Genomic DNA, 288,358 nt, shown 5'->3' on the forward strand with positions numbered 1-288,358 from the left:
ATATAATATTCATATACACAGATATCTAATCAGTTCAAATGTTATACTATTTTATTTTAATATTACTCCCAGGAATTTTTTTATACCGCCCATACCGCATACTCATCAATAAAATGCACCGCAATAAAGAAAAAAATATGATATACAGCAATCAAAGACAACCACTTAATTACAGACTCTTATCTTTAAACAGGAACATACATAAGGAAATTTGGCGAGTTTAAACATATAAGCAGAATTCAAACCCTTCTCAAACCGGAGACATGCCAATTAACGTACACAATACGATGCCTTTATAATTCACTAATACTGATAACTGACTTATTAACATACTTCACGTCATCGTTAATTATTGTTGAAAAAAGTTTACATCATATTTCAATTGTTCTAAGTAAACTTGATAAAAATAGAAATTAGTTTCAGAACTGTGAATTATCTTCCTTTTAAACTAAATGCACTTTTTATCAGTAACTACCCATCTCTTTTTCTCGATGTTAATCAATTGTTCTTACTTCCTTTAAACGGGATTTTGTCCTCGTTACATTTGATGTTTACAAAAGATACTCATGTTAAATCCATCACTATCATAGTTTGCTAGTCAATTAGATAGCGGTCAAATAAAATCTATACCTTCTAAATACTTACAAGTTGAAAATATCTTTCTACTGTTATCATCGAAACGATTTAGGTAGTCTTACTCCTTGAAAATTATATAGGAATGCGTTACTCGTGCGCATGAAAAAACAAGAAAAAGCAATTCATTATGTAATATTAAGAGACTATTCTGGGTCTTGACATGAGTAACTCCTTACTAAAACTCTTCAATGCTTTGTAACTAAATCCAGTCAGGTCCGAAAACATTATTTTAAAAACCGCCTCTAACACAGACTTATAGCTGCACGGAGATCCAATGGTAGCCTGCTGCTGGTATTTGCTTTTATGTCGGGTTGTTGGCTATTTGGTATATTCGCCATTAATAATTTCGATTTTCAATTTTTATCGAACTGCAGAGACGTGCAGGACTGTTAATCGGAGACACAACATCGACGATGTATGTTGATTTATTTGATTGATTTAATGAGCCATTTTGAAAACAACTTGGACCGTCTATTGACACTACTTTACCAACAATGCAGTTGTTTCGGCCTTTAACATAAAGAAACAGCCCAATAATTTAAACTAACCAAGACGATTTTTCATGCTGAAACCAAATTGCAGTAATCAATAGAAACCACTGAACAATATGCGTAGGGCGGAGTTATACATTTAACGGAAAGCATAGCCTCCTCATGACATGTTACAGTGTTAAACAAACTTGACAAATCAGCTATAAATGGGTAAACGAATATGATCGATATAGAACACAAGAGCAATTAACGGAGAGACAAACGTAAAAACACCGACTGGCTTACTAAATTATAATCTTGGTACCTTTGATAACTATTTACACCACAGGTTCGATGCCACTGCTGGTGGACGTTTCGTCCCCGAGGGTATCACCAGCCCAGTAATCAACACTTCGGTGTTGACGTGAGTATCAATAATGTGGTCAATTTTATAAAAGGATTTTCTAATCCCAGGCATTGATTACCTTAACCGTATTTGGCACAAACTTTTGGAATTTTGGATCCTTAATGCTCTTCAACTTTTAACTTGTTTGGCTTTATACATATTTTGATATGAGCGTCACTGATGAGTCTTATGAAGACGAAACGCGTGTTTGGCGTACTAAATTATTATCTTGATACTTTTGATTACTAACAGAAAATCATCAACTGAATTAAACAGTTTAAAGCTCAACACTTCTAACAAAGTAAAATAAATTATGTTTTACGATATTTAAAGATCACGTCAAAAGGTATTAGTGTACGTACGTGAAAAAAATGATTGTGCACAATTCTTTGGTTAATCGATCGACATTATTAAAATCAATCAGTGATTACGACTGTATAAGTATAGTACATAATTGGTCAGGTTTTAAAAGTTATTGAAAACAGTATCAATATAAATGAGGTATAGTTATTGCTTTTATATAAAATAGGATGATATATTTTTGTTAAAAGATACCGGCACAGGTCATGCGTCGAAAAATGTAAGAGTCCTATTGTTTTCACTTAGTTCATATGTTTGCACACAAATCCATAAGGTAAACGTAAAATCACAAAAATACTGATTTCCGAATAAAACTAAAAATGGAAAGTCACCAATCAAATGGCAGAACCAAATGACAAAACACATGAAACGAACGGACAACAACTGTCACACTCCTGACTTAGTACAGGCATTTTTAAATGTAGAAAATGGTGGGATGAATATAGTTTTCTGCGCTAAACCTCTCACTTGTACGTCAGTCGCATCAATTTCCTTTATATTGACAATGATGCATGAACAAAATGTCACAACATAAGAAACATATCCGATAGCATCTGTATAACGGATATTCCATAACGTTAAACCAACTCGTGATGGCGTCCGTAATATTTACGAAGTGATGATAACAACTTCACTATTTGGATATATTGGTTTAAAATGAAAAGGTAGCAATTGGGAAGCTGCATGAAATCATCTCTTTTTAGTAAAGTTTTGGTTGCAACCGACCTCCAGGGTCGATTTGTAGATATAAGTCCTAAAGAAAAGATAGGAGGTTAATGAAATTTGTACATAATATGTAAATGTGAATACAGTTATTGTTGAAGTTTTTGTTCATCAATTTGGAGTAAAAATATTTATAACATTTGCTGTGTATGCATCAGTCACTTAGCTTTCAATAAAAACGTATAAAAAGGACCTTTGCTGACATGAATTTTTCGAATATTTTAATTGTTCAGTTTCAGTTCAATAATCAATGACATTCACTACAAATATAGAGATCTAAATACTTGAAAGTTAATATTGTCCTTATAGAAATCGTAATAAATTGTGTGCATTTCCCAATAAAATATCCTACGGCCACATATGTCATCAATAAATATTATATGAAACCTAATTATTTAATCGTTACTATCTATTACTCATGATCTTGTGATCAATTTTATTTGGCAATCGTCAATGGCAGTCAGCAGGGTTAAAGAACATCAATTGTTATCCAACACAACTACTTTTTGAAATACTTTTTCACTTTTTTGGTCTTTTGGAAAATGTTGTTTGTGCTGTTTTTAGACCCTTCTACAACGAAATTTGTTTGACATGCACACGTATAAAAATTGCGGTTTTTATCCAACGCAATCATAGGTTTGAACGTAGTTTTCAATTTAGACTCGTATATATATATGTATATATACAACTCGTCTAAACATCAACCCAACAATGTTAGATCTGTAAATTTGCTTTCGCAAATTTTTGGTTCTTCCCTCGCCGGGATTCGAACCCATGCTACTGTGATATCGTGACACCAAATCGCCTGCACTGCAGCCGTCCCGCTAGACCACACGACCACCTGGGCTCTCAAAAAAAGAGCTTTCGGTGGCCATATGTTACCTTTCCACGTCAGTTTTAATCTAGCGGCGTACTACAGTACATGAGTTGTATATACAATATGTACACAGCCATGTATCACCATCATTGATGGCGATCCGATGGATACATCTGTTGTCGGGTTGTCACTGACTCAGACGTACTTATGTATATGTATATATATATATATATAAATTAATTAAACATGTACTACTAATCTACTTCCAGCGTTAACTTGCTTCAATTGTCTAGGAATTAGACACCCGAGGTTTTGCGAATATGTAAAAGACTGTTTAGACGGACAGGTAGGCAAATTGTAATCCATCTGTTACTTATAATTTACGCCTTTGTTTAATGACTTGGTAGTAATATGGCATTATTCGCCACCAATGTGTTATTTTTGGCAAATATTGCTTGTTGGTGTTGCTCTGTCTTATTTTTGTTTTAGTGCTTTGTAAACTGTAGTCGGTTTTGTACGAATTTTTTTTCGTTTTTTGGATAACTGTAGATATAGGAAGATGTGGTATGAGTGTCCACCTCATTTCAACATATGAGTTTTGATTCTACTTCTGTAATTCTCCGCCTCTTTCTTAGTCATATAAGTTGTTCATCTACTGAATAAAAGCCTACCAAAACTGAGTCTGTGAAGTTGAATCCTTAAATCGTAATTGGCTGTGATTAACCGTTCTCCAAAAATTACAAGCATGGGTCTAGTTAGCTCACCTGGCCTAAAAGGCCCATACCGCATAGTCAGCTTTATTAGCCCCCGATATGACAACGTAAAACAATTCAAACGAGAAAACTAACGGCCTTATTTATATGAAAAATATGAACGAAAAGCCAAATATGTAACACATAAACAAACGACAACCACTGAATAACAGGCTCCTGACTTGGGACAGACACATACATGAATAATATGGCGGGGTTAAACATGTTAGCGGGATCCCAACACTCCCCCTTACCTAAGACAGTTATATGACAGTACAACATAAGAACGAACTAGGCTTAACACATCAGATGGAGAAAAATACAAGTAGAGGTGACCGGGTATTTATAACAAAAAGACAGTAGGAACAGATCGGAGAGTACTCGCAGTTATCTGACAGCTAGTTCAAACCGCTAACAACTAATAAAAAAATCATTCATCTAAGACTAAACTATCAATCCGTACACATCCAACATCCAATAGATTTAGTGTAAAGACGTCATAAACAGTCAGAGAAAAACATGTTTTCCATAACGATCAACCAACTCGTGATGGCGTCCGTAAAATGTACGAAGAGATGATTTCAACTTCACCATAAAGATCATGGGCTCCTTGGATAAATATTGATGGAATTTGAAATCCCTTGAGCAATATTTTTGTGCTACTGTCTCAATTAACGTGGCCGCATACCCCATATATGCTTCAAACTACAATGGTAGGACTCCCAGCCTCTTCGGTAGGAGTCTGTGTTCAAAATACGTATATATCGGGTTGTAATAAATCGTGGAGTCTGTTATTTATAACCAAATATTTTACAAATATTATGTTACAAAAATGAGCTTGACAAAACAATCGAGGCGTCTTTTGGCTATGTGTTGATAAAAATAAACACAATAATTGAAATTATTACTTTTTATAGCCCGTCGATTGTTTTGTATTTCAAAACTGTGTATGACCATAGCTTTGTGGGAATAAAGATGTTGGAAAGGTTTTCCTGGCTGTTTATTCTTCTGATACAGATTTTTTCTCTCGCATTCAATCTAACATTAATTGAAATATTAGTATTGTAGAGACAGACTGATTTTTCGAGAAAAATGTGTTTTTCATTTGTCGAGGACCCCCGAGTACAAGTGAGAGTAAGAAACCCATATGATCAGAATTTTGACCTAGTGTCATTAACCACAAGCGATAACCAATACTGTATGGTTCTCTGTTTTTGTGTGTATGTTCGATATGTTATCCCGCTGTTTCACAACTAAGTTGTGTTCCTCAATATTTTGTGAGTGTTACATGTCTTTCAATGTATGTATTTTTAATCTACTGATATGATTTATACAGCAAAACACATTTTTTTTATGTTATTCATAATTGGGAGTAAAACAATGTTTCAATCATGGTTATGGCAGATTCTTTATTAGCTTCCGTAGATTAGGGCTTGTAATGTAGAATTAGAGCTTGGCATATTAAAAATACAAAACTTATCCATTGTTATAGACAGTTCCGGACGATTTAAAGATAATCATATTGTAAAGACACAAACTATCTGTTGTAAGAAACGATTTAACACGATAATGAGGTTGACATATAGTAAAAACAAATCTGCCTATTCTCGTCGACTGTTTAACACGATTATGAGCTTGGCATATTGTAAGATAAAATATGTCCGTTGTAATTGACAGTTAGCTTGTTATACTTGAAAAACACAAACAATCTATTTTTGAAGAATGTTTATCACGATTAAGAGCTTGGCATATTTAAAAACAAATTATGACCATTGTTGAAGACAGTTTGAGACAAATCAGAGCGTTACATATTGGAAATACATAAATAAATACATATACAACAGTTTGTGGCGATTTAGAGCTTGTCACATTGTAATGACATAAAACTATTTATTTATTGTCACGATTGAGAGCTTGACGAATTGCACAATCAAACATATCTATTGTTGAGGACTATTCGAGACGATAAAGAGCTTGGTTTATTGTAAAACATAGCCTGTCTATTGTTAAATATGGAAAAGACCATTTGATATGATTGCCAATTAGACAACTCTCCACAGGAGACCGAACGATAGAGACATTTACACATGTAGATCACTTAAAAAACTGTTTATACATGTTTAGAACATGCCATATTGCACAGGAAGAGTCAGTCATTTGCTAAAGACGAGATGGACTATACAGATTTAAATATATTGTAAGAGCACAATGTATTCACGAATTTTCGGGACGATTAAGAGAACGTAAAGTTATAAAGATATAACCTGCATATGGGCGAAGAATGTTTGCGAATATTAAGAGCTTGACATATTGTGAAGACAGACACATCGTTTCTATGTTGAACATTTCGATGAAGGATGACGAAGGGTTAACGGAAAGACGACTATACTGTTGTGTCGTACGGCTTTTAGTTTCATGCAAAAGTTTATCAGGTCAGTAAGATTCATCGACAGTAATGAAGAATTCTGATAATACATTACGGTATGAGAAGTTGCGAATACATGACTCACGAATGTACAAAGGACGACCATGTTAATAGATACTACCGGCATTAGACTTTAATCGGGATTTAAATTTCTAATTTCTAATTTGATAAAGTCAGTTTTGGGACTAGTTATAATTTTTTTTTAACAAGATCCTTTATAGTTTACAAGAATAAGAATTTATTTTAGTAGACAATGTTATCTGACCGGTTTTGAGTAATAAAGAAAAAAGTCAATGTACTGAAGATTCCTCAATTACTATATATCCTTCAATAACCAACGAATCTATTCACATGATTTATGTAATGTCCTTATATGAAAGTCGTATCTAAAAAGTCAAATGGATCTATTATCTATTAAACATGATTTAAAGTATTTTAAAAGATATTGTCTGATTGGTTCTCGGCTTGAACTCTTCGAAATTACAATTAAATCCACAAAAATTTATTCAAATATTCTGGTCAGTACCGGACTAGAATAACGTCTAAAATTTTCAGTGAGGTAGGGATGTGTGTATTTGCACGAGTATTGAAAGCCTCACTGTGACTTTGGGAGGACAAACCGCAATACAAGCGCTGTTCTGTTGCTTTTTGTGCATGTCTGCAGTGCGTGTTCTTATATCGTGTCACGGATGAATACTGTCCTCAAATCTTTTTTTCTGTTAGAATTGATTCAGGTGTAAAAGAGCATAAAACCCAGTTAATACGCACACGAAACAAATTATAGAAATGAGTTTTGTTTACGTTCTGCATTTTTAAGATCCAGAATTTAAGCGATTGCCAAGGACTTAGAGTAAAGGTTGTAGAAGTTTCTCATCCTTTTATACAAACACCAAACTCTTCCTTGTTTAAATTAAATTTTACTGTTAGGTTTGTAAATGGCGTCATTCGGATTATCGAGAACATAGGCTACTGATAATTTTTTTTCGCGTATAAGGGAAGTTCGTTCATCAGACGATTTGTTCCAAAAACATTAACGATACCAATTTTCCTGCACCAGATGCGCATTTCGACAATACATGTCTCTTCAGTGATGCCCGTGGCTAAAATATTTGAAATACAAAACTTATATAAAAGATGAAGAGCTATAATCCAAAAGGTCCAAAAAATATAGCCAAATACGTGAACGGAATCAGAGCTTTGCATGATGGAGATACATTCCGTTATTCATAATAATTTCTAACATTTTGTAACATTTAACTTTTGAAAGCCATAATAGTTATCAAAGGAACCATAAAACAGATGTAAAATATCCAAATAATCAACTGTACAGTTTTCATCTTTTCAAATAAAAAATTCTATTATTTTCTTAAGTTTAAAATGTATATCAGCTCGAGCAGTAATTACACGAAAAACCCACCTGATATGCACTTATTATGCATTATTAAACAATACAGAGAACTGTATCATCGACTTACTTTTCGACGGCATATTCAATACAAATAAAATTATTTTTCAATTATTTCTAAGTAAATTTGATAAAAATAGAATACGTTTCTATATATGAGGACTGTAGGTTTTCTTCCCTATTACTTGATTACTTGATTACTTGATGTCAAGTGTTTTGTACTTTTTTTTCTGTAACTGTCCATCTCTTTTGAATAGATACAAAGAGGACGAGTTTCTAACATTTATTTATACTTCCTTGAAACGTGATTTTCCCCCCTCACTTTTGATTGATACTAAAAAGTAAAATCACTAAAATACTGAATTCTGAGGAAAATTAAAAACTGAAAGTCCCTAATCAAATGGCAAAATCAAATGATAAAGCACATCAAACGAATGGACAACAACTTTCATATTACTGACTTGGTACAACAATGATAACTCTATATATATCCATCACCGATTGAAAATAGCAAAAGCTAGAGTATATTTTTGTGTCAGTAAAATTTGTTTAATGATATAAATTTTCAATTGATCCTGTCGATCAGAGACCATATCTGGTTCAAACTATCAAAACTTTATCGGTTGTATATTTTTGGGAATTTACAATACATAACAATTCCTTCTTTCATTTTATTCAAACGTAGTAAGTGAGAAATCTATAACTATGATAATGTTGAGTGTCAGTCAAGTCAATATCTTGCAAATAACAATAAAACCTTTAATATATAACCAAATTCATATCGTTCTAGTTCTCTCATCAATGAAGATTCAATAAAACTGATCAGTCCTCAAAGAACAAAAAAACCCAGTTAGTTCAGTGAATAAAACTGCTGTTTTGTAAATCATTTACTATCAATTTAGTACATACACCACGGCCAACCCTAAAGGTTTGTTATTTCATTAATATTCATTTACATGTCTTTTTGAAAACCGAGACAAAAGGACAGTCATAATCGACCTATGCAAAATGAATTAATTTCTTTCTATAAGGTAGTTTTGTGTTGTTTCTAAGCCAATAGCAAAATAGGGGTAGCAAGAAACACCATAATTTGAAAAACCTCCTTATCTGAGTCCTAATCTCCTGACCAAAATTTCCAAATCTCCTGATCTGAGGTTCACAGGTCCATCACATGTATGAATTTCTACCAATGCAAAAATAGTAGGACAAATATATAATATTCTGAAAAAATATCTAATCAGTTCAAATTTAAATTTAATATTACTTTCAGAATTGTTAAGGGCATTATTCGGTTTGTCCAGAATCCAGGTCATTGATCTAAACGTGTTAATAGAAGGGAAGTTCGTTGATTAAGAAGGCTACTTGTCCATTGAGAGTAATATGTAAAAATGTGATTAAAATAAGAAATTGTCTTTTGTTCACATTGTTTTTGATATACGTATTTAGTTCATCATTTTATTTGAGTTTGCGATGTCCTTGTTACATACAGATTAACGTTAGAATATTGAAAAACCTTGCTTATAAAAATGACTTGACTTCTTAAACTTATCATATGTGTGACTGCTTTTGCTAATATAATATACAACTCTTTTGAAATAGTTCTAACTTCTCGTATATTGCTCAACATCAAAATGCCTAATCCGAAAAGGATGTCGTCCTTATATATACATATATATATATAAAAGAAGATGTGTGTATATAAAAAAAGACGATGTGGTATAAATACCAATGATACAACTCTTCATTAGAGACCAAATGACACATAATTAAAAGTTATAGGTCGCGGTACAGCCTTCAACAATGCATCAAGCCCATACCACCTAGTCAGCTATATAAAAAGCACCGAAATAACGAAAAACAAATATGATATACAGCAACAAACAACGACCACTGAATTACAGACTTGTATCTTTAAATAGGAAAGTACATACAGAAATGGGCAAGGGTAACTATGCAAGCGGGGATTCCAACCCTTCCCAAACCTGAGACAGTGGTATGATTGCCAATTACAGGCCAATTAACGTACAAAATACGATGACTTTATGATTCACCAATACAGAAAACTGTTATATATATATATATATACAACTCGTCTAAACATCAACCCAACAATGTTAGATCTGTAAATTTGCTTTCGCAAATTTTTGGTTCTTCCCTCGCCGGGATTCGAACCCATGCTTCTGTGATATCGTGACACCAAATCGCCTGCACTGCAGCCGTCCCGCTAGACCACACGACCACCTGGGCTCTCAAAAAAAGAGCTTTCGGTGGCCATATGTTACCTTTCTACGTCAGTTTTAATCTAGCGGCGTACTACAGTACATGATATATAAGGCATGAAGATGATATTGTTACAGATCAGCTAAATTATCTATAGTAAAGGATCCTACAAATTAATGTAAGATACAGTCACAGAAAATAATTATATTCATAAGTACGTCTGAGTCAGTGCCAACCCTACAACAGATGTATCCATCGGATCGCCATCAATGAGGGTGATACATGGCTGTGTACATAATGTATATACAACTCATCTAAACATCAACCCAACAATGTTAGATCTGTAAATTTGCTTTCGCAAATTTTTGGTTCTTCCCTCGCCGGGATTCGAACCCATGCTTCTGTGATATCGTGACACCAAATCGCCTGCACTGCAGCCGTCCCGCTAGACCACACGACCACCTGGGCTCTCAAAAAAAGAGCTTTCGGTGGCCATATGTTACCTTTCTACGTCAGTTTTAATCTAGCGGCGTACTACAGTACATGATATATAAGGCATGAAGATGTTATTGTTACAGATCAGCTAAATTATCTATAGTAAAGGATCCTACAAATTAATGTAAGATACAGTCACAGAAAATAATTATATTCATAAGTACGTCTGAGTCAGTGACAACCCTACAACAGATGTATCCATCGGATCGCCATCAATGAGGGTGATACATGGCTGTGTACATAATGTATACACAACTCGTCTATATATATACATACTCCACATCATCGTTTATTCTTAGTAAAGTAAGTTTATTTCAATTGTTCTAAGTAAACTTGATACAAATAAACATTTGTTTCAGGACTGAATTTTCTTCCTTGTAAACTAAATAAACTTTTTATCAGTAACTGCCAATCTCTATTTTTCCATGTTTAACAATTGTTCTTACTTTCTTTTAACGGGATTTTGTCACCACTCCATTTGATTTTAACAAAAGATACTCATATCTATATCCATCCCTTCATAGTTTGCTAGTCCAGTAGATAGCGTTCAAATAAGATTTATACCTTTTAAATACTTACAAGTTGAAAATGTCTTTCTAGAGTTATCATCAAAAAGATTCGGGTAGTCTTAATCCTTAAAAATGATATAGGAAGGCTTTACTCGAGCGCATGCAAAAAACAAGTAAAAGCAATACATTTTGTAATATTTGGAGCTTATTCTGGACCTTGCCATGAGTTACTCCTTACTGATACTCTTCAACACTTTGAAACTAAATCAAGGCAGGTCTAAGTACATAATTTTATAATTTCAAACCGTTTTTAACACAGACTCATTGCTACACGAAGACCCATTGGTAACCCAATTTTACACCCGCGAAAATAACCCGCTATACGGTATTTCATTTTCAATTTTTATACAAGTGCAGAGACGTGTCGGACTGTCTATCGGAGACACAAAGTAGACGATATTGCAGACAATGGATGTTGATGTATACGATCGATTTAATGAGCTATTTTGAAAACAACTTGGACCGTCTATTGACACAAATCCGACGTCAATATCAACAATGCAGTCTTTTTCGGCCTTCAACAACAAGAAAAACCTCAAAAATTTAAACAAGCCAAGAGAATTTTTCATGCTGAAACCAAATTGAAGTAATTAATGACAACAACTGAACAATATGCGATTATTCATAGGGCGGAGTTATAATTTAGCAGAAAGCATAACCTCCTCATGACATGTTACAGTGTTAAACAAACTTGACAAGTCAGCTATAAATGGGTAGACGAATATGATCGATAAAGAACACAAGAGCTACAGAATACTGTTTGAAGAATTGAAACAATTATGCGTTCAAATATGTATTTATATAAACATGGAAACAGTTTCATGGGTCAACACAGAATATTTTCGTAAATAAAGGCAACAATAGTATACCGCTGTTCAAAACTCATAAATCCACGGAAAAAAACAAAATCGGGGTAACAAACTAAAACTGAGGGAACGCATTTAATGTGTTACAATGGTGGAGTCTGGCAGAATTATGATGAGAGTAGCATTTGCGTCTGTACAGCAGGATTCATCGGTAAACAATGTGAATATTCAGGTAAGATATAAAATTTATTAAATAAGAATGAATTGGTGCGCCCGAAGCTCGAGTCTGGATTGACGTCTCATTTGTATACTGATTGTACTGGATAAGGAACGTTCAAACCAATATATGAACACCGTAGGTATGAGCGAAATTCGCTAGCTTTCCAAACAGCTTGTTTAGTTGCAACACGATATTGAAGACATATAATGAATGCATAAGTTGTAACATTGTAAAATAGATAATTTGATTATCCAGGGAGTCCTTTATATATGTTGTAAACATGGCAAAATTATCACATAAATAGTAGTTGGTTTACAATTTGATTTATCAGTCGTTGAGATTATACAAAATAAATTCAAAATCTGAGTACAAATTTGAATTTAAAAAACGCGCGTAGAAGGAGAGCTACGCGTAAAATCTTGTGTCGATGTCAACCTCTATTGTCCCTGCAAAGGCTCAAAATGCCGTCATACAATTTTAGGCACGGGTTGCATAGCCAGTTCTTTCCTGTCGTTCATAATAGTCGCAAGAAAGTGAAAATAGTTTATGAATCTAATTCTGTTATCTTTAAAATGTCATAAACACTTGTTGTTTAATTAAAATGTTTTGTCAAAATGTTGGGCAAAGTTACTATGTTATTATTCTTATTATTCTCGTGTAGATGGGTTTGTCTTGAACTCTGGAAGTTGTGGGTATGGTTTATGACCGGCTTTCAACATAAAAACGAGCATTTGTAGTTCCTTGATTGGTCAATCACTCGACATTACTTGATACAAAATAAGACTGATTAGCTGATATGGCTATTTAAGGTAACACAACTTTCGTTTGGACGTTTCATGTGAGCCAGTAGGTTAAAATTCGACTAAGTGTAGTAAAATCTTGACAGTGTTATATCACTTTCGCAATTCATCTTCAGGATGTTCGCTTTTCATGTTTTGGAATATTTGTCAGATTTTCGGAATCCTCTGGTTTAAAAACATATGCCCATTGACCTCCATTTTTCTTTTTATAAATCTTTTTCATGTATAATTATAAGCCATCTGCAAAAGCCTTAAATAATCCATGTTATTTTTTAATAGTTTTTGTGCACTTAAACTTGTCAATGATAAAGATATGAAAAATCAAGAGAGAACATTTTCCAGCCAAAATTTCAATGGCTAATATCTCAAAAACCAGCATATTGACCTTTATTTATATTTGCTCTTTTGGTTCCTCTAATAATCCCCTATCAATACATACTAGTATTATGAACAAATTGTTATTTTGAAACTGAATAGCGAACCTTCTTAAATCTGCATGTTTTTGTCTATCTGATGAGTTTAGCCTTTTTCAACTGATTTTTATAGTTCGTTCTTATGTTATTGTGATATACTGCCCCAGGTTAGGGGGAGGGTTGGGATCCCGCTAACATGTTTAACCCCGCCACATTATTTATGTATTTGCCTGTCCCAAGTCAGAAGCCTGTTATTCAGTGGTGGTCGTTTGTTTAGGTGTTAGATATTTGTTTTTCGTTATTTTTTTTACATAAATAAGGCCGTTAGTTTTCTCGTTTGAATTGTTTTACATTCTTATCGGGGCCTTTTATAGCCGACTATGCGGTATGGGCTTTGCTCATTGTTGAAGACCGTACGGTGACCTATAGTTGTTAATGTTTGTGTCGTTTTGGTCTTTTGTGGATAGTTGTCTCATTGGCAATCATACCACATCCTCGTTTATATATTGTAATTTTTGCATGAGTTTCAACAGACACCTTTTGTTGTTTTTAAAGATTAAGGCAAACAGTATTGATGTGATTGATATGTTGACATTTGGTATCGGTGCAGTTCAGGTACAATCAATATCTCAAACCTGTCCTTAAATCATGTTGTCGTGTTTTTGAAAGAGGGACGAAAGATACCAAAGGGACAGTCAAACTCATAAATATAAAACAAACTGACAACGCCATGGCTGAAGGTAACAACATAGTCAATATGAGTAACATTTTGATCCTAAACTGAGAGTCACTCGTATGCTAGCCAGCATTTTCATACTACAATTGTATTATTTTCGAGTGTTAAGTTTCATTTTTTCTCGAACGTGATGACATACAGCTGTTACTTACTTGGAATTTGTGGCATTTAAGTTAACACTCTTATTGTTTTTTCATCGCTGATGAATAGTTGTAATTTAATAATTTGGTCATAGCAAGACGTATTGATTAAAAGATTGAAAATGTCATAAAAAGATACTCCATCTCTGTAGTAATAATAAACGTGGATCAATATACTACCTTTACCCCAAAAGACTCTGCAAAATATCAGTTTTAGATAATTCAAAAGTTTGTGATGAATGAAAACTTCAAAAATATTAAACAGATACATCATGTTAAGGAGGGGTATTTTTCGCAAATACCCCTCAAGAATATGCTATATCTGTTTAATTACACCGAATGTAAATCATCAAAAACGCATTGATGATCGTGACGTTACAAGCGTCCAGTCGGATAGAGTATGTTTTGGCAAATACCACGGCAGAGAGGGTAAAAAAGGCATATCTTTTTGGCAAATACCCCGGCGGCGTTAAAAAATATACGATATTCATTTGATTTAAATTGGTGAAAAATACACTAGCTAGCAACCAATCAAAATCCAGGATTCTTACATTGATGTAATTATACAAAATATTCGATCTTAGACCTATCTCAAAATCATACAAATGACCATGCAAATCGTATATTGCTAAACCACATGGTTAAACATTATAAGATGGACAAATACTGTTACAACATTTTAAACAAGTTTTCAAAGTTTATGTTTCTGTGGGTGTTTGATTTGCTCGGTCATAATGTTAACCCCAGTAATTTAAAGGAAATTAAATTGTAATGATATTCATGGCATAATAAAGCAAATTTTATCCAAATTACTGGTTTCTAGCCAAGAAAACTACATGTAGTCATATATCAATGTTAACAAAAAATAAGTAAATGTCAATGACACTTTTAAGATACAAATATGAATCGTATATGACCATAGTTTTACTGATTGGTTTATATATAATTGTCAAATATTTAAATGTATTTAAAATATGTATTACAGATGGAAAAGAAACAAGTTTCTTGGTAGTTTTTCTTGAAGGATGGGGTTCTCCTTCGCCGATGATTTTGTTAGCATCAGCAAACACGGCAAAACTTTCAATACGTTATTTCAACAACAATGCGAATCAGACTATCACTATGGACAAAAGAAAAAAAACAGAACATAACATAACCTAAGTGAGAGTGTTTTACCATCTGACGGGATACATTTAGCGGGAGTAGAAGTTCACTCAGATGTCAGAATAAATCTTTACGGATTTGTATACGAGATGGGACTTTCTGAAGGATTCTTGGCAACACCTTTGCAATTCGCCTCTACAAACTACATTATACCAAGCTTACCAGCACATTATATAGCATATGGCTGTAAAAATGTGCTGGCCCTTTCACCAATTTATCAAAATACTACTGTTAGTATACATTTGAAATTGACAAGAGGTGCTATAACGTATGGAAGCAAAAAATATAATAACAACGACATAATTAAACTTGTAATAAACAAATACAGAACGTTACAATTATCACATACATCTGACTTATCAGGAACCATGGTAACATCATCAAAACCAGTAATTGTCGTCAGTGGTAATGATTGTAATACTGCAGTTCCAGCCGTTATTAGTTTAGGTGGCTGTAATCCATTTACAGAATCAGTATTACCCAATGATCAACTAGATAATATGTTTATAACTCCATATATATCGACTCGTTTGAACAATACTGTACGTATACAGGCGGTAAACAGTACGAATTTGACCATTAAAACTGGTAACAAGACAATATCAAAAACCATTAACGCAAGAGATTTCTTCGATTTTTATTACAACACGATCTCTTTTATTTCATCATCTGATGACATACTTGTCATGTCATATCCACACGGTTTAAGTTCGGGCAAAGGAGATCCTTTTATGATGACGATTCCAGGTATAAATCAATACCTGTATGAATATGATTTCGTAGTACCAACAAGATTTGACAGCTTTATTAGCATATCGGTACAGAGCGATGCTATTAATGAGTTTTTGCTTGATAGTAATTCTTCAAATAGTCGAAGTAGTGTTTTCAGTATTTCAGAAGGCTTATATAATTTCAGCACTTTCAGTATGCCAATAACAAGCGGTTTTCATCATATTGAACATAGACAAAAAATTAGATTCGGTTTATGGGTTTACGGTAATGGATACTCTGCTGTATACGGGTTCCCTGCTGGATTGGCATATAAAGATTTAATTTAAGTAAAACTTTATGTTTGGCATATATTTCATGGTTTTTTTTTTCAAATAAATTTGCATTTAGAATTATTTGAACTATTTCAGTTTATTTATAATGTCTTTTTTGAGCACCTCAGCTGATTTTTTATTATATTGCTCTATTGAAACATGTTCGATTCGATTTTATTATTGGTTAACAGTGTCGAATATTTTGACTGATACAGGCATCCAGTTTGAATGACGTGTACAAGTTTTAATGAAGTAAACTTCAAATCTTGCAAATATATGGAAATGATTTGTTTTCTTTTGATCAAAATATATTTTGTCTTCTTCTTAATATGTTTTTCTTGGTGAAAATATCAAAGCCAAATGTATAAAAGTCATTGTTTCTATAGTACATTAAATATGCCATGCATTTAAACGCCAGTGTTTATATCGAAATAATTTTTAATAGTTACATCTTGCAAAAAAAACCCAGTTTTTATATATAAAAAATCATAACTAAAAGTCAAATACATTTCTTCAATTTTAAAAGATTTCTTTGAAACTTTTTAGTGTCAAATATCTTTACAGAAGACCATTTTATACATAAAAGTACATGGAAATTAAAGATTACCTCGCACTTTTACTTCATTATAGTGAACAATGGTGAAGGGAAGTTAACAATGTATATATATATATATATATATATATAGCTATATTTGTCGACAAAATACTAGGAAATTATTGCTTTGGGATAATATAGGGTTATTGCATGAATATTAGGGAATATTGTCCCGAGTAGAATTTTATATTGCACGAGCTTGCGAGTGCAATATGTTCTACGAGGGACAATATTCCCTAATATTCATGCAATAATCCTTTTATTGTATAGCAATATAATATTTGAAAGTAAAACATGGGTTTGAACTAAGATTTAGTCGTTTGTGACGTCATGAATTTTGAAGATTTATTGCAGTAGTGCAATATAAGAATTTATTGCACGCTAACTTTTGGTTACTCTCTGTTGGAAATATTATATTGTTATACAATAATACGTGTTATGGATTCTAGAAATATCATTTCAGATAGCTCTTCGTTTGGCTTATATTATAACACTTTGCATGACAATGGTTATGATGGCATAAGAGATACAAAGTAGTTTAATTTGTGGATATTCAAGAGGTATTAAAAAAGAATTGTTAATCTTAAAACAGAATTATTCATTATTCTTTGTAAAAAATGGGTTTACTTTTATGTAGAGAAACTTCTTAAAAAAATGACATCCGTTAGCCAATAAATTTTAAAAGTACTTTGAGCAAATTGTTATGAACTACAATTATTGTCTGTTGGGTTGTTTACTCAATTTGTCAATATAACGGAACTGTAGAGGACGGTCATACTAATGGAATGTTAAGCTAGCTATAAAACCAGGGTTTACCAATCCAGTCTTCGGAGAATGCATGTTTCAAGTAAGTTCGTATATCAGGTTTTTGAACTTCTGTCGATTGATAGCCAATAATAGACCTCCTCCCTTTTAATTTGACTGTATTTCCGTTTAACTTTGTGTTCTAATAATGTACAGCGGTTGTTTCAAAGTTACGTGCTTTATATCAAAATTAGGAGATGTAACCTATCCACATAAGGTTTAAAACAGTGGATGATAGCAATTTGAGGCAACCATCCTCTAACAATGAGACGATTAGGAGATGGACATATTGTAAAGGGACGACATGTCACTTTGTAGGTTGAATGAAGCGGATGGTGTAAAGACTAGTAGTTTGTCGTTTAGAGTCATTTCAATTAATTCTGTCGATGAATTGCTGTATCAGTACATATTCCAGGCATCTCCAATTATTCAGGTAATACAGAGGGATATAACTTATGTTATGTGATTAATCCAGTGTATTCCTCTCAAAATAGTTTGCATATTCTTTATCATGTTTATGATGTAAAATTAAGAATGGAATTGTGGAATATGTTAAAGAGACAACATCCCAACCTAAGACAGACAACAGCGGTAGGCCACAAACGGGTCTTAAATGCAACGAAAAACTCACGCAACGGGAGGCGTGCTACAATACCATCACAGAAAAAATAGGTTCGGTAAAAAGTATCATACATGAATAAAGGCAACAGTAGTATACCGATGTTCAAAACTCATAAATCGATAGAAAAAAAACCAAATCCGGGTCATAAACCAAAACCGAGGGAAACCCATTAAATACAAGAAAACAAGTGAACTGCGAGCTACTGCTTACTGATGATCCCCCCGCCGCAAGTGGATAATATAAATAGTGTAAAAATATGCAAGTGTTCGGTAAACAGGAAGTTGTCGAGTGATGAATCTAAAAACGCATCACACGGATAGCTGACTTAGATAAACCCTGAAACCAAATTTCAGAAATCCTTGTATTGTAGTTCCTGAGAAAAATGTGACGAAAACATTCAACTTGGCTATCATGTGTAAAATCATACAAGTGTTCGGTAAACAGGAAGTTGTCAAGTGATGAATCTCAAAACGCATCACACGTTATAGCTGACTTAGATAAACCCTGAAACCAAATTTCAGAAATCCTTGTATTGTAGTTCCTGAAAAAAATGTGACGAAAATTTTCAACTTGGCTATCATGTGTAAAATCATACAAGTGTTCGGTAAACAGGAAGTTGTCGAGTTATCAATCTGAAAACGCATCACACGGTATAGTTGACTTATATAAATCCTGAAACAAATTTCAGAAATCCTTGTATTGAAGTTCCTGAGAAAAATGTGACGAAAACATTCAACTTGGCTATCATGTGTAAAATCATACAAGTGTTCGGTAAACAGGAAGTTGTCAAGTGATGAATCTCAAAACGCATCACACGGTATAGCTGACTTAGATAAACCCTGAAATCAAATTTCAGAAATCCTTGTATTGTAGTTCCTGAGTACAATGCGACGAAAAATATTCATGGGACGGACGGACTGACGGACTGACAGATTGACGGAAGGACAGACAGAGGTAAAACAGTATACTTTTTTAAAGCGGGGGTATAATGACGACACAACATGAAACTGTAACATACACAGAAACGAAATAAGCTTTAGACAAAAACCCGATGCGAATAACAAATATAACATCCAAATTAAATACATAAATTTGGGACAGAAAAGTGCCCGTGACTCGTCTTATAGTAATGTGAATTCACACTCAAATATAAGAGAAAACAAACGACACAAAAGAAACACAACGTTTAAATATAACACACACAGATATGAACTATAATATAACAATGACCATATTCCTGACTTGGCACAGGACATTTTTTAAAGTAAAAAAAATGGTGGATTGAACCTGGTTTTGTGGCATGCCAAACCTCCCTCTTTTATGGCCATGTAAAATATAAAATTAAAATGACAACACAACATTACAGGACTACAATAAAAATAAACAGGAGAACACAATTGACAAAGAAACAAATGAATACTGGTGACGCCCAGATACAAAAGTTTGAAAGCCGAAACAAGTACAAAGTTGAACAGCATTGAGGACCAAAAGTTCAAAAAGTTGTGCCAAAAACGGCAAGGGTTTTCTGTTAGGTACCAGAACATCCCTGTTATTTAGAATAATTTATTCTTTTGCAAACAGTAAATTTTATAAAATGACTATATAAAAGATATACATGATAAAACTAAAGTATTAACTAATTACAGGAAAAACCGAAAACAGTACATAACCGGACAAAATCCAGCACAAAAAATAGACACATCCGAATTAGTGACAAAAATGACGTCGCATTTGAATTTGTAAAACAGAACATCAAAATTAAAAAATTACGTCACATTTAAATGAATAAAACTATCTGTCAAAAATAAGATAGAATTAGGATTGATACAATATTATATTTGTAATAACAACCGAAAATGAAACTAAAAATGGACAATTTCACACTTCAGTTAGTGATTTAAATCATTTAGTTTTCAATAAAAATTACAAAATGGATATATAGGGACCATTGATTGCCGAGTGGTTTAAGTAGTTACTACTGTAATCACTGCCCAGTCAACACTGACGACGTAAATGACAAACAACAATCTAAGACGTGGTCTGAGATGTGGTAAAATGTCCTTAGTTAGTTAAGACAGAGATACATCGTATGGATCAACCAATTCATGATGGTGTCCATAAAATTTACGGAGCGTCATTTGTAATCCTTCCTCCTCATAACTTTGTTGAAACAGTTTCTGCGTAATGAGCACACTCCTGTCTATGAAGTCGTTATAGTGTGAACATGATAACATAACCCCTGAGATATGTAAACACTATACGAAGGAGCAGAGGGTATATTACTGCTGATAAATTGGAAATCAATAATCGGGAAGTTAAAATCGTCTCGTTTGTCATAGATTTTAGTGTGAAGTCGTCGTTCTATGACAATATTGGGACAAAAGAGCAAGGTATGAAGCAGTCCCTCTCGTATCAGAAGTATCCGTAATTTCAAGTTCACTGGGATATATGAGATGTAAGTATTGGCTGAAATATGGGCTATTCAGTGATAGGACATCATCAATATCTCTTAAAGTAAAAAAACAGAATTTTTCTTTTTGTTTTTCAAAAGTTCTGAATGAATTTTCTTCATACGAGTACAAAATAAAATCGACCAGTAGGAGTGCACAATTAGTACCCATTGGAATACCGTAAGTTAGGTGTGTCTGTACGTTGGCAAGCAATTTGCATGTTAAATGCTGGTAGCAGAACTAGGACCATATGCAACAGTTTTAATTTTAATCACACTATCATTCTCAGGCTTTTACAACGACAAGTTGACACAGGAACTGTAAATAATAGACAAACGCCCAGAAGATCCCGTTTAAGTACCCATCGTGATGACAGACTGCGTATTATTCATGCTAAATCCAAACCATTTACCCTTGCTCCGCAACATAGATAATACTGGTCTCCAGGTGGTTGTTTTAGTGTTCCAACATTGGTCCGTCAACTTCACGGAAGAGCATGTCGTGTTGTCAAGAGACCTGTCCTTACATCCAGGCACTGTAAAGTCAGGTTTCAATGGGATAATGACTATCTATGCCCGAACAAGCTGACATAACAATCATTTGTCAGATGAGAGTCGGTTTATGTTGCGAAAATGGACACCATATTACGAATTTTGCGGGAATATAAAATTTACTTTGACCAAAACAACATTTGCCCAACCAACGACTGCATTGGTGCTGGTGTTGTTCAAGTATGGGATTGCTTTTATACCGTTGTAAGCTTGGTATGCATATTCTGCAGGGTACATACAGACACACAGGGATGTTATAGTAAGAAACATTGTAGCCCCTCATTTTAATAATCACCAACTTGCGTCAACATGGTCAAGACCCTTGTACATGAACGGCAACGCTAGAACACACAGGACAATGATTGTAACCGAATCCAAATATAGCAAGAAGCCTTTGGTTCTATCTTTGAGCCTCCCATTTCTACATACATAAACCGTATCGAACATGTCTGGGATAACATAGGCAGAAATCTCAATCGCAGAGATCCACCTATACAAAATCTTGGCGATTTTAATAAAAACAACAGAAGTATACCGCTGTTGTGACTCGTAAATGCATGGACAAAAACCAAAATCGGGGTAACAAACTAAAACTGAGGGAAACGCATTAAATATAAGAGAAGAACAACGACACAACAATAAAATGTAACACACAGACAGAAACGGACTAAGCATTATACAAAATCCGATGAAAATAACAAATTTAACATCAAAACCAAATACATGAACTTGAGATATATAAGTACCGTGACACGTCTTATGAGAGTGGTAATTGTTGATGAATGGAAAAGATTTCCTCAACATACGTTCACAAGGCTTGTACAGAGTATGATACGCAGTGTTTCTGTACGGTAGCGAAAGAGAGGTTGTTACACGTGCTATTGACTCAAATATTGACATTAAATTTTCAGACAATACTAATAACATTAACGGTACCAGCTTTCTTGCACCAGATGCGCATTTCGACAATACATGTCTCTTCAGAGATGCTCGTGGCCAAAATATTTTAAATCCTAAGCTTATATGCAAGATTAAGAGCTATAACATGTATAATCCAAAATGTCCAAAAAGTATAGCAAAAGTCGTGAAAGGAATCAGAGCCTTGCATGAGGGAGATACAAACCTGACTTAAGATTATTCAAAGAAAATTTCAATGATATTGGATGATTTATTGTTGTTATAAACAATAACATCACAGTGAATCTAAAATTCTGTTTCTGATGTGTAATTTACACTATTTCTATGAAAGTAAAACTTAAATGCATAAACCCTTCATAAGTGACCAAAATGTAATTTGTGGTTTGTTTATAGTATATGCTAGCAAAATTGCTACATGAGTGTTTTCTCTTTTTGGAAGAATAATTGATTTCTTAAATTTAAAAAAAAACTCGATGCAATAAAAATAAATGCCTAATTTTTGGCGGACTTTATATTGTATTATCGTTTAACGACTTTGTAATGAGCCATACTTGTTTTTCATATCTTTAGAATGAAATATATGACCTAAAATCCACACGATTTCAATGATATGCATCAACAGTTTTGTTACACAAAATAAAACACCATGATATACAATTTGATAAGCATATCACCTATTATTGGAATTGTAAAGATTTAAGGGCTATTTCAAACACTGTCAATGTTTTAAATTTTCTTCGTGACTTTCAGACAAATGTTTTCTTTAAGAATTGTTAAGGAACAAACTAAATTAGCTAAGACATGCACTATCATTTGAATGCTCGAAATGTATTATTGCAAAGAGAGGGGTGGAATATACCAGAGGGACAGTCAAGGTAATCGATTGAAAATAAACTGAAAACGCAACATTGATCGGTTTTCCAGGATTCTGCAAGGGTTTCAACAATCGAATTCATTCATTTTATAAACATTTTTAAAGGATCAACCAAGATATTAGTCATACAGTGTTGGATAATTAGTTACAATCAGATTGAGAGACACATTAAACATAACATTACGTATCGTTTCCCAAAATTCATCGATCCGAACCTATATATATATTATATACTAGAGGCTCCAAAGAGCCTGTGTCGCTCACCTTGGTCACACAATTGTGTTTTGGTGATGGTGTTTGTTCATCTTACTTTACTGAACATTCTTGCTGCTTACAATTATTTCTATCTATATTGAACTTGGCCTAAAAGTTTCAGTCGAAAATGTTAAATACAATTTACAAATTTTATGAAAATTGTTAAAAATGGACTATAAAGGACAATAACTCCTTATGGGGTCAATTGACCATTTTGGTCATGTTGACTTATTTGTAGATCTTACTTTGCTGAACATTATTGCTGTTTGCAGTTAATCTCTGCCTATAATAATATTCAAGATAATAACAAAAAACGGCAAAATTTCCTTAAAATGATTTAAATTCAGGGGCAGCAACCTAACAGCAGGTTGTCCAATCCATCTGCAAATTTTAAGGCAGGTTGATCTAGACCTGATAAACAATTTTACTCCCTGTCAGATTTGCTCTAAATGCTTTGGTTTTTGAATTATAAGCCAAAAACTGCATTTTACCCCTATGTTCAATTTTTAGCCATAGCGGCCATCTTGATTGCTTGGCCGGGTCACGCCGCACATTTTTTAAACTAGATACCCCAATGATGATTGTGACCAAGTTTGTATTAATTTGGCCTGATAGTTTCAGAGGAGAAGATTTTTGTAAAAGATTACTAACATCATTGGGGTATCTAGTTTAAAAATGTGTGGCGTGACCCGGCCAACCAACCAAGATGGCCGCCATGGCTAAAAATAGAACATAGGGGTAAATGCAGTTTTTGGCTTATAACTCAAAAATGAAAGCATTTAGAGCAAATCTGACGGGGTAAAATAGACTTATTTGTAGATCTTACTTTGCTGAACATTATTGCTGTTTATAGTTTATCTCTATCTATAATAATATTCAAGATAATAACCAAAAACTGCAAAATTTCCCTAAAATTACCAATTCAGGGGCAGCAACCCAACAAGGGAATGTCCGATTCATCTGAAATTTTCAGGGTAGGTAGATCTTGACCTGATAAACAATTTTACACCCTGTCAGATTTGCTCTTAATGCTTTGGTTTTTGAGTTATAAGCCAAAAACTGCATTTTACCCCTATGTTCTATTTTTAGCCATGCCGGCCATCTTGGTTGGTTGGCCGGGTCACGCCACACATTTTTAAAACTTGATTTCCAAATGATGATTGTGGCCAAGTTTGTATTAATTTGGCCTGATAGTTTCAGAGGAGAAGATTTTTGTAAAAGATTACTAAGATTTACGAAAAACGGTTAAAAATTGACTATAAAGGGCAATAACTCCTAAAGGGGTCAACCGACCACTTTAGTTATGTTGACTTATTTGTAGATCTTATTTTGCTGAACATTATTGCTGTTTACCGTTTATCTCTATCTATAATAATATTCAAGATAATAACCAAAAGCTGCAAAATTTCCCTAAAATTACCAATTCAGGGGCAGCAACCCAACAACGAGTTGTCCGATTCATCTGAAAATGTCAGGGCAGATAGATCTTGACCTGATAAACAATTTTACCCCGTCAGATTTGCTCTAAATGCTTTCATTTTTGAGTTATAAGCCAAAAACTGCATTTACCCCTATGTTCTATTTTTAGCCATGGCGGCCATCTTGGTTGGTTGGCCGGGTCACGCCACACATTTTTAAACTAGATACCCCAATGATGATTGTGGCCAAGTTTGGTTTAGTTTGGCCATGTAGTTTCAGAGGAGAAGATTTTTGTAAAAGTTAACGACGACGGACGACGACGACGGACGACAACGACGACAACGACGACGACGACGACGGACGACGGACGCCGGACGCCGGACGCCAAATGATGAGAAAAGCTCACTTGGCCCTTTGGGCCAGGTGAGTTAATAAAAGGACATGAGAAATACAAGGTATTTATATATTCAACTGACTCTTGAGTTGATATTTGTTTTGCATGCCAAAAGTTTGTACCTACTTGTTTATGTGAAAATCGTGATAGAAATACATTTCGTTCAAGTAACTATGCTTTCAGTATTGGCATTATGTATATAGTTTCTCTTCTTAACAAGTTTCGTAAACACCAATGTCGAGTCCTTGAGTTATTAAAATAAACAGTGCTAAATACAAGAAAATCAATTAGTTTCAAAACTTTATTTTACGAACTTTACAAGTACGCTTAGTTTTAACAAAACTCATCATAAAATTGATGTCAGTATTCTATTAAAATCGAACGTAAACGAATCATTCTCATTTCAGTAAAGATGTAAAAAAAAACGGAGAGAAAAAAAATGAACATAGGTATATTTTGGAATTTCTATAGAGACATCATTCATGTCATGATTAAGTACCCAGAATCCTACAATGATGAAATCCATTGATAACTAGTATGAAAAAAACATGTAATCAAAAAGTAGTTCAAATTGATTATGAAACAAATGTACTTATACTGTAATCCTTCAAAAAGAAACGATAACTTAATCATAACTGATTCCCTAATTTATCGAAATTTTTCAAAATACAAGAACAAGTAAGAGGCTGGATTAAGAATTTAAAACTTATTTTTTTATCAATAACAACTGTAAATGAGAGAAACATGTCGAGTCAGTATCCCTTACAGTAATATAGAAGTGCAATCGTTTGTTACAAAATAGACCGGAAGTGTTTTAACAAGAAAAAATACCACGGTTTTGAAATACTTCAGTGATGGTTTCAGTCGAAAACTACATTAATGTAAGAAAGAATTATGTTCGGATAATGGTGCATTTTAGAATACCAGACCTGTCACGTCTACCTTTATTTTGAATCAATCTATAGTGTTATGCCATTGGTCTTTAGCACACATAAACATACATGATTATACAAAAAAAAGTATACTAAACTAAAGTTTGATTTAGACATATTGATATAATAAATGCATATGTTTGATCGAACAATCAATACACCACAGAAATGGCATTGTCATAATTCCACAATATAAAATGAAAGACAGGTGTAGAAACAGTTTATATATATATCACAGTTGAAAGAATTCTGATATGTTCAAAAGTTCATATCTTGAGTTGAACGTTGTAAGTTATTGTTTTTTCCTATGGTCACATTCGAGTTGGCTTGGGGAGTTTTTCGGTTTTCCGTAATGATAAAAAGTATGGTAAGTGAGCGAGGTACTCTACTTTTGATATCTGAACACCATCAGCCTGAAAAAAATAATATACATAACAATAACTGATTGTCAAAACGAGTGGTCGGCCAGTTCAATTAGAAATAAGTTATCCTTGGGTCTTACACTTCATATCATTCAATTCACTTGGACATGTCAACCAGGACAATATGATATTTTAGGGATGGAAATCTAAACCAATTGTAGGGTATTTAATTTTTTCAAATGGCACGCAGTCGAGATGACCTCTGCAGGCTTACACTATTAACAATACCATTCAAATCATTTTGAAAATACACATAAGCTTATAAGTGGCCTAGTGATAGGTAAATCAAACAATTATATTGGAAATTATCAAATGATAGGGGCCAGAAACTTGTATATTATTCAAATATTTTTGATATGAAATATTAGCTTATACATGATATATACTCATATTAATTTTTTTTTTAAAATTAACTATTCCATGATAACAGTATAACGCAGTATAATACATGACAAAAAATCTTTGAAATACGACGAAACACTTACAAAAGCAGGTCAAATTATTTTTTGCTCATGCAAGTACAATAATAAAATAATTATCCATACCGGATCTACAACATCTATGATAGTATTCCATAACTGTGTTTCCGAACGCAGGTCTGTCTCTATGGCTGCACATAGTACTTCTTGTAGTGAATCTATTGATATTATGCCACTCTGATGCCTATCTACTGTCTGGAATAAATCCTAAAAACGACAATAAGAAATATATTAAGATTAAACTGATGTCATATAAGTGGGAGGTTAGGCTTACTGCATAATCAGTCTTAAACCATCATTTTCATTGGAAAATGCCTAAACCAAATCATGAGTATGGCAGTTTTTTTTTCTATTCCTTCCATTGGTTTGGTGGGCTTATCATTTAATTATATCAGTTGTATGGACGAATGTACATGTATTCAGAATCTATCTCGGAATTTGGTATTGTTGCTAAATTTGATCTACTTATGATTAAATTGAATAAGTGTCCAACAAAGGTCTATCCAATTTGATCAAACAATTTTATCATTAAGTGTGTCAAACCCAGCGTGTTTTGTTTTCTCAGCTTAAATTTAAAATAAAAACACACATTTCAAATACATGAAGTTTATGTTAACATATTGCGGGTGTACATACCAACGTAATACAGGAAAAGCTTTACAAAAAAGTTTTGCTTAACATGTCTAGGCATCAACTTGTAAAACGGTTCCACTGTGAAATAATGTAAATTATGTTGGAAACCAAATTGGGCCCTTGCCAGACTTACCACTCTTATTGAACACAGATACTTACTATAAAGCTAACTATATTATGATGAAGTTCGGAAAAATCAAGACTAGTGAATGCCTCCTTTGCAGCATCTCTGCAAAAAAGACAAAAGTAAGATCATTCAATTATTCTTTAGCATTAAATTGGTCAATTGACTGAACATGCAACAGTAAATTTAAACTTTATCATTACCATTACGTTATGGGCAATGAATAGGATTTTTCATTTAAGTTGCAAAAATGTTTTCGTAAAATATTTAACATGATTTAATTAATACGTGCATCAACATGTCATGGGCAATAAACCTATCAATACAGGTACATGTACTATGATTGGTAACTTATTCATATTCGAGTATTTGGGTTATGAGTGTATGTGCGTATAAGCAGCCTTGTAGTCTGCTGTACTAGTTAATTGAGATATAATATATACATCTGGGTTTTTTTTGTAATTTAAATGTCGATAAAATGTTCACCTATTCAAAATACTAAGATATTTACCTTTCCCCTCTTTCAGCAGACTTTGTCTTATAAATTTTTGGCACCACTTTTTTTACTGAATCTAAATACTCTTCTCATTAGTACTTTATTTGGACTTCCTACTGTTTTAAATCGAGCACTATTAGTGAGTCTTCTGTAGACATAACAAGTATCGCATTTGGAGTACCAACTTTTTAGACTTGTATCTTTGATGAGGTTTTTTAATCAACAATGGTACGAAATTAGCCTTCGGCATAACCAAATTAATTGATTGGAGAACCTTCAAAGTTTGAAATTATTACAAAACAAATCAAATTGATATCTTTGTTTCTGATATTGCGGGGAACTTTACTAGTTTTACAACACATGATTTGCTATATAAAAAATATCATTCAAAGATTTAAACTTTAACATGTTCTATACTTGTACTTACTTTTGATCATTGACCACCTTAGTTAGAGCTGACATTGTCATAAACTCTTCTATACCAAAGAATGTACTAGAACTTGTTATATCATACACCTACAAAAACAAAATACTATCCGGATTAAATTTGATAAAATAAATAATTTCTACAAAACAGTCATTTAAACAAAAATCATTTTCCCTTTTTTTGTTTTATTCTATCCCATGGAATGACTTGAAAGAAACGTCATCAAATCGATAACGCGAATATGAAAGCATTTGAGAAGGATATCAAACAAAAAGAATAATTATGAAGGCATTCTAAACTGCAGGGGCATATAATTCTAGGCTGCTTATTTGTCTATCATGTGTTTTTATTTTTTTTAATACAACATTAAAATTTGAGTCAAAGCATTGAACATGAATAAAGTGCCCCTTCATAATTGTTGATATTTTGTATTGATCTGCGTACCATTCTCCTGTCTTAGCCTTGTTTTGCAAGTTTGTATCTGACTTGCAGAAAACTGTTTAACATATTTCATGTGATGTCTTGTTGATATGAAATTTATATGGTAATTTGTCTTTACCTGTTTTAGAAATCTCTCCTGCGGACTTGATAATCTTGGAAGTTGAGTTTGTACTTGGTTATACATGAGATGCCTATAACATAGATGTTTATAACACAAATGTAATATGACGGGTTGTTTCAACATAACACGAACTGAAATCATTAACAACACGACACTATCATCTATATTCGCTTAAGAGACAAAAGGGAGAAAGTAATGAATTGAACAAATATAAAAAGAGAATATAGTATAACAAAACACTAACAAACAATAATACATACTTTCGTATTGTTGAATATCCTTTGGCAAAGCTTGCAAAATTAAAACAAATCCATAAAACGAAATAAATAAACAGAAGCGACAAGAACAATGGGTATGTATCATAGTTTTGAACAAAACAAATAATTCACGGCTTTCTTTGTCTTTAAGAAATAGATAAAATTAGACGACGTAATACTTGAAAATGTCTGTCATCTGAAAACGAAATATATATTATTACCATATTAAAACAAACTCTGCACGGATCCGTCATTGTACACTAAATTCTATATATGGACATGATGTATGTAAACATAATTGAACGAAAGAAGGCAAAAAACAAAGACAGGTTTAGTGAGTTTCATTAAAGAAAACAAAAGTTTAAAAAAACCATACTAAATGTGACTCGTTCTATGCAAGCTTGACGTTACTAAACAGGCTACAATAAAAACACATTTATGACAATACGTAAATGTCAGATGATATTTTTTTAAATTTTTTTTTCAAGAATGTAAAATACGAGTGATGTTTATATTGACTCCAGTAAAGCATTTATATACATACCCGTCTGAATCTGTATCCAGTTTTTTAAATGTTTCTTTTAATAGTTTTTGTTCGTCCTCTGGAAGCTTTCGTGATAGTTCTGATCCCTAAAACAGAACGTGTAAAGATAATAAAATAGACATTTAGTCATAGCTTGATAAGTTAACAAATATTTTGAAATAGGTTTGAAGAAGAAAACATGTGACATGTTATATCGTAAACCGATCAAAAGTTACAAACTTTTCATTTCAATGAAACGGAAAATAAAATTTTTCCAGAATTCATTTAACCTGTCTTTGATATAAAAGATAGTAATTTATTGAACAGTGATATTAGGTGAAATTAGCCTCACTATAATTGGAATTTACGTAAGATTCTAAAATATAAGATACATTCAATGTATCATTGTTGTTGGTAGTCAAAACTATTCTAAACAAAGTAAATTGTAAAGCCACACATATCGTATCATAGCCTTATGTATTTTTTTAAAAGGAAATTAACCTATTAAAAACAAGATTCGATCATTGGTTAATCATGTTGCCTCAACTTAATTTGAATTGTTGATAAACTGCATTTAATACCATTATTAATCAACTCACAACTAGTCGATATTAAGGAAGGGGACAAAATCATTTGATAAAAACCATTACAGTATTTGGCATGACACGGGTTATGTTCTTCTCATATATGTTATGATGGTATGATACTAAACCCCTCACGGGAAGGGAAGGATTGTGACTGATATTCATATGATGAAGACATAATCTTTCAAAAAGTTTAATTGAAGTCTGGAGCTGGCATGTCAGATAACTGCCAGTAGTCTGATGTTATTTATGTATTATTGTCATTTGTTTTTTTCTTTAGTTACATCTTCTGAAATCAGACTCGGACTTTTCTTGAACTGAATTTTAATGTGCGTATTGTTATGCGTTTACTTTTCTGCATTGGCTAGAGGTATAGGGTGAGTGTTGAGATCTCATAAACATGTTTAACCTCGCCGCAATTTTGCGCCTGTCAAGTCAGGAGCCTCTGGCCTTTGTTAGTCTTGTATTATTTTTAATTTTAGTTTCTTGTGTACAATTTGGAGTTTAATATGGCGTTCATTATCACTGAATAATATATATATTTGTTTACGTGCCAGCTAAAGGACGCCTCCGGGTGCGGGAATTTCTTGCTGCATTTATTTTATTGTATATTTATTGTATATTATTACAAAAAACAGTTAATTTTATCATGTGGTTCTGAGATCACCCCCAGTTTTGGTGAGGTTCGTGTTGCTTAGTTTTAAGTTATCTATGTTCAGTCTTCTATTCTATTATTTGTCTGTCTGTCTTTTTATTTTTAGCCATGGCGTTAACGTTGTCACTTTATTTTCGATCTATGAGTTCGACTGTCCCTCTGGTATCTTTCGCTCCTCTTTTTTCAGTTGTTTTCAAAAAGGGTACTGATTTGTACATCATTGCAAGACTGTTGCTAACATCAAAATATTAACCAGAACGTGATACATGTAGGCATTTTTTCTACTTTTCATTCACATAATGAGTTAATTTCTAATAGGACAAAGAACGTTCAAACATTATTTTGATATCTGAAACATTTAGTTATTGTGATAATATAAAGAATGGTACTTGATAATATTTTCTGATGATTTAATTCAGAAATGGACATATCATAACTTTATCTAAAGGACAGAAAATCACATAAAACATTGAACAATTGCTTTCTCTTTTTTTTCTAAACTTCGAAAATACTAAGGTTTAGTTCGTTCATACTTCAAAGGACGAGCCATAACATTTATAAATTACCTTTAATGGATTAGGGGTAGCAGGTTTAAATGGTGTTTCAGATTTATTAAGTAAAGATGCTGGTCTGTCTCTGGCTGTTTCTAAGGCTTCAATCTCGTCATCGGCACTGTAAAAAAACCAGTTTGACATTTAATATTGTGTAAATCAACATTATAAGGTCAAATAGGTTATAAATTTAGAAATTTTTGCGATGTTTTTATTATAGCTAAAAATACGACAGGATTATAATCGTAATAATTTAAACTTGCATTTTTAATTAAACAGGATGTTTTTCAATACCGCAAAAATTAAAATTGCAGTTTAGTCTAAAATGACAATAAATGTACGCACAAATTTCTGAATTTCCAGTATCAGAACGAGTATGATTTTAATAGTGTTTGAACTCATTTCCTATCCAGTCTTTAAATATTTCTTACATTCCAATGTCCTTTGCTCTGTGTTTATCGTTATAAGGTTAATTAGGACAACAAACATATTGGTAACTTACACTTAATTGCTTGATTAAAAATATAAATATAGGCCACTCATAAATACAACTGAAGTCAAACTACAGGTACATATTGATTGTTTCTTTGCTTATACCAATGGAAGGAAGTAAATATATGATTAAACATAGGGTTTAAACATATGTTCAGGTGTGACTATAATACAATAACTTTTTAACCAAGACTTTTACTGTCTGTGTGGTTTTCCCTCATTTAAACGACGCAATATCTAGGATCGTGAATATTTTTGTCAATTGCATTACATAGCGTTAAGGAATTAGACATTAACAAAGCTGAAACGATTGTTTGGCATACACACAGGAGTGACTAAGTTTACCATAACTTCCAATGTATATTTTATTTCTGGTTTGCAAAACACATTCCTTAGCTCAACGAGGTATGAAAAATTAGAAAAGGCCAATGACTCCAGACACAAGCACGTACACATACCATTAAAGATCGTACATTGAGATTATTAATGTATTTAAGTCAAAAAGTCAGTAGGCCCTAATGAAGAATGTACAAGGTAAATCTTTTACCTACACATAAGCCGTAAATAAGCAAAAGACATATTGATTGATGCATCGTACGTATTCATCAACAGACAGATTATCATACAATAAGTTCTAAGTGAAATTTACTGAAACAATCAAAAAGCTACTATGAACACAAATCAAATATGAAAACAAAATCTACGTTTCTTCTTTTCTTAATGTTTGTTTATCATGTTAATATAAAACATGTATCATTAAATAATTTTTATAAGATTATAACCATAATACGTTACTGTGGAATCATTAATATTCGTAGGGATACCAATTTTCGTCGATTGCGTTGTTACAGGGAAACCACGAACTTAAATATTCAGCGAATTGCATGTTTTCCAAAGAAATGAATGCAGACTTTTACAAAACCACGAAAGTAAGTATCCACAAATATGCCAGTTTTCTCAAACCACGAAAATTGGTACTCACGAAAATAAATGAATGCACAGTATAACTTTATTTATTACGTACAGATCAGCTTTGAGATCTATTTCTGAAGGGTAGGGATCCTTCATTGGTTCTAAAGGTCCAGGTGTCTCCTCTGTAACATCGTGTGGTAACCGTGGCGTTTGGCTTGCCGAGGGAATGTCTACTCGTTTTACGTTTTCACTCTTTGGAGTTACCCTAAACCAGATGAATAGTTGTCTTCAATGCCATGACTTTATTCTTCAGAAAGTTAATTTTGTTTTTGTGTGAAATTATTTTCAGTTACATCATAGCTATTAAACACGCCTTCCTGTTCACAAAACTATCTGACATCTTGTGGATGCGATATGAGACAAAAATGAAACGTTTTCAAATAAAATTTGCAATTTAAATCAATAAATATTTTTTTAAAGTGTATTGCTCCCTTTATACAGCCGATTGTTAAGACTTTATTTTTACTTGGTCGTCGAATTTCTTAAGCATTTTCCCATTAACCAATCACAATAACGTCAGCGATGCATTAACCAATCACAATAAAGATAGAGATCTTTTAACAAATCAAAATAACGTCAGCGATGCATTAACCAATTACAAAAAAGATAGAGATCTTTTAACAAAACAAAATAACGTCAGCGATGCATTAACCAATTACAATAAAGATAGAGATCTTTTAACAAAACAAAATAACGTCAGCGATGCAATAACCAATTACAATAAAGATAGAGATCTTTTAACAAAACAAAATAACGTCAGCGATGCAATAACCAATTACAATAAAGATAGAGATCTTTTAACAAATCAAAATAACGTCAGCGATGCATTAACCAATTACAATAAAGATAGAGATCTTTTAACAAAACAAAATAACGTCAGCGATGCATTAACCAATCACAATATGGTACAATCCGAAAAATAAATCCTTTTAAAACTACTTACTTCAGTCCTTTTTGTGCATTACTGTCTGGGAAACCTGTGTAGTATTTATCTTTCTGATGTATATTTGTTCTTGACCGTCGGAGGTAGGCGGGTGTCATGCCTAAATCAATTATAATTAGAAAAAAATATTTTTTATTATAAAAATTTCTATTTGTGTCAGGGAAAAAGATAATTGCCCTTCACTTGATATTGAAATAAGTCGAAAGTGAAAATTAACTTTACTGTAAGTAATCAGATGGAAATGCCATAGACTGCGACATAATGAAAGGATATAATATTGAATATCCATGCTTCGTTTGGACAATCACATCAATTGTATGAACAATTTTGTTTTTTTTCTGCGTAAAAATGTAATCTTATTCCAATTGTGTGTAAACAACGTAAAATAATTGTGCACCAAAGATATTGTCGTTGATTTTCCTAGACGAGATGTGGTCGAAAACGCAACGTGATTGAGTAACATGATATTGAAGGACAGGCAATACAATACAACCAATTTCTTAAAAAAAATGTAACCTCTACGAAATATATTAGTCACTTACATATGTATAACCCGTTATTTTTTAATAATTGCCTGTGCTAACACATTTTATACTCAGATTCGTATCCATTTAATTCAAGCACCCTCTAAGTAAAATACAAAAACAATGTGCATTTCAATAAAAAAATATATATATAAATTTTAATCTTAAGCATTCAGTTAATTGATTGCTGCTATCTGCATTACACATATATATATACTAGTATAAAATGCAAAGAAAAAGACTAGACTAATTCGACCATGCTATTAGTACGAGTAATTAAGAAAATAGAACCACAATACTTTCAGAAGTCAATAAATAATGCAATGAAATGAATGCATGCAAACAAATATCATAAATGGTTATTAACTTTCATAATTGTTAATGTATACTTACACAAAATGCCAAATCGATCGTTATTCTTCATCTGTATTTACTCTACTCATTTAGTTATCTATTCCTGGTATTTATCTTTTGGTCATTTTTATACCTCGTTTTAATGTCACATTCATTTATTCGAGTCGTATTGAGTTTGAAAATGGCTTAATATAAAATATACACGTTAACTTGATTGGCATTACCGTATTATTTTAATATTACCACGAAGTTTAAACCTGTAGAAAGTGTTGGGAAGAAATCTTAAAGGTATATGCTTGAATGCATTCAAGTGTTAATAAGCTGCAATTGTGTAATAAGCAGAATTAAGGTCATGCTTATTAACAAAAAGAAAAGATTTACCTGTTTAAATCAGAACTATAATTTTATTCATATAAACACTACAACACACAACTGTGTTCACAAACAATGTTGTCAATTTAACGAAGACACACACGTGAACATTAAATGTTGATACACACAATTAACTAAAATACCCTTTTGTATACATGTAATATCCTTAAAGGCATACACGATTTTATAATATATTCCACAATGCAATGCAGAATTTATTTGTCACTTCATATATATCCACATATCTCTCTTTCTTTCTCATTCCTTCGACATCGTCTTTCAAATTGTTCTATTACTACGTATTGTCCATCAATCATTCTTATTTTTTGTCCTGTTGACCTTTTTTTGTTCTAGAGTCTTCAATAACATTACTAAAACAGGGATCTTTGAATCGATATTTCTTTCACAGTAATTCAATATCATATTGTTGACACAAGGAAATGCTACCACGAGGACTATTCTACTTCTTTCTTGTGGTTTACTTGTAAAGGTAAAGCATACATGTATAAATCTTGTATGGCTGTTTACACAGTTTTTACTAATAGATCTCGAATATTGTCATGTTTACTTTTTATCTCTGTTTGGGTTGCTCTTATAATTTTGTCAAAAACGGAAATTTTATCCACTTTCATACAATTAAGAGGTTTGTCTAGCTATAAACCCATGTTTTATCAACCTTTTCCCAATTTTTCCTCGGAAAATAACAGTATCAGGTCAGGAACATGTTATGTATGTCGATAACGTTTGATTTTAAAGTTTTTATGATCTTAATTTACCTTTGAAATTTTTAAATAACGGAATATTCAACAAAAAGTGATTTACAATAAAAATCAAATAAAGGCTTTAAAAGTGATGACAACCGAGAATCATAAGAAGAATGATTCATCAAAATACAAAATAACTTTATGCATGTCTCGTTATAAAACTGTACTCGAAATGATCAATCTTAACATAATTTTGAACAAACAAAAATTTAAAATTGTATACTCTATACATAGCACCAGGAAAATATACAAGTAAAAATAAAAATAAAAAAGTGAAATAGGATTATTTTCTTGCAGAAATTTGTAAAAAAAAAATATATAACGTTTACCCTTTCCCAAAAATAATTGATTATCAGAATAATCTGCACGCTCTGAATAAAAATCACATCAAAATCATGCTGTAAACAACACTGATGTACCAAAAATTGCACCAAACAGTATTAACCATATATGTACATTATACAAATAAATGCAAGCAAATTTCAAACGTGCTGAAAACTGCATTTTTCAGCGCTATTATTGATAACTTATAAGCACTTGTAATGGAACTGATAAGGCAGTGATTTAAGCAAAAATAATTAAATTATCTCTGTGCAAAGCAAGTGACAGTAACTTATAAATCTAATATAATGTTTATGTGAGGTAGAAAGACAGGCCAACATTAAGAAAAATTGTTCTTTTTTTATTCATTTTAAATATACTAGTACACTGAAACGTATGTACAGTTTTCAGTTAAATACGTGAACAAATGCTAACTTTGTAACCAACTTACGTTTTGAGAATTGAGATTTTGCTCGTTTTTAGCACTTAAATATAGAGATAAATATGCAGCTTCAAATAGCATATAAGTATTTAATAAACATCAAACAGAGACTTCTGTCAACTCGAAATTTTCTTCAAAATTAATTCATCGTATTACCTTACCAATGTAATGTTAAAGAGCTTGATATTCGATTATCGGAAGGCCGAATGCGTAGTAGGTAGACAATACACTTAGATACTTGTCATAGTAATGTGTATCAAAAATATACATTGATATTTCTCCCACTATCAGTTTCAGAGTCTATATCGTTTTCAAAAGAGAACTATGATAGAGAAATGCAAAGCGTTCACGTTTACAACTGTAAACCTGAAATAAGGTGTTCTGCGTGTAAAGCATTACAAATTTCAAACGAAAGCTAGACAAGAATATGTAATATGACTATAATTTGGATGGGCAGCTTTATATGGATTTGTTTGTTAAAAAAAGTTTCTACAAAAAACACAGTAGAAGGCTGTTGCATTTCTTGAATTCACAATGACTTTACATAACACTAAAGTTGTTTGTATATCAAAAGAAAAGAACTTAATATACTGTTTGTAAATTAGATGGAAAAGCGCTTCCGTCATATAATACTGTTTGTAAATTAGATGGAAAAGCCCTTCCGTCATATGATACTGTTCGTAAATTAGATGGAAAGCACTTCCGTCAAATAATGCTGCACACAATGCTGATTAGTTTCACAGTACTGGAAAGTGTGGAACAAATGTACCTGACCGGATTACTGATCGTGGTGTCCATGGTCCTTCTTCCGAAAATCTTTCAACTCTTCCTGGGTTAAACTGTTGCACTTTTGAGAATAGTGGCGATTTCCCATCAACTACATTCAAAATATACGACTTAATATCTATCTCCTTTCTTCTGATAAACTAAAGCTAAATGAATGTTTAGTTCAATCTACTTGTAGGTAAGCATACAGCAGGTGTTATATTGAGCTAAACAAATATGCGACACTCCACATCAAAAACAAGAAAGTAAAAAATCTCGTGCGTTGAAGTCATCATTGTTTTAATGTGCGCATGCGTTATATACATACACGACATTGTTCTCTTGTTCGACAAATGACCGATTTTATTTAGATCTACAACTGTAACAGAAATTTTAATATCGTGACTCCGTTTAAAAAAATCAACAAATAATAGTATAAAATACAAGATTGTGATAAAACTCGAGGAAGAAGATATCAAACTGTTAAACCAAGTATATCTACTTCAAACAAAAAGTTTTGCAATTTGGTGCGTAATATCAACCTGACACTAATACGTTACATCTATATTTTCGAAATCGTTCGAAAGGTGAAAGGAACGTATAATTTAAAATTAATAGATTCAGATATAAAGAATCATACAAACGATTCTTAATTTTAGATATTTGATTCATTTCAAAAAATTAACAGTCTAAGTCTACCCTTATTATATTCCAATGATGACTCATTTCGACGTGAACAATACAGAAAAAGCTTATACACATATATTGCAACAAACTTTTCCCAATAGTTTAGCACAATTCTGTTGAATCTATGCCATTGTTATTCATAAAAAAAAAGTCTTTACAAATGTCATGACATCCATAACTTATAAAAGTATGGTATCTATGTCATTAGTAAAAGACATTTCTTGGTTATATTCAGTATTTTGTACTTTAGGAATGTGTTGCTGCAAGTTTTTAAAGCAAAATAAGGCTTAAAAGCAGACTTCAAACAGTGAAAACATTCAAACAATATACAAAGACAACATGATACATAAAAAATATATTTATTGCCATCACCAAAGTTATACATATGGCGTTAGCATCAACCAAACAGCATGATCAATCATTTCTTTTCTTAAAGTTAAAAAGGTCAAAGTTTATGAACGACTTGATAAGATCAAACCTGTTGGTATGCTTATTCTAGCTTTAATTTGATCAACTGTGCGCTTTTCTTTGGACAGTAAAACTGGAGACGATGAACCAAGGCCTGAATGAGGAAAGAAAAAGCACCTGGTGAGTTGTAAAATTTTTCCAAACAAAATGAAAAATATTTCATGATTTAATGTTGAATTTTAGCAATATGATTTCTAAGTTTCTTTTATCATACATTCATTATATTATTTCACAAATAAAATCAACACGATTGTTTTAGTTCTTTGAAATGTCATGCCTGTGATTTGGTGAGCTATATCGCACACAACGTTTGGTTTCAGAACGAATGCATATATCAACGAAATTTTAACATTAAGGCATTGTCAATGCCGCTAACCAGGTCTAATTAGTTTCTGTATTCTCAATTGCTGTTTATCTGATTAAAAGGATATCAAATAGAAAAGTTAGATACTATATGGTCAGAATCTGGATTTCCGTTTTTGATGTCAGCAGTGCTGTCTCTCTTTTGGCATTTCTTCTAAGGGGCGAGAGAGAAATATTTAAATAAACTCATCGTAGATACAAGGGCTCAATTTTGTATATACGCCAGACACGCGTTTCGTCTACAAAAGACTCATCAAATCCCAAAAAAGTTAAAAATGACAAACAAAGTACGAAGTTGAAGAGCACTGAGCACCAAAATTCCTAAAAGTTTTGCCAAATATAGCTAAGGTAATCTATGCTTGAGGTAGAACAGCCTTTGTATTTCAAAAATTCAAAATTGTGTAAACAGTTAATTTATAAATATAATCATATCAATGATAATTCATGTCAGTACAAAAGTGCTGACTACTGCGCTGGTGATACCCTCGGGGAAATAAATCTCCACCAGCAATGGCATTTAAGTTATTTTTATTTTTTCTAAATAGATATTCAATTTAAAATTTTAAAAAATCTATCTGTTTTATATGATTTTCGTCTTGATATGAGTTGGACCTTACTTTGTAAAAAATAATTCCATCAAGTGTCTTATTAGAAAACATATAAGATATTTAAGATTGTAAATGCACCCCGGTCTTATAACAACGATTTATTGTAGACCTTATCATTAACATAATTTCTACATTTTTTCCCCCATTTCGATCTGAATCCAAACAATATTAGGCTAACAACACAGTTTTGTTAAATTTCACTCTCAGCCTCAAACATTAGTGCTCGTATGTTACATGATTGCATTCAGTTATTACTCGATTAATTCAACTTGACTGGATGTAGATGATTATGATACACAATCGTGGGATTGTCAATAAAAACAAGAAAAATAATGATGCTTGCAAATGCTGCTTCACCCTTACGAGTATCTACCCAGTTATTGCGATTCATTTTAGGGCATTTCCAGGAGATAATCTTTGGATAAGTAGTTTGTTTTAAATGATATGTTTGAACAGCGGTATTCTTCTGCTGACTGTATTCATCAATGCTTATATGATCATTCCAGGACCAGGTTATGGTTACCCTTCCGGAGCATTTGAGATCTTCCACAGTTTTTTTATTTAACTCGTGTTGCTCAGTCACATTCTTTTTATGTTTATTATCCTCGATTTAAAATCAGCCTCATCCAATCAAGTCAAATTCTAATAAGTTATGATGAAACATTTGCGTTTAACGTTGTTGTGTTTACTTAATATGTAAATTGATAATTTTATTTTGGTATGATGTCTTCTTTGAAATAATAATACATTAAAGCTAAATATAACATGTATAAGCTGTCATTTTTAATTCAATCAAATAAAACGAATCACTTTAGAACAAGTCTAATGTTCCTTTATTGATTTAAGCCACATACCCATTACAGAGTATTTCTGGTTTAAGTTTGAATACGAATAATTTAGATAAAGTCATTGTTTTACTGAACATAAAATTCTCCTTTTAGAATATGTCTTGGAGTTCGGTATTGTTTTAATACTTTTATACAATGTTTTATAAAACTGACAAACGACGTCAAGTGTGCGCCAATGTCAGACTTGAAAAACTCAATCAAATTACAAACATAACCCAGACGTTCTCTATATTTACATATAATTTGTTACTTACCATAGATTATCTGTTCTTCAATTTTGAACATCATTTACACGAATGCTATATCATTCTCAAAAGTCACGTGATAATAACGGTCGTACATTGAAAATATAACACTTCTTCGATTCGTTTCAATCACATGTAACTGTTAAGCCTTCGATATATAAATGAATGACGACCGTTTAAGATGTAACGAAATAATATTTAAAAGTAAATAATATACATAATATATATAACCTGATTTGGCATGGCTGCTACGACAACATAATGCATGGAGGTTCAATTTCAAAGAAAAAAAAGTTTTACATTAACTCTTTTTTATCATCTTTGTCAATATATAACCTTCGATTGACAACATTTAAGCTAGAGTTACTTCCCTTACTTCACCATGTTCGAGGTATATGTAAACTAATTTCTTCATAAACCTTTTGACTCACCTATAGACGTTAGATTTTTTTTTTGAAAATTTAGATTTCATAACGCCATGTTTAATTTTTCACTACGATATAGTTATCACGTGACACGATATCGATGAGTATTGTTTCTTCCATTGAAAATTCCTTAATTACGTTGCCATTGAAGTCATGCCCAATCAGATCGGATTCATTTAGTTATAAAATACATAATTGATGTTTGAACGAAGATGATAAGCAGCATCTCAACTCAATTTGTTATTGCTTGCATTCATTTCACATGCTATGTTTGGTCTATTTTTAGAAAAGGAAGAAAGTGTTAAAATGCTTAAGCAGAGAAAAACAGTGTTATTAGATACAACCACACCACTCAAATGATTTGATTCAACTGTAAGTACCTATAGTCGAAGATCTATTACTAATTCGTGGCAATTGGCTCTCATTGGCCCGTTTGTTTCCGATGTTTGTTCTAGATTTTAAGAAACCAATATCTGTATCAATTGTGTGTTTTGGAAGACGTTGAAGAGATGCAGGTGCTGAACTAAATACTGAAATGAAGAAGATTCACTACATATAAACATGAAATCATCTATTGAGAATGTGTAGTAAGGACGTCCGGAAGGCAAACGGAACTACATCATTTATTTTTATAATATAGAGTAAGGAAATTTGATTAAGAACACCTTCACTAGACAATTATCAAATAAGCCACAAAATGACTAACGCGTCTGTATACTACATGGTCTAAACAGGGGAATATTGGGATCAGGACAGAATAAACGACAGAACAGAAAAAGAGGGGGAAAAGAGTAGAGGGTAATTTTGTGTTAAAATACAAAGAATGGCGAACAGTTGGCAAGTATAGAAAAAAATGATCTAAAAGAATAAGAATAAATTAATTATTTACCACTCTTCAGACCCTCATAGTTCGGACATACGTCAAAGTAAGAAAAAAGCCAAATTTTCAAAGATACACCAAAAGGTCAGAAAATCATATTGTACTTTAATTGCTGAAAATATTCCCTTGATATCGTTCACAGAAGTCACGAAATGGTTATTTCCGCGATTTATTATCTTGAACTCGTTAAAATTTTATATAAAAAAATGCAAATGACTTACAAAGCAACACGACGGCATAAGACAAACTTAACTTCAACGTTTTTATAGTTAAATCATTTAGAAAAAGATAAAATATTTAAACACAAAAACGTTTTGAAATCTTTCTTTAAAATAAGACAAGGTAATTCAAGTGTGCTTCAAAACTTGATTTGTCACAAATATACAGTGAAAGAATTGTCTTACTTCATTTTTTTTTTTGCGTTCAAGAGTTCCGTAACACACATGTAATTAATCATGTTTCGGACTATGGCGGATGCATACGCAGGAGGGAAAAGGGCGGTAATTGATCCCACTTGGAAAGGAATGAAGCTATTTCGGCGTTCCTCCATATATCATTCAACACTGTACATAGTTTGTAAATATTCGTATTTTACGTCAACTGTTTTATAAAAGAGACATCATTCTCTAACTGATTGTATACTTTCGTCGCCATTGCTTGAAGATACTGTTATATTATTAAAAGAGCACTAGCATAGATTTCTAATAGAAATTAAGTTCGAGTATTTTTGGCATCAAATGAGATAACAAAAAGCACAAAGATCTATGTTATTTTCTATCTAGCTTAAGTTTTTTTAATTTTTCAAGTAAATCAAAACCTCGGTTTTTTGTCCAGGTTTTTCACAGTTTTCATTTTGTTATAATATAAATTTAAAAAAAATCCTGGTTAAAGCTGTGATTTTAGACATCGAAGCTTGATCTTTTACTTACAGTCATCATCTTCGTAATCTAAAGTGGGTTGTTGTCTTGGCTTTAATGATGCATGTTGACTGAAAATATGAAAATATACTGTAAATAAACTCATCATAGATACCAGGACTAAATTTTGTATATACGCCAGACGCGCGTTTCGTCTACAAAAGACTCATCAGTGACGCTCGAATCCAAAAAAGTTAAAAAAAAAAAAAAAAAAAAAAAGCCAAATAAAATACGAAGTTGAAGAGCATTGAGGACCAAAATTCCTAAAAGTTTTGCCAAATCCAGCTAAGGTAATCTATGCCTGAGGTAGAAAAGCCTTAGTGTTTCAAAAATTCGAAATTTTGTAAACAAATAATTTATAAAAAGTTCAATGTTAACTTGGGAGTCTCGGGGCAAAGTGATCTAAGCATTTCATGTACTGTATCATTAACATGTCAACACTGAGGTTGTGAGTTTGAACACAACAAGTGACAGGGGAGTACGACTTGCGTCTTAATTGACTACGATTGCCAGTTTTCCTGTCAAAGGTCGATGGTTTACTTCGGATTCCACCACAAATAAAAAATGTCCGATACTATAGTCAAAAATGCTGAAGTGTGAAGTTAAAAAGAACAACAATTAATCAATAAATCGATGTTCACATAGTTCAGAAAAAAAATAGAAATGAATATTTATACTGGTAAATCATCATGTATGTCGACCACTTTGATGGTGTTTCTAGTAGCAATCTTCTGCGAGTAAAATCTTTTCGATATTAGCGTGTAAGTAAATCATGTCGATATTATAATGTAAGTAAATAATGTCGATATTATCGTGTAAGTAAATAATGTCGATATTAGCTTGTAGGTGAATTTTGTCGATATTAACGTGTAAGTAAATCCTGTCGATATTTACGTGTACGTAAATCCTGTCAATATTATCGTGTAAGTAGATCACGTCGAGGTTAGCTTGTAGGTGAATCCTGTCCATATTAGCGTGTAAGTAAATCCTGTCGATATTATCGTGTAAGTTGATCATGTCGATATCATCGTGTAAGTAAATCCTGTAGATATTATCGTGTAAGTAGATCATGTCGATATAAGCTCGTATGTTAATCCTGTCCATATTGACGTGTAAGTGAATCCTATCGATATTAACGTGCAAGTAAATCCTGTCGATTTAAGCTCGAAAGTTGACCATGTCGATATTTGCTTGTATGTGGATCATGTCGATATTAGCTCGTAGGTAAATCCTGTCGATATTAATGTGTAAGCAGACCCTGTCCATATAAGCATGTAAGACGGCAATATTTCATATCAGCGATGTTAAGTACTTTTCGCTAATTTTCATTTACCGCCAACTCCGATCATGTCAAATCAAAATCATGAAAATATGAATCTGCTGGTAGATCTTGGACAAGCCTATCGTAGAATCAATAGCAAGTTCATATCGGTTCGAAGTCAGAATAACTAAGATCGATATGCCATCGTTTTGAAATAATACTTTATGCACAAGCACGTTAGAAATGCGACTTAGCGTGTTGTTCACATCATCATAAGAGATGATCATCATCATCGGAAATTATATTCTGAATGTATTGATAATTGTTTTTATTTTAATATGCATGAACAAAATGTAACTGAACCTTCTTCGAACATCAAGTAAATGAAAAAAGTAAGCACATGGAAGTTATCACAAGTAAACGACAATCTAACTAGACGTGTAATGTACTGTACATGTATATAATGACAAATGCATGTGAAAGTATACTCACTCTGGTAACGTGAAACCTCTTCCGTGGAACAAGTCACGTGCATTCTGTGGCATTATTAATGATTTCAGCTTTTGTATTTCCCTTTGAATGTCGAATCTACAATAGAAATTAGAAAATCATATTGAAACTTATTTTGTATTATCATATTTCATCACGTGTAAGTCACTCACTTAACTTATTTTGTAAAGATTTTTTTTATTTCGCTAGAGAGGTGAGAAACTGAAACAAAGGAAGATTTAAAAACCCTAAATCGAAGATAAATGGACGATTGCAGGGCCAAGGCAGTCTCTTTGTCGTGTCAAAAGTCTATGAAGTTGTGTCGCACAAGGCAGTCGTTTTGTCTTGTCCAACGTCTGTCAATTTGTCCTATTTTAAGCATAAGGCAGTCGTTGTTTTTGTTTTGCATATTAATAATTAATATATGTATGCCATACCAATTGAAATTTATTAAATCACAACTTACACTCATAAGAGGGCCAAAGGCATGACAATTACATGTAATAACAACAATATATTTAAAGCGTCTCTAAAGTGCACATAGCCAATAACTCGTTTTTAAATCAATATGAAAATAAGGTGATTTGGAATCATGATGACTGCCCAGGCGCAGATCCAAACATTTTTAAAACGTGGTTCCAACACATACAAGCGATATTAAAAGGGGCAAAAAAGGTCTTCACCTTGAACAAGGAAAAAACATTTCTAATAGCACGCTTTATAAAGGGCTCCGACATGAAAAAAAATAAAATTTCTTCCCATTGTAGTAAGGAGACAGAAAGACATTTCAAAATGCCCCTGTATTTCATTAAAAAAAGAAGACGATATGGTAAAGTTGCCAATTTGGTATAACTTTTCCCAAAATCCTCATGACGTACAAGAAGATGATATAAGTCTTCATTCTTACAAACGTGCAGTAATTGAATTTGTGACGCATTAGCTCTACTGCAGAATTACACGCTTAATTAACTAATTAAAAATTTATATTCAAAGTATTTACGTGAATGGTAAAAAGATATAAATTGTGTCGACACATGGTATATCTACAGGATTAACCTTGTGACAAATTCTATCAATCCACTATCAAACGGGTTACAGAAGATCTATTGTTTGTAAATATATATAAAAGATCTTTTAACTAAATAGTTCATCTTTAAATCCCCTTCGATACCAAGTTGACCATTATGTGCATTAATTAAAATCATAAAGGTGGATAATTATACTACTGGAAAAATTACAAAAGAAAATCTAATCTTATAGACTACCGCGTGGAGGCTATTATTCTATATTTCTTCCATTTAAATTAGCATGCATTTAATCATAAATTGATAGCCTTTACATACACTTCTAGCCATTGATATGTATATTACGTATGGGGGTGCACTATATACCACCTTGAATATCCTTATAACATCAGCTTATTTGGTCACCTTTAGTTTTTTTCTATGAGCGTTGCATGATGGAAATAGTAAAACAAATACCTTGTTTTCACCAATTGCAATATCTTTAACGTAATTAAAACAATAATTGTTGTGTAATATTAACCCCTTTTATTTGTTAATACTTACTTAACATACCATTTGTAGATGTTACAAAAACAAATTTATAAATTTTTCTTTTTTAAATAACAGATTTTTATTTTTATTCATGTCTGATTTGGTCGTTGGACGCTATATTATAATATTGTCAGCTTTAAATTGAAATATGTAAATGTTTTCTGTTATTTATACGAATATTCAACGATTTCAGTGAAATCATTTTGGTAAATCTATAAAAACATTACATTTTACTCAAAAGAAAACAAGAGGCTCGCTCTCAAGAGCCTGAATCGCTTTCACCTTTAATTCTTTATTTACATCTTTCATCCATGATTATTTTTGCTTTTCAATATACATTAATGAGTGGCTAAAAAATGTCATTTAAATGGTCTTTGTATCTGTCATATTTTCTTCAAAAGCACAACAAATGCATTTTACCCTTATGTTCCATTTTAACAATAGATGGGGCTATGTTTCTTGACGAAACAGAAAATAAAAAAACAAATATTATTCTAATATCACTTGGATCATTCATATTAAGTTTTGATCGAATTGGTTCTTTCGTATTAGAGTTGAAGATCTTTGAAATATTATACACTGGACGGACAACGGACGTCAACAACGGATTTTCCTTTGGAAAATTGAGCAAAAAATGGGCTTCCTATTTGACGTTGAACCACTTACCGTTCTGTCAGGTCCACTCGTTTGCCTCCCATTAACAAATCGAGTTGTGCTCTATGAGGAAGAACCTCACGTCGTCTTTTTATGCCACGTAATTTTTCCATGTATTCTAATTCGGCCCTCAGTCTATCACGCTGGCTCAAGCTACAATAATGGAGGAAAATATTGTTAACATAAAAATAAGAAAATGTGGCATGGTTTCCAATGTAAAAACATTCCACAAGATACCAAATGACATAAATTAACGTTGTTTTTTCAAATAAAATTTCAATTATGTAGAAAATGGCCAGAAACAGTCACGGTTTCAATATATATTTATACTATATTTCTTCCGTTTATTTGAGGATATAAGTATCCAGGTTTTTTTTTCTCATGTAAATGCGTAATATATATATAATTATGTATTTACTAACTTATGAAAGAATTATATTTTACTTCACACACTAGATAATACTGAAGTTCTCTCAAATTGTTTTCGTTTCCATTGGTCTTCTTTAAAATATTTAACAAAAATTTAAATAGCTTTATTAAAAAAAAACAACACAAAAGGACAGAACTCCGAGGAAAATTCACAAAGGAAAGTCCCAAATCAAATGGCAAAATCAAAGGCTCTGACACATCAAACGAATGGATAACAACTGTCATATTCTTGATTTGGTACAGGCATTTTCTTATGTAGAAAATGGTGGATCGAACCTGGTTTTATAGCTAGCTAAACCTCTCACTTGTATGACAGTCGCATCAAATTGCATTACATTGTCAATGATGTGTGAACAAAACAAACAGGCACAATAAGTAAAAATGTCATAAATAGGGGTAACTATAACTTTGCCTTCTTTCAAAAAGTATCAAATGTAATCTTCGACCATTCATTATAACTGCGCAGCGAAACTGTCGAAGTGAGGATTTTTTCTGAAGATATGCCATTATAATGCACGTGTACAGACCCAGAGTTGACTAGTAAAACTAGTCTTATAAACGACAATTGCTATACTTACGAGTCCAATGTTTTTGATCCTGCCCACTGAAAGAAAAGAAATGAATAATGTGTTATGAATTAGATGATATATGATATCATACATGTAAGTGTGGTATAAAATTTAATTATAAGCATGCATTGATTGCTATGTTTCGTGTTAAAGTTGTGAATCTTTCTAAAATTATAAAATGTGATCAAAGTATGTATGGTCTATCACTGTTATGGATCAGGTTAATCTATGAGTATTTTTTTTTAATAGAAATAAAAATGAGGTAGACCTAGGTTAAGGGAAATAAGTCTTAAATCATCAATTCGTTTGTGTCAACCATTTTCATGAATATATTTTAAGCTTCAAGATTACATAGATTATTTCCAATCTGTTTTAGGTAAAATTAATGCTCAAAATATACATACATGAAACTTGACTTTTTCAAACGCATCACTGATTTAAAGAGTTATCTCCCTGAACTAAACTCTACCCTATTGTGAAATACGTAAATATACACTTTCTGTGCCTATTTACCAGAGGGCTTGACATATGCCTTGATTTGAAGAGTTTAAAATTTGACTGAAAACACATTAAACTATTAAATATAAGTTGTTGATAAAAATCTGCATCAAAAGGTAAATGTTCGAATGAATTTTACGACGGTATGCCGTTGCTAATTCAAGACGGCTGCCAATGTGAATTATATTTTAACTGAATCTTTCAATAGCGCGATAATCTGAACCATAAACAGTAATGCCTAGACAATTCAATTTATTCACAAAACACAAAGTGTTGTGAAATATAAAAGTCGTTTACTTAAAACCACACTCTACTAGCATCTATACAAATGTGAGCATGTTCTACTATACCTTCAGAGCGCCATCTGTCTGCAATAATAGAAAAGTCAACTATGACAGAATGTAGTGTTAGAGGGGCGTATGTGTTAAGCGTCTAATGGATATAACAGGAAAGAAAAGGCAAGCTTTCTACAGATACATTTAGGAGGTTCTTGGTGGGTTTGGGAGAGGGGGTGGGGTAGGATTACATATTTTTTTTTGTATTCTATGATTTGTCATGTCATTTTTATATATTCCAACAATACTGTCATTAAGAACATTTGAATTATCTTGCAGATTTACTTGTTATTAAAGTTATTTTTGTTTTAACTGTTCGGGTGATATTTAGTGGGCAACACATAAAGAAAAGAACTAAAAAAATGACTATTTTGCATTTTGCAAAAAATTCATGCGATCTAGATTCATTGAGTAGGAAAAATGTATTCTCTTTTAAACTGCGTATGGCAATACCATAAAAGGTCATAAAATTATGAATTTTGCAATTAGGTTTAAGAATTTTTGAAGTCGTCAAGAAGGAAAGGTTGCGAAGTTATATATACAACTTTCACATAGCGTATGATGATACTTTTAAAAGTTGATAGTTTAATTTCAGATCATAATTACTTTTCGGTGGTATGTGTAGACTTTAAACAAAAAATAAGTAGCCCTTTTTTTCTTTTACTAATATTTAATTTACAATTTATCAAATGGAAGAGGCAACAATACACCAATTTATCTACCCTTAATCGAAGAATAAACATTCAATGGTATTTGTATACGTTGAGTAACAAGTAAAGAAACTACAAACATATATGACAGATTATAACAAGAGAGCATTCTAATACATGTGAGCTCTTAGACTAACATAGCAAACATGTATATATTGAAGCATTGAATAGATCCGTGTGAATATAATTTTAAATTGCTAGCTAAATGTCCGATGACAAAAATAGAATCAAGCTGGCAGACACTTTAAGACGCCACTTTTTTTCCAGCAGCCAATTTTGATGATACATATAAAGAAGAAGATTTGGTATGATTGCCAATGAGACAACTATCCACAAAAGACCAAAATGACACAAACATTAACAACTATAGGTCACCGTATGTCTAAAAACCCAAAAAACTATATCAGACGCAATCGTTCCAAAAATCTCAAAATCTAAGTTAAATGTTATTTTACAGCGGAATTCGACAATTTCAGGGATGCCGAATAGTTGATACGAATTCAGGATGACGTTTTTACAGAAAGATATGTTCCAGAATTACAATCATGATGAAATAATGAATAATTTCAATATTGTGAACAAATGCATTGTAAAATTTATTAATTCAGTCAAGTGCAAAGACATTTAGTGACGTGAATTTAGTTTTAACAATTTGTGAATTCATCTAAGCACTTATTCTACCCCTTTTACCCAGGTACTATTTTCAAGTTGGGAGCCAGTATCTCACAATTAAAAATTAATCTATCCGCGAGAAAATTGTACTCGAAAATGTTAAACTTAAATATTCGCTTTAATTTATGACTTATACAACAACAAAAAGAATGAAAGAGTAAAAGCAAAAAACATTTTGCTTACATCAACTTAATTTACATATATTGATGTTCTCAGGGCAAGATTTGACTCCATACTCTATAAAAAGTCAATGTTTTATTGAAAAATATTCATTTAATTAAAGTAACACAATTATATCAAAATTGTGTATGCCATTCACAGAAAAACACTTAGTCTAGAAATAGGTGTGTAAGTATCATAAAAGGAAACGTATGGCATATGGTATATAACGTTGATCGTAATAGCTGATCAGAAATCAGACTGGACATTTCAATGATTTTTTTAAACGCTGTGTAACACCATCAATTTTTATTCCTACTGAAATGAGATGCATCACAATACTATTTGCAACTCTATTTACTTACTTGATATCTATCTGTATGTAAAATAACTCCACGCTTTGCTCCTAGGGTATATTCATATCCAGCGAACGAATCTAAGTGACGTTTTGGTACTGTCACTTTTTTCAGTAAAGTCGAAGACCTAAATAACAGTAGAAATATATTAAAGTAAGCATTACCTTGTCCGTAGGTTGTGATTGTCTTATAGGAACCAGTTGCCGTCCTGTTACAACTAAAGATTTGTTCTCTTTTTGATAATAGGGGCACCAGTACGTGGGCTCCATTTATATCAAGTTCCACTTTCAAAATGCACAATATATGGTCATACGTTCATTAAATTCTATTGCATTTTTTTAAATCCCATTTACATTTTATTTGCTCAGATTTTGACTTTGTTTGCATTGGTGACATAAACCCATTTAACCATCTTTACACAATGTATAATAGATTTTGTATTATTCATAAATTATTCAGTGTTATTGAATTTTTATATTTTCTTTTAATCAAATAATTATAAAATTTAAAGAGACATCCTCAGTAATTTTTTTTCACTCTAATATATAAAGCCTGAAATATAATGCAAATCGAGAGACATGGATATACGACACCAAAAGAGGGGTCCATGGGATATTTGAAATGCTAACTTATATTGACGGAACGGTTTCAAGAACGTCTACTTCTGATCATATGAAGGTAAATAAAGTAGATTCAATCGTTTAAACTTTGATAAAAAAAAAAAAAAACTTTTATTCATATTACCATATATTTTAAAGTACTGGAATTTCTGAATTTCTAATACGGTATCAAACCTTTTGCGAGTTTTTTTTTTTTTTTTTTTTTTTTTTTTATAACTTTCTTATCCCCGATTCCAATATTTTTTTAAGATCATATTTATGCAACTGAATATTTTCCCCCCTTATTGCAAAAAAATGCAACAACAGATGCGATATTAGTCTACAAAAAACGCTCGATCCAAAAAAGTTAAACAGACAAAATAAAGTAGAAATTGAAGAGTATTGGGGACCCAAAATTACGAAAAACTTTGCTAAATAAAGCTTTATACATATAGAACGATAATATGTTCCTGAGGAAGAAAATTCTTAGTATTTAAAAAAAATCAAAGATGTCTAAACTGTTTATTTATATTTATGACAATGTTTAACCTTAAAGTTCGATAATTCATTAACTTATAATTCGGTAGTCACTTTAAGAGTCACGCAAAAATCACAAAAGAAAGCCATTAAAAAAAACATATGTTCAAATTGCATGCGTTTAACAATATTATAAACAAACGTCAAATATAATTCCAAGTAAAATTAAAAACTAAAATTAACATGCTGTTAACGAAATATTGTACATGCATCATAATATTAAAGTTTGTTTATCGTAATTGTTTCCTAAGTTTTTTTAAATTAACTTGCATTGGCTTTGATTTGGCAGTGTCTCTCAATAACTAGTTTTATTTCCTACATACAATGTAAATGCTACGAAATTGACCTATGGGCCAAACAGTACGAAATTCTGTATTCAAAATTAATAATGCGTAAGGAAATACAGTAAATTTCTTCCAAACTCGATTTTCTGTACTTCTCATGACTCCTTTAGAACAGAACAGAAATTAAGCCTTGCAACAGACCAGCTACGAACCCCTCAAAGAGTTGTTGCACTCTCTATCTTTACACGAGACATGAGAAGTACAGAAAATCGAGTTTAGAAGAAATTTACTGTATTTCCTTACGCATTATTAATTTTGAATACAGAATTTCATGACCATATCTCTATTCCCCACAAGACCTCCCATGCATACCTTATTATTGTCATAAAAGTTTGTCCTTATACATGTAGTAAGCATTTGATGAAATACACATTTGAATAACAAGCATTGTGTATTGAACTTGTTCCGCATCTATTGTAATGACCATTACAGCTAAAAATGGATTTACCCACTTTTGCCTACGCGCGCTGGGTTTAGGTAAACCTCCTGTATAGATCTCTTAACCACGCTATAATAGTCCGATATAGACTTTGTAATTCTATTTACATTTCAAAATAAAAATTTGACATAGATTTTTTTTTCAATATTTAAAAAAAAAATCCTTAGGCTGAATAAGAAAGAGCTGTCATTTCTTTAACTAAAAGTTGACATTTCACACATTTTCTCAGTTCTAAAATGTCTTGTTATATCACGCACTCCATTATACTTACTCAGAGTCCAAACCATGGTAGCTATATGGGCGCCTAAATGTGTCACGAATGCATTAAAATGTTTTAAAAATTGTACTCTTTTAAAGTATGGGGAAATAACATTAGACAATTTATTTCAATCTGACTGAAATACAAATCAAGTGATCCGAGTATGCTACTTTCTACTTTATTTCTTGGTTCGACCAATGAAATTCGAGCCTGAAACAATTTCTAGGTACGTAACATTACCACGATAACGGAAAATCCCGAAAATGTATGTATAAAGAATGAAAGCTAAAATGAAATATAGCATTATGGAGCATAACGTGGATACATGATTTGCATTCCAATCTGATTGACTGTGGTGTACCACACAATGTAACAATATAATATTAAGTAAAAACATATTCTTCCATTGGCCGGAATAAATATAAATACATGTACAACGCTATTTTAGACATTATTATTCATTTTATTTTTACCCCTTTACAAATAGTCTTGAACCAATACCGTTCAAACTAAGCAATCATGCAAACTATATCCCGCTTAGCATGAATTCCTTTCTCCAACAAGCTCCCTCAATAATGGAATAAATTAATAAAGTAATTTCCATGATATGCATACACCCGTTTTGCTAATTTACAACCCATAAGCAGCCAACATAAATTTAAAAATAAATATTTTGTAAATAAATTTTATGCTGAAATGGCATTCTTGATCTGAACCGATCTGTAAATACTGTGACCCCAAAAATGGTCAGCAAAAGGTCTTAACACTAATTGACAATTTGACAAATGATCAAAATATAAGACCATGATTTTATTCAGCGTTTTAACACAAAGTGCGTTTAAACTTCTAATTAGACTTCCGGATTCAGATTAAAATGGCCTCATGAGCATAAAATCTATTTACATTGACTGTACATTAAATTCAAATACATGTAATCGAGTATAAAGCCTCACTCAAACAACAAAAAGTATATAAACCCAAGCAATTGATTAAAATGACAGGAACTAAATATTTTGTATAGCAGTAACCATATATTTTCTAACATGAAGGTTTAGATAACATTTTGAAATGGACTCTTAAGCTTAATACGAGACTACAGGATTGGGGCTTTTCATTTCTTTTAGTTTAGTTTTTAACCATTTTTTCGCCCTCCTTTCTGTTTAATGAATTTTGTATAATTTTTGTCCATTTTAATCTTTTCTGTAAACCCTATCTGCACGCGCTTCTCGTGCAGAATTATTGCTCCATACATATTGACAGATCTGATAAAAACTGACCGCCACGAAATAGCTCAAAAGCGGTGCTTAAAAGTGGCGTTAAAACACACAGGCACTTGTCTCAGAAAAAAAATCCTCCAAATCAAATCATATTGACAGATTTTATACTAAGGGCGATAATATCTTATGAATTTGGATGAATTAAGTAAATTTAAAAAGTGTATGCGTTATTTTCGTAACAACAACTTGCGTATGGTCCTTTCCAGACTCCCCTCAGTGATAATCAGACCAATGAAATATCGTATTAGTATAGACGACTTAAAAGACAGAAATTACCGTTTCTTCCTTTGGTATGAAATATAGAATGTCGAAAGTTTGAACATTATATCTTGAATAAATTATAAATAAGGTAATTAAGTGATACTAAAATGTTTTAACAATAAAATGGCAGTTTTCATTTTTCTAATGTGTACATGTAACAAAAATAATTATGTTCGTTGATTAATAGTTCTTAATTTCACGGAGCATTCTTTTTAATGATTTTTTTTCAATAATACGTTTTTTTCGTTGATTCAAGTAACATAATTTATAAATCGTTGCTTAGGCCATAATAAATAATAGGTGTGTTTGCCCAAACGCTACCTACCCAGAAAAAAGCTGTCTACTCAAATTCTTTTATAGTCCTGATTTGCATAAGGTTTTTTTTAATCAAATAGGCATGAAGACTAATAAACATCTGATACTTCAATTTCTTTTAAAAAAATAAAAAATGCCTTCCTACCTTCCCACTGTCTCAACTTTGGGTAGGGTTTGGGCAAACCAAAATATGTGTGGCCTTACAGGGAAAAGATCATGATTTAATTTTCCTTTTTTAAATTTCAATGTTTATCTTCTGGCTATATATTTGTTAAACTTATTAAATATTAAATAACATTTCGGATATATAGATATATTGTAAATGGCAGTTAGTAAATGAAAATTAATAATTAGTTCATCAATTATTACCGTTTGTACCTTTGAAACAAAAAGTAATATAATTTATTGTAATACAACATTCTTAACATTCTTAAAGTCTAATATTAGTGACTACATGTATTTGTTTGAATGCAAAAATATACAAAAGTATCATGTAAGTACTTTGTATATCTTTCATTCCAAAGTGAGACATTTTATATAAAATAACATACATAGATACGGAGCAAAACAAGAAAATTATCAAATTCTTCAACAATATATACTGAAATATCTTTAAGATCTAAATTTTGTTTAAAAATAATTCAAACCAGTTCACTTGAATGTTCGCACTGGCGTTATTGCGAACTATTGATATGATATTGAATTTCTTATGTGGACAAAGGAAAGAATAGGAAATGGTATAATATATCTTCAAAAAGGGGAGGAGGGGGTAGATTTTCAACGTTATCAATATTTACTTCTATAAGGTATGGGGGGGATAAGGGTTCAGCGTAGGTCAGGATTTTTTTATCATCTTCTTGATCAGAATATTGGATGTTTCAACAAATTAGGAATCAGAATATTTTTTTTAAGGAAAAAAAACATTCCCCCTTTTTTTCAAGTTAAATGGTCGTTCCTTTACGAGAAATTGATATGTTTCGTTTGTTTTGTGTGTATCATGCATGATACAACTCAAATCTAAATACTCAATATATCACACCACACTTCAATCAAATAGACACAAAATGTTCATTTCTTAAACAGCTTTTTGGCAGCAACAACATTTCAAATGCTGAATCTTGAGCAGAGCATAACAATTAGTTAACTATATCTAAATCAGTTCACAGCAGTAAGAAATTTACCGTTGGAACCTAAAACAATCAAAACAACAGAAAATTTAGTAGAGATACTAGAGTTGATGAATTCTGGGCAGAACATATTAACATTATTTAACTATGTATATATGTAAATCAATTCACAGCAGTAAGAAATTTACCGTTGGAACGTAAAATAATTAAAACAACAGAAAATTTAGTCGAGATAGAGTTGACTAAATTCTGGAGAAAGCAGCACATAAACATAAGTTAACTTCGTATATATATTTAAATCAATTCACAGCAGTAAGAAATTGACCATTTGAACATATTAAAACCATGATTTTACTTTTGGAAGAGAACTTAAAAAGTAGAGGATGAATAAAGCTCACAAAATAATAAAAAGTAAACCACATCAAACAGTGGCGGATCCACCCATTTTAAAAGGGGGGGGGGGGGGTCCCAACCCAGGACAAAGGGAGGGGGTTCCAACTATATGTCCCTATTCAAATGCATTGATCGGCCAAAACAAAAAGGGGGTTTCAACCCCCGGAACCCCCCCCCCCCCCCCCCCCCCCGGATCCGCCACTGTCGAAAATTTAATCTTAGTATGTACTGCATGGTTTGGTATGCATGCTTTTTAAACCAAAGGAATTGAACATAAATAAATAAAACAGCAGAAAATGTATTAGAGATAGACGAGTGTATACACTTTAAGACCCCCAGACGTTTAAATGTATGCAAACATTAGACATGTGTATACATTAAGCATAAACTACAGATAAATAAAAGACACTCAAGTTTGACAAGCAATTTAAATGATTAAGGTATTTAAATGAAAGATTTGATAAATAAGTATAAAATACCAATCAATAAATAACCAATGGTACTTTAAATTGTGTAACTATATCAAGGCCTTTATATTAGCAAGTCACGGGATTTGAATCATTAAAGCATTTTATATCATTTATCAACTAGAGCTCATGTATGTCACCGAAGAATTTATTACAAGCAGTTCACATATAGCATTGAAAGTTAATCATCCAATTAACTTCGATATCGAGCAGCATGTATGTACTTCGCAACTCAATCCAAAGAAAAGAAATAAAGCTAATTTTCCCTTGTGCCAAAAATGCGTCCATTTGCACTAACACTCATTTAAACCAAAATTCGTTTGCGCCACCAAATGTGTATTATAATTTACTTCACGATTGAGACAATTTTCAATAAAATTTTGCTGTTCATAATTTGTGCAAAATTTGTAGAGAAATGCCAGGAAAATATTTCAGTTGCAAAACAACCATTAAACTTGTGTCATTATCGAATAACACATGCACATCCATTACAAAATATTTTGGTGATAAAATAATTGTGTTTCGTTTCTTTCACATTTGAGTTGGACTATTTACTTTCAATTGAATAACTGTACAGTTTGTAAGTCAACAACTGTGTTCCTCGAACCAGAAGTAGTTCAACATTGAGATTTAATAATTACCATACTAGTATGAATGTAAAAATTAGCACAAAAAGAGTTCCTTCGTGCTTAAAGTTTTATAATCTCGGTTTGCCAAATTAAAGAGTTCCTTCGTGCTTTTATAATCCAAGCTTGCCAAACTATAAAATATTGAGTATATAGAATGTTAATTCATTATTTGTATCGAATTATTTACACTTGTATTGTCATTTTCGATAAAAAGAATATAATCATTTGTAAATGTGTTGATTATCGCGAACTGAATTAAATATCAAGTGAATTATGTTATCCTTTCACACGAAAGAACATCTATAACATACAGTCATCCAGTTTGTTAAGATTTAAAGACTAAATCTTATGAAAAATGATATAAAGTGCCCGTCGGTAATTTTGATATCCTATACAAATATATAATAAGGCAAATATTTCCTTCGAAAAGATTTTAACATACTCTCTTAATCATTGTGAAATTTGAAAGTGAAAATTTAAAGTTAGTTTGTACTAATAACGTCAGAACATGATTTTACTTTTAGAAGAGGAATTAAAAAGTAGAGACAAAAAAACAAACAAAATGACTAAACTTAAACCACATAGAACGCTAAATCTTAGTATGTACTACATGGTCTGGTATACATGCTTTTTAAACCAAAGGAATTGAATATTGAATCATGAAAATAAACAGTGCAGAATAAAGGAAATTTTAAGATTATTTTTTAAAAATAGCATACTAATTTGAAGGTATATCTGTTTGATTTTGTCTTCTATATCCCATAAAATATTTATTGGAAGTTTAACAAGTGACTGCATATTCAGAACTGTCTAAATATATAACTTTCTTGTGTCCTTCGTCATGATATGTGCAGTTGGACATTCATTTGAATATATATACTGTACAAATAATGAATAATTGACTGTGTCAAAGTTTACCTGCTCCATTTTGAAGCACACTGTCGATTCATTATTATTCGTTGGATACCAATTTTCTAGGGTTTCGTTGGTGCAGGTGAACCACGAATTCAAATGTTCAACGAATTACAGATTTTCAATAGGCTCTGTATACAGATATTGGCAAAACCACGAAATCAAATATCCACGAAAAAGCAAGTTTTCAGCAATCCACGAAAATTGATACCAACGAAAATAAATGAATCCACAGCATATAATTTCTACTGTATTAACTCCTATGTGTAGATGGGTATCAATGTATTGAAGTTGTGACATGCTAAGATATTAACCTAATCATATTATATGTAAAATGTAAGTTAAATCATATATCCTTAATACACGGATGCACCACCCGCGCTAGAAACCACCCGCGCTATCATTTTCTAAGTCCAGTGAACGGTCAAGTTGAGGTAAACACTCTTATTTGGTATTAAATATCATAGGCAACATGTGAACTATTTTCAAGTTGATTGGACTACAACTTCAAAAACGTCATTGACCAAAAATGTATCTAAACGTTTTAAACTTAAGCGGGACAGACGGACGAATGGACAGATTCACAGACTGAAAAAACATAATGCTCCAAACGGTAGGACAAAACAAATGTTTATTTAATACTATTTCATTCATAAAGCATGCATACTTACATAAAATTCTGAGGTTGGTAAGGTACAGGGTCTGGGTTAACATTGTAGTCTACATCGTCGGATTCTCTCGGGCGCCCAGTACTGGTGTAGGACATTTGCCGATACTGAAAACAAAAGTATGGGCATGTATATAAAATAAGATCTAGCATAATAGTTTATGAGAACACTATCTAGCTGAAGATGATCACTAACAACTATAAGTGACTAAATGGCTTTCAAGGAGCGATACGGATACATGAAATTTAAAATGGAAATGGCGAATGTGTCAAAGAAACAACAACCCGACTAAAGAGCAGAAAACAGTCGAAGTCCACCAATGGAAAGTATATATAGCAAGCTATAAAAGGTCCGTATGAAAAATGCAAAACAATTTCAAAGATAAGAACTCACATCTTGCGTATCTTGTACTAATGAATATCATGTAAATATCAGATTTACAGAGTAATCTAGATACTCGATCTTGATGACTATTGATATAAGAGGGGCGCAGGTGCCTTTTTATTGATGTTGGGATTGGACTCATAGTTTTGGTGAGAAATCGGAATAGGGCGTTCATTTTTGCGGGAATTCGAGATATACACCTATCAGAACACAGGAATTAACGATTTAGGTATCCGGCAAAGAACGTTTATGTTTTTTCGGGAATCTACCTCAGTCTGCATAAAGTATGAAATACAGCAACCGACGGGTTTAAATGAAACGCATGCTCGAATGATTGATTGATTGATTGGTGTTTAACGCACTTTCAGTATTGATGTGCTCTTTCGTGGCGACCAGTTTTATTGGTTTAGGAAGCCGTGGAAAAACAACGACCTTATTTAGGAAAACTGAAAATCGCAGGCAATTCAGTTTGGAATCGAGCACACCTTCCACATGCGATATAAAACAACCTCGCTGTTGACCGGGTAGTGATACAGTAATTCGACTTCTGAGACTAGTCGAACACCGAAGCTCCTGGAAGGTATGACCCTGGCTTTGTACAGTCATTTACATAATATGATTGATTTTTAGATTTAATACGTTTAGAAGCGCATTATCCTGATCTATTCTGATCTGGAGTAATTATATATGTAACATTATCGCTATTGTACAATTTTTCCCTTTGATCTTACTGCTTTATAATTTTCTTTTTCAGCGGAGTTGAGTGATATGATAATTATCGCTAGAAACTAAGGGAGCACGTGGCGTTGCTAATGAAATTGACATGAAATTGACAACGTTGGTATAGGTAAAAATGCGATAAACAGATAATCAATGGTCATCTCAACTCGATTGTTTTTCTCGCTTTCGCCGTCCCGGCTCACGAGAAAATCAATTTTGTTGAAATGATCAACGATAATCTATAAATATAGCATATAACCAGTTCAAAAGGGTGAACATGTATTTCAAGGAGTCTTGAAGTTTGGTACATTTTAATAATAAAAAAAAAATCTTACGAAATGCAGGTCTATTTTATATAAATTATAAGTTTGGTATCTTTAATTATGTTTTATAGCATCCACCATTTCCAAATATTAAATATGAGGTATGACTACGAGCGTACCGAAATTGCCGATGTCGCGCAAAAAGCCAAACCGGGCAAAAGGTTCCATGACAATTACAAAAACAGAGCGTCATGTTATTAATCTTAGAGTAAAGAGATCCCATAATCATATTTAAAAAGATATAAAACAACTAAATATAGCTCTTCTTTAATACGAATATACAGGAAAAAAAGTTAGAACAAGAAACAAACAAAAAATACTTAAGACTAGGAGTATACATCCCTACCTCCGGCACTTTGAGTTTAGTCCCTTCAAGAATGAATGTAGTGATTGGTCCAGACTGACCAATCGTCTGAGGGTACAAATCATGGATGCTTAAAATAGGGTCCTCCATCATCTCCATCATTTTTATACCCTCTTTCCATCAACACAGTGTTAGTAAATCGACATTAATACTATCCGTCGTCTGAATGTCGGCCATTTTGATTTTGTATTGTTTCTCTGGCTACAGTTCTTTGTGGACTATGAATAAGTTATAACAACGATTGAATTGACTTATAAAAAATGTAACATGATATTTAAGATCTTTGTCAGCAGTCAGTGCATGACAACGAGGCTGAGATAATGAACCTGTCAATTTAAAATTTAAATTGTTTACCTTCGTGGATTTCCGTACTTTGTGGAAGTAAATCATTCCGTATACGTTTGGTGAAATTGAAAACGATGTAACTTTTGTTCTGCAGTATCAAAAGTTATAAAATATGCATAATTGCCGTATTATGACTAATGAATGCACTTCAAAAAAATATAAAGTGAGACGAGGAATTCGATATAAAAAATAAAATACAATTGAAAAATAAAATTTCCATCCATGTAAACCGGTTTAAAATTCCGATTACAATTAAAATTTCTCCCTATTTCGATATTTTCTCATTAAGCAATTAAAGAAAACATAATTTAAACGGCCATTGGAAGCGTTGAATTAAGACTAATACGGTAATTCATAGCAGCGAAACGTCAAGATAAGTAAAATTAACTTTATAAATTTTGCAGTTTTATTGATTTATGTCAAGTTATTTCTAAACAATTTAAATTTTTCAAAGCAATAAAATGAAATATTGTTTGAATTTTAACAAGTTTAACACATGCAGTTACTTGTAAGCGGAAAATTATATATACATGTTGTAACATTAAAAGTGTGAACAAATAGTACTTGATTTCGTTTGAAGACCACTTAATGTATTTTGGGTTATTTTAAGGCTTCCGCGTAAATCATAAAATCTATGTGGTAAAACATAGCTTGATAAGAAACTTATACATACATACATGTGACATGTTACTAGTATGATAAGTAAAACATCTTGCGAGATATAGTAAAGAGTCAGTAAACTGGATCCGAATATCACAATAAGAGACGGATAACAAAAAATCGTAATATTTTTTTTTCTCTAAGAATAAATTACAAATACGTCTCTCATGTTAATCTATATGCATACAGATAACAAGTTCTCTAATAGCAATAGATATAAGAAGATGTGGTACGAGTGGGTGTCAATGAGACAACTCTCCATCTCAGTCACAATTTGAAAAAAATATACCATTATAGATCAAAATACGGATCCCAACACAGATCATTGGATCACATCGGATAGCAAGCTATAAAGGGCCCCGAAAATGATTAGTTCACGCCTTTCTGAGAATATCTAATAACTCACGTCTTCAAAAATTGTTTCGATGGTTAAAAAATCTTATAATATTGAATATTTCACAAATTCTAAGAGGACCCTGATGTATTTTGTTTCGCTATGTATATAAATTGGCAAGTCTTCGAAGCAAGTAATTAAGAGTCTGCCATATGGTATATTACCTCGTCTTTGGTTTTAACCCGTGCAATGACTTTTATACGTCTTTTCTAGCTTTATTGTGTTGTTAGATTGCTGTTAATCGATGTATGTGCAAGATGTTATTTTATTTATTCTCAAGTGTATGCCAGAATGGATCTTTGAAAGAAGGTCAACATTCAATTTGAATGTTCTGTTAGAGTCGTTGAGTAATGATATATTTATTTTCGAATCGTTCGACAAATAAACTTTTAACATTTTTCTCAACTGATTAAATATCGCACCGTTAGGTCAAAGTGTGCACTTATTCGTGCGACAGTAATTTAAAGAGAGCAGAAATAAAGTCATATAACAATTTTGAAGAGTGTTTAGTTCAAAAATGGTCAAACAAACACACCATGATATAAGGATCGCTTGGTTCCTGTGTGTTTAACGTTCAGTGGCAAATATATCATGCATGTCATTGGCGGATCCAGGGGTTGGGGTTCCGGGGGTTGGAACCCCCCTTTTTTGGCCAATCAATGCATTTGAATAGGGACATATAGTTGGACCCCCCTTTTTTAAATGGCGGGATCCGCCCCTGCATTTCAATGCGACCATAGTAATTATAATTACTTCTACTTTAAATGAACTTTGGTGGATAGTTCCTATACCACATCTCAGCGTTTTTGAATATAACCAACAGAGAAAGGCGAACAGACAAATAACAGTTTGTTAAACACTAAACAGATGGGTTTCTTTTAAATACTACCATTAGACAACATCATTTTAAAAATCAGCTGATTGTTTTAATCTATTTATCATCAGTTATATTACTTAGTCTAATTTGAAAAAAAGAAGAGACCTCAATGGCAATGGTCCAACAGTCGATCAATACTGCATCACAAGCCTGTCAACAATGACTTGTTGAGTTCGAATTCCGCACGGAGCATGTGCGCTAGACTCCAATCTTAGTTGACTGGATCGTCAGATTTGATACCGAAAGGCGATCGTTCTCCCCGGCTTCGTTCGCCAATAAAGAATGATCGTCACGAAATTGCTCATAAATGCTGAAAGTGACTTTAAACAACAATCAATCAATCAATTTAAAAAAAAAACGAAAACGTTAAAAAATAAACCGCTTGAAACATGGCACAGTAATTAATTGTCAACTTGGTGTGTGAAACTATACAAAATGTAGACAAGTAATGAATAGATACGTAATCATGGTTACCTGATTTTCATAAAGTTTTGAATCCTGACTTGGTAGAGGTGGCAATGTGATCGGTCTAATAATATCCTCAATTCGATCTCCATGTTTGTCAGGCCACGTTTTAGATCCTTTTACACATAGAAACCCTAATTTCTGCGTCATGACTCCAGCCGAGTCATTTTGAAACGGAAACATAAATATTCACATGTGTTTTTACTATCTCTATGTTCACAAGGTAAAATGATATAGCAATTATATCATTTGGTTATATAGTATTTTGGTTTAATGCCCTTGACGAAAACATTTTACATATTGAAAGATTTAAAAGAGCATATTGTCAGTTATTTAATTTTACTTTAAATATATTATTATGTATAGAACCCGTTTAAAGGCTATAAATGATGACAAGGTAATTGATGTGTGTATCTATTACCAGATGGGCAATTGTGGCGTAACATTTTAAATTATTAGGAAAAGATGGGGCGGGGCATTGGTATGAAATAGCGGTACATTGGGTTTCGCATGCCAATATGTAAATACAATATCTTACGTTTCATAACCAATCTTCAAACTGTTTAAAATGAAAAGAGGACATGGTTTTCGTGTTTTTAGACGACATTTGGCAAATAGATGTTGTGTCCTTTTTTGTCATATTGCTCTTCAACTGTTTCGTTTCTTATATGCATATTTGGCTTTCAAATATTCGACTTCTAGAGTTCCTGATGATCATGGCAATTTCAGAAAAGGGCCTCGATCGTATGCAACTAATGAAGTGTTGTTTTAATTTATTTTGTACATGTTTTGGATCAAAATCACGAAACAAATAGACCAATATTAAACTGCATATCAATTTCAAACCAGTCTTGAACTTCATACTTGAATTAACTGACCAATCTTGAACTACATATTTCAATGTACACGTATCTTTCAGCTGCACGGTCACATGGTACAAGCGTGTGTAAGTAAGCAATAGATATTTCTTTTATTTCAATGATAAGCATAGTCCAAACAAGAAATTTGCAATGAAATACCCGATATGTATTAATTCACGCCAAAAAATCCCTCTATCAACTTCACAAAATGCAAGTAGTGCTTTCAGCTCATTTCAAGGTCAAGGCGGTCTCTATCGTCTGTTAAGAAGGAATTATATGCTAGATGATAACTATAAATATATAGATATAGGAAGATGTGGTGTGAGTGCCAATAAGACAACTCTCCATCCAAATAACAATTTAAAAAAGTAAACCATTATAGTTCAATATACGGACTTCAACACGGAGCCTTGGCTCACATCGAACAACAAGCAATAAAGCTATATGCCTTGCAGAACGAACTGTATGTCATTGGGCAATATACAAAAGTCTACATAGATATAGGAAGATGTGGTGTGAGTGCCAATGAGACAACTCCCATATGTAACATGTATAAATATTTCACGACTATCGTTATGGGTTGAATGTGTGTCAGAATGAGGTACTACTATATAACGTCCTTACAAGAGACGACTTCAGTAATCCGATTAGTACATAAAAGGTTATAAGTATATTATTGTTGATCATAGATTAACCCAAGGTTTCATGTAAGTAATTGACCTACAAGTCCTAATCACAGACGTCAATATCCAATAAATTAAAATAACAATCATGATAATATTTGTCATAATAAATTAATTTAATTCCTATGATAAAAAAAACCCGAAGAATTGAAATATTGGAATATAATTATAGCTTCAGTTTTATATCATAAATCGCACAAACGTCTGATACATAATTTGTTGTATGCTCATATTTACACGTAACGAAGAAACCTTTTTGTATTTTTTTTAATATTTGTATATCCTTTGAAGACAAAATGTGTATAACCTTCAAACACCTGGCCAACGGCAGTACACATCCTTACTCAAAGTCGAACCAATTTAACACCTAACCTACCTATGTGTCAATTGTACATTTTTTACTCAATGTAACATGTACATAGCATGTGCCATTTAACGTGAAACACATTACATTAGCGGATCAAAGGGGGTGTCGGGGGTTGGATCCCCCTTTTTTTTGGCCGATCAATGCATTTGTATGGGGACATATAGTTGGAAATCTCCCCCTTTGTCTTGTGTTGGGAATACCCCCTTTTTTAAATGGCTGGATCCGCACCTGCACTTATTATTACTTTGGGATTTCATATCAGCTAGTTACAAATGTAATTAAATTCAAATGTAGGGAATTTGATATTTCTACCAGTGATCGTAATTACTCTCCAGTGGCGGATCCAGAACTATTCATAAGGTGGGGGCCGCTGACTGACCTAAGGGGAGCCCCACTCCAGTCATGCTTCAGTGATTCCCTATATGATCAACCATTTTCCCCCACTAAAGGGGACAGGTCCCTTTGATCCGCCTATGCTCTCAGATCTTGATTTCAGTTCTCCAATTGTAAAAGTTCCATTTATAAGTATAGTACAGCAACCTTTTACTAGCGCTTGCATTTGGCCCATAAGTCTTTAGTTCGCCTGATATTCCAGGATCATTGCCTTTCCTATCATGTTTTTTCTTTTATTTTATTTTCCGATTTTTTTTTTCAACGAATAACGCTTCACAGCTAACTTAAAGGTCTCTGTGGGATTAGTGGGATTAGCAGTATATAAAATAATGGGCATCATCTGCAGAAAAAATGTTGAAAAACTAAAAGGATAAAAAATAGATAGCCCAACAGATAAAAAATAGAGATTAACGGTGTGCTATGGTAGTGAAAAAAAAATGAACAAACATATAAAGTATTAAGAAGAAGGACCAAAAATAATTCAAATATGAAAGGTTACAGACCCTAATTCTAAAATTTAAAAAAAACAAAACAAATAAAGCTGCAAAACATGTATTTCTGTCTAAGACGATAAAATCTAGATATTTAATCTAAAGCCGCTGCATTTGTTTGTACCTGTTCTAAGCCAGGTAGTTGTTGTTTGTTGATGTGGTTCATAAGTTTTGCTCTGTTCTCGTTTTTTTAGATATTGCTTAGACCGTTGTTTTCCTGTAAGAATTCACGGTTTTACACTCGTCATTTTGGGCCCCTTTTAGCTTGCAGTTCGGTGTGAGCAATTGTTACGTGTTGAAAACCGCGTACTTTGACCTATAATGGTTTACTTTTTACACATTGTGACTTGGATGGTAACTTGTCTGATTGGCAATCATACCATAAATATAAACGATCTTCTTATTTTAAAATAGCCTCTATATTGGTTTTCCTGTTTGAATGGTTTTACACTAGTAATTGTGGGGTCCTTTATAGCTTGTTGTTCGGTGTGAGTCAAGGCTCCGTGTTGAAGGCCGTACTTTAACCTATAATGGTTTACTTTTTAAATTGTTATTTGGATGGAGAGTTGTCTCATTGGCACTCACACCACATCTTCCTATATCTATCTAAATGTATTTTTGTGTATCTAGATTCCTGCCTTATCGACCTATTTTTCTATAACTCGATTCATAGTGGAGACTATATACTTTATTAAGTTTCTTCGTGTCTCCAGTAAGAACACAAAATACTCGTGTTTTAGGAATTTGCCCGGTAACCGTCTTGATGTTAAACAATAAGAATCTTAAACTAGTTAATATTGGTATTTTGACAGAACTATATCCGTAATCTTTGAGAGAAATCAATAATCACAGAAATACAAACAAGGACAAATATTTAATCATGGTATAAGTTTACTGATAATGGGGAAATGTTTTTCCTAAACTTAAATTTATTAAACTTTACAAGCTATATTATTGTTCTTCTGGTTATAGGAATAAAGCTAACCTTTAATAGTAAATATCTGTATATCTGCAAGTCATATAAGTAAACATAGTGATTTTCAGATTTCAAATTTAAGTTTTCTGAACGGATTCGAAGAAAAAGGGAGATAATTCAAAATGTTTATTAAATATCGTTCATCTGTTCGTTTTGTCACATATTTGTCACATCGTTAGGAAAACGAATAAAAGGGCAATGAGCAACCTAAAAAAAAAATGTTTCTTCCAGAGTTTACTGCACTAAAGTAATTACTATTTAGAACTGAAAGAGGCTAACGTATTTAAACTAAAGACAACTTTGAAGAAAAACATGGCTTCGGACAAGTACATCAACACATAGCAGGTTTAAACCATTTGCTATATCTCAACCTTCCCTCCTATAATCTAGATCTGTAGACTTGCACAAGGTAGATAGGTTAAAAAAAATCATTTGAAAAAAATAAAAGCAAGACGATAAACACTTTGATGACGATATATTTGATATTAATAAAAAAAGAGGTTTTCAGGTAAAAATGCAGAAGTTTTCGGGAATTGGGTGGGGGTATGTGAATGCCTATCACAATGGCTTCAAGCAACCAGGGAAAATCTTTAAGATTTACATATTTATCAAAATTCCAAACGGTCCTTTTTCTTTAGTCTATCGTTTTTTTTATTTTGGCAAAGAAACTGTAGTATTGCCATTACGTTTCTATTAAGGCGACATTGTATGTAAATGTATGACAATAATATATTAATGTCTACTTATAAAGACTTGATATGGGATACCATTTTATTTAGACATTTATTGGTCGAAAATCTCTACCCGAAAGCACGGGCCTTAACCTATACCTAGTTAACGAAATTCCATTCGCAAATGGACCTTAAGCAATTGTACCCGACACTCTCCGCTCTAAGAAAGTACATCGAGTGCACTATACATTTGTGAAGATGGACGGAGTAAACTCGAACCTCTACGATAAGACTGGTCGTAGGGTTGAAGTATAATCTTCAATGGGAAATGTCAACAAACTATTAATTGACCTATATCAGATCTATACTAGTGTCTGTTTAAGATGTAATGGATAGCAAATCAATATCTTTTCTTAAAAAGGGCATTTTATGAGGGCACTGGCAACTGTCAGAATAGTATTGTTACATTCATAATTAATCGGTTCCTCATCCAACCCTGCATTCCAGTAATTAGTCTCCAATGTAACAATGTAGCAATAACATTTTCTTATTGTTACATTTCAATGTTACCGTAGCCAGCGCCTTTTATAAAACCTATAGCTCTAAGGGTATTTTAAGAGTTACTGAGAATAATAATATAAAAAGATGATTAAGAGGTCTTACCTTGGGATTAATGTTAGACACACGTGAAACCGACAGTAACGGAGCTGATAAAGAAACAGGAGGCAACTGAACCTCCTCAAATCTAGCTGGCTTCATTGGTGATGGTGTTTCATACGCTTTACAAATGTCTGTAATATTGGTTTTCCAAGGAGTAACACTTGTGCCTCTCACAGTAATAACAGTTGAACGAGACGTTGTTCCCGTTGATGGCGAGTCACTGACGGCAGAATCCCTGAGGTTCATCGGAGATGGACCTTTCCATAATTTTCGTCTTATTCCATATTTCGGACTATGTTGAGGTCCATGCGAACATAACCATCCAGATTTATCAACTTTTGCCTTCGCAGGAAGTGGCTTTAGCGGAGAATTCTTCTTTAACACATTATTCGTTGTTACGTTTTCAACGAATGTGTTAGCCGGTTGTATTAATTCCATATCAAAAATATATCCCGAATCGATTTAAATCTAAACGGAAAATCCAAACGTAAAGATAATTTTCTTAAGACATAGAATGTATATCTATTATATTCCGAAGTGACAGGAGGGATTAAAATATATCTGCAAAATCGATTTCAGGTAGTTGTACATTGTCAACATTTCTGTATGTCGATTTCGCCATTATGAAATTAACAAACAAAGTCTTATATGCATTAATTTAAATATTTCTTTTCGAAGTGTAGATAATCCGTATTTATGTTGGCATGTGTATTGCAACATACGCATGCGTCAACTTCCCTTTCATGATAGAAAAGTGTTCACAAAGAGGGATTAGTTGTTATTGATTCAAGGAGCTTTTAAATTGAATAAAAACTAATATTTGAATAATAAAACAACAATTAAATTTACTTTTTACATTCGTCAGATATAGAAATGTACAAACTAAGCTTATTTGATGGAATTATACCGTTTTAAATTGCTTGAATAGAATTTTTTTGGTTGTTGACTTTTAAATGCATTATTATATCCATAAATTCCGACCGACCGTGTCAATTTATACATACTTAAGATGCATATTGTTTAGTTTTCACTTATATATTATACAAATAAACAAAATAAATGACTCTCCTTGACTTACGAGGTTTACAATACGTAAATATAATTATAAACCCACCAACAACTGATCGGAGGATGGATGGAAGACAGTTTCTAGTCTAGTAGCAAATTGTACCATGGGTCATTGGGGCAGCGAAAGAAAAAAACCGAAAAGACAAATTATATAGTTGAAAAAACACAAAAACTAAATATTGAGCATCATGGACACTACCCTAAGCAGAGAGAGGGGGACTTATTGCCCCACAAGGGTCGTCAGTTCTTTCTCCAATAGTGTGCAAACTAGTGACAAATCAAAGGGGACGGGTCGAAAAAAGATTGTTCTGACACAACATCGTAAAATGAAAACAAAATAGCTGAAAACCCGAATTCGGGTGAATGACTTTCTTGTTGTATTGAAGACCCTTCATACGTTTTTTGCTCTATTTTTTTTTTCGGATTGTTGTCTTTTGGACACATTCTCCAATTCCATTCTCAATTTTACAGAAACGCTGGGGCTTTTTTTTTATCCATTACGGACAATTTTGCCAAGGTTCTTTTCCTCTTTCCCTGGATCTGCTATACTGACCACAACTCCTTTTCGTAAATTACTTTTGCGATAAGTCACATTGTGATAAATCAGCATGCATACACTGGTGGGTCAAATATAAAAACATTTCTAAACTCTACTTAAATCATCTCTAAACTTTTCTTTAATCATCCCTTATTTTTATTAACTATTTATTTACATTGTATCACAGATCAAATTTATTCGGTCATTGTTTATAAATTTGTGTTACTGTATATACGTTTTTTTGATTTACTAGTAGTTAAATTATTCCAATTGATTTTTTATAATATGTCTTTCCATTTTGTAATGCTATACTACTGTTTCAGAAAAGGGGGAAGGTTTGGTACCATTGAAACGTTTAATCACGCTGCAATTGTTTGCACCTGTCCTTAGTCAGAAATATAATGTTCACTGGTTGTCTTCTGTTTATGTGGTTCATAAGTGTTTCTCGTTTTTCGTTTTTATATATATTTCGCCGTTGGTTTTACCGTTTGAATGGTTTTACACTCGTAATTTTTGGGGCCCACTGTAGCTTGCTGTACGGTGTGAGCCAAAGCTCCGTTTTGAAGGCCGTATCCTGACCTATAACGGTTTACTTTTACTATTTTTTACTTCGATGGAGAGTTGTCTCATTGGCACTCATACCACATCTTCCAATATGTATCTCTAAACTCTAGCCATTACACATGCATAACTTGGTCGAATATGGATGAATCCTTATGGATTTTACAGAAAGATTAATAGTCCTAAAAAAAATATCACAACAGAAAACTCTTCACATTAATACTAAAAAAGAAGGCGATTGAACAATTATTATAGTATAAAAATCATCTTGTATTTCAAAGAACAGTATAAACAGCACATCCATAAATGTGAAGATTTGTTAAAATACGTGTTACATCCTCTAAATCCCCTTTCCTTATTATTGTCGGATCTAAAAGGGGTCTAGGGGTAGGAACTCCCTTTTAACGATCAATGATAGCATATGGTTGGAACTCCCCCCCCCCCCCCCCCCATTATCCTGGCACCCTCTGCACTTTAAAAATGCACAGATATCAAGAATTAGATCTAAAACGAATATCATCTCATAATATTGATCAAGTTCGCTAACCATGCATACTAAAAATATAAAAGAAAGTACATTACTGATGTATAATGATTGTATTTTTTATTGTCGGCAAATTTTAATAGGCCCCATGCAAGTGCAGATACAGCAGTTTTAAAAGAAACGTTCAAATAACATGAATAATTAAAAAGGAAAAAAAACAAAAAAAAAAACAATAAAAACTAGTATCTCAATTGTTTGTAAAACAATTGAAAGGTCTTTCCTGTAAAAGTGATGTTTTCGTAATGTTCTTTGTACGACCTTTCGTTCGATATACGACAATCATACCTTCTGTAACTTTTCGCTTTTTACACTTAATGACCTCATCCGCCTACATTTTTTAGATCGGAAGTATGATATATGTAACACAGGGTAGATGAGCTTTCATTTGATATGCGACAACGCCATGTTTTAAAAAGTTTGATTTTTGCACTTAATAACCTCATCCAACCAATTTTTGGAGGTTGGGAATTTGATATTTCAAATGTATACATCATGACCTTTCATTTGATATACAACAACCCTATCGTAAAAGAAAATTTATTTTTTGCACTCAATGACCCCATCCAACCAATTTTTGGGGGACGTCAATTTGAAATTTGAAATGTACGCTTTATGTTCTTTCATTTGATATGCGACAACCTTACCATCTGAGAAATTTGAATGTTTGCACTAAATGACCCCACCCTTCCTCCTGGGATGAAAAGGGGGTTTAAAATTTTCATTTTTTAAGTAGAGTTTATTAAGACCTTCAATTTGATATATCAGATGACCCCATTTGACAAAGTGCAAATAATGATGCAATATCAACTATATTAATAGAAGTTATGAAACTTACAAAGTCAATGCAAAACATGAAAATTTCAAATTGATTTTTTGGTGTTTTTTTCCATGGAATGTTTTTGGTATTTGGTCAAACACATAACTATGTCAACCTCTTCAATTTCTAAAACATTTTTCGTGGTAAGCTCTTGATGATTCAGAAATACATGCCTCCGCTCGCAAAACTTCAAACTGCATTATCTCTAAAACGACAATAGATATCTCAAATCTGTTAAATAGTAAATGATCTACAGTTGAAGGACAACATTATAGAAAAAGAACTGGGACAATTTCAAAGTTCACCAAGGTCACAATTAATCATCAAATATATGATGCAATACAAAACTTGAGAACCGGAAGTCGTAGAGACATGGGACTATCACCATTCAACTCAGGACCACTTGACCTTTCAAATATCACAATGTCAAGGTCATAGTATAATGTGAAGGTCAAGGTAAAATTTCATCATGACCTGACATTGACCTCAAATTGAAGGTCTTGAACTACTGATCATCTTTGCAGTTTATAGTAGGTTGATATCTGTTACCTTTAAAAAGATATACACACAATATTATACTTTTAAGAATCATCCCGTCTTAACTTTTGAACAGACAGTCGGACATTTTTGGGCTTTTTACATAAAATGTAGAGCTCGTCGAGAGGAACATTTTATACGCTGTAAGTATGCAGCAAACTCTTATCGTTTTCTTAATATGCAAGCTTTAAATTGCAGCGTAATTTTTTTTTGCACTTGGTGACCTTTGACCTTGGATGCAAATTGAAGTTCACATGAACTTAAGATTATTGGTGTAGGTCCCAAGTCTTTACGACTTCCGGTTCTCGAGATACAATTTTTCAAAAATTGTGTATATTTTTTCAAGGGAAATAACTCCTTATAAGGGCTAATAACAAAATAATTTTATATGTTCATTAACATTGCCATCTGTTCTTGTACATGTTGCCGTTTTCAAATCGATTCTATCTCATATACTTTTTGAGAAAAATGCAAAGGAAAGAAATTGTTTCAAGGTAATATAACTCTCATAAGGGGCAATGAAATCCTATTCAACCTCATATGGTAATACATCATGATGGGATCTACTTATTGTCCAAATAATGTCATGATATCTTCAAAAACAACGAGGGGGTGCCGTGTTGAAAAAAAACAAAAAAAGGGAGATAACTTCTAAAGAGGATGATGAAATCCTTAACAGGGTCATTTGGTAATACTACATGGTGAGGTCTATCAATGGTCCATATTTGGTCTTGGTAACTTTAACAGAAAGAAGGGGCGGGCATGTCAAAAAAATGTTGGAAGAAAAAAAAGAAAAACTAGTATCTCAATTGTTTGTAAAACAATTGAAAGGTCTTTCCTGTAAAAGTGATGTTTTCGTTATGTACTTTGTACGACCTTTCGTTTGATATACGACAAGCATACCTTTTCAAACTTTTCGCTTTTAACACTTAATGACCTCATCCGCCTACAGTTTTGAGATCGGAAGTATGATATATGTAATACAGAGTAGATGAGCTTTCATTTGATATGCGACAACGCCATTTTCTAGAAAGTTTGATTTTTGCACTTAATAACCCTATCCAACTAATTTTTTGAGGTCGGGAATTTGATATTTTAAATGTACACATCATGACCTTTCATTTGATATACAACAACCCTATCTTTAAAGAAAATTTATATTTTGCACTCAATGACCCCATCCAACCCATTTTTGGGAGACGTCAATTTGAAATTTGAAATGTACGCTTTATGTTCTTTCATTTGATATGCGACAACCTTACCATCTGAGAAATTTGAATGTTTGCACTAAATGAACCCACCCTGCCCACTGGGATGAAAAGGGGGTTCAAAATTTTCATTTTTAGGTAGAGTTTATTTAGACCTTCAATTTGATATATCAGATGACCCCATTTGACAAAGTACAAATAATGATGCAATATCAACTATATAAATAGAAGTTATGAAACTTACAAAGTCAATGCAAAACTTGAAAATTTCAAATCGATTTTTTGGTGTATTTTTCCATGGAATGTTTTTGGTATTTGGTCAAACATATAACTATGTCAACCTCTTCAATTTCTTAAACATTTTAAGTGGTAAGCTCTTGTTGATTCAGAAATACATGCCTCCGCTCGCAAAACTTTAAACTGCAGTATCTCTATAACGACAATAGATATCTCAAATCTGTTAAATGATAAATGATCTACAGTTGAAGGACAACATTATAGAAAAAGAATGTGGACAATTTCAAAGTTCACCAAGGTCACAATTAATCATCAAATATATGATGCAATACAAAACTTGAGAACCGGAAGTCGTAGAGACATGGGACTATCACCATTCAACTCAGGACCACTTGACCTTTCAGAGATCACAATGTCAAGGTCATAGTATAATGTGAAGGTCAAGGTGAAATTGCATCATGACGTAACATTGACCTCAAATTGAAGGTCTTGAATTACTGATCATCTTTGCAGTATATAGTAGGTTGATATCTGTTACCTTAAAAAAGATATACACAAAATACTAGATTTTTAAGAATCATCCCGTTGTAACTTTTGAACAGACGGTCGGACATTTTTCGGTTAATAATATAAAATGTAGAGCTCGTCGAGAGGAACATTTTATACGCTGTATGTATGCAGCAAAGTCTTATCGTTTTCCTAATATGTAAGCTTGAAATTGCAGCGTAATTTTTTTTTGCACTCAGTGACCTTTGACCTTGGGTGCATATTCAAGGTCACATGAATTACAGATTATTGGTGCAGGTCCCAAGTCTCTACGACTTCCGGTTCTGAAAATAAAAAAATTCTAAAACTGTTCACAATTTTTCAAGGGGAATAACTCCTTATAAGGGTTAATAACAAAATGATTGTATATGTTCAATAACATTGCCATCTGTTCTTGTACATGTTACCGTTTTCAAATCGATTCCGTCTTGAATACTTTTTGCTAAAAATGTAAAAGAAAGAAATTGCTTCAAGGGGACATAACTCTCATAAGGGATGATGAAATCCTTAGCAGCCTCATATGGTAACATATCATGATAAGATCTAGCTATTGTCCAAATAAGGTCATGATATCTTTTAAAACATTTAAGGGGGGCCATGTTGAAAAAAATCAATAAAAGGGAGATAACTTCTAAAGGGGATGATGAAATCCTACAAAAGTTCATCTTGTAAAAGTTCATGATGAGGTCTATCGATGGTCCATATTTGGTCTTGATAACTTCAACAGAAAGGGGAGGAGGCCTTGTCAAACAAATGTTGGAAGAAAAAAAAGAAAAAGAAACTAGTATCTCAATTGTTTGTAAAACAATTGAAAGGTCTTTCCTGTAAAAGTGATGTTTTCGTAATGTTCTTTGTACGAACTTTCGTTTGATATACGACAAGCATACCGTCTGAAACTTTTCGCTTTTTACACTTAGTGACCTCATCCGCTGACATATTTGCGATCGAAAGTATGATATATGTTACACAGGGTAGATGAGCTTTCATTTGATATGCGACAACGCCATGTTCTAAAAAGTTTGATTTTTGCACTTAATAACCCCCATCCAACTAATTGTTGGAGGTTGGGAATTTGATATTTCAAATGTACAAATCATGACCTGATATACAACAACCCTATTGTAAAAGAAAATTTGTCTTTTGCACTCAATGACCCCATCCAACCATTTTTTGGGGGACGTCAATTTGGAATTTGAAATGTACGCTTTATGTTCTTTCATTTGATATGCGACAACCTTACCATCTGAGAAATTTGAATTTTTGCACTAAATGACCCCACCCTTCCACCTGGGATGAAAAAGAGGTTTAAATTTTTCATGTTTAAGTAAAGTTTATTGAGACCTTCAATTTGATATATCAGATGACCCCATTTGACAAAGTGCAAATAATGATGCAATATCAACTATATAAATAGAAGTTATGAAACTTACAAAGTCAATGCAAAACATGAAAATTTCAAATTGATTTTTTGGTGTTTTTTTCCATGGAATGTTTTTGGTATTTGGTCAAACACATAACTATGTCAACCTCTTCAATTTCTAAAACATTTTTTGTGGTAAGCTCTTGATGATTCAGAAATACATGCCTCCGCTCGCAAAACTTCAAACTGCATTATCTCTAAAACGACAATAGATATCTCAAATCTGTTAAATGATAAATGATCTACAGTTGAAGGACAACATTATAGAAAAAGAATGTGGACAATTTCAAAGTTCACCAAGGTCACAATTAATCATCAAATATATGATGCAATACCAAACTTGAGAACCGGAAGTCATAGAGACATGGGACTATCACCATTCAACTCAGGACCACTTGACCTTTCAAATGTCACAAGGTCAAGGTCAAAGTATAATGTGAAGGTCAAGGTGAAATTTCATCATGACCTGACATTGACCTCAAATTGAAGGTCTTGAACTACTGATCATCTTTGCAGTTTATAGTAGGTTGATACCTGTTACCTTTAAAAAGATATACACACAATACTATACCTATAAGAATCATCCCGTCGTAACTTTTGAACAGACAGTCGGAATCTTTTGAGCTCAGTGTATAAAATGTAGAGCTCGTCGAGAGGAACATTTTATACACTGTAAGTATGCAGCAAACTCTTATCGTTTTCTTAATATGCAAGCTTGAAATTGCAGCGTAATTTTTTTTTGCACTTGGTGACCTTTGACCTTGGGTGCAAATTAAAGGTCACATGAACTTAAGATTATTGGTGTAGGTCCCAAGTCTTTACGACTTCCGGTTGTCGAGATACAATTTTTCAAAAATTGTGTATATTTTTTCAAGGGAAATAACTCCTTATAAGGGTTAACAACAAAATGATTGTATATGTTTATTATCATTGCCATTTGGTCTTGTACATGTTGCCGTTTTCAAATCGATTCTATCTTGAATACTTTTTGAGAAAAATGTAAAAGAAAGAAATTGCTTCAAGGGGAGGTAACTCTCATAGGGAATGATGAAATCCTTAGCAGCCTCATATGGTAACACATCATGATGAGATCTTACTTTTGTTCAAATAAGGTCATGATATCTTTTAAAACATTTAAGGGGGGGCATGTTGAAAAAAATCAATAAAAGGGAGATAACTTCTAAAGGGGATGATGAAATCCTACAAAAGTTCATCTGGTAAAAGTTCATGATGAGGTCTATCAATGTTCCATATTTGGTCTTGATAACTTCAACAGAAAGGGGATGAGGGCTTGTCAAACAAATGTTGGAAGAAAAAAAAGAAAAAGAAAAAAAAACATTAGAAAAACAATAAGGTCTTTCCTCACGTAGTGGAAAGACCTTAAAAACATTAGAAAAACAATAAGGTCTTTCCTCACGTAGGGGAAAGACCTTAACAAGCAAAACGACGAAATCGAACAAAAAAGAGGGTCAGACCGGGATCTTAATTCCCCCTGGATCCGCCAATGCATGTCATCATATTTTCCATTATGCATGTTATGTTTGTTTATAAAGGGATTTGAAAATCAACCTAACAATGTTATAGTAGTAAGATTCTTTACATCCTCCCTGACCGGGGCTGAAACCTGCGCTTTCAGTGTCAAAAGCTGCATTCTTCTACGAAAACACCGCATCATCATGCTCATAGCGCAGACAACTATCCCTGGCCTCCTCTGAGTATAGCTGATAAAAATCTGCTTTCTTTTTATCTAAATATATATTTAAGAATTTAAAATATATATATGATTGTTTCTTATTTACTCTTTCATGTTATAAATATTTAAATCCCGTTTAGAGCCTCGATTGACCTTGAACCATATACTGCATACTAGTTTACATGTAATTGTTATATCGAGAGAAATCTGTCGCAAACGGTGTAAACAGTATTTATATTGCGTATAAAGAACCCGTTATATTACAGTTAGAACAAAATGGCATCACTCGGGAGACTAGATGGAAAGATTGCACTTATCACAGGTAACTTGTCAATATTTGCTGTTTTGTTATATATATTTATTTATAATATAATCCCTTTACACATGGGTTTGTTGTTTAAATTTGTATGGTAGGCCGGTTTCACATTTATTGTCCTGCTTGTACGGCATGTATCCTAGCTTGTTAGCGTATTGTTGATTTTTTTTTATTCTGACAGAAAACGAATTTGATAGTCATTATATGCGCATGACGGTGAATTGGGAGAATTTATAATGTATTCAAGAAGAATTACAGGCTAATTTATCTCTCTCAAATGAAACGGATATTAAGGTATATAAACAAGAGGAAATTGAATTAAAAATCAAGGCTAATACATGCTGTATTGGTGATGGTTTTTTTTATACATTTTTAACTTTCAAATAGTTGAAAAAGACGTATTCATTTGGAAAAGCACTCCGATTCAAACATTTCATCCATGAATACAACTAATCATCACTGACCATTAATTATGGACCAAACAGAGTCGAAAAGTATTTAATTTATTATTATTAATTATTGTTTTCCTCTTTAAGGTGCTAGTTCTGGTATAGGCCAGGGAACAGCCATTTTGTTTTCTAAACTTGGAGCAAAGTTAGCAATTACAGGAAGAAATGATGCAAACCTGAAAAAGACCGCTGATGAATGTGAGAAAAACGGTGGAGGGAAGGTAACATAATTACAAGAGGGTCTGGATGGGAAATTAAACATTTCACTATCATTTCATGTATCGACATTTTTCTCTATTTAGTTTTTAGTCCAAATATTATCTTTTCTTACCAGTTGTTTTCTTTTCTTAACTTGAATTCCAATTTTCCTCTTTTAATTCTCGTCAATTATGCTAGATTTTGTTACAAAATGTAACACTATCAATGAACCTCTGACAGACATCGACTATTCACTTAAGAAATAATTGATGCAAGCTATACTTTATTGTAGTTTTAACATGTGTAGGCATTATATTTGTGATTATTTATCCCGAGCGATAGTGCCTATACCCATGTTAAAACTACAATAAAGTATAGGTTGCATCAATTATTTCGATTCTGAATAGGACAATTAAGGTAATTTCTCTGTCTGATAAGTAAAATTGTAAAATCGTTTGTATAGGCTCTTCCATGAACCTCCCTTTTTTGTTTGTAAAGAAGCAAACGGCTGGCACTCAGAGGGAGGAGTTTGAACAGCCAGCATGAACGGTTGTCGTATTTAGGTCAAATATGCAAAATTTCGGAATGCAACACATTACAGTCATAATAAATGAATAAGTAACATCATGTGCACCATTTAAGAGTTTGGAAGTGTTTTAAAGTTAAGGAAATATATTAAAAAGTAAAATCACAAAAATACTGAACTCAGAGGAGAATCATAAGTGCATGATAATTTGATAAAAAATCATTATTCTGAAGAAGTCAATATACGCATGTGCAAACAAATTTTATTGAATTAGGAGCATGGGTTTGTTTTCAAAGCAAAATAAGCACGTCATATTAGAATTTGTTTTTTAAGATGTTCGGTAGGACAAATCGGTAATTTCGAAACGGTATTTATCCTACATCAGCTTTCACAAATGCTAGACAGTTTTAAACTCTGGGTCCATTACAAGTAATTTTAAGAGATTTTTCTTTGTTTTACTTGACTTTCAATACAATCGATATGTAAGATAAACTTGTATACATAAATGAATCTTCAAAGTTCCAATCGTTGAATTCTATAGTTGCAAATTAAGATTTGTTAGAATCACATGCATGTGCTATTATACAAACAATGGGATCCGAAACTCGTTTGATTTTACTTATCAATTTTAATAAGAGAAAAAGAAACGGGCAAGAATGGAACAAGTATAAAATTAATGTTTATGGAAATATTGACTTTTCAGTGGTATTTTTATTCGCAGTTTAGAATTAAAGTTTCTTTTTTCAGCCATTATTGATAGTAGCTGATTTGTCAAAGGAAGAGGACACAGTACGTGCTGTGGAAGAAACTATTAAATTTTATGGACAACTACATATTCTTGTAAGTAAAGGGAAGAAAATGTTTTATTTTTATCAAATGGGTTCACAAAGAGAGTATGATGGAGTAGAGGAAAAACAGTACCGGAACGGAAACGACCGCTGTACGGAGTATGTGTCGAATGTACATGTTCTCTATGCGGACGGGCCTGTATAGGAAATTATATTTTTTCTTTTGATTTGATGGAGGAAGAGTTTCAGCTACCATGTTTAGTGGCACATTTCGATGTATTTTATTTTCTCTCGTACAAATATGCCCTATCATTTTCTGTGTTCAGTGGACGTGAAATTTGGGTAAAAACTTTAATATGGTATTTAGATTAGAAAGTTTAAAATTGATTGGCCTTTAACTTCATCAAAAACTATCTTGACCAAAAACTTCAACCTAAAAGCGGGACAGACGGACGAACTAACGAACGAACGAATGAAATTACGAAAGCACGCACAGACCGAAAAACCTAATGCCGCTAGGTGGGGCATACACATAGAAAATAACAAATAACAAACAGACTTTTGTGTTACATATTTGTTTTTCGTTCATTTTTTTACCTAAATAAGGCCGTTAAAAAAACTTTTCTCGTTTGAATTGTTTTACATTGTCTTATCGGGGCCTTTTATAGCTGACTATGCGGTATGGGCTTTGCTCATTGTTGAAGGCCGTACGGTTACCTATAGTTGTTAATGCTTGTGTCATTTTGGTCTTTTGTGGATAGTTGTCTCATTTTCAATAATACCACATCTTCTTTTTTATATTTTATTAGAATATTACTGATCAAAAATAAACATAAATATAAAATAAGCCACCACCACCGAGTTTTTTTTCAAATTTATTTTGTTTTTGTTTATGAAGGTGAGTTCTGCAGGGATTGTGGAAGTTGGGAGTGTTGAAACCCAAACATTAGAACAATATGACAAAGTTATGAATATCAATGCCAGGTAAGATTAAGGGGACACGGTTTTGTTAAAGAAAAGGACAGTTTTAATAATAAATTAGAAAAAGGCACATCTTAAAATTGGTATTCAATATAATTTTTATTTTTCGTAGTTTTCTTTAACAAGGTTTCATTATATAACTTTTGTATTCATGTACTAAATTATAAAACTATGTGTTCCATATTTATTAACGTTTATAATAAGTTCAAGTTTCTGTAAATCAGAGTTTCATATAACACATATATACATGTAGGTTCCATATTTAGTAACGTTTTTAAATAGTTTCTGTAGGTCACAGTTTTATACTCAGTGACACTTTTTTATGTTCCACATCTTATCATACTTTATTCATGTTTCAGTTGGTCAGTGTCCCATACTACACAACTATGTGTTCCATATTTATTTCACGTTTTATTCAGGTTTCTGTTGGTCAGAGTTCATGCATATTTAACACAGCTAAGTTTTCGAATACTTATTCACGTTTTATTCATCTTTCGGTAGGTCGTGTTCCGTATCACACATATTCCACAGCTGTGTGTTCCATATTACATAGTTATGTGTTCCATATTACATAGTTATATGTTCCATATTACATAGTTATGTGTTCCATATTACAAAGTCATGTGTTCCGTATTATTCACGTTTTATTCATGTTTCTGTAGATCAGTGTTCCCTATTACACAGCTATGTGTTCCACATTACACAGCTATGTGTTCCACATTACACAGCTATGTGTTCCGTATTTATTCACGTTTTATTCATGTTTCTGTAGATCAGTGTTCCACATTACACAGCTATGTGTTCCACATTACATAGTTGTGTGTTCCGTATTTATTCACGTTTTATTCATGTTTCTGTAGATCAGTGTTCCACATTACACAGCTATGTGTTCCACATTACATAGTTATGTGTTCCGTATTTATTCACATTTTATTCATGTTTCTGTAGATCAGTGTTCCACATTACATAGTTATGTGTTCCATATTTATTCACATTTTATTCATGTTTCTGTAGATCAGTGTTCCACATTACATAGTTATGTGTTCCATTTTATTCACGTTTTATTCATGTTTCTGTAGATCAGTGTTCCACATTACACAGCTATGTGTTCCATACTTAGAGAAGACTAAAGGCAGCATTGTAATAGTCTCAAGTGTTAATGGTATACGATCGGTAAGTCAATATAAAAAAGAAGATGTGGTATAATTGCCAATGAGACAACTATCCACAAGAGACCAAAATGACACAGACATTAACAATTATAAAAAAAATTGAAACATTCGGATTCAAAATTTTTGAATTAACAATTATGATGGTCCGATTTTTGAAGGATTATTATATATATTTTGTATGTTTTTTTTTTATGGCTACGGGTAGTTATTTCCCATAGATGCAGAATACATGTATATTATTCTTTGCTTGCGAAAGACTTTATAAATCAACCTCTCGAAGGCCTTGGCGTTATTCTTCGTCTTACCTTCACAGATGCAGTGAAGAATCAAGGAGGGGGGATAAACAAGTCAAAACCAAAAACAAATTTCACGAAATATTTCAATTTTAAGTATAAAATCATCCAAAAATATTTTCTCCACGCTTCGCTCAAAAGTGTATCACCATGAATAAATGACCTGATTCCGTATGTTAGCATATGCCTTAGTAGGATTTTCTATTACCATCTTATCTAATTTTTAGCGACATAAAAAAGCATACTAGTACATATAAAAACGAAAATAGACATATTTTTAAAATGTATTTGTTTTTCAGTTTCCTGGTGTCATAGCTTACTGTATGTCTAAAAGTGCAGTAGATCAGTTTACAAAGTGTGCAGCCCTAGGTAAATATTTTTTTATATTCCAAACAAAGAATTAAATTAAAAACTTGACAATAATTGGTGTTTGCTTCCTCTCCGCTTGAAACTCGCTCGCCATATGCATTTGACAGTGAAAACAAAGACTGTTCACAGGATTTAAAATAATATTTCCGGGTAGGGTGATATGTCCTTCTGTGGACTTTTTCCTCGTACACAAATTCGTATCAATCCCTCCCGCTCAGCGTGTATTTCTAGTACACAAAGGGTTTCATATATTATATTTATATATATATCACTTAAATAGTATGTGCACGCCCTGTTATGCATGTTATATTTGCCACTAGACGTTTTCAGGAAGTATTTCATTCACCCAGTAAAATGATGGATAACTAAGATATCAAGCCACATGATATCAATCAAACATGCTCGAACATCTCTCTATTATCAACCAACCAATCAAAACTAAGATATCAAGCCACATGATATCAATCAAACATGCTCGAACATCTCTCTATTATCAACCAATCAGTGATGAGATGCAATATATTGCTCTTGTTTGACATGGGTATACTACATGTAGTTCTTCAACGTTTTTTATGTGAATTTATTTTTATTAATTTTTCAGAACTTGCCCCAAAGCAAATTAGAGTAAACAGCGTAAAGTAAGTTTAATAAGTATCCTCAATATGAAACTGATTTTTGTAATATTTTATTTGAATTCTCAATGATCACTTATCATATGAGAACCTCCTGCAAAACCAATAGTTACCATACATGTATATAGTTTCAAGTCTAAAAGCATTGAAAAACATCATCCGTTGGGCAATGCACGTAAATTATACGATCGAGTTCCATGGCACATGTCAAAGCTCAAGGGTGCCATGTGGAGCTGAATATAGTTACACTTTTTGGAGCTTCACGGTCACCTGAGGTTAATATGAATGGTTTAATGGGATTCGCTTGCTTGATCTTTAGTTTTTTAATGTTGTATTTTATATGCTCTTGGGGTTTTTTTTGTTTTGTTTTTTGCTACGATATTGTCAGTTTGTTTTCGACTTATAAGTTTGATTTTTGTTTGTATCTGTTTCGTATACGTAACCACGTCTTTCTTTAATACAAAAGATCTGTCCTTAATAAAAATAATTGTTCAGCTAAATTATCACCGTGATATTAATAGGTGCCATAATAATTGAGATTCCTGTACTTTGAATGGTGAATTAACTGTAGGAGCTAAGACATGTATTTTGAGTATGCAACACTCCACCTTATGAGATCGTTCAATGTAATGAATAAATTTACGTGTTTTTTTTTAACGACATTAACCACCAAAGACCGTCTTGCACGAACGGTACCGAATTGAGAAAGTTACAGGGAAAATTCATGTATATTACAAATTGTGTAGAACAGCACTTTTCATACGTTCATTGTAAAAAGTAAAAACACAAAAATACTTCAACTCCAAGGAAAATTCAAAAAGGAAAGTACAAAATCAAAAGGCAAAAATCAAAAGTTCAAACACATCAAACGAATGGATAACAACTGTCATATTCCTGACTTGGTACAGGCATTTTCTAATGTAGAAAATGGTGGATTGAACCTGGTTTTATAGCTAGCTAAACCTCTCACTTGTATGACAGTCGCATCAAATTCCATTACATTGTCAACGATGCATTAACAAAACAAACATACTCATTTTTATTTTTTGAATAGTCCAGGAGTAATTAAGACAGAAATACACAAGAGAGGTGGAATGGACGAAGAAGCTTATCAAAAAGTATGTTTATAATAAGAAATATGTTCATGGGCGAAACAGTTGGACAAGTTAGTCGGATTCGTGTGTGTTTTGGCTGAAAGATTTACTTCCGTTGCCCACGCTGTAAATTATATGGTGGGGTAGCATAATGAATGTTTAAGGTCAAACTTAATTGATAAAACATTTACGAAAATTGAAAAGACATTTCAATATAAAGTGAATATGACCTTTACTATTTTCATATATTCACGGTCATTAATGGAATATGCCACAAAGCGTCTTTTTCTTACTTCAAAGAATGGTTATCATATTATTATTATTCATTCATATCATACATAAACTATATAAAAGAGGACGACCAATTGATATTATGGAACGGGGGTGGGGTGGGGGCATGAGTTCAGGAAGACTTTATTATTAAAAAGTATTCATCTGTTGCTACGCTTACTTTTTTCACCATGTCTTTTGCAAAATTTTCCTCCCTCTCCAGAAACTAAATTGGTCGTCTCTATACTTTAGTATATACATGAGGGTCTAGATGGAAGGGTGTCATTCAATTTTTAAACAATTGAACCCTATTTTTAATTTGATTTTAACATTTGGACACCAAATTATTCTCTGTTCCTTATTTTTTTTTGTCCTTTTTTCTGTATTAATTTTTTGCTCTAATTCCATATTTAGCCACGGTATACTTGGGGACAAGACACACTATTTTTGCCCTCCCGTTTTACCAAAATCTGTGTTTTTTTTTTCTTTTTCTGTTGAATTAGTTCCAAATTTCCCATCTTCAGCGGTCACTGATATATACATGTATGATTAATTCTACACCGTCGGTCCATCGTTATCTATTTTGTAAACCCCATCCAATGCACAGGCACTTGTCTCAATTTTTTTCCCCCTATATACCTTAATATAACGTTATATTAAGGTATATGGGAATTTTTGTTTTGAGACAAGTGCCTGTGATCCAATGACTGAGTATTGTTCTTATTTAAAAAAGAATGAAGATTTTTCATATCTTCATTTGAAAAAATCCTAATGTTGTGACGCTTTTATTCTCAGTTTTTGGAAAGGACAAAGATTACACATGCTTTAGGAAGACCCGGAGAAGTACAGGAAGTAGCCGGTATGATTGCATTCTTGGCTTCTGATGATTCCTCCTTTATTACGGGAACACAAGTACCTATTGATGGTGGAAGACATTGCATTTGTCCTCGGTGAAAGGAGAGTTCAGTAACCAAGCAATGCATAAAAGACACACTCAACATTGTAGTCAAACATGTTCTTGTTACATCAATAAACCATTCCTTCATTTAAAACATTAAAAGCTTTTGGATATTGTTTTAGCTACTATTTCACGCAACTTCTTTAAGATATAAAAAAGAAGAAGTGGTATATATATATATATGATTGCCAATGAGACAACTCTCCACAAGTGACCAAATGACATAGGAACGAACTATAGAAGCCAATATATAAAAAATTAAAAAAATCAATGTCAGGCTAAAAAACTATGCAGATCTTGAAAAAAACATGATATTTTGAAAAAAAAAAATACCAAAGGAGTCCACCCTGAATGTACCTGCACTGTGAGGTAAGTTAATGCAATGAGGTTAAACGGGATCTCCGGTATTTGTCCATTAAACTGTAACTTGCATAATTTTCAATCAAAGGAGTTCAAATAAGAAGATATTCGTATTAGTGTTTTGTCATAGATTATACCGTTATTTTTCTGAATTCAATTCTTTCATCTTTTTTCTTGTCGTCTACTCAACACAGTATGTTTTTTTCCTTTGCAAGGTCTTGCGGTTGCCTTTAATTGCTTACAATAAATTCACATTTGGACATCGGTTGATAATAATTGTCACATTGTCAAACATACAATATAACACCCTTATTTTTATATTTAACGTCTAAGGCAGCAACCATTTGATTTTCAGGGGGGGGGGGGGGGGGGGGGGGCTATGCATTTTTTTCTCGACAAACTTTTTTTTCCACCTTCGGTGAAGAACAATATATTTTTTTTGCGACAAGTCGAAAGCATCACATAAAGTGGCAGCTGAGGGTGACACAAACAATTTTTTTTATCTCAGGGTCAAAAACAAATTATTTTTTCTCTCCATATACACACACTCATACCTACTGTAAGGCTTGAACAATAAATAAAACTTGTGTGCTACCTCTGAAAATAAAAGTATAGAGTAAAAGAATAGGCAAAACATTTCACACAGACTTTAAAGGGATATCAAGCGCGTATAAATACTTTATCCGTCCATTATGAAAGGGGGTCAAACACCCGTATGGTCCACCAATTATGAAATGGTAATCACTGCTTATCCCGTTGAAAATGCTTGTACTTTAATGGCGCTAAATTATTTGTTTAAAAAAATGCCAGAGAAGGCATGCATATATGTGAATTAATGATAGGTATCTAGGCAAGACATACAGCTATTATATATTTTTGTTTTAGCCTAATATATATTCATTGAGAATGGCTCGAGGTCGCGAAGTTATTGTCAAGGTAGACCTGGTATGAACCAGCTTTATATGTCTGATAGTCTCAAACGTACAAAAGTTTATCATACAGTGTGTCCGACAGACAGGTCAATCAGAATGTCATGAAATAAATGTGATAATCCAGGTCATGGTACATATTGACCGTTCCATGACCGAGGTAAATTAAGGTCCTCATGCTTCAGATTCTCAAATAAGACCTAAAATGTTTATACAGGAATTCTTATAGAAATCCATTAGAGTTATTGAAAAGAAAATAAGTGTTCGTAGTTGCTTCATAACTCCAGCATCCTTATATAATGGGGCATAAAACTGTCAAAAAAATTATCACCGATTTGACTCAAATTCGCATATTGAATTACAACATACTGAAACTAATACCCGAATAACCGTATGAAAAGTATGAAATAGATATTTAGCAATGCATGGACTCGATAATATATAACAACATTTCTTGTGTATTATAGTCTAGACGCCATTCAATTAACCGACGGTCAAATAACCCAATATACACATATATACATATAAAAAAAGATTGTGAAAGTGTTCACATTTTGTTCCTTAATAATACACGGCCAAACAATCTCTTAGACTAGATAAGTGGTAAAATTGAAGGTCATGTGAATCCATCAATAAGGTCGAATTATTCACTTTTAAGTGAGAAATTTGTCAGCAATATTTCATGGCTTCTTTTGACAAAATTTTACTAAACTGCCTGCTAAAAGCGAATTATAATTTCACTATAAGTTCACTTTCATTAAACTTTTTTTTTCATATATTGTAGCTAAAGACTGTAAAATAAACTAAAAGCAATGACAATGAACCTTTATTCGCGCCAAATATACGCACAGCATGCTGGTACATGTGTAGGTATAAACAAATAATTGAAAACGCAATATTTTGAAAGAAGAAATTTAATTTGAATTTTTTAATTTGTCTTCTAATTCTAATATTTTATTATTCTTTTCCTTATTTTCATGTTCTAGGTTGTTGATTCTATTTTCAAGTCTGCTGAAATTTTCCATGATCCCAGCGTCTCCAGAAGTTTCACTGCTGTTTTCCATTTGTGACTGCTTTTCCACATCTGAAATTATAAGTTAGCGCATTACATTGTACCCCTTCAACAATGAAATCCGCCAGACTATGGCTGTACCATAAGCATACAGTCAATTTCATTTTACTACGTTTTGTACCGTTTTACCTCATATCATTTTTTTTTCGGTTTACGGTACCGTGACATATATGTACGAAGTGCCACGGAGACAAACATTCACCAAACTCCAACTAAGGAAGACATTAGCAATATATAAACACATCATAGATACCAGGACTATAAATTTAGTTTAGTTTAAACATATTTTATTTACTCAAAGTAAAATGGATTGGACACAAGTAAGCCATACTTATGAAGTCCGCTCCGAATGACAATAATTTACAATACAATATTAATATGAGCATGCAATATCAAAATAAACAACATTTTACGAGTCTATCAATTGAGAAGAAAAAAAATTAGTATGTACGCCAGACGCGCGTTTCGTCTACGAGAGACTCATCAGTGACGCTCGAATCCAAAAAGTTAAAATGGCCAAACAAAGTACGAGGTTGAAGAGCAGTGAATACAAAAATTCCTGAAAGTTTTGCCAAATACAGCTAAGGTAATCTATGCCGGAGGTAGAAAAGCCTTAGTATTTCAAAAAATTAAAAAAATTGTAAACAGCAAATTTATAAATATAACCATATCAATGACAATTCATGACAGCACAAAAAGTGCTAACTACTGGGCTTGTGATACCCGCGGGGAAATACATTTCCACCAGCAGTGGCATCGACCCATTGGTTGTAAATAAACTCGTCATTTAAGGTCATAGTACGGCTTGTAACAATAATAACAAAGCATACTGTATAGTCATCTAAAAAATGGCCCCGGGCCCGACATGAAAGATGTGAAACAATTAAAATAAGAAAACTCACGGCCTTATTTGATAACAATACAATTAGCGAAAAACAGATATGACAGACACGAGCTAACGACAACCACTGATACCAGGCTCCTGACTTTGGACAGGCACAGAAAGAATGTTGGGATTAAAAATAGTTTGAGCGCTCACTATGACAATGGTATAGCAGCACAACATAAAGAACAAACTGTGAAAAGCATTTCCAAAAGGTTTAACTCGTTAGAAACGCAAACAGATACTACCATATAAATCATTAAACACAAAGCATCGATATAGGAGTACTCGCAGTTGCTTGAAAATATTTAAAAAGCCAATAACAACTAATAAATTAATCATGTTCTCTCCGACTGTTTTTGTTTGTTTTGATTGTGTTCTCTATGACTCTCTCCATCTTATTGGCATTCTTGTAAATCGCACTAGTTCAATGTATTTTTGAGTTATTTGGACTGTATATTTTGGTATTTTCAGTATTTGTGTTTACAGTGACATATATGCAGTTATTTTTGCAACTGGTGAAATAATATAAAGACTAACTTTCATTTAAGGCTGTACAATAAGGGCTACCATTGATTGGAGTTACAAACATTGTACGCAAGTCACGTTGTTTTAATAATAATAAACAATTACATTTAAAAAGTATACAAATGTTTCTTGACAGGTTTCACTCACCTCTTCGGCCTTTGGTCGTACCATTCACGGCCCTTTTTAAGAGAAAAACCGACCGTTTCAGTTCTAAAATCTCTTTCACCATCAATTCCTCCTTGGTCATAGTTTCACCGGTTAACAGAAACATTTCGGTCTCCAAAAAATGAATAGCTTCTGACAGTTCACTATTACTTTTTCCATCATCGGCATTCTGTGGGTTGGCTCCGTGTAGCTCTCCGGTGTCCACGATTTTAGCATTAGTCCCTGAACGTAAGGCTCTGAAAAGCTCCCTTATAGTTATTTTGTCACAAGTCACAGAACAAACGAAGGAAATGACACAAATGGTGAATAATAAATGACGTTTCATTATCATCCTTGGCTATATTTTGGCATCAAATCTCTTATCAGTCACCAACGTGACTTAACCTTAAACGAAGATATGTAGGTGCTATGTTGATAATAAATAGGTCCTGTAATACGTCTTTGCCGATATCTGTGACCTTAATAGTTTTACAAATCTAAATCAAAGTAAAGCTAATAGTTATCAAAGGTAAAAGGATTATAATTTAGTACGCCAGACGCGCGTTTCGTCTACACAAGACTGATCAGTGACGCTCATATCAAAATATTTATAAAGCCAAACAATTTAAAAAAAAAGTTGAAGAGCATTGAGGATCCAAAATTCCAAAACGTTGTGCAAAATACGACTAAGGTAATCTATGCCTGGGATAAGAAAATCCTTAGTTTTTCGAAAAATCAAAAGTTTTGTAAAAAGGAAATGTATAAAAATGACCACAGTATTGATATTCATGTCAACACCGAAATGTTGACTACTGGGCTGGTGATACCCTTGTGTTCAATACGTTTGATTCATGTAGGTATGTGAATAAATTAGATTGGGAGCAGACCAATTTATGAGCAACACAATGCCAAAAGTATCCGCAAAAAGATGTAAAATAAAATTGATAGTGAAAACGGGGAATGTGTCAAAGAGACAACAGCCCGACTAAAGAGTAGAAACCCGCCCGAGGCCACTAATGGTTTTCAATCAAGCGAAAAAATGCCTCGCAGTACTTAGCGGGCTCCATGCAGCTGGCCCCTAAAAAAATAATTTGTGTACTTGTTCAGTGAAATTAAATGGACGTCACACCACAAGGCAACTAAATGAACCAAGATATTATGTAGAGCAGTATATCAGTGACCGCTGTGGTGGAAAGGAAACTAAATACTAATAGTCATATTGTACATTAAAAGGCGAAAAAAGTTGAATTAATGGATAACAAATAATTAAAAAAAAAAAAAAATTTTTTTTAAAAGGGGGAGGGTCAAAACAATTATCCTGTCCAAAAAAAAAAAGTATAAGTCCTTCTAAGTCTGATGAGTTTATTAAGTTTAAATACCATGCGAAAACTGTTACTATGATAATGATTTATTTGGCGTTTTGAAAGTATATTTTTTTTCTGTAGTGGAAGTTAGAGTGTCTAGAGAGGGCCATGATAACAATAAGTACGGAAAATACAATATAATGTGAACTAATAAACAGGTTTCTTTTATCCACCTCCCGTTTTTGGATAACTTGTATGTAAAAGGCTAGCCTAGGGCTAGACTAATGGCCATTCATTAGGCTGCCCGTAATAGTTTCTTTCCACATTCCGTGTTTGATTTGTCAGTTAGAAAAACGAAAGGTCAAGAAATATGGCGACAACACTTGGAAATCTTGCTGGCAAAGTTGCTTTGATAACCGGTAATAATAACATCTTGACTACAAATAATGTTATTTTTTTTAATTTGCTTTCAAATATTTGAATCTATACCCTCTCAGTCAGTTATATTTATCTTGAACTGACTTTGCAATCAGATATATAATCGTCCAGATGTACATGTACATATGCATGCAATATTTGCCACTGGACGTTGTCAAGAAAGGATGGATAGATAATCATAAATGGGTACTATTCCTAATTTGGATATATACACAAATCAGAATATCAATAAAATTTTACAGTGATAAAAAAATGACTATTTCATGTGTGCTTTATTTTTGTACAGTAAGCATGATAAGGCTGATTAACCACATGTATGTACATGTATAAAATGTACAAATGTACAGGTATGTACATGTATACAATTTAAAAAAAAATTCTCTGTTTTAAATGCTCATCAAATTACACAAATTCCTCTCTAAACATGCTAAATAACTAAAATCAACTAGTTGTACAGACTGCTATAGACCATGTAGACTTTAAAGGGGAGCAGGACCTTTTTTGGGGTGTTTTCTAACTTAGTAAGAGCTTGATTTCGGGATTGACCCTTTTGGGATCAGGGATTTCTTTTTTAGAATTTCGGGATGGCAGGATCTTTTTATTTTAAATTTGGTACCTCATGATTTCATGTTTATAAGGCAGGATTTCGGGATCAGGACCCTCCGACCCCCCTTTCATGCCTTTAAAGATAAAACAAAAAAAAAATCTGATTTTTTTGTTGTTCTACTTGTGCTATAATGACTATGTGTATCTAATAAGGATATATTAACAGACTTGTATGATTTGCACCTATATATTCTAAAAATTTAGAAATGTTTGTCTTGTTTTTGTTACATGTAAACAAATATTTGCCAGGATAATTGTTTAGCATGTTTAGCAAAAATGAAAACTACATCACATTTTAGAATTTTGATAGCATAATTTGTATGCAGAATTTCCTAAAATTCAATAATTAAATTCTGCAGTTATGTCCCTTGCTTAACAATTTGAGTTTAATATGCACACAAAGATTTCTTAATTTTGATATTCATGAATCATGGTATACTTATTTAAATTAAAAACATTAAAAGGAGACATGGGATATATACACTTAAAATAAGGTCAATTTCTGGTCTCTTATTTAATTTATGTCCAATCACTGTAAAGTCACATTCTCTAATCAGTGTCACAATGTTTTAACCCTCTAATCAACATGACATCCAATGTGACATCAGGAAGTGACGTCCAATGTGACATCAGGAAGTGACGTCCAATGTGACATCAGGAAGTGACGTCCAATGTGACATCAGGAAGTGACGTCCAATGTGACATCAGGAAGTGACGTCCAATGTGACATCAGGAAGTGACGTCCAATGTGACATCAGGAAGTGACGTCCAATGTGACATCAGGAAGTGACGTCCAATGTGACATCAGGAAGTGACGTCCAATGTGACATCAGGAAGTGACGTCTAATGCGACATCAGGAAGTGACGTCCAATGTGACATCAGGAAGTGACGTCCAATCCCTTGTAGTCACACCTAAATGATGTCTAATAAAATTTTATGAATGGCAAAAATTAGTAAAAAACAATAAATCAAACAACATAAAATACTTTTTTATACTAAATTTATAATATTATTACATTATTAGGAGCCAGCTCTGGTATAGGGGCAGCTACAGCAGAGTTGTTTGCTAAACTTGGTGCCTCATTAGTATTAACTGGACGTAAAGTGGACAATTTGAAAGCTGTTGGTGAAAAGTGTACCCAGTGTAGTGGGAATACAGTAGGTATTTCTTAGAACTGCCTAATTTTATAATAAAACAATTTATAAAAAAAACTAATCTGATAGACATCATCCACTGACAACCTCAGGGTCCTGCCTTGGGACATGCTCATAAAGAATGTGATGGGGTCAAAACAGTAGAATATGCAAGGGCGGATCCAGCCATTTAAAGAAAAAAAAGGGGGTCCCAACCCAGGATAAAGAGTGGGTTCCAACTATATGTCCCCATTCAAACATTCAAATGCATTGATTGTCCAAAAATGGGAAGGTTCCAACCCCCATAACCCTCCCCCTGGATCCCCCACTGCTTGAATTTTTGTGAGTGCTCAACCATTCCCTTAAACTAGAACAGTAGTGTAACAGCTCAACAGAAGAACTAACTATATATCAGTTGCAATTTGCTCAAGTATAACTCAAATTATCTGTACTTAGCATTAAACCAACTAACATAAAATATAATACAATTCAAAATTATGATAATAATAAATCTTTATTGCAAAATAACACCTATAAGGGTCAAGCAAAACAAACAAACAATGATACCATTAAACACAATAGTAACAATACAATGCAATAAAATAAAACAGATCTTAAGAAAGAGCTCAATCACTAGTTATTAATTTATGTAAAAAACACAATCTACAAAAAACTTGTTTGACATGGATCTGACTCCCTCAGTTCTTAATACTGCTTAATAAAAACTCTAATAGCATCACATTTTGTGGTTCACTAATCAAGGAAGTGCAAGGGGTAAGGATGTCTAAGGACAGTTGATCAGACTTATATTACCTGTTTTATTTTTTCATGCTTTTACTCTAATTTCAAGATCACAACTTATAAAATATGCCATAATTTTTGGTCTAAATGCTTTTAAACATGTGAAATATTTTTAAGGTAGTACCCAACACCATACCTAAAATTAATTTGGCTCGTTTAATTTTCATTAAATTTTGACAATATATTTACTTTGACCCTTTGACAAAAATATAAAAATTTCAAAAAATTTGAACCAACCGTTTTATCAGAAAAATTACACTGGTTAAATAGCAGTTTGACTAACACTTATTTTGATCACTGAGAAGCTAAATATTCATTTACAACACAACGTTATTAAAATGTTTAGCTGATTTTACCGAGTTATCTCCCTGTAGTGTTACATGTAGGTACCACCTTAATTAACAAAATATTTGTTTGCTTAAACTTTGATAATATATTATTTCTTTATATAACACGATGATGATGTTCATGTTATTTTTTAGCCATTACTGATACCAGGAGATTTAAGCAAGGAAGATGACACCAAGAACTTAATGAAGATAACAATAGAGCATTACAAGAGGCTCAATGTACTGGTATGTTGTTTAAAATTGTGGATCTTTTTTAAAATTTTATGCGCTCGCCGCTGTGGTTATTTTAGAAAGATAGCTTGAACAGTTGTGAAAATTTAAATTGGGATGTTATTCATGGTGGAATAAAATAATAAGGAATCTGTCTCCCTACCCTTTCTTCCCAAATACATTTTATTTCTATAACAGCTATGCAATAACAAAGTGTTTTTTTTCTTTAGGTAAACTGTGCAGGTGTCATAGAGCTAGGAAGTATAGAGAATACAAGTTTAGACCAGTTTGATCGGATGTTCAATATTAATGTTAGGTAAGTGTGGCACAAAAGTCTATCTTTATACATATTTATACAGTCAAACCTGTATATAGTATATACAGACCACCCTGAGAAATCTGACCTTATTAGAGGGGTGACTTTTGTATTTAGTTCAAATGCAAAGATTTAACTACAGGAGTACAAGAAGATTTGCCTTTTATAGTTGTTGAGGTGTTTATCTTTTAATTAAGAGTAGCCAAAAGTGAGACTATGGATTAATTTATTTTAGTGGATTATGGAAAACTTTCATGTTTGTGGATATTTTATTTTGTGGTTTTACCAAAGTCTGCTTACAAGCCTATAGACATTTTGTTATTTGTTGTACATTTAATTTAATTGCTCACCTGTACACATGAAATCTACAAAAATTGGTATCCAACAAGCTATAATGAATCCACAGTGCTTATGTTGATTTTCCATTTTTGAATTCTACAAAAATTTATTTAATTATTTTATTAGGATGTCCAGATTTGCAAATATAGTTTTCATGCAGGAAAATCTGGTTTACTGTTAATCTGACAACCTCTTGTTTTTATATTTTAGATCTATATATCACCTAACTATGTTAGCAGTGCCACACCTTGTAGACACCAAAGGAACTATTGTCAATGTTTCCAGTGTAAATGGCATGAGATCAGTAAGTGTTAATAGCCTTCATCATGAATTTGTTTCAGTTAATTGAAAATAGGTCTTGTTGGAGATATTCAAAGTGAAAGCTTGTTATTCAATCTGAAATATCCATTTATATTGTATTTACAAATTCATGCATATTTATAAGTATCAGAAAATTACTGCGCTTCAGAATTTTACAATTTGAGTACACAATGTATAATTTTATGTATTTTTTACTTTTTTTTTTACTTTTCCTGATTTCCAAATGTTAGCATACTCTGTACCTTCCCCTTGCAATGTTGATATACAGCATAATCTCATATCATTTCAATCACCAACAGTCATATATTACTATTTAACAGTTTTTTTTTTTTTATAAAACATTTTTTCATAGTCTTGATTGAAAGAGATAGAAATAGAATATAATACATTGTCTTAAGGTGTTAGTTTTTTTTATTTCGGGTTAATAATATTGAGAATGGAAATGGGGACTTTTTCAAGGAAACAACAACCCCGACCAGAGAGCAGACAACAGTCGAGGCCACCAAATGGTCTTCAATGCAGCAAGAAACTTCCGCACCCGGAGGTGTGCTTCATCTAGCCCCTAAACAAAAATGTATACCAGTTCAGTGATAACAGATGTCATACTAAACACTGAAATGTATACTAGAAACTAAAATTAAAACTCCTACAAGACTAACAAAGGCCAGAGGCTCCTGACATGGGACAGGGGCAAACATGTAGCTGAGTAAAAAAAAAAATTGAGATCTCAACAGTCCCCTATACCTCTAGCCAATGTAGAGAAAAAACAAACACACAACAATAAACACGGGAAAACTCAGTTTAAGAAAAAGTACTAGTCTGATGTCAGAAAAGGTAACAATATACAAATAATAGTAATCCATTGTTTTCTTTCTTTCAGTTCCCTAATGTTCTTTCATACTGCATGTCTAAGAGTGCTCTTGACCAGTTTACCAGATGTACAGCATTAGGTTGGTATTCATTATACAATTCATTCTATATACCGGGGAATTATTGATCTTTGTGGGTTTCAATTTTACGTGGATTGATGAAAAATTATATTTTTTGGTGTACATTTTGAAAATATTATCCAGAATGCATTAAATTCTAAAATGAAGAATAAGTCAAGCAGATAGAATTGTTTTAACATATTAAATACAAAGATCAAATTGATTTTGAGCACAACTTTATAGCAGACGGACTATTGTAAAATTGTTTTTTATCTACAAGTTAATTATATATTTAAGCTTATATTTATTGAAGAATGGGTGTTGGAAACTATGGGGCAAATTTAAATTGATTATTTTTATGAATAAACTTTTTTATAAAATTATTTATAAAAGATTTGTTTCAAAACAAAACGACAATGATCGCCTATTTTCTCTTTTTTCAGAGCTGGCTCCTAAACAAGTCAGAGTAAACAGTGTGAAGTGAGTATTAACATTTAATCAGATGAAACTACTTCAATTGGTCACAGGGTCAGAAGGGTCCTGATCCCGAAACCCTGGTCTAAAAAACATAAAATCCAGAAGTCCAGAAATTAAAGAAATTTAAATCCCAACCTCCCGAAATTCGAAAAAAGAATTCCTGGATCCCGAAAGGATCAATCCAGATATCCCTAGCTTAAAAACACCCAATCCTGATGTCTGGAAAAAGGCCCTGCTCCCCCTCATGAATAAAAATGGGATTAAGCATAAGCATAGTAATTATTCTCTATATTACAGACGACAAACACACAAATAAACCCCTTTTCTGACATTGACAGCACACAAAAAACTCTAACACCACTTTAAGCAAATTCAAATAAGCAGACAGCCCATTTTACATCATGGAGGCCAGTTAGCATATAATATATAATCCTGAAATAAACATATAAAACAGATAATTGGCACTTTCATTCACCAATTATATGTTAAAAGAAACCAGCGACATATTGGAAGCTGCATGTTTGATAATAAACTAATTATAGATACCAGGATTAAATGTTGTATTTACGCCAGACGCGTATTTCGTCTTCAAAAGCTTCAGTGTCGCTCAAATCTAAAAAAGTTAACAAGGCTGAATGCAGTACGAAGTTGAAGAGCATTGAAGACAAAAATTCCTAAAAGTTTTGCCAAATACAGCTAAGGTAATCTATTCCTCAGGTAGAAAACTTTAAGCCCTAGTATTTAAATAATTCAAAAGTTTTGTAAACAAATTACCCGTCTTTGATAGTCAAGGCCAACCAGGAAAAGCTGAGTTATGAAAACTTGTAACCTAAGTCAAATGGTTGAAAATGAAAACTTTTGTTATACCAGTATTTTCCAGAAACACAAGAGTTCATTTGATATAAAAACATGATCATATTGATGTTTACTGTATTCAAAATTATTACCATAAGCCATTTGTAAAATTCTTATGAAATCTTATTTATTTTTTAATAGTTTTAGATTTTTTGGTCAATGCTATGAAAAATCAAGAGAGAACATTTTCCCGACAAAATTGCAATGGCTAATATCTCGAAAACAAGCACATTGACTCCCCCCTATATTTTTGTTGCTTTTTTGGTTCCTCAATTAATCCCCTATCAATATATACTACTAATAGTTCAATGCAAAATTATTTATTCTGAAACTGAGCAACGAACTTCCTTAATGAAAGCTGAAATCTTACAATTTGACCGATAAAAGATTGTATTCACCTACTGTGATGTCTTCCTTCCTCTGAGCATACCTAATTGTGGTTCAACTGAAATCATGCTCATGGAAATTATCATCAATGATATATTTAATTTGCATAATATGGTGTCTGAATAATTTTAATATGAAATATCATGCTTGATAAAGTTAAGAACATGTTGCTTTTGTATGTCTTTTTTGAAAGCAAATCTATGCTAAACCTTCACTTAAATATGTTATATTTCAGTCCAGGGGTAACAGTAACAGAACTACAGAAGCGTGGGGGTCTAGATGAGGAAGCTTATGCAAAGGTCAGTGATTCATATTACTTATATAGTTAAACTGGTGCCACATATGAAACAGCATTATCGAAAAATGAGTAAAAACATCAGATTAATTATTGCAATCACAGGAAATGGTACCTACAAATAATGCTATTAATGGAGGTCTTGTAAAAAAGATTTCCCAAAACAACAAAAGAACAAATTTTATACCCAATTGAATTTAGTGATCTCTTATGAATTGATGTTGCAAACATCATTGAAGATTTATAAGAGAATGAAATACAATAGGAAAAATCTGAGACACAGTTTTGGAGGTCAAACTGTGTTGTGCAAGAATCTATAAATTATTTTGGGATGCTATGAATAACAAAGAAGCTAAATTCATTCAAGTATGGACATCACAATATAGCAACTAATTACATAAAAAGTAATTATGTAATAATTATGTCAAAATGAAATTATCACAATTTGAAAGATTAATCATTCTTCTTTCTTTTGGTGCATCATTTATAATATTTAAAGAAGGATGTGTGGAATTACATCAGTTTAAAGATGTCAGCTGATTGGGGATGAACAATCTTTGTATTGTGCTACCTTAAATCAAACAGACAAAATCGTAGAACTTAAAAGAAAAATTACACTTTATATATTATGTGCTTCAATAGCACTGTTCTGGAAAAACCTAAATAAGGTATGATTTAATCTAAACATTTGGAAGCCATATATGTGAGATATGTAGAATCAATAGAAGCTGTATATATGAACAAGAGGGACACTATAAAACCAAATTTGTCTGAAGTCACCTTTGCTTGAGGGAATTGAATAGTTAAATTACATTAAACTAAATGATATTTTATCAAGTTATTCTAATGTTTTTAATAAAGGAAGGACCATAAAAACATAAGTAGTTAATCTTATTATAGTTATAGAAACAAAAGTAAGAACTGAAAAAATAACTGGACTTCTCAATTGACTTTTGGAAATTCTGCTACCCATAATGCAGTTTTCATTTTGCAGTAGGCAATAAGAATTCCATCACAAAACATTTTGTAAAAATTTTTATGGATATTTTAATCTGAAGTTATGATGCTAAAAAGTATTTTTTTACTGAATACCTAATTCTTATATTTATTTGAAGACTCTTTAATTTTCACACATGTCCTATTTTTTTTTTCCAGTTCCTAGAGAGATCTAAGGAAACCCATGCTTTAGGTCGCCCAGGACAACCAGATGAAGTGGCAAAGGCTATTGCCTTCTTAGCGTCAGACGATTCTTCCTTCATTACTGGAGCATGTGTACCTGTTGACGGGGGAAGACATGCTATGTGTCCAAGATAAAATAATAGGCCAATAACGGCTGTATTTGGAAGCTCTGTATATGGAGTGACTGTGTATTACAAAATTTTGATAATATCTATCTGTGTTATAACATTAACATGTTGAATGTCCCTTTAATATCATTCATCTCCCTTTTACAAGAATTTTTGCCGATTTTTTTAAAATTAGTATGAATGAAAAATGTCTACCTATATATTTTTTTTGTTTATGAAATTTTTATATCCAAAATTTGCTTAAGTGTGGCCTTATATTTTGTAGGAATTGAAAATAAATGCAATTTTTCGAAAAATCAAAATGGATTATGTATACTTTTTTAAAAATCATTGTATGTTTGTACTAGTCACACATTTGTAATATTAATGTACCAGGTAGATTCAATATTGACAGTGATGTTTTATGAAGAGTACCATACAGCATAGTATTTTGCTTTTTAAGTGGCCCTTTTTTTTTTATTGCAACTACATGTAGTATAGAGTACATGTTGAAATACACTACCTATACTACTAAATGGTATGATAAAAATCAAAGGACAGTTTTAGAATTAGAATAATTGTATCTATCTATTGTATCTTGTCTTTATTCAGGATAAATGAAATTTGTGATTTAAAGAAAATAATTTAAATATATTTTTAACAGGTGTGAAATCTTGTTCTCTTTTTTTTTCTTTTTTTTTTTTTTATCAATTACTGTCCACAGCAGTCATCACATCAAACACCAGATGTTTTCTTTGTCAGTTGTCAGATCAGTGTTCAGTTAGTGTCTTTGTCAGTTGTCAGATCAGTCACCACTCACACCAGTCAGTTAAGCCACTTCGATCTTAATATTTTATGAGAGTCATTTTTGGCTGTTTTTTATATATAAATTGGAATTTGGTATGTGTGTTAATAAGTTTGGGATAGCAGATGACAAAAAAGGCCTGTCTATGGATTTTTCTTTAAATGAAAAGACCATTTTTTTTATTTTGATACAGGAATGCAAGTCATTTGTGTGCATTTTCTTAATGTTGTATTTGATGTTATTGTCTCGTTTACGACGAAAGTCGCAGAGTGCAAGACATAAGAATTACAATCCGGTGGTGGCAACGAAAAAGGCGTAAACTTTTTGTATAAAGCTTATATTTCAGAAAGTAGAAATCCTGGATGCTTTATACATTGTATTCATATACCTTTTATTACAAATTTTTCGTCTGCCGCATTTTCCTTGCTCTCATTTTCATAGCTAGGTGACTGCTTGAAACAACTATTGTTTTTTTGATTTTTCATGTGAAATACTCAGTCTGTCTTTCAGACAGGGTTCACTTGTCCTCGACCTCATTTCATGGATCAGTGAACAAGGTTAGTACGTTTAAGTGATGAAGTCCTTATTTCATATACTATATATATAAGGTCATATTTGATGTCTGGAATGGTTGTAAGATGAACATATACAAATAAGAAGATAGAATGTGATTGCCAATGGTCAACTCTTCGAATGTCAGAATGGTAGGTTTCAATTGACCATGATCACAGTTTGATCTATTTTCTGGTCCTATATACTATACGCAATAATGCCTCTTTATTTGGTGTATGGAATGATTGTAAGGTTATGTCTGACCTTGACACCATTTTCATGGTTAATGGAGATTATTTAGCTTTTGTGATTAAGTTTATGTCTTAGGTAGTATAAGCAATAGGGCCACTTAGTTTTCTGTTCCTTTTCAAAGGGTCGTAACTCTAGAACGGTAAAAGTGACGCCCCCAACATTCAAACTTGATCTACGTACTGTGGTAAAATGAGTAGTATAACGCTGTTCATAGAGAAAAAAACAAATCCGGGTCACAAACTAAAACTGAATGTAACGTATCAAATATAAGAGAATCACAACACAACAGAAACACCACACCAAAATGTAACACACTCAGAAACGAAGTAAAATGAGCATTTTGTGTAAGTTTCATAACAATTGGTTGAGGCAAACTTAAAATGAGAACAAAAACGAAAAATTCAGCAAATTTTCCATTTGTTAAGGAGTAAAACTAGAATGTAAAAGTGACGCAATCCAAATTCAATATTTATCTGTGTTTTGTGGCAATGAGCAATGAACATTGTGTATTAGGTTCCTAACAATCATTTGCTTGAAGAAATCTAAAGTAAGAGAACGAAAACCAATTTTGGGGCGAACGTACAGACGGACAAGAGTAAAACTGAATATCCCCATCCGCTACGGCGGTGGCATACAATACGATTGCCTGATTTATGACAATACCATAGACAAAAAAAACAACAACAAAAAACAGTTATAAAAGGATATAACTCACGAACAGTTAAAGAAATGCTACCTAAATTCGTACTTGATCTTAGTTTTTTGTTAACAAGGATTGTGTATATGTGTCTTACCATTTGGTTTAGGCAAACTTTAAGTAGAGAAAGGAAACACAAAAATGGTGAACATTTCATCGGGAAGCCGCACGTTAGACGCGGACAGGCTACCGCGGGTCTCTCGACCATCCAGGCCGGCAAACTATACCCTCGGTAAATTTGTTTTACGTGGGTGAAATTTTCATCGGGAAGCCGCACGTTAGACGCGGACAGGCTACCGCGGGTCTCTCGACCATCTAGGCCGTCAAACTATACCCTCGGTAAAAAAAATTTACGTGGGTGAAATTTTCATCGGGATGTCGCACGTTAGACGCGGACAGGCATCCACGGGTCTCTCGACCAACCAGGCCGGCAAACTATACCCTCGGTAAATTTTTTTTACGTGGGTGAAATTTTTATCGGGAAGCCGCACGTTAGGCGCAGGCGAGCTACCGCGGGTCTCTCGACCATCCAGGCCGGCAAACCATACCCTCGATAAAATTTTTCTACGTGGGTGAAATTTTCATCGGGAAGCCGCGCGTTAGACGCAGGCGAGCTACCGCGGGGCTCTCGACCATCCTGGCCGGCAAACTATACCCTCGGTAATTTTTTTTTACGGGGGTGAAATTTTCATCGGGAAGCCGCACGTTAGACGCAGGCGAGCTACCGCGGGTCTCTTGACCAACCAGGCCGGCAAACTATACCCTCGATAAAAAATTTCTACGTGGGTAAAATTTTCATCGGGAAGCCGCACGTTAGACGCGGACAGGCTACCGCGGGTCTCTCGACCATCTAGGCCGGCAAACTATACCCTCGGTAAAATTTGTTTACGTGGGTGAAATTTTCATCGGGAAGCCGCACGTTAGACGCGGACAGGCTACCGCGGGTCTCTCGACCATCTAGGCCGTCAAACTATACCCTCGGTAAAAAAAATTTACGAGGGTGAAATTTTCATCGGGATGTCGCACGTTAGATGCAGACAGGCTACCGCGGGTCTCTCGACCATCTAGGCCGTCAAACTATACCCTCGGTAAAAAAAAATTACGTGGGTGAAATTTTCATCGGGAAGCCGCACGTTAGACGCGGACAGGCTACCGCGGGTCTCTCGACCATCTAGGCCGTCAAACTATACCCTCGGTAAAAAAAAATTACGTGGGTGAAATTGTCATCGGGAAGCCGCACGTTAGACGCGGACAGGCTACTGCGGGTCTCTCGACCATCTAGACCGTCAAACTATACCCTCGGTAAAAAAAATTTACGAGGGTGAAATTTTCATCGGGAAGCCGCACGTTAGACGCAGACAGGCTACCGCGGGTCTCTCGACCATCCAGGCCGGCAAACTATACCCTCGGTAAAAAAAATTTACGTGGGTGAAATTTTCATCGGAAAGCCGCACGTTAGACGCGGACAGGCTACTGCGGGTCTCTCGACCATCTAGACCGTCAAACTATACCCTCGGTAAAAAAAATTTACGAGGGTGAAATTTTCATCGGGAAGCCGCACGTTAGACGCAGACAGGCTACCGCGGGTCTCTCGACCATCCAGGCCGGCAAACTATACCCTCGGTAAAAAAAAATTACGTGGGTGAAATTTTCATCGGGAGGCCGCACGTTAGACGCGGACAGGCTACCGCGGGTCTCTCGTCCATCCAGGCCGGCAAACTATGCCCTCGGTAAAAAAAAATTACGAGGGTGAACATTTCATGAGGAAGCCGCACGTTAGACGCGGACAGGCTACCGCGGGTCTCTCGACCATCTAGGCCGTCAAACTATACCCTCGGTAAAAAAATTTTACGAGGGTGAAATTTTCATCGGGAAGCCGCACGTTAGACGCGGACAGGCTACCGCGGGTCTCTCGACCATCTAGGCCGTCAAACTATACCCTCGGTAAAAAAAATTTACGAGGGTGAAATTTTCATCGGGATGTCGCACGTTAGATGCGGACAGGCTACTGCGGGTCTCTCGACCATCTAGGCCGTCAAACTATACCCTCGGTAAAAAAAAAATACGTTGGTGAAATTTTCATCGGGAAGCCACACATTAGACGCGGACAGGCTACCGCGGGTCTCTCGTCCATCTAGGCCGTCAAACTATGCCCGCGTTAAAAAAAATTACGAATGAACATTTCATCGGGTAGCCGCACGTTAGACGCGGACAGGCTACCGCGGGTCTCTCGACCATCTAGGCCGTCAAACTATACCCTCGGTAAAAAAAATTTACGAGGGTGAAATTTTCATCGGGATGTCGCACGTTAGATGCGGACAGGCTACCGCGGGTCTCTCGACCATCTAGGCCGGCAAACTATACCCTCGGTAAAAAAAATTTACGTGGGTGAAATTTTCATCGGGAAGCCGCACGTTAGACGCGGACAGGATTCCAAGGGTCTCTCGACCATCTAGGCCGTCAAACTATACCCTCGGTAAAAAAAATTTACGAGGGTGAAATTTTCATCGGGATGTCGCACGTTAGATGCGGACAGGCTACCGCGGGTCTCTCGACCATCTAGGCCGGCAATCTATACCCTCGGTAAAAAAAATTTACGTGGGTGAAATTTTCATCGGGAAGCCGCACGTTAGACGCGGACAGGCTACCGCGGGTCTCTCGACCATCTAGGCCGTCAAACTATACCCTCGGTAAAAAAAATTTACGTAAAGTCCCCATTTTAATACCTCAGTACTGCAAACTACCCTATGTAATTTTATAGTGCTGATCCATCGATTACGGTCACCTTCACTGGCATGCCAGCTCTGAGGTACCACATGCAATCATTTACGCTATCATCCAATCTACACTCATCAAACTAATGAGGCTGAAAAATTGAAGAGAATTCGACTAAATAAAGATATCATTACAGGCGATTACTGTATACATAATCTACTTCTAATATACTGATGTTTTCTAAGAGATCCAACATCAGTCATTTATTACTCAAAACAGATCAAGTAGAATTATGTACTGGTGCATGTATGTGTTATTTGTACCTTTATAACCATATCAAGAACGACAAATGTGTTAATCATACACAAACATACTAGGTCTTTCGTTATTACCTTAATCCTTCGTTTTTTACAATTTTCTTTTTATTGCTCTCCTCAAATCTAGCTATGTGACAATTTTCATAAATTAGAAACACTTCACAATCAAAGTTATACTGCCTGAGACAATTTGAGGGGATTAAAACAACATATAAACATACACCGGACCTAAACATCTTCCCCCGTCAATTACTTATAGAAATAAGTATCGTAATATTATCCACGAATCACTCCGTACCTACTGTTCAAAATGGATAAAACAGGGAAAAAGCTGACAAAAAATCTTTTGACTCTTTTTTTGTATTCAGTAATGAACATAGTTGATATACGTATTCAGCATTGTAAAGAACATTTTACACTTAATAATAACCACAATAAACCTATTTCTCGTATCAAACATAAACTAAAAGAACTAACCAAGGATTTTTTTTTGTCCCGGCAGATAAAGCTGCTAATAATATTATTATTGTTTGACGCAACTTTTACATTGAGGTTTTACAAAAAGAAATCACCAATTCACCAACATTACAACTGACACCATTTTCAGAAAACGACATCTGTAACAAACATACACTTTTAGCTACCGCTTTACAAGCAGAACAAAAAACAATGAAAGTCCCAACTACATTTTGTATGTATTGGCTTCCGAAGCTAAACAAAACACCTTAAGAATATAGATTTATTTCGTCTTCAAGCCATTGTTCAACTACTAAATTATCTATTCTTCTTACCAGCACACTTGGTACAATCAAAAACCTGAAAATAAATTGTTGAAGTAAGGCCTTCAAAAACAGTGGAATTAATTACTTTTGGAATGTCAAGAACTCGTTGGAAGTACTTGATAAATTGCATGCTTATATTGGTGATTTTGAATCTGATAAAAGTTTGGATTTTTCTACCCTGTATACCATATTGCCTCCCATTCTCATTAAAAAAAGTTCCCACACCTAATATGGGCATTTAAAAAGTCAGAATGTAAATATTTATGGTAAAACTCTTTTGGGTCATTTTTTAGTAGCAATTAACAAAACAAAAACTATGTCAATTGGACATGCTTTGATTTTATATCTGCACTTGCATCTTTACTGGTTAACATTTTTGTTCGCTTTAGAGATGCCGCAAATCGTCAGGTTATCGGAATTCTTATGGGGACTAACTGTGCACCACTTATTGCGGACCTGTTTTTGTATTGCTATGAGTTGACAAAAATCAGCAAAGACCCATCGAAACAACATCTGATACACATATTTAATAATACTTTTAGATATTTGGATGATATTTTGGCTCTAAATAATGACGACTTCAGTATAAATACTAAAGAAATGTATCCTGTTGAACTTACTTTAAATAAAGCTAATACTAACAATGACCACTGCCCCTTTCTCGATCTTGATATCTTTATCATTAACGGAAAGCTCAATACTAAAATTTATGATCAAAGAGATGATTTCTCATTTCCTATGATCGTTAATTATCCATTTTTAGAAGATGCCGTTCACTTGTCACCATCTTACGGTGTTTATATATCTCAACTTGTAAGATTCGCTCGTGAATGTAAAAATGTTTTATATTTTAACGAGAGAAATTTCTGAGGCATTGAAACCTCGCTATTACAAAATATCCGAGATAGCACTTACATGTTTGCGAAAATTGAAGTCTTGCTATAAAAAAAAATTCCGAGATAGTATAAAAAAGAAGATGTGGTATGATTGCCAATAAGACAACTATCCACAAAATACCAAAATGACACAAACATTAACAACTATAGGTCACCGTACGGCCTTCAACAATGAGCAAAGCCCATACCGCATAGTCAGCTATAAAAGGCCCCGATAAGACAATGTAAAACAATTCAAACGAGAAAATTACCTTTATTTATTTATTTATGTAAAAAAATGAACGAAAAACAAATGTGTAACACATAAACAAACGACAACCACTGCATTACAGGCTCCTGACTTGGGACAGGCACATACATAAATAATGTGGTGGGGTTAAACATGTTAGTGGGATCCCAACCCTCCCCTAACCTTGGACAGTGGTATAACAGTACAACATAAGAACGAACTATAAAAATCAGTTGAAAAAGGCTTAACTCACCAGATAGACAAAAAATACAAGTGGACGTGGCCGGGTACTTATACATCCCGACACAAAAAGACACAATGAATAGATCTGAGAGTACTCGCAGTTATCTGACAGCTAGTTCAAAGCCACTAACAACTAATAAAAAAATCATGCCTCTAAGACTGAACAATCAATCCGTACACATCCAACATACAATGGATTTAGTGTAAAGACGCCATACACAGCCAGAGAAAAACATGACCATGTGCAATGCCAAGTTACAGGTATCAACAGATTGTAGATCCATGAAAATGTATATATGTATATAACATACTAGTAATATTTAGTTAGCTTTTAATCTACTGATAACAACATCAATATTTATACCAATAAAAACAATATCCAATGATCTTATTACAGTGTTGAATAGGTAACCTTTTATAATAAGTTTATTTAAAGGAGCAACAAGTTTACATGGATCATTTCCGGGCACGGTTAACAACATTTCCGTATAAATGAGGATGTGCTATCCCGTTTGAAATAAGTTTTTTACAGGTACAACCAAACTTCAAAACCAAATCTTTATATCTATGGAAAAATTTAGTAAAGGTTTTAAGTAATTTATGGTTTAATAATTTACCAGTAATACATAGGTTGCGTTCGTTAAAATCAAAAACGTCACAACAGACACGGGCATAGCGAACAAGTTGTGAAATATAAACACCGTAAGATGGTGCCAAAGGAACATCACCATCGAAAAATCGAAATTTAACAATAGGGAATGAAAAATGGTCTCTTTTGTCGTAAATTTTAGTGTGTAGTTTCCCGTTTAAAACCGAAATATCTAAATCCAGGAAAGGACAGTTATTACCGAATACATTTAATTTATTTTAAGTGAGTTTCTTGGGATAAATTTCAGCAGTATATTGAGAAAATTGTTGATTATTTAACGAAAAAATATCATCAAGATAACGGTAAGTGTTGTTGAATTTATCAATTAAATGCAATTTCGACGGATCTTTACTGAGTTTAGTCATAAACTGTAATTCGTAACAGTACAAAAACAAGTCTGCTATTAAAGGGGCACAATTAGTGCCCATGGGGATACCTACAATCTGTCGATAGATTTTGTTGCCGAAAAGTACGTAAATATTATCAAGGAGAATTTAACAGCTTCAATCATTTCATTACACCTCAAGTAAGTATAAATTATCTAGAATATTTACCTTTCTCATTAGAGAAGAAGGCTTTAAATGAGTTGCAGCAAATATATCTACATTCAGCTTTACCAAACGACCATTTAATTAAATAGGAAAACTGTTGTTTAATAAGATAGTGTGGAAGTGTAGTGTAAAGAGAAGAAAAATCAAAACTATTAACAGAATCAAAAGGACCATCAGAAGCCCGTAATTTATCTTAAACATCCAAAGATTTTTTTACACTCCAAAAATGGTTTATACCACTATGTTCATATATTTTATTACAATAGTTTATGATAAGCTCTTTAATAGTAGTTAATGAACTAGTTAAGAGCACTGACAGATAACACTAGAACACTTACTAGAGGCCGAGATGAAACGATATTTAAATGGTTTTTTGTGTAGTTTAGGTAGCCAATACATAGTAGGAACCTTCAAATGTTCAGAAGAAGCCTTAAGCTTTGATGTGGTTGTGATATGCTTGTTTACTATATTACTCTCTGTGAAGCGGATGGACTTGAATGTAGATGAATTTAAAATTTCATTCTTAAGAACGTCCGTGTAGTATTTACGTCATACCACAACCACATTGTTGGCTGCTTTGTCGGCCGGTACAAACACAAACCGCTTTGAAAATATTTGAAGTTAATTTCTTATTTTGGAAATAGGTGTATTATGTACTCTTTTATTTACTTCTAAATTATTATCTTATCTACCACATTTAACCCTACATGTTTGCGAAGATTGAAGTCTCCCTATTACAAAACGTCCAAATCAGCCCTAAATGTTTGTGAAGATTGAAGCCTTCCGAGATAGCCCTACAAGTTACCGAAGATTAAAGCTTCGCTATTACAAAACTTCCGAGACAGCACTACATGTAAGCGAAGATTAAAGCCTCGTTATTACAAAACTTCCGAGACAGCACTACATGTTTGTGAAGATTGAAGCCTTCCGAGATAGCCCTACAAGTTACCGAAGATTAAAGCTTCGCTATTACAAAACTTCCGAGACAGCACTACATGTAAGCGAAGATTAAAGCCTCGTTATTACAAAACTTCCGAGACAGCACTACATGTTAGCGAAGATTAAAGCCTCGCTATTACAAAACTTCCGAGACGGTCCTACATGTTTCCGAAGATTGAAGCCTCGCTATTACAAAACTTGCGAGAAAGCCCTACATGTAAGCGAAGATTGAAGTATCACTAAACAAAAGTTCGGAGACAGCCCTACAGCAAAGTACATGTAAGTTATGATCGAAGTAGCTACATCTGCCTATCACAGAACTTTTGACACAACCCTACATGCTAGCCAAGATTGAAGCATCGCTATTACAAAAACTTCCGAGGTAGCCCTACATGTACAATGTAATTGAAAATCGACAGACCCTACATGTTAGCCACGATTGAAGCATCGGTCATTATAACAAACCCCAAGGTAGCCCGTTATATTCTCCTAGTGCACGTGATCCTCGGCAATATACCTTACTAGTATTTGCATGCTAACTGTACATATTTATATAGATTAGGCCGTTGGTTTGCCCGTGTGAATGGTTTTACACTAATAATTTTGGGCCCTTTATAGCTTGTTGTTCTGTGTGAGGCAAGGCTCCGTGTTGAAGGCCGTACTTTGACCTATAATGGTTTATTTTTAAAAATTATTATTTGGATGGAGAGTTGTCTCATTGACACTCACACCACATCTTCCTATATCTATATATTATACATTTTTACTCGCTCTCAAATGGCTATATAACGTTCCTTTTTTCGTTTTTCTTTATAATATATAATTTATACCGTGTGCCTTCCGCTCTGAAGTATTTTAATTATCAATGAATGCATTGTATTGTTTGTCTAATTAATGACAGTGACCGATACGCACTGTTGTGTCATGTATTTTGTCATTGTTTGGTTATAAATAGTTTGTACTAGGTAAATTAATTGTTTTATTTTCAATTATTGTTCATCCCTACTTTTTGCATACTGTAATTGATAAACAATATTTAGATAAAGTTTCGGTTAGTATATATTATATATGCAGCAGACTAGACGAGTCTGAGAAACTGCACTAATGGCACATGTGTGGTACCAGATTCATGCACAAAATAGCAACAAATTCATCATAATTATGCTTTAATGTGATTTCAGGTAATTCATTGACGCCTGATTTTATGTCTTTTTTTGTTTTGTCTTTTGATAAATCGTCGTTAATTGTTATGTTTTTTTATTTAAATGTAAAAATTCGTCCATATTGGTAACCACGAATGTTGGTAACATATTGCAAGTTTTGTCTAGTCGAATGTGAGGTAATATAAAAGGCCCATGCAGAGGCTGTATCAATTCAGGTTGCATTTAGACAGAGGATGTATAGTCAACTGATTCTTATTTCCTTCGCTTTCCTTGGTAAGTTTTTATTTATTTTGTTACAATTACAAAAAAGGGGGGGGGCTTTTGAAATGCGTGTTGAGAGTTGTTGTGGAAGAAAAAGTGCAAGCAAGAAAATGCTTTAATTCTTGTCAAACAAATTTGGACAAAAAATAAAATTGTATTGTTCTAAGGCTTCACATGTACACAAGAAATAAAGTGATATAATAGGTTTCAAACTTTTTTAACTGATGTGTAAAAAGAAATTACAGAAAAAATTAACTTTTTTAACTTAATTTTCACTGAATCCTTCCAATGGTTTTATTTCGGAAATTATTCCCTCATCCCTTTTTATGCACTGGTTCCTCGCAACGATGCATTCCTTCGACGATTCAACCCAATTCTCATTCGTCGCTCCTCATCTTTTCCCTTCCACTGCGCAAGATTTGTTATAAAATGTCTTAAAGTTTTAGAATAAAACGTCATAACCCGTGAATGTACTTTAGTTTATACGTATGTTGCTGTTGAGAAGTGTTGTGTTACAAACATTCTGGAATATTTAATTTATTAATCTTATAAAATAAAATCACGTACTATATTCAAGTGCAAAGTGGCTTTACACTAGTCTATTGCTTCCGATAAGGGTGAAGGTTTTGGTAACTTTAAAACGTTTAATCCTGCTGCATTTGTGCGCACATGTCCTAAGTCAAGAATCTGATGTTCAGTGGTTGTCGTTTGTTGATGTGGTTCATCAGTGTTTCTCATTTCTATTTTTTAATATTGATAAGACAGTTCGTTTTCCAGTTTGAATGGTTTTACAATTGTAATTTGTTGGTCCCTTTATAGCTTGCTGTTTGGTGTGAGTCGAGACTCTGTGTTGAAGATCGTACTTTGACCTATAATGGTTCACTTTTATGACTTGGATGGAGAGTTTTCACATTGGGACTCATACTTCATCTTATTATATTCACTAATTCTAGTAATGTTAGTTTTAAAGAATTAAGAAGTTTACGTTTTTATTAATTAAAAGACTTAGACATATATGGAGGGGCATGCAAATCATCCACCTCCCTGCTTTCTGTTCTACATATATATCAATTATTATAAAATATATTTATAATTTTCCAAATACAATATGAATATAACTCATATATTTCTGTATTGTTTTCCTGGGGGGAAAAAGCTGTCATTCGCCAACCCCCTTTTAGAGATTGAAATATTAATTTTAGACGATAAAAACCTGAGAGAAAAATATTTGACCTAATATTTAAAAACTTTGTAAAATACGTTATAATTTCATTAATATTATATTCACTTGTTTGTATTTACATAATTTTATGACAAATTACTTGTCATAGATTACAAAAAAAATATATTTATTGTTTATTCAAAGGAATATGAAAATCCTTTTAACCTAAGGCAAGGATTTTAACACTTAAATATTTTTTCTTACACATACAAGAAGAATAGGTGTTTGAAATCATATAAATGTATTATACATTTATAACTGACAATGTGGTATTAGCTTTGCTTATAATTGAAGGCCGCAAGGTGACCTGTAGTTGTTAATTTCTGTGTAATTTTCGTCTCTTGTCAAGAGTTGTTACATTAATTGGCAATTATTCCACGTCTTCTTATTTTTAAATTGAATAATGAAAACAGCGAAACTTTGACACCTAAGATCATAATAGAACAAATTTTAACCATGGAATTTAATTTTATTTGCCTTGAAGTGCATCGAAGGAACTGTGTCATAAGGAGAAAATGTAACAAACAATTTGTTCCGGCGTGACATTTGTTCCGCCGGAACAAATTTCATAGGAAATATGTTCCACTGGAACTTATTTCTCAGAAAATATGTTCCATCACTATAAAATTTGTTCCGAACTAATTTTTCAACCAAATGTGAAAAAAACTCCGGAACAAAAATCACAGCTGAATAAGTTTTGTTCCATTATTATTTTCTTTTTTTAAAAAGTGTAATAAGTTTCTGTGATATTAGTTTTAAACGAAGGTATTTTATAGAAATCAATGAAAATGTTCTGCTTGAACCTATTTCACAAAAAATAAGTACTTTTAACATATATAGTTCAGCGAAATATTTCTTGTTACACTTAAAAATTATAATGCAACTAGATGCTGTACTGTCCCTGCATGGGGTACATTTGCAATTAAAGGCATTCAATTCTTAAACGAAATGTTATACTCCAAATTAAGTGTCTGTCCCAATTCAGGAGCCAGTTATTCAGTAGTTGTCGTTTGTTGCTGTTACATATTTGTTTTCCTTTCATCCTTCTGTACACTATTTTGCTGTTAGACTTTTCGTTTAAACCGTTTTATATCTGTCATTTCGAGGCATTTTATAGCTGATTATGCTGTATTGGCTTTGCCCATGGTTACAGGTCATACGGTGGCCAATAGTTGTTCAATTCTGTGCCATTAAATCTCTTGGGAAGAACTGTTTCATTCGCAATCATACCACATCTAGATCTCCTTTTTTCATTTTGGTGTTTAGAAAGACAAACTTATATATCAAACAGTATTTAATCTGTACTATTTCGCCTCTGAAATTGCATAGATATCAGAACTATTTAACCTAGCTTTTAAAATTACAATTATATTATTGATAAATGATCTTGTAAAATAATATTACCTGAAAACTTTGGTACAAAAAGGTAACTTTTTGATGTCCTTTTATCCAAAATGACCATTTGCACATGGAATTTGAATAAAATTAACTTAGTAGATATTTGCCAGAGCCTTACCAAAAAAAAGTTCTTTAAACGACAAGATGATATCCGTTATTTTATTAGGAAAACAAACAAAACAAGAAAAAAAAGTTAAGAAAACCCACTAAAGCACACCATTATAGCTTTTATAAAATGGTAACTATAAGTATGTGTTCCCTAGAAGAACAGTTTACTAAATTTATAATTTTCATCACTTGTTCTCCAGATGAAGTTAACAGTATTCCATAGAGGAAAATTTTACTAAAATGTAACTTTTATTATTTGTTCCCCAGAGGAACATTACAGTATTCCATAGAGGAGCATTTTCTTTTAGTGTACCTTTTATTATGTGTTCCCCAAAGGAACATTTCACTAAAGTTGTAATTTTCATCACTTGTCCTCCAAAGGATGTCTACAATATTCCCGAGAGAAACATGTCACTAAAATATAACTTTTGTTATCTGTTCTTTAGAGGAACATTACAATGCTCTATAAGAGAACATTTCACTAAGTGGTACAATGTAACTTGTATTATGTGTTCCCCAGAAGAACACCCTACTAAATGGTAACCCTCAGTGTGTGCTCTCCAGATGAACATTACAATATTACCTTAAACTAGGTGAACATTTAACTAAGGGTAACTTTTGTTATGTGCTATCCTGGGGAACATTACAAGGTTCTATAGGAGAACATTTTACAATGTACTAAATGGTAATTTGTATTATGGTTTTCCAAGATGAACATTTTATTAATCCCAAGGGAAACATTTCACTTAATTATAACTTTTAATATGTGTTCTCTGGATGAATAATAAAATATCTCTCAGGGGAACATTTCAGAAAAGCGAAACTTGTTTTGTGTGTTCTCCAGTTGAACTTTTCAATATTCCCAACTGGAACGTTTTACTAAATTGTAACATGTTATATGAGTTCTTCAGAAAAACATTCAACTATTCCTGAGGGGAACATTTAACTTATGTTTCACATTTATAATTTATTATGTTTACCCAATATTAACATTACAATAATCCTCAGCGGAACGTTTCACTGTATGGTAATTTTTACAATGACTGTGTTCCCCAGAAAAAAAAACAACATTTGGCCTTTTTAACTATTTTGGATTCGAGCGTCACTGATGAGTCTTTTGTAGACGAAACGCGCGTCTGGCGTAAATACAAATGTACCAAATTTAATCCTAGTTTCTATGATGAATTTATTTACAATATCAACTGTGGAACTTTCATATTAATTTAAATGATTACTTTCATTATCACAAAATATTGTTCCGATTTCAATGAAATTGAAGTAGTAGAATGATAGACAAATATCAGGAAACAGGAAAACAAGTCCCTTGGCAATAACAACCATCGAGCCTATAATTCTCGTACTGCATTCGTCTCAACTCGGCCGTTTCCGTACCCTCACAAGAGGAGCCGATTCTACCGAGGATTGCCGAATGTCTTGTACTGATGACATGACCTAAGGCTGATAACACATTCTGATATAAAAACTGCCATGTAATAATCTAATATTATTAACGGTGTGAAGTTGTGATACTTATAAAAACTATTTATAACTTTCTAGAATGTTTTGCAGGTAAAAAATGCTATATCATTACTGTTAAGAAGTATGTTTATGTTTGTATTTGATAAACGATTTTATCAGTTTTTACAAAAACATTGCATGTTTAAAGTACATTAACTGTTTTAACTTTTAGGGTGATTATGATCCTCGTTCAGATCCAATACTATATGTGAATGAATTAAACAAAACATTTCTGACGAAGTTCCTTACTTGGAACATGCTCATCAATGTTACAAATTCAATCCTACTTTTTTTTAAATTAATAAGATTTTCAAAACGGCGTTATGAAGCCTTTAAATAGAAGTTTAAAAGAAAAGTAGGGGTACGCTGGAAGAATAAAAGGGCAATAAATGGATAAAACTAAAGGATTTCAAATATCTGACCAAAAAAAAAGGCAAAAAAAAACCCCTAGGATTGAACATCCTTTACCCGCGATAGTCTTGTAACAAGCAATTATGTACAATTGGTTTTTATAGTGTTATACCTTTCTACTTTCAGTGGTAAACATTGACAATGTATTTTCACGAAGAAATCGTAACAGACGTCCAGGCGAGGATGAAGGCTCACACTCAGGGGGCAAACAAAATAAAGTGCGTCTTAATATACCACAACGGCTCCTAGGTAAACATGTTTGAATTTTAACACAACTTATCCAAATGCTTAAGATAATCATCATTATTATAGTACGAAAAGGACTTTTTTCAATGAAGGATTCATCATCTATTTTCCCCGAATGTTTTGATATATGTACAATATTTTTTACTTGAATCTCAATCTTTTATGTTCAGTTGTTTTATAGTATATGGATAATTATGAAGGCAAATGTAAAACAAAAAAACTCAAGACTCAAATAAACATATCTTTACTTACATTTGTACTTCGAAATTGAACGTAAAAAGAGAATCATGTATACACTTCTTTAAATTATAGCTGTAAATACAAATTTTTGTTGTTGGTACAATAAACATAAAAAATCCAGATACATTTATTTAAAATGAATTTCTTAATTTTTTTCTTTTTCAAAAGAGAAACAATTAATTGGTAATCATGACTTGTTGTGACCTTGTCACAGATGCAATTAAGAATTTGAAAATTAATAATTTCAATTTCATATTTATAGGTTACAAATTTATTGGATGTCTTGTTGACAATAGAGCCCGAATGTTAGATGTGAAACATGTAGATAGAAAAATGACGCTACAAAAATGTGCCAAATTGTGTTCCGAATATAGCTTCTTCGGTGTACAGGTTAGTGTAGATTCGGTGTTCAGTATAGTTCAGATTCGACCTACAGATTATTTTGAAGGGGGTCTCATTTGGGGGGATGTGTTATGACCCCGGATCCCGCTCACACTATGTACGTAAGCAATTCTCATTTTAATGTTATTTCCCGTGACCCGCCACAATAATTTGACTTTCACGTGTCACGTTTGCAAAAAATCGGCGATCTCGCGTCACGCGTATACCCCAAAGAAACCCACTTTAAATATATAACAGTGATAGACATGCAACTAATGACATTGAAAGAACCAAATCCATTTTCAGCGTTGAATCGCACGTGGTTCAATCATAAACTCCGTGTCCCATGACGTCACGGGAATTTAATGACGGAGCCGTTGTTAATCAACACAACATAAGAAAAAAATAGTTCTTAGATCAACGGCACAATGAAATGAACAGGAGAAATTAAAAATTTAGGTAGTTGTATAAAAGTTGTATAAAAGAGGAGGGAATAAGTTGTCTGTTTCTCAGAACGGAAATACCGGCGTTGGTACCATCTGATATGTTGGGTGTGCGATAACATGTTTGCCTAAAATAACTGATTTTATTTAAATGGGGAGATTGCCCAGAAAGTCTTCAGGAAATGACGGTCGAATATTGATTTGGTTCCCGGAAGTTTGGAGCAAATGAGTCAATGAGGAGTGGCTTTTTTTCCCAAACACAAATAATCCAGTCGCTATATTACGCTCACTATTGATCGCTACATTAGCCTCCCAAGGCACAAAGAATCGGAGACGGTTCCACGTTAGGCCTAAATTATTCCAGTAACGTTACACATAGTTTTTGTTTTTTGTATGGTGCTTGTTTGAACGAAACTAATTTTTATGTATTTTATCATTTAAGTTTTCTAGACAATGTTTTTGTGGAAATTCCCGCGGTAATAAGCGAGTTTACAGAAGACGACCTAGACGAGAGTGTAGTTTTCCTTGTGCTGGAAACAAGAAACAAAGCTGCGGTGGGAGGTGGAGGAACATTGTGTATTGTAAGCAACTTTATTTTTCACGTTAAATTTAAAAAAAGAAAATCACGTACATGTAACGGCGTCCAAAATATTATTGACTCCACTTTGACAACAGAATAAGACGAATGTAATGCGCCATAAAAAGTCATCAGTACTAAACGTTTGAACGAAATCAGAGCCGAAATAACAAAAGAGATAGTTAGATTATGAATTGGAAAATAAATCTTATATACAGACGATGGCTGAATGTTGATTTTTCAGTGGAGTATGATCCTTCATTTCTTTAATCTTTAACTTTTTAAAGTTTTTTACTTTTACCTACTTTTTTCTTAATCTTTTTTGACGCTTATTCTCGATTTTTAAAATTTCAGTAACCCATTGTTTTGCGGTTTACCTCTAATTGTCATACTTTTGGCTTTTTATTCTGCAATTTGCCGAATATTTTCTATTCTGTAAACCCCATCTTGACCCTCATAAGATGTATCTATTCATGACAACAAATCACTATACGTGCGTACAAAAACAAAACAACAAACCCGACGATCGATATCGATTAAACTTTAGAAATGTCATTCTTTCTTTTGTAGCAAAACAAGAATCATGTGAGTAAAACTATATCATTCTCATATTTATTTAAGTAAAAAATCATCTAAGATATACACAGCTAGGTATCTGGTGATCAAAACATTATGGTACGACCATTTAACTTAAAAACAAGTTTGTTTTCTCAAAAAGATATTCTGATCCCAATTTGATCTGCTCAAGCAGGTGATATAAAAAAAAATATTGTTTCCAGATTTTCTTCATACCATATAGTGTTAAATATTTAAAAAAATAATATGATTGATAGCGTTGAAAAACTAAATAAACTTGATCCCGTTTTGATCAGATAAAATAACAAACCCCCCCTTTTCCCTAGGTAAAATGGTTGATCCCTTACTTACTCCTGAGAAAACAGTTATGTAGATTACAGCAATACCGATTAAACTTTTCATTTTCCCGATATTTCGCACAAAACTTTAAACTCACATTTTCAGACAGTTAAACTTTGGTAATGATTTAATTGCAATAAAGCTTGAGTTGCAACTCACTTTGGCAAAATTAACTTTTGACTGTTTAAAAAATTAAGGATGGCATATTGTCAATGACAGAAATACCCAATGGATTCCACATGAGATACATGTATATTTCACCACAATGCTTCAGGATGGAACAAAACTGTATATTCAGCTACATGTATGACTAGCAACTATTTTGCAAAATTGTAGCAATGCAAACGAAAAAGAACCAAACCTTATATCAATTTAGCGGACCTAAATAGAGAACTGTCATACAAGTGGGAGGTTTAGCTAGCTATTAAAGCAGGTTTAAGCCACAATTTTTTTTCGAAAAAAGCCTAAAAAATTAGCAATATGACCTTTTTTCCACGTTCGTTTCGTTGATTGGTGGAATTTTATCAATTCTTTTGGACCTCATCTTTATAATTTACATTGGAGATATGTATTTTTGTTAATACTTTTTTCGTGTAATTTGAATATTATTATTCAGAATATATTGCATCTTGAAAAGATGACGTATTTATATCACGTGATACATATCCTTCCTTAAAACATTTAGCAATATCGACCTGTGCATCTGGTCCCTGTAAGAATGGAGCAACCTGCAAAGACAAAGCGAATGGATATAACTGCATATGTCTTCCTGGGTTTACCGATGAATATTGCTCTACCGGTAAGTAGTTAATAAACATTGTTCGAAACATACATTACACTTTTCAATTCGAAGACCCCTTGGAAAATAATAAAATACCAAAGGGAAATTGACGTATATTTGAAAGATAATTTTAGAATATTTTCGCAATATCAATTTAAACAGAAGCCAAAACAATTGTTTGCATGCCATACGTTGTTTTGAAAACATTACATAAGGACAGTGCGCTTAAATAAAAGATGATCAAAGATCGAAAAAAATTAATAACATTATTTTTTTTAAAGAAAATTAGACGAAGAATTTCGCAGTTTCAATAAAAAAAAATTTTAAATAAAAGATTTAAAAATAAAATCTTTATACATTTGAGTTTCACACCTACATATATGCATTTTTTTTTAATAATAAATGTTTCAAATACCTTAAATCCAACACCAAAAGGTTGGACAGTCAAAAATTGGAAATATTTGACAGGACTTTGTAAGTGAGTAACACATACAGCAACAGTTTAAAACAGATACAAGCTGAATGTTTCTGGGATTTTCATTGCTTTTTACATGGTTAGATCAAATATACAATTTACAATTATTGAAGCATGCATCATATATCATTTACCTACCATGCATCTGGTTTCACTCTCAACGAACAAACTGAATATATGATATTTCAGACATATGGTTGAACTATGAAATTTTGCAGTAAAACCACTTTTCGAGAACAACGTTTTGATATTCCTCGAAATAAATCCTGCAACACAATAATTTAGTTAGTCATGAAATTCCGGTAACATCAGCTTGAAACGTAGCTACACATGTTTTGTATGATATGAAATAATAATTTATGTTTTATATTAGTATACTAGTAAGATGGACGTCTATTTTTCAGACGTTGATGAATGTGAAACTAATCCCTGTAAGAATAGTGGCACATGTAAGGACGAAATAAATGGATATAAATGTACCTGTCCTGAGAGGTATACTGGTACCAACTGTGAGAGTCGTAAGTAAATACCTGTATTACTTGATCATCCAAAAGCTAGATGCATTAATGATTCCCTCTCCTCTTCTTATAAGAAAAACCCAAAAACGAACTGTATAAGCTAGACTGACCTAGGGATTTACGAAATAAATGAAACGATGAGCTTATTTAAAAATACTTAAAGCCAAATTCTAAATTTAAGATCACATTCATTCTAGCTTTGATACATTTCTACTAGATCTGAATCTTTTCGTTAGTACGACACACTTAAAAATCCAATTAACGCAACTTGATCATGTAACAAATGCACTTGGTCTTCTTATTATCGGCAAAGCAATTGTTTTCAATAAGTAGTTCAATCAGTGATATTTGCTTTCAGACACAAAGAGCTGTGGGTACGATAATCCATGCAAAAATGGAGGTACTTGTAAAGATTCTGATAATGGATATTCCTGTTCATGTCCAACAGGATTTACTGGAAAAAACTGCGAAATAAGTAAGCAACAAACAGATAGTTATTGAGATATATGTAGAAATCGTCAGTTACTGAAAATGCTACTTAAATTCATATGAAGTAGATGTAAGCAATTGTAAGCTACCATACGACCGTCAACAATGATTGAAATCTATAACGTATAGTGTTGGTCTAAGTCTACGTTTACCAGCTTTATAAACAACACCTTTGAAAAAGCAAGGAGAATATATTCCTTTTTTTATATACAAACTTTTTCACCAAATTGATATATCCATGAAAGAATTTGGTAAACCTTTAAAATGTGACCAATTTGAGGTAACAAAATCCCTGTCTTAATAGTTTACCAGTTATTCATAAATGACGTTTATTGAAAATATTAACATGACTGTAGACATGGATATAGCAAACAATTTACGCTATACAGACGCCTCAATAAAGAACGTTTTACTTACTTTGGTAGAATACTTAGAGGGACATTTATTTTCAGATATTGACGAATGTGAACCTAATCCATGTAAGAATAGTGGCACATGTAAGGACGAAATAAATGGATATACATGTACCTGCCCTGATGGGTATACTGGTACCAACTGCGAGAGTGGTAAGCGAGATTTTCATTATTTTCCTCACAGAAATTATGCATGATTTAAACTAAAAATTATTTTAAGAGTGGGACGAAAGATACCAGAGCGACAGTCAAACTCATAGATTGAAAATAAACTAACAACGACATGGCTAAAAATAAAAGGACAACCACACAAATCAGAGAACAGAAGACACAACATAAAACTAAAAACTAAGAAACACTACCCCTACCAAAATGTGGGGGAGATCTTAGGTGCTACAAAATCGCAGATGCAATAATCCTTCTATGAGTAGACAAACTTTTTTTTCTAAACAAGATATAAATTAAATCCAATTCTATTTAGATGCCACTCAACAATTAAAAAAATTTCTCACTTTCGCCCTGTAGACTCAATATTCATTTCGCACTTTGATTTGATATTCTGTTTAATTAGGTATATTTTCTTTCAGAAATTCATGGCTGTGGCTACGAAAATCCTTGTACAAATGGAGGCACCTGTAGAGATACCGCCAATGGGTATTTCTGTTCATGCCCAAAAGGATTTGCGGGAAAACACTGTCAAATAAGTAAACAATGAACAAATATTTTTCGGATCTATTGGGCTTAATGCACAAATGTTAATTTTTTGAAATTTCAGAATAACCAACAACACAATGCTATAAAATTAACGGTACCAATTTTCTTGCACCAGATGCGCATTTCGACAATACATGTCTCTTCAGTGATGCTCGTGGCCAAAATATTTGAAATCCAAAGCTTATATAAAAGACGAAGAGGTATAATTCAAAAGGTCGAAAAAGTATAGCCAAATCCGTGAAAGGAATCAAAGCTTTGCATGAGGGAGATACATTCCTTAATTTTTAATATTTTGTAACAGCAAATTTTAATAACACAAAATCCGTATTTTCCTGCCAGTACCGAAGTACTGGCTACTGGGCTGATGATATCCTCGGAGACTAATAGTCAATAACAGACATCACTCTAAGCAAAATGAATAGATGAACAATGTCCATAATTTTACGAATACGAAATCTGCAATTTCATATTTGAAAACCATCCAAATGTCGATGGATTATACGTTGTTTTTATATTTGATTAACCTTCAAAAAGAACAAACGTATTATTCGTTCAAAGCTAAAATTTATTGCAATGAAAAAAACACAAACAGTATTTAAAAACAATAGACACACACTTAATGGTTCTTCAAGTTACCTAATGATAATTCTAAGCCAACTCCAACTATTAAATACATCAAGATTGTCCAGCTTCTAGTTCTCACCCGTACCCATTCACTACGTTAAGTATAAAATACATCAGTCCGAGAAAAACTTGCTTCTTGCAAATAATTTTATGAGCATTCTTACATAAAACACCTCAATGTTTCATCATATTTTAAAAATTAGATAACTGCTTTATATTAAATCCATATATTAAATACATAAATGTATTTAAGTTATCAATATTTCAAATTTAAATGGCTTACTTATATGGCTTACTAATATGTCTTACTAATATATGCTTTAGATATTGATGATTGTGGCTACATTAATCCTTGTAAGAATGGAGGCACTTGTATTGACGAGGTTAACGGATACTCATGTTCATGTGCAACAGGATTTCACGGCAAGAGTTGTCGGGCAAGTAAGTCAAAGACATTTTATAAAATCTATTGGTTCCATCAATTACTATTAAAAATACCAATTTTACAATGACCTATAGTTTGTAATCTCTATGCCATTTTGGTCTCTTATGGAGAGTTGTCCCATTGGCAATAATACTACATTTTCTTTTTTTTTATATTTCTTGACCATCATTAAATCCATTAACTATCACCTTATCGTCGCTGGGCTTCTAAAATGTTGTAAATTACAAGTTTTTGAAGAAAAAAGTATCTCACAAACAGGCTTTGAAAATTTTGGCAAAATGCATGCTTCCAAAATGTCGTGTCGTCGCTGGGCTTCTAAAATGTCGTATATTACTCTTTTTGCTAAAAATACTTTTTGACACCAATGGTCTTGGCGGGAGTAAATCTATTATTTACAAAAAATGTTCAAGTTGACATACGACATTTTAGCCAAAAAAGTGATATACGACATTATAGAAGCCCAGCGACGTTATGATCATTGGAAACTTCCTTAACTTAGGGGAAGTTCAAACTTTTGGCTACATACATGTATATACCATACTAGTTATCTAGACAAATATAATAGCTAGACTCATTTCAATGCCGTTATTTTTATAAACTCATGTTTTCATATCGTCTATAAAAGATCTCTTAAATATTCCAATTGATAAATGCATTGATTATGAATGGCCGCCTAGTGTCCAGCAGCACTAGTATGTGTATTCAGGACAAAAACAATTAAATGTAGCATGAATATGCACCATGATTTCTACTTGCCCTACAAGCTGAGTCAGATCTTTAGCGTGCTTAACCATCAGTTCGCGGGAAGACATGTCACCTAAATCAGTCAGACACATTGTTCTGACTCCGACCGATAAGTATGTTGTGTTACTCATTAATGCTGGAAAAAAGCATCAAATACCCGTTTAAAGTCGTTGGTTTGAACTCACCTCCTTTATCACCTCGAGGGGAACACGAAACCACCGATCCAGTTTTAAATCTTCTTTTGTGTTCAAAGTGTAAGCTCTTAGATATCCAATGAATCAAAATCAAGTGTTATTAAAAAAAAAATATTGCTATAATTGGATAAATACTTCGTTTCCAGAAATTCCATGCCAAGAACCAGATAGTGTAATGGATGCAACAAAAACTGTAGATACACTCGATGTTGGTGGTATTGTAACGTATGTTTGTGACTTTGGTTATTCAATGTCGAGTGGAGATTCTATTCTAACATGTAAAATAGGACCTTTTTGGATGGGAACCCTACCGACATGTTCAGGTAAGCAACAGTCGTATTCAAATGGTATATTAAGGCACTAGTAGTATACCGCTGTACGAATTTCATAAATCGATTTAGAAAAAAATACCAAATCCGGATACCAATTCATGTCGTATTAACTGCAATTCCGTTCCATTTCCAAGGATGTGACCTTCCGAATTAGGCTTATTTCCGTTTTTGTACTAATACGAGCAACACGATAGGTGCCCCATGTGAAGCAGGATCTGCTTACCCTTCCAGAGCACATGAGATCATCCCCAGGTTTTAGTGGGGTTCGTTTCGATTAATCTTTATTTTCTGTGTTGTGTTATTTTGTAATAGTGTTTTACTTTGTCTTTTGAGCCATGACATGACTTTATTTTTGATAAATGAGTTGAAAGGCCCTCTGATATCTGTCAACCCTCTTTTCAAATTATTGTAAGACCCTTAAACCTGATAGGGTTTTGATTCTTGCTTTTTTATTATGCTTGGCAAATAACCTTTTGTTTCTTTAAAATTATGAGGGTATGGATGAGGGTAACAGAAAATACTGACTAAAACGTACGACTAAAACAAAAGAATTGAGAAAAATGTGACACCAAAAAATAAAACAGTAAAATTTAATGCTATAATATAAAAATTAAAGAAAAATGTGAAAATTAGATTGCGAATTTAGAAAAATGGCTAAAAGTTAAAAAGATATATGCAAAAATTAAGTACCCAAATACGGGCCCTCACGTATTGTCCGACCCTATCGTCAGGTGTACAAGGAAGGTCAGTAATGGGGCTAATTTTACTGCAACAAATGTACATTTCTAGAAATACTTATTTTCCAGTGATACTTCATTGAAAATTATTTGCAAAATTCAAAACCTAATACAATATTTAATAAAGCTAGTATAACAGAAAATAAACCTACCACATAGCCAAATTCTAAAAGAATTATAAATGCCATGCAACACATATCTTAAAAGAGTTTCAAAACTCAAGAGAGTAACACATATTGGAAAGTATGTATTAACTTGAAACAAAGAAAACCGACGCGAATGAAAATATTCTGTATTTGTATGACATGTATGATATTGTGTTATTAATGGATGATCAAGAGAATGATAAGAGATACCGTTTACCACATATTTCACAAAGATGAAGTCATCAACCATTCATTTAATAATGAAAGTATCGAGCAAACGAAAATAAAAAAAAAGCAATTTCATTTTTCAGTTATCAAATGCCAGATTACAGGATTAAATGACTACACAACTCCGTCAACGACTAGTGATGTTTCACCTACCACACAAGTTTCATTCACATGTTTACCTGGGTACAAGTTACCAAATGGAGATTCAGGACAAAGGGAATGTAGATTAGGGGGTGACTGGAATACACCTCTTCCAGCATGTGAAGGTAAGTCAATTAAACCAACAGTATTGTGGTTAACCTTTGAACAAATATCGTCATCGATTGAAAAGATGTATGTCCAGTTAATAAACAAAATATGGGAAATTGTGTTAACTAAAAAAGATGGACCGGATTAAGCAATCATGGCCCACCATGCGTTTTTCCTGATCGTGCAAGGGCTGTATAGTCAGTCAAGGTCGTTAAAACTTCCATCATCATCAATATCACCATGCGAACCCACTCTTCTTTAGAATAACACAATCTGGAACAGGGAACACTATTTAATAACATTACAGATCAGAGGACTTATGGTTTGTAAAGATCTCAGACAGTGAAAACATGGCGCTAGTGTGTTTTTACACGAACAGTATTTGTCAGCAAAGTCATAGTTGTGACCGTAAAACATGTGTAGTGTAGCGTTCATAGAATATAAAAAAGAAGATGTGGTATGATTGTCAATGAGACAACTCTCCACAAGAGACCAAAATGACAGAAATTTACAGAAGTCGTTTTTCCTCATAAATGGTAGAACCGTATTGGTGTTTGGTACACAGCCTTGTTAAGCCTGCATAGTGTGATTACATACGAGCACAACGTGTACAATGAAAGTATACACACTATACTATGTAGGAAATACATGTAATAGGTTACTGCTTATAAAGTGAAACTTGATAATTTGTAAGTTCAAATCAACTCGTTTGTCTTACAATCTAACTTGAAGTCGTCAATATATGTCAATATCGAGGGAAATACTAAGATATTAAGTTGTCCTTCTAAGTTCAGGTTGAAACTTTTACACTGCGTTTACTGGACCGTATGAGATAAACGTTCTGATTGAAATTTGATGATATCATCTTCGGTGTAATTGTTCTTTGAATAGATATTCTTTACAAAGTAAGATTTTTGTTCACCCGAAACAAGGTATTTTATCTTCGCTTTCCAGATTTGTCGATCCCATTAATATCCCCCGCCATAGCGAAAAGGGCATTTGATTTATCGTTGTCTGTCTGCAAAATGTTATGAAACATCTACACAATGCTTATTTACAAAAACAGTTTGAATTCTGGTTCCGAAATTAAGTCTTTTCAGTGATGCTAGTTATTTCAGTGTTGAACAAAATCAAAACACAGAAACAACGTTCAAGAGCATATCAAATAAAAAGGAGCTAGTATTTTATCAAATCCGATCAAGGCTTCTAAGTTTGCACTGTGTCCGACGCGCTTTTTTCTTATCATAAAATTTTATTCAAATACGTACAATGAAACATTCACCAGACAGTACCTGGTGTCAATAACAGGTAGTTACAAAAATAGAAATTAAATGTAAGATACTAGAATGTTTATAATTAATATGATATTTCTGAATGGTTATCTATTACTTTGATAACGGGATTGTCCAATATGTTCTTTTCTCAGAATCAGACGCGTTAGATCACTCGACCACCTTGGCTTAACAAAAATAAAGCTATCGATGGCCATGTGTTACCTTTCCTCGTCAGTTTGAATCTAGCGTCGTAATACAAAACATTATATATAAGGCATGAAGATGTAATTGTTACAGATCAGCTGAATTATCAATAGTAAAGGATCCTACAAATTAATGCAAGATACACAGAAATAAGTATGTGTATACGTACGTCTGAACCAGTGGGGCTGCTTTATTTGTTCTAGTTTGGGCTATACCCGGTCAGACCTATCACGTGACTGGGTTAAATATGGCTGAAAAGTAAAACGTGCGGGAACGGCTGTTTTAAAGATGGCAACAGAAGATTAAATTTACACTTTTTGATTTCTACGATTGGGAATATCACAAAATAAACTTTATAATAAAAATACATATTTTTGATGTACAATTTGTTTATCCGAGGACTTATTCAACATAAAAACGGTTTTCCGAGATAATTTATCAATTTAAAAATGAAATATAGGACATGGCAATTTATTATCGTCATAGTGGACAATTGCAGTATCACATATCTTTGTCTGATTGAAAATGTTTCAATCTTCACTTTTCAAAATTCCGACTTAAACCTAAAAGTGCGCTTCCCACCATACTTTTATGACCGGCTGATTGCTTGCCGTTGAGTCAAGACCGGCAAGGGCGTCGTATGCCTTTGTGCGCCGGGGGCTGATTTTACAGCAAATGAAGCGACTGTGCCTATAATGAAGTACCAACAGGGCTAACCCGGTATAAGCTGCTATGGCAAATGAAGTAATACCAATGACAACTCTACAACCGTTTTATGCGTTTGCTAATTTGCAGATCTAACATTGTTGGGCTGATGTTTAGACGAGTTGTATATACACAATGTAATATTGAAACTCCAGTCTTACTTTATGTATTGTGCTAAATCTGCCTCCCGGCTGACCGTAGGTTGAGATTGTCTTTAAAACGACTTACAAATTACTTTTAAAAATTCAAGAATTTGTTTACTTGCATTGTGTTATTTTTAAATTTAGAATACACCATAGATATTCAGCTTTGTTGTTTTGTTGTTAACTATAATTTCTGAAATTGTGGATATGTTGTTTACATATTTTAGATATAAATGAATGTCTGCTAAATCCATGCAAGCACGGCGCTACATGTTATGATAAAGTGAACGATTACAGCTGCACATGTGCCCCAGGTTACGAAGGAACGAACTGTGAAATAGGTATGACCTATAGTTGGTAATGTCTGTGCCATTTTGGTCTTCGTTGGAAAGCTGTCGCATTGACCATCATACCATATGTTCCTTTTATATGATGTCAGATGAAAATCAAATTGTCTTAATTTCAAAATTATAATTTGATTCTGCAAAAAATCGTATTCTTAGAAAAAGAATGAAATATATGAGAATAGACAAAGGGGACAATAAAACATGTATTTGAAATACAAACTGTCAACATTTTTTTAACATTTAGACTTTCAAAGCGAATTATTTATCGGGAATAGCTATATTTTTATTTATTATTCATTTCATTTCAGATATTGATAATTGTCTTCAACATGAATGCACGAACGGAGCCACATGTCAAGATAAAGTAAATGGTTATATGTGCATTTGTCCACCTGGTTTCAAAGGAAAGCATTGCAAAATAGGTACGTGCATGGTGATTTTTGCTATATCCGAGATACCAGTCTAATGTATTCTCATATGTCTAATTTCAACAATTGATGTCTTTTTAGTGATGCTAGTAATTGAAGTGTTAAATAAGAAAAAAAATTAAAACATTAAAACAACGTTGAAGGGAAAATCAATTCAAAAACGAGCTAACGTTTAACCAAATCTGATCAACTATTCCGAGTTTTGCATGAGTGAGATATATTCCTTAAATTATGAATATCTTATGTGATGAATGTTGAAACAAAAAGTGCTTGCAAACTCTTTAATACCATGTGAAAAAGATAAAAACGATTTTTCAACACTTTAGATCAATTGACAGCTATTGACCTGCCAAACTCATTTAAAATATTTGCAATGTTATGCCTCCAGACTGATCTTTTGGTCAAGAGTGCCTTTTATTTGGTAAATGGCCGATTTAAAAATTTTAATCACAAAAAAGTTCAGCTTTGTTGTATAATTAAAAACTTTAATCTTTTAATTTTGGAAATGTGGTATACATATTTCAGATATAAATGAGTGTCTGCCAAGTCCATGCAAGCACGGCGCTACATGTAATGATAAATTCAACGATTACAGCTGCACGTGTGCCCCTGGTTACAAGGGAAAGAACTGTGAAATAGGTATGATGTCATATTTAAGTTTAAAATGTCTTAATGTCAATATTTTTGTCTTGGAAAACTGTTTTCGTCGAAAAAATTATTATAACATTAACTAAAACAAATATTCTCCGTTCATTACAGATATTAACGAATGTAAACCAAACCCTTGTAAACACGGAGCATCATGCATGAATGAAGTGAATGGTTACAGGTGTGTCTGCATACCAGGTTACCAAGGAAAGAACTGTGAAAAAGGTAATATCATTATCAAGATTGGCTTTTTCAACCATCGGTATATCATGTACGTTAGATAAGCAACAATCTTGAAATTAATAGTATATTTTTCATAACTGAAAAATGACTGGCACATTATCCGTTATTCAGAGAAAAAACAACAAGTTTTTTCACGAACCATTAAGATTCAAAAATTCGATCGTCACTCATCAGTCTTTGAAATCTGTTTTCTTTCGAAAAGAATAATACACATATATATAAAGAAGAATAGACTAAACCCGTATTTGGAATACCATGTGCAAAAATTAAATGATTTTTAAAATTGTATATCAATTGACTACTATTGAAACTTAAAACTCCCTTAACATACAAGTATTGTGCAAGAGTATGCCTCTCTGATGATTGTTCGTAAAAAAAATCTTTCAAACGAAGAACAGGCCGATTTTAAGTAGTCCAGAGTTCGGACATGCTCTGTTTTTTAAACTTTGATCACAAAACAAGTGTTCAGCTTTGTTGCATAACTGTAAACGGTAATTTCTGAAATTGGGGACATGTAGTATACATATTTCAGATATAAATGAATGTCTGCCAAATCCATGCAAGCACAGCGCTACATGTGATGATAAAGTGAACGATTACAGCTGCACGTGTCCCCCAGGTTACAAAGGAAAGAACTGTGAAATAGGTATGATGTCAGATATTAAATTCGAAATGTCTTAATATCAACATTTTACTTTTAGTCTTTGAAATCTGTTTTCTTGGAAAAAGAACAAATTCAAAAGAGAATAAACTAAGGGGACAATAAAATCCGCCTAACCAGATCTGATCAAGTATTCTGAGTTTTGTATAAGGGAGTTTATTCCTAAGTTTATGAATATCTCATATGATAAATGTTGAAACAAAAAGTAATTGCAAACTCTTAAATACCATGTGAAAAAAATAAAAACGATTTTTCTACACTGTAGATCAATTGACAACTATTGAAACTCCAAATTTCTTTTAAATATTGTGCAATACTATACCTCCCGACTGATCTTTCTTTCAAGAATGTCCTTTATATGACTAACAGGTCGATTTCGAAAGATTCCAGTATTCGAACATGCTTTGGTGTTTTCAAGGTTTGATCACAAAGTAAGTTTTCAGCTTTCTTGTATAATCTGCTAACTGTAATTTCTGAATTTTTGGACATGTTTTATACATATTTCAGATATAAATGAATGTCTGCCAAATCCATGCAAGCACGGCGCTACATGTAGTGATAAAGTGAACGATTACAGCTGCATGTGTGCCCCTGGTTACAAAGGAAAGAACTGTGAAATAGGTATGATGTTAGATTAAACTCAAAATGTCTTTATGGCAATATTTTACATTTAGACTTTGAAATCTATTTTCTTCGAACACGAATGAATGCATAAGAAAATACACAAGTTGACAATATAACCCGTATTTAGAATATCCTTTACAAAAGTTTAAACGATTTCTGAAATTGTATATAAATTGACTAATAATATTGTTCGTTTCTGTGTGTATGTTGCATTTTAACGTTGAGTCGTTTGTGTTTTCTCTTATTTTTGAGATAAGACGTGGCACGGTACTTGTCTATCCCTAATTCATATATTTGGTTTTGATGTTATATTTGTTATTCTCGTGGTGTTTTGTCTGTTGCTTGGTCCGTTTCGGTGTTGTGTCGTTGTTCTCCTCTTATATTTAATGCGTTTCCCTCGGTTTTAGTTTGTTACCCCGATTTTGTTTTTTGTCCATGGATTTATGAGTTTTGAACAGCGGTATACTACTGTTGCCTTTATTTAAGGATTTCAGAATTCGAAAGTGCCTTGTTTTTTTTTATAGTTTGATCACAAAATTAGTGTTCATATTTGTTGTAGAGTTATTAACTGTAATATCTGAATTTTTTTAACAAGTCGTATACATATTTCCTTTCTTAATTTTATATTTGTATAATCTGCTAACTGTAATTTCTGATAGTTTGGTCATGTGGTATACATATTTCAGATATAAATGAATGTTTGCAAAATCCATGCAAGCACGGTGCTACATGTAATGATAAAGTGAACGATTACAGCTGCATGTGTGCCCCAGGTTACAAAGGAAAGGACTGTGAAATAGGTATGATGTCATATTAAACTCAAATGTCTTAATGACAATATTTTACTTTTAGACTTTATATAGATAAAGGAAGATGTGGTGTGCGTGCCAATGAGACAACTCTTCATATCCAAAAAACAATTCATAAAAGTAAACCATTAATGGTCAATGTACGGCTTTTAACACGAAGCCTTGGCTCACACCGAAGAACAAGCTATAAAAGGCCCCAAGATTACTAGTGTAAAACCATTCAAACTGGAAAACCAATAGTCTAATCTATATCAAAAAATCGGTTTTCTTTGAGAAAGAATGATATACCGAAGATAATATGCTAAGGGGACAACAACACCAGTATTTGGAATACCCTGTGTAAAAGTTTTAACGAATTTTAAAATTGTATATCAATTGACTAGTATTGTAACTGCAAACTCCCTTAATGTACTAATATTTCGAAGATCATGCCTCTCAGATGATTTTTAAAGGAAAAGTTTCTTTCAAATGTAATACAGGTCGATTTAAGCTTTTCGAGAATTTATGACATGCTTTTTAAAAAAAAAAAGTTGATGTCAAAATAAGTATTGGACTTTGTTGCATTATTTTAAACTGATTTCTGAATATTTGGACGTGTGATATACATATTTCAGATATAAATGAATGTCTGCCAAATCCATGCAAGCACGGTGCTACTTGTAATGATAAAGTGAACGATCACAGCTGCACGTGTCAACCAGGTTACAAAGGGAAAAACTGTGAAATAGGTATGTTGTTTTTTTAGACTCAAAAAGTCTTAATATCAATATTCTACTTGGAGTTTTTGAAATCTGTATTCTTCGAAAAAGAATGATATACAAAAGTGAATAGACTAAGGGGACAATAAAACCCGTATTTGGAATACCATGTGTAAACGTTTTAACGATTTTTTTAAAGTGTAAATCAATTGACTACTATTTAAACTTCAAACTCACATAATATACTAATATTGTAGAAGATTATGTCGATCAGATGATTGTTCGACGAAAAGTTTTTTTTTATTATTAAGAACTTGTCGATTTTAAGTATTCGAGAATTTAAGATGTGCCTTGTTTTAAAACAAAGTTGATTTGTGAAATAGGTATGATGTCAGATTAAACCCAAATGTATTAATGTCAATATTTTACTTTTAGTCTTTGAAATCTGTTACCTTCGAAAAAGATTGAAATACAAAAGAGAATAAACTAAGGGTACTATGAAATCCGTATTTGAAAGATAAATTGTCAATACCTTTTAACTTTTAAACTTTCAAAGCGATTTATTATTTTTATGCCCCACCTACGATAGTAGAGGGGCATAATGTTTTCTGGTCTGTGCGTCCATCTGTCTGTTCGTTCGTCCCCGTTCGTTTGTCCGTTCGTCCCGCTTCAGGTTAAAGTTTTTGGTCAAGGTAGTTTTTGATGAAGCTGAAGTCCAATCAACTTCAAATCAAGTACACATGTTCCTTATGATATATAAAGGCAACAGTAGTATACCGCTGTTCAAAATTCGTAAATCTATGGACAAAAAAAAAATTGAGGTAACAAACTAAAACTGGGGGAAACGCATAAACTATAAAGGGAGAACAACGACACAACATTAAAATGTATCACACACAGAAACGGACTAAACATTAGACAAAATCCGATGAGAATAACAAATATAACATCAAAACCAAATACATAAATTTGGGATAGAAAAGTTCCGTGACACATCTTATAGTAATGTGAATTCACACTCAAATAAAAGAGAAAATAAACGACACAACGGAAACATAACGTTATAAAAAAAGATGTGGTATGATTGCCAATGAGACAACTATCCACAAAAGACCAATATGACACAAACATTAACAATTATAGGTCACCGTATGGCCTTCAACAATGAGCAAAGGCACATACCGCATATAGTCAGCTATAAAAGGCCCCGATAAGACAATGTAAAACAATTCAAGCAAGAAAACTAACGGCCTTATTTATGTAAAAAAACGAACGAAAAAAAAAATATGTAACACATAAACAAACGACAACCACTGAATTACAGGCTCCTGACTGTGGATAGGCACATACATAAATAATGTGTCGGGGTTAAACATGTTAGCGGGATCCCAACCCTTTCCCTAACCTGGGACAGTGGTATAACAGTACAACATAAGAACGAACTATAAAAATCAGTTGAAAAGGCTTAAATCATCAGATAGACAAAAAATAAAAGTGGAAGTGGGCGGATAAATGTTACACATACAGAAACGAACTATGATATAACAAAGGCAATTTTCCTGACTTGGTGCAGGACATTTTTAAAGATAAAAATGGTGGGTTGAACCTTGTTTTGTGGCATGCCAAACCTCGCACTTTCATGGCAATGTTAAATATATAACATTGAAATGACAACATAATACTACAGGACTACAATACAAATAAATAGGAGAACGTATTAGACAAAGAAACACATGATTAATAGATAACAAAAGGCATCAGGTTTAAAATTCAAAACGCCAAAAACGCACCTCGTCCACACAAGAGTCACCAGTGACGCCCAGATATAAAAGATCGAAAGTGAAAAAAGTACAAAGTTGTACAGCACTGAAGATCAAAGTTGAAAAAGGTTGTGTCAAATTCGGCTATGTTTTTTCTGCTTGGGATAAGAACATCCCCATTATTTAGAACAATTTATGTTATTGCAAACAGTAAATTTTATCAAATGAATATAAAAGATATAAATAATCATGATAATGAAACTGAAGTATTAACTAATTACAGAAAACAAAACCCGAATACATAATACAAATACCAACACATAAAAATAGACACACCCGACTTGGTCCAGGCCTCAACGCAAAAAAATCATAACGATGACGTCACACACGAAGTGTTGAAAAGGCACAAAAATTACCTCACATTTGAATATTATCTTTCTAATTTTAAAGCCAAATTAGACTTTTTACACTAATTTCACGGTCCACTGAACATAGAAAATGATTATGGGAATGGGGCATCCGTGTACTTTGGACACATTCTTGTTTTTATATCAATCCAAAATGGAGCTTAAGTTTTACAAGTTCCGATCAAGTATTCTGAGTTTTGTATGAGGGAGATATATTCCTTAGTTTAGAAATGGCTTTTGTGATTACTGTTAGAAACAAAAAGTTCTTGCAAACTCTAAATAGCATGTGAAAAAGTTTAAAAGATTTTTTCTAAATTATGACTATATCAATTAAAAACTATTGAAACTCCAAACTCCTTTAAAATATTGTGCAAATATTATACCTCCGGACTGATTTTTCTATTAAAAGTATCTTTTGCAAAACGATAATGTCGATTTTAAAAGATTCCAGACATCTAAATCCCCTTTTATTTCCAAAGTTTGATCACAAAAGTGTTCAGCTTTGTTTTTTAGATGTTAACTGTAATTTCTGAATTTTTGCTCATATGGTATACATATTTCAGATATAAATGAATGTCTGCCAAATCCATGCAAGCACGGTGCTACATGTGATGATAAAGTGAATGATTACAGCTGCACGTGTTCACCAGGTTACAAGGGAAAGAACTGTGAATTAGGTAGGATGTCAGATCAAACTAAAATTTTCTTAATGTCAATATTTTACTTTTAGTCTTTGAAATCTTTTTTCTTAGAAAACGACATAAATACAAAAGAGAATAAACTAAGGTGACAATTAAATCAGTTTTTTGTAGACAAACAGTCAATACTTTTTAGCCCTTAGGTTTTCAAAGCCAATTACTTTTTTTATAATCAATTAAAAGAGGAGCTTTAGTTTTACAAGATCCGATCATGTATTCCGAGTTTTGTATCAGGGATATATATTCCTTAGTTTATGAATGTCTTATGTTGAAACAAAACGTTCTTGCAAACCCTTCAATACTATGTGAAAAAAAATTGATACTTTTTTTTTCTAACCTGTAGATAAATTGACAACTCTAAGAACTCCGAACTTCTTAAAAAGATTGTGCAATATTATATCTCCCGACTGATTTTTCTGTCGATATTATCTTTTATATGACGAGTAGATCGACTTTAAAGGATTCTAAAATTCGAGCATGCATTGTGTGTTTAAATGTTTAATCACAAAAAACAGTGTTTAGCTTTGTTGTGTTATTGTTAACTGTAATTTTCTGAATTGAGAGCGTGTTGTACATTTCAGATATAAATGAATGTCTGCCAAATCCATGCAAGCACGGTGCTACATGTGATGATAAAGTGAACGATTACAGCTGCACGTGTCCCCCAGGTTACAAAGGAAAGGACTGTGAAATAGGTATGATCTCAGATTAAAATCAAAATGTCTTAATGTCAATATTTTTCATTAAGTCTTTGATATCTGTTTCCTTCGAAAACAAAAAATGAAATACAAAAGTGAATTAACTAAGGGGACAATACAATTTGAATTTGGAAGACGAACTGTCAATACTTTTTAATTTGTAAACTTTCAAAGTGAGTTTTTTTTAATTAATTCAGAAAGGAGCTTAGTTTTTCCAGATCCGATCAAGTATTACGAGTTTTGTATGAGGGAGATATAATCCTTTAAATTTTCTTATGTAATAAACATTGAAACAATAGGTTTTTGCAAACTCTTCAATACCATGTGAAAAAAGTTAAAACGATTTGTCTAAAATGTAGATCAATTGACAACTTTTGAAGCTGTAAACCCCTTTACACTATTGTGCAATATTTTGCCTCCCGACTGATTTTCAGTCAAGAGTATCTTTTATATGACAAACTGATAGATTTTGAGGATTTGAGAATTCAAATGTGCTTTGTTTTTGAATTTTTTTTATTATAAAATCAGTATAATTATGAATTGTAATTTTTGAATGTGTGGACATGTGTTATACATATTTCAGATATAAATGAATGTCTGCCAAATCCATGCAAGCACAGCGCTACATGTAATGATAAAGTGAATGATTACAGCTGCACGTGTCCCCCAGGTTACAAAGGAAAGGACTGTGAAATAGGTATGATATCAGATTAAGTTCAAAATGTCTTTATGTCAATATTTTAATTTTATTCTTGGAAAACTGTTTTCTTCAAAAATAATTATCATTACATTAACTAGAACAAATATACTCTTTTCATAACAGATATCAACGAATGTAAACCAAACCCTTGTAAACATGGATCATCATGCCTGAATGAGGTGAATGGTTACACTTGTGTCTGCAAACCAGGTTACGAAGGAAAGAGATGTGAAATAGGTAATATCATTATCAATATTGGTTTTTCCAACAATTGGTTTATTATGTGCATTAGATAAGCAGCAATATTGCAATACATAGTATATTTCTATAACAGAAAAATGACTGGCACATAATCTGTTAATCAGAGAGAAAACAAATGTTTAACGAACCATAATGAATCAAAAATTCCAAAGAGAATATGCTAAGGGTCCAACAAAAAACGTATTTGGAATACCCTGTGTAAAAGTATTAACGAATTTTTAAATTGTATATCAATTGACTACTATTGAAACTTCAAACTCCCTTAATATACTAATATTGTGCAAGATTATGCCTCTCAGATGATTTTTCGAGGAAAAGATTCTTTCAATTTAAACCTTTCGAGAATTTATGACATGCTTTGTTAAAAAAAAGTTGATTGCAAAATAAGTATTTAGCTTTGTTGCATTATTATAAACTGTGATTTCTGAATATTTGGACGTATGATATACATATTTCAGATATAAATGAATGTCTGCCAAATCCATGCAAACACGGCGCTACATGTAATGATAAAGTGAACGATTACAGCTGCACGTGTGCCCCAGGTTACAAAGGAAGGAATTGTGAAAAAGGTATGGTGTCAGATTAAACTTAAAATGTCTGAATTTTTCGAAAAACTAAGGATTTTCTTACCCCAGGAGTAGATTACCTTAGCCGTATTTGGCACAACTTTTTGGAATTTTGGGTCCTCAATGCTCTTCAACTTTGTATTTATTTGGCTTTTTCAACTATTTTGATCTGAGCGTCACTGATGAGTCTTATGTAGACGAAACGCGCGTCTGGCGTATAAAATTATAATCCTGGTACTTTTGATTACTTTTAATGTCAATATTTTACTATTATATTTTAATATGTGTTTTTTTGGAAAAAGATATTAGTACAAAAGAGAATTAACTAAGGTGACAATCAAACCAGTTTTTGGTAGACAAACATTGAATACTTTTTAGCTCACAGGTTTTCAAAGCCAGGTGCTTTTTTTTTAAATCAATTAAAAAAGGAGCTTTAGTTTTTCAAGATCCGATCATGTGTTCCGAGTTTTGTATAAGGGATATATATTCCTTAGTTTATGAATGTCTCATGTGATAAATGTTGAAACAAAAGTTTTCTTGCAAACTCTTCAATACTATGTGAAAAAAATTGATACTTTTTTTTCTAACCTGTAGATAAATTGACAACTGTTAGAGCTCCGATCTCCATAAAAGGATTGTGCAATACTATATTTCCCGACTGATTTTTCTGTCAATATTATCTTTTATATGACGAATAGGTCGATTTTTAAAGATTCCAGAATTCGAACATGCATTATGCATGTTGTGTGTTTAAAAGTTTAATCACACAAAAGTACTTACCTTTGTTGTGTTATTGTTAACTGTAATTTTCTGAATTGAGAGTGTGTGGTATATTTCAGATACAAATGAATGTCTGCCAAATCCATGCATGCACGGCGCTACATGTGATGATAAAGTGAATGACTATACTTGCACGTGTCCCCCAGGTTACAAAGGAAAGAACTGTGAAATAGGTATGATATCAAATTAAGTTCAAAATGTCTTTATGTCAATATTTTAATTTTATTCTTGGAAAACTGTTTTCTTCAAAAATAATTATCATTACATTAACTAGAACAAATATACTCTTTTCATAACAGATATCAACGAATGTAAACCAAACCCTTGTAAACATGGATCATCATGCCTGAATGAGGTGAATGGTTACACTTGTGTCTGCAAACCAGGTTACGAAGGAAAGAGATGTGAAATAGGTAATATCATTATCAATATTGGTTTTTCCAACAATTGGTTTATTATGTGCATTAGATAAGCAGCAATATTGCAATACATAGTATATTTCTATAACAGAAAAATGACTGGCACATAATCTGTTAATCAGAGAGAAAACAAATTTTTAACGAACCATAATGAATCAAAAATTCCAAAAAGAATATGCTAAGGGTCCAACAAAAAACGTATTTGGAATACCCTGTGTAAAAGTATTAACGAATTTTTAAATTGTATATCAATTGACTACTATTGAAACTTCAAACTCCCTTAATATACTAATATTGTGCAAGATTATGCCTCTCAGATGATTTTTCGAGGAAAAGATTCTTTCAATTTAAACCTTTCGAGAATTTATGACATGCTTTGTTAAAAAAAAGTTGATTGCAAAATAAGTATTTAGCTTTGTTGCATTATTATAAACTGTGATTTCTGAATATTTGGACGTATGATATACATATTTCAGATATAAATGAATGTCTGCCAAATCCATGCAAACACGGCGCTACATGTAATGATAAAGTGAACGATTACAGCTGCATGTGTGCCCCAGGTTACAAAGGAAGGAATTGTGAAAAAGGTATGGTGTCAGATTAAACTTAAAATGTCTGAATTTTTCGAAAAACTAAGGATTTTCTTACCCCAGGAGTAGATTACCTTAGCCGTATTTGGCACAACTTTTTGGAATTTTGGGTCCTCAATGCTCTTCAACTTTGTATTTATTTGGCTTTTTCAACTATTTTGATCTGAGCGTCACTGATGAGTCTTATGTAGACGAAACGCGCGTCTGGCGTATAAAATTATAATCCTGGTACTTTTGATTACTTTTAATGTCAATATTTTACTATTATATTTTAATATGTGTTTTTTTGGAAAAAGATATTAGTACAAAAGAGAATTAACTAAGGTGACAATCAAACCAGTTTTTGGTAGACAAACATTGAATACTTTTTAGCTCACAGGTTTTCAAAGCCAGGTGCTTTTTTTTTAAATCAATTAAAAAAGGAGCTTTAGTTTTTCAAGATCCGATCATGTGTTCCGAGTTTTGTATAAGGGATATATATTCCTTAGTTTATGAATGTCTCATGTGATAAATGTTGAAACAAAAGTTTTCTTGCAAACTCTTCAATACTATGTGAAAAAAATTGATACTTTTTTTTCTAACCTGTAGATAAATTGACAACTGTTAGAGCTCCGATCTCCATAAAAGGATTGTGCAATACTATATTTCCCGACTGATTTTTCTGTCAATATTATCTTTTATATGACGAATAGGTCGATTTTTAAAGATTCCAGAATTCGAACATGCATTATGCATGTTGTGTGTTTAAAAGTTTAATCACACAAAAGTACTTACCTTTGTTGTGTTATTGTTAACTGTAATTTTCTGAATTGAGAGTGTGTGGTATATTTCAGATACAAATGAATGTCTGCCAAATCCATGCATGCACGGCGCTACATGTGATGATAAAGTGAATGACTATACTTGCACGTGTCCCCCAGGTTACAAAGGAAAGAACTGTGAAATAGGTATGATATCAAATTAAGTTCAAAATGTCTTTATGTCAATATTTTAATTTTATTCTTGGAAAACTGTTTTCTTCAAAAATAATTATCATTACATTAACTAGAACAAATATACTCTTTTCATAACAGATATCAACGAATGTAAACCAAACCCTTGTAAACATGGATCATCATGCCTGAATGAGGTGAATGGTTACACTTGTGTCTGCAAACCAGGTTACGAAGGAAAGAGATGTGAAATAGGTAATATCATTATCAATATTGGTTTTTCCAACAATTGGTTTATTATGTGCATTAGATAAGCAGCAATATTGCAATACATAGTATATTTCTATAACAGAAAAATGACTGGCACATAATCTGTTAATCAGAGAGAAAACAAATGTTTAACGAACCATAATGAATCAAAAATTCCAAAAAGAATATGCTAAGGGTCCAACAAAAAACGTATTTGGAATACCCTGTGTAAAAGTATTAACGAATTTTTAAATTGTATATCAATTGACTACTATTGAAACTTCAAACTCCCTTAATATACTAATATTGTGCAAGATTATGCCTCTCAGATGATTTTTCGAGGAAAAGATTCTTTCAATTTAAACCTTTCGAGAATTTATGACATGCTTTGTTAAAAAAAAGTTGATTGCAAAATAAGTATTTAGCTTTGTTGCATTATTATAAACTGTGATTTCTGAATATTTGGACGTATGATATACATATTTCAGATATAAATGAATGTCTGCCAAATCCATGCAAACACGGCGCTACATGTAATGATAAAGTGAACGATTACAGCTGCACGTGTGCCCCAGGTTACAAAGGAAGGAATTGTGAAAAAGGTATGGTGTCAGATTAAACTTAAAATGTCTGAATTTTTCGAAAAACTAAGGATTTTCTTACCCCAGGAGTAGATTACCTTAGCCGTATTTGGCACAACTTTTTGGAATTTTGGGTCCTCAATGCTCTTCAACTTTGTATTTATTTGGCTTTTTCAACTATTTTGATCTGAGCGTCACTGATGAGTCTTATGTAGACGAAACGCGCGTCTGGCGTATAAAATTATAATCCTGGTACTTTTGATTACTTTTAATGTCAATATTTTACTATTATATTTTAATATGTGTTTTTTTGGAAAAAGATATTAGTACAAAAGAGAATTAACTAAGGTGACAATCAAACCAGTTTTTGGTAGACAAACATTGAATACTTTTTAGCTCACAGGTTTTCAAAGCCAGGTGCTTTTTTTTTAAATCAATTAAAAAAGGAGCTTTAGTTTTTCAAGATCCGATCATGTGTTCCGAGTTTTGTATAAGGGATATATATTCCTTAGTTTATGAATGTCTCATGTGATAAATGTTGAAACAAAAGTTTTCTTGCAAACTCTTCAATACTATGTGAAAAAAATTGATACTTTTTTTTCTAACCTGTAGATAAATTGACAACTGTTAGAGCTCCGATCTCCATAAAAGGATTGTGCAATACTATATTTCCCGACTGATTTTTCTGTCAATATTATCTTTTATATGACGAATAGGTCGATTTTTAAAGATTCCAGAATTCGAACATGCATTATGCATGTTGTGTGTTTAAAAGTTTAATCACACAAAAGTACTTACCTTTGTCGTGTTATTGTTAACTGTAATTTTCTGAATTGAGAGTGTGTGGTATATTTCAGATACAAATGAATGTCTGCCAAATCCATGCATGCACGGCGCTACATGTGATGATAAAGTGAATGACTATACTTGCACGTGTCCCCCAGGTTACAAAGGAAAGAACTGTGAAATAGGTATGATATCAGATTAAGTTCAAAATGTCTTTATGTCAATATTTTAATTTTATTCTTGGAAAACTGTTTTCTTCAAAAATAATTATCATTACATTAACTAGAACAAATATACTCTTTTCATAACAGATATCAACGAATGTAAACCAAACCCTTGTAAACATGGATCATCATGCCTGAATGAGGTGAATGGTTACACTTGTGTCTGCAAACCAGGTTACGAAGGAAAGAGATGTGAAATAGGTAATATCATTATCAATATTGGTTTTTCCAACAATTGGTTTATTATGTGCATTAGATAAGCAGCAATATTGCAATACATAGTATATTTCTATAACAGAAAAATGACTGGCACATAATCTGTTAATCAGAGAGAAAACAAATGTTTAACGAACCATAATGAATCAAAAATTCCAAAAAGAATATGCTAAGGGTCCAACAAAAAACGTATTTGGAATACCCTGTGTAAAAGTATTAACGAATTTTCAAATTGTATATCAATTGACTACTATTGAAACTTCAAACTCCCTTAATATACTAATATTGTGCAAGATTATGCCTCTCAGATGATTTTTCGAGGAAAAGATTCTTTCAATTTAAACCTTTCGAGAATTTATGACATGCTTTGTTAAAAAAAAGTTGATTGCAAAATAAGTATTTAGCTTTGTTGCATTATTATAAACTGTGATTTCTGAATATTTGGACGTATGATATACATATTTCAGATATAAATGAATGTCTGCCAAATCCATGCAAACACGGCGCTACATGTAATGATAAAGTGAACGATTACAGCTGCATGTGTGCCCCAGGTTACAAAGGAAGGAATTGTGAAAAAGGTATGGTGTCAGATTAAACTTAAAATGTCTGAATTTTTCGAAAAACTAAGGATTTTCTTACCCCAGGAGTAGATTACCTTAGCCGTATTTGGCACAACTTTTTGGAATTTTGGGTCCTCAATGCTCTTCAACTTTGTATTTATTTGGCTTTTTCAACTATTTTGATCTGAGCGTCACTGATGAGTCTTATGTAGACGAAACGCGCGTCTGGCGTATAAAATTATAATCCTGGTACTTTTGATTACTTTTAATGTCAATATTTTACTATTATATTTTAATATGTGTTTTTTGGAAAAAGATATTAGTACAAAAGAGAATTAACTAAGGTGACAATCAAACCAGTTTTTGGTAGACAAACATTGAATACTTTTTAGCTCACAGGTTTGCAAAGCCAGGTGCTTTTTTTTTAAATCAATTAAAAAAGGAGCTTTAGTTTTTCAAGATCCGATCATGTGTTCCGAGTTTTGTATAAGGGATATATATTCCTTAGTTTATGAATGTCTCATGTGATAAATGTTGAAACAAAAGTTTTCTTGCAAACTCTTCAATACTATGTGAAAAAAATTGATACTTTTTTTTCTAACCTGTAGATAAATTGACAACTGTTAGAGCTCCGATCTCCATAAAAGGATTGTGCAATACTATATTTCCCGACTGATTTTTCTGTCAATATTATCTTTTATATGACGAATAGGTCGATTTTTAAAGATTCCGAATTCGAACTTGCATTATGCATGTTGTGTGTTTAAAAGTTTAATCACAAAAAAGTACTTACCTTTGTTGTGTTATTGTTAACTGTAATTTTCTGAATTGAGAGTGTGTGGTATATTTCAGATACAAATGAATGTCTGCCAAATCCATGCATGCAAGGCGCTACATGTGATGATAAAGTGAATGACTATACTTGCACGTGTCCCCCAGGTTACAAAGGAAAGAACTGTGAAATAGGTATGATATCAGATTAAGTTCAAAATGTCTTTATGTCAATATTTTAATTTTATTCTTGGAAAACTGTTTTCTTCAAAAATAATTATCATTACATTAACTAGAACAAATATACTCTTTTCATAACAGATATCAACGAATGTAAACCAAACCCTTGTAAACATGGATCATCATGCCTGAATGAGGTGAATGGTTACACTTGTGTCTGCAAACCAGGTTACGAAGGAAAGAGATGTGAAATAGGTAATATCATTATCAATATTGGTTTTTCCAACAATTGGTTTATTATGTGCATTAGATAAGCAGCAATATTGCAATACATAGTATATTTCTATAACAGAAAAATGACTGGCACATAATCTGTTAATCAGAGAGAAAACAAATGTTTAACGAACCATAATGAATCAAAAATTCCAAAAAGAATATGCTAAGGGTCCAACAAAAAACGTATTTGGAATACCCTGTGTAAAAGTATTAACGAATTTTTAAATTGTATATCAATTGACTACTATTGAAACTTCAAACTCCCTTAATATACTAATATTGTGCAAGATTATGCCTCTCAGATGATTTTTCGAGGAAAAGATTCTTTCAATTTAAACCTTTCGAGAATTTATGACATGCTTTGTTAAAAAAAAGTTGATTGCAAAATAAGTATTTAGCTTTGTTGCATTATTATAAACTGTGATTTCTGAATATTTGGACGTATGATATACATATTTCAGATATAAATGAATGTCTGCCAAATCCATGCAAACACGGCGCTACATGTAATGATAAAGTGAACGATTACAGCTGCACGTGTGCCCCAGGTTACAAAGGAAGGAATTGTGAAAAAGGTATGGTGTCAGATTAAACTTAAAATGTCTGAATTTTTCGAAAAACTAAGGATTTTCTTACCCCAGGAGTAGATTACCTTAGCCGTATTTGGCACAACTTTTTGGAATTTTGGGTCCTCAATGCTCTTCAACTTTGTATTTATTTGGCTTTTTCAACTATTTTGATCTGAGCGTCACTGATGAGTCTTATGTAGACGAAACGCGCGTCTGGCGTATAAAATTATAATCCTGGTACTTTTGATTACTTTTAATGTCAATATTTTACTATTATATTTTAATATGTGTTTTTTTGGAAAAAGATATTAGTACAAAAGAGAATTAACTAAGGTGACAATCAAACCAGTTTTTGGTAGACAAACATTGAATACTTTTTAGATCACAGGTTTTCAAAGCCAGGTACTTTTTTTTTAAATCAATTAAAAAAGGAGCTTTAGTTTTTCAAGATCCGATCATGTGTTCCGAGTTTTGTATAAGGGATATATATTCCTTAGTTTATGAATGTCTCATGTGATAAATGTTGAAACAAAAGTTTTCTTGCAAACTCTTCAATACTATGTGAAAAAAATTGATACTTTTTTTTCTAACCTGTAGATAAATTGACAACAGTTAGAGCTCCGATCTCCATAAAAGGATTGTGCAATACTATATTTCCCGACTGATTTTTCTGTCAATATTATCTTTTATATGACGAATAGGTCGATTTTTAAAGATTCCAGAATTCGAACATGCATTATGCATGTTGTGTGTTTAAAAGTTTAATCACAAAAAAGTGCTTACCTTTGTTGTGTTATTGTTAACTGTAATTTTCTGAATTGAGAGTGTGTGGTATATTTCAGATACAAATGAATGTCTGCCAAATCCATGCATGCACGGCGCTACATGTGATGATAAAGTGAATGACTATACTTGCACGTGTCCCCCAGGTTACAAAGGAAAGAACTGTGAAATAGGTATGATCTCAGATTACAATCAAAATGTCTTGATGTCAATATTTTACTCTAAGTTTTTGAAATCTGTTTCCTTCGAAAACAAAAATGAAATACAAAAGAGAATAAACTAAGGGGACAATAAAATCCGTATTTGCAAGACGAACTGTCAATACCTTTTAACTTGTAAACTTTCAAAGTGAGTTTTTTTAGAATTAATTAATAAAGGAGTTTAGGTTTTCCAGATCCGATCAGGTATTACGAGTTTTGTATGAGGGAGATATAATCCCTTAAATGAATATTTTATGTAATAAATATTGAAACAATAAGTTTTTGCAAACTCTTTAATACCATGTGAAAAAAGTTAAAACGATTTGTCTAAAATGTAGATCAATTGACAACTTTTGAAGCTATAAACCAGGTTTACAATATTGTGCAATACTATGCCCCCGACTAATCTTTCAGTCAAGAGTATATTTTATATGAGAAACTGATCGGTTTTGAGAATTTCAGAATTCGAATTTGCTTTGATTTTGAAAATTGTTGATAATAAAATCTGTACCTGGCTTTGTTGTTTAATTATGAATTGTAGTTTTTGAATGTGTGTACATGTGTTATACATATTGCAGATATAAATGAATGTCTGCCAAATCCATGCAAGCACAGCGCTACATGTAATGATAAAGTGAATGATTACGATGATGACTGCTGTACCCATATTTTGACTTTTTCTATATATTATGTCTGTTTAGTTTATGCATCATTGTAATAGAACGGAATTTGATGAGACAGTCATCAAAGTGAGAGGGTTAGCGATTTAAAACTAGGTTTAATCCAACATTTTCTACATTTGAAAATGCCTGTACCAAGTCAGGAATATGACAATTCTTGTCTTTCGTTTTTGATGTGTTTTGTTATTTGATTTTGCCATATGATTATGGACTTTCCGATTGGATTTTCCTCTTAGTTGAGTATTTTTTTTTCTTTTTCTTTTTAAATGACGAACAGGTTGATTAGAAGTATTCGACAATTCAAAACAAGCCGTGTTTTAAAAAAAAGTAGATTTCAAGATAAGTATTTGGCTTTGTTGAATAATTAAAAACTGTAATTCCTTATATTTTGTTCATGTGGTATACATATTTCAGATATAAATGAATGTCTGCCAAATCCATGCAAACACGGTGCTACATGTACTGACAAAGTGAACGATTACAGCTGCACGTGTCCCCCAGGTTACAAAGGAAAGAACTGTGAAATAAGTATGATGTCAGATAGAAAATAGACAAAGGGGACAATAAAATCCGTATTGGGAATACAAACTGTCAATGCTTTTTTAACTTTTAGACTTCCAAAGCGAGTTATTATTTTTTTTACAATCAATTCAAAAAGGGTCTTAAGTCTTACAAGATCCGGTGAAGTATTCCGAGTTTTGCATGAGGGAGATATATTCCTCAAATTATGACTGTCTTATGTGATAAATGTTGAAACAAAAAGTACTTGCAAACACTTTAATGTTTTCTCGCTACATTGAAGACCTGTTTGGGACCTTCTGCTGTTGTTTTTTTCTTTGGTCGGGTTGTTGTCTCTTTGACGCATTCCCAATTTCCATTATCAATTTTAATTGTACTTTAATACCATGTGAAAAAGTTAAAATGATTTATCTAAACTGTATCAATTAACTACTCGTGAAACTTCCAACTCCTTTAAAATATTGTGCAATAATCTACCTCCCGAACGATCTTTCTGTCAATAGCGCATTTTCTATGACGAACATGTCGATTTTTAAAGATTGCAGAATTCGAACCTGCTTTGGTTTTTTTTCAAAGTTTGATCACATAATAAGTGTTCAGCTTTGTTGTATAATTAAAAGCTGTAATTTCAGAATTTTTGGACATGTGGTATACATATTTCAGATATAAAAAAAAGTAAAATCACAAAAATACTGAACTCAGAGGAAAATCAATTTGGAAAGTCCATAATCACATGGCAAAATCAAAAATCAAAACGCATCAAAAACGAATGGACAAGAACTGTCATATTCCTGACTTGGTACAGGCATTTTCAAATGTAGAAAATGGTGGATTAAACCTGGTTCTATAGCGCTAACCCTCTCACTTTAATAACAGTCTCATCAAATTCCGTTACATTTACATGATGCGTTAAATAAACAGTCACAATCAATAAAATAGTCAAAATATGGGAACATCAGTCATCATCGTATAACAATTTAACAGGACACAACAACATCTACTATCTACGAACACATGGATTGATTTGAGTGTCTGACGTCAGAAAAATTATATACGTCACATAAATTTGTCGTTCAATGTGCATACAATAGTTATCAAAAGTACCTGGATTATAAACAATTTTAAATTTTACATAGGCAATGAGCGCAGACAGGGTTAAAAAATCAAAAGTATGTAAGAATAAATTACAGAAATCAAACTAGTCCAAAAGTTATACATAGAATTTATGAGAATCCAAAACTTTTAAAAGGAACAATTTAACAGGACACAAAAACCTATCCACGAACACATGGATCTCTACTTGAGTGTCCGACGTCAGAAAAATTATAAACGTCACATAAATTTGTCGTTCAATGTGCATACAAACAATTTTAAAATTTACATAGGCAATGTACGCATACAGGGTTAAAAAATCAAAAGTATGTAAGAATAAATTACAGAAATAGACCGAGATTCAAACTAGTCCAAAAATTATACATAGAATATATGAGAATCCAAAACTTTTTAAAGGGAACAATTTAACAGGACACAATAACATCTACTGTCTAAGAACACATGGATTGATTTGAGTGTCTGACGTTAGAAAAATTATATACGTCACATAAATTTGTTGTTCAATGTCTGCCAAATCCATGCAAGCACGGTGCTACATGTAATGATAAAGTGAACGATTACAGCTGCGCGTGTCTTCAAGGTTACAAGGGCAAGAACTGTGAAATAAGTATGATGTCAGATTAAACTCAAATGTCTAAATTTCAATATTTTACTATCATATTTGGAAAATGTGTTTTCTTAGAAAAAGACATAAATAAAAAAGAGAATAAAATAAGGTGACAATTAAATCAGTTTTTTGTAGACAAACAGTCAATACTTTTTAGCCCTTAGGTTTTCAAAGCCAGTTACTTTTTGTATTATCAATTAAAAGAGGAGCTTTAGTTTTACAAGATCCGATCATGTATTCCGAGTTTTGTATCAGGGATATATATTCCTTAGTTTATAAATGTCTTATGTTGAAACAAAAAGTTCTTGCAAACCCTTCAAAGTATGTGAAAAAATTGATACTTTTTTTTTCTAACCTGTAGATAAATTGACAACTGTAAGAACTCCGAACTCCTTCAAAAGATTGTGCAATATTATATTGCCCGACTGATATTTCTGTCAATATTGTCTTTCAAATGACAAATAGGTCGTTTTTGAAAGATTCCAGAATTGGAACATGCATTGTTTGTTTATAAGTTTAATCACCAAAAAAGTGTTTAGCTTTGTTGTGTTATTGTTAACTGTAATTTTCTGAATTGAGAGCGTGTGGTATATTTCAGATATAAATGAATGTCTGCCAAATCCATGCAAGCACGGCGCTTCATGTAATGATAAAGTGAATGATTACACTTGCACGTGTCCTCCAGGTTACAAAGGAAAGAACTGTGAAATAGGTATGGTCTCAGATTAAAATCAAAATGTCTTAATGTCAATATTTTACTTTAAGTCTTTGAAATCTGTTTCCTTTGAAAACAAAGAATGAAATACAAAAGCGAATTAACTAAGGGGACAATAAAATCCGTATTTGGAATACGAACTGTCAATACTTTTTAACTTGTAAACTTTAAAGTGAGTTTTTTATAATTAATTCAAAAAGGAGCTTAGGTTTTCCAGATCCGATCAAGTATTACGGGTTTTGTATGAGGGAGATATATTCCGAAAAAATGAATATCTTATGTGAAGTCAGGAGCCTCTGGCCTTTGTTAGTCTTGTATGATTTTAAATTTTAGTTTCTTGTGTATAATTCGGAGTTTAGTATGACGTCCATTATCACTGTACTATTATGCATATGTTTAGGGGCCAGCTGAAGGACACCTACGGGTGCGGGAATTCTTGCTACATTGAAGACCCATTGGTGGCCTTCAACTGTTGTCTGCTCTATGGTCGTGTGGTTGTCGCTTTAACATATTCACCATTTCCTTTCTCAATTCTAATGACACCATAAGTTCTTGCAAACTCTTTAATACCGTGTGAAAAAAGTTAAAACGATTTGTCTAATCTGTAAATCAATTGACAACTTTTGACGCTGTAAACCCCTTTACAATATTGTGCAATATTTTGCCTCCCGACTGAAATTTCAGTCAAGAGTATTTTTTATATGACAAACTGATCGATTTTGAGGATTTGAGAATTCAAATGTGCTTTGACTTTGAAAATTTTGATCACAAAATAAGTGTTTAGCTTTGATGTATAATTATAAGCTGTAATTTATGAATGTTTGTTCATATGGTATACCTATTTCAGATGTAAATGAATGTCTGCCAAATCCATGCAAGCACACTGCTACATGTAATGATAAAGTGAACGATTACAGCTGCACGTGTCTTCCAGGCTACAAAGGAAAAAACTGTGAAATAGGTATGTTGTTATTTTAAACTCCAAAAGTCTTAATATCAACATTCTACTTTCAGTCTTTGAAATCGTTTTTCTTAGAAAAAGAATTAATCCAAAAGAGAATAAATTAAGAGGACAATAACATAGTACGTATTTGGCAGTCAATACTTTTTAACTTTTACACTTTCAAAGTGAAAAAGGAGCATAGGTTTTCCAGATCCGGTCAAGTGTTACGATTTTTGTATGAGGGAGATATATTCCCTAAAACGAATACCTTATGTGATTAACATTGAAACAGTAAGTTCATGCAAAATCTTTAATACCATGTGAAAAAAGTTAAAAAGATTTGTCTAAACTATAGATCAATTGACAACGTTTGAAGCTGTAAACCCCTTTAAACTATTGTGCAATATTTTGCCTCCCGACTGATTTTCAGTCAAGAGTATCTTTTATATGACAAACTGATAGATTTTGAGGATTTGAGAATTCGAATGTGCTTTGTTTTTGAAAATGTTTGATTATAAAATGAGTACCTGGCTTTGTTGTATAATTATGAATTACAGATTGACAGGTTACCGGAAGTAAAACTCGGGGGCTTGATATGGATTTCGAGGGCTGATATCGATATCGGCCCCGAGGGCTGATACCCAACCCTGACTTCCGGCTATTATTGGCCATGCAAAAACGTACATATCAGTACAACATATGTGATAATCTTTTTTATAACAGATATCAACGAATGTAAACCAAACCCTTGTAAACACGGATCATCATGCATGAATGAGGTGAATGGTTACACGTGTGTCTGCAAACTAGGTTACGAAGGAAAGAGATGTGAAATAGGTAATATCATTATCAAGAGAGCTTTGCATGAGGGAGATACATTCCTTAATTTAAAATAATTTCTAATATTTTGTAACAGCAAATTTTAATAACACAAAAAATAAATCTGTATTTTCATGCCAGAACCTAAGTACTGGCTACTGGGCTGGTGATACCCTCGTGGACTTATAGTCCACCAGCAAAGGCATCGACCCAGTGGTAGTAATAAAACTCACGGTACCAATTTTCTTGCAACAGAAGCGCATTTCTTTTAGACTTTCAAAGCGAGTCACTTTTTATATAATCAATTCATAAAGGAACTTAAGTTTTATTAGATCCGATCAAGTATTCCGAGTTTTATATGTGGGAGATATATTCCTTAGTTCATGAATATCTTATGCGAAAATTGTTGAAACAAAACGTACTTGCAAACTCTTTTATACCATGTGACCATGTGTAATCGGGTTTTCCACACTTAAGATCAATTGACAACTATTGAAACTCAAATCTTATTTCAAATATTTTGCAATATTATAATTCCCGACTGGTTTTTCTGTCAAGAGTGTCTTTTAATTGACGAACAGGTCGATTTCGAGAACATGCCGTGTTTTCTTCAAATTTTATCATACAATAAGTGTGCAGCTTTGTTGTAAATTTGTTTACTGTAATTTCTTAATTTTTGAACATTTGGTATACATATTTCAGATATAAATGAATGTTTGGTAAATCCATGCAAGCACGGCGCAACATGTGATGATAAAGTGAACGATTACAGCTGCACGTGTGCCCCAGGTTACAAAGGAAAGAACTGTGAAATAGGTATGACCTCAGATTAAACTTAAAATGTCTTATATTCAATTTTGTACTATTAATATTTTAAATCTGTTTTCTTCGAGAAAAAAAAAATGAAATACAACAGAAAATAGACTTAGGGACAATAAAACCTGTATTTGGAATACATTTTTTCACCATGTGCAATAGTTAAATGATTTTTAAATCATATATTAATTGACTATTTTTGAAACTTCAAACTGCATTTAATGAACTAGTATTGTGCAAGAGTTTGCCTTTCAGATGATTGTTAGGTGAAAAGTGTCTTGTTTGTATGTATTTTGAACGACACATTTATGTGACGTATACAATTTTCTGACGTCCCACACGCGAATCAGTTAATGTTTGTGTGTATTTTGAACGACACATATATGTGACGTATACAGTTTTCTGACGTCCCACACGCGAATCAGTTAATGTTTGTGTGTATTTTGAACGACACATTTATGTGACGTATACAGTTTTCTGACGTCCGACCCGCGAATCAGTTAATGTTTGTATGTATTTTGAACGACACATATATGTGACGTATACAGTTTTCTGACGTCCCACACGCGAATCAGTTAATGTTTGTGTGTATTTTGAACGACACATATATGTGACGTATACAGTTTTCTGACGTCCGACCCGCGAATCAGTAAATGTTTGTATGTATTTTGAACGACACATTTATGTGACGTATACAGTTTTCTGACGTCCAACCCCCCGCGAATCAGTTGATGTATTTGATATATAGACGTTTAAATTGTTCAACATGTTTTAAAAAAGAAATTGATATCAAAATAAGTATTTGGCTTTGTTGAATTATTATAAACTGTGATTTCTGATAGTTTGTTAATGTAGTATACATATTTCAGATATAAATGAATGTCTTCCAAATCCATGCAAGCACGGCGCTACATGTGATGATAAAGTGAACGATTACAGCTGCACGTGTCGCCCTGGTTACAAAGGAAAGAACTGTGAAATAAGTATGATGTCAGATTAATTTTAAAATGTCTTAATGTCAATATTTTACGCTTAGTCTTTGAAATCGGTTTTCTTCGAAAAAGAATGCAATATAAAAGAAAATAGACTTAGGGGAAGAAAAAACACTGTATTTATAATCCATTTGTGTACCATGTGCAAAAGTTTAAACGATTTTTAAAATGGCATATCAATTGACTACTATTGAAACATCAAAGTGCCTTAATTTACTAGTTTGTGCAAGAGTATGCCTCTCAGATGATTGTCCTGTGAAAAGTTTCTTTTAAATTATATAAATGTGGATTTGAAGTATTTGACAATACAAGACAAGCCGTGTTTTAATTTTTTTTTTATTTCAAAATAGTTATTTGGCTTTGTTAGATACGTAAACTGTAATTTTTGATAGTTTGGTCATGTGGTATACACATTTCAGATATAAATGAATGTCTCCCAAATCCATGCAAGCACGGCGCTACATGTAATGATAAGGTGAACGATTACAGCTGCATGTGTGCCCAAGGTTACGAAGGAAGGAACTGTGAAATAGGTATGATGTCAGATTTATTTTAAAATGTCTTAATGTCAATATTTTACGCTTAGTCTTTGAAATCGGTTTTCTTCGAAAAAGAATGCAATACAAAAGAAAATAGACTTAGGGGAAGAAAAAACCCTGTATTTGGAATCCATTTGTTTACCATGTGCAAAAGTTTAACCGATTTTTAAAATGGTATATCAATTGACTACTATTGAAACATCAAACTGCCTTAATTTACTAGTTTTGTGCAAGATTATGCCTCTCAGATGATTGTTCTGTGAAAAGTTTCTTTTAAATTATATACATGTGGATTTGAAGTATTTGACAATACAAGACAAGCCGTGTTTTAAAAAAAAGTTTATTTCAAAATAATTATTTGGCTTTGTAAGATATGTAAACTGTAATTTCTGATAGTTTGGTCATGTGGTATACATATTTCAGATATAAATGAATGTCTGCCAAATCCATGCAAGCACGGCGCTACATGTAATGATAAAGTGAACGATTACAGCTGCATGTGTCTCCCAGGTTACACAGGAAGGAACTGTGAAATAGGTATAATGCCAGAATAAACTCAAAATGACTATTAAAATGTCAATATTTTACATTATTCTTTGAAATCTGTTTTCTTCGAAAACGAATGAAAAATTAAAGGTTATAGACTATGGGGACAATAAAATTCATATTTTGATTACTTTGTGTAAAAGTTTAAACGAATTTTAAAATTGAATATCAATTGACTACTATTGAAACTTCAAACTCCCTTGACATACTTTGCATCGGAACTAAACACAATTATTTCTAAAAAAAACCAGTTGAGTTTCAATAGTTGTCAATTGATCTTAAGTGTGGAAAACCCGATTACACATGGTCACATGGTATAAAAGAGTTTGCAAGTACGTTTTGTTTCAACAATTTTCGCATAAGATATTCATGAACTAAGGAATATATCTCCCACATATAAAACTCGGAATACTTGATCGGATCTAATAAAACTTAAGTTCCTTTATGAATTGATTATATAAAAAGATTTTAAATTTTAGTTTCTTGTGTATAATTCGGAGTTTAGTATGACGTCCATTATCACTGTACTATTATGCATATTTTTAGGGGCCAGCTACCTACGGGTGCGGGAATTCTCGCTACATTGAAGACCCATTGGTTGCCTTCAACTGTTGTCTGCTCTATGGTCGTGTGGTTGTCGCTTTGACATATTCACCATTTTCTTTCTCAATTTTAGAATTGTGCAAGAGTATGACTCTAAGATGATTGCTCAATGAAAACTTTTTTTTTAAATGACGTTCAGATGGATTTTAAGTATTCGAGAATTGAAAAGTGCCTTGTTTGAAAAAAAAGTTTAAAACCATAAGTATTTGGATTTGATGAATTATTATATAAACTGTAATTTCTGTTTGTTTGTTCATGTGGAATACGTATTTCAGATATAAATGAATGTCTGCCAAATCCATGCAAGCACGGCGCTATATGTAAGGATAAAGTGAACGAATACAGCTGCACGTGTCCCCCAGGTTACAAAGGACAGAATTGTGAAATAGGTAGGATGTCAGATAAAAACTTCAATGTCTTTATGAAAATATATTATCCAACTTTAATAAATCTATTTTCCTAAACAACCATACTGAATAAAAAGGAGAAGATACTTAAGGGGACACAAAAGGAACATTTTAAAGACTAATTAACGCTTTTGACTTTTATAAATTCAAAGAGAGTTATTTCTTCAGGCAAACGATATTGATTTATTATCCTTTTCGTTTCAGATATAGATAATTGCCTTCTACATCAATGCCAGAACGGAGCCACATGTAAGGATAAAGTTAATGGCTACGTCTGTATCTGTCAAATTGGTTACACAGGACAGCACTGCGATACAGGTATATATATGGTGTTTGTTTTGATATCATGATTATGCAATGAGGTAAATTATTTATAAATTTATGACTATGTTACTCTTGCAACATATTGCTTCTCCTTTTGAGAAAAGACTCCATCACAGATTTCGAATGCATATTTTTTTCAACTTAAAATATCACTTAATCGGTTGTTCCTTATAACTGTCAAAAAAGTTTTTTTCTCTCTAGCCTTGCTAATTATATTCTGTAATCATCAACTTCATCAAAGTCATATTTGGCAATTGTTGTCACTATCATGTAACTCTTAATAGCTCTGTTTGAATTTGAATAACCAATTTTTTCTCCAAACACGACTTGAACTTTTAATAAGTGATCTTTCGCTTGGTAAAAGACGCACGGATTGTGGAACTGTGTGGTAATCAATCGTATTAACTCGGTCGATTCCGTTCTAGTGGATTAACTCGAGGATTGTCGAGTGTTAGCATGTCTACAATTGGCCATCCTCGGGTGTAACCGCTAATCTCGCAACGGAATCGGCCGAGTACAAAAAAGAGGGAGTCAACACCGATCATTGAAAGGGCGGTCAATCACACATTTTTTAAGTTCGCTGATTTTACCAAGTAAATTGTGATCGTTTCATATAACGCATTGGGTCTTTTTAAACAAAATGAAGCGGTAACTGTTTTGCGTGTAGCAGGTGGTCTCTTTTTACACTTAAGATATATTTGACAATCAAATTAGGGGGGCTTTGAAGGTGGTCGTTAAAAGCCGGTGGTCGTTCAATTCAGACGGTCGTTTCTTTTAAATGACGTTCAAGCCGATTGCAAGTATTTGCGAATAAAAGACATGCTTGTTTAACATGTTTCAAACAAATGTTGATTTCAAAATAAGAATTTGGCTTTGTTGAATTATTATAAACTGTGATTTCTGATAGTTTGTTCATGTGGTATACTAAGGCTTTTCTACCTCAGGCATATAGTACCTTAGCTGTATTTGGCAAAACTTTTAGGAATTGTCGTCCTCAATGCTCTTCAACTTCGTACTTTATTTGGCCTTTTTATTATTTTTTTTGGATTCGAGCGTCAATTATGAGTCTTTTGTAGACAAAACCCACTTCTGGCGTATACTAAATTTGGTCCTGGTATCTGTGATGAGTTTATATACAAATTTCAGATATAAATGAATGTCTGCTAAATCCATGCAAGCACGGTGCTACATGTAATGATAAAGTGAACGATTACAGCTGCATGTGTGCCCCAGGTTACAAAGGAAAGAACTGTGAATTAGGAATGATGTCAGATTAAACTTAAAATGTCTTAATGTCAATAATTTACGCTTAGTCTTTGAATTCGGTTTTCTTCGAAAAGGGAATACAAAAGAAAATAGACTCAGGGGACAAAAAAATAACCCTGTATTTGGAATACATTTATTTAACATGTGCAAAGGTTTAAACGATTTTTAAAATTGTATATCAATTGACTACTTTTGAAACTTCAAACTGCTCATTGTTGAAGGCCGTATTGTGACCTATAATTGTTAATGTTTGTGTCATTTAGGTCTTTTGTGGATAGTTGTCCTATTGGCATTCATACCACATCTTCTTTTTTATACTTATATTTTAGTATTGTGCAAGATTATGCCTCTCAGATGAGTGTGCGGTGAATTTTTTTTATTAAATGACATACAGGTGGATTTCAAGTATTTGACAATTCAAGACAAGCCGTGTTTTAAATAAAAGTTGATTTCAAAATAATTATTTCGCTTTGTTAGATATGTAAACTGTAATTTCTGATAGTTTGGTCATGTGGTAAACATATTTCAGATATAAATGAATGTCTGCCAAATCCATGCAAGCACGGCGCTACATGTAATGATAAAGTGAACGATTACAGCTGCACGTGTCCCCCAGGTTACGAAGGAACGAACTGTGAAATAGGTATGATGTCAGATTAAACTCAAAATGTCTAAAAAAAATGTAAATATTTTACATTTATTCTTTGAAATCTGTTTTCTTCGTTAACGAATGAATAATTAAAGGTAATACCCTAGGGGGCAATAAAATCCATATTTTGAATACTATGTGAAAAAGTTTAAACGAATTTCAAAATAGAATATCATTTGACTACTATTGAAACTTTTAACTCACTTGATAAACTATTAGTGTGCAAGAGTATGCTTCTCAGATGATTGCTCAGTGAATTTTTTTTTGAAATGACGTACAGGTCGATTTTTAGTATTCGAGAATTGAAAACGTGCCTTGTTTAAAAAAATAAGTTTAAAACAATAAGTATTTGGATTTGTTGAATTATTATATAAACTGTAATTTCTGATAGTTTCTGCATATGGAATACATATTTCAGATATAAATGAATGTCTGCCAAATCCATGCAAGCACGGCGCTACATGTAATGATAAAGTGAATGATTACAGCTGCATTTGTGCCCCAGGTTACAAAGGCCAGAATTGTGAAATAGGTAGGATGTCAGATGAAAACGTAAATATCTTTATAAAAATATGTAATCCAACTGTAGTAAATCTATTTTCCCAATTAAACATAATAAATAAAAAGGAGAAGATACTTAAGGGGATACAAAAGTAATATTTTAAAGACAAAGGTAAACGCTTTTGACTTTTATACCTTCAAAAAGAGTTATCTCTTCAGACAAATTATTCTACATTGGCTAGAGGTATAGGGGGAGGGTTGAGATCTCCTAAACATGTTTAACCCCGCCGCAATTTTGCGCCTGTCCCAAGTCAGGAGCCTCTGGCCTTTGTTAGTCTTGTATGATTTTAAATTTTAGTTTCTTGTGTATAATTCGGAGTTCAGTATGACGTCTATTATCACTGTACTATTATGCATATTTTAGGGGCCAGCTGAAGGACACCTACGGGTGCGGGAATTCTCGCTACATTGAAGACCCATTGGTTGCCTTCGGCTATTGTTTGCTCTATGGTCGGATGGGGTCGCTTTGACATATTCACCATTTCCTTTCCCAATTTTATATTGATTTGTTATCCTTTTCGATTCAGATATAGATAATTGTCTTCTACATAAATGCAAGAACGGAGCCACATGTAAAGATAAAGTTAATGGCTACGTCTGTATCTGTCAAATTGGTTACACAGGACAGCACTGCGATACAGGTATATATATGGTGTTTGTTTTGCTTTTATGATTATACAATGACGTAAATTATTTATAAATTCATGACTATGTTACTCCAGCATTACTGAAAAGACATGTATTGTCGAAATGCGCATCTGGTGCAAGAAAATTGGTACCGTTAATTTTATTACTCCGGCGACATTATTGCTTCTCCATTAGAAATGTTAGAGAAAGGACTCCTTCCCAGATTTCGAATGCATTTTTTTTTGTTCAACTAAAAATATAATTTAATCGCTTGTTCCTTATAACTGTCAAGATTTTTTTTCTCTCTAGCCTTGCTAATTATATTCTGTAATCATCAACTTCATCAAAGTCATATTTGGCAATTGTTGTCACTATCATGTAACTCTTAATAGCTCTGTTTGAATTTGAATAACCAATTTTTTCTCCAAACACGACTTGAACTTTTAATAAGTGATCTTTCGCTTGGTAAAAGACGCACGGATTGTGGAACTGTGTGGTAATCAATCGTATTAACTCGGTCGATTCCGTTCTAGTGGATTAACTCGAGGATTGTCGAGTGTTAGCATGTCTACAATTGGCCATCCTCGGGTGTAACCGCGAATCTCGCAACGGAATCGGCCGAGTACAAAAAAGAGGGAGTCAACACCGATCATTGAAAGGGCGGTCAATCACACATTTTTTAAGTTCGCTGATTTTACCAAGTAAATTGTGATCGTTTCATATAACGCATTGGGTCTTTTTAAACAAAATGAAGCGGTAACTGTTTTGCGTGTAGCAGGTGGTCTCTTTTTACACTTAAGATATATTTGACAATCAAATTAGGGGGGCTTTGAAAGTGGTCGTTAAAAGCCGGTGGTCGTTCAATTCAGACGGTCGTTTCTTTTAAATGACGTTCAAGCCGATTGCAAGTATTTGCGAATAAAAGACATGCTTGTTTAACATGTTTCAAACAAATGTTGATTTCAAAATAAGTATTTGGCTTTGTTGAATTATTATAAACTGTGATTTCTGATAGTTTGTTCATGTGGTATACTAAGGCTTTTCTACCTCAGGCATATAGTACCTTAGCTGTATTTGGCAAAACTTTTAGGAATTGTCGTCCTCAATGCTCTTCAACTTCGTACTTTATTTGGCCTTTTTATTATTTTTTTTTGGATTCGAGCGTCAATTATGAGTCTTTTGTAGACAAAACCCACTTCTGGCGTATACTAAATTTGGTCCTGGTATCTGTGATGAGTTTATATACAAATTTCAGATATAAATGAATGTCTGCTAAATCCATGCAAGCACGGTGCTACATGTAATGATAAAGTGAACGATTACAGCTGCATGTGTGCCCCAGGTTACAAAGGAAAGAACTGTGAATTAGGTATGATGTCAGATTAAACTTAAAATGTCTTAATGTCAATAATTTACGCTTAGTCTTTGAATTCGGTTTTCTTCGAAAAGGGAATACAAAAGAAAATAGACTCAGGGGACAAAAAAATAACCCTGTATTTGGAATACATTTATTTAACATGTGCAAAGGTTTAAACGATTTTTAAAATTGTATATCAATTGACTACTTTTGAAACTTCAAACTGCTCATTGTTGAAGGCCGTATTGTGACCTATAATTGTTAATGTTTGTGTCATTTAGGTCTTTTGTGGATAGTTGTCCTATTGGCAATCATACCACATCTTCTTTTTTATACTTATATTTTAGTATTGTGCAAGATTATGCCTCTCAGATGAGTGTGCGGTGAATTTTTTTTATTAAATGACATACAGGTGGATTTCAAGTATTTGACAATTCAAGACAAGCCGTGTTTTAAATAAAAGTTGATTTCAAAATAATTATTTCGCTTTGTTAGATATGTAAACTGTAATTTCTGATAGTTTGGTCATGTGGTAAACATATTTCAGATATAAATGAATGTCTGCCAAATCCATGCAAGCACGGCGCTACATGTAATGATAAAGTGAACGATTACAGCTGCACGTGTCCCCCAGGTTACGAAGGAACGAACTGTGAAATAGGTATGATGTCAGATTAAACTCAAAATGTCTAAAAAAAAATGTAAATATTTTACATTTATTCTTTGAAATCTGTTTTCTTCGTTAACGAATGAATAATTAAAGGTAATACCCTAGGGGGCAATAAAATCCATATTTTGAATACTATGTGAAAAAGTTTAAACGAATTTCAAAATAGAATATCATTTGACTACTATTGAAACTTTTAACTCACTTGATAAACTATTAGTGTGCAAGAGTATGCTTCTCAGATGATTGCTCAGTGAATTTTTTTTTGAAATGACGTACAGGTCGATTTTTAGTATTCGAGAATTGAAAACGTGCCTTGTTTAAAAAAATAAGTTTAAAACAATAAGTATTTGGATTTGTTGAATTATTATATAAACTGTAATTTCTGATAGTTTCTGCATGTGGAATACATATTTCAGATATAAATGAATGTCTGCCAAATCCATGCAAGCACGGCGCTACATGTAATGATAAAGTGAATGATTACAGCTGCATTTGTGCCCCAGGTTACAAAGGCCAGAATTGTGAAATAGGTAGGATGTCAGATGAAAACGTAAATATCTTTATAAAAATATGTAATCCAACTGTAGTAAATCTATTTTCCCAATTAAACATAATAAATAAAAAGGAGAAGATACTTAAGGGGATACAAAAGTAATATTTTAAAGACAAAGGTAAACGCTTTTGACTTTTATACCTTCAAAAAGAGTTATCTCTTCAGACAAACTATTCTACATTGGCTAGAGGTATAGGGGGAGGGTTGAGATCTCCTAAACATGTTTAACCCCGCCGCAATTTTGCGCCTGTCCCAAGTCAGGAGCCTCTGGCCTTTGTTAGTCTTGTATGATTTTAAATTTTAGTTTCTTGTGTATAATTCGGAGTTCAGTATGACGTCTATTATCACTGTACTATTATGCATATTTTAGGGGCCAGCTGAAGGACACCTACGGGTGCGGGAATTCTCGCTACATTAAAGACCCATTGGTTGCCTTCGGCTGTTGTTTGCTCTATGGTCGGATGGGGTCGCTTTGACATATTCACCATTTCCTTTCTCAATTTTATATTGATTTGTTATCCTTTTCGTTTCAGATATAGATAATTGTCTTCTACATAAATGCAAGAACGGAGCCACATGTAAAGATAAAGTTAATGGCTACGTCTGTATCTGTCAAATTGGTTACACAGGACAGCACTGCGATACAGGTATATATATGGTGTTTGTTTTGCTTTCATGATTATACAATGACGTAAATTATTTATAAATTCATGACTATGTTACTCCAGCATTACTGAAAAGACATGTATTGTAGAAATGCGCATCTGGTGCAAGAAAATTGGTACCGTTAATTGTATTACTCCGGCGACATTATTGCTTCTCCATTAGAAATGTTAGAGAAAGGACTCCTTCCCAGATTTCGAATGCATTTTTTTTTGTTCAACTAAAAATATAATTTAATCGCTTGTTCCTTATAACTGTCAAGATTTTTTTTCTAGCCATGCTAATTATATTCTGTTATCAACTTCATCATAGTCATATTTGGCAATTTTTGTCACTATCATGTAACTGTTTATAGCTCTGTTTGAATTTGAATAACTAATTTTTTCTCCAAACACGACTTTAACTTTTAATAAGTGATCTTTCGCTTGGTAAAAGACGTACGGATTGTGGAACTGTGTGGTAATCAATCGTATAAACTCGGTCGATTCCGTTCTAGTGGATTAACTCGAGGATTGTCGAGTGTTAGCATGTCTACAATTGGCCATCCTTTGGTTTATCCGCTAATCTCGCAACGGAATCGGTCAAGTACAAAAAAGAGGGAGTCAACACCGATCATTGAAAGGGCGGTCAATTACACATTTTTTAAGTTCGCTGATTTTACCAAGTAAATTGTGATCGTTTCATATAACGCATTGGGTCGTTTTAAACAAAATGAAGCGGTTACTGTTTTGCGTGTAGCAGGTGGTCTCTTTTTACACTTAAGATATATTTGACAATCAAATTAGGGGGCTTTGAAAGTGGTCGTTAAAAGACGGTGGTCGTTCAATACAGACGGTCGTTTCTTTTAAATGACGTACAAGCCGAATGCAAGTATTCGCGAATTTAAGACATGCTTGTTTAACATGTTTCAAACAAATGTTGATTTCAAAATAAGTATTTGGCTTTGTTGAATTATTATAAACTGTGATTTCTGATAGTTTGTTCATGTGGTATACTAAGGCTTTTCTACCTCAGGCATAGAGTCTCTTAGCTGTATTTTGCAAAACTTTTAGGAATTGTCGTCCTCAATGCTCTTCAACTTCGTACTTTATTTGGCCTTTTTATTAATTTTTTTGGATTCGAGCGTCACTTATGAGTCTTTTGTAGACAAAACCCACTTCTGGCGTATACTAAATTTGGTCCTGGTATCTGTGATGAGTTTATATACAAATTTCAGATATAAATGAATGTCTGCCAAATCCATGCAAGCACGGTGCTACATGTAATGATAAAGTGAACGATTACAGCTGCATGTGTGCCCCAGGTTACAAAGGAAAGAACTGTGAATTAGGTATGATGTCAGATTAAACTTAAAATGTCTTAATGTCAATAATTTACGCTTAGTCTTTGAAATCGGTTTTCTTCGAAAAGGAAATACAAAAGAAAATAGACTCAGGGGACAAAAAAATAACCCTGTATTTGGAATACATTTATTTAACATGTGCAAAGGTTTAAACGATTTTTGAAATTGTATATCAATTGACTACTATTTAAACTTCAAACTGCTCATTGTTGAAGGCCGTATGGTGACCTATAATTGTTAATGTTTGTGTCATTTAGGTCTTTTGTGGATAGTTGTCTCATTGGCAATCATACCACATCTTCTTTTTATATACTTATATACTAGTATTGTGCAAGATTATGCCTCTCAGATGAGTGTGCGGTGATTTTTTTTTTATTAAATGACATACAGGTGGATTTCAAGTATTTGATAATTCAAGACAAGCCGTGTTTTAAATAAAAGTTGATTTCAAAATAATTATTTCGCTTTGTTAGATATGTAAACTGTAATTTCTGATAGTTTGGTCATGTGGTATACATATTTCAGATATAAATGAATGTCTGCCAAATCCATGCAAGCACGGCGCTACATGTAATGATAAAGTGAACGATTACAGCTGCACGTGTCCCCCAGGTTACGAAGGAACGAACTGTGAAATAGGTATGATGTCAGATTAAACTCAAAATGTCTACAAAAAATGTAAATATTTTACATTTATTCTTTGAAATCTGTTTTCTTCGTTAACGAATGAATAATTAAAGGTAATACCCTAGGGGGCAATAAAATCCATATTTTGAATACTATGTGAAAAAGTTTAAACGAATTTCAAAATAGAATATCATTTGGCTACTATTGAAACTTTTAACTCACTTGATAAACTATTATTGTGCAAGAGTATGCTTCTCAGATGATTGCTCAGTGAATTTTTTTTTGAAATGACGTACAGGTCGATTTTTAGTATTCGAGAATTGAAAACGTGCCTTGTTTTAAAAAAATAAGTTTAAAACAATAAGTATTTGGATTTGTTGAATTATTATATAAACTGTAATTTGTGATAGTTTCTGCATGTGGAATACATATTTCAGATATAAATGAATGTCTGCCAAATCCATGCAAGCACGGCGCTACATGTAATGATAAAGTGAATGATTACAGCTGCATTTGTGCCCCAGGTTACAAAGGCCAGAATTGTGAAATAGGTAGGATGTCAGATGAAAACGTAAATATCTTTATAAAAATATGTTATCCAACTGTAGTAAATCTATTTTCCCAATTAAACATAATAAATAAATATGAGATGACACTTAAGGGGATACAAAAGTAACATTTTAAAGACAAAGGTAAACGCTTTTGACTTTTATACCTTCAAAAAGAGTTATCTCTTCAGACAAACTATTCTACATTGGCTAGAGGTATAGGGGAGGGTTGAGATCTCATAAACATGTTTAACCCTGCCGCAATTTTGCCCCAATCCCAAGTCAGGATTCTCTGGCCTTTGTTAGTCTTGTATGATTTTAAATTTTAGTTTCTTGTGTATAATTCGGAGTTTAGTATGACATCTATTATCACTGTACTATTATGCATATTTTAGGGGCCAGCTGAAGGACACCTACGGGTGCGGGAATTCTCGCTACATTGAAGACCCATTTTGGTTGCCTTCGGCTGTTGTTTGCTCTATGGTCGGGTGGGGTCGCTTTGACATATTCACCATTTCCTTTCTCAATTTTATATTGATTTGTTATCCTTTTCGTTTCAGATATAGATAATTGTCTTCTACATAAATGCAAGAACGGAGCCACATGTAAAGATAAAGTTAATGGCTACGTCTGTATCTGTCAAATTGGTTACACAGGACAGCACTGCGATACAGGTATATATATGGTGTTTGTTTTGCTTTTATGATTATACAATGAGGTAAATTATTTATAAATTCATGACTATGTTACTCCAGCATTACTGAAAAGACATGTATTGTAGAAATGCGCATCTGGTGCAAGAAAATTGGTACCGTTAATTTTATTACTCCGGCGACATTATTGCTTCTCCATTAGAAATGTTAGAGAAAGGACTCCTTCACAGATTTCGAATGCATTTTTTTTTGTTCAACTAAAAATATAATTTAATCGCTTGTTTCTTATAACTGTCAAGATTTTTTCTAGCCATGCTAATTATATTCTGTTATCATCAACTTCATCATAGTCATATTTGACAATTTTTGTCACTATCATGTAACTGTTTATAGCTCTGTTTGAATTTGAATAACCAATTTTTTCTCCAAACACGACTTGAACTTTTAATAAGTGATCTTTCGCTTGGTAAAAGACGTACGGATTGTGGAACTGTGTGGTAATCAATCGTATAAACTCGGTCGATTCCGTTCTAGTGGATTAACGCGAGGATTGTCGAGTGTTAGCATGTCTACAATTGGCCATCCTCGGGTGTAACCGCTAATCTCGCAACGGAATCGGCCGAGTACAAAAAAGAGGGAGTCAACATTGATCATTGAAAGGGCGGTCAATGACACATTTTTGAAGTTCGCTGATTTTACCAAGTAAATTATAATCGTTTCATACAGCGCATTTGGTCGTTTTGAACAAAATGAAGCAGTCGCTGTTTTGCATATAGCAGGTGGTCGCTTTAAACACTTCAAATATATATGACAATCAAATTAGGGGGGGGGGGGGGCTTTGAAAGTGGTTGTTAAAACCCGGTGGTCGTTCAATACAGACGGTCGTTTCTTTTAAATGACGTACAAGCCACAAGTATTCGCGAATTTAAGACGTGCTTTGATTAACATGTTTAAAAAAAATGTTGATTTCAAAATAAGTATTTGGCTTTGTTGAATTATTATAAACTGTGATTTCTGATAGTTTGCTCATGTAGTATACATATTTCAGATATAAATGAATGTCTGCCAAATCCATGCAAGCACGGCGCTACATGTGAGGATAAAGTGAACGATTACAGCTGCATGTGTGCCCCAGGTTACAAAGGAAAGAACTGTGAAAAAGGTATGGTGTCAGATTTAACTTAAAATGTCTTAATGTAGTTTTCTTCGAAAAGAAAATACAAAAGAAAATAGACTAAGGGGAAAAAAAAACTGTATTTGAAATACGTTAATTTACCATGTGCAAAAGTTTAAACGATTTTTAAAATTGCATCTTAATTGACTGCTATTTAAACTTCAAACTGCCTAAATATACTAGTATTGTGCAAGATTATGCCTCTCAGATGAATGTGCGATGAAAAGTTTTGTTTAAATGACATACAGGTGGATTTGAAGTATTTGACAATTCAAGACAAGCCGTGTTTTAAAAAAAAGTTGATTTCAAAATAATTATTTGGCTTTGTTAGATATGTAAACTGTAATTTCTGATAGTTTGTTCATGTGGTTTACACATTTCAGATATAAATGAATGTCTGCCAAATCCATGCAAGCACGGTGCTACATGTGATGATAAAGTGAATGATTACAGCTGCATGTGTGCCCCAGGTTACAAAGGAAGGAAATGTGAAATAGATATGATGTCAAATTAAACTCAAAATGTCTATTAAAATGCCAATATTTTACTTTTATTCTTTGAAATCTGTTTCCTTCGAAAAAGAACGAAAAATAAAGGTTAATAGACAATGGGGACAATGCAATCCGTATTTTGAATACCTTTTGCAAAAGTTAAAACGAACATTAAAAGTGAATATCAATTGACTACTATTAAAACTTCATACTCCCTTGATATACAAGTATTGTGCAAGATTATGCCTCTAAGATGATTGCTCGGTGAAAAGTTTTTTTTTAAATGACATACAGGTCGATTTTAAGTATTCGAGAATGGAAAACGTGCCTTGTTTTAAAAAGTTTAAAACAATTAGTAATAAGATTGGTAAAATTATTATAAACTGTGATTTCTGAGAGTTTGTTCATGTGGAATACATATTTCAGATATAAATGAATGTCTGCCAAATCCATGCAAGCACGGCGCTATATGTAAGGATAAAGTGAACGAATACAGCTGCACGTGTCCCCCAGGTTACAAAGGACAGAATTGTGAAATAGGTAGGATGTCAGATGAAAACGTTAATGTCTTTTATGAGAATATCTTATCCAACTGTAGAAAATCTATTTTCCTAAACAACCATACTGAATGAAAAGGCGAAGATACTTAAGGGGATACAAAAGAAACATTTCAAAGACAAATGTACACGCTTTTGACTTTTATACCTTCAAAGAGAGTTATTTCTTCAGACAAACTATATTGATTTGTTATCCTTTTCGTTTCAGATATAGATAATTGTCTTCTACATCAATGCCAGAACGGAGCCACATGTAAAGATAAAGTTAATGGCTACGTGTGTATCTGTCAAATTGGGTACACAGGACAGCACTGCGATACAGGTGAATACATATGGTGTTTGTTTTGCTATCATGATTATGCAATGACGTATATTATTTATAAAGTCATGACTATGTTACTCCGGCAACATTATTGCTTCTCCATTTAAGAAAAGACTACATCACAGATTTCGAATGCGTTTTTTTCGTTCAACTAAAAATATATAATGTAATCGCTTGTTCCTTATAACTGTCAAGAATTTGTTTTCTCTAGCCATGCTAACTATATTCTGTAATCATCAACTTCATCATAGTCATATTTGGCAATTTTTGTCACTATCATGTAACTTTTAATAGCTTTGTTTGAATAACAAATTTTACTCGAAATGCGCATCTGGTGCAAGAAAATTGGTACCGTTAATTTTATTACTACCACTGGGTCGATGCCTCTGCTGGGGGACTTTTAGTCCCCGAGGGTATCACCAGCTCAGTAGCCAGTACTTCGGTACTGGCATGAAAATACGATTTTTTTTCTGTTATTAAAATTTGCTGTTACAAAATATTAGAAATTATTATAAATTAAGGAATGTATCTCCCTCATGCAAAGCTGTGATTCCTTTCAAGGATTTGGCTATACTTGTTGTACCTTTTGGATTATAGCTCTTCATCTTTTATATAAGCTTTGGATTTCAAATATTTTGGCCACGAGCATCACTGAAGAGACATGTATTGTCGAAATGCGCATCTGGTGCAAGAAAATTGGTACAGTTAATTTTATTACTCCAAACACGACTTGAACTTTTAAAATATTAATCAATATAAGTGATCTTTCGCTTGGTAATAGACGTCCCGATTGTTGAACTGTGGTCGATTCCGTTCTAGTGGATTAACTCAAGGATTGCCGAGTGTTAGCATGTCTACTAGTTATGAAAGGTACCAGGATTATAATTTAGTACGCCAGACGCGCGTTTCGTCTACAAACGACTCATCAGTGACGCCATCAGAATGGCCATCCTTTGGTTTATCCGCTAATCTTGCAACGGAATCGGCCGAGTATAAAAAAGAGGGAGTCAACATCGATCATTGAAAGGTCGGTCAATGACACCTTTTCGAAGTTCTCTGATTTTACCAAGTAAATTATGATCGTTTCATACAGCGCATAGGGTCGTTTTAAACAAAATGGAGCGGTCGCTGTTTTGCATGTATCAGGTGGTCGCTTTTCACATTTAAAATATATTTGACAATCAAATTAGGGGGAGGGGGGCTTTGAAAGTGGTCGTTAAAAGCCGGTGGTCGTTCAATACAGACGGTCGTTTCTTTTAAATGACGTACAAGCCGATTACAAGTATTTGCGAATTTAAGACATGCTTGTTTAACATGTTTCAAACAAATGTTGATTTCAAAATAAGTATTTGGCTTTGTTGAATTATTATAAACTGTGATTTCTGATAGTTTGTTCATGTGGTATACTAAGGCTTTTCTACCTCAGGCATAGAGTACCTTAGCTGTATTTGGCAAAACTTTTAGGAATTGTCGTCCTCAATGCTCTTCAACTTCGTACATTATTTGGCTTTTTAAATTTTCTTGGATTCGAGCGTCACTTATGAGTCTTTTGTAGACAAAACCCACTTCTGGCGTATACTAAATTTGGTCCTGGTATCTGTGATGAGTTTATATGCAAATTTCAGATATAAATGAATGTCTGCCAAATCCATGCAAGCACGGTGCTAACTGTAATGATAAAGTGAACGATTACAGCTGCATGTGTGCCCCAGGTTACAAAGGAAAGAACTGTGAATTAGGTATGATGTCAGATTAAACTTAAAATGTCTTAATGTCAATAATTTACGCTCAGTCTTTGAAATCGGTTTTCTTCGAACAGGAAATACAAAAGAAAATAGACTCCGGGGACAAAAAATAACCCTGTATTTGGAATACATTTATTTAACATGTGCAAAGGTTTAAACGATTTTTAAAATTGTATATCAATTGACTACTATTAAAACTTCAAACTGCTCATTGTTGAAGGCCGTATGGTGACCTATAATTGTTAATGTTTGTGTCATTTAGGTCTTTTGTGGATAGTTGTCTCATTGGCAATCATACCACATCTTCTTTTTTATACTTATATACTAGTATTGTGCAAGATTATGCCTCTCATATGAGTGTGCGGTGAATTTTTTTTATTAAATGACATACAGGTGGATTTCAAGTATTTGACAATTCAAGACAAGCCGTGTTTTAAATAAAAGTTGATTTCAAAATAATTATTTCGCTTTGTTAGATATGTAAACTGTAATTTCTGATAGTTTGGTCATGTGGTATACATATTTCAGATATAAATGAATGTCTGTCAAATCCATGCAAGCACGGCGCTACATGTAATGATAAAGTGAACGATTACAGCTGCACGTGTCCCCCAGGTTACGAAGGAACGAACTGTGAAATAGGTATGATGTCAGATTAAACTCAAAATGTCTAAAAAAAATGTAAATATTTTACATTTATTCTTTGAAATCTGTTTTCTTCGTTAACGAATGAATAATTAAAGGTAATACCCTAGGGGGCAATAAAATCCATATTTTGAATACTATGTGAAAAAGTTTAAACGAATTTCAAAATAGAATATCATTTGACTACTATTGAAACTTTTAACTCACTTGATAAACTAGTATTGTGCAAGAGTATGCTTCTCAGATGATTGCTCAGTGAATTTTTTTTTGAAATGACGTACAGGTCGATTTTTAGTATTCGAGAATTGAAAACGTGCCTTGTTTTAAAAAATAAGTTTAAAACAATAAGTATTTGGATTTGTTGAATTATTATATAAACTGTAATTTGTGATAGTTTCTGACAATTCAAGACAAGCCGTGTTTTAAAAAAAAGTTGATTTCAAAATAATTATTTGGCTTTGTTAGATATGTAAACTGTAATTTCTGATAGTTTGTTCATGTGGTTTACATATTTCAGATATAAATGAATGTCTGCCAAATCCATGCAAGCACGGCGCTATATGTAAGGATAAAGTGAACGAATACAGCTGCACGTGTCCCCCAGGTTACAAAGGACAGAATTGTGAAATAGGTAGGATGTCAGATGAAAACGTTAATGTCTTTTATGAAAACATCTTATCCAACTGTAGAAAATCTATTTTCCTAAACAACTTTACTGAATGAAAAGGCGAAGATACTTAAGGGGATACAAAAGAAACATTTTAAAGACAAAGGTACACGCTTTTGACTTTTATACCTTCAAAGAGAGTTATTTCTTCAGACAAACTATATTGATTTGTTATCCTTTTCATTTCAGATATAGATAATTGTCTTCTACATCAATGCCAGAACGGAGCCACATGTAAAGATAAAGTTAATGGCTACGTGTGTATCTGTCAAATTGGTTACACAGGACAGCACTGCGATACAGGTTTATTTATATAGTGTTTGTTTTGCTATCATGATTATGCAATGACGTATATTATTTATAAATTCATGACTATGTTACTCCGGCAACATTATTGTTTCTCCATTTAAGAAAAGATTACATCACAGATTTCGAATGCGTTTTTTTCGTTCAACTAAAAATATAATGTAATCGCTTGTTTCTTATAACTGTCAAGAATTTGTTTTCTCTAGCCATGCTAACTATATTCTATAATCATCAACTTCATCATAGTCATATTTGGCAATTTTTGTCACTATCATGTAACTTTTAATAGCTTTGTTTGAATAACAAACTTTACTCGAAATGCGCATCTGGTGCAAGAAAATTGGTACCGTTAATTTTATTACTACCACTGGGTCGATGCCTCTGCTGGGGGACTTTTAGTCCCCGAGGGTATCACCAGCCCAGTAGCCAGTACTTCGGTACTGGCATGAAAATACGATTTTTTTGTGTTATTAAAATTTGCTGTTACAAAATATTAGAAATTATTATAAATTAAGGAATGTATCTCCCTCATGCAAAGCTGTGATTCCTTTCAAGGATTTGGCTATACTTTTTGTACCTTTTGAATTATAGCTCTTCATCTTTTATATAAGCTTTGGATTTCAAATATTTTGGCCACGAGCATCACTGAAGAGACATGTATTGTCGAAATGCACATCTGGTGCAAGAAAATTGGTACCGTTAATTTTATTACTCCAAACACGACTTGAACTTTTAAAATATTAATCAATATAAGTGATCTTTCGCTTGGTAATAAACGTCCCGATTGTTGAACTGTGGTCGATTCCGTTCTAGTGGATTAACTCAAGGATTGCCGAGTGTTAGCATGTCTACTAGTTATGAAAGGTACCAGGATTATAATTTAGTACGCCAGACGCGCGTTTCGTCTACAAACGACTCATCAGTGACGCCATCAGAATGGCCATCCTTTGGTTTATCCGCTAATCTTGCAACGGAATCGGCCGAGTATAAAAAAGAGGGAGTCAACATCGATCATTGAAAGGGCGGTCAATGACACCTTTTCGAAGGTCGCTGATTTTACCAAGTAAATTATGATCGTTTCATACAGCGCATAGGGTCGTTTTAAACAAAATGGAGCGGTCGCTGTTTTGCATGTATCAGGTGGTCGCTTTTCACATTTAAAATATATTTGACAATCAATTTAGGGAGGGGGGGCTTTGAAAGTGGACGTTAAAAGCCTGTAGTCGTTCAATACAGACTGTCGTTTCTTTTAAAAGAGGGACGGAAGATACCAAAGGGACAGTCAAACTCATAAATCTCTTTTGTCGTAAAGTTTTGTTTTCAACCGACCCTCATTGTCAATTTCGAGATGTAAGTCAAGATATGAAGCAGACTTAACTGTATCTGTAGTATCCTTTATCTCTAGTTCGATGGGATAGATGCGTTCCACATAGTCACCAAATTTGAATTGCTTAATGAAATAACATCATCTATGTAGCGGAAAGTAGAGTTAAAGGATATTGCTAACTTCTTATCTTTCTTCCTAAGAAGTTATTGCATTAAGTCAGCCTCATAATAATAAAGAAACAAGTCGGCAAGTAGAGGGCCACAGTTTGTTCCCATTTGAATGCCGACAGTCTGAGAATTTTTAGTTTGAATCAGAGTGATTCTTAACAAAGTAGGATTCATCCCTCCCTAAGACAAGAGACAAGATACTTTTATCTACGTTGGCCAACCTTTTTTATGAAGCAAAGTAATACCAACTCTTTCAATTTGTCTTTTAGTTTGAAAAGTGGAATACTTGTGTAAAGAGTAGAAAAGTCAAATGTTTTGAAACTGTTACAAGATGAAAAAGAGTTAAAATGACGTACAAGCCGATTTCAAGTATTCGCGTATTTAAGACGTGCTTTGTTTAACATATTTAAAAAAAATGTTGATTTCAAAATAAGTATTTGGCTGTGTTGAATTATTATAAACTGTGATTTCTGAATATTTGGACATGTGGTATACATATTTCAGATATAAATGAATGTCTGCCAAATCCATGCAAGCATGGCGCTACATGTAATGATAAAGTGAATGATTACAGCTGCATGTGTGCCCAAGGTTACAACGGAAAGAACTGTGAAATAGGTATGGTGTCAACCTAAACACAAAATGTCTTAACGTCAAGATTTTACGCTTAGTCTTTGAAATCGGTTTTCTTCAAAAAAAAAGAATGAAATACAAAAGAAACTAGACTTGGGGGATAAATAAACTTGTATTTGGAATACATTTTTTTATCATGTGGAAAAGTTAAAACGAATTTTAAAATTGTATATCAATTGACTACTATTGAAACTTCAAACACCCTTGATATACTAGTATTGTGCAAGATTATGACTTTCAAATCATTGTTCATTGAAAAATTTCTTTCAAATGACATACAGGTGGATCGGAAGTATTTGACAATTCAAGACAAGCCGTGTTTTAAAAAAAAGTTGATTTCAAAATAATTATTTGGCTTTGTTAGATATGTAAACTGTAATTTCTGATAGTGTGGTCCTATGGTATACATATTTCAGATATAAATGAATGTCTGCCAAATCCATGCATGCACAGTGCTATATGTATTGATAAAGTGAACGATTACAGCTGCATGTGTACCCCAGGTTATGAAGGAAAGAACTGTGAAACCGGTATGTTTATTTAGTATGAGTCAAGGCTCCGTGTTGAAGGCCATACATTGACCTACAATGGTTTACTTTTATGAATTGTTATTTAGGTGGAGAGCTATCTCATTGGCACTCATACCACATCTTTCTATATCTATGATTTTAGATGAAACTGAAAATGTCTTAATGTCAATAATTTACGAATAGTCGGTTTTCTTACAAAAAGAATAGACACAAAACAGATAAACTAAGGGGACAATTAAATCAGTTTTTAGAAGACAAACAGTCCATACTTTTTAAGTTTTAGACTTTTCATAATCTATTCAAAAAGGAGCTTACGTTTCACTACATCCGATCAAGTATTCCGAGTTTTGTAACAGGGAGATATATTCCTTAGTTCATAGATATAGGAAGATGTTGTGTGATTGCAAATAAGACAACTCTCCATCCAAATAATAATTCTAAAAGTAAACCATTATAGGTCAATGTACGAATATCTAATGTGATAATTTTTCAAACTTTAAAATGGGAAAAAGTGTTAACGATTTTTCCCAACTGAAGATAAATTGACAACCATTGAAACCCAAACCTCCTTTGAAATATTGTGCAATATTATATCTCCCGACTGATCTTTCTATAACCAGTGTCTTTGATATGACGAACAGGTCTTTTTTTTAAAGATTCCAGAATTCGAAATTTCCTTTTTTCACAATTTGATCACACAATAAGTGTTAATCTGAATTGTATAATTTGTTAAATGTAATTTCTGATAGTTTGTTCATGTGGAATTCATATTTCAGATATAAATGAATGTCTGCCAAATCCATGCAAGCACGGCGCTACATGTAATGATAAAGTGAACGATTACAGCTGCATGTGTGCCCCAGGTTACAAAGGAAAGAACTGTGAAAAAGGTATGGTGTCAAATTAAACTCAAAATGACTTAATGGCAATATTTTACTTTTAGTCTTTGAAATTGGTTTTCTTCGAAAAAGAATGAAATACAAAAGAAAATAGACTGAGGGGACAATACAACCTGTACAAAACTGTTTTCTTCGAAAATAATTATCATTACATAAACTAAGACAAATACTCTCTTTTCATAACAGATATCAACGAATGTAAACCAAACCCTTGTAAACACGGATCATCATGCATGAATGAAGTTAATGGTTACACTTGTGTCTGCCTACCAGGTTACGAAGGAAAGAACTGTGAAATAGGTAATATCATTATCAAGATGGCTTTCCAACAATCGGTATAGCATGTGCCGTAGATAGGCAACAATCTTTAAATTAATAGTATTTTCTATAGCTAGAAAATTACTGGTACATATCCGTTATTCAGAGAACATTTTTTTTCAACGAACCGTAATGATTCAAATATTTGATCGTCACATATTAGTCTTTTTTTTTGCGAAACAATCGTCAGGCGTACATTTTTTAAAGCTGGTATCTATAATTATTATGCAACACATTAATACATTCACTAAGACAAATATCGTGTTTTCATTACAGATATCAACGAATGTAAACCAAACCCTTGTAAACACGGAGCATCATGCATGAATGAAGTGAATGGTTACACGTGTGTCTGCAAACCAGGTTACGGAGGAAAGAACTGTGAAATCGGTAATATCATAATCAAGATTGGCTTTTTCCAACAATCGTTTCATCATGTGTCTTCGATAAGCAACAATCTTGCAATTAATAGTATGATTCTATAATAGAAAAATTACCTGCACAAATTCCGTTATTCAGAAGAAAATAAAAGTTTTTGAACGAACCATAACGATTTACAAATTAGATCAACACTCATCAATCTGATTTTGAGGCGAAACGATTGTCTGGCTCATAATGTTATAAGCTGGTATTTATAGATTATCTTTGATTATCTCAATGAGATTGATTTTCTCGCTTTAGTCGTTGCCGTAAAAGCGAGAAATACAATCGAGCTGAGATGACCAATGACAGTCTGTTTATCGCTATTTTACCTATGACGACGTTGTGAATTTTATGTCAATTGCGTTGGCGACGCCACGTGCCTGCTTAGTTTCTAGCGTCAATTTCCCATCTCAATCGGGTAACATGATATGAAAAATTATCACAAAAAAAGAGCAAAGGAAAAATGTGCAAAATAGCGATAACTATAATTATTTATTAGGATAATCATTAACAATTCATTGCAGATATCAACGAATGTAAACCAAACCCTTGTAAACACGGAGCATCATGCATGAATGAAGTGAATGGTTACACGTGTGTCTGCAAACCAGGTTACCAAGGAAAGAACTGTGAAATAGGTAATATCATTATAAAGATTGTTTTTTCCAACAATTGGTTGATCATGTGCATTAGACATGTTAGATAAGCAACAATCTTGCAATTAATAGTATGTTTCTATAACAGAAAAATGACTGAGACATAATCCGTTATTCAGAGAAAAAACCTAGAGTGTTTTTAACGAATATTAATGAATAAAAAATTCGGTGGTCACCCATTATTTATTTTTTAGGCAAAACGATAGTCTGGCTCATGATTTTTAAAGCTGGTAACTATATGTATTTTTTTATGAAAAAAGATGATAATCTTTTACAGATATCAACGAATGTAAACCAAACCCTTGTAAACACGGAGCATCATGCATGAATGAAGTGAATGGTTACACGTGCGTCTGCAAACCAGGTTACGACGGAAAGAACTGTGAAAAAGGTAATATCATTATCAAGATTGGCTTTTCCAACAATTAGTTTATCATGTGCTTTAAAAAAGCAACAATCTTGCTATTTATAGTATTTCTAAAACACAGAAAAAATAATCGGTTTTTCAGAGATAAAACTTAAGTTTTTTAACGACCATAATGATTTACATATTGGTACAGGACATTTTTTTAAAAGAACAAAAACGGTGGGTTGAACCTGGTGTCGTGGTATGCCAAACCTCTCGCTTTAATGGCAGTGAAAAATATGACATTGCAAAGACAACACAACATAACAGGACATAAATAGGAGAACATATTGGGCAAAGAAACAATCGAATTATAGCCAACAAAAGTTACCAGATTTAAAGTTTAATACGCTAGGAGTGCGTTTCATCCACATAAGACTGACTAGTGACGCCAAAATATAACAGTTGAACAGCAAAAGTTAAAAAAGCTGGTCGAAATACGGTCAGGGCTTTCTGCTTGGGACACGAACATCCTTATTATTTAGAATAATTTAAACCTTTGCAAAAAGTATATTTTATAAATTGGCTAATAATGAATATAAAAGATATACATGACAACACTGACGTATTACCAAAAACAAGACAGAATCAGGGCTGCCTCAAGACCACACCTGCACCTAGCACCGATACCAAACTTAAGATTTAACAGGTCACAGGCATGAACATACGCAGCTTCGTCTAGAGTGTATTTCAGTCTAGACGCCATATACTTAATTATCGAGTTGACCTCTAAAGTCATCCAACGACCATGTTTGCGATTTAAACATAAATATAGATATAGATAGATGATCCAAACTCGTGCTGTTAGATTTTGTAGGTCTATTTAATTTCATATTATAAATGAAAAATAAATGTTTATCATCGTTTTTACATGTATATAAACTCATCATAGATACCAGAACTAAATTTTGTCTATACGCCAGACGCGCGTTTCGTCTACAAAAGACTCATTAGTGACGCTCGAATCCAAAAAAGGCAAAAAAAAAAGGCCAAAAAGTACGAAGTTGAAGAGCATTGAGGATTAAAATTCCTAAAAGTTTTGCCAAATACAGATAAAGTAATCTATGCCTGAGTTAGAAAAGCATTAGTATTTCAAAAATTCAAAAGTTTGTTAACAGTCAATTTATAAATATAAGCATATCAATGATAACTCATGGGCTGGTGATACCCTCGGGGAAATAAATCTCCATCAGCAGTAGTATCGACCCAGTGGTAGTGAATAAACTCATCATTGATACCAGGACTAAATTGTGTATATACGCCAGACGCGCATTCCGTCTACAAAAGACTCTTCAGTGACGCTCGAATGCAAAAAAGAATGATTGTTTGTGGATGGAATCACTCAATCAAATGATGTTTCTTTGTTTCACTTTCAATATTGCATTCTCTTCCGTTTAATAACTTAACACATACAATTCACGTGTAACACATCTCAAGGTAAGGGGTTAAATAAAAAATCACATGAATATGGATTCAATGAGATCCAATTATTCACTATTTAATATTTCTTTATCACTGTCTTTTTTAGCTTATTTTAACAAAATTTAATAAAACTGGCTGCAAAAAGCTAATTCATATTTTGTTATTTGCATTTTATTAATGATTAAGCAACACAAATAATATATTGGACTTTTCATATATGTCGAAGCAAGTGCCCCTTTAATACATTTACTAAGATAAATATTCTCTTTTCATTGCAGACATCAACGAATGTAAACCAAACCCTTGTCAAAATGGAGCATTGTGTATAAATGAAGTGAATGATTATACTTGTGTCTGCCAACTAGGTTACCAAGGAAAGAACTGTGAAATAGGTAATATTATTATCAAGATTAGCTTTTCCAACAATCGGTATATCATGTGCATCAGATAAGCAAGAATCTAACAATTGATTGTTTTTTCAATAACACCAAAAATGGCTTAATTACTTTAATAATGGATATGGTCTTAATAATAAATCAATTGTTTATAAAACTTTGACATTAAAACATCAACGATTTTCTATCTTATGAATGGATATCTAAGCTGCATGTAGCAATACTGTTTGAAATTGTAGGTCCTTAATGCTTTGAAACAATATTTGACCTTTTAATTTGTGTTACTCGATCGTAACTAACGAGTCTTTTATAGGGAAACTATCGTCTGACTTACAATATATTAATCTGATATCTATAATTATCTATTATCAGAATAATCATTTTTACATTTACTAAGACAATTATTATCTATTCATCACAGATATCAACGAATGTAAACTAAACCCTTGTAAAAATGGTGCATTGTGTATAGATAAGTTGAATGGTCACACGTGTGTATGCCTACCAGGTTACCAAGGAAAGAACTGTGAAATAGGTAATATCATTATCGAGATTGGCTTTTCTAACAATTTGTATATCATATGCATTAGATAAGCAACAATCTTTCACTTAAAAGTATTTTATGTAACACAAAAATCGCTGGTATTTATTGCATTATTAAAAATAACCTTTAACGAACCAAATTGATGCAAAATGTATATATCAACTGTTCACAAAACTTTAAAAAGTTTTGAAAAAAACTAATGAATTTCAATCTCATGATCAGATTATGTTAGTTGCATTTAGCTATACTTTTTTTGAATGGTAGGTCCTTAAGGCTTGTAAACGGTGTTTGACCTTTTAATTTGGTTTACTCATAGTCACTATTGAATCTTTACTAGGCGAAACGATCGTCTGGCTTACAATGTTTTAAGCTGGTATCTATAATTATTTATTATGAAAAACATTAAAACATTAAGACAAATAGATATAGGAAGATGTGGTGTGAGTGCCAATGAGACAACTCTCAATCCAAATAACAATTTAAAAAGTAAACCATTATAGGTTAAAGTACGGTCTTCAACACGGAGACTTGGCTCACACCGAACAACAAGCTATAAAGGGCCCCAAAATTACTAGTGTAAAACCATTCAAACGGGAAAACCAACGGTCTTATCTATAGAAATGTTCTCTTTTCATTGAAGATATCAACGAATGTATACCAAGCCCTTGTAAACACGGAGCATCATGCATAGATGAAGTTAATGGTTACACGTGTGTCTGCCCGCCAGGTTACGTAGGCAATAACTGTGAAATAGGTAAAATCATTATCTAGATTTACTTTTCGAACAATTGGTTTATCATGTGCATAAGATAAGCAACACTCAGTATATCATGTGCATTAGATAAGCAACAATCGGTATATCATGTGTATAAGATAAGCAACAATCGGTATATCATGTGCATTAGATGGGCAACAATCGGTATATCATGTGCATTATATAAGCAACAATCGGTAAATCATGTGCATTAGATTAGCAACAATCTGTATACCATGTACTTTAGATAAGCAACAATCGGTATATAATGTGCATAAGATAAGCAACAATCGGTATATCATGTGCATTATATAAGCAACAATCGGTATATTATTTGCATTAGAAAAGCAACAATCGGTATATCATGTAACAATCGGTATATCATGTGCATAAGATAAGCACCAATCTGTATATCATGTGTATTAGATAAGGAACAGTTTTGCAATCAAAAGTATTTTCTATATCACAAATATCACTGGTACATAATCCGTTATTTAGAAGAAAAACATTTTTTTTAACGTGCCACAATGATTCGAATATTCGATCGTCACTCATCATTTTATTTTTAGACTAAACGATCGTCTGGCTTACAATTTTTTAAGCTCGTATCTATAATTCTTTATTATGAATAACATTAATACAATTGCCATGTTTACTAAGAAAAAATATATCTTTTCATTACAGATATCAACGAATGTAAACCAAACCCTTGTAAACACGGAGCATTATGCATGAATGAAGTGAATGGATACACGTGTGTCTGCAAACCAGGTTACCAAGGAAAGAACTGTGAAAGAGGTAATATAATTATCCAATTTGGCTTTTCAAACAATCAGTATATCACGTGTCTTAAATAAACAATTATCTTGCAATTAATAGATATAGGAAGATGTGGTGTGAGTGCCAATGAGACAACTCTCCACCCAAATAACAATTTAAAAATTAAACTATTATAGGTTAAAGTACGGCCTTCAACACGGAGCCTTGGCTCACACCGAACAACAAGCTATAAAGGGCCCCAAAATTACTAGTGTAAAACCATTCAAACGGGAAAACCAACGGTCTAATCTATATAAACAAAACGAGAAACGAGAAACACGTATATATTACATAAACAAACGACAACTACTGTACATCAGATAGTATGATTCTATAACAGAAAAATGGCTGACACATAATCCGTTATTTAGAAAAAAACAACATTTTTTTTACAACCATTATGATTTACAAATAAAAGATCCAGAAATATGTGCCATGTTTTTTTTAATCTATCAGTAGAAAATTAATTATTGATTAAGAAAAGCATTAATACCTTTACTTAGACAAATATTCTCTTTTCATTACAGATATCAACGAATGTAAACCAAACCCTTGTAAACACGGAGCATCATGCATGAACGAAGTGAATGGTTATAAGTGTGTCTGCCAACCAGGTTACCAAGGAAAGAACTGTGAACTAGGTAATAGCATTATCACAATTGGCTCTCCAACATTAGAGAAGTAATAATCTTGCAAAAAATAGTATTTTCATATCAGAAGAAGCACTGGTACATAATCCGCTATTCAGAGAGAAAAAAACTAGTTTTGTAACGAATCATAATGATTCAAAAATTCGATCGTCACTCATCAGTTCTTTTTTTAGGCGAAACGATCGTCTTGCTTACAATTCTTATTAAGTCGGCATCTATGATTATTTATTATAAAAACATTATACCATTTTCTAAGATAAATATTCTATTTTCATTACAGATATCAACGAATGTAAACCAAATCCTTGTAAACACGGAGCATCATGCATGAATGAAGTGAATGGTTACACGTGTATCTGCAAACCAGGTTACGAAGGAAAGAACTGTGAACTAGGTGATATTATTATCAAGACTGGCTTTTCTAACAATCGGAATATTATGTGCATTAGAAAGCAAAATTATCGCCATTATACGAAATTTTCCTTTTATTTTGCTCACTTGTGATTTTCTTTCTGAGCGGAGGCGAATGATGTAAATATTAATGATAGAAAATAAGGATACATAAGCCTGTTGTAATGAATTTACCAATGTCGTCATAGGTTAAATAGTGATAAACATATTATCATTGGTTATCTCAACTTGATTGCTTTTCTTGCTTTTGATGTACCGTCTTAAGCTTACAATGCAATCTCTCTGTGATTATCAACGATAATCTATCAATCTTGCAATTTATAGAATTTTCTATTACAGAAAAATCACTAATACATAATCCGTTATATAGAAAGAAAAACACATAATCCGAAATAAAAAGAGGAAAGTAAAAGATCTGAAATAATATGATATATTATTTGTTTCTTATTTGATATATTTGTTCAAAATTGGATTACAAATGTAATGATGTTGATCATCCTAATTGCCAACTAAGCATGACTCTATTTTTTTGGCTATTTTGACAGTATATCAACAATTAAATTAAATTCAGTCAGCTGTTTTGAAATAATACATGTAGGGAAAAGAGGGGTCTGTTATTTCCATTCTATAAAGATAATGACCTGTATTTGGAAACCTTGCTAATAATTTGATAAATGCCCAGTAGTCACTAATTCTGTGTTGACATGAGTTATCATTTATATGGTTTTAGTTTTAAATCAACTTTTTACAAAAATTTGTAATTTTTTGAAATAAAATTATGAATATGCAGTATAATAATTGATTACTTTAGTTGCATATAAAATTACTTTTTTGAATTAGAGGTCTTCAACGCTTTTAAACAATATTTGACCTTTTAATTTGTGTTATTCGATCGTCACTCATAAGTCTTATGTGGCGGACCTATCGTCTCACTTACAATATGTTAAGCTGGTAGCTATAAATATATATTATCGAAATAATCATTCAACCATTTTCGAAGACAAATATTCTCTTTTCGCAACAGATATCAACGAATGTAAACCAAACCCTTGTAAACACGGAGCATCATGCATGAATGAAGTGAATGGTTACACGTGTGTCTGCAAACCAGGTTACGAAGGAAAGAACTGTGAAATAGGTAATATCCTTATAAAGATCGAATTTTGCAACAACCTGTATATCTATTGCATAAGATAGTGAACAATCTTTCAATTATCAGTTTTTTATATAACACAAAAATCGCTGGTACATATTGCGTTATTCAGAATAAAAACGCTTTGTAACGAACCAAATGGATGCAAAATTTAATATTATTATAAATATTGTGTTTTGTAGCAATCGGGATATCATGTGCTTTAGATAAGCAACCATTTTGCAGTAGTTTCTATAACACAAAAAAAAAATACTGGTACATAATCAGTTGTTCAGAGGAAAGAACAAGTTTTTAAACGAACAATATTGATAAAAAAAGATGAAGAAATATGTGCCATGTTTTTTTAATAGATTTATCTGTAGAAAATTTAATAATGAATTTTATGATTTTGATCAGCCTAATTGCCAACTATGTGTTAACGTCTTTGAGGAGCTGGTGCTTTGCTAGTGTTTTGAACTGTTTTCAAATGATACATGTAGGACAAACAATAGGTCTATAAATACTTTTTATTTTATAAAGATAATGACCTCATTTTGGAAACCTTGCTATGACATTTGATTTATGCCCAGTAGTCATTAATTCTCTGCTGACATTAATTATCATTTATATGGCTTTTATTATAAATCAACTGTTTACAAAACTTAGTTGCACTTAGCAATTCTTTTTGGAATGGTGAGTCTTCAACTCTTTTAAACAATATTGCACCTAAAACAAATATTATCTTTTCATTACAGATATCAACGAATGTAAACCAAACCCTTGTAAACACGGAGCATCATGTATGAATGAAGTAAATGATTACATTTGTGTCTGCAAACCAGGTTACAATGGAAAGAACTGTGAAATAGGTAATATCATTATCAAAATTGGCTTTTCCAACAACCTGTATATCTAGAGCATCAAATAAGCAACAATCTTTCAATTAACAGTACTTCATATAACAAAAACATCGCTGGTACATATTGCGTTATTAAGAATAAAAACGCTTTGTAACGAACCAAATTAAAGCAAAATTTATAAATCAACTGTTTTCAAAACCTTAAAAAAAATTGAAAATTTTAACGAATTTCTATCTCAGGAACAGATTATCTTGGATGCATTTAAATGAATTTTAGGTCCTCAACTCATGTAAAAGTGTAATACCACCATTAGTGTAAACAATATTTTATTATGATAAATACAAGTATAAATTATAAACACATATTCACAATAAGGATCCAGAAACAAGCACCAAGTACTGTTAATTGAAAGATTGTTGCTTATTTGATGCTCTATATAGTACCATTGATTTTCCAGTATAAGTCTTTCTTAAAGGAGTTGGTCCGGTAAGACCCTTATTTGGCCCCAAAATATAGCAGTTTTACTGGTGCTTTCAAATACCAAAGACATATATTTTATGACACAGAAATGTGTTATTGCAATACAATGCAGGGTTAATTACCTATATATACAACTGTAATATTCAAGGGAATACTTTTTCAACATGCTTTCGTATACAACCCGATGTGACGTACCATTATTTGGTGGTACAAAATGTATTACACCTAAACAGTGTTTAATTTGTGTTACTCGATACTCACTAATGAGGTTTTACTAGGCGAAACGATAGCCGGTATCTATAAATATTGATCATGATAATAATTATTTATACATTCACTCAGACAGATATTCTGTTTTCATTTCAGATATCAACGAGTGTAAACCAAACCCATGTAAACACGGAGCATCATGCATGAATGAAGTGAATGGTTACACGTGTGTCTGCAAACCAGGTTACGAAGGGAAGACTTGTGAAATAGGTAATATCATAATCAAAACTAGATTTCCAACAATTGGTTGATCATGTGCATTATTATTTATTCATTATACAGTATTTTTAACAGCACGTTATATAATATTAACATTACCCTAAGCGCTTTACAATATATTTCCATATACACATAAGTATAAACAATAAAAAAAAAAGCCCCTGTTCAAAACTTTTAAAACCAAAAGATTTGAAAAATTAGCATTGATAAAACAATTAGATAAGCAACCACTTTCTAGTACCTTTTGTTAGCTGTAATTCGTGTGTTTCTTTGTCCTATTTTTCCCCATTTATTTGTATTGTAGTCCTGTCATGTTATGTTGTCATTTAAATGTTATATTCCACACTGCCACCAAAGCGAGAGGTCTGGCATGCCTCAAAACCAGGTTCAACCCACATTTTTTTTATTGAAATGTCCTGTACCAAGTCAGGATATTGGCCGTTGTTACATTATAGGTGTTACATTTTAAGGTTGCATTTCTGTTGAGTTGAAGTTCTCCTCTTATAATTGATATGTTTCCCTCAGTTTTGGTTTGTAACCTGCATTTGTCTTTTTCTTAATCGATTGATGAATTTCGAACTGTAGTTCATAACTGCTGCTTTTATTAGCAGTATTTTAAGCTGCTGACCTTAATTATATTATAATAATAATTAATTATACATTGAACAAGACAAATATTCCTTTCTCATTACAGATATCAACGAATGTAAACCAAACCCTTGTAAACACGGAGCATCATGCATGAATGAAGTGAATGGTTACACGTGTGTCTGCAAACCAGGTTACCAAGGAAAGAACTGTGAACTAGGTAATATCATTATCAAGAATGTCTTTTCTAATAATCGGTATATTATCTGTATAGATACACAACCATTTCGGTTTTATCATGTATGGTTTTTTTATAGTCATTTTATAAAAAAAAATATCGTTGCGAAAGTACAAAATACTCTAGATAATAAGGATGTTCTTATCCAAGGCAGAAAAACCTAGACAAATTAGATACAATTTTTGGTTCTTTTGGTCCTCGATGCTCTTCAACTTTGTACCTGTTTTGGCTTTCACACTTATTTCATCAGAGCATCACTGGTTAGTCTTGTGAGGACGAAACGCGAGTCTGGCGAATTAAATTGTATACCTACCTTTTGTTAGCTTCTATTCGTGTGTTTCTCTGTCCTATATGTTGTCCCATTTATTTGTTTTGGAGTCCTGTTATGTAATGTTGTCCTGAACACTTTTACACAATATTTTAACTTTTAGTTTGCTTTACTCGATCGAGTCTTTTTTAGGAGAAACGATTGTCTCACTTACAATATTTTAGGCTGGTATCTTAAACTGCTTTTTATGAAAATAATTATTATTACATTGCTGAAGAAAAGAATACTCTTCTCATTACAGATATCAACGAATGTAAGCCTAACCCTTGTAAACACGGAGCATCATGCATGAATGAAGTTAATGGTTACAGGTGTGTCTGCAAACCAGGTTACGAAGGAAAGAACTGTGATATTGGTAATACATTTTATATCTTAGAAATACGGGTCCTTAAATTGTTTTTTTACAAAGTGGAAAGATTTATGGCTTTTCGATATTAACAGTTTTTTGTCACAAAAACAGAAAATTATATAAACTAATTCATTGATTCAGATAATGATAACGTAAGGAAATGGACAACAAAAGATAATTTCAAAATTTATACATGTTTTTTAGTATTCAGTTATTCATTACTCTTGGTGTACACAGTTTGTTAACAAAATTTGAAGCTGGTCAACACAATGTACCAGTACAGTGTACTAAAACACATGGTGCTGTTTATTCACAGCCTTTAGTAATTTTAAAGAAATGTGAAGAGCTGTTTCTAATAAAAGATACCTTTAGGCAAAGTTATTTCTGTAGATAACAGACTATGTGTGTAAATTTTTATTACAATTAGGTGTTCAGAAACTTTTAATGCAAATAAAAAAAAATCCGTTTGTGAAAATCCCCTTTGAATTACAGATATCAACGAATGTAAACCAAACCCTTGTAAACACGGAGCATCATGTATGAATGAAGTGAATGGTTTCACGTGTGTCTGCCCACCTGGTTACAATGGACAGAACTGTGAAATTGGTAATATCATTATCAAGATTGGCTTTTGATTTTTTATTTGCGTAAGATAAACAACGATTTCTCAATTTACAGTATATTTACTTTAACACAGAACTCACAAGAACATTTTATTTGATTCAGGTGATACAAAAATTTTTAATTAACCATTTTGATTCTTAAAAAAATAAAATACAGAAACAAATTTCAGGTTATCTTTAATTGATTCATATACAGTAGAATCAAATAAGATGTTTTAAAACGATAAAGCATTGTTGCATGGAAGTGAAATAATATATGTTTAGTTGTATTGTCATACAAACCCTTCATGTATACGATATTCTTTTTGAATATTAAGTTTTTAATGGGTTTTTTTTCGTGGAAGAACACTATTGCTCTCATAGATATAAGAAGATGGTGTATGCGTGCCAACGAGACAACTCTCCATCCAAGTCATGTTTTATAACAGTAAACTATCAAACTATACAAAGTTCGGTCTTCAGCGCAAAGTCTTGACTCATACCAAACAGCAAGCTATAAAGAACCCCAAATATTACTAGTGTAAACCCATTCAACAAACTTAAAGAGTTATTGCTTTATTTGTTTAAGTAATGGATATAAACTTATACTACTGTGTACTTTTACAGCCTTTTTGACATAAAAATTAGATTCAATTAGCTGTTTAAAATGATTTGGGGTCTCTTAATTCTATACTATATAGATAATGAACTGTATTTGGAAACCTCGCCCTTACATTTGATATATGCCCATTAGTTATCAATTATTTGTTGACATGAATTATTATTGATATGGCCTACATAATAAATCAACTGTAAAAAACTAATGCATTTTTATCTCAGGAATAGATTATTTTAGTTGCATTTAGCAATACTGATTGGAATTTTAGGTCCTCAATGCTTTCAAACAATTAATATTTGACCTTTTAATTTGTTTTACTCGATCGTCACTAATCAGTCCTGTGACGGTGAAACGATCATCTGACTTACAATATTGTAAGCTGGTATCAATATTTTTTTATTATGAAAAAAATTATTACCTTTACCATGGAAAAATATTCTCTTTTCATTATAGAAATCAACGAATGTACACCAAACCCTTGTAAACACGGAGCATCATGTATGGATAAAGTGAATGATTACATGTGTGTCTGTAAACCAGGTTACAACGGAAAGAACTGTGAAATAGGTAATATTTTTATAGAAATGGACGCCATATTGTTTAGACTTGCTCTTTAAAATGAAAATAGATCTGCGAAATTTGAAGTCTTTCCTTACAAAGCGTTCTTACAGAAGATTGTTTCTATTTCGAAAATGACAAAAACAAAACAATAAATACAATAAGCGTTTTTCGTGATTATTCTTATTTTAAATTATAACTTTGTTGCCTCGTTTGTCAGAGAACGCTGACATTTTGCTTTAATCGTTTTTAACTTATTTGTCTGCATTTTAACATACTTCAGGACATATTTGTTTTAGCACACTTAATGTTTATAGATAAAGTGTGGTAGCGAACTTTACTGTTATAAAGACTTTATGTATTTCAACAGATACTCTTCTAATTTGAAATAACTATGTAATTAGTTTAAGTAAGTATTGATTTTATAATTTAAGATATAAACAATTGCCAGTCAAAACCATGCCAGCATGGCGGGATATGTGACGACCAGGTTAAAGGTTACAGATGTACTTGTATACCAGGGTATACAGGATCTAACTGTGAAATAGGTAGGATAGTTATACATAAGAAATATTTGCCAAACAGGTAGAATAGTTAGACATAGGAAATAACTGTGAAACGGGTAGGACCCTCTGAAGCACCTGGGATCACTCACAGTTTTTGGTTGGGTTCGTTTGCTTGGTGTTTAGGTTTCTTTGTTGTCTTGTATACTTTTATTTGTGTTTGTCTTTTTCTTCTTTAGTCATGGCATTGTCAGTTTATTTTCGTTCTATGAGTTTGACTGTCTCTCTGGTACATTTTGTTCCTTTCTTTTACATTACTACATGTATGCATTATATCTACTGAATTACTTTTTAATTTAAAGTTTTACTCCGAGTTGTCAATGGTAGGTGCATCTACTTATAAGCATAATTTTGTATTGTATAGTATCGACAGCTCTAGAACAGCTACGTTACAGTATAATAGTCTTAGATTTGAAGTGTGCTCTAGGTTTTTCGTTAGTTGTCATTTTAGTTTTTGTATGATGCACGTTTACCGTTTAGCAAACAATTCAAAAAAATTTAAGACGCAAAATGCATACACTTGTGCAATGGTCGTTGTAAATATGCTATATTTCCACAATAAAAATACAGCAACAATTTATATCGGCTTATACGTTGATTAATATGTGTTTATTTATTTTGTCTGATGAAACATACTTAATAAAAAGTGAAATCACAAAAATACTGAAATCAGAGCAGAATCCAATCGGAAAGTTCATAATCACATGCTAAAATAAAAGAAAACACATAAAAAACGATTGGACAAGAAATGTCATATTCCTTACTTGGTACAGGCATTTTCAAATGTAGAAAATGGTGGAATAAACCTGGTTTAAAAACCTCTCACTTTGATGCAATCGCATAAAATTCCGTTATATGTTCAGTGATGTGTGAGCTAAACAGACATACTAATTTTCTCGCTTGAATTGTTTTACATTGTCTTATCGGGGCCTTTTATAGCTGACTATATGCGGTATGGGCTTTGCTCATTGTTGATGGCCGTACGGTGACTTATAATTGTTAATGTTTGTGTCATTTTGGTCTTTTGTGGATAGTTGTCTCATTGGCCATCATACCACATCTTCTTTTTTACATAATGAATAATATAGTCAAAATATGGTACAACAGTATCATCGTGTAATAATAATAAACGCCCACGTCTTTAATTTGATGTTATATAATATGTTTTTATTAAATTGTGATCATCAAAAGTGTTGTGTTTTCCTTTTTGTAAGTACATATATAATTGTAGTTACATAAATGTGAAATATCACAATCATACATGTACACTCAATATTACAATTTTATCATATATTTACTGTAAAAGTAAACGTAATTGTTTAAATTGGCAAATATTAAAACAAATGGTTATATTGGTCATTTACATTTACTTTTCCTGGTGTATAATCAAATTTGTTTTTCTAAACTACTATTTAGCTACGACATGTTCCTGTACTGCGAGTGGTGATCCTCACTACCGAACATTCGATGGAGAGATGATTCATTTCCATGGGGCATGCAAATATATACTTGCTGCAAGTAACGACAAACAATGTGGATTCTCCGTTGAAGGCAAAAATGAATATAGAGGTAAAAACCGTAAGGTCTCTTACATGAGATTAGTCGACTTCCGGTACCAGGACAGAATATACCGCTTGCACCAAGGACGGAAATTCTATGTAAGTTATAATTGGTTTTCAAAATGAAATTGAGTAAGGTCAGTCAAATATGAAAATTATAATAATGAACGAAACTTTAAAATCTCTCTTCACCAACAATTTTTTTTGTCAAAAACACTCTAAACGTCGAACACAAGAACAAATAGACAAAAAGTATCTGTGCATGACAATAACATGATAAGTTAAAGTCTGTCAACATTTTGAATTGTAAGCTGCTGGTTCTTGTATCTGAAAATTTGTGTTTAAAGCAATAAAATGATTTAACCTTTTACTAGTATACCTTTAAATATTTAATATCTTTGGTATGTCTTTCCGCATCATTGATTCTCATTATAGAAACTGTTTATTTGAGTTGTTCTTTTTTTCTTCGTTGCATGTAATTAGTTGGTATCCAAATATGAATGAGTTCGACTTTATTATATGGATGCTTGTGTATGTGTCACTCAAGTAGAATAGTTTAAATTTGGTTTCGTTTAAGTATCCCCATAAAAGAAACCAAATTTAAACTATTCTACACATTACAAAGGAGGAAACAAATAGGCTAGGGATACCTGATGAGGATAAACCTAGGTCAACATGACCATAACCGAAACTCCTTTTGTTTAATACAGACACAATAATTATTATACTACAAACATACAATTGTGAACTTCTAGAAAAATACGGAAATAAATGCTGAAAAATATATACCATAACCGGATATATATATTTATCATTTACTGAGTTTATCAGCTCTTAATTATTCTAAATGTGTGCACATAGAAAATTGAATTTAAAACGAAGGATGTTGATAAGATATACTGGATTGGTCCTGGACCCGATTGATCTAAAAAAAAAAATGGAATACTTTTAGCTAAAGAATACATCTCCCTCGTGCAAAGTTCTGATAACATGCCTATCTCTGTGTATTTTTTGTTCTTGTTTTCATAGGTCTCAAATTTGAAAAAGTTCTGAAATGTAAATAGTTTGTCCTTGAGCATAACTGATGATTACTATGATTGCTATATGGATATTTATTGTCAAAATGTGCATCTGATTCAATAACATAAAAATGAACTGTTAATTATATGTATTCAGAAATGAGCATACATTTGATTCTCCTTTGTAGAATTTTAGTATAGAAATTGAAATAAATTTATAAATAACAGACTTTTAGAATGGGATGAGGAATGTTAGTGTCTTCCTCAATCGTGGTTACGCAGTTAATAATAAAAAGCAGTATTTTTTTACTCCCCAGACAATAATTGAAACTAAATACTTTTTTATTAACATTTTGTCGTCATTTATTTGTTTATTAGTTCAATGTGTTTCTTTCACGTTCATTGTGATATATGATAATCATTTTAGGTTGATGGCATCCAAAAGTACTTACCATACGATAACAATGGAATAAAAGTTTCTATAACAGGAACTAAAGTAAAACTTGAAGGACCATGTGATGTAACAGTAATGTTCGATGGTAACCATTTCTTCAAAGTAACTATTCCAAAGACTATTGGCAAAGACATTTTTGGCATCTGTGGAAACTGCAACGGTAAAAAGGATGATCTTAAAACAATGGACGGACTTGATGTGTCGACTGAGGATTCAAAATACACGACAATTGGAAACAGTTATGAAATACCAGATGATTCTGATTTGTTACTACCACAGTAAGATTTCTTTTGATAAAGTACACACAATAAGATAGATGTTTATTCTCGTTAAACCATTCAAGTACAAAGGTAAAATTTAATGTACTTTCATACCAAAATGAAACGTTCACTTGAATGAACAAATTGAATGTAATTGTTTTGAAATCTTAACAATACATTGACCACAAGCATATCATTATCTGAAATGCAGCAAATATAGTATTAATGATCAATAATGTAATAAAATTATCTCCTCAAAAAGCGGAAGGCTTTACAATGTTGTCAGTGTAAAGAAGAAAAACCACTCAACAAGGTGTATCTTAAATCACAGTACGACTGTAATTTCAATTAGGTGTTGTATAAACTGTTAGCATGATTTTACGCTTGTAATGTGTAGGGTCCTGTATATCTTGATGTTCGGTGTGACTAAAGGCTCCATGTTGTAGACCGTGCCTTGACCTACAACGGTTCACTTTTATAAATTGTTATTTGGATGCAGAGTTGTCTCATTGACACTTATACCACATCTTCCATATATATTGGTATAACATATAACTCAGTAATGTAAATACTCAATTCTATAGCTTAATGAGAGAAAAACATAAAATAATTCATGTGCAATTTAAAGACAATAACTGCGATGGATTAGCATCAGTTATACATAATACTTTATATTCAATATATGAGAGAATTACTGTCCACAAAAATGCTTATATTTATACTTCATATTTTTTTCTTAGAAATTAATGGTTAATTTTAATTTTTCAAAGGTGTACTCCGGGCGGCGATGAAAATTTATGTTCTCCTGAACTCGAAACAAAAGCTAAGGATTCTGGTTGTGCACTTTTACATCCAGACAGTGTAGTTCACAGTCCATTTAAATTATGTATAGAAGCTGACAAAATGAGAGCTTTAGAGATGTACGAGGCATGTGTTTTAGATTATTGTGCATTTTACGATGATGCAAAACTCCGGGACGATATTGTGTGTCAAGGAATCGAAGGATATGCCGAACAATGCCTGGAGATGGGTATTTCCGTTCGTTGGCGAACGAAGGATGTGTGCCGTATGTTAAAAATTTCTTATTTAGCAACACATTGATTTGCAATGTATTATGAATGATGGCATTTGAGGAACAAATTATATGTTTACCATTCATTTTACTAAATTCTACGTTAATAATGTGGCGAAAAATGTCGACGCAAAGTGCTGATTTCATTTTGTTTGTTTCTTCTGAATCGATTGTTCAAATATTAACGATTAAATTTGATCCTTGATTTAAAAAAATGTCAATGTACAATTTAGTTCTTCAAATATATAAATTGTGAAATTTCGATGTCAAAAAGAGTTAAATATGTCACATTTGTATTTTATGATTCGAATATAATATTTACAAATTTAGAGTTTTTTTGTTTTGTAGCACTTCCATGTCAAGCTAATGCCTTTTATAATGGAAGAATGTCCGCATGTCCAGCCATATGCACAAACTTATCTGGTCCTCAAAACTGTAAACTACCATTTGTAGAAGGTTGTCAATGTAGGATAGGATATGTTCTAAGTAACTTAGAATGTGTACCCGAAACTGAATGTGGATGTCTAACTACAGAAGGTGACTATATTCCAGTGAGTAATGAGTAAACAATAAGAAAAATGTTTTGATTGAGTTTATTCCAATACGGACTACAGATGAAAATGAATAATGAGGTATGTAGTATATCATCGAAATCAGCACACACAAACAATTAACAATTAAAGGTTAGGTGACAGGAGGGAGGCACAAAATCCTAAAGGAACATTTAAACTCAAAAGTCCAAAATAAACTGACAACTCCATGGCTAAAAGAACAAAGACACAAAACAGACAAAAGTACACCAAACACAATATAGAAAGACCCCACTAAAACTGTGGATAATCTTTGCTGCTCTGGAAGCGTAAGCGAATCCTGCTCCACACGAGTCGCCCGACATGTTGCTCATGTTAATACACAACCGTAAACAAGTCTTATTAGGAAGGACACGTTAGCGGTGAACAGGCGGCAACATGAGATAATGAAAATTTGATCAGACATCATACAGTAAGTATTTGCATATTATTTGAGATACAACATTCGACGTTAACTCATTGTTTAGTTACGTCCAAAGTTTTATTTAGGTTGTGGATTATACATGTAGAGGCTGTATTGAATAAGCAGAAGAATACTTAATTGATAACGGCAACATTTCGGTCCTGGTAGCAGTCTGCGTACACACTAGTTTATATTTTTTGATGATTTCAAAGATATCAATCAAAAACGGAGAAGTTGTTTATATAACGATTTCGAATATTTGTTTTGCCTCTCAATAGTTGTTTTTTATAGCTATGCCTTGTATACAAAGATCATATGTTACCATCTTATAAAATTGTATCAAGGTTTTAAAATAATTTGAAGACTTTGTTTTATTACTTAACTTATACAATTAGAAACCTTGCACTTTTTTAGGTTGGAAAAGTAATTGAAAGCCCGGATTGTACCAGCATTACCAAATGTGAAATACGAAATGAAAAACCGAAACTGGTTACATCTCCACGTCCGAAATGTGGTATCAATGCTGAATGTAAACCTATAGATGGACATTACACATGTGGTTGTAAACCGGCAATGGTTGGGGATCCTCTCATAGAATGTCAAAGTAAATACTTACATTTAATTCGTCACATATATTTAGTTTAAACATATTTAATTTATAGTAGATTGGGAAACAAGTTTTGCAACTTGTATCAATCCCTTTCCACTTTGCGGGTGCAGTGCTGCCTTTTAGCGGTATTATCCTGCTACAAGGGTGTCTTTTACGTGCATGAGATATGGCTCTCTCACATACATTTCAATGATATACGTTCATACTTATCTCTATATTCAACTTTAACTGTAGTGATATTAATGCAGAAAGTATAACGACACATTATATGGAAGGAGATCAGAACAAAAGTATTGGACCCTAAGAACAGATTTTTGTTCGTCTATTGGTTCTAATGTGATACTATTACTTCAATGCCTTTGGGGTTGGTGAGCTGTGCAGGTTCAAAAATTTGTTTTTAACGACCTTGACTGGCTATACAGCTCTTGCACGGTCAGTTTAACTCACCACATTTACTTGTGCACGTCTTGTGTAAGGAATGAGTAAACAATAAGTTATCAGCCATATTGTGTTTTTGATTTGATATTATAAATTTTAATCATACTCTGTATGGTCATTTATACACCAATTGTATTTTGTTATAAAGGGATCTTGTAAAGTCAGGTATCATGTATGTCTGTTCCTCCGGCATGGTGGTGAAAATGTGACCCTTTTGTTGTTTATATTCTCATTATCTATTTTTGATAATAGTCTGCTTGGAAATAATAAAGCATCTATTGTTTTTAATTGTGCAAAAGCAAACATCAAACCCTTGCCACAATGAGTTAATTTGTAAGCCTTTTCAACTCCTTTGTAACTAGGCTCGTCGATTTTACAAACAAACAAACAAAACAAATATATTTATATATAATATATAGATGTATTTACTAGTATAAAAAAAAATTGAAATCTGGGTCGATTCTTAATATTGGCAATCGTACCACATCTCCTTATCTTAAAATAAAAAAGAATATTGATTATATTGAATTTTGAATTTCGTGTTCCATCTTTACTTACGAACCAAGGAAATAAGAATGTATCCAATATATAATAAAAGTCCACATTACTAGTATAACATGTATAATGTAGTGGTTCTTTTTCTCTGTTGTAGATCCAATGTGTACATGTACTGCATTTGGGGATCCACATTATACGACATTCGACGGACAGATGATTCATTTCATGGGAGCATGTAAATATACAGTAGTGGCAAATGATGACGCGTCCTGTAAATTTGCTGTGGAGGCCAAACAGGAATACAGGGGAGGCAACTATAAAGTTGCCTTCTTACGACTCATGGACTTTAAATACAATGATCATCACTATCGTTTGCATTTAGGACGTCGGTTATATGTAAGTTCTTAGTGAAGAGTAAAAAAAACTTTTGCATTATTTTGATCTGACATCCAATAAATGGAAACAGTGCTGAATGATTTACTTAAGTCAGGTTAAGGAGTTTCGTCACATGTTCCGACTCTTTGCTTTTCCCTTACGAGAAAGGGTTTAATAGTTTGGCTATTAACATACTTCTGTTCCTATCAGATTTCGATAACCCATTAAAGGTCATTTACTAAAATTCAAGCGGATTCAGGGTCTTGTCATCCGATTTTATACCAAAATATTCCAAGCAACAATGAGAAAAAAAGTCTGAGTCAGCTTTTCCCCACCATCAATACAACATGAATATCTCCATATATATGTCTATAAACTAGTAATATTTTAGCTTATTTTTTATCCTTAACTTATACTCTACTAACTTATAGTACCAATTTTCAATTCTAGTCTTTCATTTCTAGATTTTCAATTTGTGTCGCCAGGTGAACTACATTTGAAACAGTTAATCTACCGATGGCCGTTCGCAAAGCTTTCAATACAAAACAGTTATCTCTTTAGTGATATATATTGAATGACAAACAAGTGTATTTTTTTACTTATGAACACATGTATGAACAATATTCATCAATTGGTAAATTAAAATTACCGACAAAAACTAAATAAGACGGAAGAGCTTATTGTTTACTCAATTTTTCTCATTTTGTCAGCAGGAGATGACGCGGAAATCTGAGAAAACGTTCATTGTACTATTTTTTCCAAAGTTAATCGCTGTGTTAACCCTGTATACATGTTTTTGTTGATTATCGAGTAATAGTTGAATATATTTAAGGACGTTTTGTCTTCTGCCTCTATTTTTATCAGCAAAAAACATCGAATCAAATATTAAACTCTTCCGTTTTGTTTTATCAAATCGTGAGAACATTCAATGTTCAGAATCTTATACAATTATCATTATACACGTACTGTCGTTCTATGTTGTAAATATTTCTTTTGTGGGAAGTCATGTAACACAGTTGACGTCTTTTCACCAGGTTGATGGTATTCAAAGGTATACCCCATTCAAAAATAATGACGTGAAAGTAGTAACAGCTGGAGGAGCTCTACGACTAGAAGGACCTTGTGGTGTCATCTTAGAATACGATGGAATTCATATTATGAAAGTTCAAGTCCCACGTGAACTTGGAAAAGTTGTGCATGGTATTTGTGGTAACTGTAATGGCATTGCTGATGATTTTACAACCAAAAACGGCACAGACGTATCAAGCTACCCGAATTTGTATTCCGCCATTGGTAACAGCTATGAAGTATACGATGATTCAGACTTATTCTTTCCACAGTAAGCTATCATGAAAAAAAAGTTATTTTTAATGTCTTGTTTTGTATATCTAACACTTGTATCGCTATTGCACATAAGATAAACTTCAAACCCATGATACGTATAAAGTACCGGTGCATTTCAAAGTAATACAGATATACATGTATACCCCATTAGGATGGAACTTGTACATTATTTGAATAAGACAATCTGAAAGGAATAACGTATAATATCGAAAAAGATAATGTGTTTAAATATTTAAATTGTTTGGTAAGTGATTTATTCAACTAGTTTTTATTGGCTTTTATGTCTGTCTGTCTTTGTCTTTAATGCTGATTGTTTCTGTGATGTTACAAATTGTTTAAAAAGATGAAAGAAAAAAATCATAGGGATATGCAAATTCATAAATCAAAACCATGTCAGGACAACAGACAACAGGTTATGGGGAGGGTTGGGATCCCGCTAACATGTTTAACCCCGCCACATTATTTATGTATGTGCCTGTCCCAAGTCAGGTGCCTGTAATTCAGTGTTTGTCGTTTGTTTAAGTGTTACATATTCGTTTTTCGTTCATTTTTTTTACACAAATAGGGCCGTTAGTTTTCTCGTTTGAATTGTTTTACATTGTCTTATCGGGCCTTTTATAGCTGATTATGCGGTTTAAGCTTTTCTCTCATTGTTGAAGGCCGTACGGTGACCAATAGTTGTTAATGTTTGTGTCATTTTGGTCTTTTGTGGATAGTTGTCTTATTGGCAATCATACCACATCTTCTTTTCTATATAGTGACAAATAACCTGAAACAAAGAATCAATGTAAAAGTAAAGTACTGCAACAATATCCCAAATGAAAAACTCGTGCTGATCACAGGTGCTCTGGAGGTTTAAGCAGGTTATGCTCCACTTTCATGTTGCTTTTTTAATCAAAAACCTAGTGATTATTCTAATCTTATATAATATTGGTTACATTTGAGGAAATATTGATTTAAAACAGAACAATACAAAACAGTATGAATATACATTGAAAATCATTATTGAGCAATGTATGATTATTTGTAGATGTACTCCGGATATAGACTTCTATCCTTGTACAGATGACTTACTTTTGAAAGCTAAAAAGTCACACTGTGGTCTTTTAAACCCTGAGAACAAGCAATTCAGTAAATTTGAAAAGTGTGTAACTGCTGACATTGAAAGGGCAATGGAGACGTATGATTCGTGTATCATTGACTTTTGTGCCTTCCATGGCGAACCAGACATGGACAAGTATGTATGTGAGGGTCTAGAAGGATTTGCATCACAGTGTCAGACCATGGGAATACCAATCAACTGGAGAAGTGACAAGATTTGTCGTACGTAAATAATTAGTTTCATTAAATAGATCATTCAATTGTGGTCTATGAAAAAATGTATTCATCATAAATCGATGTGAAAAGTTAAATAACTAAAATACTGAACTCCGAGGGAACGGAAAAGTCCCTAATCAAGACAGAAAAGTCCCTAATCAAGACAGAAAAGTCCCTAATCAAGACAGAAAAGTCCTTAATCAAGACAGAAAAGTCCCTAATCAAGACAGAAAAGTCCTTAATCAAGATATAAAAGTCCCTAATCAAGACAGAAAAGTCCTTAATCAAGACAGAAAAGTCCTTAATCAAGACAGAAAGTCCTTAATCAAGACAGAAAAGTCCCTTATCAAATATATGCATGAGATGAGATGAGATACGGAGTATAAACAAATATATAAAATTCGAAAAAGCAAGACAAGACATGTATTGTGCAACATATCCAAATCATAATTTTCTCTCACGTTTTATAATACTGCAGATTCCAATTAAAATATATAACGTTTCAAGTTTCTTAAAATATTGTTGTTACTGTTTTCTCCATTTTATAGGCGGATATTTTTAACTTTACTATAATAACGATTTCTTTATGTAATCATATTTTTAGATACTTTTACCAATTGTTTTTTCATAAAAGAAGAAATACATTTTATAGACATGTAAACTCGTTGTCATTCCAAACACTTTTATCTAACTACGGAAACATCAAGCTATAAGTGTTTTTATGCACGTGAAATGTTGATATTATTGCATTTTCCTTTTAGCCTTACCGTGTCAAGACAATGCAGTTTATAAGTCAATTACGTCATCATGCCCGGCGACTTGTGTAAATCCAGATGCACCGTTTAATTGTAATATTCCACCACGTGAAGGTTGCGAGTGTAAAGCTGGTTACATGTTAAGTCATCTAGCATGTGTACCTGTAGCACAGTGTGGATGTAAGACAGAGAAGGGCGATTATATTCCAGTAAGTTTTCTATATAAATAATCGCACATTTAGACGGTAAAGATGTATGTAAAGGAAAGCCTTATTTAAAAACATATCTAATATAGACTAGATAAATAATTGAGGAAACCGTGCATAAAACACAACAGAACGAGAAAGCGCTTTCGTGGAATCGATTCAGTGTTGGTAGATAAACATGTAAATTACTGGATTCGTGTTTTAGTTTTCTATGTTGTGTTATGTGTTCTATTTGTTTGTCTGTTTTTCTTTTTCAGTTTAACCAGGCGTTGTCAGTTTGTTTTCAATTTGTGAGTTTGACTGCCCCTTTGGTATCTTTCGTTACTCTCTTTTTTCAAACGACATATAAGATAATGATCATGAGTTTCATTATTATTCAGATTGGTGCGAAAATAGAAAGTCCCGATTGTACAAGTGTTAGAGCATGTGTAGCTAAAGGTGATAGAGGAACATTTGTTAGTTTTACCCGTCCTGTATGTGGTAGGAACGCTGTATGTAAACCAGTAGGAGGACACTACAAGTGTGCCTGTAAACCTGGTTTGACTGGTGATCCATTGAAAGAATGCATTAGTAAGTATATAATTATTTCTGCTCAAAAATTAAATTGGGATTAATACTGTTCTTTTGTTTGTTTTTTTTCCCCAAAAAAATTGATCGATTATCAGACTAATAAGAAAATCTATCAGAATGACTCAACAATTTTTGTGTATGTTTTTTTGTACTAAATTTAAAAATACAATCATGATATGCACAGTAAGGTATCAACTGCGGCAAATGGAGATCGACCAGGTTATTCAAATATTGGAATAGTCATTACAATCTGCTCAAAAAATAATTTGGGATCAATACTGTTCTATGATTTTCCTCTTGTCTTTTCAAAATTAACAACGGTAGATCAATTTATTAATTCAAATAATCCATCATAATGTCTCAACTATCTTGTTCTATGTTCTTGGTAAATGTACCTAATATAAAAGTACAGTCAAGTGGTGTATGTTGCTTTTTAACTCTGGTTATATTGCTCAAGACAAAAGTTTCCTTAAAAAACAATTACTAGTATGTTACATTAGATGTGTGGGTACATTATGCCATCTCACATTAACATTAATTGTTTATGTAAGATAACATAACTTAGACACTAACCTAATTTCACATACAAGTAATTTCCAATTTTGAACAACAGTTATAATGATTTTGAATATTTTATTTCAGACCCGACTTGTTCATGTACTGCTAGTGGTGATCCCCATTACAGGACATTTGATGGACAGATAATACATTTCTTTGGGGCGTGTAAATACACCGTGGCTGCCCATGACAATTCTGCATGTCGGTTTGCTGTGGAGGCAAAACATGAATACAGAGGTGGAAATAACAAAGTGACTTTCATGAGACTTGTTGACCTCAAATTTCATGGTCATGTGTACCGTTTGCACATGGATCGTAAACTATATGTGAGTATGCATTACGTTTTAGGAGTATTTGGAAATGTTTAAAAAAAAAAACAAGATTGAATCATTTGTAAGATAGATATAGCGTATGTCATAAGACGAATGGAAAGAAAAGCATAGTAATCGTAATCGCTCCTCATTTTGAAATAACCAGCACTATTATAGGTCGAAGGTATATTGATAATTGAACTTATAAAGCATAAAACATGAAAAATCCGTGTTCTTTTTTTTACGATATACTTAGTAGGCAATGGAAAATTTGATTGGGAAGCATTTTTTTTATATGTTTCATTTTTTTTTTTTTTTTTAACAACAAATATAGTCTTTATTCTAAAGATATCTTGTTACAATTATACTTCACTGTCCAAGCGCCAGTGGAGTATTCCTGTGAAAAAACTTCTGAGTTGCCAGGAACATACTCAGAATATAATAAACAATATTACATAAACTATTACAATATTTTCAACTTATTCTATTAAATCAATTTCTTCAAATTTATGAAAAATACATTTTCAGAAATTATTTTGCTTTCCTTCATAACCCTTCTTAATTCCTTTATAAACAATTCATACACATCTATATATTTCAATTTTTGCTCTGAAACATAGTATGACTTGAAAATGCAAAAACCTAAAACTGTCAAAAAATAGTTAAAACCATAATAACCTTTATCTGATATTTTGTATCCAAATACTAATTGTTTAACTGATATCTTATTTTTAAAATTGAGTTGTGCAAGAAGATGTTCCACTTTATCCCAAAAGTCTTTTAAAAAAGAACATGTTATAAAGAAATGAAAGTAATCTTCCTCTTCTGTTTGACAAAAATTACATTTACTATTAGTAGAAATTTTCCATTTAAATAGTAATTGCTTTGTGGGAATAATATAATTTAGCAGTTTCCATCTAAACATTTTCATCTTATTCTCTCTTAAAAATTTAAATATAAAATCGTTTACGAATGACATATTTGGCTTGCTATCTAGCTTTAAATTTTTTGTCCAAATATTGATACCAATCGGCTGTGTATACTTTTGATCTACTAGACTATTATATAACATTTTATTAAAGATATCTTGTGCTTGTATTTGTTTATTTCCCCATCTCAAATTATCCTTATTAATACTAATTTTACTCTTTAAAGAGTTTTCTTTAATTAGAATTTGCTGCCATTCCTTTGGGATGGAAGATTTTAATATTGTAAACTCTGCAATCCAATTAGACTTATTTCTTAATTTTTCTAAAATAAAACCCTCTGATAACTTTCCCTCACGATCAAGTATGTCGTTGATGTAAATCAAACCACTTGCTACCCAGTTTTGAAAGAACAAACTTTTGTTACAATGTTTAACGTATCTATTTCCCCAAATAATCTGTTTTCTTATATTTGAAAAATGATCTTTAAATTTTGTAAAACCTCCCCCTGTTTTCACCCAGCTTGAAATTACTTGCAAATAAAAGTCTGGTATATTTTCAAATTCTTTTAGTGATTTAATATTATCTAAATTCATGTTAAAGACAAGATAATTTTTTCCCAGATTGTTGAAATATTTGGTAGGAATAATCTTCCAGTTCGGCATAGTGGTTGAATTGAATTTGGAAACCCATGAAGCTTTCAGTGATGTAAAATAGCTATCAAAATCAACCATTTTTAACCCCCCTTCTTGATAATCGCCAATAAGTGTATTTCTTTTTACTTTGTCATTTTTACCTTCCCAAATATATTTAAAACAACAGCTTTCAATCTCTTTTATGTATTTGTTTGGAACAATACACGAAGTAGCCAAAAATGTAAATTTAGGTAAGATCAAAGATTTTATAATTAATATTTTTCCAATTGTTGTTAATTTTCTTTTTTTCCATGCCTTCAGTAAGGATTTCATTTTATCAATTTTAGGTTCCCAATTTAACTTTTCACATTCGTTTATGTTGTGACCAAAATAAATCCCTAAGGCTTTAACTGGTTTGTCCGTCCAGCGTATTCCCTCAATTTTATCTTTACTATGTTTAAGCGCCCCTATCCATATTCCTTCTGTTTTACTACGATTTAATCTCAGACCTGAGAAAGAACCAAACGTTTCTATTATATTCATAGCATTTGATATGTCGGTTTTTGAACTACAAAAAAGAGTTGTATCATCTGCCAATTGAGATATTTTTATGCTATGTGTTTTTTTATCAATAGTAATTCGAATACCTTTGATGTCGGGGTTTTGTCGTAATCTCAAAGCCATAATTTCTACTGACAAAACAAAAAGTAAAGCAGATAAAGGACATCCTTGACGGATTCCTCTAGAGTTTTCAAAAATCTCAGAGACCCATCCATTATTTATTACACATGTTTGTATTCCCTTATATAAAGTTTCCACCCATGATATAAATGATTCATTAAAACCGAAATGTTTTAGAACGCTTAACATGAATTCCCATTCCAAAGAATCAAAAGCTTTAGTAAAATCAACAAATACGATAGCCCCATCTATTCCATATGATTCTGCATAGTCCATAATGTCTTGAATTTGCCTTAAATTGAATCCAATAAAACGATTTTTTACATACCCAGTTTGATCTTCATTGATTAGTTTAGGAAGCAGTTTTTTAAGTCTCTGTGCCAAAACATGGGATAGTATTTTTAAATCTACGTTTAATAATGATATAGGACGATAATTGTCCAAAGATAATGGGTCATTCTTTTTAAATAATAAAGATAGTACACCTGTTCGTTGGGTATACGATAAAAGTTTTTCCTCGTGTCCCTTATTAAGAACTTTAACTAACATTAGTTTTAATTTTCCCCAGAAAGTCTTATAAAATTCCAAAGTCAAGCCGTCAAGACCTGGTGATTTATTTAGCTTCATCGTGTTTATTGCACTAGTGCATTCATCTATAGTTACTTCCCCATCACATTCTTTAAAGTCATTAATATTTATATCTTTTTCCATAATAGTATCAGCAACGTATGAATGTAACAAATTTTTATCGGGGCATGTTGTAGTGTATAATACTTTATAATAATTCTTTATCATTTCCAAAATTTCTTCCTGGTTTGTTGTTACTTCGTTTCTTTCGTTTCTAAGCTTATTAATAGATTTTTTAACCTGTCGCTGTTTTTCTAACCCTAAAAAATAAGCGTTATTTTTCTCCCCTAATTCCACCCATTTTTCCCTTGATCTAATTTGAGCCCCCTTGGCTTTATATTCATAAATTTCTTCTAAATGCACCTCTAATTCTTTTATATCTTTTGTTAACTTTTCATCTTCATTTAATTGTTCATCTCTTAATTTCGTAAGTTGCTCTAATTCGTTTTCCAACTTTCTTGTTGTCTCCCTTGATAACTTTGATTTTCTTTTACAGTAAAGTATAGATTCGTCCCTAATTTCGACTTTTAAATTGTCCCATAGTAAACGGATATCACTGCTGTCACTATTGATTATACGACCTTTAAACCTATTTATCACATTATTGATTTTATCTTGATATTCAATATCTTTTAAAATAGAATTATTCAATTTCCAGTACCCATTCCCTCTTTCAGAATCTAAAACCCGAATGTTAATTACTACCCCTTGGTGGTCCGTCACTTTATGTTTCATAACTTTATCACTGATCCTGTTGATAACTTTTAAATTAAAAAAAAAACCGAATGGTATGTTATCTGTAATACATTTACTATTTAAGGTCTGAGTTGGCACTAGGTTTTTTGCCACTACATGGAAATAACAAGAGATTCAGAATATCTTACAACAAGAGTTTTGATAATATATGATATGTATTTTTGTTGTATACATGTTCATGTATCGGTGTAAACGAGATTTAGAATGTACCACTTAAGCGCATGATGTTTAATCGTTGAAAAAGTAGAATAGGAAGGTGTGGTAGGTTTTTCATTATGGCATTAATCAACAAAGAATAAATATAATCAGATTTTAATCAGCCATTTGACTATTGAGTATTTATCTAAACCGAATTATTTAAGTTTGTGTCGTAACTTTTCTATTCAAGGTTGATGGTATTCAAAAGTATCCTCCTTATGTGGACGAGGGTGTCGTGGTATACACATCAGGTCAGAGGTTACGACTGGAAACCTCTTGCGGCGTTGTGGTAGAATACGATGGTATTCATATAATGGAAGTTATAATTCCAAGAAAGTTTGGTCAGCAAGTAACCGGTATATGTGGAAACTGTAATGATAAACGTGATGATTTAAGAACAAAAGACGGGACTGATGTTTCCACAAACAAAAACAAATATTCTCTGATTGGAAACAGCTACGAAGTAATGGATGACTCCGATCTAATTATCCCACAGTAAGTTCACATGCGTCATCCATTACACTCAACAGACATTTGAACTAAAACATTTCAACCATAATAAAATTGAAAATGGAAATGGGGAATGTGCCAAAGAGACAACAACCCGACCAAATAAAAAAACAACAGCAGAAGGTCACCAACAGGTCTTCAATGTAGCGAGAAACTCCCGCACCCTGAGGCGTCCCTCAGCTGGCCCCTAAACAAATATATACTAGTCCAGTGATAGTGTTTGAAAGATTGTTTCAATGTTCTAATCAACACCTTCTGTTTCAGCTCAGATTTTCAAATCGTCTGAAACATTTTTCTTTGGCTCCCTCTACCAAACACAACTGCCCCACAAAAAATTGTGCCGTTAAAAACTAATCAATCAATAACTAAACATATTTTTTAAACTTCACAAGTAAGTCTAATGGGTACGATATATATATATATATATATATAACTCGTCTTTCATACAACAACGACACATTGAAACTAAGCAGAAATGTCACACCGATATTGAAATTGAGCAACTGACTTTTTTGTAGAATTTTTATGGTATCCGTCAGTGAAACCAGGGTTTTTGAGAAATTGATCCGCATTACTTATCTTAAATAAAAGAAAAAAAAATAATACTTGCAGGGAGTTTAGTAAATAGCACCTATTTATCTATTTTTCGCTGATATTTGAGAAAGGAATGAAAGAACAGAATGATTTCTTACTTTGCAATAAATACATAATTTTGGATCCTCAATGCTCTTCCACTTTGTACCTGTTTCGCTTTATAAATATTTTGATACGAGCGCCACTGATGAGTCTTATGTTGACCTTGTTTTATAGCTTGTCGAAAAATTATGTAAATGAATAATATAAGATAGATAACTTAATTATGATGTCAATTAATGTATGTTTGGGTTACAAGTGTTGTCATTTTGATATAATTTGTCATAACAATCTCTAATTTAATTTATTAATCAGATGCAAGCCTGCCATAGATGTTTATCCATGTACAGATGAGTTATTACTCAAGGCAAAAGAATCTTTGTGTCGATACATAAAACTAGATACTATTGACGGTAAATTCAAGAAATGTATCAATGCGGATCCTGAGAGAGCTATGGAGATGTATGATTCTTGCATTATCGATTATTGTGCTTACTATGGACGACCAAACTTCCACCAGGTTATGTGCGAAGGTCTAGAGGGATTTGCAGAGCAATGCCACATAATGGGCATACCTATCAGCTGGCGAGATGACAAACTATGCCGTATGTTTGTTGTTTTTTTAAACTAAGGGAGTTAATATGCATTCAATACAATTTTGATTAAAGGCATGTACCAAAAGAAAATTAACAAAAGTAAGAGATCTGCATAACTCATTGCTCTTCTCCTTCTCCAAACAAAAACAAAACACGCATTATTGCAACGTTAACTAGTACAGATAATATGACTTAGTTTCCCTGGGTTTATTACCCTTTTTTCAGTGTATGCTTTATTAAGAAATATGTTTTTTTTAAAGATTTTTATTTAACGTTGAAAGTATACACCAATTCTTTGAAGATTTATGATTTTAGATTAATGTTTATTATGTTCACTTTGTCAACAATTTCAGCTTGCGGTATAAACGGCTTCAACATGCAAACACAAGGCATGTACAGTAGTGTGATATTATTGGTTTTATTTGAAACTCTGTCTGATCATTAAACAAACAGAAACGTTGTGTCACATGAAAAAATTAATGCAATATATACTTTTGAATTTTAAACATGTTAAAAATCTTCAAACAAGGCAATTAAAACTTATAATTACAGAAATTATTACTGATGTAACAAGTAACATACAGAGAAAACAAATAAAACAATGTTGTTAACTTCATCTAACGTCCGGTTAAAACATATGTATCAGCACTACTGAAAACCCAATATTGATTTGATTACAACAGATATATATATATATATATTACTCACATGAGTTTTATGATATATGCACGCAAATAAAAGTAGAATTTTAATGAAACCGTGATATCTTTTAAACGTAAAATTCTATTTCTACCGTTTTAAAATATATTTTTTATTTTATTGATTTCTTTCATTAAAGCACTATCGTGTGGTCAGAATTCTAATTACAAACCACAAATATCATCCTGTCCAGCAACATGCTTGGCTCCACTTCTGTCAAATAGTTGTAAACAACCACCACGAGAAGGATGTGAATGTAAAGCAGGATATTACATGAGTAACTTAGAATGTGTACCAGACACTCGATGCGGTTGTACAACGTCATACGGAGAATACGTACCGGTAAGGTTTTTTTTTTACGAATAACTTCTGCAGAGGTTTGCGAATAAAAACCTAATTTTTTCAAAGGTTACCCAAACTAGCAATTTTTTAAATAACTGAAGAATATCAGCATTTAATTGTCGCTGTTTATAAATAGATTCGTCACAAATGTAGGCAACAGCAGTTAAGATACCGATTTCAAGAAGTCATGAATCGATAAACTCTGATTTAAAGCGACGATTTTAGAAGTTTAGGTATTCATATAACAGGAAAAGGTAATAAGTATCATCCGTAAGAATTGATGCCCATTCCTTTTTAAATCACTTAAAACAAACCAGAACGCATTGCTGCTTAAAGAATGTAAAATATGTACAATTACAAAAAATCAAATCCAAGCGAAAAGTTGATTATCAAATGGCAACATAAAAACCTCAAACACATCAGACGAATGAAAAACGAATTGATTACAACAGTCAGATTCCTGACTTGGTACATACATTTTGATATGCACAAAATGAAAGATTAAACCTAGTGATAGCTGGCTCAACGTCTCACTTGTATTGCAGTCGTATAAATAGCAATCATATTGATAATGTTAAAACAAAACAATCAGACATATATTCAAAACAATAAAACACTTGTTTTAATTGTAAAGGTTGGAGCAACAGTTGAGAACTCAGATTGTACTATTGCCAGGACGTGTCAGTTGATAGACGGTAAAGCAAAACTAGTTGCAAAGACGTTGTCGCCATGCGCTGCAAATGGTCAATGTAAACCTATTGATGGTCATTACAAATGTATATGTAAACCTGGATTCCAAGGTGATCCTTTGGCAGAATGCACAGAAGTCAGTAAGTTGTTTATTTTTTTCCTAAAATGAGAGACATAGAGAAGTGCGGTATGATATATGATAATACCAATATCCATAATAGAACGAAGGTCGAGGATGGACCACCTTATAATACTGTATTTCTCTTTGAATTTAGAATGTATAACACTTATTTTGCACATTTTTCAAAAGATCGAAACCATACTAAAAAAGTTTTTTTTTTTAATATAGCCCTAATCGTAGTGGAATATACAACCATATCGGTATGACCAATGATTGCTAAAATTGTCTGATCTTATTATACCAGAATTCAATACTCAAATGAATAATGGCTGTTTATTTCATATACAGGTTTAAAAAAATTAAAAAAAAAACGTATGTTCATTTAAACAGATATCCTATTTATTTTCATCTTCAAACATTATTTTATAGCTTGTCAAAACTCTCGCTCGTATGAAAGTCGAATACAATTCCATCGGGATATTTTTGCAGCAAGCTTGCTAGCACTGAACATGATGAAGTAGCTGTGTACCTACAGGTTTTATTGTAAATTTCATTTAAAACATTCATGCAGTCAAATTGATTCGGCCTTCTAATTGTTAAAGTGCCACTGACATCAATGATAAGCCTTTTTGATCAAACATGAGTCTGACATACCAAATTATAAGTCATGTATTGTTATTGAAGTGAGTAATGCTATCAATTCATGTTTTAAAGTGTTTAATATTAAACAAGTTCAAGGTAGTTTATTGTGTAAACACATCCTATTGTTTTATATTCTGTAAATGTAGAAAGTATGCGTTTTATATATTCCCCTGAACTAGAGATTTGATAAACAACAGACACGGCTTCCTCCGCCTCATTTTTAGACTTATATCTCGAATTTGACTTACACAGTCATCTCAGTACCAGGATCGATGACAAACGAGACGATTAAAATTTTAAAATTATAAATTTCCCCCACCTTAGTAGCAATATACCAACTTCACCTGCATATGTGATATATATTTCCCAACTTATTCGATATTCCAGAGCTTGCAGCTCCTACTCAGATTTTGTAAAACGTCATCAGTTGATAAACCAGGGGTATGTCAAAAAACGTCTCGTCCTTTTTCTAAAAAAAGTTCATCGGAAGGTACCAAGACCTTGTTGATAAATATTTCGTATCAACTTTTCAAATAATACATAATGGTCTTGATGTATCCATTCTGCTTACTGATGTTGTTTACAATCTTAACAACGTGTTTCATTGTTCTTTCATTTGTCTTTGTTCTATTATTAATATTACTGTTACTGCTGAATGGTTTTATGTGATATCCATTTGACGTGGCTCGGTACTTATACATCTCGTCAATGTGTTTGTATTGGCTTTCATTTTTTAGTGGTTTGTTTTGTATATGCGACTTTTTGTATTTCTTTTGTTCTTATAACGTGACTCTGTACTTTAAAAGATCCCGTCAGTATGACATTGCTCTATTATAAGTCATTATGATATATTTCTATTATGAATTACTATTATACATGTTATATACGTTGAACCACAACGTCAAAATCATGCAATCGCGTAGTGGAATCAACTATTTTTGGATTTTTTAAAATTCTATATATAACTTTTGGACTAGTTTAAATATCGGTCTATTTCTGAAATTTATTCTTACACACTTTTGATTTTTTAACCCTGTATGCTTACATAGCCTATGTAAATTTAAAAAAATGTCTGTATGCACATTGAACGACAAATTTATATGACGTATAAAAATTTCTGACGTCAGACACTCAAATCAATCAATGTGTTCTTAGATAGTAAATGTGTTTGTGTTCTGTTGAATTGTTCCTTTTAAAATTGTTATACGCTGATGACTGATGTACCCACATTTTGACTATTTTATTTATTGTGTCTGTTTATTTAACGCATCAATGTAAATATAACGGAATTTGATGAGACAGTCATTAAAGTGAGAGGGTTAGCGCTATAGAACCAGGTTGAATCATCCATCTTCTACATTTGAAAATGTCTGTACCAAGTCAGAAATATGACAGTTCTTGTCCATTCGATTTTGATTCGTTTTGTTATTTTGATTTTGCCATGTGATTACGGACTTTCCGAATTGATTTTCCTCTAAGTTCAGTATTTTTGTGATTTTACTTTTTGCCAATGTCCTTATCTGTGTGATATATGTATACATACATGACATAAAGATAAGACTGCGGAACAGATAAGGTAACGAATGAATGCAAAACAATGGTACTTGTCTGATAAATTATTTTTTTGCAAATCTTACAAGCCAAAATACTGTTTGGTACAGCTTGTTCTATAGTTAGGTAAACCTCCAAACTGGTTGATAAGATTTTAATAAACTAATATACAGATTTTTTAACAAAACAATAAATGAATATTTGCAATTATAGCAAATTAGTAAACATGGACTTAATATTTACGAAGCAGTGAAAAAATGATATACACATGATAAAAATGGAAGACGTATTCAATTTGTAAGTGAGAATCAATTTTCACAAAAAAAATAGGGTTCAACTAGCTATAAGACCAAGTTTTAACCCCCATGTCTTTTTAAAATATTTATACCAATTACATGAATATGAAATCTGTTGACCATTGGTTCCGTTGATCGTTGATCGTTTGGTCCATTCTATATGCATCAACTTCCCCCTGTTTATTAACCTGTGAGTTTTATAGTTTAGTTTTTAAACTTTGAAAAAATCTATTTTTAGAATTGGAATGTGGGAAAGCAGCTGATATTGTGTTTGTTCTCGATTCCTCCTCTAGCATGAGGTCAAATAATTTTGCGAAAATAATCAACTTCGTGAAAAAACTTGTTAGTGGATTTATGTCTGAACATGAACAAGTCAGAATTAGTGTGATAACGTTTTCACATCGTTCTAGAATACAATTTTATCTCAATCGCTACACGGAACCTGAGGACATTATCAACGCTCTCAGCAAAATTCGTCACATGCGTGGAGGAACTCGAACAGATTATGCTTTGCATGATATGCACAGTAAGGTATTAACTGAGGCTAATGGAGATCGACCAGGTTATCCAAATATTGGAATAGTCATTACAGATGGAAAGTCAAATTATCCGAAGAAAACAAGAGAAGAAATGATTCATATGAAAGAAGATGGTGTTATGATGTTTGCGATAGGAATTGGTTCATCTATTAACCAGGAAGAATTGGAGACCATCGCCATTGAAAAAGACCATGCTTTAAGAGTGAAAGGATTTGACTCACTGGAGCATATCATGGGAGAATTTCAAGAGATTACGTGTAGAGGTATGTATCATAATTATAGTTCACTGTGGATTCATTTTTATTCGTTGGATACCAATTTTCGTGGGATTCGTGTGTATAGGTGAACCACGAATATAAATGTTCAAAGAGGTACAAGTTTTTATGAATTTGTATACAGACCATGGCAGAACCACGAAATCACATACTAGTGTACACTAAAATTCCTAAATCTACGAAAATTGGTACCAACGAAAATAAATGAATCCACAATATTCAGAATGCAAGACAACATATTCAGTGTAACAAGTAATTACATTGTTTATCTGGCACCACAATGGTTACAAATTTCACTTGTCTGTTTAGCACCAGTTTAGTATGACGTCCATTTTCAATGAACCTGTACACATTTGTATAAATAAGGTACCAGCCTAAGCCGAGCTCGGTAAACGGGAATCTCTCGCTGCATTGAAGACCCATTGATAGTCTTCGGGTGTTCTTTGTTTGTTTGTCGGGTAGTTGATTCTTTGACACATTCTACATTTTCATTCTCAATTTTATAGTATTCTAACCGTTACACTTTTGAATGTGTGATGATGAATACATTGCTGTGTGACCAAATGTTTTAAATTTGGAAAACGATGTTTTTACGAACATTTTTACTAGTCGTATCGACATACACATGTTTGGCTTTGACCGTTTAAACATTGTCTTTTTGATTCAAGTCCTGTTTTGTAAAATCTTTCAAGTGAATACCATTTTGTCATCACATGTAAAATACTTGTCAAGTGGGTTTTGTCATTTTGGATTACAATACCGTTCCCAAATTTAACCCATATTTACTTTTACAATGTATAATACATAAGAATCAATATATGTCGACATTTTATCAGAATGCATTGATTCGGAATGTATATAGATCTAGACTAGTCTGATTTGATGGTCTGGTAATCATGGTTATCATGGTCATGTTTCAAAGCTTTCATGTTTGCTTTTATGAGATATAGTGTATTTGGTTTCCCGATGATCACCACTTAAATTTCACTTTTAAAAAATGAACATATTTGCCTTTATACCACAGGTTACGTATCATTTTCAAAAAATTCAAATTTGGAATTTTGAACGTATTGCTTATATCATGGGTCACTAGTTTGTGTAATAATTGACTGTTTTATTAGACATAATACAGATTGTACATAATAAAAAAGAAGAAAACAACTTCAAAGTGAGATATAAACTCATAAGTCGAAAACGAATTGACATTGTCATGGGAAAAGAACTGACATATTACAAACCACATTAAACAATACACAAAGTAGCAAGCTAAAGACTCGGCGACACAAACTCACCAAAATTGTGAGAGATCGCATGTCCTCTAATTAGATAAGCAGAATTAGCCCCATATGTAATACTGATAATGTTCATAACACATCTAACCAAAGATTTGCGAATTTAATTTATGTATATATTTTGTCTTGTAGGAATTGCTCATGCTCCGAAACCTCATTTCGTAGGTCATCACCATCCGCATTAGTTTCGTGGTAAGTTAGATGTAACCTTTTCTCGGAAAACAGTATAATATAAAAAAATCTAGTACTATTTTTAAATGAGAAAACTATCTCCAGAAACCAAACGACGCAGATGTAAGCAATTACATATCAACATGCGTCATTCAACAAATAGCAAATTCAAGACGGTATAGCTAGATATTCAAGGTATATAATTGTCACTCACACCACATCTTCCTATATATAGATATAGATATTTAAATCATGCATCTGAAATGGCTGTCTTCGTGGTTATGCAAAATGGCTACAATGCAAATTGACAAAATAGTACAAATTAGTGTGTCATATGATCCATATCAGTTAAAATATAGTGATAATCAGAAACTACTGATCTTAACATATAATAAATATTTTTTTATTTGATCTGAAGATTTATTTAACTTTAGCCGTGCAAAAAAGACATAGAAAATATTGAATTTAATGATTATGTGGCATTGTATTTCATATTTTCCGTTCAATAAAAACCAGAGAAATTCTCTTTGGTATCAACTGTCCTTCTATTATGAATATCGATCAATATAATATAAGGATTGTGTAAAGACTGTCGTTTTAAAAAAAATCCAAAATAGACTTGCAGTACGTCATTTATGTGTGAAACAGGGAAACACAAGATTAATAAGTTCGATTCTGCCTGTGTTATCAATGTTTGTATTGATATTTGTAACATTGTTAAAGTATTCATAGTCCTCTCGTTTTACCCATATAGTGCCTATACAAATTTTGCCCGATAACCCCTACATATCTGTACATAGTTAAAACATTATAAAGGCATCAGTAGAACACCGCTGTTCAAAACTCATAAATCCATGGAAAAAAAAACAAAATCGGGGAAACAAACTAAAACTGAGGGAAACGAATTAAATATAAAAGGAGAACAACGACAAAACATTTAAATGCAACAGACACAGAAACGGATTAAGCATTAGACAAATTCCTATGAGAATAACAAATATAATATCAAAACCAAATACATGAATTTGGGAAAAATAAGTTCCGTGACACGTCTTATAGTAATGTGGATCTACACTCAAAATTAAGAGAAAACAAACGACACAACGGAACCACAACGTTAAAATGTAACACAGAATGAAACTACCTATAATATAATTATAGTATATATGGATTAAAAACTCATCTTGTAAATTTCCTGATATTTTTCATAATTTTTGAAGGAAAGAGATGCCAATATAAGATGTATGAGAAATTTAAAGATATTTTTTTTTCAAAATTTTTATTGCGTAATTAGAAAAAAAGAACTGTGACATTTAAAATTTTATGAAATGCAAGTATAGTTGATTATTATATCCGGTGATAACGATATTTTACGACCTTATTATTTCGGAACTGCCTGACCAACGTCCTTAAAAATAATAACCATTAAGATGTAACATATCTAAACATAGAAGTAATAAGGTCATCTGAGAGATAATGATGACAGTTTAAGGCTTTTTGACGATCAATTAGCGCGTTTCAAATAACCATGTCACTTTCAATAAGTTTACTGTAATTTTAAGTCTATATTTCTGCAATTTAAGGTAAACTCATCTGTGTTGGTAATCTTTACTACTTGATTAATAAAACACAAGAAAATTCCAGTCGTTATTTCACCATAAAAAAAAAGTTCTAAATTTATTTCAAACTGACGAATGAGTGTTAATGTTTGGTCTCGTCTCTTAATAATTTAAGTATAAACAATAATAAGTAAACTCCGAGTTCTAGTAAAATAACAAAAATATTCAACTCCTAGAAAAATAAAGTTTTTTTTTAACAAATTACAAAATGAAAACTGTTGTCAGCGTTTTAGTTTATTACTTTTGCAATTTTTAGATAACTATTTCTTCAGATCATTTTAGTGTTCACACAAAATATAGTCACAAAAAAAAAAAAAAAAACTGCTATGGGAGTACGCAAAACTCGATAACGTGAAATATATTTTAACATAAGTAAAACAATAAGTATCATTCTTGATATTCAAATATTTCAGTGCATTCAGTGCAGTCGTCCATTTCCATGTTTATGTCGGGTTAAATTTTTATTAATAGCCATCACATTATCATCGACCCTATAATAAAAATAATCATATTCATTCTTTCTATTGCAGAAAAAGAAGAAAAAGAAAAATACTCAACAAAATTAGAAATCATTTATGTAAATTGTTCTTTTGAATGAAATAAATTTATTCTGAATATTATATTTTATTTATTTTTAACAAAACAATATGAATTTAATAAAATCCTACAGGTTTTCAATATAATATGCAATTATCTTTATTAAGGATGTCACATACAGAGCAAGAGATCTGCTTACCCAATCGATGCACATGAGATTAACCTATTTTTTTCAGTTGGTTTCATATTTTTACACAAACTTTAAAAATGAGTTAGTAAGTTGGATGAAAATAGTACATCTGTCTAAACAATTTGAGATTTATCAAACAAGAATGTCTGAATTAAATCAAGTAACCATATTACGTCAAAACGATAGTTCTTAAAAAACCCAAATTATTCTTATTATAAATATTTTCAGGTTAAAGTTTTGATCAAAGTTGTTTATAATAAAGTTAAGAGTCCAATCAAGTTCAAACTTAGTACACATGTTGCCTATGATATGATCTTTCTATATTAAATGTCAAATGAGAGTTTTAACCCCAATTTCGCGGTCCACTGAACATATAAAACATGTAAAATGATAGTTCAAAGTGGGTCATCCGTGAACTATGGACACATTCTTGTTTGACACCTTATCATAGTGTGTGTCCATTATGGAATGCATGTATTGATTGATGATCCATGATTTGTGGAAATGTCCACTTAAACAAAAAAGCAAAAGAAACAAGAGGAACCTTCAAACAAATACGTTGAACATACATTTAAAATAGCAAAGCCATGACAATAAAAAGAAAATAATACAAGACTACCAACAGTTTACACAACTCGACATAAAAAACGAAAAACTGAGCAACATCAACACTACCATAAACTGGGAGCGATCTCAGCTGAACTGTACTTAATAACCAGATCAGACAGCACATTGAAAACTACAAGTTGAAACCAAGCTAGGGTATCAACGTTGCAAACATGTACATGAAAAAGAGCAATAAAGACTCCAAATGTGTTGCATGCGTCTTATTGTGAAATTAATTAAAATATGTAGTACTTCTGAAATGCAAGATTTTTTTTATAAATTGGCAGACCATCAACGACACGTTTTTTTATTGCTGAAAATTAAAAACAATGTCTAAATGTAAAATATTTATAAGTACAATTAAAAAAAAACCCAGAAGTTAATTGTGCATGTTGTATATTAACATTCATTCATAACAGGAAGGCTTGGTCATACATCATGTACTTTATCCAGAACAAAACAATGATTGCAATACGAATATTCTACAAGATATTTCGAACGGGAAAATGGCAATCAAATTAGTCTGATATATGGAAATGATGGCTTTATAAATGGATAGAAACATATATTTTGCAACAGTTCAGTAACGAACATATAAGATAGTTTTTAACACGTATTGAACATGTAGCTAGCATCTTCTGTTCACAACCTATCGGATTGAACTTCCTTGTGTCAACCGGATATTGCTGTATGTCTATATACCAGGAAGAAAAAACTTAACTTTACAGCTGTACGAGAGAAGTCAATTACGGACAGCATTGCTATATCCCAGTCAAACCTATGACTTTTTCTAAAGAAAAAAGATGAATTCAAAATGAATCCATTAGATGATTACACTTTAGACAAGTACATCAATGCGCAAACATATCGCAACATTCCAGCTCAAAATTGACTTCAATATCACAAAAATTGCAGCAGAAACTTGTTTATATATTTGGCATATCAAAAATGAGCAAGTGTCACCCTCAGGAAAATTGTAATTTTGAAAGTAAGTTTTTTTTGTTTTTGTTAAAAATTGATGAAAAACCTAAAATTGTGTAAATCATCTCTTTGTAAACTTTACGGACGCCATCACGAATTTATTCAATCCCTATCCCTTTCCACAAATATGACCTACCCGTTAATACTATTTTTTGGGCTGGTAATACTATGAGCAGCACGATTGCTATCTCATAATGAGCGGGCTCTTTTTACCCTTATGAAGCACAAAAGATCAACCCAGTGTTTAGTGGGGTTCGTGTTGCTTATTCTAGTTTGCTATGTTGAGTCTTGTACTATGAATTGTCTGTTCTTTCTTATTTCTTTTTGTCGCCATGGCGTTGTCAGTTTATTTTTGAACTATGAGTTTGAATGTCCATTTCACCCATTTTGGAAAAGGCTAAAAAAAAGAGACGGCGGTGTAAAACATGTTTTGTGAGATATCAATCATACCCTTTCATGCTTACTTATAATAATCAACCTTGTGCTTACCTGTATTTAAAGAAATTTAATTGTTTTCTTGAATACAGCCTAGATTAGAAAGATATACATAATAATTGATATTGTAAAATCCAAATATACTCCAATCAATCTGTTACAAGAATAGTATCTTCTTACATTAAAGAAATAAAAATACATTATTGTGGAATTCAAATGAATATTTTTTTAACACAAGCGTACATTATATTAGGTGCATAGAGCCTAAACAGTTTGTGAGTGTCAGGATTTGCTGACCATTGTTTACCAATCACATTGAAATAGGCGAATCTGTTCGTATACGATAAGATATAACCACGCCCGAAAAAAAACTATGTTATAAAGTGACGTTTAAGGACAACATGTACAGTAGTTTACCACTGGTCAAGTCATAAATCGATTGAGAGAAAACACATCTAGATTACAAATTAAAACTGAGATCAAACCTTGATCAAACCGATGAACGAAACATATATTATACCTGGATATCAGTGAAAGCGCCTTTTTCAAATTACTTTTCATATACAAGACAACCGATAATAATTCACGAAAAACTAATCAACAGCTTCATAACGATGACCAAATTGATGAATGACACTGATTATATTTTCGAAACACCTAGAGAAATTGGCATACCAATGATCGTTATTACATTCTGTAGTCAAGTTGTTTCCTTCACAGTCCTGATTGCCCTGATGAAGACAACAAATGGAAACTTCTTCAATTGGAAAATTATCGATCGATTTAGTCTATATACCGTTATCTGTGACATCCTGTTTTATTTTTCTCAAACAGCGTATGGAATTCATAATTGGTTTGAAAGAAGAATCCCAAATACAGAAATCGGCAAGTTGGAATGCACAATTTACGGAGTATTGATCATGGAGTTTCAACTTTCACAAGTGATTTTAAATACAATAACAGCCATTTATGCGTTCAATCTTGTAATGAGAAGTAAAAAAATGCAGTTAGGGAAGTGGGATGTGTATCTTCTGTGTCCTGCTTTCGGGATCCCTTTAATTTTACTTACCATTTCAGCATTTTTTGATCAATTCGGAAGAAACCCAGTAGCGTAAGTACAGTCATTTTCTGTTATTTGACCCATGTTATAAAAAAAATATGTCACACCTAGGTACGGTTCTGAAGAAATTAATTCCAGATTTAAATTGACAGCATATTAACTAATCATTGAAAATAAATATGCTGAATGTTTTTAGGAAATGATTGCTTAATGACAAAAGTTTGATTGAACTATACAGATGTATGAAGAAAAACATAAGTTAAAAATTATATGTCGCAAATAAATTCATAATTTTGAACTGTAAAATATAATGATAAAAGCATTTGCTCATCTACCTAAAAATATCCTTTAGGTGTTCATTAGACATGTGTCTGACATATGTTAGTATTCACTTTGGAATATGTGCTGACAAAACACTTCTTTAAATGAGTACAAAGCTGAAAATCTGCAAAACATGGCTTCACTTTGTGATCATGTCATTATTTTTTATTTATGAACACAGATGTTGTCAAAAATATATATATATAGATCTTAATGTGTTTTACAAATATGTTAATATCGTCAATCTACTGAATAAAATCATTCAGATGTTCAAAAGTCATCAGCCAGTCACACATCAGTATTTTAATTTTCAAATTTTGTTTAAAATATTGGTCATAAATTGTCAAATTGCTTCTTTTTTTTATTGCAGAACAGTAAAAACTTTCAAAATAGACTCATTTTGAAATCAAGTCATTAATATCATGAAATTTAAGATATTAGCAAAAGTTTCAACCATAAACTATATTTTTGCTCAGGATGTATTTGACTAAGATGTTAATTATTTTTAACATACCTGTTTAGGTAAAACTGTTGCCATTATATGATTTAACCAAAAACTATGTGTGAAAAGGCAATTTAAAAAAAAAATCATACCAGCCATATTATTGGTACGCTGGACGCTCATATTTCGGCATGCGTATGACGTCCGCTTTATGCATTGGATATCCAGTTAAATTAACCTGTTCATTTATAAATAAAACTGAAATTAATTAAAGGTTTGGATAAGATTACTATTTTTGAATATAGTAAATTATGGGACCAAAACAAGCTTGTGTCTTACGTCTGTCGTTCTGTTAAATTGTTAAAAGTCGAATATATCAAATTTTTCCCCATGTTAGATTAGCCACTCAAAAACTTTAATATCAAACATATTTTGGAATGATTTTTTAATTCATAGAAATTTGAATTCATGGAGGGAGAATTACACTTGGGAGTTTTGTTTTGCCTATTTGACTGTGTATCGATAAGTACATTCATTTTACTGTTTTGTTTTGCCTATTTGACTGTGTATAGATTAGAACGTTCCTTTTCCTAATTTGCTTTCTTCTTTTAACTTTCAGTTGTTTATTGAAAGAAGAACGTGGACTTTTGACCTCCTATTTTCTACAAATTGGACTTTTTTTCCTTCTTTCACTTATCATAATTACATCATTATACATAATCATGTGGATTTATATTAAAAGACAAACAATGGCGATGAATTCATCTTTCGGGCATCAATCGGCTGTTAACGGAAGACGTCTTGCTCTAAAGCTGTCTCTTTATGTTTTGATCCACGTAATCCAGTTTGGAGCGGGTGTCGTCGAAGCAGTATGGGTTGCGATTGAGGAACCACCAATTGGTGTTCGATATGCAACAGTATTTATTGGTGCAACCGGTGGTATGATGAATGGAGCTGTGTATCTTAGCGTTTATAAAAACTAAATTGAAATGGAAATGTGGTTTCAAACAACGACTCAAAGTCTAAATCATGTGTGTTGGTGCAGTTGTCCAGGTTTCTGTACAAATGCCTGTATCTTAAACTCGCGTCTGAAAAATAAAGCCGTGTTTGTGACTGGAAAATGCATTGGTCCGTTTATTCGTTGAACACGTTACTGTTGTAAACATTCATGTTGTAAATAGGACGTTTTTTTGTACTCATGTTGAATAGGAAATGACTGTGAAAATTATTATAGGGCAAGGGGTGAAAAGGGCCATTCGTAGCCGTATCTAAAAATTTCCTTAAAAACGTTCTATAGAAGCCCAAACCAAGTTCTGTGAATGTCCTAGGTCTGTATTGTCCTGACAAATTGCATTATTAATCTACTTTGTACATTGTCCCAATTTTTATTGTTTAAAGTTATGGAGCGCCATTTGTGTCATACATTTTCGTAATATTTGTTTCGACATTGTATCCGAAATCGTATTATTAAAAACATATGTGTTCGTAATCGTACTTAATTAGATATATGTAGTGTGAGTGCCAATGAGACAACTCTCCATTCAAATAACAATTTATAAAAGTTAACCATTATAGGTCAAAGTACGGTCTTCAACACGAAGTCTTGGCTCACACTGAACAACAAGCTATACAGGGCCCCAAAATTACTAGTGTAAAACCATTCAAACGGGAAAACCAACGGTCTTATCTATATAAAGAAAACGAGAAACGAGAAACACGTATAAATTACATAAACAAACTACAACTACTGTACACCAGATTCCTTAAGGTTATTTTTATTTTCCCTTTTGAAGTGTGTGCCTTTTGACATTGAATAAAGATGGATTCACCCGGTTTAACTAACTATCCTCCCCGGTATAGGAATAGTCGAATGTTTGGGGAAAAATTGTTTTCTTTTTATTCATATATAAAAGATTTGTTAGTCTCTTCATCCAATTCATTTCAGTAAAACAAAAAACAAAAACAAATCAATCATAGCATTGCATGTGCATATTTGTGATAATATCACTAAATTTAAAAGGCAAGTTTACTGGATATTTAATCAAAGTTTTAGTTATCAGGAATACAATATCCATCTTGTATTTGTTTGTAGGAATGTATTTTGATCAACTTAAAATATTAGCGCTTTACTAAAAAGTAAAATCGCAAAAATACTGAACTCCCAGGAAATTTCACAACGGAAAGTCCCCAATCGAAAGGCAAAATCAAAAGCTCAAACACATCAAACGATTAAATAACAACTGGATAACTGACTTAGTAAAGGCATTTTCTTATATAGAAAATGGTGAATTGAACTTGATTTAATAGCTAGGATTGGTCCTATTATTGATATGCATGGTGATGACTAGTTTGATACTTCAACATTAATAATTACGATGAAGACTGAACTCAGTGTAGCTACAACATTACAATGTACAATAACCTCTAACTAGAAAATATATGTGAATTTATACGATTCCTTTATTCCGAATATTAAAATAAAACAATTAAAAATGATTTAAAAAGATCAACATTGTCTTTTGTACAACACAAACAGAATTACATGTATATCTTTGCCATTTGATATTTTTCTTTTATTCTTGTTACGAATTATGATGAATAGTTTGATATTTCAACATAATCAATAACGAAAGCGACTGAAAATATATGTAACTGAAACATATCAATAACAGGATTTGTAAGCATTGAAACATTGAAACATTACATTACAGTGTATATAAAGTGCGAATCCAGCTAGTTCATTTTTACTGTTATATGCGGGTATGTCTATTGAAGAATAAATGATCATGGGAACACTGTATTTGTTTACGTTTTGAAAATATCAAGTTAAAGGATTTTAAGTTAAGTTTTAACATATTTTCATTGTGATATGTCTTTATAATATACAAACATAGCATTAAAGTTCAAATAAGTGTTATGAAAGCATCGTAATATACCATATCGATTATTGAAAGCGATCCATTTTAACTATAGATGCGATGAATTATCACTGTTAGGGCAGTCATTATTAATGTAGAATTTTCAAAGATGCGAGGAATTTTTATTGTTGAATTATGTGATAAATGCACTTGCAACAAATGAAAAAAAAACTTAGTTGATGACTTTAGGATTTATGAAACATGTATTTTCAAATTGAAATACAAACTCCACATTCATTCTTCAACAAATATATAGCTCTCAAACTTGTAACAAAAGCGATTCTCAAAATGTCATATTGTATTCTTCTGATTACGTTTCTCCTTGATTTTAACTTATATAGGGAATCACTGGAAGGTGACAGCAGCGGGCCCTCTTAGGCTGTCAGTGGGCCCCTACTTATGAAAAATTCTAGTTCCGCGAATGGATACTACCGCAGAGGTAAAACCATGCACATTTGGGTTATTGTACGCGAAATGCATGCTACAGTTCATTTTTGTTGATCTAACACCCTTTGGAACTCTATGTGGGCTATGTCATCAACTAGGCAAAAAAATCCCCAAACTAGATACACGGTTAGATTCAGCATGTCAACGAATTCCAAATATCTATATTAAAGGACTTTTGTCTATAAATTTGGACCCCACAAAATTGAAAAAGGGACCAAAAATATAAAAAAAAATGCATGCATCGGATACATTTGTTCTTGAAGGCATGACTGCAACAATAGGATGAATATACAAAAATATCTTATTCTTGGGTCTCATTGGGAGGTTCTGATCCGGGATCCCGCTTACTGTTTTGTCAGATTCCCGTATTCAGCTTATTGTTTTGTCTGATTCCCGTATCCCGCTTATACTATGCAGTTCTAATTTTTATCCGTGTCCCGCTAGACTTCATTTCCCGTTTTTCACTACACAATCATTTGACTTTCACCTGTCACGCTTGCAAAAACTCGGCAATCCGGCGTGACGCTTATACCCAAATGCGACCCACTATTTTACTCTATTTTGACTCATATTAAGCCCATTATAAATATATTAAAAAAGTAGCGTAGATTTTTTTATCCCTTTTTATCCCGTCTCGTTTCGTTTTTGAGCCATATATAGATGTCGTATGTGACAATGAGACAACTCTCCATCCGAGTCACAATTTATAAAAGTAGACCATTATACGTCAAAATACGGTCTTCAACATGGAGTCTTGGCTCACACCGAACAGCAAGTTATAAAGGGCTCCAGTGTAAAACCTTTTAAACGGAAAAACAAAGGTGCAATCTTTATCAAGATGTACTTAATTAGTGGTGAAGTGTCATGGAAATGGATAAAAAAGTAAGGATAAAGATCCCTATACGCTTTATAAGAAACTAAATGGAATACATTTGAAATTAATGTTATTTCTATTGAATTTATTAGAGTGTTTTAAAACCAAACTTTCCTCCGTAAGTTAATTTTTATCAAATCTTTCTCTTACTTTATCTATTGTTTGAGCAAGTCGGCTAAATTAAGGCTTTACAGCTAATTTCCTAATGCATGTAAAGCAAAACTTTGGTTGGCTTGCTTTGTCTGATAATTGTTTATACAAACTTTGTAAATAAGATGGACATTTTTAAACAATATGAAAAGGCATAGTTTAACCTGTATTTTTAATATTTGAATTAAATTGGGTGTTATCATAATGATTATCCAATAAAAAAAAGCAAGCAAATCAACTAAAGTCTTGCTCTACATGCTTAAAGAAATGAGCTGTAATAGATAAAATAAAATAAAATTATACAGTGAAATGCACCGCATATACAATAATAATGATTCGCTCCACAGTGAAAATGAAAGAATAGTATCATTATTCGACAGTAAACATGACTAGCATTACGAAATCATCATAGTGGAATTTAGTTAAATATGAAGAAACTGAATGACAAAACATATTCTACGTTATACAACTTTAATAATTGTATTAAAATGAATATTTTTTACTGCAACAACATCTAACCTGTTAGTTATAAAGCACCTGCACGATTTGTTCGTGAAATATCCTAAATATTCACCTATTTTGGTATATATTTCACAGCTGGATGACTTTAGGCGCGATAAAACCCCGCTCGCATCTCTTACATTGTTTTATTAGTATTATGTATTTCTGAACATATACATTTTAACTAATTTTCTTGATTTTCTTCAAAAATTAAAAAAAGTTCGTCTGTTTATTTATCATTCTACAGTAGACATTTATGGCATATACAGTAAAAATAATATTTTAGGATCCGCACTTTACATACACTGACATTATAGTACTTCGATTTCTTATCTATTATAGCAAAACAAAACTCACATTTAAATATTACTTTGGAAAATGTAAATATTGTATTTTGTTCAACTAAAAGATAATTATATCTTTACCATTTTATAGGTTTATTCTTGCTACAAATTATGATAAATAGTTTGATATTTCAACATTATCAATAACAAAAAAGACTATAATTAGGTTTAACTGCAACATTATAATAACAGGATGTTAGAAAAATTACATATCGTAATACGATTTGTTATTTCTAATAGTAAAATTAAACTCTCAAATAAATATAATTTTGGAAAAGCTTAGAATGGCATTTTCTACACATACACAATAATAAGATTTTTACCTTTTGATAGGTTTTATTCTTGCTACGACTTTTGATGAATAGTTTGATATTTCAACATTAGTAAAAACATTTACTAAATTTTATCATCGGTACAAGGACATCATTCGTAAATAAAAATCAACATGCAGACTCATTCAATCTTCATGAAAATATATATTACAAGGCACAAAATTGATCAAAGTTGAGTTTTGGCGTTTGTTTGAGATTTTGTGTAAATCTTTCAACTTCGGATCTACCAGTCTGTTTGCTTATATGAACAATAAATCTCACATTCCCATTCTGTTTGTTGAATTACTTTTGAATGTGTCAACTTTGCGCTTTTGTCTTACTGCGATAAAGACTGCTGAAGTTTTAACTTCGGTAAACACGGAATTATTAATACGATAAAATTACCGAGGAAACCAAAATAGTTTACCGAAGAGTATGGTATGAAATAAATGTAACGAAATACTTTAGTATTTCTCAATAAACAAAGTTAATAAAGATTTAATATAACACCAATAGCAATTATATGAGGCGTGAATTAGAACAAAACAAAATCTACTACATGCAAATGAGAACCTACTTACTTGGAGCTATCGATCGCGAGTCTAACTCATCAATTATTGTTGCGTAATTTCTTTTTTTGTAATTTAGGGAAATTTACTTTCCTTCTAAAAAAGAGATCCCAAGCAAACATGAAGCAGAACATATACTTTCGATGGAAAATGAAAAATCTTATTTGTTCAGATTCAAAGAGTATATTTTATATTGGATGTTCCTGTTACAATTTGAAGCGAAACAAACAATACATTATTAAGTCTTGTTTAGTATTTCAGTCAATCTGCTGACTTATGTGCATTGATGTACTGTTCAAATACTACGCTTGCAGTCAAGTTAGATCTGTTCAGTCTATGTTCAAACTTTTATAAGTCGTGTTTTGCCTCTACACATCAACGACTTAATGCATTGACTGAGAAACTGAACATTGCTAAATCATTGATTTTTTTAGAATTTTCATTTGTTGATTTAAAATTACAATTCATCACTAAACATCCTTTACTAGTGATTGAATTTGACAGATGTATCAACTACTCGACACTATAATAAAATTGTTTTAAAAACATTTGTGATATATAATAATTACTCAGTCATACGACATTCCGATTTAACGCGATAATGATGAATTTGCAGCGTTATGGGTCAAATTGACTGTTTACAAACATCTTTTGCAACTTTTCTGTAGAATATGAATATTATCAATAAAAGTATTGGAAGTGACTAACAGGATTTATACATGTTTCTCTCACACACCTACATATAGAAATAAGTAGATATGATATGAGTGTCAATGAGACAACTATACGTCGAAGTCACACATGTCACAATTTGTTTAAAGATCAAAGTACGGTCGTCAACACGGAGCCTTTGCTCACACCGAAAAGCTACATGTAGCTATAAAGGTCCCCTAAAAATGACTACTGTAAAACCATTCAAACAGAAAAACCAACGGTCTCATATATATAAAAACAGGGAAAACGGGAAACGAGAAACACTCAAGAACCACATCAACAAACGACAAGAACTTAACACCAGGTTCCTGAATTAGGTCAGGTACAAACAATCGCAGCGGGTTTAAACGTTTTAATAGATACCAACATTCACCTTCACTTGAAACAAAAGTGTAACATCACAACATAGAAAGACACACTATAGAATATGAATTTAAATGACGTAACTCAATCTTAAGATTTATCATCAAAAACATGTGAACATACACTGAACGAATACATTTAATCTATGACACATTGTAAATACAAAATCAATAAAAAAGGTGATATTTTAAACAATATCAAATAGACAACCATAACCTTTGACATTATCACGCCAAATAATACAACGCACACAGTTAAATACAAATAATGTTGTTGTAAGGTAGACAGTCATGGTGTACGGAAATATTTACTACAAATTAAATAATATTGTTCGTAGTACGTGAACAGAAGTGAAAATTTATATTCATACCAAACACTTATCAAATCTGGTACATATTTACTTGTCTGCCAAATGTCAGAAGACGAGATCTTAAGTTTCTAATTGACATTAAAACAAGTTATTACCTATTTTATGTTCATAAAGCATCGATTTGTAATAAATATAAATCAATACAAATGAGACACCGTGGATGACACCTCTATAGTATAATTCAAGCATTTAATGTATTAAAGATTTCTATAAATATAATTAACTTTGCCTAAATAATTAAAAGGGCAAATTAGAACTACTATTGTTCTGATCAGAACATTACAGAAAATATATTTTTTTAACAGAAAACGCTATGAAAATTAAAAGAAACTGATTTTCAAGAATTTTCTAGCAAACATAAACCAATTTCAGTACTTTTGTTACAATAGTTAGCAAAGTTACCAGGATTATAATTTAGTACGCCAGACGCGCGTTTCGTCTACATAAGACTCATCAGTGACGCTATATCAAAATATGTATAAAGCCAAACAAGTACAAGTTGAAGAGCATTGAGGATCCAAAATTTCAAAAAGTGTTGCCAAATACGGCTAATAATGGCCCAACTTATGATAACTGCTATCATTTTCACAATATAGGAAATCTTTAACACGATTTCACATATTTAGGACAGATCATATGATACATTTATTACTATCTTCCATTATATTACTTCTCCCTGCAAAATTGACATATAGTAGTAATATCAAATTAAAAACTGTGTACAAGTATATATAGAAGAGGGACGAAAGATGCAAGAGAAAATCAAAGTCATAAATCAAAAACAAACTGACAACGCCATGGCTAAAAATGAAAAAGACAAACAGACAAATAATTGTACTCATGACACAACATAGAAAACTAAAGAATAATATATCGCATGCTGTATCTCCACGAAAAATCAATATCAGTCCCGAGGGCCGAAGATCCAGAGGACTGATAATGGTCGAGTGGTGATACAGCATGCGAGACGAATTTTGCCATGTATTATTCTGTTTATCATATTATATGTTAACAGAATCAAATCCATGGGATATAATTTTTTTCTTAATTCGTCCTAAATCATCAGCTAGAAAAGAACATTTTCCTGTATTTTTTCACCTGATTTTTTTTATAGACTTCCTTTTTTGCTTAAAATCTAAATCGTTATGTCCCCTATGACCTTATTGTATTCTCAATATACGTTAAAGACCATGTATGTGTATTAAAATGAATCCAATAACGATACTGTCTATAACGATACTATCTATAAGATAAGAACTGTTTAAAGTGGGTCTAAGTGTGACGCGGGATTCTCGATTTTTTGTAAGCGTGACACGTTAAAGTAAAATTATGTGCCGTAAAAACGGGAAATAAAGTCTAGCGGGACACGGGGAAAAAAATGAGAATTGCTTACGTTTATAGTGTAAGCGGGGTACAGGAATCTGACAAAACAGTAAGCGGAATCCGAAATCAGAACCTCTAATGAGACCCTCTTTAAAGTGTTATTGTTTATTTGGCAATGATATAATTCATGATCATTTTTAATTTTCTGACGAGGTTAACTGTAAGAAAAATATTTCTTGAAAACTTTGATATCTATTCTAACCAAATTAAAATCGTAAACAATCGCATTGTGTTTAATTCATCAGGTAATAAAAACATAATTTACGAAAAATTGTGACCAAGTAAACAATAAAACCTCAGATTGTTCTACATCCTATTTTTTTTTTATATTAGACATATATATCATGTTAAGGAGGGGTATTTGCGAAAAATACAAGTCGAAAGAATGTTAAATTTCTCGAGCCGTAAGGCGAGGGAAATTCATTCTCAAGACTGGTATTTTTCACAAATACCCCTCAAGAACATGCTATATAAAGGCAACAGTAGTATACCGCTGTTCAAAACTCATAAATCCATGGACAAAAAACAAAATCGGGGTAACAAATCAAAACCGAGCGAAACGCATTAAATATAAGAGGAGAACAACGACACAACACCGAAACGCAACACACACAGAAACAGACCAATCATCAGACAAAACACCACGATAATAACAAATGTAACATGAAAACCAAATACATGAATTTGGGATAGACAAGTACCGTACCACGTCTTATCTCAATATCTCAAAAATAAGAGAAAACACAAACGACTCAACGTTAAAATGCAACACAAAGAGAAACGAACAATATTATAACAATGACCATCTTCCTGACTTGGTACAGGACACTTTTAAAGGGGAATAAAAGTGGTGGGTTCAACCTGGTTTTAAGGCATGCCAAACCTCGCACTTTAATGGCAAAGTCAAATATAACATTGAAATGACAACATAATATTACAGGACTACAATACAAATAAATAGGAGAACATATTAGACACAGAAAAACATGATTAATAGATAACAAAAAGCATCAGGTTTAAAATTCAATACGCCAAAAACGCGCCTTGCCCACACAAGACTCACCACTGACGCCCAGATATAAAAGATCGAAAGTGAAAAAAGTACAAAGTTGTACAGCACTGAAGATCAAAAGTTGAAAAGGTTTCGCAAAATACGGCATTGTTTTTATGCCCGGGATAAGAACATTCTTATTATATAGAACAATTTATGCTATTGCAAACAGTAAATTTTATCAAATGAATATGAAAGAGATATACACAAAGAAACTAAAGTATTAACTAATTACAGAAAACTAAACCTGAATACATAACGCCTAGATATAAAAGATCGAACGGGAAAAAAGGTACAAAGTTGTACAGCACTGAAGATCAAAAGTTGAAAAGGTTTTGACAAATACGGCATTATTTTTATGCATGGGATAAGAACATCCTTATTATATAGAATACTTAATGATATTGCAAACAGTAAATTTTAACGAATGAATATGAAAGAGATATACATAATGAAACTGAAATATTAACTAATTACAGAAAACTAAACCCAAGTTTATCACAAAATAGACACACATCCGAATCAGTCCAGGCGTCAACGTAATTAAAAAAAATTGTGACGTCACATACGATGGCGAAAAGGCAGAAACGTTATGCCACATTTGAATTTATGAAATTTAGAAACAGCATTAACGTCACATATGAAAAACTATCATTCAAAAATGAGATAGAATTAGGATTGATTTAGAACTAAATACTGATAATTCATTTAAACAAAATGCATATTGCAATACTTATTAATAGCAATTAACTGTAATATATATATATCCAGTTTGTTATGAATCCAACTTCAAACGTAAATAATCGTACAAAATTTAATATAATTAATAAAGAGGAGGTGGTTAATTTTTCTATACGTCATACCTAAATATATAATAAGAAGACGTCAACATATTCGACAAAATCTGATGAGAATTACAAATATAACATTAAACATGTAAACTAAATACATGAATTTGGGATAAACAAGTACAGAAACACGTCTTATAGTAATGCGAATTCACATTCAGCAAAACGATCACAATCGGGAATAAGTCACGTTTGGTAATTAAAAGATTAGACGACATAATGACAAACCACAATCTACCATGTGGTAAAAATATCCTTAGCTAGTTTGGTTAAAGAGACATCATATGGATCAACCAATTCGTGATGGTGTCCATAAAATTTACGGAGTGTCAATTTTGATCTGTCCTCTGTTTAATTACACCGAATGTTAATTTTAAAAAACGCATTGACGTTACAAGCGTCCAGTCGGATAGAGTATTGTTTTGGCAAAAACCACGGCAGAGAGGGTAAAAAAGACATATCCTTTTTGCATATACCCCGGCGGCGTTAAAGAATGAACGATATCCATTTGAAAACAGCAAATTGGTGAATAAAACAATGGCTATCAACCAATCAAAACCCAGGATTCTTACATACACTACCAACAATTTGACTAGCATTTACATGTACATTAAATGCCGCTATATAAACAGTACTTTTAGGAAACATCTCTAATCAGTACATTAAATGCCACTATATAAACAGTACTTTTAGGAAACATCACTATTCAGTACATTAATTTGTATATCATTTTTAGTAATGTTGGGAAAAAGTTGTTTACAGTACTGACAATTTCAGTCATTTTTCAGTACTGAAAAACTCAGTCATTTTTCAGTACTGAAAATTTCAGTCATTATATAGTACTGAAAATTTCAGTCATTTTTCAGTACTGAACATTTCAGTCATTTTTCAGTACTGAAAAGTTCAGTCATTTTTCAGTACTAAAAATTTCCGTCTTTTTTCAGTACTGAAATTTTCAGTCATTTTTCAGTACTGAAAATTTTAGTCATTTTCAATACTAAACTTTTTGTCATCTTTAAGTACTTCTAAACTTACAATATAAGGTCAATGTCAGAAAAATATAAAATGTTTTTTATACAACAACTAGTTGTGTTTATTTTATATAAAATATAGTAACACAGCTATATTGTGTACGATGTCAATTTCATCATGGAACACTTTCTCCACAATCAGGGGTCCATTAAGGGATGAAAATAAGTTTGACATTTGTGTTACGATTTGAATAGCTATCAATTTATTAATTAAATTTGCAGTTTAAAAACAATATTAGGTCAATGTCAGAAAACAAAATTTTGTACTCGGCGCAAAAATGGGGAAGGGCTCAGTAGAACCTCGTCCTTCCCCAGTTTCTCAGCCTCATACAAACACTTTTACTGAGACTGAGAAACTGTGGAAGGACGATATTTTACTGCGCCCTTCCCTTCCAAAGTTTTATTCAGAATACGAAGAAGTTTGAATCTTTATGACATTGACCTAATATTGTTTTTATACTGCAACTTAGTTAAAACATTGATTTTTAAATCGTAACTATTATATATTAATAGCATAAATATCAAATTTAGTTGTATCCCTTAATGAACCCCTGATTGTAGAGAAAGTGTTCCATGATGAAATTGACATTGCACAAAATATAGAAATCAACGACAACGGAAGCCCACAATGAACGGTTTTTTAATCTTTTGCTGACGACAACTTCCAAATCTACTCAGGACTAGGATTCTTTAAGGTAAAAAGTTACGAAATATATCAAAGTAGTTCACATTTGAGTATGGTGGTCCTGAAATCAAATAAGGTGTTTAAACTTGGGGTATTTGAGTTGGGTGCAAAACTATGGAAGGGAATATCCGCCAAAATGATACAATTCTTAATTTGTGACATGGCATGCAATTTCTTATTCGTAACATATGCAATTTCTTAATTTGTAAAATGACATTTCTTAATTTGTTACATGTATTTTTCCATCCGTTACTAAAATTTCTACATTTCTTGATTTGTGAAATGTAGTTTCTTGATACATGTGTAAACACAATTTCTTAATTTGTAAACGTATTTTCTTCATTCGTTACATGAATTTCTACATTTCTTAATTTTTGAAATGTAGTCACTTTGTTTTAGTCACGTTTTGTGAGATCGCGTCTGTGTAATTGTTACCGCTGCCAACCAAAGAGAAGTTTCTATATAAAAAATACAAGTTACAAATCAACATGTTACAAATCAAAAAGTTTGACAAGTCTAAAAGTTTTACAAATCTAGAATAAAATAGTTTCACAATATTGCACACGATGTCGCTGTGGAGCAATGTCAACTCGTACCTTCGCAAACTCGTACCCAATATTTACCAAATTGTATTTCTACCACAATATATCTCAACTTTTAAAAATGAAACCCATTTTCAGACATTTCAAGTATATTTAAATAATATTGAAGTTTACGGAAGTGTTTCCCGACTTTTTTTTTGGAAAAAAAATTTATGAAAATTCTGGTGTCATCTAATACTTTCGAATAGACCTGCAGAGCTATTAATATTCAATAAATTGTAAGTCAGGTTAATTATTTTCAAACTACCACAGAACAAACCTTTGATTTTTGTGATTATCAAGGCTTAGTTATTTATTTTCAAAATCCTCCTCCCCCAGAATATCAATTAGTCGTCCCCTTAGTAGGACTCTATCAGGACAACTAGCTGGCTAAATAATAAAAACACACGGACAATTACAGTAAGGGTACGACCTTCTGTTATTCTAAGGATGGGAGTGGGGCAGGAGGATCTTTTGCGGAATTTTTTATTCATTTTAAAAATTAAACTTGTCGCTAATCATGCCTATTGTTTCCAACTCTTACCAGGCCACCATATTCATATTCAAAATACTCCTGTCACCTCCCCCTTTTAACCCAACAAATCAAATGATTTTCTCCTTATTGAACACGAGTTTAAATTGATTGATTATTAGTTGTTTGTTTTTAACGTCAAGCGACTAATATTTCATACATGTTTAGACAAGACGCGAGATTAAAAGTCATGTATACAATATCATAACAAGCAAGAAGTTGTGGTATGACTGCCAATTTGGCAACTATCAACTGGAGTTCAATGAAGTAGTATTATCAATTATAACCAACCGTGCGGCCTTATTAAAATGACGAATATCCATAATGTATATCAGTTATAAAAGGCAACGACAAAAAAAGTGAAACAATTAAGACGTAATAAAGTAACGGTCTAATGATTTATAACAAACCCATTCTAAAAACTTAAAATATGAGTCAACAGATATGACCAAACAATAACCACTCAACTACATGCTCATGATAATGTGGCAGGATTCAACATGTGTTTGAGCGTTCAACCCTTAAACTTAGACAGTCAGTGTTGTAATAATATAACATAAAACAACGTTTAAAAATCCGTTGCAATTGGATTAACACAAAAGATCGATACGAGACACAAAAACAACTAACATTTACTAAAGATTATAAACGCGAAGCACCAAAATAAGAGTATTTGTAGTAACTGAAAACTGCTAGTACTAGTAGTTAAAAGCCAATTGAAACCAGCATATAAATCATGCTCTTCCAGACTAAAGTATCAACCACTGGTGGGTCAAGAAATGTTCATAAGGGGGTTTGGGCAAGAGGATACTCGCTCTAAATTATCAACCCCGCCCCCTCAATCCTCCTCTGTCAAGCATTGCACAACAAACGGATTTAGTCATAAACAGTCTGAAAAACGCCTTTACCTTGCACACTTGTACCTTTAAAACATATACATTTGTACGATTAAGGTTCTTAGAAAGTGGTGGTCCTAATGTTTTGACCAGTACTAGTAGGTTTGTCTTACTCTTCAAGGACCAATAGAGAATAAACAGATTTTTAAAACTCTGCAATATCTTTTATATACAATTTCTAAAGAAAAGATATCCTTTTCGGTCAAATATATATCAGTAAAATATTGACAATTTTTTAAATAGTTTTAGATTATTTCAAAAAGATAATAGTCTGAGCTGAGGCGTATTTGTTTATCTTAATTTAGTTAGAAAAGTATCAAGACAGAATATCACGTACACATCAATTTCTTCCAACCATTTTTTTGTCTTGACAATAGATCCCATATTGACAGTTTGCTGACAATTTGCATATAGGCTATTTTTTTGTGTGTGATTAAACCAAATATGTAATAAAATATACCTGCATGTGCTAATTTTTTGGTAAAATAAATTCGAAATTTTGTATATTTGCTAAAAATTCGGATTTGTGGACGTATTTTTCCTTTGGACAGAAATACATAACTTTTTTGTTTATAAAGATAAACATAATCTGTTTTTTGTTAAATTATTTGTAAATTCTGTTTGATATATAAAATGTTACGTAGTTTAAATTTGTGCAATGTGTTTTTTCAAATAATTCATATTTTTTTTTAATGAAAGTTTACTGTTGAACACAATTTTTATTTGTTTTTTTTTAAACTGAAAAAAAGTTTTAAATGTCTGAATATCTATATTATTTTCTTTTTATTCGACATAATTTGGACTAATTTGTACACCCTGCACTTTCAGGCCCTCCTTTTTGCTACTTTGAGTCCTGTTACCAAGGGCATATGCAAACATATGGGCTAAGTTGTAATATTTTTTGTTAAGCTCATGTGGCTCTAGTGAACTAATAAAGTCTAATACCGCAGTCCCACTAGGCAACGATAGCACTACGATCTGTGAAAAAAAGTAAATTTTGACTATCGTAGTGCGATCGAAGTAAGGTCGTATCACGGTCGTGGTGAGGTTTTCAAGATCGTGATGAGCGTAGCCAACTTTGAACGTGTTCAAAACAATCGTGATGCGGTCGTGGCGAAATCAGTTCGTAGTAGAAGCGTAGTGAGAGCACAATAAGGTCATGGTAAGATCGCAAAGGTCGAGACCACTACGATCTCACAGCGACGTTATTACGACCTCACTACGACCATCACGTTCTCACCGTGACCCAACTACGCTTTCATGCAAACCTTACCTTAATTAAAATTGTGTCTACCAAATAAACTGCCGTAACTTAATTTTCTAATAAATTATCGTAAACTTTGATAAACCTTGTGTTACCACACAACACATGTAATATGGCCTTTCCTGGCATTTTAACAAATACAACAGCTTTTTGATGTTTTACATTTAATTACGATTTGTAGTGTAATTGATTTGTTCTGTGGTGTTGTTTTATTTTCTGATGACTTGGGTACCGGTACAGGGACAGTGGTAAAAATGTCAGTACTAGTATCTACACAGTTGGTGAATTGGCGACAAAATTGCTGTTGACTGCATTTGTTACTTATAATACCATGTTCAAAAAAGGTTTCCCAAACTTGTTTGTGTTGTTTTGAAACTTGGATACAATGGCCTTATTTCAAGTTATGTGTATATTACACATGCAACATTTGAGCTGCATTGCTATATAATCAATTATCGTGTTATTGGTTATGTACAGGCATCTACTCCAGTTTGACGACAGTTGTTCCTTGCAAATATGTAATAAATGTAAACACATGAATAGAAAGTTAGTCAAGAGTATGTACAGTCATAGGAATGCATGCAATAAGCGATACATTATTTTTTTTTCTTTAATAAAATGATATATAGTCAAAATGATCCAGAATGACTCTATGAATTAAGCAAACATCCCAAAAAATATGACAAAAACATTATTATCTAATATTTCAACACCAAAAAAATCAAAAAAATCCATGTGAGACTCGAACCCTTTCTTGAAAAAAATATTTCCCTTCAAGTTCTAGGCTCTACCGATTGCGCCAAGGCCGAAGATACATTGGTTTCCGGACAGTATCTTTAGTTAAGGAAAATAGATCTATATGAATTTTTTTCAGAAGGTTCAATACCACAAAAGGAAGGTTGTGTTCGACCTTGGGGATGGTGGTCCAAACCGTTTAAGAATTAGAGGCTCAAAAGGTGCCCAAAGCAAGCACTTTTCGAGTTTAAGGATAATAACTTGTGTATAAGTATTTCAATTGCTCTAAAATTGTACCACAATGTTTAAAACCACAAGTAGAAGGTTTGGATTCATTTGTGGGGATATGGGTCCAAAGTTTAGGAATTAAGGGCCAAAAAGGGGTCAAAAACAATCATTTTTCTAGTTTCAAGACAATAAATTACAAATGTGCAATTGTTTGGATCTCTCAAAAATTGTATCACAATGTTCCATATAACATGGGGGAGGCTGGTATTAAGTTTTGGATTAATTACTCAAAATATGTAGTAATTAGTGGCCAAAAAAGGACTGTTTCTAGTTTCCAAACAGTAACTTGTGTTTAAGTGAGTGGATCTCTCTGAAATTGTACTACAAGGTTCCATACTACAAAGGAGAGGATGGGATTGAGTTTAAGGGTTATTGCTTTTTTTTCAAAATTTTTCAAATTTCGAATTTTGAAAAGTTTCAGAAGAAATCTTCAATTGCACAGTATTGTGCAGTATATTTGTTGGATCTTTGACCACATTTATTTTGTGACAAAAACCTTTATTATGTCAAAAATTCTATCACAATCCAAATTCAGACAGTATCAAGCTTGAATATTGTGACCAAATTTGCCCCGACCGTTCAGAGTTTAACCACTGCGGTCGTATAAAGTTGCGCCCTGCGGAGCACCTGGATGTTGTTGAAATTATATTTTGTTTATATACATCTGTTGTCTACATTTGTATATTAGTAGATTAATTATGGTTTATTCATGTAATTGATATTGTATGTAGTGAGCCTTTCAATCTAACTAAAATATTGATCTCTGATTACGTTATACTACACATAACGTAATTATACTACATATGAGCTTATATGTAGTATAACGTAATCAGAGATCAATATTTTAATTAAATTGAGAGCCTTTAAGTTATTGAAAATTGGTTTAATCCAAATGAGTTACTTTCTTTAAATAAAGATGTTATAATTATTATAACTCGCAACTCGACTTTTGTAACTCGAAACTCGACTTTCTTAACTCGCAACTCAATACTCGAAACTCGATACTCGCAACTCGACAATAAGTATATCTCTTGCGATTTCATTATTATGCCGAAATGATGTTAGAGGCAGATTACGGGGGGGGGGGGGGGGGGGGGGGCAGGGGCCGGGACCCCCCTTTTTGGGAAAAAATTTGGTTGCTTAAATAGGGAATCACTGAAGCTTGACTGGAACAGGCCCCGTCTTAAGCAGTCAGTGGGCCCCCACTTATCCACGTTATCATTGTCCGTTAACTTATCTAAAATTGTAAAACTTGTTCTCCTCTAATTATCGACTCCTAGGAGTCGATATTAAGCATTGAACGATGCACAGTAAGTGCGTGAATTTTTCTTGCTACCTGATTGGAAGATGTTACGAGACGTGAATAATCAAAGTTTATTGATTGGTTAGAACAATCCAAACCTAGCAAATGTCCTTCAATCCCGTAGAGTATCGGATTTGTCCTCTCTATTTTAGTAATTAGATTTTACACAGGTAACTTTTATCTATAAATAGTCGAATCTTCTGGAGTAAACAACAACGTTAAACGATATATGTGTGACCTCACGTGTGTGGTGAAATTTGTTGATTGATGCACGTGGCTATTCTAGTAAATGAATTAATCTACAAAGCGAGAGCACTTTCCATTTTCATCAGCTAAGAGTCGACTATAGCCCTTTTTGAAAGGCTAACGCTTGTATACTAATGAGCTAAATTATTTTACCAAACTAGGGAGATCCACAGAACTCTGTGTCTCATCTGCAGTTGCCGCTGTTAAAGTGTGATGTTGACTTAAAATGTGAGTATATTTATCAGTAAAATGCAGAATTTAAAAGAATATATATATGTATAATACTCCTATATGAACTATGGTTCTTATGTACTGATAATAAAATCAATGTTATACCAATAAAATAAAAAAATATATATAGATCTTTTTTTAAGAGGTAAAATTGGCATAAACTTAGACAAATTTTCTTGTTCTAGTTTATGGAGAATGTAATGATAAATTATAAATTACAAAAAATCCTTAATCTCACCATTGCACATGTCAGAAATGCGAAATATGTGGACTCATCTTTAAAATTTCTTAGTAATAACCCTGATTGGTAAGGTTACCGTAGTATTTGATGATTATTTTACGAAAATTGTACCCTGAATTTTATTTTTAGATTGCAGCAACAGAATGAAAAATTCCAAGAGTCTAATACGGTTTATTTAACAGGATTTTATCATTGAATCAACATCCTACAAGAATATAACATACAAATAAATGAAAGAATCCATGGGTACTAATAGTAATTATGTATAGGGGAGAAGTTTTAAACAATACTTCAATGTAAGAGGCATATAATGGTGTATTTTTAAAGAGACCGAAAGAACCTGTAATAACTTGTCATGAGTGTATATTTTCCCAACAAGAAGCTCGTTCATAATAATATACAATTTAAATTATAATTATTGTATGAACATTACAGATAAAGTCTCAATTTGGCACAACTTTTTGGAATTTTGGATCCTCAATGCTCTTCAACTTCGTACTTGTTTGGCTTTATAAATATTTTGATATGAGCTTCACTGATGAGTCTTATGTAGACGAAACGCGCGTCTGACGTACTAAATTATAATCCTGGTACCTTTGATAACTATCAAAAGAGAAAATTTAGTTTAAAATGAAACATTAAAGTACAAAACATTGAAATAAAAATAATTTTTACATACTTTTAGTCCTTTCCATGTTGTGGGACATGTAGAAAGTTTATGCTTTAACCATTTATGTAGCTCCATATAGAGGACTGGGTCCCTGCCCCTCCCCAAAAAAAAACGCCTTCGAATCCGACAGCAATCAATCGATAAAAAACACCAAACAAAAATCAAAAGGGAAACATGCCATTCGTACACTTATTTAATTAATAGTAATTTGTTTCAAAGTTGATCAACAAATACAACTAAAATCGGATAAGACTCCATATAGTTATAGACTGAAATATCTTGGTAGAAGGGTTACTGTTTCGTGGGGATTTAACTAATATTTCTTTTTATATTTAGAATATGTATTTTAATTGGATTCTGCCGTAATACCCTAAAAATTTGTCCAGCTTTTCATTCCAAATCTACTGCTGTCAAAATTATTATGCTATATTAAAACCACATAAAGAACAATAAGAAGCAAAAATCTATTTTCTTGCCGTTGAATAGAAAATATCAATGTTGGTAAAAATAAGGAATGTGGTTATAATTTTCAATGACACAACTATAATTCACCAAAGTTTTAGGTAGATATACGCAATTGTAGTCAACTGTACGGCCTTGATAGAGTGAGTAAAAGTCGCTATAAACATGTGAAATGTGAATATGAAACAATTCATATGAGAATATTAACTGCCTAATGTATAACAAAACAATTTACAAACAATAAATATTACCGAAATGAACCAAACACAAACACCAGACTACAGGTTCCTGACTTGGTCCAAGGTTCATGTTATAAAAATATCTTGAAACGTGTGCTTATTCTTTTAAATTACTTTGAAATTATTACTGATAACAAACTGTCATGGTATCAGAATAATCTTTTCTATCTATAGGAGAAACGTGAACTCTATTAAAGACTTCATTGCAATTCAAGTGCTACAAGACAGAGGCGGATTTAGAGGGGGGCCAAGCCCCCCCCCCTTTTGCCAGAGGAAAAATGTTGGTTGCTTATATAGGGAATCACTAAAGCGTGACGGGAGCGGGCCCCCTCTTAGGCAGTCAGTGGGCCCCCAATTGTGAAAATGTCTGGATCCGCCACTGCAAGAAAGTATGAAAGAGCAACAGTTTTAATATAGACGACTGCATTATATGATCTACATATTTAGTTCTAATAATAAAACAAGGAGATATGGTATGCCTCCCAACTAACAACAACAGAACAAGGATACTATATATATATAACCATAATGTTCAACGTCAGACGTCGACAAAATCGGTTTAACCTGCCACATTTATATGCACCTCTGTCCCAAGTCGGACAAAGTCATGTTATAGATATGTCTTTGTGTAGTTAAATACATTTAGTTTGATGAACGATATTCTGACATTGTGCTGTACATCTAGATGACATCTTGTTTTTTTGTCTGAGCTATTCAGAACTTCTTGTATGGTGTTGACTGCTTAATATTGAAGAACTGTATTGGTGACCTCTGTCTGATGGTTTTGTATTTGTTGCTTATGTGATTGAATTTGACTGTCTTTATGACAGCTCCTTTTCCGTCTTTCACATAAATCAACAATGAAAACATCATTGCGCATGGAAAGCTGTAAAAGTCCACTTGATAACTAGCGAAACTAATCGTAAGGGAAAAAAACTGCACTGATATACGCCAAAAACATTGAATAACACCAATTATGACATACAACAAATAACGGCAATCAAAAATGAGAAGTAGTGGCTTGAAACAGGCACATAAAGAATGTGGTCATAAAGTTCATCAAAAGAATCCTCTTCAATGTATTAATGTGTTGAAATGACAGAATACATATAGCCATGGAGTTTTAAAATAAAATACTTGTTTTTATCCCAAACCAACTTATGATATTTGTTGATGATTGATTGATTGTTGATTGCTTTATGTCCAGTGGCAAATATTTCACGAAGGTTCAGGACGAGAAAAAGTTAACAATAAATACAACAGGTAATAGTAGGTCTTGTAATAATAGAGGCCTACCGGGATGATGAAAGGGGGAATTTCGAATTCCACTGGAAAATAAAGGTATATTAGATAGGGACAGAAATTTTGCCATGCAACAGGAAGAGTTGTTGCAAGGGTTCTTAACATGCAGAGATCTTGGCACTCTCTTTACACGAGGCATTGGATTTATCCTCGCCATATGCATTCTAACAGAACGTAGCTGCAAACTTGATACATCTTGCACAGCCAGACGGACGCCCCACTTTGGCAAGCTTTTTACTGCCGGTCGGAACAGGACCAAGTGACCATATTTCTATTCCTAACTCACCCTTGGGGCTTATGATATTTGTGATAGCATAACCGAGGTTTTTTTTTATTAGGTCTTGAATTTGACTGCATGCAACTTTCTGTAACAGTACTGAAAAATGAATGAAATTTTCAGTACTGTAAACAACTTTTTCCCAACATTACTAAAAATGATATAAAAATTAATGTACTGAATAGTAATGTTTCCTAAAAGTACTGTTTATATAGCGGCATTTAATGTACATGTAAACGCTAATCAAATTGCTGGTAGTGTAAGGTGTAATTGGTATATAAATTGTTCGTAGTTGTACTGGGTAATACATTTGGGGAAAATATCGATTTTTAGTTGAAATGATAGGACATATTTTTTAGTTGGGACTCATTTTTTCATATGCCAGAAAATATAGCAACTGGACGTCATAGGTCAAACGTTGACGTCATTCGAATTATTACGTTACGTCAGGTATGCAATTCTTGTTTTGCTATGCGATACAGGTTTTGCTATGCGATACGGGGTATGCGATACGGGTTTATCTATGTGATACGGAATACGATACAGAATAGGGGATACAGACTGAAAAAAAAACCTTTATTAGATATACAAAATTGCTTTATTTTGTACTAAATTTATGATAAATTTTTTTATCAAGATTTGTTAATAAATATGCATAGCCTCAAAAGAACTATTGCTTGAAAGTGGTTTTTTTCTATTGTTTATGTAGTACGTATTATCTTTTGTTTATCTCATAAACAAATCTTCCGTCTCCTGCTACAGTAATAATCTAAAGTCTACGTACAGCTACAATGAACATAATTCCCTACTTTTCATTACAAAATATATGATGGTTAGTTTTGTCAATCAATAAAAAATAATATCCTTCAACTGTGAAAGTATTTTTTTCTTAAGATGACGTGAAATGTATGGATAATAAACGAGGCTAACACAAAAAAAATCTACAAAACGATTAATTCTGTATCTTTGGAACGATAACAAACTAAATAAAACTATAGCATATGTATAAGACGACACAAGTTGTCTTTCTTGTACAGCTTTCTGTAAAACATGATAACGGATTATCACGAAAAAATACAAATAGCAGTTTTTATAAGTTATTAAATTTTGAAACTAGTAATCGGTGGCCAAAAGATCGTTTTCTGGACGTATCAATTTTCGCTTTTTCGTGTACAATAATGCAATTCAATAATATTCAAAAGTATGGGCCACCATTTCATTACTATAAATTTCTAATCTCATAGTGTTACACTGTTTTATTTGTTTCAACATTTTTCATGTTTTAATTTCAAACGAAACTCAGATAAGTAACATTATAGAATTAGATAACATGAGTTATAAGGAACATGTGTACTAAGTTTCAAGTTGATTGGACTTCAATTTCATCAAAAACTACCTTGACCAAAAACTATAACCTGAAGCAGAACAGACGGACAAAACAATGAACGGACAGAAGCACAGACCAGAAAATATAATGCCCCTCTTCTATTGTAAGTGAGGCATAACAATCATTTGAGAATCAGATTAGGATACTTTAACTCAAGTTATATGATATTTATCCACTCTCAACCGTTAAATATTATTATCTAAAAATCTCAAAGCAATTTGGTAGACTAACAACCAGTACACTGTAACACCTCTGGTGTAAGTTGGTCAGCTCTTCATATGTAAATAAAACACATTTTTGTTGGACACTTTTTGAAAAAAAGCTGATTGAAAGACATTTATTAAAATATTTGATTAGAATGAATGGATAGTTGGTTGTTTAACATCCAGTGACAAGTCAAATGCATATTCAGGACAAACATGAGAGCAGACATGCTGAGCAGGATTTTTAATGTACTAGTTCATTAACAGTTCACACATGTCACCTTACCCAGACACATATTTTCTGACTCGAGGCTAACCACTCTTAAATGCTATATGTTTGGTGGAAAAGTGGCGAATACCGATTTTATAATCTTTGGTTTGAACTAACCTGCCATACAATTAGTCAATATGAGTCATTAAAAACAAGATGAAAAGAGCATTTATTTATTTTGAGTATCTGGAATGTCCTCATCCTGCCTCTTTCTTTTTTCTTTTCTACCTCCACCTTCACGCCTTTCAGGAGCATATTTAAGGAACCTTGACATTTCACCATTCATCAGGGTTTCGGTTGCTTCCACCGACCCAGGAAAAAACTCCGAGACACATTCTGTTTGTAAAAAAAACCATAGTAACAATCAAATCACAGAAGTAAATAAACAGCTGCGCCATGGGCGCATGATACGCCATTCGTCTTGTGTGTGACGTTTTATGCAATAATCATGAATAGTTTCTGAGATACAGCGCGACATATGAAAAAAAACCTTTTTTACAAAAACTTAATAACTCTAAAATAAAATTTTGAATCATCACCAAAAAATATACTGGTCTTTAGATTTATATAACTAAGAAGTGTGTAAAGTTTTAAGCAATAACCATTTATGTTTTTTGAGATTCGGTGCGACATGTGAACCCCCCCCCCCCCCTTTTTTTTTACAAAAAAACTCAATAACTTTAAAATAAAATTTTGACTCATCACGAACAAGAATACAGATCTTTGGATTAATATAACTAAGAAGTGTGTAAAGTTTTAAGCAATAATGATAAACCTTTTTGAGATACGTCGCGACATGTGAAAAAAACACACCCGTTTCAGTTATAAAGTCCCGTAACTCAAAAATTTAAATCCTATTTTCACCAAAAAGTATACAGATCGTTTGACCATTATAAGAAACAACTATGTTAAGTTTAATGAAATTTGGATAAGCGTTTCTCAAGTTACGGTGCGACATGTGGACGCCTGACATTTGTATACCATAATATATCCCGTCAAAATTTTGACGGGCGTATAAAAATTATTCATTTCACATAAAAATTTCATACAGCTACATGTACTGAGGAAAAGTAAAAAGTAGTCTTGAGGTTGGTTAGGATGAACAGGGTTTCAAATTTGTTTTCCAGTGAATTTTGCAAGTTACGTGCTAATATAGAATTTAGAACAACGCAACTTACCAAGAATTATTCTAAACAACTTTGAGGCACCAAATGAAATTTTTCCATTTTTGCCACTGATATTCATTTTTGCCAACAAGAAATTATGAAGGACTCTGAAAAAAATATATGCATCGAAATAAAAAAAAAACAAGCAGATTTAAGGTTGTTTTAATTTTACAGTCTACATTATGAAAATGCATCAAGTCATCAAATAATTTTTAACAGACATCTTGTATGTTTTTGTTGTTAAAATTTGCTCGTTAATTTCAATTTCTACATGTTCTTTTCTTGCATTTGTAGTGTTAACTATTTTCTTGGCTTGTAATCTGATGTACAGTGGTTATCGTCTGTTTATGTAGTTCATAGGAGTTTCTCGTTTTTATATAGATTAGACCGTTGGTTTTCCCATTTGAATGGTTTTAAATTAGTTAAACCTTTTCTGTGGATGTACACGGTCAAGTAAGAGCAACCAAAATAAGTAAAATTAAACATTTTTTACATAATCGGTGTACATGTAATTTGATGGGAAAGTTACCTGCCCCCCCCCCCCCCCTGCAACAAATATTATTGATTGAAAGATTGTTTACATGTACACGGTCAAGTAAGAGCAACCAAAATAAGTAAAATACAACATAAATATATAATCGGTGTAATTTGATGGGAAAGTTTACATCCCCCCCCCCCCACCAAACAAATTTAATGCATTGAAATAAAATTGAGAATGGAAATGGGGAATGTGTCAAAGAGACAACAACCCGACCAAAATAAAAAAACACAACAGCAGAAGGTCACCAACAGGTCTTCAATGTAGCGAGAAATTCCCGCACCCGGAGGCGTCCTTCAGCTGGCCCCTAAACAAATATATACTAGTTCAGTGATAATGAACGCCATACTAATTTCCAAATTGTACACAAGAAACTAAAATTTAAATAATACAAGACTGTTTAACTTCTTAAGCTTGCTTTTACCTGACTTGGTACAAGGATGTTCATTCACAGAAAAGGTAACCAAAATCTAGTTCCTTTCAAGTCCCAGAATAATCTTTTTAAATTACAAATATTTTAATGTTAACGAATAAAAATTAAAATATAAATAAAACATTTAAAAACAAGAAAATGTTTCCACAGTACTACACTGATGCAGGGCTCACAATATGTTGAGGGGACCATGACATTTGGATCAAAACTCTAATTTGAAAAACATTTCCAATGTAGACAGATCACATCATGAGATAAGAAACATTACAACTAAGTTTCAAGTTGATAGACACCCCTTTCACTTTCATAAAATGAAATAACCAAAAACTTTACTTACATGTAGCTGATTTGGGACAGACCACATACTAAGAAACAGACGTCCGGCCGCAAAGACCAGAAATATAACTGCTTAATCAAAAGTGGTAAAAAAAAACTAAAGGGTAGGGGATAAAAGTAAAGGTAGCAACGGTACAGAAAAAACACATACTTTTTTGTTTGGCCTTCTCAAATAATTTTTACCATGGATGGTTTTGCAAAGTGACTCACTGCAACTTACATTAATAACTGGTACTCGGCTAGGGGATTTTGAATATTTACTTAGGGTACAAAATATCTCGGATGTTTGTGTCCAATTGTTGAAAAAATGCCTATCAAAACCAGAAAATAACAAGCATTCTAAGAGTATTGCATGGCAATACATAGTCCCCTACCAGTAAAACAGAATGCTTACTTGATCTTTAACTTGTCATGCACCAGAACTCTGCACAAAATCAAACTTTATCTGAAACTTGTCATGATAACTATATACCAATTATCAAATCAGTATCTTCAAGCATGACGAAGAGAAAACGGATAATTTGAGTGAATTTTCTGAGTCCATGGACCAGGTATCCAGTCGTTCCGTCCCCACACTGATCCGGCCCTACGTCGATCCGTCCCATGTCGATCTGGCCCACGTCGATCCGGCCCTACGCCGATCTGTCTTCATAATAAAATAGTCCATTTACAATTTAATACATTCGAACTGATTGTTGGTATTTTATTCTTTTTGTAAAAGATAGCCATTTTAAAGAAGAGAACATAAAATTAGATGGAACAGACATATCGCATTCAACTATAATTCTTGCTACTCTTTTTTTTTTTTTTAAGTTTTATGAACTTGGAATGTGATGCCGATTTTATTTTATTTAATTTACACATAGAACATAGAACAGCTAAATAGATATTTACAGCCCAATTGGAAAAATTTAACTCATCATAATGATATATATATCAACAATATATTGATTTTTTCTTCTTCAACAAATGTCACCGAGGAAGTAGAGATGAGCCGTAACTGGTACATGTGTGTACCAGTGGTAGTAATTGGGTTAATATTAGATCCTATCTAACATGTACACAACATACTGTTAAATTTAAGATCATGCAAAAAAATCACGCATAACATGCATTGGCAGACAAAGGGAGAGGGTGGACGCCCTTTTATAATTATTGCAAAATCTAGTCCTTTCAAGTTCCAGAATAATCTTTTTAAATTACAAATATTTTAATGTTAATGAATAAAATATAAATAAAACATTTAAAAACAAGAAAATGTTTCCACAGTACTACACTGATGCAGGGCTCACAATATGTTGAGGGGACCATGAAATTTGGGTCAAAACTCTAATTTGAAAAACATTTCCAATGTAGACAGATCACATCATGAGATAAGAAACATTACAACTAAGTTTCAAGTTGATAGACACCCCTTTCATTTTCATAAAATGAAATAACCAAAAACTTTACTTACATGTAGCTGATTTGGGACAGACCACATACTAAGAAACAGACGTCCGGCCGCAAAGACCAGAAATATAACTGCTTAATCAAAAGTGGTAAAAAAAAACTAAAGGGTAGGGAATAAAAGTAAAGGTAGCAACGGTACAGTAAAAACACATACTTTTTTGTTTGGCCTTCTCAAATAATTTTTACCATGGATGGTTTTGCAAAGTGACTCACTGCAACTTACATTAATAACTGGTACTCGGCTAGGGGATTTTGAATATTTACTTAGGGTACAAAATATCTCGGATGTTTGTGTCCAATTGTTGAAAAAATGCCTATCAAAACCAGAAAATAACAAGCATTCTAAGAGTATTGCATGGCAATACATAGTCCCCTACCAGTAAAACAGAATGCTTACTTGATCTTTAACTTGTCATGCACCAGAACTCTGCACAAAATCAAACTTTATCTGAAACTTGTCATGATAACTATATACCAATTATCAAATCAGTATCTTCAAGCATGACGAAGAGAAAACGGATAATTTGAGTGAATTTTCTGAGTCCATGGACCAGGTATCCAGTCGTTCCGTCCCCACACTGATCCGGCCCTACGTCGATCCGTCCCATGTCGATCCGGCCCACGTCGATCCGGCCCTACGCCGATCTGTCTTCATAATAAAATAGTCCATTTACAATTTAATACATTCAAACTGATTGTTGGTATTTTATTCTTTTTGTAAAAGATAGCCATTTTAAAGAAGAGAACATAAAATTAGATGGAACAGACATATCGCATTCAACTATAATTCTTGCTACTCTTTTTTTTTTTTTTTTTTTAAAGTTTTATGAACTTGGAATGTGATGCCGATTTTATTTTATTTAATTTACACATAGAACATAGAACAGCTAAATAGATATTTACAGTCCAATTGGAAACATTTAACTCATCATAATGATATATATATCAACAATATATTGATTTTTTCTTCTTCAACAATGTCACCGAGGAAGTAGAGATGAGCCGTAACTGGTACATGTTTGTACCAGTGGTAGTTATTGGGTTAATATTAGATCCTATCTAACATGTACACAACTTACTGTTAAATTTAAGATCATGCAAAAAAATCACGCATAACATGCATTGGCAGACAAAGGGAGAGGGTGGACGCCCTTTTATAATTATTGCAAAATCTAGTCCTTTCAAGTCCCAGAATAATCTTTTTTAATTACAAATATTTTAATGTTAATGAATTAAATATAAATAAAACATTTAAAAACAAGAAAATGTTTCCACAGTACTACACTGATGCAGGGCTCACAATATGTTGAGGGGACCATGAAATTTGGGTCAAAACTCTAATTTGAAAAACATTTCCAATGTAGACAGATCACATCATGAGATAAGAAACATTACAACTAAGTTTCAAGTTGATAGACACCCCTTTCATTTTCATAAAATGAAATAACCAAAAACTTTACTTACATGTAGCTGATTTGGGACAGACCACATACTAAGAAACAGACGTCCGGCCGCAAAGACCAGAAATATAACTGCTTAATCAAAAGTGGTAAAAAAAAACTAAAGGGTAGGGGATAAAAGTAAAGGTAGCAACGGTACAGTAAAAACACATACTTTTTTGTTTGGCCTTCTCAAATAATTTTTACCATGGATGGTTTTGCAAAGTGACTAACTGCAACTTACATTAATAACTGGTACTCGGCTCGGGGATTTTGAATATTTACTTAGGGTACAAAATATCTCGGATGTTTGTGTCCAATTGTTGAAAAAATGTCTATCAAAACCAGAAAATAACAAGCATTCTAAGAGTATTGCATGGCAATACATAGTCCCCTACAGGTAAAACAGAATGCTTACTTGATCTTTAACTTGTCATGCACCAGAACTCTGCACAAAATCAAACTTTGTCTGAAGCTTGTCATGATAACTATATACCAATTATCAAATCAGTATCTTCAAGCATGACGAACAGAAAACGGATAATTTGAGTGAATTTTCTGAGTCCATGGACCAGGTATCCAGTCGTTCCGTCCCCAAACTGATCCGGCACTACGTCGATCCGTCCCATGTCGATCCGGCCCACGTCGATCCGGCCCTACGTCGATCTGGCCCCATAATAAAATAGTCCATTTACAATTTAATACATTCGAACTGATTGTTGGTATTTTATTCTTTTTGTAAAAGATAGCCATTTTAAAGAAGAGAAAATAAAATTAGATGGAACAGACATATCGCATTCAACTATAATTCTTGCTACTCTTCTTTTTTTTTAAAAGTTTTATGAACTTGGAATGTGATGCCGATTTTTTTTTATTTAATTTACACATAGAACATAGAACAGCTAAATAGATATTTACAGTCCAATTGGAAAAATTTAACTCATCATAATGACTAGTTTAATCAAATCACTAGTCTATAATTGGCTTGTTTATTCAACAATTTTCTGATGATTGTGAACTAAGGTAATGCCACTCATAATCACTTAATTCAATCAAAATCCTGATTTATCAAAGTTACGTATTTAACAAGGTCTTTATAGTTTTATCTTTTGTTTGATGTTATATTAATTAATTGTGATATTAAAAGAAAACGCATTCTGTCTCCTCTATTATGACAAGGATTCGGAAAAACAAATAACATTTTTGAAATTCTCAATTTTAGAACTTTAACAAAAACTAAGTGTGTATGTGCTTGGGATCGTCTCGTGCCGTTGTTTATGTAACTATTCGTTATTATACAGATCACTTGTTAGGATCACAGTCAATATGAAAACAATGCTGATTAATGTTGATGGCTGTTGATTGTACTAAATTCTTTTATATATGTTTTTATTATAATTATACCCAATAATTTTGAAAACTGATAATGAAAACGTAGTTCGTGCATATACATAATATATATATCTTATATTGTGTGTTTTAAGTAAATTTATGAAAATCGAGAATAATACTGATGTATAGGTTTATGGTATCAATATTATAGTATTAATGAAAGGGTGTTTTTATAATGGCCCTGTTATATGTCCAAGGTCTGTAATAATGGTCGAGGAAGTCTGTAATGGCCCGAGGCAACGTCGAGGGCCATTACGACATCCGAGGCCATTATTACTGACCGAGGACATATAACAGGGCCATTATAAAAACACCCATTTCTTAATACATTTATTAACCAACTGAACAAAAGTGTATGTGTCGCTGCCAACTGGATGTACTCTCTTACTCTTTTAATGACGGTTTAGTTTGAAAATAATAATTTGTACTTCGCCATGATAAAGCTTTTAAAAATATACCAAATATCCAAGATATTAAGTTGAAGGAAGTTATGTGTTGAAAAACAGGATGAACAGTGATCCCTTTATATGATTCTTTAATGTTGGTTGCTGTTACTTAATTAAATAAAATACAAAAAGGTATTATACTCTTTACAACTTAATTTTTATAAACTTTATTAAAAACCCTAACTGGGCTTAATACCGACAAACTGAGCATTAATACAGGGCCATTACAGAAAAACAGGGCCATTACAGAAAAACAGAGCCAATACAGAAAAACAGGGCCATTACAGGAAAAAACAGGGCCATTACAGAAAATATGTAATTTATAATAAACAGTCATTTTTGGCAATAATGTACTTAGTTGGTTAATAACAGTTTTTATTAACCAACTAAGTACATTATTGCCAAAAATGACTGTTTATTATAAATTACATATTTTCTGTAATTAATACTATAATAATGTATTGATATACATAGAATTGGCTTATGACTTGTTACATGCATCTTTATTTCATTTATATGTGGTTTTAATATTATAATTGTCTGTATTTGGATCACGCCTCTATTGAGCTCTTTCCAATAAAATATTGAATTGAATATCATTGTGTGTCGCAATATATCAATCTGGTGAGAGTAAAATTATGGTAAAAGTCCCATAATTCTCAAAATAAGATCATATAAAAAAAGACGATATTATATGGTCAACTGCATGAGATGGTTGAAAATATGACTTATTATTAATGCTTTCTGTGAGTGAAGAACATGTAGTCTAAGAGGAGTTGGGTTCATAATGTGTCATTGAAACCATACTACTGATATTTAAAATAATTTAACTAGCGTTAAAATAGTCGGATCAAAATGACGGTATAATATAGTAAACTACCTTATGCTTGCAAACATTCCTGCAAAGTATGATAACTTTTGATAAAAGTATTCAGATAAATTGTTTAGAAATGTGTCACTATTACAATACTAAGATAAAGTGTCAAAAGTCCAATAACTTCTGATGAAAAAGACAATAAAACTTAATATATAGCATGGTCAAGAAAATATGACAAAAAATAATCCATCTAAGTATTGAAGATGAATGTCAAATGGTATCTGAGTATTGATATGTTCCAGACGGTCGGACGGACGTGCATACAAACGGACGGAGACAATAACTATATCCCCCGCCTTGCGGCACGCAGAGGACAAAAAAGCAACATGACAGGTCTTTTTTAACCAGTACTGATAAAGATCAGATATTTATCTGAAGAAAACAAAACAAAAAAGTAGTCTGACTCAGACAGTGATTCATAGATATGCATGAAGAAAATGCATTCTTAAATTGAAATGTTTACGATTTTTTTCTACTATCAAGTTTCTATAATAGTTATAATCTAAGGAAAACAAGCACAACACTGAAATATTACATATCTTTAGGTTACATTGTACTGGGATTGCAACCCTTTTTTCCGTAACAACCATTAATGCCTTACTTTTATTTTATCATTATAAATAAGAATACATGTTTGTTTATTTTATATTGGCTAGAGGAATAGAGGTAGGATTGAGATTTCACATAACATGTTTAACCACGTCGATTGTTACGTCTGTCGCAAGTCTGGAGCCTCTAGCCTTTGTTAGTCGTGTATGAATTTTTAATTTTAGTTCATTAATATGTTTTGAAGTTTAGTAAGACGTCCATTTCTGCAGAACAAGTACATAATTTTATTTAGGGGCCATCTGAGGATCACTTCCGGGGTCGGGATTTACTCGCTGCGTTGTAGACCAATTGGTTGCCTTCGGCTGTCTGTTCTTTGGTCAAATTGTTGTCTCTTTAAAATATTCCCCATTTCCATTATCAATTTTATTATGTGCAAAACAAGGTGGAAAGTACCAGATGAACATTTACAACTAATAAGCCGAAAAGAAACCGACAGTAACATTGTAAAAAACCTTTATAGGCGACTAAACTACAAAGTATGAATAACAGTCAGAAAATTTACTGAGGAGCACAAAACACACCGAAAACCTGGGAGATTAAAGTTTTCAAGAAAGATCAGTCAATCCGGCTGAACATACGGCACCGTCGTTTTACTCAACTGTGGTAATGTATAATAATCAAATAAATTTGCAAGAAGTTATAACTAAATAGGTTTTTAATGTGTATTCTGGTAATAGTTATAATTGTTGAGAACATTACAGTTTTGTATTTTGTTTAGAACATTGCATATATTAAAAACAAAAATAGAAAGTAAACAAATAAACAGGTTTGCGCATACTAAAGGGTACCATGAAGAGCTATATTGTAATCAAATCTTCCATTCACCCTACAAGAGAATAACAAAATTGAATGTTAAATATGACACATGTTTTAATTTTAAATTTAAGATGCAATTTTAAATACCTGTTATAAAATATCTTAACATGTAGTCTAAGAGGAGTTGGGTTCATAATGTGTCATTGAAACCATACTACTGATATTTAAAATAATTTAACTAGCGTTAAAATAGTCGGATCAAAATGACGGTATAATATAGTCAACTACCTTATGCTTGCAAACATTCCTGCAAAGTATGATAACTTTTGATAAAAGTATTCAGATAAATTGTTTAGAAATGTGTCACTATTACAATACTAAGATAAAGTGTCAAAAGTCCAATAACTTCTGATGAAAAAGACAATAAAACTTAATATATAGCATGGTCAAGAAAATATGACAAAAAATAATCCATCTAAGTATTGAAGATGAATGTCAAATGGTATCTGAGTATTGATATGTTCCAGACGGTCGGACGGACGTGCATACAAACGGACGGAGACAATAACTATATCCCCCGCCTTGCGGCACGCAGAGGACAAAAAAGCAACATGACAGGTCTTTTTTAACCAGTACTGATAAAGATCAGATATTTATCTGAAGAAAACAAAACAAAAAAGTAGTCTGACTCAGACAGTGATTCATAGATATGCATGAAGAAAATGCATTCTTAAATTGAAATGTTTACGATTTTTTTCTACTATCAAGTTTCTATAATAGTTATAATCTAAGGAAAACAAGCACAACACTGAAATATTACATATCTTTAGGTTACATTGTACTGGGATTGCAACCCTTTTTTCCGTAACAACCATTAATGCCTTACTTTTATTTTATCATTATAAATAAGAATACATGTTTGTTTATTTTATATTGGCTAGAGGAATAGAGGTAGGATTGAGATTTCACATAACATGTTTAACCATGTCGATTGTTACGTCTGTCGCAAGTCTGGAGCCTCTAGCCTTTGTTAGTCGTGTATGAATTTTTAATTTTAGTTCATTAATATGTTTTGAAGTTTAGTAAGACGTCCATTTCTGCAGAACAAGTACATAATTTTATTTAGGGGCCATCTGAGGATCACTTCCGGGGTCGGGATTTACTCGCTGCGTTGTAGACCAATTGGTTGCCTTCGGCTGTCTGTTCTTTGGTCAAATTGTTGTCTCTTTAAAATATTCCCCATTTCCATTATCAATTTTATTATGTGCAAAACAAGGTGGAAAGGTCTATATGTGAAAAAACCCCACAGTAAGCACAAGTGAAGTGCTCATATATTGAATATTAAAATTGTATAATCAAAATATTTACTTTACAGTATTAAATAGCCGACTAAACCGTCTTGGTGGTATCATGGAAACATGCTTGCCTCGAGCTCTGCAGAGCGTGTGTTCGATAAACAAACAGGTCACACCAAAGACATTTAGATTTGTTGTTGCTACTCAACCACTAAGATCCTGTTGCTATAATGGAGTAAGCACAAGCATCTGTCGGCTCAGATTCAGAACAATTGTTTTTGTAGAGTGACATGAGTTCCGACAGACTAGTATCTAGTGTGAGATAAGCGTTAATGAGTATGTTTAACCCGCCACATTTTTGTATGTGCCTGTCATAAGCCATACGCCTGTTATTTTACAAGTGTCGTTCGTTGTTGTTTATCATATTCGTTTTTCATTCGTTGTTTTGTATAAAATCAGGCCATAGATTAATTGTTTGACTTGTTTTACATTTGTTTTTTCGGGACCTTTTACAAATGTCTACGCGGTATGGGTTTTGCTCATTGTAAGAAGCCGTATGGTGAATGTTGAATAGCGTAACATTCATATGTATTCATATAACTACACTTCAAGCTACTTACCTACGCAACCAGTACATTTGCACCTCAATCTGAACCAGAAACCACAGTAACCCCCCTTGCATCCAGCTGCTAAACAGTGAACATGACACCTATGTTGGTTAAATGGACATCCATAATAAGCCTCAGCAACTAATTCAAAATAGACGAGTCTGCCATATATTTTAGGGAGCAACTATTTATATTACCTTCAAGCAGAGGTGTGGGTTGTGATTTTTTAGTCTTTTTCAACGCTAGCAAACTATTAATTTTCCCTATTTTTAACACTATCAGGTATGGGGAAAATCTATATTCAGAACTGCTTGACCAGAATAATTTTTTTTTTTTTTAAACCATTACCATACCCCCAATCCTTGTTGATACAAATGATGACGTACGATTGAAACAAACCATAAATAAAGGTAAAACGAGGAACCATACCCCTCCATACAAACAAAACGAGAAAATAACATGCACACACACACACACACACAACAAGGTCTTGATTTGACTACAGATTACCACGTTTACTTATTTATATTTTCTAAGGAAATTCAATAAAAATTTAAAAGATTAAATGAAATGTGGTTGTAATTTATTTATTTTGTCGTTGAAGAAAATTTATTTTATTTGATAAAGGAGATAAAGGGACGTTACCTTCAACAGCCACACAAAATAGTAAGGTTAACAAAAGAACTACTGTTACAGCTTTCATCCTTGATGATGTCAATTAGCTGGAAACAATTTCCTCTGTACCTTGAAAATAAATAATAATACAAATAACTTCAAATGGGATCTGAAACCTTAAACTATGCATTATGTAAAGAATTAGATCGAATTTTATTTTATTGGATGGATTCTATGTGTAGTTATGTTATTTCTAGGTTTGAAATGAAGTCAAGATATTGACGCCTTTTGGACCGTGTTACTATGAATCAATGAAAATTCTTCGTCAACTGATTTTAAAGAGAATTCACACGGCGAATGTCATAAGTGAGTAAGGAACTGCTGATTTGTACGGTACACAGGTTTCATGGTCCGCGAACCTTACTTTTATCATGCGTGTGTTTACGACACTTTCTTTCTATTTCGTCGGAGATATTTTTTGTCATTGGGTTAAGGTTGTCACTCCTTTTCCATTTTGTTATTGCTTGCTTTGTATCATCTTACAATGCATTTATTGCAGTAAAGTAGGATTTTAGATAGTTAGAATCTGCCTGTTACATGTAAGAACTGAATAATTCACCTCGCCAAAATAACAGTTCGCCAAACGAAATGCTAGAAATAGATGTGTAGATAAAAAAAGTAAGTTACTGCTGCTCGGCAAGCCGCATTCGCGCTTATAATTATGCGTCACAACCGCCAAATTGAAAAAAAATGATCGTGCCCCTTGTTGTACATTATGTGGGTACGTGTCACAGGAATGCAGTCAAACTGGTACTGTTTATGTTATGCCAGATGACCAGGTGAGCCAAAAGCCAATGGTCTATCTATCGATTGTGAAGTTTACATCTAAGTTGGTTCAATGAAGGATAAAATTATGTGAGCATGAGCTGGTAACTAACTTGTCGGCAACATTAGAGTTCACTCATTGTTTTTGTTGAGGAAGTTGTGTTGTTTAATCTTTTCCAGTTTTCGATCTGTTTTGTTGTAACAGTACATTTGTCTTTTGAATTATAATGTAACTTAACTTATTTAAAAAGCTTAAAGAAAAAAATAAGAAATATAATTATGAGAAGATACTTACTTTTTTGTACAATCTTTTTACTTTTCTAACCGGCAGACGCACACAGTAGATAAATGATGTTCAATTAACACAATGCGGATATACTTTATATACGATTTGCTATTAGTCAAGGATAACCGTTGAACATGTACATCTTCCGTTCGTTTCTGCGTTGTAATGATATGCTTTTTACGTTTTATGTAAACATCTTTTATAAATCGTTCAAGGTCATATATTTTTAATATTAGAAGAAAAAAAAAACCAGATTTTTTCTGCATTTAGTAATTATAACCTTGTGTGATGTTGTTAAGAAAGCAATGTTCTACTGTTACTACATGTACTACGCATTCTTTTTTGTTTGCTTTATCGCTTGAACATTAAATTGCAGATTTTAACAGATTGATTCCTGTCTTTTGTGTTGCAGAATATTCAGTTTAATCTGTCTGGTGCAATTTCTGTTATTTTAAGCACGAGGTCGTACATGCACAAGGACAGATATTCATTTTTATGTCTCCTCATCCAACAAGTTACATGGTCATCCCTTTAGCTGTTTAAATACAATATGACATTAAAAAACGAGAAAGTGCTGTTTCTGTTCTTGCAGTACTGTAATATAAAACAATTCCATATCATACAATATACACTGTCTAAAAATGAGAATGCAATCGAAACACAACTAAATTTTTTAGATTCGGAGATGTAATACGATTGCCGATGAGACAACTATTCAAAGTCGCCAAATGATAAATATGAGATGTCCACTATGATAACATGCAAATAATGTATAGTCTGAATAGCAACGGTATGTCAAAATGATAAAAAACAAATTAAAAAAAACCTGCATGGATTAAACTACTCTTCAGTAAATATTGTTTTTACATCATACTTCAACCTTTACCAACCACTAAATAACAGTTTCATGGCTTTCGGAAGGCAAATAAAAATTACGGCGGAGTTTTATTTCCATGGCTGTGACCACACAATAGTAACCTTAACATGGGACTTTGTTGTAACAACAGAACATGCATGGATGAACACACTTACAGTTAGGTAATAAGCAAAATCACAAAGGGTTAAAAAAGACAATCTACACACATTACCGATCTAAGACTATTCGCAGTTATTGAGTTCATGTGTCACGACTAATTGCAACTACTAATCTTATATTATTTTTATAGTAAATATTGCGTAACCTAATATAATATGTAACATTATTTTTGTAATTATTTTTACATGTAAGGGACTGGAGAGTTAGAGAGAGAGAAAATAAACAGAAAAATCAGACAAAATTTAAAAGCGAATGGATGACAATGATTTGTTATCCCTAAGCTGGCTATGGAGTATGGGTTTCGACGGCCATTCAGCGACCTATAGTTTGTTAATGACGGAGAGATGTCTCATTAGCCATCATACCACATGTATATAGAATTCATCCAAATCTATCACATTTTCTTTAGAAAGCACACAATTCAGAGCCTGGTTTAATGTCCTGTATTACACATGTACATGTAGTTGTTTATTGTTAACCACAAGTCTACATCCATATACTTATATATTTGTTTTTTTATGTTTTCATGTTTAATGTAGGTCGTAAATGTACTCACATATCCCATATACTTTTTTGTTATTAAAAAAATAAATAATAGACTATACTGTTTAAACAATTACTTCCTTTAAGAAAACACAAAACCAACACAGACGAACTAGCGACATTTAAACTGGAAAGTCGAAAACAATCTGAAAAAACACGTGAAAAAAAATGAAAAAGATAAGATGACAAACAACTAGTACATACAAAACACGATCAAGAACTGAGCAACTCCAAATCCACAAAAAAACAGAGGGGAACATCGGGTGCTCAGGAGAGGGAAACAGATCCTGCCCAAAATGTTGTACCGGTTATTGTTTATGTTAGTACAAATCCGGTGTTTAAGCATCAAATAAGGGTTGACCACAAACATTTTTGACCAAAAAAACACAATTTTTGTGTTTTCTAAATTTTCAGGTGATTATTTGAAGATTGAATATCTTTTTTTATTTTTGTTAAATGAAATCAGATCGGTTGCTTTTAATGTTTAAATTGGTAAATATTGAGCAATCCATATCTTAATAGACGACATGTGGTTTTACCAGAAAAGTTGATGAAACTGGGTTAATATTTTCTAAAAATTGAGATGCCAAGTCCTTAATGGTAAATATTTTCTTTGATAATAAAACACGATGGTAAACATTTGAACAAATTCTGTGATATCAATGAAATTTCTTAATTATTTATTATAGACTAAAATAATTGCGTGTACAGATTGCTTCTTTAATGGAGACAAATGTTTATGTTGAATCTTTTTTAAAATAGGGGCATATGAAAAGTAAAAAAAAAAGTTCAAATCTTCAAATTAGTGCACAGTGCAAGGATAACAAGCTCAGATATGTTTAAACTCTTAGTGCAGTTCCAAAGATCTGAATTTAAAACATTAAAATGTTTTTTTTATAAAAAAATCTGTAACTTGGCATTGCACAAGGTCATGTTTTTCTCTGGCTGTTGACGTCTTTACACTAAATCCATTGGATGTTGGATGTGTACGGATTGATAGTTTAGTCTTAGTTGCATGATTTTTTTATTAGTTGTTAGTGGCTTTGAACTAGCTGTCAGATAACTGCGAGTACTGTCATATCTGTTCATTATGTCTTTTTGCGTCCACTTGTATTTTTGTCCATCTGATGAGTTAAGCCTTTTTAAACTGATTTGTATAGTTCGTTCTTATGTTGTACTGTTATACCAGTGTCCCAGGTTAGGGGGGGGGGGGGGGGGTCCCGCTAACATGGTTAACCCCGCCACATTATTTATGTATGTGCCTGTCCCAAGTCAGGAGCCTGTAATTCAGTGGTTGTCGTTTGTTTATGTGTTACATATTTGTTCTACTTTCATTTTTTTTTTCTTTTTTTATAGATTATCATTTATACAATTCCATAATAGCAATTCATCTTTGAAGTTTCAAAGATTTGAAGGGAATGTAGAGGTGTCGGTCCTTGCTCTAGAGAGAGATCAAGGACCAACAACTCTGCGTCGGAAATTGGATCTGTCGGAGAAATTGTTTAGGTCGACGCCTCTGCTGGTGGACGTGTCGTCCTCGAGGGTATCACCAGCCCAGTAATCAGCAATTCGGTGTTCACATGAATATCAATTATGTGGCCAAAATAAATTTCCTGTTTACAAAACTTTGAATTTTTCGAAAAACTAAGGATTTTCTTATCCCAGGCATAGATTACCTTAGCCGTTTTTGGCACAACTTTTTGGAATTTTGGATCCTTAATGCTCTTCGATTTTGTATTTGTTTGGTTTTTAACTATTTTGATATGAGCGTCACTGATGAGTCTTATGTAGACGAAACGCGCGTCTGGCGTATTAAATTATAATCCTGGTACCTTTGATAACTATTAGTTTACTAGTACAAAACATTGGTTGTCTTTTTTGTACCTTACTGCAAAATGATCAAGTTGACACTTAGGATTAGACAAAATTTCTGAAGCTATTCCTCGGAATTTATGTTGAAAACTATGGATGTATTCAAAAATACTTTTACCCTTTCAGAATACTTTGCTCAACTCAGAAAAAAATGTGAAAAGAAAGGACTTGTATTTTTGTCGGAATATATAAATAAAGGCAACAGTAGTATACCGATGTTCAAAACTCATAAATCGATAGAAGAAAAAAAAAACGGGTCATCAACCAAAAACCTAGGGAAACGCATTAAATACAAGAGAATGAAGACACAACATCAAAATGTAACTCACACAGAAAAAAAACTAAGCATTAGACAAAATCCGATGCGAATAACAAATATAACATCAAAACTAAATACATGAATTTGGGATAGAAAAGTACCGTGACACGTCTTATAATAATGTGAATTCACACTCAAATATAACAGGAAACAAACGACACAAAAGAGACACAACGTGTAAATGTAACACACAGAAACGAACTATAATATAACAATGACTATATTCCTGACTTGGTACAGGACATTTTTTAAAGAAAAAAATGGTGGGTTGAACCTGGTTTCGTGGCATGCCAAACCTCCCTCTTTTATGGCCATGTGAAATATAACATTAAATTGACAACACAGCATTACAGGACTACAATATCAATAAATAGGAAAACACAACTGACAAAGAAACACACGAATAATAGCTAACAAAAGGCAACAAGTTTAAAATTTTTAATACGCCAGAAGTGCATTTTGTCCACACAAGACTTACTAGTGACGCCCAGACACAAAAGTTTGAAAGCCAAAACAAGTACAAAGTTGAACAGCATCGAGGACCAAAAGTTAAAAAAAAATGTGCGAAAAACGGCCAGGGTTTTCTATTAGGTACCAGGACATCCCTATTATTTAGAATAATTTATACTTTTGCAAACAGTAAATTAAAATGACTATATAAAAGATGTATATGATAAAACTGAAGTATTAACTAATTACAGAAAACAACCGGATACATTACATAACCCGACAAAATCCAACACAATCCAACACAAAAAATAGACACACCCGAAATAGTAAGTTTCTCATTAGCGATCATACCACGTTTTTTTTTGTTTTTTTACATTAAACTCAACCTAAACTGTTCAAAAATATAGTCAATACATGAAATACTAGTGGCCATCGATTTGATCTTCATAATTTGCACTTGTCTTAATAATCGCTCACATAAAAATTACTACTGAAGCAACATATGGAAAATCATATCAATTTTACACCAACTTATTTTTCTAATTCATGTAATTAAGAGGAAAACACTCATTTGACAAAAAATATAATGGCAGACACATTTAATACTTAAAAGGTTATCAAGACGAAGGTATGTTATATCACGTTATAACCACCAAACTGTCTGTCAGGTTTGTCTAGTATTATCAGTATACTTTTGAAAAATGAGTTAATATCTACATTGTTGAATTCTTTATTGTAATATATATGAAAGGATAACATTTCAGATCTATCACGTCTCTGAACAAAGGTACTTATAATCTGTGCGAACTAGTAATAAACTCATTTTACGTCTATTTATTAACGATTGATGTTATTTAACTATTACAAAAAAGTTAAATCACGAAAATACTGAATCACAAAAATACTGCAACTCCAAGGAAAATTCAGAACGAAAAGTTCCTAATCAAATGGCAAAATCAAATGATAAAATACATCAAACGAATGGACAACGACAGTCATTTTCCCTACTTGGTAGAGGCATGTTCAAGTGTAGATAATAGTAAATTGAACCTGGTTTTAAAACGCTACACTTATCACTTGTATGACAGTCCAATCAAATTCCATTGTATTTAAAACGATGCGGGAACAAAATAGACTTAAGGTGGTACCCAACACTTTCACTACAATTTATTCGGCTCGTTTAATTTTCATAAAATTTTGTCAAAGTATTTACTTTGAAACTTTAACAAAAATATAAAAATTTAAAATTTTTTGAACCATCCGTTTTGTCAGAAAAATTACACTGGTTATATAGCAATTTGACAAACACCAATTTTGATTATTGAGAAGCTTAATATTCCTTTTACAACACAACGTAATTAAAACGTTTAGCTGACTTTACAGAGTTATCTCACTGTCGTGTTAGGTACCACCTTTATAGTTTAAATAGTCCAAAAATTGGGACAGCAGTCATCAATGTGTCACAATCTAAATACAAATAAATATTTAACGAAAAGGCACAAAAAATATCTATAAAAAAAAAAAAAAACGCATTCATTGCTTCGCGTATATGACGTCAGAAAAAGTAAACATCACAAGAAGAAATTTACATTTATTTTGTCGTCAAAGGATATTGAAAAAAAATCTAATTTCACATCGGGAATGGTGGTATACAGGATGGAAAATTGAAAAGTTACGTTAAAATTTATTTCAGAAACAGACCGAGAATTATCCAAAAGTTCTTTAAAATGTAAAGAATCATCATGTGGTAAATACCACTACGCGACTAAAATAATTTTGTTGTTCAAAATATTTTCAAATTTAGAATAGGACAATAACATAATGGCGGATCTTTAAAAGTACATAGGCACTTTCAATTTTTTTAAACGGTTGAACGTTCTGTTCAGGTTTGTCAACCTCTGATATTAAAGATTTGTTTTGCGTAGCTTAGTATTTAATCTTAGGATTTTCCTTTGATGATTTTCGTTTGATGGATTTATATAATTATAATAAAGATGCATTATTTTTATAAATAACATAAGATGAAGGTCTGGTAACTGATTTATTTGAGTGTGCGTAACATGAAATAACAGTCAGCTTGTTCTTTGTGGCCTAACTAGAAAAGGACAGCATTACTGGTTTAAGAACTTAAATATGATGTAGTACTTTTTCCGCTGATCTGTAAAAATTCCATCTTCATGCCTTATACATGTTATATATCATGCACTGTATTACGACGCTAGATTAACACTGACGAGTAAAGGTAACTTGCAGCCAACGAAATATTTATTTTTGTGAAGCCAAGGTGGCTGAGTAGTCTACACTGCTACTTTTGCATAGGTACTTTTTCTGTACAAAAAATCTGTGGTACTGGAAAATTACTTTTAAAATATGGTACTTTTTTAGTACTTTAAATTTATTGTAATATTTAGGTACCTGTTTTTTACAGTACTTGATTTGTACCTAATATTTGAGGTACACATTTAGTACTACACAATTAAAGTACAAATTGAGTACTTAAAATTTGAAGTACAAATCAAGTACTGTAAAAAACAAGTACTTAAATATTACAATAAATTTGAAGTACTAAAAAAGTACTATATTTTAAAAGTAATTTTCCAGTACTACAGATTTTTTTGTACAGAAAAAGTACCTATGCAAAATTAGCAGTGCAGGGCCGTAAATCTCAGTGAAATCCTAAAATAAAATGTTCGCTCCTAGATTAAAATACTTATCTGTGTTACAAACTGGTGCTGAAAAATGTACATTACAAGAAAATAAGCATGCAACGCGTGTTTTAAAGTTACACCGGATCAATAAAATCCAAATCATGCACTGCTGGTGAACTGTGACCGAAATGTCAATTTCCTACAATGACAAAAGAAATTACATTGTGCACATTCCATCTCTATAGATGTTGTTTGTTCAACGTCTCCACCTGAAAAGAAATAAAAAGACTGACTTTTCGTTATTATCAACCCGCGTCACGTGATGTCTCCTCAATCTGGCGCGCGCGCTGGACCTGAAATAAAATAAAAACTTTCCGAACTAAACATGAAACTTCCCCGGAATAATATAGACCCCTTACAGAAACAAACAGACAAACAAACAAACAGACAGACAAACAAACACACACACACACATAACAATCAATCATGTTTCAAAGGGGGGGGTGGGGCAAGACCGTTTACAATTACTTTTTAGAAGCAATTGATTTAAATTGTAAAACGACAATTTTAACCATTCTGTTCCGTTTATATAAAAAAAAAATCCCTAGGACCCGCCCCCCCCTTTTTTTTTTACCCCCACTTACAAATGAATGTGTTTGATCAACCAATCAACGTGTTCAACCAACCAACCAACCAACCAACCAACCAACCAATAAATCAATCAATCAATCAGTGCATGTTTCCGTCTCATGTGTTTAATATGGAGTCCACGATCTCATTTGTTTCTTTCTCGCTTGTTTCAAGAAACACTATCAAACGTGTTGTTTAACCAACCAACCAACCAACCAACCAACCAACCAACGTGTTTAATCAACCAATCAACATGTTTAGCCAACCAACCAATCAATCAATCAACCAATCAGTGCATGTTTCCGTCTCATGTGTTTAATATGGAGTTCACGATCTCATTTGTTTCTTTCTCGCTTGTTTCAAGAAACACTTTCCAACGTGTTTAACCAACCAACCAACGTGTTTAATCAACCAATCAACATGTTTAGCCAACCAACCAACCAACCAACCAATCAATCAATCAACCAATCAGTGCATGTTTCCGTCTCATGTGTTTAATATGGAGTCCACGATCTCATATGTTTCTTTCTCGCTTGTTTCAAGAAACACTATCAAACGTGTTTAACCAACCAACCAACCAACCAACCAACCAACCAACCAACGTGTTCAATCAACCAATCAACATGTTAAGCCAACCAACCAACCAATCAATCAACCAATCGGTGCATGTTTCCGTCTCATGTGTTTAATATGGAGTCCACGATCTCATTAGTTTCTTTCTCGCTTGTTTCGAGAAACACTATCTAACGTGTTTAACCAACCAACCAACGTGTTTAATCAACCAATCAACATGTTTAACCAACCAACCAACCAACCAACCAACCAATCAATCAATCAATCAATAAATCAGTGCATGTTTCCGTCTCGTGTGTTCAATACGGGGTCCAAGATCTCAGTTTTTTCCGGTTGCTTCAAGAGACCCTATCCCAAGTGTTTAAGTAATAAACAAACCAACCAACCAACCAACCAACCAACCAACCAACCAATCAATCAATATGTATGACCGTTTATTTATGACAGTTTCATTAAAACAATATGGAAGGAAAGACCTATGATCAATTATTCAAGAAGAATTGAATTTCAATATTGTTCTTACATCTCTTCTGAAAAAAAAATCCACATCCTTCTTATCAGTTATACTCTGAAACTACAAGTCTAATCGACCCCAAAATGTGCAGTCAGCAGGGCATACATGTACTAAAGGTTCATAAAACAACGTGGTGCAGATATCTCTCAAGACTTTTCCTAGAGAAAAGAAATGGCAATGCCGTAAAAATCGCTCCTTACACTGCTACTTTTGCATAGGTACTTTTTCTGTACAAAAAATCTGTGGTACTGGAAAATTACTTTTAAAATATGGTACTTTTTTAGTACTTTAAATTTATTGTAATATTTAGGTACCTGTTTTTTACAGTACTTGATTTGTACCTAATATTTGAGGTACACATTTAGTACTACACAATTAAAGTACAAATTGAGTACTTAAAATTTGAAGTACAAATCAAGTACTGTAAAAAACAAGTACTTAAATATTACAATAAATTTGAAGTACTAAAAAAGTACTATATTTTAAAAGTAATTTTCCAGTACTACAGATTTTTTGTACAGAAAAAGTACCTATGCAAAATTAGCAGTGCAGGGCCGTAAATCTCAGTGAAATCCTAAAATAAAATGTTCGCTCCTAGATTAAAATACTTATCTGTGTTACAAACTGGTGCTGAAAAATGTACATTACAAGAAAATAAGCATGCAACGCGTGTTTTAAAGTTACACCGGATCAATAAAATCCAAATCATGCACTGCTGGTGAACTGTGACCGAAATGTCAATTTCCTACAATGACAAAAGAAATTACATTGTGCACATTCCATCTCTATAGATGTTGTTTGTTCAACGTCTCCACCTGAAAAGAAATAAAAAGACTGACTTTTCGTTATTATCAACCCGCGTCACGTGATGTCTCCTCAATCTGGCGCGCGCGCTGGACCTGAAATAAAATAAAAACTTTCCGAACTAAACATGAAACTTCCCCGGAATAATATAGACCCCTTACAGAAACAAACAGACAAACAAACAAACAGACAGACAAACAAACACACACACACACATAACAATCAATCATGTTTCAAAGGGGGGGGTGGGGCAAGACCGTTTACAATTGCTTTTTAGAAGCAATTGATTTAAATTGTAAAACGACAATTTTAACCATTCTGTTCCGTTTATATAAAAAAAAAATCCCTAGGACCCGCCCCCCCCCCTTTTTTTTTTACCCCCACTTACAAATGAATGTGTTTGATCAACCAATCAACGTGTTCAACCAACCAACCAACCAACCAACCAACCAACCAATAAATCAATCAATCAATCAGTGCATGTTTCCGTCTCATGTGTTTAATATGGAGTCCACGATCTCATTTGTTTCTTTCTCGCTTGTTTCAAGAAACACTATCAAACGTGTTGTTTAACCAACCAACCAACCAACCAACCAACCAACCAACGTGTTTAATCAACCAATCAACATGTTTAGCCAACCAACCAATCAATCAATCAACCAATCAGTGCATGTTTCCGTCTCATGTGTTTAATATGGAGTTCACGATCTCATTTGTTTCTTTCTCGCTTGTTTCAAGAAACACTTTCCAACGTGTTTAACCAACCAACCAACGTGTTTAATCAACCAATCAACATGTTTAGCCAACCAACCAACCAGCCAACCAATCAATCAATCAACCAATCAGTGCATGTTTCCGTCTCATGTGTTTAATATGGAGTCCACGATCTCATATGTTTCTTTCTCGCTTGTTTCAAGAAACACTATCAAACGTGTTTAACCAACCAACCAACCAACCAACCAACCAACCAACCAACGTGTTCAATCAACCAATCAACATGTTAAGCCAACCAACCAACCAATCAATCAACCAATCGGTGCATGTTTCCGTCTCATGTGTTTAATATGGAGTCCACGATCTCATTAGTTTCTTTCTCGCTTGTTTCGAGAAACACTATCTAACGTGTTTAACCAACCAACCAACGTGTTTAATCAACCAATCAACATGTTTAACCAACCAACCAACCAACCAACCAACCAATCAATCAATCAATCAATAAATCAGTGCATGTTTCCGTCTCGTGTGTTCAATACGGGGTCCAAGATCTCAGTTTTTTCCGGTTGCTTCAAGAGACCCTATCCCAAGTGTTTAAGTAATAAACAAACCAACCAACCAACCAACCAACCAACCAACCAACCAATCAATCAATATGTATGACCGTTTATTTATGACAGTTTCATTAAAACAATATGGAAGGAAAGACCTATGATCAATTATTCAAGAAGAATTGAATTTCAATATTGTTCTTACATCTCTTCTGAAAAAAAAATCCACATCCTTCTTATCAGTTATACTCTGAAACTACAAGTCTAATCGACCCCAAAATGTGCAGTCAGCAGGGCATACATGTACTAAAGGTTCATAAAACAACGTGGTGCAGATATCTCTCAAGACTTTTCCTAGAGAAAAGAAATGGCAATGCCGTAAAAATCGCTCCTTACACTGCTACTTTTGCATAGGTACTTTTTCTGTACAAAAAATCTGTGGTACTGGAAAATTACTTTTAAAATATGGTACTTTTTTAGTACTTTAAATTTATTGTAATATTTAGGTACCTGTTTTTTACAGTACTTGATTTGTACCTAATATTTGAGGTACACATTTAGTACTACACAATTAAAGTACAAATTGAGTACTTAAAATTTGAAGTACAAATCAAGTACTGTAAAAAACAAGTACTTAAATATTACAATAAATTTGAAGTACTAAAAAAGTACTATATTTTAAAAGTAATTTTCCAGTACTACAGATTTTTTGTACAGAAAAAGTACCTATGCAAAATTAGCAGTGCAGGGCCGTAAATCTCAGTGAAATCCTAAAATAAAATGTTCGCTCCTAGATTAAAATACTTATCTGTGTTACAAACTGGTGCTGAAAAATGTACATTACAAGAAAATAAGCATGCAACGCGTGTTTTAAAGTTACACCGGATCAATAAAATCCAAATCATGCACTGCTGGTGAACTGTGACCGAAATGTCAATTTCCTACAATGACAAAAGAAATTACATTGTGCACATTCCATCTCTATAGATGTTGTCTGTTCAACGTCTCCACCTGAAAAGAAATAAAAAGACTGACTTTTCGTTATTATCAACCCGCGTCACGTGATGTCTCCTCAATCTGGCGCGCGCGCTGGACCTGAAATAAAATAAAAACTTTCCGAACTAAACATGAAACTTCCCCGGAATAATATAGACCCCTTACAGAAACAAACAGACAAACAAACAAACAGACAGACAAACAAACACACACACACACATAACAATCAATCATGTTTCAAAGGGGGGGGGGGTGGGGCAAGACCGTTTACAATTGCTTTTTAGAAGCAATTGATTTAAATTGTAAAACGACAATTTTAACCATTCTGTTCCGTTTATATAAAAAAAAAATCCCTAGGACCCGCCCCCCCCCCTTTTTTTTTTACCCCCACTTACAAATGAATGTGTTTGATCAACCAATCAACGTGTTCAACCAACCAACCAACCAACCAACCAACCAATAAATCAATCAATCAATCAGTGCATGTTTCCGTCTCATGTGTTTAATATGGAGTCCACGATCTCATTTGTTTCTTTCTCGCTTGTTTCAAGAAACACTATCAAACGTGTTGTTTAACCAACCAACCAACCAACCAACCAACCAACCAACGTGTTTAATCAACCAATCAACATGTTTAGCCAACCAACCAATCAATCAATCAACCAATCAGTGCATGTTTCCGTCTCATGTGTTTAATATGGAGTTCACGATCTCATTTGTTTCTTTCTCGCTTGTTTCAAGAAACACTTTCCAACGTGTTTAACCAACCAACCAACGTGTTTAATCAACCAATCAACATGTTTAGCCAACCAACCAACCAACCAACCAATCAATCAATCAACCAATCAGTGCATGTTTCCGTCTCATGTGTTTAATATGGAGTCCACGATCTCATATGTTTCTTTCTCGCTTGTTTCAAGAAACACTATCAAACGTGTTTAACCAACCAACCAACCAACCAACCAACCAACCAACCAACGTGTTCAATCAACCAATCAACATGTTAAGCCAACCAACCAACCAATCAATCAACCAATCGGTGCATGTTTCCGTCTCATGTGTTTAATATGGAGTCCACGATCTCATTAGTTTCTTTCTCGCTTGTTTCGAGAAACACTATCTAACGTGTTTAACCAACCAACCAACGTGTTTAATCAACCAATCAACATGTTTAACCAACCAACCAACCAACCAACCAACCAACCAATCAATCAATCAATCAATAAATCAGTGCATGTTTCCGTCTCGTGTGTTCAATACGGGGTCCAAGATCTCAGTTTTTTCCGGTTGCTTCAAGAGACCCTATCCCAAGTGTTTAAGTAATAAACAAACCAACCAACCAACCAACCAACCAACCAACCAACCAACCAACCAATCAATCAATATGTATGACCGTTTATTTATGACAGTTTCATTAAAACAATATGGAAGGAAAGACCTATGATCAATTATTCAAGAAGAATTGAATTTCAATATTGTTCTTACATCTCTTCTGAAAAAAAAATCCACATCCTTCTTATCAGTTATACTCTGAAACTACAAGTCTAATCGACCCCAAAATGTGCAGTCAGCAGGGCATACATGTACTAAAGGTTCATAAAACAACGTGGTGCAGATATCTCTCAAGACTTTTCCTAGAGAAAAGAAATGGCAATGCCGTAAAAATCGCTCCTTACACTGCTACTTTTGCATAGGTACTTTTTCTGTACAAAAAATCTGTGGTACTGGAAAATTACTTTTAAAATATGGTACTTTTTTAGTACTTTAAATTTATTGTAATATTTAGGTACCTGTTTTTTACAGTACTTGATTTGTACCTAATATTTGAGGTACACATTTAGTACTACACAATTAAAGTACAAATTGAGTACTTAAAATTTGAAGTACAAATCAAGTACTGTAAAAAACAAGTACTTAAATATTACAATAAATTTGAAGTACTAAAAAAGTACTATATTTTAAAAGTAATTTTCCAGTACTACAGATTTTTTGTACAGAAAAAGTACCTATGCAAAATTAGCAGTGCAGGGCCGTAAATCTCAGTGAAATCCTAAAATAAAATGTTCGCTCCTAGATTAAAATACTTATCTGTGTTACAAACTGGTGCTGAAAAATGTACATTACAAGAAAATAAGCATGCAACGCGTGTTTTAAAGTTACACCGGATCAATAAAATCCAAATCATGCACTGCTGGTGAACTGTGACCGAAATGTCAATTTCCTACAATGACAAAAGAAATTACATTGTGCACATTCCATCTCTATAGATGTTGTCTGTTCAACGTCTCCACCTGAAAAGAAATAAAAAGACTGACTTTTCGTTATTATCAACCCGCGTCACGTGATGTCTCCTCAATCTGGCGCGCGCGCTGGACCTGAAATAAAATAAAAACTTTCCGAACTAAACATGAAACTTCCCCGGAATAATATAGACCCCTTACAGAAACAAACAGACAAACAAACAAACAGACAGACAAACAAACACACACACACACATAACAATCAATCATGTTTCAAAGGGGGGGGGGTGGGGCAAGACCGTTTACAATTGCTTTTTAGAAGCAATTGATTTAAATTGTAAAACGACAATTTTAACCATTCTGTTCCGTTTATATAAAAAAAAAATCCCTAGGACCCGCCCCCCCCCTTTTTTTTTTACCCCCACTTACAAATGAATGTGTTTGATCAACCAATCAACGTGTTCAACCAACCAACCAACCAACCAACCAACCAATAAATCAATCAATCAATCAGTGCATGTTTCCGTCTCATGTGTTTAATATGGAGTCCACGATCTCATTTGTTTCTTTCTCGCTTGTTTCAAGAAACACTATCAAACGTGTTGTTTAACCAACCAACCAACCAACCAACCAACCAACCAACGTGTTTAATCAACCAATCAACATGTTTAGCCAACCAACCAATCAATCAATCAACCAATCAGTGCATGTTTCCGTCTCATGTGTTTAATATGGAGTTCACGATCTCATTTGTTTCTTTCTCGCTTGTTTCAAGAAACACTTTCCAACGTGTTTAACCAACCAACCAACGTGTTTAATCAACCAATCAACATGTTTAGCCAACCAACCAACCAACCAACCAATCAATCAATCAACCAATCAGTGCATGTTTCCGTCTCATGTGTTTAATATGGAGTCCACGATCTCATATGTTTCTTTCTCGCTTGTTTCAAGAAACACTATCAAACGTGTTTAACCAACCAACCAACCAACCAACCAACCAACCAACGTGTTCAATCAACCAATCAACATGTTAAGCCAACCAACCAACCAATCAATCAACCAATCGGTGCATGTTTCCGTCTCATGTGTTTAATATGGAGTCCACGATCTCATTAGTTTCTTTCTCGCTTGTTTCGAGAAACACTATCTAACGTGTTTAACCAACCAACCAACGTGTTTAATCAACCAATCAACATGTTTAACCAACCAACCAACCAACCAACCAACCAATCAATCAATCAATCAATAAATCAGTGCATGTTTCCGTCTCGTGTGTTCAATACGGGGTCCAAGATCTCAGTTTTTTCCGGTTGCTTCAAGAGACCCTATCCCAAGTGTTTAAGTAATAAACAAACCAACCAACCAACCAACCAACCAACCAACCAACCAATCAATCAATATGTATGACCGTTTATTTATGACAGTTTCATTAAAACAATATGGAAGGAAAGACCTATGATCAATTATTCAAGAAGAATTGAATTTCAATATTGTTCTTACATCTCTTCTGAAAAAAAAATCCACATCCTTCTTATCAGTTATACTCTGAAACTACAAGTCTAATCGACCCCAAAATGTGCAGTCAGCAGGGCATACATGTACTAAAGGTTCATAAAACAACGTGGTGCAGATATCTCTCAAGACTTTTCCTAGAGAAAAGAAATGGCAATGCCGTAAAAATCGCTCCTTACACTGCTACTTTTGCATAGGTACTTTTTCTGTACAAAAAATCTGTGGTACTGGAAAATTACTTTTAAAATATGGTACTTTTTTAGTACTTTAAATTTATTGTAATATTTAGGTACCTGTTTTTTACAGTACTTGATTTGTACCTAATATTTGAGGTACACATTTAGTACTACACAATTAAAGTACAAATTGAGTACTTAAAATTTGAAGTACAAATCAAGTACTGTAAAAAACAAGTACTTAAATATTACAATAAATTTGAAGTACTAAAAAAGTACTATATTTTAAAAGTAATTTTCCAGTACTACAGATTTTTTGTACAGAAAAAGTACCTATGCAAAATTAGCAGTGCAGGGCCGTAAATCTCAGTGAAATCCTAAAATAAAATGTTCGCTCCTAGATTAAAATACTTATCTGTGTTACAAACTGGTGCTGAAAAATGTACATTACAAGAAAATAAGCATGCAACGCGTGTTTTAAAGTTACACCGGATCAATAAAATCCAAATCATGCACTGCTGGTGAACTGTGACCGAAATGTCAATTTCCTACAATGACAAAAGAAATTACATTGTGCACATTCCATCTCTATAGATGTTGTCTGTTCAACGTCTCCACCTGAAAAGAAATAAAAAGACTGACTTTTCGTTATTATCAACCCGCGTCACGTGATGTCTCCTCAATCTGGCGCGCGCGCTGGACCTGAAATAAAATAAAAACTTTCCGAACTAAACATGAAACTTCCCCGGAATAATATAGACCCCTTACAGAAACAAACAGACAAACAAACAAACAGACAGACAAACAAACACACACACACACATAACAATCAATCATGTTTCAAAGGGGGGGGGGTGGGGCAAGACCGTTTACAATTGCTTTTTAGAAGCAATTGATTTAAATTGTAAAACGACAATTTTAACCATTCTGTTCCGTTTATATAAAAAAAAAATCCCTAGGACCCGCCCCCCCCCTTTTTTTTTTACCCCCACTTACAAATGAATGTGTTTGATCAACCAATCAACGTGTTCAACCAACCAACCAACCAACCAACCAACCAATAAATCAATCAATCAATCAGTGCATGTTTCCGTCTCATGTGTTTAATATGGAGTCCACGATCTCATTTGTTTCTTTCTCGCTTGTTTCAAGAAACACTATCAAACGTGTTGTTTAACCAACCAACCAACCAACCAACCAACCAACCAACGTGTTTAATCAACCAATCAACATGTTTAGCCAACCAACCAATCAATCAATCAACCAATCAGTGCATGTTTCCGTCTCATGTGTTTAATATGGAGTTCACGATCTCATTTGTTTCTTTCTCGCTTGTTTCAAGAAACACTTTCCAACGTGTTTAACCAACCAACCAACGTGTTTAATCAACCAATCAACATGTTTAGCCAACCAACCAACCAACCAACCAATCAATCAATCAACCAATCAGTGCATGTTTCCGTCTCATGTGTTTAATATGGAGTCCACGATCTCATATGTTTCTTTCTCGCTTGTTTCAAGAAACACTATCAAACGTGTTTAACCAACCAACCAACCAACCAACCAACCAACCAACGTGTTCAATCAACCAATCAACATGTTAAGCCAACCAACCAACCAATCAATCAACCAATCGGTGCATGTTTCCGTCTCATGTGTTTAATATGGAGTCCACGATCTCATTAGTTTCTTTCTCGCTTGTTTCGAGAAACACTATCTAACGTGTTTAACCAACCAACCAACGTGTTTAATCAACCAATCAACATGTTTAACCAACCAACCAACCAACCAACCAACCAATCAATCAATCAATCAATAAATCAGTGCATGTTTCCGTCTCGTGTGTTCAATACGGGGTCCAAGATCTCAGTTTTTTCCGGTTGCTTCAAGAGACCCTATCCCAAGTGTTTAAGTAATAAACAAACCAACCAACCAACCAACCAACCAACCAACCAACCAATCAATCAATATGTATGACCGTTTATTTATGACAGTTTCATTAAAACAATATGGAAGGAAAGACCTATGATCAATTATTCAAGAAGAATTGAATTTCAATATTGTTCTTACATCTCTTCTGAAAAAAAAATCCACATCCTTCTTATCAGTTATACTCTGAAACTACAAGTCTAATCGACCCCAAAATGTGCAGTCAGCAGGGCATACATGTACTAAAGGTTCATAAAACAACGTGGTGCAGATATCTCTCAAGACTTTTCCTAGAGAAAAGAAATGGCAATGCCGTAAAAATCGCTCCTTACACTGCTACTTTTGCATAGGTACTTTTTCTGTACAAAAAATCTGTGGTACTGGAAAATTACTTTTAAAATATGGTACTTTTTTAGTACTTTAAATTTATTGTAATATTTAGGTACCTGTTTTTTACAGTACTTGATTTGTACCTAATATTTGAGGTACACATTTAGTACTACACAATTAAAGTACAAATTGAGTACTTAAAATTTGAAGTACAAATCAAGTACTGTAAAAAACAAGTACTTAAATATTACAATAAATTTGAAGTACTAAAAAAGTACTATATTTTAAAAGTAATTTTCCAGTACTACAGATTTTTTGTACAGAAAAAGTACCTATGCAAAATTAGCAGTGCAGGGCCGTAAATCTCAGTGAAATCCTAAAATAAAATGTTCGCTCCTAGATTAAAATACTTATCTGTGTTACAAACTGGTGCTGAAAAATGTACATTACAAGAAAATAAGCATGCAACGCGTGTTTTAAAGTTACACCGGATCAATAAAATCCAAATCATGCACTGCTGGTGAACTGTGACCGAAATGTCAATTTCCTACAATGACAAAAGAAATTACATTGTGCACATTCCATCTCTATAGATGTTGTCTGTTCAACGTCTCCACCTGAAAAGAAATAAAAAGACTGACTTTTCGTTATTATCAACCCGCGTCACGTGATGTCTCCTCAATCTGGCGCGCGCGCTGGACCTGAAATAAAATAAAAACTTTCCGAACTAAACATGAAACTTCCCCGGAATAATATAGACCCCTTACAGAAACAAACAGACAAACAAACAAACAGACAGACAAACAAACACACACACACACATAACAATCAATCATGTTTCAAAGGGGGGGGTGGGGCAAGACCGTTTACAATTGCTTTTTAGAAGCAATTGATTTAAATTGTAAAACGACAATTTTAACCATTCTGTTCCGTTTATATAAAAAAAAAATCCCTAGGACCCGCCCCCCCCTTTTTTTTTTACCCCCACTTACAAATGAATGTGTTTGATCAACCAATCAACGTGTTCAACCAACCAACCAATAAATCAATCAATCAATCAGTGCATGTTTCCGTCTCATGTGTTTAATATGGAGTCCACGATCTCATTTGTTTCTTTCTCGCTTGTTTCAAGAAACACTATCAAACGTGTTGTTTAACCAACCAACCAACCAACCAACCAACCAACCAACCAACGTGTTTAATCAACCAATCAACATGTTTAGCCAACCAACCAATCAATCAATCAACCAATCAGTGCATGTTTCCGTCTCATGTGTTTAATATGGAGTTCACGATCTCATTTGTTTCTTTCTCGCTTGTTTCAAGAAACACTTTCCAACGTGTTTAACCAACCAACCAACGTGTTTAATCAACCAATCAACATGTTTAGCCAACCAACCAACCAACCAACCAATCAATCAATCAACCAATCAGTGCATGTTTCCGTCTCATGTGTTTAATATGGAGTCCACGATCTCATATGTTTCTTTCTCGCTTGTTTCAAGAAACACTATCAAACGTGTTTAACCAACCAACCAACCAACCAACCAACCAACCAACGTGTTCAATCAACCAATCAACATGTTAAGCCAACCAACCAACCAATCAATCAACCAATCGGTGCATGTTTCCGTCTCATGTGTTTAATATGGAGTCCACGATCTCATTAGTTTCTTTCTCGCTTGTTTCGAGAAACACTATCTAACGTGTTTAACCAACCAACCAACGTGTTTAATCAACCAATCAACATGTTTAACCAACCAACCAACCAACCAACCAACCAACCAATCAATCAATCAATCAATAAATCAGTGCATGTTTCCGTCTCGTGTGTTCAATACGGGGTCCAAGATCTCAGTTTTTTCCGGTTGCTTCAAGAGACCCTATCCCAAGTGTTTAAGTAATAAACAAACCAACCAACCAACCAACCAACCAACCAACCAACCAATCAATCAATATGTATGACCGTTTATTTATGACAGTTTCATTAAAACAATATGGAAGGAAAGACCTATGATCAATTATTCAAGAAGAATTGAATTTCAATATTGTTCTTACATCTCTTCTGAAAAAAAAATCCACATCCTTCTTATCAGTTATACTCTGAAACTACAAGTCTAATCGACCCCAAAATGTGCAGTCAGCAGGGCATACATGTACTAAAGGTTCATAAAACAACGTGGTGCAGATATCTCTCAAGACTTTTCCTAGAGAAAAGAAATGGCAATGCCGTAAAAATCGCTCCTTACACTGCTACTTTTGCATAGGTACTTTTTCTGTACAAAAAATCTGTGGTACTGGAAAATTACTTTTAAAATATGGTACTTTTTTAGTACTTTAAATTTATTGTAATATTTAGGTACCTGTTTTTTACAGTACTTGATTTGTACCTAATATTTGAGGTACACATTTAGTACTACACAATTAAAGTACAAATTGAGTACTTAAAATTTGAAGTACAAATCAAGTACTGTAAAAAACAAGTACTTAAATATTACAATAAATTTGAAGTACTAAAAAAGTACTATATTTTAAAAGTAATTTTCCAGTACTACAGATTTTTTGTACAGAAAAAGTACCTATGCAAAATTAGCAGTGCAGGGCCGTAAATCTCAGTGAAATCCTAAAATAAAATGTTCGCTCCTAGATTAAAATACTTATCTGTGTTACAAACTGGTGCTGAAAAATGTACATTACAAGAAAATAAGCATGCAACGCGTGTTTTAAAGTTACACCGGATCAATAAAATCCAAATCATGCACTGCTGGTGAACTGTGACCGAAATGTCAATTTCCTACAATGACAAAAGAAATTACATTGTGCACATTCCATCTCTATAGATGTTGTCTGTTCAACGTCTCCACCTGAAAAGAAATAAAAAGACTGACTTTTCGTTATTATCAACCCGCGTCACGTGATGTCTCCTCAATCTGGCGCGCGCGCTGGACCTGAAATAAAATAAAAACTTTCCGAACTAAACATGAAACTTCCCCGGAATAATATAGACCCCTTACAGAAACAAACAGACAAACAAACAAACAGACAGACAAACAAACACACACACACACATAACAATCAATCATGTTTCAAAGGGGGGGGTGGGGCAAGACCGTTTACAATTGCTTTTTAGAAGCAATTGATTTAAATTGTAAAACGACAATTTTAACCATTCTGTTCCGTTTATATAAAAAAAAATCCCTAGGACCCGCCCCCCCCTTTTTTTTTTACCCCCACTTACAAATGAATGTGTTTGATCAACCAATCAACGTGTTCAACCAACCAACCAATAAATCAATCAATCAATCAGTGCATGTTTCCGTCTCATGTGTTTAATATGGAGTCCACGATCTCATTTGTTTCTTTCTCGCTTGTTTCAAGAAACACTATCAAACGTGTTGTTTAACCAACCAACCAACCAACCAACCAACCAACCAACCAACGTGTTTAATCAACCAATCAACATGTTTAGCCAACCAACCAATCAATCAATCAACCAATCAGTGCATGTTTCCGTCTCATGTGTTTAATATGGAGTTCACGATCTCATTTGTTTCTTTCTCGCTTGTTTCAAGAAACACTTTCCAACGTGTTTAACCAACCAACCAACGTGTTTAATCAACCAATCAACATGTTTAGCCAACCAACCAACCAACCAACCAATCAATCAATCAACCAATCAGTGCATGTTTCCGTCTCATGTGTTTAATATGGAGTCCACGATCTCATATGTTTCTTTCTCGCTTGTTTCAAGAAACACTATCAAACGTGTTTAACCAACCAACCAACCAACCAACCAACCAACCAACGTGTTCAATCAACCAATCAACATGTTAAGCCAACCAACCAACCAATCAATCAACCAATCGGTGCATGTTTCCGTCTCATGTGTTTAATATGGAGTCCACGATCTCATTAGTTTCTTTCTCGCTTGTTTCGAGAAACACTATCTAACGTGTTTAACCAACCAACCAACGTGTTTAATCAACCAATCAACATGTTTAACCAACCAACCAACCAACCAACCAACCAATCAATCAATCAATCAATAAATCAGTGCATGTTTCCGTCTCGTGTGTTCAATACGGGGTCCAAGATCTCAGTTTTTTCCGGTTGCTTCAAGAGACCCTATCCCAAGTGTTTAAGTAATAAACAAACCAACCAACCAACCAACCAACCAACCAACCAACCAATCAATCAATATGTATGACCGTTTATTTATGACAGTTTCATTAAAACAATATGGAAGGAAAGACCTATGATCAATTATTCAAGAAGAATTGAATTTCAATATTGTTCTTACATCTCTTCTGAAAAAAAAATCCACATCCTTCTTATCAGTTATACTCTGAAACTACAAGTCTAATCGACCCCAAAATGTGCAGTCAGCAGGGCATACATGTACTAAAGGTTCATAAAACAACGTGGTGCAGATATCTCTCAAGACTTTTCCTAGAGAAAAGAAATGGCAATGCCGTAAAAATCGCTCCTTACACTGCTACTTTTGCATAGGTACTTTTTCTGTACAAAAAATCTGTGGTACTGGAAAATTACTTTTAAAATATGGTACTTTTTTAGTACTTTAAATTTATTGTAATATTTAGGTACCTGTTTTTTACAGTACTTGATTTGTACCTAATATTTGAGGTACACATTTAGTACTACACAATTAAAGTACAAATTGAGTACTTAAAATTTGAAGTACAAATCAAGTACTGTAAAAAACAAGTACTTAAATATTACAATAAATTTGAAGTACTAAAAAAGTACTATATTTTAAAAGTAATTTTCCAGTACTACAGATTTTTTGTACAGAAAAAGTACCTATGCAAAATTAGCAGTGCAGGGCCGTAAATCTCAGTGAAATCCTAAAATAAAATGTTCGCTCCTAGATTAAAATACTTATCTGTGTTACAAACTGGTGCTGAAAAATGTACATTACAAGAAAATAAGCATGCAACGCGTGTTTTAAAGTTACACCGGATCAATAAAATCCAAATCATGCACTGCTGGTGAACTGTGACCGAAATGTCAATTTCCTACAATGACAAAAGAAATTACATTGTGCACATTCCATCTCTATAGATGTTGTCTGTTCAACGTCTCCACCTGAAAAGAAATAAAAAGACTGACTTTTCGTTATTATCAACCCGCGTCACGTGATGTCTCCTCAATCTGGCGCGCGCGCTGGACCTGAAATAAAATAAAAACTTTCCGAACTAAACATGAAACTTCCCCGGAATAATATAGACCCCTTACAGAAACAAACAGACAAACAAACAAACAGACAGACAAACAAACACACACACACACATAACAATCAATCATGTTTCAAAGGGGGGGGTGGGGCAAGACCGTTTACAATTGCTTTTTAGAAGCAATTGATTTAAATTGTAAAACGACAATTTTAACCATTCTGTTCCGTTTATATAAAAAAAAAATCCCTAGGACCCGCCCCCCCCCCTTTTTTTTTTACCCCCACTTACAAATGAATGTGTTTGATCAACCAATCAACGTGTTCAACCAACCAACCAACCAACCAACCAACCAATAAATCAATCAATCAATCAGTGCATGTTTCCGTCTCATGTGTTTAATATGGAGTCCACGATCTCATTTGTTTCTTTCTCGCTTGTTTCAAGAAACACTATCAAACGTGTTGTTTAACCAACCAACCAACCAACCAACCAACCAACCAACGTGTTTAATCAACCAATCAACATGTTTAGCCAACCAACCAATCAATCAATCAACCAATCAGTGCATGTTTCCGTCTCATGTGTTTAATATGGAGTTCACGATCTCATTTGTTTCTTTCTCGCTTGTTTCAAGAAACACTTTCCAACGTGTTTAACCAACCAACCAACGTGTTTAATCAACCAATCAACATGTTTAGCCAACCAACCAACCAACCAACCAATCAATCAATCAACCAATCAGTGCATGTTTCCGTCTCATGTGTTTAATATGGAGTCCACGATCTCATATGTTTCTTTCTCGCTTGTTTCAAGAAACACTATCAAACGTGTTTAACCAACCAACCAACCAACCAACCAACCAACCAACGTGTTCAATCAACCAATCAACATGTTAAGCCAACCAACCAACCAATCAATCAACCAATCGGTGCATGTTTCCGTCTCATGTGTTTAATATGGAGTCCACGATCTCATTAGTTTCTTTCTCGCTTGTTTCGAGAAACACTATCTAACGTGTTTAACCAACCAACCAACGTGTTTAATCAACCAATCAACATGTTTAACCAACCAACCAACCAACCAACCAACCAATCAATCAATCAATCAATAAATCAGTGCATGTTTCCGTCTCGTGTGTTCAATACGGGGTCCAAGATCTCAGTTTTTTCCGGTTGCTTCAAGAGACCCTATCCCAAGTGTTTAAGTAATAAACAAACCAACCAACCAACCAACCAACCAACCAACCAACCAATCAATCAATATGTATGACCGTTTATTTATGACAGTTTCATTAAAACAATATGGAAGGAAAGACCTATGATCAATTATTCAAGAAGAATTGAATTTCAATATTGTTCTTACATCTCTTCTGAAAAAAAAATCCACATCCTTCTTATCAGTTATACTCTGAAACTACAAGTCTAATCGACCCCAAAATGTGCAGTCAGCAGGGCATACATGTACTAAAGGTTCATAAAACAACGTGGTGCAGATATCTCTCAAGACTTTTCCTAGAGAAAAGAAATGGCAATGCCGTAAAAATCGCTCCTTACACTGCTACTTTTGCATAGGTACTTTTTCTGTACAAAAAATCTGTGGTACTGGAAAATTACTTTTAAAATATGGTACTTTTTTAGTACTTTAAATTTATTGTAATATTTAGGTACCTGTTTTTTACAGTACTTGATTTGTACCTAATATTTGAGGTACACATTTAGTACTACACAATTAAAGTACAAATTGAGTACTTAAAATTTGAAGTACAAATCAAGTACTGTAAAAAACAAGTACTTAAATATTACAATAAATTTGAAGTACTAAAAAAGTACTATATTTTAAAAGTAATTTTCCAGTACTACAGATTTTTTGTACAGAAAAAGTACCTATGCAAAATTAGCAGTGCAGGGCCGTAAATCTCAGTGAAATCCTAAAATAAAATGTTCGCTCCTAGATTAAAATACTTATCTGTGTTACAAACTGGTGCTGAAAAATGTACATTACAAGAAAATAAGCATGCAACGCGTGTTTTAAAGTTACACCGGATCAATAAAATCCAAATCATGCACTGCTGGTGAACTGTGACCGAAATGTCAATTTCCTACAATGACAAAAGAAATTACATTGTGCACATTCCATCTCTATAGATGTTGTCTGTTCAACGTCTCCACCTGAAAAGAAATAAAAAGACTGACTTTTCGTTATTATCAACCCGCGTCACGTGATGTCTCCTCAATCTGGCGCGCGCGCTGGACCTGAAATAAAATAAAAACTTTCCGAACTAAACATGAAACTTCCCCGGAATAATATAGACCCCTTACAGAAACAAACAGACAAACAAACAAACAGACAGACAAACAAACACACACACACACATAACAATCAATCATGTTTCAAAGGGGGGGGGGTGGGGCAAGACCGTTTACAATTGCTTTTTAGAAGCAATTGATTTAAATTGTAAAACGACAATTTTAACCATTCTGTTCCGTTTATATAAAAAAAAAATCCCTAGGACCCGCCCCCCCCCTTTTTTTTTTACCCCCACTTACAAATGAATGTGTTTGATCAACCAATCAACGTGTTCAACCAACCAACCAACCAACCAACCAACCAATAAATCAATCAATCAATCAGTGCATGTTTCCGTCTCATGTGTTTAATATGGAGTCCACGATCTCATTTGTTTCTTTCTCGCTTGTTTCAAGAAACACTATCAAACGTGTTGTTTAACCAACCAACCAACCAACCAACCAACCAACCAACGTGTTTAATCAACCAATCAACATGTTTAGCCAACCAACCAATCAATCAATCAACCAATCAGTGCATGTTTCCGTCTCATGTGTTTAATATGGAGTTCACGATCTCATTTGTTTCTTTCTCGCTTGTTTCAAGAAACACTTTCCAACGTGTTTAACCAACCAACCAACGTGTTTAATCAACCAATCAACATGTTTAGCCAACCAACCAACCAACCAACCAATCAATCAATCAACCAATCAGTGCATGTTTCCGTCTCATGTGTTTAATATGGAGTCCACGATCTCATATGTTTCTTTCTCGCTTGTTTCAAGAAACACTATCAAACGTGTTTAACCAACCAACCAACCAACCAACCAACCAACCAACGTGTTCAATCAACCAATCAACATGTTAAGCCAACCAACCAACCAATCAATCAACCAATCGGTGCATGTTTCCGTCTCATGTGTTTAATATGGAGTCCACGATCTCATTAGTTTCTTTCTCGCTTGTTTCGAGAAACACTATCTAACGTGTTTAACCAACCAACCAACGTGTTTAATCAACCAATCAACATGTTTAACCAACCAACCAACCAACCAACCAACCAATCAATCAATCAATCAATAAATCAGTGCATGTTTCCGTCTCGTGTGTTCAATACGGGGTCCAAGATCTCAGTTTTTTCCGGTTGCTTCAAGAGACCCTATCCCAAGTGTTTAAGTAATAAACAAACCAACCAACCAACCAACCAACCAACCAACCAACCAATCAATCAATATGTATGACCGTTTATTTATGACAGTTTCATTAAAACAATATGGAAGGAAAGACCTATGATCAATTATTCAAGAAGAATTGAATTTCAATATTGTTCTTACATCTCTTCTGAAAAAAAAATCCACATCCTTCTTATCAGTTATACTCTGAAACTACAAGTCTAATCGACCCCAAAATGTGCAGTCAGCAGGGCATACATGTACTAAAGGTTCATAAAACAACGTGGTGCAGATATCTCTCAAGACTTTTCCTAGAGAAAAGAAATGGCAATGCCGTAAAAATCGCTCCTTACACTGCTACTTTTGCATAGGTACTTTTTCTGTACAAAAAATCTGTGGTACTGGAAAATTACTTTTAAAATATGGTACTTTTTTAGTACTTTAAATTTATTGTAATATTTAGGTACCTGTTTTTTACAGTACTTGATTTGTACCTAATATTTGAGGTACACATTTAGTACTACACAATTAAAGTACAAATTGAGTACTTAAAATTTGAAGTACAAATCAAGTACTGTAAAAAACAAGTACTTAAATATTACAATAAATTTGAAGTACTAAAAAAGTACTATATTTTAAAAGTAATTTTCCAGTACTACAGATTTTTTGTACAGAAAAAGTACCTATGCAAAATTAGCAGTGCAGGGCCGTAAATCTCAGTGAAATCCTAAAATAAAATGTTCGCTCCTAGATTAAAATACTTATCTGTGTTACAAACTGGTGCTGAAAAATGTACATTACAAGAAAATAAGCATGCAACGCGTGTTTTAAAGTTACACCGGATCAATAAAATCCAAATCATGCACTGCTGGTGAACTGTGACCGAAATGTCAATTTCCTACAATGACAAAAGAAATTACATTGTGCACATTCCATCTCTATAGATGTTGTCTGTTCAACGTCTCCACCTGAAAAGAAATAAAAAGACTGACTTTTCGTTATTATCAACCCGCGTCACGTGATGTCTCCTCAATCTGGCGCGCGCGCTGGACCTGAAATAAAATAAAAACTTTCCGAACTAAACATGAAACTTCCCCGGAATAATATAGACCCCTTACAGAAACAAACAGACAAACAAACAAACAGACAGACAAACAAACACACACACACACATAACAATCAATCATGTTTCAAAGGGGGGGGTGGGGCAAGACCGTTTACAATTGCTTTTTAGAAGCAATTGATTTAAATTGTAAAACGACAATTTTAACCATTCTGTTCCGTTTATATAAAAAAAAAATCCCTAGGACCCGCCCCCCCCCCTTTTTTTTTTACCCCCACTTACAAATGAATGTGTTTGATCAACCAATCAACGTGTTCAACCAACCAACCAACCAACCAACCAACCAATAAATCAATCAATCAATCAGTGCATGTTTCCGTCTCATGTGTTTAATATGGAGTCCACGATCTCATTTGTTTCTTTCTCGCTTGTTTCAAGAAACACTATCAAACGTGTTGTTTAACCAACCAACCAACCAACCAACCAACCAACCAACGTGTTTAATCAACCAATCAACATGTTTAGCCAACCAACCAATCAATCAATCAACCAATCAGTGCATGTTTCCGTCTCATGTGTTTAATATGGAGTTCACGATCTCATTTGTTTCTTTCTCGCTTGTTTCAAGAAACACTTTCCAACGTGTTTAACCAACCAACCAACGTGTTTAATCAACCAATCAACATGTTTAGCCAACCAACCAACCAACCAACCAATCAATCAATCAACCAATCAGTGCATGTTTCCGTCTCATGTGTTTAATATGGAGTCCACGATCTCATATGTTTCTTTCTCGCTTGTTTCAAGAAACACTATCAAACGTGTTTAACCAACCAACCAACCAACCAACCAACCAACCAACGTGTTCAATCAACCAATCAACATGTTAAGCCAACCAACCAACCAATCAATCAACCAATCGGTGCATGTTTCCGTCTCATGTGTTTAATATGGAGTCCACGATCTCATTAGTTTCTTTCTCGCTTGTTTCGAGAAACACTATCTAACGTGTTTAACCAACCAACCAACGTGTTTAATCAACCAATCAACATGTTTAACCAACCAACCAACCAACCAACCAACCAATCAATCAATCAATCAATAAATCAGTGCATGTTTCCGTCTCGTGTGTTCAATACGGGGTCCAAGATCTCAGTTTTTTCCGGTTGCTTCAAGAGACCCTATCCCAAGTGTTTAAGTAATAAACAAACCAACCAACCAACCAACCAACCAACCAACCAACCAATCAATCAATATGTATGACCGTTTATTTATGACAGTTTCATTAAAACAATATGGAAGGAAAGACCTATGATCAATTATTCAAGAAGAATTGAATTTCAATATTGTTCTTACATCTCTTCTGAAAAAAAAATCCACATCCTTCTTATCAGTTATACTCTGAAACTACAAGTCTAATCGACCCCAAAATGTGCAGTCAGCAGGGCATACATGTACTAAAGGTTCATAAAACAACGTGGTGCAGATATCTCTCAAGACTTTTCCTAGAGAAAAGAAATGGCAATGCCGTAAAAATCGCTCCTTACACTGCTACTTTTGCATAGGTACTTTTTCTGTACAAAAAATCTGTGGTACTGGAAAATTACTTTTAAAATATGGTACTTTTTTAGTACTTTAAATTTATTGTAATATTTAGGTACCTGTTTTTTACAGTACTTGATTTGTACCTAATATTTGAGGTACACATTTAGTACTACACAATTAAAGTACAAATTGAGTACTTAAAATTTGAAGTACAAATCAAGTACTGTAAAAAACAAGTACTTAAATATTACAATAAATTTGAAGTACTAAAAAAGTACTATATTTTAAAAGTAATTTTCCAGTACTACAGATTTTTTGTACAGAAAAAGTACCTATGCAAAATTAGCAGTGCAGGGCCGTAAATCTCAGTGAAATCCTAAAATAAAATGTTCGCTCCTAGATTAAAATACTTATCTGTGTTACAAACTGGTGCTGAAAAATGTACATTACAAGAAAATAAGCATGCAACGCGTGTTTTAAAGTTACACCGGATCAATAAAATCCAAATCATGCACTGCTGGTGAACTGTGACCGAAATGTCAATTTCCTACAATGACAAAAGAAATTACATTGTGCACATTCCATCTCTATAGATGTTGTCTGTTCAACGTCTCCACCTGAAAAGAAATAAAAAGACTGACTTTTCGTTATTATCAACCCGCGTCACGTGATGTCTCCTCAATCTGGCGCGCGCGCTGGACCTGAAATAAAATAAAAACTTTCCGAACTAAACATGAAACTTCCCCGGAATAATATAGACCCCTTACAGAAACAAACAGACAAACAAACAAACAGACAGACAAACAAACACACACACACACATAACAATCAATCATGTTTCAAAGGGGGGGTGGGGCAAGACCGTTTACAATTGCTTTTTAGAAGCAATTGATTTAAATTGTAAAACGACAATTTTAACCATTCTGTTCCGTTTATATAAAAAAAAAATCCCTAGGACCCGCCCCCCCCCCCCTTTTTTTTTACCCCCACTTACAAATGAATGTGTTTGATCAACCAATCAACGTGTTCAACCAACCAACCAACCAACCAACCAACCAATAAATCAATCAATCAATCAGTGCATGTTTCCGTCTCATGTGTTTAATATGGAGTCCACGATCTCATTTGTTTCTTTCTCGCTTGTTTCAAGAAACACTATCAAACGTGTTGTTTAACCAACCAACCAACCAACCAACCAACCAACCAACGTGTTTAATCAACCAATCAACATGTTTAGCCAACCAACCAATCAATCAATCAACCAATCAGTGCATGTTTCCGTCTCATGTGTTTAATATGGAGTTCACGATCTCATTTGTTTCTTTCTCGCTTGTTTCAAGAAACACTTTCCAACGTGTTTAACCAACCAACCAACGTGTTTAATCAACCAATCAACATGTTTAGCCAACCAACCAACCAACCAACCAATCAATCAATCAACCAATCAGTGCATGTTTCCGTCTCATGTGTTTAATATGGAGTCCACGATCTCATATGTTTCTTTCTCGCTTGTTTCAAGAAACACTATCAAACGTGTTTAACCAACCAACCAACCAACCAACCAACCAACCAACGTGTTCAATCAACCAATCAACATGTTAAGCCAACCAACCAACCAATCAATCAACCAATCGGTGCATGTTTCCGTCTCATGTGTTTAATATGGAGTCCACGATCTCATTAGTTTCTTTCTCGCTTGTTTCGAGAAACACTATCTAACGTGTTTAACCAACCAACCAACGTGTTTAATCAACCAATCAACATGTTTAACCAACCAACCAACCAACCAACCAACCAATCAATCAATCAATCAATAAATCAGTGCATGTTTCCGTCTCGTGTGTTCAATACGGGGTCCAAGATCTCAGTTTTTTCCGGTTGCTTCAAGAGACCCTATCCCAAGTGTTTAAGTAATAAACAAACCAACCAACCAACCAACCAACCAATCAATCAATATGTATGACCGTTTATTTATGACAGTTTCATTAAAACAATATGGAAGGAAAGACCTATGATCAATTATTCAAGAAGAATTGAATTTCAATATTGTTCTTACATCTCTTCTGAAAAAAAAATCCACATCCTTCTTATCAGTTATACTCTGAAACTACAAGTCTAATCGACCCCAAAATGTGCAGTCAGCAGGGCATACATGTACTAAAGGTTCATAAAACAACGTGGTGCAGATATCTCTCAAGACTTTTCCTAGAGAAAAGAAATGGCAATGCCGTAAAAATCGCTCCTTACACTGCTACTTTTGCATAGGTACTTTTTCTGTACAAAAAATTTGTGGTACTGGAAAATTACTTTTAAAATATGGTACTTTTTTAGTACTTTAAATTTATTGTAATATTTAGGTACCTGTTTTTTACAGTACTTGATTTGTACCTAATATTTGAGGTACACATTTAGTACTACACAATTAAAGTACAAATTGAGTACTTAAAATTTGAAGTACAAATCAAGTACTGTAAAAAACAAGTACTTAAATATTACAATAAATTTGAAGTACTAAAAAAGTACTATATTTTAAAAGTAATTTTCCAGTACTACAGATTTTTTGTACAGAAAAAGTACCTATGCAAAATTAGCAGTGCAGGGCCGTAAATCTCAGTGAAATCCTAAAATAAAATGTTCGCTCCTAGATTAAAATACTTATCTGTGTTACAAACTGGTGCTGAAAAATGTACATTACAAGAAAATAAGCATGCAACGCGTGTTTTAAAGTTACACCGGATCAATAAAATCCAAATCATGCACTGCTGGTGAACTGTGACCGAAATGTCAATTTCCTACAATGACAAAAGAAATTACATTGTGCACATTCCATCTCTATAGATGTTGTCTGTTCAACGTCTCCACCTGAAAAGAAATAAAAAGACTGACTTTTCGTTATTATCAACCCGCGTCACGTGATGTCTCCTCAATCTGGCGCGCGCGCTGGACCTGAAATAAAATAAAAACTTTCCGAACTAAACATGAAACTTCCCCGGAATAATATAGACCCCTTACAGAAACAAACAGACAAACAAACAAACAGACAGACAAACAAACACACACACACACATAACAATCAATCATGTTTCAAAGGGGGGGGTGGGGCAAGACCGTTTACAATTGCTTTTTAGAAGCAATTGATTTAAATTGTAAAACGACAATTTTAACCATTCTGTTCCGTTTATATAAAAAAAAAATCCCTAGGACCCGCCCCCCCCCTTTTTTTTTACCCCCACTTACAAATGAATGTGTTTGATCAACCAATCAACGTGTTCAACCAACCAACCAACCAACCAACCAACCAATAAATCAATCAATCAATCAGTGCATGTTTCCGTCTCATGTGTTTAATATGGAGTCCACGATCTCATTTGTTTCTTTCTCGCTTGTTTCAAGAAACACTATCAAACGTGTTGTTTAACCAACCAACCAACCAACCAACCAACCAACCAACGTGTTTAATCAACCAATCAACATGTTTAGCCAACCAACCAATCAATCAATCAACCAATCAGTGCATGTTTCCGTCTCATGTGTTTAATATGGAGTTCACGATCTCATTTGTTTCTTTCTCGCTTGTTTCAAGAAACACTTTCCAACGTGTTTAACCAACCAACCAACGTGTTTAATCAACCAATCAACATGTTTAGCCAACCAACCAACCAACCAACCAATCAATCAATCAACCAATCAGTGCATGTTTCCGTCTCATGTGTTTAATATGGAGTCCACGATCTCATA

The 288,358-nt window shown here is 32.8% G+C and overlaps 9 protein-coding genes and 1 long non-coding RNA gene across 26 annotated transcripts in view; 8 read left to right on the top strand and 2 right to left on the bottom strand.

Annotated features, from left to right (window-relative positions):
• The first annotated feature begins 15,646 nt into the window (after positions 1-15,646).
• On the top strand, positions 15,647-16,615 carry LOC134686494 (IgGFc-binding protein-like). The gene has a single exon (XM_063546161.1). It carries the CDS (start codon positions 15,647-15,649, stop codon positions 16,613-16,615), a length of 969 nt encoding a protein of 322 aa, XP_063402231.1.
• Positions 16,616-25,769: 9,154 nt separating this feature from the next.
• On the bottom strand, positions 25,770-69,793 carry LOC134686708 (uncharacterized). 14 transcript variants are annotated; one of them, XM_063546400.1, is made up of 21 exons: positions 69,069-69,789; positions 59,436-59,539; positions 53,396-53,428; positions 51,215-51,332; positions 49,324-49,341; positions 48,485-48,510; positions 47,490-47,630; positions 45,271-45,366; positions 43,530-43,588; positions 42,101-42,250; positions 39,242-39,325; positions 38,405-38,455; positions 34,535-34,634; positions 33,644-33,796; positions 32,143-32,248; positions 30,359-30,444; positions 29,555-29,627; positions 28,996-29,084; positions 28,108-28,177; positions 27,382-27,522; positions 25,770-26,827 (listed from the first exon to the last, which is right to left on the bottom strand). In XM_063546400.1, exons 1-21 carry the CDS (start codon positions 69,501-69,503, stop codon positions 26,726-26,728), a joined length of 2,235 nt encoding a protein of 744 aa, XP_063402470.1. In that variant the 5' UTR covers positions 69,504-69,789; the 3' UTR covers positions 25,770-26,725. The 14 variants fall into 14 exon arrangements, with proteins under 14 accessions (XP_063402470.1, XP_063402477.1, XP_063402480.1 ...); XM_063546407.1 differs by lacking the exon at positions 69,069-69,789 and adding an exon at positions 63,974-64,215; XM_063546410.1 differs by lacking the exon at positions 69,069-69,789 and adding an exon at positions 61,206-61,446.
• An 8,586-nt stretch (positions 69,794-78,379) lies between these two features.
• Positions 78,380-100,917, top strand: LOC134686495 (uncharacterized). Its single transcript, XM_063546162.1, has 18 exons — positions 78,380-78,556; positions 79,087-79,220; positions 80,471-80,563; positions 81,410-81,495; positions 82,572-82,665; positions 83,257-83,326; positions 83,928-83,964; positions 85,013-85,076; positions 86,118-86,273; positions 91,850-91,919; positions 93,570-93,703; positions 94,963-95,055; positions 95,271-95,356; positions 95,906-95,999; positions 96,897-96,966; positions 97,389-97,425; positions 98,900-98,963; positions 100,115-100,917. The coding sequence occupies exons 1-18, from the start codon at positions 78,511-78,513 to the stop codon at positions 100,271-100,273; spliced, it is 1,587 nt and encodes a 528-aa protein (XP_063402232.1). The 5' UTR covers positions 78,380-78,510; the 3' UTR covers positions 100,274-100,917.
• Positions 100,918-111,211: 10,294 nt separating this feature from the next.
• Positions 111,212-118,433, top strand: LOC134686496 (uncharacterized). The gene is made up of 5 exons (XM_063546163.1): positions 111,212-111,308; positions 116,080-116,202; positions 116,702-116,829; positions 117,706-117,844; positions 118,411-118,433. The coding sequence occupies exons 1-5, from the start codon at positions 111,269-111,271 to the stop codon at positions 118,431-118,433; spliced, it is 453 nt and encodes a 150-aa protein (XP_063402233.1). The 5' UTR covers positions 111,212-111,268.
• Positions 118,434-120,666: 2,233 nt separating this feature from the next.
• LOC134686499 (neurogenic locus notch homolog protein 1-like) lies at positions 120,667-153,055 on the top strand. The gene is made up of 39 exons (XM_063546167.1): positions 120,667-120,670; positions 120,888-121,004; positions 121,471-121,584; positions 122,019-122,135; positions 123,094-123,210; positions 124,299-124,475; positions 125,679-125,861; positions 128,398-128,511; positions 128,826-128,939; positions 129,471-129,584; positions 129,705-129,818; positions 130,369-130,482; positions 131,005-131,118; positions 131,808-131,921; positions 132,545-132,658; positions 135,359-135,472; positions 136,075-136,188; positions 136,775-136,888; positions 137,015-137,128; positions 137,611-137,724; positions 138,561-138,674; positions 138,801-138,914; positions 139,397-139,510; positions 140,587-140,700; positions 141,183-141,296; positions 142,133-142,246; positions 142,373-142,486; positions 142,969-143,082; positions 143,917-144,030; positions 144,157-144,270; positions 144,753-144,866; positions 145,703-145,816; positions 146,422-146,502; positions 146,938-147,051; positions 149,361-149,474; positions 150,325-150,438; positions 151,144-151,257; positions 151,942-152,055; positions 152,925-153,055. Exons 1-39 carry the CDS (start codon positions 120,667-120,669, stop codon positions 153,053-153,055), a joined length of 4,461 nt encoding a protein of 1,486 aa, XP_063402237.1.
• Positions 153,056-153,540: 485 nt separating this feature from the next.
• On the top strand, positions 153,541-160,604 carry LOC134686503 (fibropellin-3-like). The gene is made up of 8 exons (XM_063546171.1): positions 153,541-153,580; positions 155,011-155,124; positions 156,613-156,721; positions 157,257-157,375; positions 157,800-157,913; positions 158,470-158,583; positions 159,825-159,938; positions 160,474-160,604. The coding sequence occupies exons 1-8, from the start codon at positions 153,541-153,543 to the stop codon at positions 160,602-160,604; spliced, it is 855 nt and encodes a 284-aa protein (XP_063402241.1).
• A 2,498-nt stretch (positions 160,605-163,102) lies between these two features.
• Positions 163,103-166,670, top strand: LOC134686505 (fibropellin-3-like). The gene is made up of 6 exons (XM_063546174.1): positions 163,103-163,142; positions 163,680-163,793; positions 164,219-164,332; positions 164,890-165,003; positions 166,031-166,144; positions 166,540-166,670. Exons 1-6 carry the CDS (start codon positions 163,103-163,105, stop codon positions 166,668-166,670), a joined length of 627 nt encoding a protein of 208 aa, XP_063402244.1.
• Positions 166,671-166,962: 292 nt separating this feature from the next.
• Positions 166,963-198,002, top strand: LOC134686506 (fibropellin-1-like). Its single transcript, XM_063546175.1, has 29 exons — positions 166,963-167,014; positions 167,413-167,526; positions 169,152-169,265; positions 169,800-169,913; positions 170,434-170,547; positions 170,773-170,886; positions 172,888-173,001; positions 173,433-173,546; positions 174,323-174,436; positions 174,632-174,745; positions 175,040-175,153; positions 175,711-175,824; positions 177,949-178,062; positions 178,487-178,600; positions 180,048-180,161; positions 180,710-180,823; positions 181,113-181,226; positions 182,268-182,381; positions 184,899-185,012; positions 187,382-187,495; positions 187,921-188,034; positions 189,466-189,707; positions 191,055-191,359; positions 192,112-192,407; positions 192,762-192,964; positions 193,821-194,010; positions 195,107-195,348; positions 196,362-196,666; positions 197,702-198,002. Exons 1-29 carry the CDS (start codon positions 166,963-166,965, stop codon positions 198,000-198,002), a joined length of 4,416 nt encoding a protein of 1,471 aa, XP_063402245.1.
• Positions 198,003-198,755: 753 nt separating this feature from the next.
• Positions 198,756-212,589, top strand: LOC134686714 (zonadhesin-like). The gene is made up of 9 exons (XM_063546417.1): positions 198,756-198,952; positions 199,330-199,519; positions 200,162-200,403; positions 204,402-204,706; positions 205,670-205,959; positions 206,789-206,991; positions 207,626-207,821; positions 210,530-211,093; positions 212,530-212,589. The coding sequence occupies exons 1-9, from the start codon at positions 198,881-198,883 to the stop codon at positions 212,580-212,582; spliced, it is 2,115 nt and encodes a 704-aa protein (XP_063402487.1). The 5' UTR covers positions 198,756-198,880; the 3' UTR covers positions 212,583-212,589.
• Positions 212,590-251,771: 39,182 nt separating this feature from the next.
• Positions 251,772-288,358, bottom strand: part of LOC134686715 (uncharacterized) — an 86,054-nt gene continuing 49,467 nt past the window's right edge. For 3 of the 4 annotated variants that reach the window (XR_010101649.1, XR_010101646.1, XR_010101648.1), the window contains 4 exons: positions 255,529-256,113; positions 254,439-254,537; positions 253,806-253,894; positions 251,772-251,960 (listed from right to left, as the gene is read on the bottom strand). This is a non-coding gene — a long non-coding RNA (uncharacterized LOC134686715). The remainder of the gene's footprint in view (positions 251,961-253,805; positions 253,895-254,438; positions 254,538-255,528; positions 256,114-288,358) is intronic. The other variant, XR_010101647.1, reaches the window with a different exon arrangement.

Source organism: Mytilus trossulus, chromosome 10 (genome assembly GCF_036588685.1).
Source record: "Mytilus trossulus isolate FHL-02 chromosome 10, PNRI_Mtr1.1.1.hap1, whole genome shotgun sequence".
NCBI lineage: Eukaryota > Metazoa > Mollusca > Bivalvia > Mytilida > Mytilidae > Mytilus > Mytilus trossulus.

Bases quoted from the DNA above. Each gene is read 5' to 3' on its own strand.
- LOC134686494 (XM_063546161.1), top strand. From the start codon at position 15,647: ATGGGACTTTCTGAAGGATTCTTGGCAACACCTTTGCAATTCGCCTCT.
- LOC134686708 (XM_063546400.1), bottom strand. From the start codon at position 69,503: ATGGAATTAATACAACCGGCTAACACATTCGTTGAAAACGTAACAACG. The intron at 53,429-59,435 runs GTAAGTATGCAT...TGACACATTTAG, and splicing joins TACCAACCTCAGAATTTTAT to GCGCCCATATAGCTACCATG. The intron at 45,367-47,489 runs GTAAGTGGTTCA...TTTCTATTGTAG, and splicing joins CGAGTGGACCTGACAGAACG to ATTCGACATTCAAAGGGAAA.
- LOC134686495 (XM_063546162.1), top strand. From the start codon at position 78,511: ATGGCATCACTCGGGAGACTAGATGGAAAGATTGCACTTATCACAG. The intron at 86,274-91,849 runs TGAAAGGAGAGT...TTTGTCAGTTAG, and splicing joins GACATTGCATTTGTCCTCGG to AAAAACGAAAGGTCAAGAAA. The intron at 95,056-95,270 runs GTATGTTGTTTA...TTTTTTCTTTAG, and splicing joins ACAAGAGGCTCAATGTACTG to GTAAACTGTGCAGGTGTCAT.
- LOC134686496 (XM_063546163.1), top strand. From the start codon at position 111,269: ATGTATAGTCAACTGATTCTTATTTCCTTCGCTTTCCTTG. The intron at 111,309-116,079 runs GTAAGTTTTTAT...TTCTACTTTCAG, and splicing joins TATTTCCTTCGCTTTCCTTG to TGGTAAACATTGACAATGTA. The intron at 117,845-118,410 runs GTAAGCAACTTT...TTTCTTTTGTAG, and splicing joins GTGGAGGAACATTGTGTATT to CAAAACAAGAATCATGTGAG.
- LOC134686499 (XM_063546167.1), top strand. The intron at 131,119-131,807 runs GTATGATGTTAG...TACATATTTCAG, and splicing joins AGGAAAGAACTGTGAAATAG to ATATAAATGAATGTTTGCAA. The intron at 138,915-139,396 runs GTAATATCATTA...TACATATTTCAG, and splicing joins AGGAAAGAGATGTGAAATAG to ATATAAATGAATGTCTGCCA.
- LOC134686503 (XM_063546171.1), top strand. From the start codon at position 153,541: ATGTGTGCCCAAGGTTACGAAGGAAGGAACTGTGAAATAG. The intron at 153,581-155,010 runs GTATGATGTCAG...TACGTATTTCAG, and splicing joins AGGAAGGAACTGTGAAATAG to ATATAAATGAATGTCTGCCA. The intron at 157,376-157,799 runs GTATGATGTCAG...TACATATTTCAG, and splicing joins AGGAACGAACTGTGAAATAG to ATATAAATGAATGTCTGCCA.
- LOC134686505 (XM_063546174.1), top strand. From the start codon at position 163,103: ATGTGTGCCCCAGGTTACAAAGGAAAGAACTGTGAATTAG. The intron at 164,333-164,889 runs GTAGGATGTCAG...TTTTCGTTTCAG, and splicing joins AGGCCAGAATTGTGAAATAG to ATATAGATAATTGTCTTCTA. The intron at 165,004-166,030 runs GTATATATATGG...TACATATTTCAG, and splicing joins AGGACAGCACTGCGATACAG to ATATAAATGAATGTCTGCCA.
- LOC134686506 (XM_063546175.1), top strand. From the start codon at position 166,963: ATGGAAAACGTGCCTTGTTTTAAAAAGTTTAAAACAATTAGTAATAAG. The intron at 173,002-173,432 runs GTATGGTGTCAA...TACATATTTCAG, and splicing joins CGGAAAGAACTGTGAAATAG to ATATAAATGAATGTCTGCCA. The intron at 175,154-175,710 runs GTAATATCATAA...AATTCATTGCAG, and splicing joins AGGAAAGAACTGTGAAATCG to ATATCAACGAATGTAAACCA.
- LOC134686714 (XM_063546417.1), top strand. From the start codon at position 198,881: ATGTTAAGTCATCTAGCATGTGTACCTGTAGCACAGTGTGGATGTAAG. The intron at 199,520-200,161 runs GTAAGTATATAA...ATTTTATTTCAG, and splicing joins TCCATTGAAAGAATGCATTA to ACCCGACTTGTTCATGTACT. The intron at 200,404-204,401 runs GTGAGTATGCAT...TTTCTATTCAAG, and splicing joins ACATGGATCGTAAACTATAT to GTTGATGGTATTCAAAAGTA.